The sequence below is a fragment of the Cuculus canorus genome, chromosome 9 (genome assembly GCF_017976375.1).
Source record: "Cuculus canorus isolate bCucCan1 chromosome 9, bCucCan1.pri, whole genome shotgun sequence".
NCBI classification, from domain to species: Eukaryota; Metazoa; Chordata; class Aves; order Cuculiformes; family Cuculidae; genus Cuculus; species Cuculus canorus.
This window is the reverse complement of record NC_071409.1, coordinates 24,341,784-24,618,864: the sequence shown is the minus strand read 5'-3', so window position 1 is coordinate 24,618,864 and position 277,081 is coordinate 24,341,784. Positions and strand designations below refer to the sequence as shown.

Below are 277,081 nucleotides of genomic sequence, written 5' to 3'. Positions count from 1 at the left end.
GGCTTTGTCAGTCTGTCAGGAAAGAGTGCTGGCAGCACCCTGCCCACTGCCCTTGAGTGGGCTCCCGGGAAGGATGGTTGTGTTTATCCCAACCATTTGCCTGACATACCATATTGGCAATAAAAAGCTTGTGCAATGCTGAAGGCATTTTACTTAGTGGGCCATTTGGAGGCTTCTCCTTTCACTCCTGATGATCTCTTTAAGATATTGTATTTCACAGAGCATATTCAGAATTTGCAGGGGCAAAGGTGCAAGAGCTAAACAGTTTAATTCTTGTCCTATTCCTCATCACACAAGAACAGCACCCTCTACTTGGAAATACTATGACATGTGTTGCTGCTGTAGCTATAGGAATGGGATGGCGCTCCTCCAAGGCAGCGTGGGCTGGTTTTATACAATGGAGAAGAGTGCTGCTTCTCCCCCCGCCTCCCCATCCATTCTTTACCTCAGTTCTGCAGAACTATTTGTTTCTGCTCCTGTCACTGCGTTTTCAACAGACGGGCCTCCCATGGAGAGAAGACCTGCAACCTCTCAAGCCTCACACAGATGGAAAGCACAGCTTTGAACTGAGTTGTGCATTTTTTGAGGGAAAGGGGGGGGTTTGTTTTTCTTGTTTAAAGAGATAAGCCCTGGATGATAAGGAAAGCATCATTAACAATTACAAGAGTTGACTCTCCTGAAGTCATTTGTCACTCTAATCCCAAATCCCGCTCTGCTGGGTTACTCTCTGTGAAAGAAGCAATGTCCGTTACAGCACTGACCCTGTACAAGAAGCTGCTTCCCTGGGTCTGTATTCCAACCAAGAAATGTACTAAGAGCGCATCACCGAAACTAATTGTCTTGTGCAACTAACAGGAAAAGAGGTCAGAGGCTTGAATTCAATGATTTGGATATCCCTTTCCGTAGTTCTTTCTGAAATCATAGAATCATGGGAAAAGACCATTGAGATCATGAAGTCCAGCCATACCTGTCCATTACTAAATCATATCCCTAAGCACTTCATCCACCTGTCTTTTAAACATCTCCAGGGATGGGAACTCAACCACCTCCCTGGGCAGCCTTTTCCAGTGAAAATCGATTTCTGCCAGACTGCCTTGCTGCCATCAATACAGGGTAGCAAAAGTCAGAAGTTCATTTCAGACCAAGAGGAGGCTTCTGTGACAGAAGCAAAAAGCAGCTGTATTGCCACGTTTAAAAATCCTTCACGAGCCACAACCTCATGGAAAGGATACAGCAATTTGCTATAATTTAGAAAAATCTCTAGGGCTTCTCTGAACTTTATCAAGGATAAAAAGAGCTAAGAGGCAGGACTAGGGGAACAAACTCAGCTCACGTTTACCCACACCTCACCTCTGTTTACTAGAAATGCAGCGTGCGGTTTCCCAAGGTTTTTCTTTCAGCTTTGCAGTGGATTTTTGTGATAAGCCCTCCTATAACTCTTACAATGCAGAAGTGCAAAGTCCAGGTAGAATTATATTTAGTTATTACAGAAAGAAAACCATCGTAACTGTGCAATCACGCCCAGTTTGGAAAAGCTCTTTCTACTTTAACCAGATATAGGAACAGGAACACCTATAATTGCCCATGAGAAATGGATGGTGGCTGAGACTGAATCTGTGGTTTGGGCTCAAAAGTCAACTTTGAGTTTTGCTTTGGAGGATGCAACAGCAACCCCAACTCCCTGACCATCTGTAGGACTTTCACATGCAAGTACCACAGCAGTGCCTAGCCCAGTCCATTGCTGTATAATGCATAAAACTGATGCCTCACTTTTTGAGCAGGCAGAGATACCTGGTTTCCAGCTCCCATCAAGATCTGCTTCTGCCCCCAGAGCTGCTTCTCCTCTCCCCTACACTGGTTCCCAACACAGAGAGAGTTCATGGCTCTCGCTGCTCCCTGTGCTTTGCAAAAAAACAGCCTCATCCCAGAAAGGACCCAAGAAAAAAAAGTAATAAAGCAGCACTGACATCTATTCTTACCCAAGGAAAAGCTGCTTTTTTTTTAGAAATCTTGGGATTCACAATTTTGCCCTGAAGTCAGCAGAGAAAGTGATGACACTACAACTAATTGTCAGGCAAGCAGTGCTCAGCTATTAAGACTTATTTGTACCACGCTCTTCCCCCGGCATTTGATTGTCAAGGAAATACACAGAAAGAAAGAAAATCTGTAAAACACTTCACTTTAAATAAACATTGTGACTGTGGGAGTTAAACAGAGGTCAAGTGCTTGGTACATAAAACATGTAACAACATAAGAAACTCAACCTTTATTCTGAGAATAGCTACAAAATAAATAATACACTCTGATATACTTAACACTTCTTTAAAAAAATAAATGAGAATTCAAGTTCTCAGCACTGTATGGTTCGCCTTGTCAAATTTCATGTTAAAGTTTTATTTTCATCTAATTTTAGGTATTTATAGAACTATCAGAAAAAAAACAGTGTTTTTCCTCTTCAGTTGAATGTTGTCTTCTAAAAATTTCAATCACTGACATTTTAATTTATATTCTTTGCTATACCAAGCGATTTCTTTCTTTCCAAGAAACTGCAGTTGTTATGATCTTACCAGCTTTGAAAGGTCAGTCACAACAAATTACCTTTTTTATTGGCAACAATGCAACCCATTATTAAGATAAAAGGCCTTTAAAACAAAAATTACACATAGAAGTAGTATAAGGATAGAATTCAAACAAAATGCTTGTGTGTAAACACATACCACAAGCTTTGTAAAGGACTGCAATTGAGTTTCCTAACCAGCGTGGGCTATGCAGTAATGGCACATAACAGAGCAGCATTTTGGTCTGTGCGCTGCGAACCAACACTCTGCACCCTCTTCAAAACCAGAGGGCGACAGCTTTCACTAGACAGTTACCCAAGCTGTGTGGGTATTTTGCAGGTGGAAAACTAAACAACTAATTTAAAACATTATTGTGGAAAAGTTCAGCTTCAGAACTGTAATTCATGGCTTGCATACTCGTACTGAAGTTCAATCCCACATGGATTATAATACAACATTAAGAAACTTCAGGGGGTTTCTGATCAACACAACCCCTCAAAATTATGGCACTACTTTTTATTATAAACTCTACTTTACATAAAGCACATTACAGTGGTAACTGGCATTCCTCCAAGCAAGTCTCCCTTTTTACCTTGAAAGGGAGCTTCTTAACCAGCTCGCAAATTGTTTCAAGGTCTGTACAAATTTATTATCACTTATACGGTCTCTAATCCTTTCAGAGTAGCTTTCTTCTTTCCATATTCCTTTACTTTTCTTCAAGGCCTTTAACTCTGCCTGAAGCAGTCTTTTGTGAAGTTTCCAGTACAGGCGGGAATGATGATGCAGCCCTTCAATACGCGCTGTTCTGCCAAGCCCTTGTCTCAAGATCTCTTCATTTAGGCACACGCTGAGAAATCGACCCTATAAAAAGGCACAAGAAATAGGACATTGACTTCACCTTTAAAACTGGTTGCAGAAACAACCTTTACTTCTAGCTAAGTCTACTCTCTTACAGAAAGAGTTAGGAGGAATCCAGCTGGCTGTTAAAACATAGTACTAAAGCAAGAAGTTTGTGAGAGAACATGCGATGGACTAAACATCAGGGTAATCAGAACGATGTGATATAGCCTCACAGAGAAAAATACTCATGTCATGAAATCAGTCTCTAAAACAGTGGTCTTGAAATCGGATATACAAATACACCATTTAAAGTTCCTATTATTATAAATAATAACATTCCTTATCTGTACTGCGATAACTGAACTGTGTGACTACAGGCAAACTCAAAGCCACAGGCAAAAGTCAATTCTTGCCCCTGTATTTACCTTATTTACTAAAACAAGGCACTCAAGCACCAAGCCCTCCCTTCCGAGAAGCTGGAACCACATCATTTGCTTGGGTTTCAACTCTTGCTTTAGCCAGGCCACGCCAGTCGGAGCCAGCTCCACTCCAGCAAGTCTCACCAGCAGAAGACCTTCTGATTGCCCTGATTACAGAGACAGAACTTTGTTACTGAATGCAGCAGTGAAAGGAAATATCATGCTTTCCACAGACCCTCAGCTGTTGTTAATGAGTTTATTCCCATAGACTTAGTTAAAAAAAACATTTTAGTTCCCTAAAGCGGGCAAATAAGACTCTGGGCTCATCTCTTCTTCAGTAAAAACATTAATTAAAGATTGCATAAGTGGCTTAAGCTAGTTTGTTTTATTTTGCATAGAAACAGAAAACACTGCTTTCCTTATCAGACACTATTGTTTTATCTGAAGGGGCGGAAACAACAGGCAAGCAGCATTAGCGCCTCTGCAGGTATTTGCAAACCAAGGGTGTGACTCAGACTTGACGGACACCATCTGTGAAGTCACAGGAAAACTGTCCTCCAGAATGGGTTTGTAAAGAGCTACATAAGCAAATGAACTCCCTGTGTGCTAGCTTCTGGTGCCAGAAAAGTGTAACTGTAATGATGCTAATTAATGCAAACGCTGTACTGGCAGGCTCTTTTTACAGGTCACCTCGCAGTCTTTTATTCCCCCCGCTTCCCACCTGTAAAGTATGGAAAGATCAAAAGACAGAGCCAAATTCATACCTCAACCCATGCTCTCAAGCTTGCTCGCTGCGCAGCCAGATTAAGAACAAAGGACATTGCATTCCTACCCTTGTTCTTCACACTCCTTTACTTACATCTTCTCAGAATCGACGTAATGAAAGGAACGCTAATGGGAATGTGTTCAACTTCCAGGCCCTTCTCAGTTACACGATGTAATTTTCCACGCAATTTCACATTCTTTTCTACAAAGTTCACAGGTATATCCACAGCACTCGTAAACTTTGTTGTCTTTTGATAGAGAAAAGAGCAAGACAAAGTTTAAAAAGCCAATGTAGAACAGTTACAATCACATTAAATCTAACTTTTTCTGAAAATACCTGGGCAAATTACAGTTTATAAGACAGCATGGGCAAATATATATACACATACATATATATTTAATAGCAACCAGCTGCACAAGTAATTATGTGCCAGCCATTCAAGACACTTAGGGATGTTCGTGTCTTACAGGACTTGCGATATAGTGAAGGAAGGAGAGATGTTTGAAGATGCTCATGGAGAACAAGCACACCGCAGACATTACAGCAGAGAGGACAGACACCACACAGACTTTGGTTTGGGAGTGAAAGAGGAGAAGGACAAAGGCAGGTGTACACCTTTGCAAAGGTCACAAGATTAAATGTCATACCATGGCCATCAGTCAGTGGGAGGATCCAAAGGGACAGGGATGGTTACAGGATCACACAGAACAAAGCCTAGCAGCCGCAAAGACTTGGCCAGCACCACCAGCGCCAGAATGAATGATGCAGCCACTGGTTCAGGGGGTTGAGAGGAAAGGACTGGCACCAGGGGTGGACTAACACCCCAAATTTCAGACACAGGCACCTGAAGGTCACAAGGTAAGAAGCCTTTTATGGAGCACTGCCCTACTCGTCATCACTTGTGAAAGTATCCATCTGCTTATGCACAACTGCTGCGACACCCCAGGGAAATAAACCACCAAAACACCCCGACCAAACTCGCACATCTTTCTACTATGTGTTACTCATTCAGTGAACCTCCCCCTTTGTGGTCCCTTGGGTCTCCCACCAGGAATAGAGCAATTCAGGACCTTGTGGGCAGAAAGCCTGAAGGTTTTTGCAAAGAAAATTTGTTCAACAACACAGGACAACCCCAACATTCACACCGTGTGTCCGAGTGTGTTGTCTAAACGCTTCTCAGATGTTGTCAGGCCTGGTGCTGTGCCTGTGTCCCTGTTCCAGAACAGGGAACTGCTGTGTCCCAGCAGGAAAACCAGACAGGGAGCCCCACAGAGCCCCTGTCTCAGGACAGAGCCCATCCCTGCCATCTATGGTCCCAGGACAGAGCCCAGCCTTGCCAGACTTTGTGCCGGGACAGAATCACCAGGTTGGAAAAGACCTCTTGGATCACTGAGTCCAACCATTCCTATCTGCCACTAAACCATGTCCCTGAGCACCTCCTCTACCCGTCTTTTAAACCCCTCCAGGGATGGGGACTCCACCCCCTCCCTGGGCAGCCTCTGCCACTGCCCGATCACCCTTTTTGTGATAATTTTTTTCCTGATATCCATTCTGACCCTCCCGTGGCGCAGCTTGAGGCCATTCCCCCTTGTCCTGTCCCCTGTCCCTGGGGAGCAGAGCCCAGCTCCCTCCTCTCCACACCCTCCTTCCAGGCAGTTGCAGAGAGCAGTGAGGTCTCCCCTCAGCCTCCTCTTCTCGAGGCTGAACACCCGCGGGGCCCTCAGCCGCTCCTCGTTACACTCCTTCTCCAGCCCCTCACCAGCTTTGGGGCTCTTCTCCGGACTCGCTCCAGAGCCTCCACATCCTTCTTGCAGTGCGGGGCCAGAACCGAACTCAGGATCGGAGGTTTGGCCTCCCCAGTGCCGAGTCCCGGGGCAGAACCCCCTCCCCGGACCCGCTGCCCACGCCGGTTCTGATCCGAGCCGGGATGCCATCGGCCTTCTTGGCCCCCTGGGCCGCTGCTGCTCACGTTCAGCCGCTGTCAATCCCCACCCGCAGGTCCTTCTCCTCCGGGCAGCTTTCCGGCCGCCCTTCTCCTGCTCTGGAGCCGCACGGGGCGGTTGTGCCCCGAGGCAGCACCCGGCACTGACCCCGCTGAGCCCCCGCCCTGCCTGGCCCCGTCCCCGCCCCCGCTCACCATGCGGATGCTCCTCGCCAGCAGCAGCGCCGCAGCCACCGCCACCCCCGTGCTGAGGCTCTGCGGGCAGAGGAAAGCGGGGCTCAGGCTCTGCGGGCAGAGGAGCCCCCGCCGCGCCCGCCCCGCAGCGCCCCGTTACCCGCACGAGGCTCAGGTGCGCGTCTGCCCACTCGGAGAAGCGGCTCAGGGCCTCGCCTGCCCCGCTCCGCCGCTCGGCCATGGCCGGAGAGCCGTCCGGAGAGCCCGCAGCTCCGCCCGTAGCTCCTCCTCCAGCGCCCGCAGCTCCGCCCGGAGATCCCGCAGCTTCTCCTGCAGCTCCTCCCGCAGCTCCCGTAGCTCCTCCCGCAGCTCCTCCTGCAGCTCCCCCTACAGTTCCCGCAGCTCCTCCCGCAGCTCCTCCTGCAGCTCCCGCAGTTCTCCCTACAGCTCCCCCAGCTCCGCCCGCAGCTTCTCCTGCAGCTCCCCCACTTCCTTCCGCAGCTCCTCCCGCAGCTCTTCCAGCAGCTCCCGCAGTTCCCCCTACAGCTCCCCCAGCTCCTCCCGCAGTTCTCCCTACAGCTCCCCCAGCTCCTCCCGCAGTTCTCCCTGCAGCTCCCCCAGCTCCTCCCGCAGCTCCGCCCGCAGCTTCTCCTGCAGCTCCCGCAGCTCCCCCTACAGCTCCCCCAGCTCCTCCCGCAGTTCTCCCTGCAGCTCCCCCAGCTCCTCCCGCAGCTCCTCCCGCAGTTCCCCCTACAGCTCCCCCAGCTCCTCCCGCAGCTCCTCCCGCAGTTCCCCCTACAGCTCCCCCAGCTCCTCCTGCTGCTCCCGCAGCTCCTCCCGCAGGCTGATCTGCACCCGAGCGGCTGTGTTGGAGAGCCGGGCCGAGAGAAGCTCGGGCAGTGCGGGTTTCTTACAGCATTTTTATAACAGAGTATCTTTTATTGCATTTTTATAGCGTGTTTTTTTTTCAGACAGTGTTTTTCCAGACACTGCTACACCTTGTGTTGAGTGGGATATGGATATAACATGCAGTCACCATCACAAAAAGCAGAATAGTTCTTATTTAACCTAAAGCAGAGTCAAGTTTCCTCCAAGTGACTGTATTTTTTGAAAGACTATCCTTCCAACGCGGCGGGTTTCTTACACAAGTTTTTAATAGCATTTTTTAAAGCATGTTTTTTGAAATACTGCTTTTCCAGACTGCTCAGGAATTTAAACCAAGACAAAGGCTTGACCTACAAAGATCCAATTTCTGCCCTTTCCCTTTCGCTGGAGCTAACGCGCACCCAACCCCAGGGCCTGCTCAGGATCACGAACCCCCTGCGGTACCCGAGGGATCTTCAGCAGCACCTAATGCCATGCACCTTCGCCCATTTAGCAACAGGGAGAGGTTGGGTTGCTTCTTTCCTCTTGCTTTAAAAAGGGTTGAGTTTTGGGGTTTTTTTGTTAAAGACATTTAAGCCTACAATAATTCTAATCATTAAAAAAAAATTTTTTTTTTCACTTTAAATAGAGTTGGAACCAAAAAAAAGTAGCAAAACCAAAAGGCTCCTTGTTCATTTTAGCTGGTGGAGCAGAAATACTTCCAACTTGTTATAAAATAGCAACACAGATTAAAAAAATAAATGCATCCAGTTTGAAAGAGGAAACAGTTATTTAATTTAGGTCACATTTCATATATATTACTACTGATCTGGAGATCATCTTTAATTTTGATGTTGCCAAGTTCATGTAATAAGCAATCCTCAACCAGTCTTTATTAATAACAAGTTACACCAGCACCTTCAGAAACAGTGAAACAAGACTGCAAAGCAAGAGCATGGATGAATTGAACTTTCCTTGCTCTGCAGCCAAGTTCTTCCTTAAAGTCAGAAAAAAAAGAAAATAAAGCTCTAGGGATGGACAAGATGCAATTAACGTAAGCGGCGTTTTGTTCCGGTAAAGACAGGGAACTGCAGTGCCTCATACAGTTAAGCCAGCAGAGATGATCTGGCTAGGGCAGAAAGATGCATCCACCTCCAGCTCCCAATTCCCATATGTTCTCACACCCTTTTTGTGCTTATACCGAGGAGAAAGCGGAAGACATTTAGTTTGGGGAGGAAGAGCACTTAATGTGGTTTTTAATCAGCTTGCCTGACTTCGTTGTCTTGAAACAGAAAGAAAGTGCCGTTGCTGGCATGCAGGTGACAGCAAGGCAGAGCAACAGCCCGGGGTTTGGCTTTGCAGCCATCGAGGGTGCCACGGGGAGGGGAGAGAAGAGACAGAAGTAAGCACCAGTGCCCAGGGAAGCCCTGGGTGCCACTGTCCTCTTCCAGACACCGTCTCACTCCTCATGTCAGGCAGACACCTTCTACACACCCATGTCCCCTCCTCCGGGCAGTCAGAAGCTGGCACCGAGTTAGTTTTTTCCTGAAACACAGAGTAGGAAGGAGATCCAGCCTCTCTGAAGCGTGGGGCAGTAGGCTTGGGATGCAAGACCTCGAATATCAACAAGGCAAGAAATACAATGTGGAAAAGAAAACCAGGTACCTTCCGGAGGTATTTTTAATAGTTCTCTTTTATAACAATGATGTACCATTTACATCCAACTGTGCCCAAGTGCCCTCTCTCGCAGCGCACAGAACGCTTGCTGTACATCACTAAGGCACTCAGGAGGGAAGTCATCCGATACATCCGATAAACGCAACGGGAACGTTTCACCACGTGGCATCAACAATAAGGCTCTGTAGCAGCTCTATCACAGGACTTCACTTGTTTGGTGCTAAGTGACAGCCAGTCACACACCAGCTCATCAGGAGTTCGCTAAGTTTGTCACCACCAGATCAATTTTGAAGGCACTGATCATCTTTCCTTACCCCTAGTTGGGAGCGGTCACATTTTATTTCCACTGATTTTGAATGTGAATGTTTGAATTTTAGTGACAACCAACACTATCAATTCATTCACGCAGAGTAACAACTGCCTTCTGAAGGCCCTTTTGAAGCCGGTCTGTGTGCGCTAGCTGCTACACTGCCCAGTTTACATCTTCAAGACTCAAGGCTTAGAGTATTGTGCGTTACTCAAGTCCTACCTGACAGCAATTTTTTTGTCAAGAAAGTATCTTGAATGTAAATCAAAATGCTTTGCAATAGCGGAAATAAATTAAACAAATGTAATTTGTTTACAAAAATATTTTCTTATAAATCTTTAAAGCTTATAAAAGCCAGAAAATACATTTAAAAGAATCTCTGAAACGTTTCATCCTTTGAGGTGTGGTTACAGTTCAGAAAGTGAGAAGAATGAAAGCGCACAGACACTTCACATTTGTCTTCCCACAATGAATTCCATAGTACAACACACTTAACCTACAAGTCAAACGTCCTTGATATCCTTGCCCGGGGCAACTCCCCGTGTCAGATCAATTCCGTCTGAAACAGAGAGTTGGAACTTAGCTGACAATGCTGCTGTTTAGACAGACATGGCACGATTCGCTTTTCCGTACTGAGTGTATGGAAACAGGGGCATCGGTTGTACTGGCAGCCACGGCTCCAAAGCTGGAGCTCGAGCAGATGTAGTGTAGGGGTGCTGTTTTCTAACAATTACTTTCTGAACTTACATTTTCATCTTGGGAGGGCAAGTGGTACCACATATGAACATACCACCATGTCAGCCTCCCATTCCTTCAGTGACGTGGCATTTAAAAATACCTGTATTCCTGTTTATTGATTATGGAGATGTCTTTGTAAGAAAACTAAAATGACCTTGTTAGTCCATCCAATATTGAAGCTACATCAATTGGTCCTCTTGCACTTCCAGGAAGACTGTCCTTCATCCTGCAGCTTTTTAAATTTGGGCCCAAGTAAAAACCACCAGCCAAATCCCAGAATGACACAGATGATCGATTCCACGTAGTAACCATCCAAGGTAATAACACAGGAACCACCAGCTTTTGTGCAGAGCTGAAATGCAGAAACAGCAGTTGATGCATTAAATATCCTCCGGGAGATACAGAAACACAAAATACCTACTGTTTTTTCACTTGTTCTTGGTTGTGACTAAATATATTTGTTTAATCCTCCTTGTTTCTTACAGGGTCACTAAGAGAGGCTTTCAAGCGTACCATTTGTGTGAAAAGCAACAAAACCGTTATAAAAACATTTGGTACACGGAGCACGCAGGCCCAAGGGACTAACTACGGCAAACAGAAGCTGCCCAGCTGTCGTATGCTGGCCTGGAGGTGCAAGCAGCAGTCTTATTCCCATGATGATTCCCCGCCCCAGTCATCCAAATGGCTTCTTTTGAAATTTTACCCTCACTTCTCACTGAACTGGATCTGTAAATGGACAGTACAAAATGTTGCGTATTTGTGGGAAAGATATGCCCAGGATGTTTTCCGACTGCAGAAGTGGAAGATAAGAACTCCAGCATTTAAAGGGTAGGTGTACAGCACATGATCTTTTCTGCTATTGTTTGGGTCTCAACACTGCTATAATCCCAAGATAAATCAGGTTCTGCCAGCGTTTGCCTCAGAAACGTCAGGATCAGATTTGGAATAAGAAGGGAGTGGTGGTGGAATGTTACCAACTGGGAGAATGCGAAAAAAGATCAGAGAAGTGAGGCGAAGGAGGAAAGGCTGAAGTTCAACCGAGGCCAGACACAGGGAACTGAATTAGCACCAAGCCAGTGACGGACAGGCAGAAAAAGCATACATTAGGGAGAAACAGCTTCCCCTCTGCAGCCAGTAGAAACTGCAAGGCCAGTTCAAACAAGCCACGTTTGACTCCCGGAACACTGTCTGTTCAGAGAACCTCCACATCCCAAAGATCCCTGGCATTCATTGAAATAAACCACAGTTATGTCTGTAGGCACCCCTTCCCCCACATTTCCACCCTTCCAAAGAGCACATTAAAATTTCCCATTTGCGCTTGAGAAGGTGAATTTGAAACCTTGCTTTCCAGGTAGTTTCACGTCCTGTTGTTTGATCTGCGAGCAGCAGCACAGCATGCTCTTTGTTCTCTTCCACAGGCTTCCCAGAACTGGGAAGGCAGCCAGTCGCACCGCTTAATTTCACATGGAAAGTGAAGATCAAAGACAGAGCAAAGTAACATCACGGGAGAAGGTATCGAGGTATCCAGATAGGAAGCCTCCAGAAAGAAAGAGGGAACAAAAATCTACCACAAGGCTTAAGGGACTTGGGGAACAGACAGCCTGTCAAGAACAGAGAGCCTAATTACACAACTCTGAACTCAGCAAGATTTACCCTCAAAAATGTAATGACAGCTTCCTCACACCACAGAGAACAGGGCACCAATCTAGTGCTTCTCCCACCAGCTTTTCATCCCAGCCCAGAAAGAAACATACAACTACCCTGCAACTTCAGAACTTTGGTAAAGATGTTCCTTATTAAGAGTGTGCAGATAAAACCAGCCCTACCGGACAGGAAAACTAGCTCTATTGCCATGGAATTTTAAGCATGAACTACGCACTGTGAAGATTTTCAAAGGTGAAAAATAGTAAGAGAAGCCATTTTATCAAGAAATAACTGAAAAGAGGCCTTCACAGCCTCCAAAACTTACTTCTGCAGCAACTGCAGTCCCACAGGTCTGTTCCTGGGCTCCTGCACACTCCTTCACTGTGAGTGGGTCCACGAGCCAGAGCGCCACGGTGGAAGGCCAGTTCCCTCCCAGGTTGGACACAGTATTGAGGAGCGTCATGTAGGTCCCTCCAATCAGCGGATCGCTGACTTTGGCGTTGAAAGCCATTATTGCAACATACATGCTATACAGCGTGATCTGCACAAGAGGTGAGAAAACCCACAGGACTGTAAGGTCTCCCCAGTTACAGACAATGACAACTAAAAATCCTACCATAAAAAAACGTTCTATGAGATTACTTGAAGTTCACAACATTGAGTGAAAAATAATCCCAACATCTTAAAATTGCACAGGAGAAATTACTTGTGCAGTCTGTCTCTCCACTAATGCCAAGCAGTAGCCTGGCCGCTTGCCTCAGGTCACACTGAAATAGGCCCAGCCTCACACATACTGGAATGACTTGGGGTATCAAACTGAAGTATGATGAGGCCAGCTAAAAAAAATATATAAAAAGTAACACTTTCGCATTTAAAATCAGCTCTTGCTGTACTGCATACACGTTAGTTCTGGCGCAAAGCCCAGTTTGTGTCAGACATTTGTTTTCCAGGCCTTTAATTGGATCCAGTACGATGTTCCTCCAAATTCAATCAAGTGTTTTTTCTAGGACCAGGATCACATAACTTTATGCACAACCATCATCATGCCTATGAAACTTAGAATGCTGGGATTTCCCCAATTTCCATGCTTTAGAGCTTCTGGTTTGAGGGGAAACGAAGAAAATCTACGAAATAAACAGCAGATCTGGTCAACTATAATTAACTTCATAGATGTCCAACGGAGCACAGGGAAGAGGGAGAAATAGCATTGGTAAGAGTATTAAAGCTAACTACAGCACAGCAGGTCAGGCTTAAAGGAATTGAAGTGTAGCTAAGGACAAAAGCAGATAACAGCACTTACAGTCGTCTAGCTGACTAACATGAAATACCCTCCTGTCCCCTCCCCTTCTCACACACAACACACGTTACCTGATGTAAAGCATAACTCAACAATACTACAGCGTAGTAGTAGACAGGAAATCCTCCTTCGTGTTTCACTTTAGGAGTCCACCATACCAGAAAAGCAAATTGCAGCCCAAGCAGTAATCTGAGGAATTAAAAAGATAATTTGAAACCCAAGGAATTCTCCCCATGTGTTTCCTTGATACAAAGCAACTATCAAACATTTATACATATAGAATACATTAAAATAGTTTATATTTAAATAGTGATAAGTATTTCTACCTTACATAGAATCAGATAATAAATATTTGACAAGCACTGATATTGCAGATGTTTTATACCTAGACAATTCTGTCTTCCACATCAACATAGCTCACTAACAGATCTCCTGTACAGCCTTCAGGGGGGAAGGAAGCCTTTCCAAACAGGAATTTATTTCTGCAGGAAGCAATGCACAAGGTATCCCGCCTAATCTAGCTGGAGCAAAACCTACTCTTTTTTGTTTTAACACATACATAGTTGGATAACAACTCCTTAAAGTAACAGTTAACGTGATTCACAAAGGGCATTGGGTAATCTGCCGAATTCACTGGCTATAGAATTCCATAAGCAAACTCCAATATGAAACAACACAGAAATTAAACGATCCCTTGTTTGTATGAAGCTGCTTCTTCTCTCAGTTACCTCAGCAAAGCATGCACCCAGGGGATGCACCAAACGACTCGGCAATGCACCCTGTGACTCCACTGTTGGGAAGCAAACATGAATTTACAGATACAATCCCAGATCTAGGGAGAACAATTCATGAACAGGAACTACCAACACTAGAACAGGACAGTACTGCTCTAACACTGTTAGATACGTATCATAAAAACACCTCATGTTCTGCTAACTTACGTGTGTTACTACACAAATTGTCTTCAAAGCATGAGACAGAGAGAGTTTGATTTACGGTGAGAATCCTGACGCACTTTCTTGTATCTGGAAGTTGAAAGAGTCACACAAGAAATCCTATACTTGATCTGAATACATAAATTACTACATTTCTATGAAATGAAAGTTGTTCGTTTTTACCTAAAAGGCATAGCTTTGTAAAACGTGTTCAGTGGCTGGGGGCCTGCCGTGTATTTGCTGATAATCAGAGGCAGTATTATCTGTAAAGGAACCATTGGAACTGCTAACAGAGCTAAGTGCTCTTTTGGGACTCCCTCTTCCACCAATTTGAGTCCTGTTACAGCATCTGCTGCTGAAAATCCAACCTGCAACATAAGACAGACAAATATTGAGGAAAGCAGCAATACTTCAGATAGAAATTCAATTTACTCAGTATTAAGTAAATTGAGAAGTGTGACTGACTGTAAGTCACTTCTGTCTCTCATTTGATTTCCAAGTAGGTTCTGAGACACATTCTGTACTTGCACACTCTACTTGTCATCAGTGCCAAAAGCAGACCAAGAGCATCAAAGAGAAAAATGATACTCATGTCTGTGCCCTAATCGCTGTTAGTATACACAAGAGCCAACAAGAACCAACAGAAACCTGTTTTGCACAGAGTTGCAGATTCTGGGAATAAGTAGTATTTAGGTTAAAAGAAACATTTTCTGTCCTTCTAACTGCAGATGACACAAACAGGCTGTTTAAAAAATGTTGAAAAACCAAATTACTTTCACACTAAATTGCAATCAAACTTCTCTTTAATGCTTGTGTAAACACTTAGAGAAGCTTAACTAAATGTTTCCTGCTGTACAACCTTATTGGAACAATGATGCAAGCAATTTTGTTTCAAGTTTCATGTGAAAATTTGGAACTCTGAGGACAACCACTAGCAAAACTAACAAGTTACACCACAGGGACTCAGCAACCTTTCAGGCTTTGGTATCATCAGCACCTCATAATTCACGTCTGCATTTACTTACTTTTGCTGTGAGAATCAAGAGACAGAAAGTGAGAACTGCCGGCATCTTGATTATTGAGAATAGTAGCTTGTATGTATCTGTGATGCCTTTTGTTTCTTCTTTTGTTGGTGTTAGCTCCTTGTTCTCCTTTTTCAAAAGGGCAACCAGTGTAGTGGTAACTAGAAAGACAGCTCCCCAGAAAAACAGGAAATCTGCAGGAATAAAAAATATAAATAAAAGCTTTCTAGCAGCCAAAGTCATTAACAATTCACTGCGTATCCAAATGAGCAACTCCAGAAGCCTCACGGTGACATGAAAGTAAGCTGCGAGAGCTCGTGAAAGGGCAAACACAGTGCAAAGGTTTCAGCAATAATTAGCTGTTTCCTACACACAGGAAGAGAATGAGCACAACAAACATGGAGGACAAACGGGAAAGACTGCTTTAGCTGTATCCTAACATTCTAGCATAAAAGGAAAAAGGCAATTAAAACAGTTTTCTGCTGCTTCCACATCAGTTACTTTTCCCTTTTCTAAAATAAAGATCTCAGCACAAATGCTGTCACATTGCTCTTTCCTCTGTTAAAAAAAAAAATCATGTTCAGGGTACCTTTTAAGTAAAAGATGACTTTTCAGAGTCATGCTATGCTAATCACAGCTACTGTCTACAAAATACACAGAGGAGTGGTGGGCTAATAATAGCACCACGCATTCTCACTGCAGCAAGACCTGCAGTGTGAGGATGGGAACAGAAATAGCTTTGAGCATCACTGCATGAATACTCCGGATCAGGTCAATCCCATCAGCTGCAATACAGCAACGGCTGCATTAGTGAAAAAAGGGCCATCTACAATACTCCAGATAAAAGCCTTAGGTTTTCATAGTTGTGGGCAGTTTACACAAAAATATTGTACACCTCCTTTCAAATACAGTCAAGTCCACTAACAGGCTACAAGCAAAGAACTTTAAAATCACAACCTACAGAAGGAATTTTTAGCAGAAGCTTCCTGGTGCCACCACTGCCTGCCCCCATCAGTGTTTCGTCTCTGCCTCTACACAATCACCAGCAAAATAAACCCTTGCGCTGGGGTAAATTAAACTTTTCCACTACATTGGCGACAGACGAGGCTGGACAACAACCCCACTGCACAGTGGTACAAGTGTTTCATCACAGCAGCTGTAATGAGTTGTACAGCTAGACATCTCCTGAGATAACAGGCACTTCACCATCAGTGTCCCAGACAAGCCTGGGCTGCCCTGAAAGGGCACCTTCTTCCTGCCCTCGCGCTTTACCTCATGCTGGAATGGGCACTCCCACGACTGCACCGCAAACACCTAATGCTGTTGTATTCTCCACAACCTGAGGCTGACTTAGGATCGTGAAGTGTTGCCTTGTTCTTTCACTCAGCCTACAAGAAGAGCACTCAAGACAGCTGAACAAGCAGAAAACCGTTCACCCTTGCGAACTGTGAAGGTTGCTGCTGCTTTAACTGCCCAAACCAGTGGTAGGAGCTGCTGCTCTCCTCGTTTCAGTGAGCTGGTACACAGTCCAGCTCTACGGCTGCTTCAGGAGAAATGCAGACACAGCAAGTTGCAGCCCACTGTCACATGAACAAGGAAACAGAAATTTCTTGCAGGCAGTTATGTCGCTCAAAAAAACATATCCCGCAACTACAGTGTCAGAGTTATTTGCTTTCCTTACTCCACCCAGGTTAGTACTCCAGGACAAGTTAAACAGGTTACGTTGGTAGTTTTCAGTGCTGGGATTATGTTTTCTTTTTAAGAACAGCACACTTGTAATAATAACAAATCCATTTATACAAACAGGACTGAGAAAAAGAAACCTATAACAACAATAAACCTGGCCGGCAAAGGTAAGCATAGACAAACCAGGCTCTCTTAACTACACTGGTGATTCCCAAGTTGCATCAGCAGTAAAGACGTCAGCCTGCTGCTGGAGCAAGAGGGAAGAGACACGCCAGCACTGATGAGCCACACAGCAAGGGAAAACACAGAAAGCAGTAAACCAGCAGGGTTACCGTGAGGACTACTCTACACTTGTTCACATATAGACCAGGAATATGGTTATCCACAGGAGCAAACGAGGAAGACCAATTAGCAATGGTGATTGCTGCATAGACAAAACAGGTACAGCAGTCCTGGAAACCTATATCCTGATTTATCAATAAGATAGGTAGAGGACAAAGGGAAAGGGAAATTAGCCCTTAACAACTCAGCTCAGTTTTGGCATACCTCTTCTCTTACTTGATACAGGCAGAGCAATCAATGTAAGAGAGAGAGAAAAGAAACTAAATCCATGAGAGTTTCCTCTTCATTGCTAGCCATGGTCACCTTGAAAGTGCAACCAGAGACGGTGGCAGTTTTTCATGTCCTCCCATAAGATGATCTAGCTAGACTCAGCCCAGCAACCAACACCTGCATTTTAAGCATCTTCTAGGTAGACCGCCTAACATCAACCACCCCTGAAACCCTTCTGAATGGAAAAAAACTCCAAACAATTCCAAAACCCCCACATGAACAGGCAGTTACAGATTACCAGACTCCATTGAATTAAGTAAAAAGACAGCAAAATCTCCCTTAGCTTACTAAAACAAGGCCTGCCTTCAGAAACTGGCTATATGGTCAACCTTGAACTCTTGTCACTGCTATTTCTGTGAACAAAATCATCTTGGAAGACTTTCTCTTTTCAAATTTTCTCTTTCCTTCCTCCCAGGAGATGTTCCTAAAAGGCCTCCTTAAAAAGAGGCAATACCTTTGGTTTGTTTGGGGTTTTTTTTAAACAATCTATTCCACGATCATTAAACTAGAAGAAAAATGAAGACTCTCCAAAGTGCTCAGGTCAGCCATCATAATGACAAAGCAGATCCCCCTCACACTTAAACCCACAGGAACGTGGAAGTTCAGCCCATACAGCAGTGGACTCTGCCAGCCTCTCAGCAGGCTGTTCTTTCTCACAGGCAGGGGACAACCAAAAATGCTTGGTTCACAGCGCCAAATGACCAGTCCCTCTGAACAGAGCTTTGGTCCAGGCTCGGGGAAGAAGGATCCCCATCCCAGCATGGGCACGCCCAGGCCGGGAGTACCCAGACAGTACCTGAGAGGGTAACAATCCCTTGGGGCTGAGGCTGGAACCGCAGGTACTTGTTGCAGAAGGAGGCCGATTCCAAGGCCAGAAAAAGGACGTTGCCCAGGAAGTAGCCGGCAGTCTGGCCCACGGAGTTGCAGGTGGAGGCGTAGCCCACGTTCTCCCTGGATAACATGGTCAGGGCCCAGCCGTCCACCGCAATGTCCTGTGTCGCCGCCAAGAACTCGAAGAGGAAGAAAGTCACAGTGAGGGCCACCACGTCGGGGCTGCGACCCTTCCCGTCGCCCAGGAGTGCATCCACCTGGGTGGACATGTAGATCATGAAGAACCCCAGGATGTATTGCGTGGGCACCAGCCAGGACTTACGGCGGCCGAAGCCCCGCAGGTAGACGGCGTCCACCAAGGGGGCCCAGAGCAGCTTGAGGCTGAAGGGCCAGAACACGAAGCTGAAGAAGGCCTGCTCGGTGTAGCTCGCGTTCTTGCTCTGCAGGATGAGGGGGACGCTGCCCGCCAGCCCCAGCGGGATACCCTGCAGTACGTACAGCACCAGCAGCAGCAGGATGCTGCCCAACTCCGCGCGGCACCCCCTCGAGCTCGGCTCCGACGCCGGTACCAGCAGCAGCGGCTCGGCCTCGCCGCCCGGCAGCCCGGCCCCGCACAGCGCCTCGCTCCTCACGTCCAGGCAGTGCTGGTGGCTCCCGGCCCGGCGCTGCCGGCCGCCCTCCTTGGCCGCGATGGCGGGCGACATCCCTGCGGCGGCAGTGGGGGGCGGCAGTGGTGGGGGGGGCAGGCCGTGTGGCGGCCCCGCGGACGCGGCGGCGGCGGCGCAGGAAGCGGCGGCACCGCCGGCCCGGCCGCCAACGGCCGCCGCCCCGCCCCTTCCGGCCACGCGCCCTCGCCGCAGGCGTGGCCGCGCCCCATTGGAGCGCCGAGCTCTGACACCACGATATCTCGCCCGCCCCTGTGTCGGACCACGCCTTGCTGTCAGGCCACGCCCACATTTACCTGACTGACAGGCCCCGCCCACTGCCGATTGAGTGGGAGTCCGCCCACCGCGGACTGACAGGTCACGCCCATTCCTTGTTGAATGACAGCCCCAGACCACCCTTGCCTGATTGGCAGGCCCCGCCCACCCCGGGCTGACAGACCCCGCCCACTCCCGATTGATAAATAAGCCCCACCCACCTATCTCTGATTGACAGCCCCCCCACCCCTGACTAAGCTCTACTCTCAACTCCCATTTCTTCTGGTTTTAACTCTTCAAGGCCCATCACAGCCACAAGCAATTAAAACCTCAGCACATCAATCGCACACTGATGTTAGGTCAAACCCTCTCCGGATCTGAGAGCAGAAGCACGCGCAGGGCTGCAATTCCCTGCGTAATGTCAATTCCCACACATGCACCCTTTCCTCTTTCCTTAAATGGGAACACTGAGGATTTTCAAAGCTCAGAGAAGGGGCTCTAAAATGTTTTGGGAATGTTACCAGGAGCAGCCCACTGGTGGAGTTACTAAGGTCCCACCACGCTGGCACACAGACATGCTGGCACAGGGCTGATACTGGAAATGCCAGCAAATAAACTCTCTAAGACTCGTTTTGGAGTTTTAAAAAGCAAACACCCTTTATCAGACCTGGGCAACACAAGGGAGTTGTGTTGTATGCACAACTGCATCAGTCGTGTGCAGCCGAACAAAAGTTGGGACAGGATGTATTTCCCACTTACAAACATACGTATAAATTTTCCCAGACACCTTATGCATGTCCTATTACTTTCCAAGGACTCATTTTAACATTATTATGAACTTCACAGCAGTTAGATCTCTTGCTAGTTTGGAGCTGGCTCCAGCTCTATCTGACCCGGCATTTGAGACAGGGAAAGCCTGCAAAGAGAGGCGATTCCAGAGGAAGATACATCTGTTCAGCACAGATCACACTCAACACAAGACATTATCATCGCCAAAGACTGAACAGTGCCTGGATAAAACAGAGAACATGCTATCAGAAGGATATTCTGTCTAACTTTCAGGAAATACAATTACCTACATGGAACGTAATTCTACTTTAGCTTAAATAAAAAATACTCCAGTCTGTGTAATACTAACCACTTCTTGTATCAATATCATACAGAATCACAGAATCACCAGGTTGGAAAGGACCCACTGGATCATGGAGTCCAACCATTCCTAACACTCCCTTAAACCATGTCCCTCAGCACTTCATCCACCCATTCCTTAAACACCTCCAGGGAAAGCGACTCGACCCCCTCCCTGGGCAGCTGTTCCAGTGCCCAATGACTCTGTGAAGAATATTTTTCTGATATCCAACCTGAACTTCCCCTGGCGGAGCTTCAGGCCATTCCCCCTTGTCCTGTCCTCAGTCACTTGGGAGAAGAGCCCAACTCCCTCCTCTCCACAACCTCCTTTCAGGCAGTTGTAGAGAGTTATAAAGTCTCCCCTCAGCCTCCTCTTAACACAAGATGTAATGGTGTCTGGAAAAACACTATTGAAAAATCACGCTATAAACCACATGCTTGCAGAGGGATGTTCTCTCTAACTTTTCAAAAAATACAGTTACTTAGATTAAACTTAACTCTACTTTAGCTTAAAACAAAACCGAACTCAGGATCGGAGGTTTGGCCTCCCCAGTGCCGAGTCCCGGGGCAGAATCCCCTCCCCGGACCCGCTGCCCACGCCGGTTCTGATCCGAGCCAGGATGCCATCGGCCTTCTTGGCCCCCTGGGCCGCTGCTGCTCACGTTCAGCCGCTGTCAATCCCCACCCGCAGGTCCTTCTCCTCCGGGCAGCTTTCCGGCCGCTCTTCCCCCGCTCTGGAGCCGCACGGGGCGGTTGTGCCCCGAGGCAGCACCCGGCACTGACCCTGTTACACCTCACCCCTCCGGCCTCAGCCCAGCGGAGCAGCCTGTTCGGATCCCTTTGCAGAGCCCCTCTACCCTCCAGCAGATCGAAACTTCCTCCCAGTTTAGTGTCGTCTGCAAACTCGCTGAGGGGCGCTCAATGCCTTCACTCGGGTCACCGATAAAGCCACTGACCAGGACTGGACCCAGCGCTGAGCCCCGGGGGCACCGCTTGGGACGGGCCTCCAGCTGGAGAGAACTCGCTGTGCGGCCTCACCAGTACCGAGCAGAGGGTCAGAGCCCACTCCGTGTCCCGGTGCCCCCTTATCGCATCGCCCCCCCCGCCCCGGTCCCCTCGGCGCCCCCCGCGCAGGCGCCGCCGCGCTCCGCCCTTTCCGCCGGAGCGGGGCCGGGCGGCTCCTCCTCCCCGCGCCCGGCGGCCTTGGCTGGGCTCGGCGCGGCGGCTGCCGGCTCTTGCGCGGCCCTTTCTTCGTTCCGTGCCGCTGCCGCCCTCCCGCCCCCATGGCCCTGTGCAACGGGGACGCCAAGGTCAGTGCTTTGTGCCGCCGCGACGGGCGATTTGTGCCGCCACACCGGGCACGGCCCGGGTCGGATGCAGCCCTGGGCACGTGGCGGGGCTGCGGTGCCCTCCCGCATCCCCGGTGTCTCACATACCCGCATCCCCCGCCGGTGCCCCGTGTCCCGCATCCCCCGCGGTGTCCCGCATCTCCCGCGGTGCCCCGTGTCCCGCATCCCCCGCCGGTGCCCCGCATCGCCGCCGGTGCCCCGTGCCCCGCATCCCTGCCGTGTCCCATGCCTTCCTGCATCCCCCGTGATGTCCGGTGCCCTTCCGCATCCCCCGCCGGTGTCCGGTGTCCCGGTGCCCCGCGAGTCTAGTGCCCCGAATCCCCTCCTCTCTGGTGCGTTCCTGCGTTCTCAGCGTCCGGTTCCCCGCATTCCCGTATCCCCATTGCGTTTCCGTGGGTCCGGTGTGTGCCCTCATCCCCGCTGTCCGTTCGCGCATCTCTGGTGTCCGGTGCATTCACGTATCCCTGATGTGTTTCTGGGGGTCCGGTATCCGCATCCCAGCTGTGTTCCTGCATCCCAGGTGCCCCCATTGGGTCTGGTGCCTTCCCGCATCCCAGGTGCCCGCTCCGTGCATCCTCAGCCCGTTACCGGTGGGTCCCAGTGTATTCCTGTTGCTTGGAGTGGGTCTCGGTGCATTCCCGAGGCTCCGGTGGATTTGCCTGCCCTGGTGACTGCCCATGAGCCGGTACCCGGTATGTTCCCACATCCCCGAGGCTGCCTGGGGTGGGTCTCGGTGCTCGCCCACGTCCCCGAGCATTCCCGAGTCCCAGTGCATTCCCCGTGGCGTCCCAGTGCTCGCCCTGGGGGTCCAGTGCCCACGCAGAGGTCCTGGTGCATTCCCGGGGGTCTGGTGCCTGCCCGCGTCCCGCGCCTCGCTCCCCTGCAGACCGGCTGTGCTGAGAACATTAACTAACTCCACCATCCTGGTTTTGATAGGATTCTGACAACATTGGCTTGTGGTGTGGCCAGATCTGTTCAGTGCAGGGCGAGGTGGATTCCTCTACTCTGGATACTTTTAAGGCTCAGCTTGACAGGGTTCTGGGCCGTCTCGTTTAAACTATACATCACCTAAAAGGTCAGGCCAGGTGGTTCCTGAGGTCCCTTCCAACCTGGCATTCTGTGATTCAGCGGAACCAAAAGGGAGGTTATGGAAACCAACTATGGCCAAAGCTTTCCTAGCAGAGCTTTCCTTTAACTACCTGAAAGGAGGTTGTGGAGAGGAGGGAGCTGGGCTCTTCTCCCAAGTGACAGGGGACAGGACAAGGGGGAATGGCCTGAAGCTCCGCCAGGGGAGGGTCAGGCTGGATATCAGAAAAAAATTCTTCACAGTAAGAGTCATTGGGCACTGGAACAGCTGCCCAGGGAGGGGGTCGAGTCACCTTCCCTGGAGGTGTTTAAGGAACGGGTGGATGAAGTGCTTAGGGACATGGTTTTAGGGAGTGTTAGGAATGGTTGGACTCGATGATCCAGTGGGTCCTTTCCAACCTGGTGATTCTATGATTCTACTATAAGCAGGGAGACACGCATTGCATCCCTATAGGAATGGTAACTCGTTCAGCCGACTGGAGAGGAAGGTCAGTGCTCCTCGTTGCCGCAGAAGCAGGCAGGTGTGCGCAGGGCCAGTGACCCCTGCAGTCACCCTGCTCCCGGGTGCAATCAGCATCGCCCTGGGTCTGCTTTGCAGTGACAGTGCCAAAAAAGATGTGGGTTGGCATAGCTCTTGCGTGCCTGGGTGACAAAATGACCTGTGGGCTTTTATGGAGGAGAAGTTTTTTCTTGATAGTGCAGCTTCTGAACCAAAACCCTGCATGTTGTGTCAAGCCCTTCTGTAGTAGGGTAAAAGCCTTGTTCTGGACTTTCAATCCAGGTTGAAAGAAAACGTGACTCTGACAGGGTTTTTTTAAGCGCTCGGTTGGTCCTTACTGAAGTTTTCTGGCATGCTTATCCCTGACCATTGACACAATCCCTGTTCCTGTCCAGAGCTGCTCTTGAGGGCTCCTCTCCCAGGGGAGGTTGCACCCAGAGCTAGCTGTGCGATGTTGAGCTTTGTCTTCCTTGAGCCATCCTCTTGCAGGAAGCGGTAAGGAGAGCTAGCGAGAGCGGTTTCCGCAGGGGCCGGATCCCAGCAGGCATTGGAAATCTGCATGCGACTTGGGCAAATTGAAGTTTGTCTGAGATAACGGCTGGGAGCTCTTGTGTGGGCACTGGAGGTTGTTTGAAGGAGTTACTTTGCTGGTATACTCTTGGGAAAAAAAAAAAAAAGAGTATGTGTTCTTATACCTGCTTAGTTTTAATACCACAAGGAAACAATTAAACTCTTGTAAACCTGTACTGGCTTGAAAGTGCCAGATCAAGGTTCCTGGTTTCGGCTTGTCCTAAGTTATTAGTGTGGGTGAAAGCTCAGGCTGAGGGCTGTGGTGGAGGGGCCGCTGCTGCAGACCAGGTGCTTCTCCATGCTCAAGAATACGACTGTTCTGTATGGTAATGTTTATAAATTGAATTATTGCAAATTCTGTGAGCGTGCAGGTGCGTGAAATGCTGAAAAATACCCTGATCTGCAGACGTGGGCTGTTAGGAACCTGCAAACTTTGTTAAAAACTCTAAATAGGTACGCTGAGGAATAAGATACGCGGTGTCCTTAGCTGGTAATGCAAGGCAGGTCTCCAACCACTGCTCATTATAGAACTCATAATTATTTTTTGACACAAAAAGCCCCAGCAGCGATGGAAGCTTTTTCCTTACAGCATTACTACGAGGTCGAGCTGAAATGGTGGATTGAGGCTGAACTTTGTTGTGTGGTTGGAGGTGATGGTATGGTTTATGTGACAGTTGGGACCTGAGTTTGAGGTCTGGGGTCTGTGAAACAGGGAAACGGCAGTCTAGAGGTACAACGTCTGAGTCTGTACCTCAGTCTGGAGGTACAACGTTTTTATGGTCTAATTGGTTTACTTGGCTCAGCAGTTGCAGAGGAGAGCAGGAATCTTTCACATACAATGTCATTTTCAGGGTGATTTATGATTTAAATTAGCTGGATATAGACTTTTCCCCCCCCCATTCTTCTCTTGGCGTACACAAGGTCCGTTCTGACATTAGTCCCATCTTGGAACAGCGGAACGGAGCCTCTGTTCTGCCCCAGCACCTGTACTGCCTTGGGCAGCTGTCAAACCAGCTTTGACAGAAGTTCTTGAAAACAGCAAGTTCTCCAGATTGTTGTGAAAATAGACCAGGAGAAGACAAGAAACTCTAGTTGTACCCCTACTGAGGAGAAAACCAGCTTTTATTAGAAACCAGGGAATCCCCACTAGGAAGAGTTGCTCGCTCCATAACCTCTGTGCTCTGCTATCCTCTCTACCTTTCTCCTAACAATTGTGCAGTATACAGACACGTGAGCTCGATTGGCTGCAAGTTAACAGCATCTATTCTTTTTTTTTATTATTATTTATTTTATTAAATGAAGTTTCCCCTATTAAATTTAAATTCAAAGTCTCTAGTCTTGGAACTGTGCCTTGAAATAAATAAAGCCAGATCCTGTACTAACTTACTGCCTTTCTTCTTCCTCTTTTTTCCATGTGATTTATGGTACTGTTTCTATTGGGCTCTCTTTAGAGCTGAACCTCCTGCAGCTTTACTTTCACTCCAAAGTGAAATACTAAAGCTCCTCTGACGCAGTCCATGTGGTGATGGTGTTGCCTGTGGTCATTCCCGCGATGGACATACTCTGGAGTGTGCTGCAGGGTTGCTACAGGAGGAAAGCACAGTTGGCAGTGTCCTGCTGTGCCAGGAGAAAATAATTTCAGCCCCTAGTTAACTCTGAGCCCACATCTAAGGGAGCAGTGAGTTATTAGGCCACGGATTGAATGATTTGGGTTTTGTTTTCTTCTCTTTTTCCCTCTGGTGACTTGCATGTTGCCTTGCTCTTTGTACATCTTCTCCGTAAGGCGATCTGTGCTGCTTAGTGGATGCAGTGCTTTTACTGGATTTTAGCCCAAATGGCGTAAGCATCATCTGAGGAAAAACCTTGTGAGCTATGATTAGGTGCTGGCTTTTGAGATTTTGGGAGGGTATTAATGGTCTCCCAGCAAAACCCAGGCAATGCGCCATTACTTGGAGCCTTAAGCAGACGTGTTTCAGGGCTGCAGAAATGATTAAGAAGCGATCCCGGTGTTGCAGCAATTATTTGTGGAAGCATTGCTCCGATCGTTGTGCAGAATAGTGCTATAGTTCCCAAGAGTGAAGAAGCCAGGATGGCTCAGTGACGGGGAAGGGGTTTGCCGAGTGGGAGCACACAGCCGGCTCAGTGGTGGCACTGGGTGTGGGGGTGACAGCCGTTCAGAGGGTGGTCCTGTTCGGGGCTCGTATCACTGTCCTGCTTTTCCTGAGGAGAACGAAGGAAGGCACGGGTTCATTTGAGACACAGACCTACTTACACTCCCTTATGCAACGTTTCTCACACTACTGCCAAGGTAACTGTGAGCTCATTTTGTTTTCACACACGTCTGCCCCTCAGCTGTAGCTTGAGCCCAGCTGACTACACCTGACTGCTCCGAGCAGCTCGCTGCCTTCGGGGCAGGGCGCTGGAAATGAGCTTTATTTACAGATATAAATGCTTGGCCGTGGGTCCATCTGAGCTGATGCCAACAATGACTTGGGTTTAGTATTTTTTAATGTAAAAACAAATTGTCATTTTTGTATTTTGTAAAATGTAAAAGCTACGGAACTGCACTACTTTCTTCTTGCTCCTTCTGCAAAGGCTGACTTTGTCCCCGTGGCATGCCTTGTGCTCCAGAGGGGGCCGCTTACATCCCACCTTCATCTCTTGCAGGTGGAAGTGGACAACCTCAGACAGTACGCTGAGAGGGCTGTGGAGCTCTGCCCCTTCGTGGTACGAGCTACAGCACGCTCTGGAACAATTTAAGGCTCTTAATAAAAAAAGCAGCACTGGAAGGAATAGTGTTTGCCACAAGATGGGATCAGGAAAGAACAAGGACGTTGGTCTTTCTTGCAAGAACTGCTATTTTAGAAATTGCTAGCTGAAAATGCCCAGAATTATTTTAAAAGTGATTCCCTCCAGGAATCCAGGGTTCTGGTGAGCTCTCTCTGTTTGACTGCAGGGTTAGAAAGGGATGTTTGATGCTAAGGTTTGCTCTCCCCCAACACGTGCCCTTTTAGTTCTGTAAATCAATGCTAAAAGTCATTAAGAGTTCCCCATCACGCACAATCAGCTATGGGCTGAAGGAAAGAACTTAAGTAACTGACTCTAACCTGGATTTAGGCTTTTCTAGGATTTAGTACTATTTTTTCTACTTATGTCCTTTAATTTAAATAAAACCTTTTCCAGCTAGTCTAAACTTTGGAGGTTTCCAGCGTGCTTGCTGTCCTTGGCAAATCTGAAGATGGTTATCCGAGATGTCTCTTGGTAGCTGAGGAGGAAGGTTCAAAGGCAGCCTTTGCCATGTATTTATTGGGGAGAATCTCTCCCGGCAGGATGATGCTGTCCTCCAGAATGACCTGTGATTGATGTGGAATGGTTTTCTGATCCACATGGAAATACCTTGATGTGCTGCAGGCTGCCCCAGCTGCCTTTGGAGCGTGGGCAGCAGCAGTGGGAACTGCCTGTAAGCCCTGGGTTGAAGGCCATGTTGCCTTGTACAACACACGGAACAACTCTAGTGTGTCAGAATTAAAACTTGAAATGGTCATAAGCTTCAAGAGATGTTTCGAGGCAAGGATTGCCAAAGTAAAACCCTTCCTGGTTTTTCCTTCATCAGTTGGCAAGGAAACAGCGTAAGCCTTAAGTTAAGGGAAAAACACCCTCAAAGTAATTATTTTCTTTAAGGAGGAGAATTATTTTCTGCATTAGTTTCTTGGTATTTTTTTTTTTTTTTTACAGTGCAGTTGAGTTCACATTCTTCTTTTGAGACCGATAAGGACACTTTGATAGAATAGCTGCCTCTTCACAGTCTCTTTTAAAAACAGGAGAAATTTGTCCTTGCCTTTTCTAGGACTTTTTCAGATTTCGCTGAAGTTGGCCAACAGATTCAAATGTGATGGGTCAAAGAGAACCGTTGCTTTGTTTCTGTGTGTGACCTGCTTGAGTGCTGCATTCAGAAGTTGTTTCTTTAAAAATCATTTTAGCAAAGACATTTGTTCTCAATTTCCCTTTTCTATTCTCTCTGTCGAGTGAAAGTTCAGTGTATGAGGCAATGTGATGGGGAAAAACATTTTTCTTCTGACTGTGTGCTGTCCTGTTTTGCTTGAGAAAGAGGCACATGCTCTTAATTATCATAGGATGTACTGGGTTTTATATGGAACAGCAAAATGGAAAAAGCTGGAGTTACTGTAGTGGTGAACAGGGCATATGACTTCTTATTTATAGAAAGCTCTGCCTTCGTTAGCTTATTAGCACTTTTTCCCTCTAATTTATATCATGTTAGGTTTTGGGGATGGGGGCGGCATGTTTGTGTAGCTGCTTGGGAGGGATGTGCTGTTAATGTGTAGCTCCTTTATCTTGCTGATGCATCTACTGGTCATCTTAAACTTGAGGATTTTTCAGTTTAGAAGGTTCTCTGCTTGTCTGTGATTTTAATCAATAATTAACATATAGGCAACTTTGGCAAGCTTTGCAGATATTAAGAGACCTGCCTTAAAGCCTGCAGTCTGCAGTGTGTCGCCATAAAACACTGACGTGATTGCTCTTCGTAGCCGGAGAACACCGGAGGAGACCTCAAGGATGGGCAGCACCACTACGAGGGAGCCGTCGTCATACTCGATGCTGGAGCGCAATACGGAAAAGTCATAGATCGTCGGGTGCGGGAGCTGTTTGTCCAGTCTGAGATCTTCCCTTTGGAAACACCAGCCTTTGCAATCAGAGAACAAGGCTTTCGGTAGGTTGTTCCTGCGGTGCCTCTGCCTGTGTGTTCTGCTTGTTCTTTCCTTCTTAACAGTATTGAGGGATGTCAGAACCGGTAGTAATTGCCTGGGGGTTTATGTGCAATCGTTTTCATTGTAATGATGTTAACAATTGCATCTTTAGCCAATCCACAGAAGCACTTGAGTTTTGCTGGTGAAACTTGTGTACCAATACAAATTTTGTCCATTTGCTTCTTTGTGCCTTGATGTCATTTTAATCATTTCCATTTGGAAGTATAATTTAAGAGGCTGCATTTTAAGTATGTATCTGCAAAAATTTAGACAATCTTGTTGTTTTACCTGTTAAACTAGGGTAGCTATTAATCAAGAAAACAAGTTTTGTGAGTTTCTAAAAATTACTTTCTTAGTTTAATTAGAAAAAAAAAGCCAACCCAAACCCCCTAGCTTGGATGCTGAAGATATTGTAGTAAATCACAACAAACTCTTTCTGGGAAGTAACTAAAAAACTAAAGCTAGCACTCATTGTCTGCAGTAAGAAAATGTCTCACAGTTTAGTGCTTTGTACATTTATTTTCTTTGTTTCATTCGGCCTACCAGGGTGTGCCTCTAATGTGTGGGGAAAGCAAATACCCTGAAGCCCACAAATCATCAAAGCCGTTGTCAGTTTGGTACAAATCCAGGAATATGGGGCATGTCTGCTTCTCAGTTGTGCCCAATAACAGATGAAACAGTGCTTTGCTGCAGAATTGCACTTTTCTGATCAGTGTTAATTGATGAACCAGTAAAGAGTGTATTTTAGTAAGTCACAGAGGAATTTATTATCTCCTCTAAAAACACAGAGAACAGAAAACCCAGGGACTGCTGGGTCTGTCAGGTAGCTGTGTGTGAAGAGTTTCTCTTTCAGAAATCTTCTGAAAAATACCTTCTCTTGTGGATCACAGAATCCCAGAATGGTGGGGTTGGAATGGTGGTCACTGTGAGCAGTTGCACAGGAGTGTGTCCAGATAGGTTTGAGTATCTCCAGAGAAGGAGACTGCACACCCTCCCTGGGCAGCTGTTCCAGTGCTCCCTCATCCTCACAGGAAAGTACTTTTTCCTCATGATCGGGTGGAACTTCTTGTGCTCCAGTTTGTGCCCGGTGTCCCTTGTCTTGTCACTGGGCACCACCGAAGAGAGTCTGGCCGCGTCCTCCTGGCACCTGCCATAAACCAGAAAAAGGAATACTCATAGCAATGCAAGAAGATATGTAAGAAATAACAAGGTGTTGCAGTAAAACTTTCAAAATCTATACCAGAAGCTAGTTTTAATTTGAGAAAATGCAGGTTCTTCTCTCACCTTCAATTAATAATTTTTTTTCTTTAATACTTGGGCAGATTTGATATATTTTCTGTGTTCTGTGGGATTTTAATTGGTGTGGAAAAAAACAGATTTGAAGGTTCTACTGTTTGAATCGGGCAGCGTAGAACTATTTTGATTTCTCAGAAGTGTTCAGTTTGTGGGTGTAGCTATATTTCCTTTAATTAGTATTAGTGCTCTGTACACATGGCACTTAAGCAAGTGCTTCCGTTTGTGGAGTTTTTAGAAGCAGTAATACCACCAGGCATTAAGGGTGTTCAGGCTCTTTGTAGCAGTGTCTGAGCTTAGGAAATGCATCGTGTCTCTGACTTGAACAGAAGTGCCTGTACTTGTACAGCAGGCACTAGTTGTCAGGATTGTTCAGTGTAAAACTGCATCTAGGAAAGAGCCGTGTGCTTATTCTAAAGCTCACTTGGAGATCTGACATACAAAGAAATAAAAGCTGCCCCTTCCAGCTCTCAAGCTGCTGTGCTCAGGCTCTGAGGGGTGCCTTTATCCAGCCCTCTACCTTGTCCCCGAGGAGCCCGGGCTCGGTGAGGTGGGGTGGGCTGCAGGGGAGACCTGGCCGTGTGTCGGTGGGAAGAGGTGCCCTGCCTGGCTGCAGCTGAGAGGTGATGTTTGGTACGTGGGCTTGTTACTACATGATTATTTCTGCCGGTGGTACAGATGTTGTAAGCACATTGCCCATTTCTGCTGCTTAAAAATAGCAAAATTCTATTTTGTTAGTACTCGCCTGACAAACACACTAAATAATGCTAGAAGAAAGCCTTATTAGATGCATTTAATCCTGAGAATGCACCTTCTCTCTTGCCCTCTTTTGCATTTCTCACTCTGAATAACAAATTTGATGTTCTCTCTGAAATAAACAGTACGTGAGTCCAAGGTCTGGTACACCCGGGTTCAATCCTGGGCCCAGGCCAAAAAACATTGCCCAACTGGCTGGTGCTTCTGCCGTTCACAATCTTGCAAATCATCATGATGTGCAAAAGCTCTCTCTTCCCCTTGGAAGAGGTTTAACTTTCTGTTATAGTGTGAAATATTAACTTCAAACCCCACATGCTTGCATGTTTTGAACTTTTAATTCACAACCTGTGCCAATGCCATCTCATTTTGTCATCAGGGTGGATTAAGGGACATTTTCTCTAGAAAGTTTGGAGTCTCTTGAATGCAGTGCTCCTCCAGATGGCACAAACACCATGGAATGTATAGGTCTTGATGCTAATATTCCACATTTGATCCTAGCCGTTGTGCTCTCATAGTTGAAGCTTGGCTATGAGGAATTTAAAATCCAGTCACTTTTTAAGATGGTTTATATTTGACTTTGTTTAAACTGATGAAATACCTCTCTGTTAAAGCTGCTGGTTTTGACAGCTGTAGCATAGCAAAGTTAAGCTGTATGTTAGGATGTCTGTCTTAAATTTTATGTCGGAATCTATAGCTGTATGAGTGTTGTGCGACAGTGTCAGTGCTTAAAGTAAACATGGTTTACTTTAAAATCTCTTTATTTGAGTTAATATTTTCTTTTTTTTGTCTGCAGAGCTATCATTATATCCGGAGGACCAAACTCTGTGTATGCAGAAGATGCACCATGGTTCGACCCTGCAATATTTACAATAGGAAAACCAGTTCTTGGAATCTGCTATGGCATGCAGGTGCTGTTGAGAGACATGTTTGTCTACAGCTGTCTTCTCGGCCTCATTTCTGATATTAACTGAAGATGAACTGCTGTTATATTTTCAAATATAAGCATTATGCCATGTGCAAAAAGTACTTTTGAAGTCCTAATTGATAAACTGAGAATACTGCATATTCTTCTCCTGCCACACCAATAGCATAAATGGCTTTTTGTTGCTTAAACTCTGTGAATTGAGTTCCACACTGCCTTTTTTTTGTCGCAACAAATATAACCTGGTGGTCACTGACTAATTCTGTCTAGTACATATTGCAGAATGTGCCCCTTATGTAAACAAATTAAATAGTTTTTCCCTTTGGTTTTCAAGTGTGGAATGTTTCTAGCATAGCTCTTAAGAGTGTTTAAACACTCCCTCCCTAAACATTTCCCTTAGGATGGACTAGTGATCCCGCAGTGATCTAGTATATCCAAACTGTGTAAAGAAACAAACTTCCAAGGAGATGAGGGATGGATTAGATGCGTGACTTCTACTTGTGCATCTTTGTTTTTTCCAGGATTAAGGATTTACTAGACCTTCAGAGGTGCTGAATAATGGCTGGAAAAACACCTTTAGAAAGGCTGTTAATTACGGAAACAATGTTGGCACTCCCTGTTCTAAAGGGAAATGTGCATTGTATTAAAATTTGCATTAAAATGCCAGGCAAGTTGAAAACCACGTTAGCTAGGCTCAAGGAGGGGAGTTCTTTAAGGCTGATTTTACAAAAATGAATCAAGTATGTGTATTAATGCACTGCTGCTTCATTATAGAAGATAGAAGTCGGACAAACGCAGTAAGTATTGTATCAAACTAGGTCAAAAATGAAGTCTTAAATCTCTGAAAATTAAAGTAGTTGGAAGGGGAAACTGCAAATATTTTAAAGTTACTAGTTACATTTGCAAGGAAAAAAAAAAATCTGTATTTTTAAACTTCTGAAATCTCAGATGCAGATAACTCCAAATGACAAGGTGAGTTTTAGAAAGGAAAAAACTGGTTGGAAATACCACTCTTGATATAGCAAGGATTGTTAAGGGTCACATCAATAACAGTAAGGGAGTAGACTCAAGTTTTTGATTGGCTCTCCAGAGCCAAGAGGAGAGTTTGAGAGGTTTAAGCCGGTTTGAGGGCCCTTAACTAAGGGATAGAGAAATCAGACTTTTGTTCAGCACGTTAATTGTTTTGATGATAACTGGCCTTAGATGCTCAGCTGATTTGTAGAGCAGCCATTTATAAGTGCAAATGGATGTACACTATTGAATATGTTTTATTTTGCAAATCTCTACCTGTAGTCCACTGTTGTGGATTCTTGTTGCTCATTGTGTGCAACAGCAGGCCCCAGTGATGCTGGCAGAAGGGAACGAGCTCAATACAGAACAGTGATTGATTTTGAAGATAATAAAACAATATATCAAATGACTATAAGTATGAAAAACTATGTTGGTATATATTGGAGGGCTCAAGCTTTTGTCAGTCATAGACAGACTGAGGTATAACGGGGTACTGGATTGTGTGGTGCTTCATATAGTATTTTTTATTTGACAGATGATGAATAAGGTATTTGGAGGTACGGTTCACAAGAAGAGTGTTAGAGAAGACGGAGTGTTCAGCATCACCCTGGATAACACGTGTTCACTGTTCAGGTACATAGACATTTTAGGTTATCAAAACAATATTGGAAATACCAGTCTGGAAATGGGTGGTTAGATGAGGTAAAGCTTCTCTTAAAGAAAATAGCAAAATTGTGCCCATGCTTATCTGATAATTTCTAATAAAACTTTTATGGGTGTGTTCATGAGTAAGCAAGTTACTCATTTGAACAAATACTTAGGCATAGCTTCTCAATTGACTCTAGAAATGCAGATATATTTACTTGGAATGCTGTGTAAACCCCTTATTTCAAAGTAGAACGCCTTCCTTGAGACACCGTAAAATGTACTACACCATGAGAATCTGTGTGTTATGCTCTTAAATCCTTCTGCTGTCCAGTGCGTTACTCTTGTATTGGTTGGCACCCACCCAGTTTTTGAAAGGTAGTAGAAAACATGAAACCATTTTCTGCCTTCGTTTAAAACTGTGTTCTGATGTTTTATAAAACCAGAATTAGATTTCTTGGTAGTTCGTCAATGCCTCTCAAGTTCCTTGTAAGAATTCTGACAGTTTGCTCATATCTGATGTTCCAGTTATATTAACTTTCCCCAGGGGGGCACTGCATAACGTTATACCCTGCCTGAAGTCTGGAGTGCTCGAATTGTCCTGAAAATACTTAGTTTTGAGCAAGAAGACTTCATTTCATTGAAATAAGAATCAAGTCTCCTGATTGGCTCTAGCTGGCTCTACATGTCAAAAAGAGGATACTTTGATATTGACAAGTTTATAAAACGTACAAACCCTTCTGAATTAACAGATACCGTCTCTTGCATGAAGAATGTGTTGTACAAGAACTTATACAGCTTCCAATGGAGGCATCTTGAAGTTGGAGATGACTGTTTCTGGGAAGGAAATCCTGTGTATATTTCAAATGAGCCTGATCAATCAAGAATTCTTTTATGGAGATCCTAAGGGCTTCTCTTGAAAACAGAAGTAGTTGGATCTTTTCTTTTTTGTAATTGATTCTACTTTTTAATCTTTATTTAGGGGGCTTCAGAAGGAAGAACTTGTTCTTCTCACTCATGGAGATAGCGTGGATAAAGTGGCTGATGGATTCAAAGTGGTTGCACAGTCTGGCAACATTATAGCAGGTATTTATTCTATCCTGAAATTGTCTTTTGCTAATGTCTGTTAAAGGGAAGAATTTCACATTTGGTTTTCGGAAGTCGGCTTTTGCAGGGCAGTGGAATTGGACGGTTTCCCTACTGTTTGTTTAATCCCGGTCTGACCAACGTGTAACTTGGTGCAAGGTACAGAATTGCAATCTACTCAAAGTAACCCTCCAGAGACTCTTCAAAAACAGAGTGGTGGTGCTCACAAACATAACCCCTGCACGGCTCGGCCATCAGAGCCCTTTTAGTGTTGATGCAGCTGTGTCGGTGTGGCTTGGTTGCAGGGTTGTCTGAGGTACTATGTGGTGAGGTAGATTAATGTAGTTGATTTCCTATTTTCACTAAGATGCCTGAGTATTCCCCTTGGTTTCTGAGGGATTGTGTGTTCTAGCTACGTTAACAGTACGCTTGTTCCTAATCTTAACCAGAATCTTTAGTTTTGTTTGGTGATTCATGCCAAAATGTGGCAGAAGAAATCATTCAAAAAGTGTATGCTTGACTCTCTTGGCTATGCATTTCGCTTCTGATTTTTTGTCATGCTCATTTCTTTGCACTAACGAAGGCATAGCAAATGAGTCTAAAAAACTGTATGGAGCACAGTTCCACCCTGAAGTTAGCCTCACAGTGAATGGAAAAATGATCCTGAAGAATTTCCTTTATGACATTGCGGGATGCAGTGGTACCTTTACAGTGGAAAACAGAGAACTTCAGTGCATTCAAGATATCAAAGAGAAAGTGGGTTCCTCAAAAGTCCTGGTAAGTAGATTGAATTGAAGCTGAAACGTAATTTGCAAAAGCCTGACGGAAACAGCAGCACTTACAGTTACTCAGGTTCATTTGAAAAATGCAATATTGTCTCGATTAGGGTAATACATTAAACAGTTTTTAGAAAGTTTGCACAACTGGGTCGATAGGTTGTTTGACTTCTTTTCTTCCGAATCATTGACTTCTCCTCACTCATGGAGAAGTCAATAGTAGTCTGTTCTGATCCTCATAGTTATATCTGGATTATTTGTTAACACTTTCTCTGTCTACAGCTGATCAATTTTTGGTTTTTTCCCCTTTCTTCCTCATCCTTAGGTTTTACTCAGTGGTGGGGTGGACTCAACAGTGTGTACTGCTCTCCTGAACCGAGCTTTAAACCGAGATCAGGTCATAGCTGTACACATAGATAATGGATTTATGCGTAAAAGAGAGAGCCAGTCTGTGGAGGAGGCACTTAAAAAACTTGGCATTCAAGTTAAAGGTACCATAATTTTGTTAAATATGCCTAATACCACTAATGATGTGGCCAGTCTCTTAAAATGTATGTTTAGTGTTTTCTTTCATTGATCTGAATTGATCTTCACACTCCTCTGACTTTACATACCAAAGCACGGTTGCTGATGTGGAACAACCTGGGCTTATTCACAAAATTTCTAACCTACAATAAGTCTTACTTATTTGATAGGTGCTTACAATGCACTGACCCATCTCTTCAGTTGTTGAGATCTGATATCTGCTGTAGAGGCACAGCGAAGCAGCAGATATGTCTCAGTCAATTATGCTCATTCATGTTTCTGCTGATGGATAAATAATCCTTTACAGCTGCTGCAAAACTCATTTGATTCCAGTTTTCTTCAGTAGCTTAGTTACCTGTCCTCTGCTGGGGCTTTGTTTCTTGTCCTTGTTCTCCTTGTTTTTAAACTGATATCATTTGGGTGATTGAATGCTATTATAGCTGTAATTACTTTTTCAAGGCAAGTTTTTTTGCTTTCCTGGCTTCTAAATAGGTGCATTTTAGATGATTTTGCGGTAGCTCATTGAGAAGAAATACATTATGAGAGAGCAGAAGGTACCTTGCCATGGCTGATGAGAAGGTTTAGATTTCTTTGGCTCCTGAAGTACAAGGAGGTCTGAGAAGACAACTTATGTACTTTTGAGTTGTGCAAACAACAAGAGCTGCTTTATATTGCCCAGCTGATTTATTTCACAAGTAATAGCTGCCTCTTCCTGGGGCTGTGCGTAAGTGCTGCTGTCAGGTGATTCTCTTGTGTTTTGGCCGCGAAGCGTGGCACAAGATGAGCAATGCTTTCCTCTAGCCTGATGGTGTGAAACAGTGCAGGGAGCTTGCACATTAGCATTTTGCAGATTGGGCTGCATTATCCTGATGCAGCAAAGTCTGAGCTTTGTTCTACACGTGTCTTTTTAAAAGAAATTATTTTTACTTTTTTTTTTTTTGAAGTGGAAAAATCTACATGTTATTCTTGCACTCTGCAGACCAATAAACCTTGGCTCTGGCAGGCTGCCAGAGTAACAAATTGTGGGAATCCCTTTGCTGCAAATGCTCCTTCTGTAGATCGTGGAGTTCAGTGCTGGTAAAGATGCCAAAGAGCCTCCTAGCTGATCTCTGTATTGAGAGCCTCTCTAAATTAAGAGGCATAATGTACCATGAGTAAGTAGTATGTCGTTTAATTTTGGTTGCAGAAAGGCCTTGGGGAAATACCATTCGGTAAACTATTCAAATAAAGCAAGTAAATGATAATCTAAGAGGGAAAACAAGAACTGAACTTACACGTGGTTGCCTAGCCCCATAATATGAAAAAAATTGCCCTCCAGTGTAGGTTGATAAGAGAAATAAAATACTTGTTACAATTAATTCTTGAGGTATTGAACAGCCCTATTTAACGCAGTTAATAGTTAAAGGACTGGAATGATTTTTATTTTCATTTTTAAAGCAGAGTGAAACTCTTTTTTTCTTTTTTTTGCAACCTTGCATAAAATCTTTACTTCCTTGGCCAAAAAAATCTCTGTCATTTCATGCAGTGGTGAATGCAGCTCATTCATTCTATAATGGTACAACAACTCTGCCCATCTCGGATGAGGACAGAACTCCACGGAAAAGAATTAGCAAGACCTTAAATATGACTACAAGTCCCGAAGAAAAAAGAAAAATTATTGGTGACACTTTTGTTAAGGTAATATTTATAATTATTTGTTGGTTGTTTTTGTTTTAATGATGTGATTTATAGATATATCATTTGCGTCAGACTGTTCCATTCTACTGCGCTTTCAGTGGTATCAGTGGTCTAAAGTTGTGGTTGACCTGAGAAGCCATTGGTACGTTGGCCCAAGCCTAAAACTTTTGACAGTCAATCAGTGGTCACAGCACGGACCATAAGCATTGTAGTTCCACTCTCGTGTTTGGGTACAGTGTGTTGGTTGGTTGCTCATTTCTGTTGCATGAACTTCCATGTGATGTTGTTTCACCAGATTGATGGGTGATGTGAATTGGGGGATGCTCCTGTCACTTTGCTGTCACCCTTTTCCATCTGTCAGTGATCAGTGTTGTTGATGCAGAGAGAATGATATTCCTGTAGGCTGAAGATACTTTTTTGCATTTTCTGGTCGACAAAATATGGGGTTATAGGACTATTTCAGCAGTGGGCTGATGTCACTATTTGTTTTCCTGGGTTTTTTTTGTGCTTTTGTAGCTCAGTAGCATATCTTGGGCAATCCATCATCTTTCTTTAGGCTTTTGACAACCAAAAAGTGAATCGGGACACTATTTTTCTTTTTTCTCTCCACCTTATAGATTGCCAATGAAGTTATTGGAGAGATGAATCTGAAACCTGAAGAGGTTTTTCTTGCTCAGGGAACCCTCAGACCTGATCTCATTGAAAGTGCTTCCCTCGTTGCAAGTGGAAAAGCTGAAGTCATCAAAACTCATCATAATGACACAGAGCTGATTCGAAAGTTAAGAGAAGAGGTAAATGGAAATGAGGATACTGGTGTATCCTTCTGGTTCTCCCAGATGTAAAGCTGAGTATCAAAACCAAACAAGTTCTGTGTTTCGCTGGTATAACTGTCCCATGTTGATGGCACCCTATTCCAATGAGGCCCTTTAGGTTCTGTTGTAATTTGGTGCAATTTATTATACTTCTTTCTAGTTTCTAGATTCATGAAGTAGTCAAAATTGAGTGTTGTCCAGCATTGGATACTGAGGAAGATGTCAACAGGTTGTAGTTCCTGGATTCATTCAGTGTGAGCAATGGTGTTCTCAACTGCAAGCTGAAATCCGTTTCCTCACTCTATTACTTTTTAACCTTTAAAACAAACCTGTATCCTAGTAAGGAAGCAAAACAATACCAAATGTCTCTAGCAGGAGAGTAGTTTAAGACTTCTCAGACGACTTTGTTCTTGCTCAGTTGCAATTTGTGGTGTAATGGGTCACTTATTCCTTCTGTTGTATCTTGTTCTGAACACTAGGCAGTGTCAGTAACCTTTAGGTACTGAAAGTCCAGATCTGGCACGTTATTGATTCAGGCAAGATCAGTGACAGTGCTTTTGGGAAAAGATAATCAACTCTTGTTGAGACACAGGGCCAAAATTCTCCTTTTGTCGAACCTCTAGCAACATTCAGCACTGCAAATATTCTTGTCTGTCTTAAAGAGAATGAAAATAATAAACTTCAATGAGTTGAAGTCTAGGATAGTCCTTTCAGGTTGCCCCAGGGATGAGTTCTTTCTGTTCTTATGCAGCTTCTGCATCACATTACTAGTAACCTGATCGGCTGTCTGCCAGCAGTACGCTGGTGGCACACAGTCTGTTTGCCAGTTCTCAATTTAAGAACCCACAAATCTTTCCAAGATGGCCCTGGACATCCATGAGTGACGGCCGGGAGGCTGAAAGATGGTATGAACACAGGAGGTTGAGCTGTCTGAAGATAAGCAGCCCAAGTCCAGTCCCTTTGATTGCTTTCTCATTTGGTCCTGCTTAGTCCAAAATGCAGGAAAGCTTTTTCAATACCTTTTTATTAATTACTAGCATATGAAGCAAATGTAGGAGACTGCTCTGTTTTGCCTTTGCTGACATTAGAATGGTAAATTCTCCAACTTTATTATAAAATAAGAAAGAATCAACACGTGAGGCATCAAATAATAATCCTTTGGGAAGTTGCATAGTTATTAGTAAGTGCCCAACTTTAGGAGAGAAAGTAGCTTACTGACCCACGCTTCTCATACTGTATGAAGTATTTGCAAGGCTTTTAGATTGGTTTGAACATATGAGGAAGAGAAGAAAGGTCTGAATGACTGAAGACAGTGCAGGCTTGACCTAAAGCTGTGTCTGCACTGTGAGCCATTGATACATATGGCACAAACTTAAAACTTCCTTCTCTTAGCCTCTGTCCTGCAACTGTTTTTACAAAGGCCACATTCGCATACACGTTTCTTTCCAGTGTTTATGGAAGTTTAGGCAGCCTGTGCGGTGAAAAGCAGGCCAACTTGACTGCCATAACCCAAACATTTGAGGCTTTTTGGTTGAAATATGTGACTGGCATGTAAATGGCCCTTTTTTTTTTTTAAGGGGAAAGTAATAGAACCACTGAAAGACTTTCACAAAGATGAAGTGCGAGTGCTAGGAAGAGAACTTGGTCTTCCTGAAGAGCTGGTTTCGAGGCATCCCTTCCCAGGTATGAAAGTTGGTGTCTGCTACTTAATGAAGGGCTGTGGATCACGTCAGTATTGTTGAGAATATACTTCATTTGTAGAATAAATTTATGTTGTAGCCTAAAACTTGCTTCTAAACAGGAAAAAACAGGTGAATTTATTAGCTTTTACTTAAGCAGGACTTTTTTTAAGGAAAAGAACATTTGAGAGGAGCTTTATTATGTATAGTGATTAAGGTATAGTTCTATAATTGAGATTACTTTCGGCTGTATTTGTTTCTTTACTTGTATAAGCCAAAGCAAGAATTATAAGTGAAGTGCAGCTGAATCCTGCCTAAGCTGTCAAACATATCTTACTCGAAATAGTAGCCTATATCTGCCTGCCTTTCTAGAGGATGTTTGCTATTTTGGAAATGATTGCATGGAAAATAACAACAGTTCTCCACCAGAAAACACTGAAACATATAATATAGGAAAGCCCACATCTGTATCAGGGGGTTCTCTTTATGGCCATGTGTTTTAAAGCTGTCCTGCAGGGTGTGCAGTAGGCACTGGTAGAGCTCGAAGGCTGTTGTGCTGATGCACCAGCATCACCTGAAATGCAGGAAGGTGTCTTCAGACACTTGCAGGTGCTTTTGTGTTAAGTATCTGAATGGTCCAGTAGCTGTCAGAGGTCTTTAAAAACAATGGAGATTCAACTGGGTGTTATCAGCTGCCTAGCAAAGCAAAGAAGGAGGTTTCTGATAGGTTAGGCTTGCCATCTACCACGCTTTATCACCACTAACTGCTGCCTTAAACAACTATTCTATTTAAGGTGTAGGTGAAGGGTGGTCTCTTCTTTCTGGTAACTTAAGGATTGGATGTGGGGAAATGGCCTCAAAATTATAGGGGAGATTTAGGTTGAATACTAGGAGGAATTTCTTTAGTGAAAGGCTCTGAAAGCACTGGCAGAGGCTGCCCAGGGAGGTGGTTGAATCACCATCCCTGGAGGTATTTAAAAGACGAGTAGACGAGGTGCTCAGGTTTGGTGGCAGACAGGTATGGTTGGACCCGATGATCCAAGAGGTCTTTTCCAACCTGGTGATTCTGTGTAGTACTTGGGAACATGGTCTGGTGGCAGACTTAGCAGGGCTGGATCAGTGGTTTGACTCGCTCTTGAAGGTCTTTTCCAGCCCAAACCATTCTGTGATTCTGTAAACAGTGCTTAAATATACAGAACAAAGATCCTGTTCTGGAATAAATCGCTGATGTTCTTGTGTACATTTTGTCTAACAGGGCGTTAAGACAATTGGAGTACGATGGCAAGCCATCCTGTACCCAGTGATGGGTCTGCTGTTCCAGATGCTGCCCAGATCAGATGAAAGTCACCTCTCCTGATATTTAGTGTTAATGCTTTCTCAACTTTGCATTGCAGGTCCTGGCCTGGCAATCAGAGTGATATGTGCTGAAGAGCCTTATGTGTGCAAAGACTTTCCTGAAACAAACAACATTTTGAAGATAGTTGCGGATTTTTCTGCAAGTGTTAAGAAGGTGACAAAGTTGCTAAATTCTAATATGTGCAAAAGTCGTATGATCGTTCAGTAGAGGCCTGTGCTGAGATTTAAGCTGCTAAAAGTTTCAAACTATTTATTTGTTCCCTTTAAGGAGCAGTGTATTCCAGTACAACTCTCTTGAAACTACTCAGTATAATAGAGCATAAATTTTTGCACTGTGCAAGTGTTAAGCAATTTCTGGAAAAGGGAAGTTTATGTACCTTTTGTACAGTAAATAAATTTTGTTTTAGTTAAACTTTGTGCAGATGAGGATTTCTGGGTATTTTCCCCTCCCTGAAATAATTGTAACTTTCTAGATTTGTGTGCCCTAACAATCGCTGAATGTCTAAATGAAATGGGGGAGTGAGGAACTAGTGCTTGCCGGATGTCCTGAACAGAATCCTGAAGTTTTTAATTGATAATGTTTAAATTTTCAATATTTTAATTGTTATGACCTTCATGATTACTGTAAGCTTACTTGAACTAAACTGCTGGGGGCTGGAAAGTCATTAGCAGACGCCTGCTCTTAGTGTAAGTCCAAAGTTCAAAATCACTTCCAAAACTCTGAAGGGAGCATTTCCTTGAGAATTTGTTGAATTGTAGTGTAGCGTAATGGGGTATTGGTTTGTTCTGTATCTGAAATCATCAACAAAAATGAAAAGTATAACTTTGTGAAGGAGAGACTGAGTATAGGAAAAGAGCTTCACCTGTGGCCTTGGAGAGCATCATCTTAAACTACATGCAGTCCAATCAAATCAAATTCCTTTTGCTGATACTTAGTTCTTGAATGAGAGGTATTTTTTAAATGGTTCCAACAGGTAAATATGGACTAAATTTAAGCAAACAGCTACTTATACAATGCAAATAAAATTATTATTGAAGTTCTGTTTGAATGTTTAAGGGCTTTGTTTAATCAAAATATGTGTTTCTGCGTCATTGCACAGCCACATACGTTGCTGCAAAGGGTGAAAGCATGTACAACTGAAGAAGACCAGGAGAAGCTGATGCAGATCACAAGCCTACATTCACTGAATGCCTTCTTGCTACCAATCAAAACTGTGGGCGTACAGGTAAGATTCATTCCAGGGGTGTTCTGAAGGCCGCTTCCTAGTAGTGTGGCAGGCTGCAGCGAAGCATAATAATCGCTGCTTTAAGATTGAAAATAAAGGGCTTGACTCAAGCACATAAACTTGAAGTGACTGTGATACCTATGTTATTATTGTCATTTGTCAGTGCTGGTGTAGCGCACAGGTGTCAAGATATCTGAGTAGACACTTGAGTAAATGCCAGGTATTGTGTTTAGGGTATCATTACAGCTGAATAATGCCGGTCACTTACAAGCAGTTTTGTCGTGGTGTTCATAATCTTGTAGACCTCTGCTGTAATCCTCTTGCCCTTTTAAGGCTTGGGAGTCCCAGCCTAAGTTGACCAAAACACCCTTGCTTTCCTACATTTGAACATGCTCGCTGCCCTTTCTTGTACTTTTTGGAATGGTATTATATCCTTATCTGTGAGAGGAAAGGAACCAGAGCGGTGCAGGCTGTTCAGAGTCAGGGAAAACTTGAATCTATGCAGCAGCATAGTGTTCTCTTTCCTTTCCCTCCTTGCTAATGCCATGTGCATTTTGTGGGCTGTCCTGTGGGCAGAAATACAAGTAAATACAGATGCTGAGCTGGCACGCTCATGGAATAGTGTAGTAACTTGGAAGATTTCTTTACTTGGGTGATCGTAGGTGTAAAGTACCTTTCTTTGCACTATCAGTGTGGAATTACATCTCTTATCAGCCGCTTTAATCTTGCGTGCTGCTTCCGTAACTCTTTGCAGTCGGCTTTTGTTACTGCTTTAAATAGTAGTGTCATCAGCAGAATTCTGTACTTTATCACAGGCCTTTCTTCCTCAGATGGTGTCATGAGAATACCAATAAGCAAGCAATCCCCACGCTGTGGTCACATTCTGCGAATCTTTCATTTTATACACCCTTGTTAGCTTGTGAAAGGTCTATTGTCGTTCTCTGTGTTTTCTCGTTCACTCGGTATCTCTCAACATACCGATTTTACCAGCTTAGTGTCTGCTAAATGTTGGCACAAAACATGCTCCTGTAAGTGCAGCGTGAACGGAAAGGATTGTGAGCTATTTTGGCAGCAACGTTAATGTTCTGTTATTGTTTGTCTTTTAATTTCCAGGGTGACTGTCGCTCATATAGCTACGTTTGTGGCATCTCTAGTAAAGATGCTCCACACTGGGAGTCTCTCATGTTTCTTGCCAGGCTCATACCACGCATGTGTCACAACATAAACAGGTAACTATTTTGAATTATCTTTATTTCTAGTGATCTTCTTAATGTATGGAAGTTCGGCATGCTCAAGCATTCTCTTCAATCTGTGATAGAATTTTTTTACATGTTGGACAGGTATATTGTACAGAGGTTACAAATACACAATAAATCAAATAATCAGTTTATTTCTGGAATTACTGGCTTGGAAAAGAAATAGATAGCCTATCTCCTCATTTCTTTTAAAGCATTTGATTAGACGGCATCCAATGTCGCTTATGCAATATCTTATTTAAAAGATTCCAAGCCTACTTACGAGTTGTGGTGTTACGCAGTATATATTTTTTTTTTCCAAAGGATTATTCTTCTGAATTAGTACTATTTGGGCTATTGCTAGTCTTTAGCAAACCAAATTAAATGAGTACGTTTGACTTCCAAAGCTAGTACGCATGTCATGTTTATAGAGTGTATGCATGAAGTTGCATCAAGCTCTGGTTAGTAGCTAGAGAGCAAAATCAATTATTACAACCTTTTCCTAGTTTTATTTTCTCACTGCAATAATGATGCAGTCTTTAGGCAATCTGTTTTATTCCATGTATGCAAAACGTGTCTTTCTACCATCCTGTTTACTTTCCAGAGTTGTGTACGTGTTCGGTCCACCAGTCAAAGAACCTCCTACGGATGTTACCCCCACTTTCCTGACAACAGGAGTCCTCAGCACTTTACGTCAAGCTGATTTTGAGGCTCATAATATTCTCAGGGAGTCTGGTAGGTACTTTGCCTTATCCTGTGAATTAGACTCTTCAAGACCCCTGCAAGCCTAACTGGGTGTAGTTATTATAGTGGTGCTGTCAAACTCTACAAGCTTCTTTAACATCTCAAAAAAAAAAAAGGGAAACTAATGGATTGAGGGCAAGAGCTTATTGAAGGCTGTAGAAGCTGATTGCTAAGGGACAGGAATTGCTAGTCTTCCCGCTAGCAGAATTAATTGTAGGGGATCTGGGGGCATTGAGGCTTGCCTCTGACATGCCACAAAGCTCTGAGGTGTGCTTCGCTGCAGTGCAAACTTCTACAAAAAGTACCGTTAGCCAGCTGGAAGTCAACTAAATTACTTCTCTTTGCTGATGATCTTCGTCATCAGCGTTTACCTGAAGTAAATAAACTGTATAAAGAAGCTTGACAGTTTTGAAATCATGGTGGGCTTTTTGTGGAAAGTGAGCCCAAGTTCGAGCTTTCTAATGGTGGTGATGCTCACTACCTGCCGTGGTTTCATATTTCTTAATTGAATGCTGTATTTGTAGAAGAAACCGCTTAAGGCTGGCAGACAGCAGTACTTCAAACCTTTAACATCCAAGGAGTTTGCAGTCCCCTGTGATACGGTCCACAGACTCTGTGAATACAATAGCTCTAAGGTTCAGTTTACTTTTTCACTTCGTTACATTTGAAGATGCAATATGCGTGGGAAGCAGCTCATCAGACTTGCCTATATTTTGTATAGATCAAGTTGAAAAGGGTAGCTCTTTTAGAAAATACATATTCTGTTTGCAAGGATGTCTTAACAGCATTTGTACAAAATTAGCCTCGAAATGGTGAGGATAACACTGTCATTTGTGTTTGTAAAGCTGTGGACGTGTCACACTAACTTTTGGCGACGCTTGCCTTAGTGTGAATGAATTGTTCCCAAAAATAAGATCCGAGTTTTTTAGTGAAAAAGACTCCCTGTACCAAGAGCTGAAGCTGGTGCAAGCAGAGGGGCGAGATCCTGCCTCAGTGTTAACCTGGCTCTGCAGGCTGCCACACACTCTCAAATATCAAACTTTTAAATCATTTCAACAGTGAAATCGGGCGCTTTGTGTATCGGCTTTTGGAAGGACACATTTAGAAAGGAAAAATAGTGAGAGGCGATTGTCCGGAGTTAACGATCAACCACCGGCTCCGTAAGAGCTTTCTTTAAATATGTCAAAGACTTGGAGATACTTTTGAATGGCTCTTTACTGGGCTTGATATGGGAATAGATAAAATTCCAAGGATATGTTATGTGGAAAGGAAAGTAGATCTTAAATTGCATTCACAGCGAATTACAGGGATAACGGAGATTATCTGGTTTTGTTCTGCATGCCTGCTAATGCCGAAGATTATTTCAAGTGGCAATTTCAGTGGGTTTAGTGTATGCATTACTAATTGCATAATTGTATGATGAGCGTGATCTTTTGAGGTGTGGTAGCAGTAGCGAGAAGATCCCAGAAGATGTAAACATAGCTCCTAGTATATCGTTTAAAGTACACGTGGGAAAGTCTGTTAAACTTCTATCATATTTGTGTCTTTCAAACAAATTAAAGCATTTTGTACTACAATTTTCCAAAGGTTATGCTGGAAAAATTAGCCAGATGCCAATAATACTGACACCGTTGCATTTTGACCGGGACCCCCTACAGAAACAACCTTCCTGTCAAAGATCTGTGGTTATTCGAACTTTTATTACGAGTGATTTTATGACTGGCATTGCAGCAACTCCTGGTAATGAGGTTCCAGAAGAGGTAATATGGGTTTTCAAGTTTCTTCTCAATGTGAACTAGTATTGTCAAATGACTAGTTTGGATTTTCTTCTCTCTCTCTTGATTTTATAGCAGTTCTTTTTTATAGCAGTTATCTCTTTCATGGTATTTGTTAGGGAGAATATGATGGTGTTTGGGGGAAAAAAATGAGAATCTGGCAGATGGATGGGGCAAACTTAAAGTCTTTCCATCAGAATTGAGCCAAATTACCATCAAATAAAAAAGAAAAGAATATTCCGACTATTCCTGGGATGTTGAAATTAAATATTTTTCATCAGTAATTGGAGATGTCCTGGGCTACTGAATTGCCTTTGATTCCCCATTTCTGATTTTACTGGAAGCTGCTGTTTAACGTCTCCAAGTGTGCTGTTTCCTATTTTGGTTGCTAAGAGGGTTGAAGAGGGTCAAGTTCAGGCATATTTTTCCATGAAACTTTATCCGTGTCCAGTTCCAAGTACTTTGATCTCAGGGGATGCAGTGTAAATGAAGGACAGAATTGACCTTTTTTTAAGCCATACTTTAAAAGCATACAGACATTGTTTAGTACTTGTACGTTACTGAAGTCTTCTGCTTTAACACAGCCGATCCATTTAAAAAGAAATGATTCAAGGTTAAGTTGCCATGTCAACTACTCCATTATATAAAATGAGGATTCATTTGGCCTTGAAGTTTGGTTTAAAAAAAAAAAAAAAAAAGAACAACCAGACCTCACAAAAGCCACAATCAAACAAAACCCCCCACATTCTTCAATGTAAAGTGGTCATTTTAAGGCTGGGTGATAACGTGGTAACAAAATAGCAGAGGTTGTGGAAGATATCTGTATTTATAAGGAAAGTAATCACGTTTGATTAAAAGTTTTCTGTGTTTTTGCATGGAGAGCAATGCATTGTGTAGTTTATACTTGCACTATCAAACAGCACGTCATGTAAGCGGGGTTGTCCTGAACTGGGGTTTTTAAGGAAGCAGAACTTAGATCAGCAAATTCTCATCTAGAATAGTTTTTGCCTAACATGAATTGACTTTGAGCTCGATAGAAGAACTCTCAATGGAAACTGGTCCCTTTGGATGCCTCTTTGTTTGTTTTTTTTACCTTTCGAGCTCCCTTTTTTGTTTTGAAAGGGATTTTGCTCATGCTGTTGCTTTGTGTTTGGTGGTGGTTCAGCTGGAGGCGATGGTCTGAGAAAAGTCTGAAAACCATTGATACTAACATAACAGCTATGTTCCTGCTGAACTTCCAAGATATATTTTTGAAGCCAAAGAGCTGCTGCCCTGAGGGTCGTTTATTGTGATCAACACCTCGGTTTATTATCAGTGCCAAAAATCGGCAAGTTCCAAGTGTTACTGCAGATACCGTGGAGCTAGAGGCTTTCTAAAAGTTGATTTTATTTTGTAATTGGTGGTAATGTGCTAATAGCTTTCTCTTGGGTGTAACAGAACTAGCGTGAACAAAGTTTTCCTTTCTAAAGCTTTTCTCGAGCAGTTTTCGTCAGGTCTGTTCTACATGCTTTCTTCTGAGGTTTTTTTTTTTGTTATTCTCTGCAATAGGTTGTGTTAAAAATGGTGGCAGAGATTAAGAAGATTCCTGGCATTTCTCGAGTGATGTATGACTTGACATCAAAGCCACCAGGAACAACGGAGTGGGAGTAATTAACTTTTTTTCTATTAAAGTACTGTGTGCAGTCTAATTCATATCAAAAACCATTCCCAGTGTTGACATGCAGTACTGTGAAAGAGTGACTGGAGCTGCTACATCACATCAGATTCCTCTCCTGGAGCATAAACCTGCAGTTAAGAGCTGTGCTGGGGATGATGACTAAGTGGGGCTGAGGATTTGTACGGGTAAATAATCAAGGCAGCATTGCCGGTGCGCAGACAGTTTCCTATTGCTTTTGCCTTTGTCTTACAGATTTTTCCTGTTTTCATGTGGTTTATTGTTAACTGTCATTTCAATGTCTCTTTAGTTTTGTACACTGTGTAAAAAGAGACAGTTTATTTACTTCTACCAAAAGCATTGTTACAGCCTAAAACTGTAAAATGTATTCTTTGTGACCAACTGCTTTCGAACGGATTTATTATAAATAAATATTTTGCCAAATGGAGTAGTGGGTACTGTTGAGTTGTGGAATTACTGTGTATCTGTCGTATCCTGTTAAGCTTGTTCTATATTGTTTGACGTATTAGCCCATGGCAATAACGTTGAGCTCCAAAAGAGCAATCCTAAAATATTATGAGCTGACCTCTGTCTGTGTTCCTGTCCTCGCTCCCTCTTGCATCGCTCGGTAGGTGTGCGTGTTGGTAAGACGTGGATACACCGGCTGAGCTTTAGTATACACTGACTGCATGTAAGCATATGTCAAATGCCAGAGAGTGAAGGATCTTTGTGTGCTTCTGGGGACTCTGGAAGCGTAAAAATGGGAGTGCAGTTTGGAAAGCTGTTGTGCCAGAGCTACTGGATCTGCGCATCTTGTTTTCTGTCCTCTGACACTTGCGCAACGGCCCCTTTGCGGCCTGCTGCTGCCGTGCTTTCCTTACAGTTGATGACAGTTTATTTTCTACGCATTTGCTTTTACAGGAATTTTTTTTTGGTATGTATTGTACTTAGCTTGATCTTTAAGATCGTTGTAGTCGTTAGTGTGGAATCATGGTAAAGGTGACTTACCCAATCCGTATAGATTCCTTATGTCATTTGTATTCTGCTGTTTATGTAGTTAAGTAAGCAATAATTTGAGAGATGGTTACTTTGGACATCTGTGCTGTTCTGATGTATTGAGGCAAAGCCATTTCCATCCACCTGAGAGTTTTGAGCATGTCCTGCGATTGCTGTTTGTGGAAGTAACAGTTAAATTCTGACCTGAGCAGCTTGCTGGGTGCCTGCCGGGTACCTCCACCCACGGAAGCGGAGCCGTGTATCCAGGCTGATCCCTCTTATCCTTTTTTTTGAATTTAATTTAAGCAGTTGCATTTCATTCAGCTGCAAAATTACCATAGTATTATGGGAGCGAAACACTTGTTTTAAACTGTTGAATAACATTGAGTATTTTGTGGCTGTAGCTGCTTATATTTCCATTTATACAGATTTGTGAAATGGAATAATGGTTGGAAGTTGTTCTGTGTTTTGATCACACACATTTTCCTGTTGTTCTTACATTTACTGCCTACGCATTATGGAAATTTGCTTTAAGTTCTACGTATAGGAAATGGCTAATTTGTGTAAACTTATTCTATTTGCCTGTGTCATTGAGTGGTGGTTTTTCAGTTGGGGAAGGTGGTGGCGTGTTACTGCCTTCTGCTCTTTGAAACCCTTTGGGGACACAGGTGTGCAGAGGGGAGCAGCAAACCAGGGGCTGGAAAACTGTCTCCTGTTCTCTGTCCTGCTCCTGGCAGGTTTTGTAGCCTGGGCAAATTGATCCCAATTGATATCTCGGTTGTCACCTTTATAAAATAAGGGGAATAGTTCTCACCCACATCCATCACGACCTCTTTGAGCCCTTTGGATGAGCTTTTTGTGATGTAAGTGAAGCGTTACCAATATAAATGTTCTTTTATTACTGGACTGTGATCTGTAAGAGCTGTCGATCAACGGCACCATAAATCGGCGTTTGCTGTGGCAGAATCTGTGTGGGTTCTGTTGGAAACAAATTTCTTTTGTAGCTTATCTCAAAAGAAATCTTGTTGAAAATAGGGCCTTTGAGTACGTTTTAACTATTTGTCAGAAAAAGCTGAGGGTGGTTGTTTTCATTTTTGTGTTGGTATCTGGTGTGAAGGGTGCATTGTTGAGAAGTGGATCTTTTTGGTGTGATGCAGACCTCCAGCCTTTTCATGCTATAGCAGTTGTGCTTCTTGTCCGTAGGCTTGTTCTTGCTGCTGCCTCCAGTTTGTTACCTTGACAGCAAATAGGCAAACCAGAAGGAATTATTCGAAAATAATTCAAGGAATATAGAGCACCTCTTAACCCCAAACCTTTCTCAGTTTTGACAGAGACACTCGGTCTCTGTGTAAATAAATCTGCAGTATATAAACCCATAGCTATGATGTGACTCGCAAGAGAACTCGCGTGGTGATGGGGATGCCTTTGGGTTGGGGGTGACAGGAACTGTTGTACCTCTGGACCGCAAACCTGCACCACACTTGGACTGAAATCCTGCATTCACTGCACGTTGCACACTTCGAAGTCCTTCCTGGAGTTACATCTTACCTATCGGCACGTGGCGTACCTGTGTTCTGTGTGTATGCTGAAGTCTGACACTCTTACCATCTTTTAATCACCCAGGTTGCTTTCATGTCTCTTAATGAATGCAGCTTGACAGTAATTCCTGTGCTTTTTAGGAACGTACTTCAGATTTGTTTTGTTGGTTTTTTTTAAGCCAGGAAGTTGAATAATGAAAAGTTTAGGTGTAAACTATTGCACTATAATCAAAATGTCTTACTGAAATGGAGTTTTTCTTTAGCTCTCTTCCCCCTGTTTGACACCTGTGCCATGCATTGTAGACATGGTGGGTTGCTCTTGGGAAGGTTGGTGTTATCCCAGCAGTTCTTGAGTGGTTTTTATGGATTCCATGTGGAGGGAAACATGATACTCTGTTCACATTTCTTAAGAAAAAAAAAAAAGTATGTATTTAGCACCTAGTTTACAGACTAATAACCGTAGCTGCCCTGTACAATTGTTCACCTCGAGTCTTCAGTAAAACATGTCAGCAGTTAGAGGAATTTGTATTGGGGGCATTCCCCATCATTCTCAATTTTTAACATTTTTCTGCTTGTGAAATGATAAAGTACTGTGAGCCTTAATTTTTATCCACAAATAAAAATATTATGTTTGAACGTCGGTGTGACTTATTTGTTAGGGCTTACATGTAGAATACTACATTGCAAAGGGTTGAAAAAGCTGGTTTGTGGCAGTTGGTTTCTGGCCGCGGGCCACGCTGCGGCAGGGAGATGTCCCTGCTGGGGCACGGCTGTCCCTCGCTGTGTCACCACAGAGGACAACCTGCTGCGGAGTAATGGGGTGCTCTGTGGTCCTTGCCTTGCATGTGCTTTACTTCTGTGATATGCTATGGCATTTTCTTCCTAAAGATGTGTACGGAGCCTTTTCTAGGGCCCTTGCAGCAGCCCTCTAATTAAATGTGCTGTGGTGATGCCTGCACAGACCAGGACAGGTTGTCCTATCCTGCAGGGTGCCGGCAGCATCCCGGTGGGAAACTACCCCAGCACCTCCACACTGTGGCTTTGGCCGGTTTGGTGGCTCCCCTGCCACTGGTGCTTAACTGGTTTTAGCGGTAGGTCACGATTTGAAGGCTGCATGCGAATTTCCCCTCTATGGAGAAAAAGGCAGCTGACATAGTTATGAAGAAAAACTTCACATGTGGTTTTAAGGAGCTGCCGTTGTCTGCTGAGAGAGCGCGAGTGGGCACTGCACATTTATCTTGCATAAAGATCCCTTCTTGCAGAGCCGAAGCTGCGCTCTGCAGTCCGAGTAAGCAAAGCCGACAGCCTGGAGTTGGGTATGAATGACTTGGCCTCGAGCGCGGCTCCGTGGGCAGACCTGGGGGCACGGAGAGCAGGGCTCAGCTGAGCTGCTGCTTATCATCTGCTCGCTGATCTGTGGTGTCCATAAACCTTTATCCCCCAAAGAGCACAGCGGTGAGTTCTTTTAGGCCTGATCCTCCAGCAGTCCTTTGGAGCGCCCGCGGCGCTGCCGGCAGCCCTCTGGTCTGTCTCCTGTCATGCCTCTGCAGCTGAACCTGCAGCAGGCACCCTGCCCTTCGCAACCACGTACCTCACAGAGGCTGCAGGGCTTTGGTTGGGGAGGAGTTGCCCTCCTGAAGGGAATCTTCAAAGCAAATATCTCATTTTGCGTGTCTTTCTCCCATAGCTCAGTAAGGATGGAGACTCGGGCACATCCCTCTGTGCAGTTCCCAGCCTTTCAGGACAGCGTTAAGGGCGTTCAGAGAGAAGCGGCGGGAAGGATCCAAGGTAAGGAAGGCATGCCAACCTTGGCTGAGCATCACCCCAAAGCGCTTTAGGAGCTGGAGGTGCAGCAGAGGTGTTTTGGAGCAAGGCAGGGCTGGTTGGGCAGCCGGGAGCCAGATCTGGGTGGCAGGGAGCACGGATGGTCCTCTGGTTGCTTCTCCCGGTTCTTGGCATCCCGGCCCCTGGTGTCACCAGCACATCTTGCTGGCTCCGAGTGCAGGACCCAGGGTGGGCAAAGGTGCTTGAGGTCCGTGTTGGAGGAACAAACGAGTTGTTTACAGCAACCCCTCGCAGCGTGAAAGCAGTCAGAGAAAGAAAGAAAGAACGGTGGCAGAAATGAAGCCAGAATGTTTTTCATAAAACTGTAGTTTTCCCCAGAAGCTTTTCCAGAAACTTCATAAAATGAAAAGGAGTTTGGATTACTGTGGGGTTTTTGTTGTAGATTTAGAAGAGGTTTATTCACCTTTTCAGCACAGAGTGTTCCTGCGATCTGCACGCTGCAGCATGGCACCCCCTGTGTCACACTGGAGTTTCCCCTGGTTTTATTTCCTCAGTTAAAAATACTTAAATCAGTTTTCCAGTGACGTTCTGTCAATTCAGTTACCTTTAATAGCAGGGCACCTATTTCTGGGGCTGCTGTTCTTGCCCTGTGCTGGCTTGATTTAAAGGAATCCTTGTTCTCCCTCTTGCTTCGCTTTAATCCAGTCATGGACTTTTTAATAGAACAAAAAAATTCTATTTTAAATGCTTCTACTGCATTTTACAGTGAACACAGCTCCAAAGCATGGTTTGTAACTTGGAATTTGAGGCTGGCCTGGTGGCTGCATGGTGCGAGCTGCAGCTTGGCTGCTGGGCATCGCCCAGGTCGGGGGCAGCTTCCCCCCTACTTGCCTTGATTTATGGCTTATTTCCTTGCTGAATTAGAAGCAGATTGCGAAGAGACTATTGTGCAATGATGTAATGGCTATTTGCAACTGATTTGAACAAGATTCCGGCTACTAACCCACCTGGCTAACATGGGAATGTGAAGAACTTAAAGGAGTGAAGCGGGATCACGAAGTGCAGCGTCACAGCCAGTTGGCATGTCTACTTAAAGATGTGATCAGGAGTCCCTTGTGACTCTTCCTTCTAAGATTTAATTTCCCAATGAATTTCATGCATCTCATCAGAGGACACCCACTTTTGAGGGAGTGCAGTGCTGGGAGCTCAACTGCCTCTCGTCAAGGGCAGCGGATTATTTCTGTTTCTTTAATTGCCTGAACATGAACTGCAGAAAACCGAACCGGTGCTGTAACTTAATTAGCTCGTTATAAAATTGAGTGGTTTTAACACTGGGATGAGTTGGCTGGCTTTTGCGCTGCTGATTCCTTTCTGGTTTTGCTCACGCTGGGTTTGAAGATAGCGAAGGCAATCCCTGAAGACGACATCCTGAACTCGCAGGGGTCAGGGAGATGATAAACACCCCAGACAAACCGTCCCCAAGGCGGGGGGCGTAATTGCATACAGAAACATTGATTTCGTTCCCATCAGCATCATTGAGAAACCAGGCGTCCAGTGGGAATTCTGCTAGGAAATCTGTCCAGGCCCATTCAATGCTTTCATTTTCTGAAGAAGTGAGTTCTCTTACCCCACTCCTGTCTCTAGAGAAGCCAATCTCAGGGGTGGTGTGTGCTGGGGGGCAGGAACAGGGATGTCCTTACCAGGGCTGCGTTTCCTGCGTCTGCAGCCTCACCGCCAGCTGGCTCAGAAGAAAGGTTGTAGGTTTTCAGCATGAGGGAGTGGGAACGATGCAGAAAATTCCCTTTCCAGCAGTTCCTTTAGCTGTGGGGAGGCAGGACACACTCTGATTGCTTCCACATCACCATCACAAGCCGTGACGACGTGGGGCTCTGCAAGCACCCTCGCTTCGGGCTTGTCAGCTCTGCCTTGTGCCCTGTTAACTCCCACGGGTTCCTTTTTTTATGGATGTAATTGATTTAAACGTGTGTTCAAGAGAGCGTGCAGAGCTGGGATATTTTTCTTGTCGATCATTCCCCAGAGTGGTTTGGGATACAAAGGCCAAGATGAAGCCACTTGCAAATTTTCTTCTTTTTTTTTTAATGTTTTTAGGGTGAAAAAACATGGAAAAAATATTCTGGAGTGAGCATAAGCTTCATGGACTGCCCGAGTTTAAATCGTGTGCTAACTAAGAGAAGTGTTAATTAAAGAGAAACAGTTTCTGCTCCTCCCAGGGTCTGGTAGTGGCTGACAAAGTGGGGTTGGAGGCTGTTCCTCATGTGCGTGTCCTCCTGGGGGTCCCTGCCGAGCCCCCGACCCCCTGTTCCCCTCTCTGCAGAAAAGAGTGTCTGCCAACAGATTTGTGTGCACACTTTACTTAATGAAGAAGAAATAATTAAAAGCTGCCATGCATAATTTAGAGTACTCTGATGCGGGCTGCCATCCGACCGTGGGCTTGTGGGGACGGTGACCTGGCCACCGGCGTCCCCGTGCTGCTATTTCCCCGGCAGAAACCTGCAAATCCATGGGTGAAAGCGAAGCTCAGGTTGTTTCTGCGCTGTGACCTCCTGGTCCTGCGGCTCTGCTCAAGGTTGTGCGCAGCTCTTGTTTGTGCAGCACTCTCACACCAGGTTTTATGCCCAGGACTTACGTTCTCGCGCAACTTTTATCCTTTGGGTCCACTTTAAGGTGTGCCCTCGTGAGTCAGTGTTGCCAGCGCAGTTTGTTCCATGGTTTTTTTTGTTGTTGCTATTATTGGGCAAGGGGACACGCGACAAAGAAGTGCCCAGCTTATCTTTTTAATGTCTGATCTGCCTCGGGCTTGCCCAGCTATCCAGGTTTCTTGGAGTGGAGGTGGGATGCTGATCATGACAACACAGTGGGAATCAGTGAGTTTTTAGGGTTTTTAGAAGAAAAAACCCAATGTTTCCTTGCTGACCACAGCCCCGTGAAGGGTCTGGAAAGATGCCCACCTGCTCCTGTGGATCTTCAGATGGTCTCAGTGGCAGAGCTCAGGGGAGGACCACGACTGTGAAATGAGGAGCTGCTCTGAGATGTATTTTCCAGGGGAACAGGTGGGAATGTCCCTGCTGCGCAAAAGGGAGCAGCTACCGCGCACCTGCGATTGAAGGTGGCTGAGTCAGGGTTTGGATTCAGGACGATCTTTTGTGTTTTGTGTAGACGGCATTTATTTTTAGTTGCTCCTGTGGTGCTGATTGCTATGGTAATGCAACGGCGTTGTGCAGGTTCTCTGATGGATGTGCTGGTTGTGCTGCTCGGCGGCGTAGGGACAGAGCTCCTGGTCGTGGTTTTGGGGTGGAGGTGACAGCTCCGTGTCTTCTGTCTGGTCCATCCCATGGATCTGGCTGACAGTCAGAGCTGAGGCTTGCTGCCACCTCCAACTGGGAATCTCCACCTTTGGTCACAAAATACAACCTCCAAGCACTCAAACCTGTCCAGGAAGAAATTTAAGTGTATCCTTGGAGCATTTAAAGCTTCTCAGCAGGGAATGAATCACTCAAAACCTTGTCAACAAAAGCAGATCAACCTTTCTGTCTGAAATCTATGCAGAAAAGTGAAGAACATCGTGGGTGGTTCTGCACCTTTTTGTACTGTTCGAAAGCAGATGCTGAGCGATGGGGGGATTGTCAGGCTTCAATGGCTGGTGCACGTGTCCAGGAGCAGAGCCAGGCACCACGTCCCTTGCCTGCCTGCCCCAAGCAGCCGCTCGCCTCCAGAGAGGTCCGAACATCTGAATTCCCATTGACCTTGGAAAATCTTCCCTTTTCTAATTACGGATTTCTTGATTGCTAGTTGCTCTCGGTTGCAATCCAGAGCAAACTAGAAAAGCCGCTCAGCAGTGATCTCGCTAAAGAATCAGCAAGGAGGAAAAATATGTTAATTACCACATCCTAGAATTTTTCTTTTTTTTTGCTTGGGTGTGATAGCGCTGGTATCTGGCTTCAAGATTATAGCTAAAAATTATTTGAGAAGATAAAAGGGAGCCTACTTCCACTTCAGTGTTTTAATTTCAGCAGATTGACTTACTGTAAGCTGAACGTTTTCAGCGCTCTTTGAGCTGCCCAGCTCGCTTACGCCCTTCAAGGGGGCAGCTGGGAGCTTTCCAAAGGGCTGCCTTTGGGATTTATGGAGTACGCTTCCCCAGGCAAGTGCTCCACCTCTGTTTCAGGAAGAAATACAGCGCTTTTTACAGCCTGTCACTTTTAATTGCGGCGGGGTTTCAATCAGATGTAACAAATCTGGACGGAACAGGAACATAGCGATGCAGCAGCAAAGTGCAAGTGGCTGTAACTGCCCACAGGCTGAGCATCGACCCCCGGCGAGAGCTGGCGCGGTGTAGGACAGCCGGAGTAGGGAGTCCTGCTGTCCCTCCTATGCTGGTCAGCAAATGGATCAGAAATAGGAACGCGGCCTGTTTGGGGTGTGATGGCAGATCTGAGAGCTGCTTGTCTGCAGGGGCTGGAGCTGCTGGCGCTCGTCGCAGGAGCCGGACGTGCTCCGACCACACAGGATTGCCCATCCCCGGCTGTGCTAGTGGCTCTGGGTTTCTAACCTGGTGATAAATCCAAAGGGATGTAGTTCGCTTCCAGCTCCCCTGGGTGCTGGGGGAGATCTGCCATTAGGTCTAAGAAACGCGGAGCAACCAGATGCTCATTGCCCAGGAGATACCTCTGCAGTGGTCTGTCCCACGCTCTTGGGATGGGAGCAGGGTGTGAAAGCTCTGGGCTCTCCCACGAGCCAGGAGGCGGAATGCTTTTGTACTCCCTGCCAGAAGAGAGGGCTGGATGTGTGGGAATACACTAACACCAGGTTCTGCTCTATTGGACACTGAAATTTCTCTTTTAAACCCAAAGTATATGGATACAGCCAACTCTTGGTTACCCATTAATGCCTGAAATGCAGCTGTTTTCACCGCTTTCCCCCAAAAAAGCTGTTCCTACCACCATGCCGGGGCTCCTCACCTCTCAGGGCTGTGTTGGGGCAGCACGGTGCCCGTTCCATGTTCCTCCCGGGCAAACAGCTGCAGGGAGAGAGTGTGCTGTGAGGGGAGCAATGCTGCTGCCTTACAAATGTATTTCACAGCACTGTTTGGTTCTGCTCCGCAGCAGCCAGGAGGGTCTTGGCCCCCCTGTGCTGCTTATCCAGGGGTTTTTTGGGGAGGGTTGACCTGTGGAGGAGGATGACCTGCCGAGCTGGCACGGCCGGGGAACCAGAGCGCCAAGAGGGGAGCTAAGGAATAGTTTTAAAACCTAAATGAAACCTGATGCAGATACATAGTGGGTTTTAAACATCATTTTGAACCTGTTCTTTGTTTCTCAGGTCGTGCCTGCTTGCTGTGAACAGAGGGACGAACAGAGGGAGGGCTGCTCGTGCATCCCGTGAGGGCTGGTGGGATGCCACATCCCTTTCCAGTTTATTGCAAGGAAATGAAAACAGCAGGGAATGGCCAACCTGCCACACTGAATTTTTCAGAGAATTTGGCTTTATTTGGAAGCACAGTGAAATGGCTGATTTGGGATCCTTTCTGTCATGTTGAGGGATGCGAGTGTTGACCACGGCACGGGGCTCACTCCAGTTGCTCGTCCAGAAGTTAAGAAATGTGGGTCAGGAGAAGAACTCCGAGGCGTCCCTTGGGCTTTCATTGCAGGTGCTGTGAGGAGCCCATTTGCTGTGGATGCCCATCCACCTCCTGCCCCGCTCTGCCTGGAGCAGGGTGGAAAGAAAAGATGCCGGGTGGGAAGCTGTTTGCTGCTGGCCGAGAAGCACAGGAAAGAAGAGAGAGGAGAGTCTCCCTGGATGGGCTGTTCATAAGTCACTACATTTAAATGCTGTCAGATCAGGGTGAGCCACTTAAAACCAATTAAGTACCTTAATGAATCTTTCCCTGATGGGGTTTCAATTACCTTAAGTAGAAGACAGTATGGAGCAGGAGTGCGTTAGCCTAAAGGCTATCATTTAGACTCTTGCTAATTGGATCATGCATTTGAAAATTACTGTGCTCCTATGGGACGAAATATATATGTTTACTTAGATATCACTCACAAATACTTTCCAACTCAATCTGTACTTGCATTTTGCTGCTTAAAAACCTCTAAATAGGACTTTCCAGGTTGTTGCCAGCACTGTTCTCCTCTCTTATCCCAAAGGAAATGGCTATAAACCAGAAAAGGGCAGATTTAGACTGGACATAAGGAGGAATTTCTTCACCATGAGGGTGGTGAGGCCCTGGCCCAGGTTGCCCAGGGAAGCTGTGGCTGCCCCATCCCTGGAGGGATTCAAGGCCAGGTTGGATGGGCCTTGGGCAGCCTGAGCCAGTGGGATGTCCCTGCCCAAGGCAGGGGGTGGAACTGGATGGGCTGTAAGGTCCCTTCCAACCCAAACTATTCTATGATTCTATCATTAATTGCTGCTAATTTGTCCTGCTTGAGATGAGCAATGTAAATAGATTTTAGGTGAATATATACAGAGCTGAGAAATGTGGGGAAATAATTTTTAAGAGGCCAATGTGGAAGCTGAAAAGCCAGGGTGGATTTTAAGATAATTTTGGGAGAGGATTAATTTTAATAGAATTGCTGGAGAGTTACTGGGTTGCGATTTGTGTCCTTTGTGCTCCTTTGGTTTGGAATAAGGCAAAATAAACGCGTTGTGAAGAAGATCTGGACAGCTTGGCTTGCTTAGTGTCGTAAGGTACTTGTTGACCAGCGCGCAGGTTCAATTGAAACACAAATCCGGAGAGAAAACTGCTTCAGAAAATGTCAAAAAGCCTTTCAGAATGTGAACTCTGAAGTGCATCGTGTGGACTTAATGCTTTTCAAACAGAAAATGTCTACTTGGAGGGCTTTGGAAGTGCTTCTCTTATTTAAATCTGGAAGATAGGATGTTTAACTAAAACGGTGTCTGAGACTGAGGAAAATGTGTTAAACCCGTGTGCTGATCCTGAGGTGGCGAGGTGAGCGTTACGGGAACGTTCCGCTTTAAAACTGGCAACGTGGACAATATTGGTTATTTTTTTTAATGGCTGTTCTGTACCTCTGCAGTGCCTGTTGTTGCAGTAACCTCCCTTCATTCCAGACAGCTCAGGATTGTGCGTTTAATACAGATAAGTGCAGGGCATTACGCTCAGCGGCGGAGAGATTAACGCTCCTGCGTGGGCTGAGCGGCTGCAGGGGCAAAGAGGGACTCAGAGTATTAGTAATAAATTATAACTTGTGATAAGTTGCGAGTACAGAGATTCGAAACATGGTTTTATACGTTTAATGTATAAATAAATTAGATATAGTGGGATGTCCCTGCTCATGGCAGGGGGGTTGGAACTGGAAGATCTTTAAGGTCCCTTCCAACCCAAACTATTCTATGATTCTATGATTACTTTAACCAATGATTGTCTAGAAAAAGCAATCGTTATCATAGCAGATCAATCATATTATATCATCAAGAGTGTCCCCAGCCCTAAGCAGGGATCAGTTTGAAGCTTTGCCCTCTGCAGCCCTGCACCCTGGTAGCTGCGGGAGGAGGCATCCCCAGGTGCTGCCTTCTCCCCTCTTTCCTCACGGGAGGGGAGCTCATGGAAAACTGATTAGCGATCAATCACCAGCCCTCACCTAGGAAATCACGTAGGGGCTGGTTAGTCTCGGTCGAGCAACATTCACAAGTGGGCTGTTAGTGCTGAAGTGGGAGAGGATTTGAGGGGCTGCAGAGGGCTGGGTGAGATGCTCATGGGGCAGAGGGCTTGTCCCCTCTGGGAGATGCTCCTGGGCTCCCTGGAGCTCCCTGGAGAGCCAGGCTGGCTGCCCACGCTGTCCCGGCGTGGCGTGCTCACCCTCGTTCACCAAGCTGCTGAGGAAGCCGAGTATTTCGATACAGCCGCAGAAATGCGGTATCAATATTTAAAGCCCACAGGTGAGCTTTGCTTTCAGGAAAACAATCTTTCTGCATTTTTGATGAGGCAAGCCAGGGTCTCCTTACCTGCCAGAATATATAATTAACCAAGAGACAATATCCGATAGCGTTACCTGCCTAAATGGGACATCACAAGAACATCTCCCCTCACAATAGCCTGCTGTACGCCCAACAATGCTCCATTTAGAGAGCAACAAATTGTCAGCATCTGCTTTTAATTTAGTTTACTTTTAAGGTGACTGATACCTTCTAAAGTCTTGGGGAACAACAGGGTGTTTCTGTGGTTGAGGAAATGATAATCATGGAAGGCTGAGTAAGCACAATGCACCTTTTATACAAGTGTTTAAGAACTGTGTTTTGTGTTTTCAGCCAACTTCCAAGTGGAAGAACTTGAAGAACCTCATAAGCCTTGAGTCTTATGTACCTGTAAAGTAAGTGTGCATTACTTCAGCTGCTCAGGGTTGATTTAAAGGCTTCTGGAGTTGCTGGAAACTTTTTCCATTTTGGGAGGTGCTAGAAGGCTTAATGACAAAACGAAGTAACATTTTAGGACAAGTACAGAACTGCAATTTGTTAACAGCTCCTACTTTGAGCCATTCTTCTAGAGTTTTGCAAAATTTCCAGAGGACATTTTTGTGCCATCTCTGGTAAATAGATCCAATAACAACAGTTTCTGTGGAAGGTAAATTTTATAGGACTTCCTCCAAAAGGAAACAGAACTGCCTTCTTTAAAAACACCTAAAAAGTGCTTTCCCTGTTGTGGACGCATCCTGAAACACGGTGAGCCGGCAGAGTGCTGTTGCTGCGAGCAGGATGACCCACGCGCTGGGCTCCTCAGGGTGACAGCGGCCAGCAGACCTCACCCAGAACCGTGTCTGACTCCGTAAGTCCCCGGCTCCCAAAGAATGGGTGTACCCCCGCAGAGGCTGCCTGGCTGGCGGGAGGCACCCAGGTCCGGCAGGGGCAGCACGAGCTGGGCTGGTCCCAGCTGGTCGAGAGGGAACGCGGTGCCTGAAGGGGAGAGAGGAAGGTGGTGGATCCAAACTCTCCTGGGCAGTGGCAGGTGGTAAGGCAGGTGGACACCGGCCTCAGCTTTGGAGCCTGAGAGCTTCAGGATGGATGTTGGGAAGAGCTTTTTCAGCCGAGGGTGGTAGAGTGTAGGCAGAAGTTGTCCAGAGGGTTGGGGGAATCTCCAGCCTTGGGAGCTTGCAAGACTGGTGGGAAAACTCATCCAGAGCTGGCAGCAGACTTGCTGTGGGTGGGAGACTGGGCCAGAGACCTCCAGAGGTCCCTTTTCCCTGATTTCGTGGAGCTATTCGTCCTGCCTGCTGATCCCTCTGCAACTGCTTGCAAGTTGCCTTTCGCAGTCAGTCAAGCACATCTTCCACACAGGGCACGGTGGGTGATTACTCTTCTTTTCAATGCAACGGCTTTAAAATCCTGCTTGTTTTAGAGGGTTTTTTTTCCTTTCTGCCTGCTTTTCTCTCCAAACAAGGATATGTTTGTGCTTCTAAAGTGGCTGCTGTGATTAGTGCTGTAATCTCTGTATCAGCTTTTACCTTTCCAACCAGAGAGGGAAATTAATTCAATTCCAGTATCCGCTCCTTTCATACATTTTCCGAAACACCATTTGCTCAGCACATAAATGAATGGGGAAAAGTTATAACTTTATTCTGATTTTAAGGGTGATCAAGTCCCTGAATCCCTCCTAAATCCCTTGGAGAATGGTGCATGGGAGGAGGAGGAGGAGAGATGGAAGGGCTGGCGCAGCTCTAACACAGCCGGCTCGATGAAGAGACTGATGCTCCGAGGCCGTATCCATCAGGAACCAAGCTACAATTTGCCTGGGTGAGCCCACGTGGCTGCGGGTTTGCCATCGAGGGGAGCACACGTGTGACTTCGCCTACGCTGGCTGGAACCTTCCGATATTTACAGCTTTAGCGAGCCGGACTTTATTTTTTTCTGCTACTATCCATCTAAATACCTTCTTTTGTGCAAATCCACTTTAGGTGTGCTTCTTTGCACGTGGTTGTACGTTGTGTTTTAAGAACTGTCCTCCTTATTCGTCGCAAAACGAAGCCTGCTGGCAAGCGGAAGGCTGCTACAGATGTTTCCATGAGAGAGTTGCAGCTCTTCTTTCTGGTTAAGCTCCGCACACACATATCTAATTACAGCTTTGTGGCTGGCATAAGGTTATAGAGGGAGGAAAGCGCGTGCTGAAAATCAGTTTAAATGATTTGAAGGCAGTGACTTAGTGCTGAGGGTGCTGCCTTTGCACCGAGACAGGAGGCAAAATGCTGGCGGCACGCACGGGGACCATGGGGAATAAAAATGCCGAGGAAACCCTGAAGCTGAGGAAGCAATCAGTGCTTTCTGTGGGGAGCAGGGACAGAACCCTGAAGAGCTCCTCGGAAAGTGGGAAGGAGGGCCGAGCCCGGTCCGGGCAACCCCAGCAGCGTGCCCAGCGGCTGGCTCTGCTGCGGGAGCTGGAGATGAACTGGTACCTGCGGATCTGCGAGCTCTCACGCGAGTACACCATCGCCTACACCACTGGGATGCCCCACAGGTGCGTACCCCGCTTTGCTGTTCGGACAGCGGCAACTTGCATTCCACTAATAATAGTAAGGATTATGATTATGATTATGATTATGATGACAATAATAGACATATTTTGGCTTTACGAGTCTGACTTTTCTTATCATTTGTTTTTTGTTGTTTGTTTTTTTTTTCTCCTGCACGTGCATTACAGAGCTGAAAATTCTGCAAACTTGTTTCTTAGTTTCAGTAACTTCTTTGGCACAAGGTACTTGTGTTTTTTTTCAGCCTTACGATTCCCACGAGCTCTTTTGTCCAAGTGGCTGTAGTTTCATTTGAGTTCTGTTGAAAAGTTGCCGCTGTTGTGCAGGGACCGTGCTGGTGACAGGAGAAAACGGCAGGAAAGCCTTTGCTGGGAACTGGTGGCCCCGTGTCCCCCATCCCTCTCTGGAGCCGGCAGCAGCGCAGAAGCCACTTGAGAGGGGAAATGTGCGGCTGCTGCCTTCTAATCCATAGATCTTAAACGGTACAGCCTTCACAATCTGATCTTACTCCTTTTGAAAACAATTTAAAGGGATCTTGGTATCAGTGGAAATCAGACGTGCGAGGCTCTAATCTCCTGTGCTGAAAATAAGACCCTTAATGAAATAGAAACCTAAATACAAATTGCCCGGCGCTGGTGCCTCAGCTTTGTTATCCCTGAACAGCAGCAGCGTGGGGACGGGCGGCTGTGCTCGCTCAGGGCGATTTGGGGACTGGCAGAGGTTGGATGTGGGTTTCCTTCTCCATAAGGGACAGGGCTGCTACCAAAGGGGGGTTCTGTGTTTTGCCCAGCAATGCACAACTGCATCCCTGGCAGCAGGGATTTCAGCTGAGATGTCGGTGAGATCTTTGCTAATCCAGGACAGAAGGGGGATGCCTGAATAGCCTGGCACAAATTGAGATCTTGCAGACACACTGGGATTAGAAACTAATAAAAATGTCATTAGAATAAAAATTAGAAACAGGATAACTGAAAAGGAAAACAAGATATAACTATGAGAGATGGAGCCAGTAGTTAAACTCAAAAATGTCTAACAAGCACAATGAATGGATATGAGTGAGTGAGTCTGTAGATTAAGACTGAGAAATTTCTCGGGTACAAAGCTCGTTGACTAGACCAGCCCATGGTCAGATCCCTGTGGTGTTATGCTATAAAAGCAAAGCACTGGGGAATAACTTTTGGGAGAATGAAGTTTTTAATGATGCTGATCAATACAAGCCTCTAAAACTCCAAACCGGTGGAACTTTTACATCTAAATAAAATCAGACACCTTGTGGAAATGTTTCTTTGCCATTAGTTTACCTTGCATTATAGATGAGGAGAGAGCTGGACCTTACAGAGGTAAAATAAAAGGCAGACCTATTTTAGGAGCTGGAGATCAGAGGGAATAAGGAGAGAAGTTGGGAATCCCAGCTGGACAAACGGCGCTTAAATAAAGTGTGTTGTTGCAGACCCGTCCACGCCTGCTGCAAAGCAGCTGCAGCAGAGATCGCAGCTACAGCCTTCAGTCTTATACTGCTTTGGGGGGAAATGCATTTTCTATGCCTCAGGCATGGCTGCAATCAAACAACGTGTTTTCTGCCGTTGAGTGTACTTGGGCTGCAAAGAGTAGAGATTGAAAGCACCGCCTGCACCCCAGCACTGATGGTTCAGATCAGCACCATGAGAACAGGATCCCCTTCTCTGGGCAGGAACATAGAGGGAACCACAGGGCTGGGGGCTCCGGGGATGCTGGGGATCCCCAGGGCTGGACCCCTCTCACCACACCATCCCAGGACATCAAGGTCCATTAGTGCCCTCAGGGTCCTGACACAACAGTTGCAGAGAAAGAATAACTGGGTGATCCAAATGTCCATGTCAACCTCCCCTCCGCGACATTGAATCATAATCTTTTAAAATATGTTCTGGGTTTGGGATCAGTCTTCGTTTATCTGCTTTGAAAGATTTAAGGATTAGTTGATTTCATGATACATCCATCACTTGATTATTTAACTTAATTTTCCAATGTATTTGGGACTGAAATGACAGTCAGAAAATTGAATGAGTTTTTAAAATAGAAAAGCCTCAGAAATCTGTCTCCGTGGTGTGTAGCATCCATTGTCATTGTTTGCTCCCTCTGGGCTGTTGTTGGCCAGGAGAGGTTACTGTGGTCCTCCTCGAAGTCCACCTTGACTGCAGAGCACTGAATGCACTTGTGCACTGGCTTTGGTAATGCAGCAAAGCCCACGTTGTTTCTCCCATCAGCCCTCAGGGATGAAGACCCTGAAGCTTTGTGTTTGCTCTTTAGCTCTGGTGAAATAAGTGTTGGTTTGTAAACTTATTTTTAGGCAAAGACCTCAGATGTGTATCTCTGTCTTCACCTGCTGCCCTGTGCTGAGAGGCACACGTGTCTGTGAAGCAGGGGTTTGTAGTGCTGGTGGCATCTCAGGGGCTTTACCAGCTCCCCTCCTACAGCACCTCTCCGTCCACAAATGGGTTTCTGTGGGGGCACGCAGCCTCCTGAAAGCTGATGCTCGTTCCCTGCCCCAGCTCTGATGCCCAGAGCTCATTCCTTTCTCAAGTATTTCCCTTTTCTGTCTGTTTTTAGATTATTTTTCTCTTCTTGGTGTTTGACTTCTCCATAGCCTTTGGTTTTTTTTGTTAATTGTCAAAGCTCCAGGAGGCTGCAGATACTCGGGAGGTTTACAGGCCAGTTAACCTGAGCTTTGAGATCTTACAATGGGCTATGAGCAAACAAAATGTTTCAGTGACTTGCATAAGAGATGCTTGCAGTGTTCATCTGTCCAGCCCAAGGCTTGAAATAAACCCTGTGAGAATACTTGTTTTATATTTATTAGACTTGGATTGAATCCCAAACAAATATTTCTCATTATCTAAATATAAGACCTGGGAAACAAGGTCGGTGCTCTGTTCCCACTGGCAGTCCTTATCCCTTGGAGGACTTGACCATTATAGGTTTCGGCAGATGAATAAGATTGCTGATCTTGGCCGGTATCCATCCTGGGCATCAATTAAAATGAGCCAATTGCAATAATATAAAGAATGTCTGGGACAAACACATTGCTCCATAGTCCTGTGATCTTCTTGGGCAACACAACCCAGCTCACACCGTCCCGTACTGGTGGGATTATGATGGCACTGGGCTCTTCTCTCAGCAGACTGTAGGGTGGAAGCTCCTGAGGACGCAACGCTCCAGCACCTGCTGGGCATTGAGGGTCTCTGCAACTTTGTGTGTGGACCATGCATCTGTACAAGCCCGCCTGTGCGGATATCCCACCCCACAAACCAAGCCTGCAGAAGCCAAGCGAAGCGCTCCTGAAAGGTAAAAAACAAAGTGCCGTCCCCAGAGCCTGCCCTCCCACCGCAAGCTGGCCAGGGAAGCTGAGCCAAGCCACCGAGCTGAAGCAGCTGGAGAAGTTCCTGCACGTGCATGGGCTGTGCCTGCAAGAGACTGTCCGAGCTGAGACAGGAATGAAGTACAGGTACTTCTGCACGTGCCAGGGTGCTTGGAGGCAAACAGCTAAAGCTATGGGAATCTTGACCAAACAACCCGTGCACACCTTCAGGCAGGCTTATAAAATCTGAAGACATTGTCTGCTTTAGTAGCTTTTCTTCTCTAAGTCTTTTTTGAGCGCTGGAAGAATTGGCGTGACTTTGGGCAATGGTAAATGCATGTGACCTAGGCTCTGAAAACTTTGAATTTGATTTTTCTCTCCTAATATTAGTTGGTTGTGTCCATCTTCCGAACTTCTTCTTTCAGATTTGGGTGGAAGTATTTACTCTTTCTGATGTTTTAATGAAAACTCATTTATTTATATGCTTTAGAAAAATAACAGCTAAAGAGTGAAACGAAAGGTGGAGAACAGACACTTTTTGACTGTGGCTGGTGTTGGGTGCAATGTCACTCCTCAGTCTCCCATAAAGCTGGAGCAAAGGGATTAAAAGCCTGAGAATTGGACTCTGGAGGGGTTCAGGCTGTGAAATATATAGCTTGTATCTTAGAAGGCACATGCAAAGGACAGGGCCTCATCCATGCAGGGAGCTGGGAGAGCCTGGGGAAAGAGGGTGTAGGCTGGGGGACAATGACTGAAGAAGACATAAGTGGCCTTGGCCTGGTTATCATTTTGTTTTGTTTCAAAAGAGATTCATTTTAAAAGGATGACATCCCATATGGAAAGTAGAAACACTCTCCGTGCTTCTAATAAAAGAAAATTGCGGTTTTTTTTCCCGAAAGATTGACTTTTGCCCATGTCCAGTCAGGGCTTAACACTGAAATAAAACAACCTGTTTACTATTTTTATGGAAACAGCACAGTTGTGTCACAACTTTAGCTGCAGGATGGGGAAATTTGTTGTTTGGAGGCATTGTCTCGGGAGGACTGCATGCGTAAAATAAATGCTTCAGAGCCAGCACCAGAAGACACAGCAAAGGGCTTCGTACCTCTGCTCTGCCTGTGCGGGTTGGGATCCTTGGAGCAACTTGGGGTTGCAGAACCTTAAAAGCTGATGTAAATAAGTAGAGAACTGAGCCCACAGTGTTCGAGTGATGAAAAGAGAGAATGTCCAAAGGCAATGGAATGGCATCCCAGGGATGCCACACTCGGAGCAGAGCTATGATAGATGTAATCCCTGGCATCACTCTGGGTTAGCAGGAGCGATGCTGTCCCTGAGCGAGATACTCTGATTAACTGTTTTTTTTGGATCTGGAAGCTTGCTTCTTTTCTAATGAGAAATACTTTTGCTCCTCTTCTGATGATCCTAATCCCGTGTGGCAGTTGTGTTTGAAACGGTTGGTGTTAGCGCACACATGAAAATTCCCATGTATCTTATTTCTCTGCTAATTCTACACTTTCTATGGTGTTGGCCCACTCCAAACATTATTTAACACTTACTGTGCCCTTGCTGAGAAGCACAAGTAATGTCGTAGCCACACAGTGCTCCCAAAAACCAGTACGGTCTGGTATCCAAAGTTTCCTTCACAGGAGATTACCCTGATGTGCAGACACCTCCCTCCTGGTCCTGAACCTGACTGCTCCCAAGTCAAAAACCCATTGATCCAAACTCAACAGCGATATTCATCTCTCCTTGCTGCTGCATGGACAGCCTGGAGGAGAAAACTTCTGTAGGGATGGATACCCAGTTCTTGGATGCGCTGGAGACTGAGTTTTTAAGAAAAATGTAATCAATGAGATATTCTGGGACTGTTTTTTTGCCCCTCAGTAGTGGGTGTGGTTGAGTGCTCGGGTCCAGCGCAGACTCCGTGCAAATAACTTCCTACACCTCTGTTTCTCAGTTTATAATCTGAAGTGTTCTTCATTTGTCAGAGCCTTAAGTCACGGTAAAATAAAGCGTACGCTTAATTTCTATTGAAGCTGATGGATTCGAGCATACGCTTGATTTTAAGTACGCGTATTTTTCATAGTTAACAGAAATAGCGATGAAATACTGTGTTTCACGTCTATTGTACCCAGGAGAAGGGGGCTGTGCAGAGGGCTCTGCTGCGGGGCAGGAGGGATTTTCCAGCCATTGCTTGCTGCTTTCTGTACATCTTTGCTTTCCTAGCTTTAGAAGTACAGAGACTCTTGGAGTTTTATTGTGATCTTCAGTGTTTTCTTTTCCAACACAGCTTGTTTTGCATTCCAGACACTTCTTCAGACATCCGTAGGTTTAGTCTAAAGACAGCCCAATCAAAATAGCTCTTAATAAAAAAAGGGGTTTTAATTATGTGTGGAACGTAATGCATTATTAACATGAAGCACTTACTAAATGCACATAAGCTGGTTTATTTATAGGATGATTAGTTCTTTTTCCTTTCATTGCTTTAGCAAATACAGCTTAGTTCAGCCTATTACTGAATAACCGGGAGTGCAGCAATGCATGAGCTTAGTTTGTTTCTGACAACAATAATATTTCTCTCAGTTGAAACACCATTTGTCAAAGCCAATTTTGTGTCTTATTATCCAACGGGGTGTTTGTCGCATGGCTTTCTTCCATATAGGCTTTGCTGGAGTTTAATCTCTTACAGGCTGGACTATGTGGGCTGGATCTCTTCTCATGGCTGGGACTGGGAAACTTCTGAATATTCTGCTCGTGCATGGCTAAAATAGCATCTCTGCACTCGGGCAGCTGCAGTTTGGGAGCCTGGAGGTGAAATGTTATACGTATACATCTGCAAAAGCACCCAGGCAACTTTTGCAAAACACGCTGTTGGCAAACGTTATAAGTGGAAAGTATTTATGGAGGTCATAGTCTCCTGAGGCACTGCTGGATTAACCCACACAGCAGACTTTGGAGCTGGGGATGTAGTTTTCTATTCATATTTTGTCTATTCTATATTTAGTTGAGGTTTTGTTCAGGGAGAATGAGTTCGAGCCTCCGGCAAACTCACTTCGTTTGGAGCCAGAGCCCCTTCTGGGCTGGGCTGTTTTGCCCAGTTTATGTTGCTCTTCTGGGTTAAGCTAAATAAAAACTTGGAATTTAGGATTGTCATGCTGAAGCTCTTGTTTGAAGACTGGCCAGCAGGTAGCAATTTGCAGGATGGGCTGCTTTTTCTTTTCTGATTGCAATGGGAAATGTCACCATCACAGAGTGAATGCTCAGCCAGGGCAGCAAGGTGTCGGGCACAGTCGGCGCAGGGAGAAGAGGGTGCCTGCCAATCACCAGAGATAATCGGATGGTAAAACCCACCCTCACTCGGTTGTTTCTTTTTCCCCAAATCACTTGCAGCCTCTTTTGATGCTGAGGAGGAGGAGGAGGCTTGTGCTGGCGCATGGAACGCAGAGGTGCTGGAAATAAAAGTATTGTCCTGACCATATAGTTGATATCTCTTAATTCTAAAAAATGAAAATACTTACCATGGCTAAATACAGCAAAAAGAAATACCAGTCAGCTCTAGGGACAAAAGGGATGCGATTTGAGTGCCTGTTTTGGTGTGTCTTCTGGTGATACAATTCTGTGTCAAGAAAAGCAATAAGTGAGTGAAATACTCAGTCTGCAGCTCCAGAATGAAAGTGGTTGTTCAGCTACTTTGCTGTTTACCTCTAGGTATTACTAGGGATCACACATGCTAAACTTAGTAGAAAGGCTGTACAGTTTGGGAACCTCATGAGGCAATTATGGCACTTGGGTGACAGATTCAAAGCCTGAAATAGCAAAAGGTTTTCGATGAGTACCTGGGTTTTGCGGTGACTAAACGTACTGACCAGCGTGGGCAAAAAGAGGAGATACTCCTGCAGAAGAACCGTTGCTGAAGCCATCCCCAGCCCTGAGTTATGTCAACTCATGGTAGACACAAGGGCCAACACCATGTTAGTAAATGCAACACGCTTAAAGGTAAAATACTAGGGGTTTATATCATTTTCTGGGAGCTGACATTTCAAATTCTGCTGTCGGTGCTGACCATCCCGTTTCAAAGGGATACAGTAAGCTGGGCTACAGGAAGCAGAGGGCTCTGAGTGGTGGGATTGTCCCTGCACTGGGTGATTAAACAGGTTTTTAGCTTAGGAAAAGGATGACTGACAGGGATTACAACAGATGTGTTTAAAATCGGGAACAGCCTGTAGCAAGTCGCTCACTGACTCCTGTAGTGCAGGAACCAGGGCGGAGTGCAAATGCAATTTCTGGACAACAGGTTTAAAACACAGTAAAAGCTTTCCTTGCATCTTGTAATGAAATTGGGGAGCTCGCTGGGGTGGGATGTTTTGGATGCAGAAAGTATAACCATGCTCAGAACGTTATTAGGTATCTGGCAAGGCCATCAAAGGCTGTTAAATACAAAGGGGTGGATTTAGCCTCTAGCGCAGCAAATTTTTAAATGGCAGATGGCAGAAAGCCAAGATGTGATAACAGGAATGGCATTACTGGGTTATTGTTCCGTTCTTTATAATCTTTTCTTAGGACCTGCTCCTGGGCATTGTCTGGACTGCGTTGCTGATCCACAGGGATGCTTTGCTCCTCACCAGTCTTGCTGTTGTTACACTATGCAATACAAGATGGATCGATGGGCAGGGGGTGAACAGGCAGATGGCACTCTCCAGCCCTAATCCCTTCTTCTGGGTTGATGTTTGTACCCCTATAGGGCTACCAAAGCCGAGGGGAATTTGTGAATGATCGCTTTGCCATAGCTGCTTTTCAAGGCTCCCTTGGCCGGGCTCGTTTCATGCATCGAAGCTTTAAAATATCTAATCTTTAGATGGCAAAATATAGGAGAGCATTTGATGTAGTCCTATAATCCTGCACTATAATCCCATCCTAATCTGCTCAATTCAAAGCACGGTTGCATTATATTTATTGGAATATAGTTTACAGCACTCACGTTTTCCCTGTTCCCTGTGCAGATTGATTTATGGAGCCACATCCAGCTATTTTTTTTTTGATAGCCAGGGTAATTTTTATAAGTGTGGTGTTTTTTTCAGTCTGTTCAAACTATAGGTCTTGTTGTCTGGGGCAGCGGTGCTGACATATTTCCATGTCTATCCTTTTTCCGAATGATTTCAGTTTGCACTTAATCCTTGGATTTTTGTGGGTTTCTGTAGGGTTTTTGCCCATCTTGTGCACTAATGGGGTAGGATGGGATGAAAACAGGTGTCATGCGTGTGTTAGGATGTGACCAGGGTATCTGCAGGTGCATATGGCATTTGGAGCATGATATTTCCTCCTTGAAACAAGAAATCCCATATTCCTCCTTCAGAATCATGGTACACGCAGCCTGTGTGCAGTGTGAGCCCCATCTCCCCGGCTGGGTTTCGGCAGGAGGAGCTCTTTAGCTGCTCATACAATGCTGGTTCCTAATCCTGCTGCTTTCTGCCTTGCTGCCAAGCGATAACATGTGTGCGTGCCTGCACACACGTGTAGGTACACATGTGCGTGCACACACGCTTCCTTTTGCAGCATAAAGCCCTCAACAGCAGTGACAAACCCATGTAAAAGCTCCGATCCATCACTTTGGCACTTTCAGAGCTATTCACATCTTTCTGTAGGAAGCTCCTCGTGCTGTAGGTGGAAGACAAAGCAAATTTTATCCTCGCCTTTTCCCACCGCAGCAATAAATCCCAGCTACTCCTCGGCTGCGTGCAGAGCAGCAGCTTCTGCAAGTGCTGAGCAGGAATTTGCATGCTTGCTACTGCTTTTCACACACCTTCTGCTCCTGTCAAACTCCAGCTTGAAAGCCCGCACTGCCAGATGCTGAATAAATCACCAGCTCTGTGGGCAGGATGCTGCCTGCTGAGCTTGCTCCGCACTCCCTGCAGCGGCGGTGGAGGTGCAGAGCATATCCAGCATCTCTCCGGGGGGCTGACTTGAAAGTCTGGAATATTTATAGGAATATTTATACAAAGGTTTGAAGTCTGAAGTCTCCCTGTGTGCCCTGAAATCAGACTCAGTCCACACGTTCTTGGCTAAACAGGTTTTATCTGAGAGTCTTTGAGCTGACGTTTGGGTCTGCTGAGACTTGGACCTTACTGCGTGTCACGCTGACACAAACTGCTGAATGGTGGATTGAGTTAAGGAAAATCCCAACTAAGGCTCCTCTAGCAGCTGTCAGGTCACTGGTTTGTTTCAAAGCTCCATCCTTTAGGAAACGATCATAAAACCAGCCTCTGGCAAGACCTTGAAGAGTTTGGCTTCAATGCCAGGCCAAGGGCAAGTCTCCGTGTCACCAGCCATGGTGCGTGCTCCAGGAACGCTGACTCCACACTTGGCATAGCAGATGGCCACACTTCAGGTGGAATAAAAATGGATTTTGGTCTTCAATACAAAGCCAATGCTGATTTAGTAACAATTCTTTTGCTTTGCTTAATGAAAGTAAGTAACCAAATGCAGTGGCAGCAGCTCCTCCAACATCTTTCTCCCTCCCTGCAGTTACTCCTCCTGCCCCATTCCCATCCTTCCCACTACCGGTCTCTCAATATGAACAGAAAGTGCCGCTTTCCACCCCCAGAGCGGGTCCACAGCCCAGTCAGAGAATTCTCTTGATTTTTCTCTTTGTTATTAATCCTAGGTTGTATGCTAATGGTTGTCATCAGTGATTTTTCACTGCACTCAGGATTTGTGGGGTATGCAAGCCTGGGGGGATGTAAAGAGGAAACTTTTTCTGGAAATGTGATGCTTTGTCCAGTCCAGCAGGTCTCAAAGGCAAAAGATTTAGGATAAAAAGTGCCTTTCTGAGATCTGGGGATATTGGGAAAAATTTAGCAGAATCAAAGGTTAAATGTCTGAGAGGAGGTGACGATGTAATTCCAATCAAGTTTAATTTTAACACAGAGCTGTCGGGTGCGGGGACCCCACATCATCAGGCTCCTGTTTTCTCCCCTTCCTCAGAATTACTCCAGCATCAGGAAATAGTTGCTTCCCAGGATGGACTGTGGGAAATAACATGGGAATAACAAACCCAACACAGGGCAGAGGTGGAGGGTGTGCCCTGCAGCGGTGCTGGGATGGGGATCTCCTGGGGATTCTGCTCTCGGTACTTCTAGATGTATTGCCTGGTGCTGTCTGCAGTGAAATACTAGGTATGACTACAGTATTTCGGGATGCTGCTTCAGCCAGTGACTCCTCATCCTCTGGGCAGTCTGTCATGCTGGTGCAAGTATGAGTTAGGGATGCTGTGGGAGCGCCAGCATCATCCCTGCACGCTCAGCAAGCGATGGAGCTCACCAGGGCGCTACTTTGTACCAGTCTTGGAATCAGAAGTGGGTTTTTTTTACAGTGCAAGCAAGCCGAAATTATCAGCAGAAATGTATTCTTGTTATTCTGTCTTTTTCCCTATACAGAGGTGACCACCTTTCTGTTTCCGCTTTTCCCTGTCAGGCCGAGGCCCCTCGGGTACGCCGGCAGCCGGGCTCCCCTCTGCCTCGGCTTTGCCTGCTGCTGCCTGGGGACCTTGACTTGAAAGGCAGCATTTTCCATGGCTAAACTGCCTGCTGCAGACCTGCTACTGCCTGATAAGCTATTTTTTGTGTTGTTTTCAGTGTGTATTTTCAAAGTTGCTTGGCTTCCTCCCTGTGCCAGAAAGACTCCAGAAGGCGATGCAGTGTTTCCATAATTCCCCTAGCATGGTTGCTATTTTTTCCTGCGGCGTTTGTGAAATCCGTGAGGGTCCTTGCTGTGTCCAAAGAAGCACGGTGAGGCTGTTGGGGTTGAGCATCGGTTGCCCATCCCAGCCGGGTTGATGAAATGCACATTTTTCATTGCAGAATAAGACACTCCGTAGACTGCAGGAGTAATTATTCTTTTCCTCTGAGGACCTAATGAGTGGTTATACATTTGGCAATAAGTAACAATCCTTCTGCTAATTAAATGGGCACCATTCCAGTATGAAAGTGGTGGTTCAATACCATTTGGGATGTGTGCGGAGACCGGGGCCTGCTTGCCTCGCCAGTGCTGGCCTGGAGAAGTACAATGGACCCTTGGCTTGAAAGTGCTTGGCGGTGCTTGGAGATCACCTGAAAACTTGAGAGTGCCTCGCATTTCATTTACTAAAACGACATTTCACCGCTCTGAGGCACAACATGTTCCTGCCTCGGGTGAAAAAATAAAAGTTAAGAAGTCTTTGCAGCGTGCTCTGGAAGGGAAAAGAGCAGTATTTTTCTCCTTGGTCCAAAGGAAGTGGAGGGAAAACGAGGGAGCTAAAGAGTTCCTGCAATCCCTGGCTTTTTCCTGGCAGCAGAGCTCTCTGCTTTCACCCCTGGGCAGGCACAAAATGGTCTTAAAGCTGACTCTGGTGAGACCTTATGGTGGGAGAAGTCACCCTGCTCAGGTAAAATCAGATTCCTGAAGTCCTGAAGTGATGATTTTTTAACTAGTGATGAAGACTAGGAACTAAGTCCTGGAGGAAGTGCTGACGCAATGGTTTTTGCTGTATCGCCTTCCCCAAAGGGGAGCCTGGCAGTGTGAAAAGGCAATGATAAAATTAATTGCGCTGAAGATCATTTCTTAGTAATCTGCTGCATTTCAGCAAATGACATTGTTCTGGGGGATGCGATAATTCTCCTTAATGACTAATTCCAGCAGATGCCTCTCGTTATTCTGGGAGCGCTGGTCAATGTGAAGAGTTTTCTCTCCGATGCAGGGAGTGAGGTCCTGTGCCAATTTTACTGGATGGAGCTGATGGGATTCTTACCCCGTGCCACTCTCTTCAATAATTAGAGATATTGTAGCAGCTGAAAGACAGAATCTCAGGAGAAGGATTAAAATCCCTTTTTAAAAAATCCCTATTTAGGAAGGTGATATTTTAGTAGCACTTATTATTCAGTATTGGTTTATGTAAGGTGATCACGGGTGGAGACACTCAGCGTTCATTCGGATTGCTCACAGACCAGTGCAGGTTTCCATGCGGGCCGGAGAACGATGCACCTCAAGTGAAAGCTGAGAGTTCCTGGGTGAGTGGGACATTTCCTGAAAGGGTATCCATTGGAAGAAAGTTTTGCAAACAATGCGGTCTGCCGTATCTGTTCTTTAGTCTCACCCTCTGCCTGCTCATCTCAAAGAATCCTAAGTTATTGCACGATAATTAGTCATCCATCTGCTACAGCACATCCCAGAAAAGGGCAGGATGGCGTTGTGTATTATTCAGCATCCAAGACCGAGACCATAGCAACATATTTCTTCATATAAGTTAATTTAGAGTTTTAAGCTGTTACAAGTAATGCTTGGGTGATATTTGACGTGTATGGATAACAGAATGATATACGTAATTGCCTAAAATCTACTATTCAATACGCACAGACAAGTTGGAAGAAAACAGCTTGAGATGAGTTTTATTTGGAATAAATTTATCGGTCAGGTTAACCTGGGAAAAGATTTGCATTTTTCTATATCTGTCTTGGATATGAGTATAGCAAAATGCAAAAACACGTGTTTGCCTCCGTGCTTTTTCCTAACTCACCCTCTTCCTTCAACACTTTTATATCTTTAGGGCAGAAAAGCTGCGTGCAGTTGCAGAAGTTTGGTGGTTGTTGAACACCTCCTGCCGGTTTGTGGGCTCAGGGCGGGCGTTGGGGCTGACGTTGTGTCCCTCAGTGCCTCTGGACCAGACTCTGCATCGCAACACTGTGCAGGGCCTGATGCTCCTTCCCTAAAAACCCTGAGGTACAGCAGAAGTGAGGTGAGTGTTGAGCAACCTGTGACCATTTGCTGCGTGGTGTCATTGGTAAGAGTCATTGGGCACTGGAACAGCTGCCCAGGGAGGGGGTCGAGTCGCCTTCCCTGGAGGTGTTTAAGGAACGGACGGATGAAGTGCTGAGGGTCATGGTTTAGGGAGTGTTAGGAATGGTTGGACTCGATGATCCAATGGGTCCTTTCCAACCTTGTGATTCTGTGATTCTGTGATTCAGCCTGGCACAACAGCCCTGGATGCCCCAGGATATTGCTGGGATGGCACTGCTGCTGCTGGGGATGCTTCTCCCCCCTGTGACAAAGAGGGACTGTTCAGTTACCCGAGTCGAGGGCTCCAGCCTTCCTGGAAGAGGAGAAAACCCAATAAAACCTCTTTTTCTGTGCAATGGAGCTTCATGCAGCTCTAAGTGTTTTAATCATGTTTAATCATGCTGAATGTACTACAATACGTTAATATAATAGTCAATTCCGGAGCCCTTCTTGTAAGCCACTGGCTTTCAGTCATCTGAGAAATGAAATGGATAACAGGGAAAAATTAAATTACCTGGTTTGGAGTGAGGAGTAGTGCAGCTTAATAGGGCGACAGGCAATATGCTGGTGGATGTTTTCCATCTGCAGGGATAAGTGACTGATTAATGGAATTGGGCACCCAGTAGGTTACATCCTCTTTATAAAACACAGCAAGCCCTGGGTCTCTGTTTCAGTACTGATTCTTTCACATTATATTAAGGAGCAATTTATTTAATATTACGTGGAGCTAAACTATTGCAAAGCTCTTTGGTAGCAGGCGGCTCCCTGGGTGTCCTGGGGTTGTACCAGGGGTGCTGTCAGCTCTCAGTGGGTGCTCCTGGTACAGGTGGTGAGCATCCACAGGGCTGGCAAGTGGGTGCTTTGGACACCCTGGAGAGCCTGAAAATGAGGTAGGATCTTGTTCATTAATTCCTCATGAGCAGACCTCTATATGATGTATGAATTGCTTATGTTATATAGGAGCGCGTGCAAAAAAAACCCAAATGAGGGCTCTGAAACCAGGTGGGTGTAGGAAGTTGGAACAGGTGAATTTTCTCCTGCTGGTTTTTAACCCCCTATTTCTGCAGACAACCTGGCACAGCTGTGGCGAGGCTGTAGCCGTGGGTCTCTGCTCTGGGAGCTCAGCTCCCGCTCTGGCAGAGCAGAAACCTACAGCAGTGCTGCCCGTAGGGAAGCAGTCTCACCTATTTACTACCCTGCTGGCATCTGGCTCAATTCTAATTAGAATTAAACAAAGCTAGTGTATTTTTCACGCCAGTTTTGATTCGTTTATCGTTTCATCACATCCTGAAGAGTCTGTAACATGAGCGTGGGGACTGTCCCTGTACAAGAGCAGGGTCGCATTTACAGTTTTGCATATCATGGCTTCCCCAGGGCTGGGATGATGCTGCTTCGTTTATACCATATTACATTAACACATTGTGTGGTTAGCAGGGCCAGCAGCCCGGCTCTGTTTGCCCCTGCTGCTCTGTGCTCTTACACTCCCCGTTTCTGTCCCTTCTGGAAGGATGGAGCCCTCGGAGTCTGGTTGGCGAGTGTGGGGTGGGAGCTGATAACAGATCTGGAGTGCAATCAGAGGCAGCTGGGCTGGGCACTGCAGCCAGCTTGGCTGAAAACCTGCCAGAAAGACATGTTTTTAACTAAAAAAACATTTAATGGGAATTTTGATCAGTCTTCCTCAAGTGCAATTATAAATGCAAATTAAATTTTTCATGCGAAACCAGTGAAAATATGATGGCTGTTTGCTAGATAAGCGCAGTGCTTCTGTTCCGCAGCTCATTTCCTTGCCAAGCTTCCAGGGTCGTTATCAAAAAGAAAAGTTCCCAGGGGGTTTAGACACACCCTGAAAGGGCTACGAATCGCTGTGGGGTTTGTCACTGCTGCTTCGGATGGGACCACTCCTCAGCCGCGCGTCCCACTGTACCAGGGCCTCGGCTGGTAATTAAAATTAATGCCATGAAAGCCCTTTTGGGAGATGCATCCTCATGCCGGCTCTCTCCTGGGAAATTCTCCCCCCTCTCCTGGGTGGCAGCGCTCGTTATCTCGCCAGTGTCCATATCAGCCCAATTTACGGAGATGTAACGGAACTGCTGCAATGATAAGTAATTAGCCCAGCAGGAAACTTGTTTTCAAACAGCTATTGAGATGGAGTGAAATGGCTGAGAGACGTGCACAGGCTGTATTTATAATCAGAGCTTTTATGGCCCAATGAAACTTTTATTGGGACGTAACACAGAATTTTCCTGAGTGCCTCCTGCTGTGCTGCAGAAGAATTATGGTGTGGAAGCCTGAAACCCAAGGATTTGTGGCAGTATATTAAGATAATTCTCATGAAGGCCAGTCTTGGACACTACTGCCTGGAACATTTGCTCTTGATTTTAGAAACGCAGCTGTTGACAGACTCTGGTTGCGTTAGACAAACCAAGTAAAGAAGAGCATTTTTCAGGTGGCAAATCTCCATGGGCAGAGCTCCAGGTTCCTCAGGCTCCACTTCTGGAGCAGGATCTGCCATCACGGCGCTGCTAGACAAATACTCGGTGCTTCCGTGCAGCTTTCTGAAGTTTGGCCGATTCAATTACATTACTTGATAAATACCACCGAGCACTTGTCAGAATGCCCAGTGTGATCAAAACTCTATATGAATGCTGAAATCACATTTTTAATGAGCCTCTAGCCTGCAAGAGGTGACTTTTTGTGTCCTCCTGCATCCCACCCGTCCCTTATGGCTATGGGTGCAGAGGGCAGGTCCCTTCCCTGTAGGGAGCAGAGGGAACGCCGCCAGCGTAAAGGCAGCTACGGGGCTATATTGCAGCTGGTACTGCATTTCACGCCCAAGAGCCAGTGCAGGTGCTGGTTTTGCTGCTGGGCAGAGTACTGGTGAGGTCCCTAAGGCAGCGCAGATTGCTGCTGTCAGCCTGGCCCGGGTGATGCCAGTGGGCAGAGGCTGCTTCTGCAGCAGTGGGAGCATGGTTCGGACTTTGCATTTAATATTGCGTGTAATTACGTGGCGGTGATGCGACACTGATCATTCGCACTGCTCTGGTGAGCAACGATAACCGTAAACTTCTGCTTATGCGTAATGTTGAGGTGGTATCAGGAGTAAAAGCAGTTTGAGCCATGCCCCTCTCTGAGAGCTCTGCGTGCCTGTCTGCGGTGTCTCAGGGATCATCCACGGGGCTGGTGGGGATGTCAAAATGCTCCTGGAAGAGATGGGGCTCAGACAACCAGAAACCCCCAGTGGGAAGAGCACATGGCTGCTTTGTGCTGTGGGGTAAATGCCATTTACCTGCCAGGAGCCTATGAGTGCTGCATTCGCTGCTGTATTAAGTTGCTGTCTTCTATCAGCGTTGAAGAATTTCAATTAAAGAGCTTAAACCGGCTGAGATAGCACCATTGTTGGTGACCTGGATTGCTGGGTAGCATGCAGGGAAGTGGGTTTATGTAACTGGTTGCATGTGGTCGGTGTCCAGCTCTCCTCCGTATTTCAATCTGCAGCTGAATATCGCGGTGTGTCTTCCACAGCGCGGAAACCTTCAGCTGAAATAAGATGAAAACACAGCCAGATGATGTTGTGATTCACTGAGAACATCCCAGGTACACTGGCTGGTTCCTGGCCCCTGCGTGTCCTTGCGGATGTGCCGATCCTGCCTCCTTTACAAAGCAAAAAATGGTTTATGTGGACCATTTTAATAGGAGTGAGGTAGCTGCCAAGGGCCCTGCAGCGGTGAGAGGTGGTGCAGGGACGCGTATGTGGGGTGGCAGTCCTGGGCACCCACCCGCTCGGCCATGGAGCAGCAGAGCTGTGCCCCAGGGAGACGACTGGGATGGATTGGTTTTATCAGCAATCAAAATTTAGAAGAGAATTTTGTAGGAAATTAAGGTTAAGATTGAGAAATACTCAGAATATTTGTGTAAATGGTGAGATTTTATATAGATCAATGAAAATTTCTAGCTTACCTTCTTAAGTAGAAACAAACTTTGCCGCTGATGATGAAAAAAACCCCCATTTTCTTTAATAAAAAGCACTGAATGGTTTTACTTGGTAAAGCATGAATGGCACAGGGATGGGGGCAGAGGCGATCTGCTCTACCTTCTACCCCTTGCTCACCAGCTGGTTTGGCCTCGTTGCCCATGCAGTGCACATTGTTTAATTAACATATGTGGCTACCGCAAGTACAGCGTGCTGCTGAGGTCTGAGCACAAGAAAGGCGTAAATTAAGACCTGCCATCTTAAAAGACTGACGGAGCCTGCCAGAATTTATATGCAGCATATTGTTATTACCAAAAATACAGGTTTAGCTGGCAAAGAGCTTAAATTTAATGACATTAATAGGATGTTAATTGATATTTGTCCAATGAAATGCTTTGCTTTGGTCGAATGGCACAGTAATTAGTGTAAATAGCCTATGACTTCAGCCATCAAAGAGCAAAGTCTCAAGCCAGACTTGGCTTAAAATTTCAAAGTTTCCTCCCCAGAAGGTGAGATCTTACAAAAAGTAAGGAAGAAAGAAGCAAGCTGCGCGTTCATCTTGAGCTGTGCCGGAGGGCCGGGTCTGCATCAACTTGAAATGTTGCATCTGCACCAGGCTGCACATTGGCTTATTTTTATGTTTGAGCTGCACAAGCATCATTTTCCCCGTTCATTACAGCAGGAGCTGTGCAGCCCCTGGGAGCAGACGGCCCCTGCGCCCCCAGCTCGGCTGGCGCTGCCAACCTCGCCTGCACGGACTACTGCGAAGGGGTTTTCCATCAGCCCTCTGTGCCTCTGCGGTGACCAAACTGGCTCTGAGGAATGTATTTTTTTCCTTTTTGGAGGTTTCCATCCTGCTTGCCCCAGCGGTGCTCATCGTCCCTCCCCTGTAAAATCTTGGGCAAGGAAATGGACTGTTCAGGGTATCAAAATGTGTCTTTGCATGGAAGCCACTGGCTTCTGTGCTTGCCTAGAGCATCCTGCTTGCCGCAGGTCTGTGTTTGGCTCTTGTCTTTCTTTTGAAGCCCAGGATGGATGCAGCAGCTCCTGAGGCAAGGCCTGACAGGGATCACAGCAAAGGCAAAGCCAGCGTGGTTGTGAGCATCTGCGTTAAAACAGATTTGTTTGATGAAGCATTTCAAGCAACTTGTTTAATGAGCGATTGTCATCTTCCTCAGGGGGGGAATGCGTATGTATGTCTTGGCAAATAGCTGCGTCTGTAGTGGTTTGGTGGCGGTGAAGCGGCACAGAGAGCCTGGCCGGAGGCTCGTGGCTGAGCCCGAGCTGCCACAGCACCCCAGCACCGTCCTTCACCGGGGCTGTCACGTACCTCTTGTTTTATAAGCTCAGCATTTTCATGATACAAAATTAGTTATTCTAACATTTTAGTCTAGAAGTAATTATCTTGTTCGGGGAAATGAAATAAATCTCGTATTTAAATACATATCTCTTTAGCAGAGACGTAACTCCTCCGAAGCTAAGCGGCTTGAGTTAATATGCTCTGCTGGATGTGCCAGTGCGGAACGTGACTGTCCCTTTCTGTCCCCTCACTGACCCTCTCCTGGCACCGGAGGGCATGGGCAGCCGTGACTGCAGGCACAGCAACCAGGAGCTGGATGACAGTGACTTGGCCACGTCCTTAGGACTAAGTCACGCCATTCAGCTGCTGGCTGTGACGGGAACGCTCCAAATATGTAGAGAACAAGGTGTAAAGATACATCTTCTGGAAATATTTGTGCCCAGTGAGAGGATGCTGTATGTCCATCAGAGAGAGAAATAATCCTGGTTTTGTCAGTCTTGCTTTGGGCTCTGAAATATGAAGCTGGGCTCCAAAAACTGAGTGGGTGCTTAGTCTGCATCGGGTGGGCTGCACCGTCAAGGCAGAGCCCTGTGTGTGCCCCCTCAAATGCTCGAGCAGCATCCCCCAGCCTCAGGGAGACGTGGAGGGTGTCCTAGGTGAGGCACCTTGGAGTCATGCCTTGTGCCCCCAGGTGATACACTCCCTTTAACAGCGTTTATTTGTGATCTGTGATCAGATCTAACTCATTAATTAGATGTCTGGAAACTGTCTCAAAGCTAGATTTTGTGTCTGAGATAAAGCCTTGCAGAGGTTACTTAGAACCTGTGCCTGAAGGTCAGCCCAAGCGAGCTGGGCGTTGTGGGTCTGCGGTGTGATTAACTGCAATAATCTTTTGAAAAATATCATAAAGTAGCTTCCTTTACTCTGATACAGTGCTTTCCATCCTCAAAGAAATGTGCTGTATGAGTGTTAATGGGTTTGTTAGATGAGCAAACTGCAAAGAGAAGCTATTCACCTTGTCGCCCAGGGTGGTGAGTGGACTTGACTGGCTGCTGGCCGCCCACCCAGCCGCCCTCCTCCTCCTCAGCAGGATGGGGGAGAGAGAGAAAACCGTGGTGTGTCCCCACTGCAGAGGAGGAAATCAGAGGTTTGTCATCCTGAGTTCAAAACCGGTCATCATCAGCACACCAACACCTGCAGCTTCTCTCTTCTTGCCACTTCTCCTGCTCCACCTTCCCGTGCCTTGAGCAGGAGGAGGTTCTCCAGCCTTGGAGCTACTCACACCCCAACGGGACCGAGTCCTGGGAGTTCTGCCCTCTGGGCAATGAGGAGGGATGGGCAAAAGGATCCCCAGAGGTGTCCTCACCCTCCTGTGACTCTGAGGGCAGATTTAGGGGTGGGAGGTGGAGAACCCGTGTGGAGTCTGTCCCGCTGACCCCTGCAGTGTGGGGGAAGGGTCAGTGGGTCCCCCACCCTCTCTGCGCTGCCACCCATGTGCACTCCGTGGGCACCTTCTGCTGAGGCTCTGCGCTCAGGGCACGGCCGAACCGCTGCTCGCACACCCACCCCTCCACCTGTGCTCGCCCAGGGCTGCTCTGCTGGGTGGCAGTGATGGGTGGGGGTTCTGGGGGTCACTCCAAACCTCCCCCATCGCTGCCTTGCCTTCCCACGGCTCTGATGAGCAGCTCCCCACCACTGGGGTCCCCAAGCCAGCACCCTGGGAGAGGCGGCATGCGGCGGCGAGCGTTGGGGAGCTGCTGGCTCGGAGCTGGGCTCCCCGCTTTGACTGCAGCCCTGACTGCAGCAAGGGACGGGGATGGTTTGCTTCAAAGACTTTGCGCTGCAGCTTGTTCAGCTGGTGATGCTGGGGAGAAGGGATTAACCCTGACACTGCTGCGAGCGTGTGGCTGCAGACGGCGGCTTCGGGTGCCAGAAACACAGAATTAACGTGTTAACTCGCTGGTACGCTCTAGCAGAGCAAATTTTCTCCCTCTCCCCTTCTTTCCCCCCTCCCATAATTAGCCCATTTTAACATGGATTTTTTCCCCTCTATAAGGGATCGCTTATTTGCTTAGCGATGCTGGCAGCTATTTTTACGGGCAGCATCTGCCTGAAGCGCCTGCCTCCCCTCTGAGCACAAAGGAGGCCCGCAGGCTCCTGACAGGGGGATCCCAGGAGCTGCTGCAGAGCTGGGACTGCGCCGCCCCCCAAACCCGCCGCCAGCCCCAGCGCTCGGCACACTGCGATGGGTGGGATGTAGGAAACCGCTGCACCTGGGCAAAGGAGAACTGATGGATATTGCTGGTCCTTAGAGACTCGCTGGCGAGTCCATGGTTCTTCAGCCGGCACGGTTGCCTGTTCAGCAGTTCGTGGTCCAGCGGGTGTCGGAGCCAGCGCTTGCAGCATGCCTGCGTTGATTTAAAACCGGCAACCAGAAGCAAGCTCGCATCAAGGCGGAGCGGCGGCTGCTGCTGACGGTTCATCATGAAGGAACAGCTTTATGTTTCTGAAAGCACCTGACTGGATGGATGCTTTTGTCTAAGCAGCAGCAAATATTGCAAGGGGAGATCCGAGAGTGAGCTGAAATCTGCTCTTGCGATTGCGTTGGCAACTTCGGGGCTTCTTTCCTCCTGGCATCACAGGGACACAGTCCAGCTCTCCCGGAGACCTCCGCTGCCTCGGCTCCTTCTGTGAGTTCAGGGCTGGCAGGTTTCCTGGGCAGCGTTAGGGACCGAGCCCTGTGCTGCTGGGCAGCCTGCAGCCCTCGTCAGGGCTCTGGCTGCGACCTGGACGGTGACTAAAGGCGTATTGAGGGCACGATGCAAGTGTCCATCGCCTGCACAGAGCACAACTTGAAGAGTCGAAATGGTGAAGACAGACTCATCAGCAAGCAGAACACCACTACCCCGAACGTAGTGAATGCAGCCCGGGCAAAATTCCGGACAGTGGCTATTATTGCTCGCAGTTTGGGGACATTTACCCCGCAGCACCACATTTCATTAAAAGAATCCACCGCAAAGCAAACGGGCATGAAATATAGGTATGGTCATGGTATTGCTCTTTGTTACATTGCAGTGTAATATCTCTTTACCTTGCCTCTAAAGAATTGCCTGCCTGGATGCTTCTGATTTTGCAGAGGAACTCTCTACTAAGGTTATTAATAGATCTTTAAACTTGTGCATAGCTGAATAGCGTTTGAGATGTAATGTTTTTGCAGGCATATCTATTTGTGATACTATACAAAACCCACTTGCCGGGGTGCATTATATACACCATTGTGAATTTATGGCAGTGGTATTAAGATGGTTTCTCTTAAGGGCTCAATATAATTTATATTGGTAGCAAAGAGCAGAAAAATCAATTAGAAAAGCATGCTTGAGACTGGACAGGAAAAGTTCATTTGCATTACGTTGTACAGAACAAAAGGAAGCTTCTGCTTTGGGTACCATTTCGTCATGGTGATCGCCTACTGACTTTTCACCTGATTCACTTAGTGAAGATGAGATCAAAGCCAGTTTTAGGTGAAATGCAGAAAAAAACCTCGTGGGTATTCTTATAAAATTCCACATGCGTCTTACAGATTTTCATTCCTCCTAACCTAGGCAGGAAGAATAATGAACGGCTGTGACTTCAGTCAGAAGTGCTCAGTGTGGGCAGCTGATAAGCTTCTCTGTCACGCCTTCAGCTGAAAATGAGAAGGATTTATATGACTTTGGTGGTTGGGTTTTGCCTGTTCAGGATATCCCTTTCAGCAGCTAGCGGGTGACGTTATTGGGACCGGGAGAAGGACCAGCCCGGGGATGCTGTGCCCGAGACACAGCCCCTGTGCAGAGCAGCCAGCACTGGTGCGAGGGGCTCTCCACGGGCAGCGAGTGGGGAGGGTGACCTCCAGGAAACTTTGTCTGTGCTGGTCCCCAACCCATTGAAGGATGGCCGATAATCCTGCGCAGCCAGCTGTACCCGCTCTAGGGAGCGGCACGGGGTGAGGATGTGGTTGTGCAGTTAAGGTTATGGTTGTGGGGACTGAGGCAAAGCCAAGCTGGCTTTAGCAGCATTACACGAAATTCAAGCATGCATGCAACTCAGCACAGGGCTTGGTTTAGGCAGCCCTGTAGCTCTGAAAATTTCAGCATTAACTGTCCGGGAACCGCATAGACGGGGTGTATGGAAGCAGAGGGGATGGCATGCTCGGATGTAATTCGCTATGAGTTGCTTCAGTGGTTAATAAGTAACACAGAGGCTTTGCCTGAGTGGAAGCCTGGCCTTTCCAACCGCTTGTTCCTGTTGTTCAGCCATGACCAACTTTTAGCAGCAGCTGTAGGCACCAGTCCTGCCGCTTGCTTGTTGGCAAGGGGTCAGCAGCAGGAGTGGCCCAGGCAGTGCTACTGTAGGGAGCCTGTGGCTAGAGCAGAAAGGCTGGTTGATGTCTCCAGAGCCAGCTCCTACCCAGGCAGGTGCTGGGATGGGGTGCTGGGGCAGGATTAGTGCTCCAGAGGGGCTCCCGGGAGGTGGCAGCCCTGGCTGCAGGGAGGGCAGCGTCTGGGGGATGGCAGCGAGTCCTGTCCAAAGAGAGGCAACTCTGCAAATCAGTATAACTTGTCCTTTTATCAGATGCTCACAGCCTCTTGATGGAGCAGTGGCAGCTCTCTGTGACCTTTCTTCCCTCCTGCAGCCTGGTTCAAGCCATTGCAACTCTCTGCCTCAGTTTCCCCTGCAAGCACATTTGTGGGAGACGCGTCTTTGAACATGTCATTCAGAGACATGATCTCTTACCAAGTCATGTCTTCTGCTCGTTAGGCTTATGGACACTATGTACTAATTGTCAGCAGTTATCTCTGCTCATTTCCCATGGGCTTCCAGCGCTATCAGTGTACCGACGCGTCAGATAATTGCAATTCTTTGCTGCCCACATGACAGACAGGCTCCTGCAGCCTCCGATGTTGGGCCTTTGTAAATCCTTCCTGGCTTATTTCTAGATAAGGTTTTAATACCGAGGGCTGAATTCTCCTGTGGTGCTCAGCACAGCCCTGAGCCTTTGCCGGCTTTGGCTGCCCGAGACCTGGGGAATTGCATCAGGAATAGCATCTCATTTGTGACAAGGCTGATGTTTTATCTTTATGACTAATCCCTGTTTCTGCTCCCAAATCTCTTAATATCTAAAGCTGATTTCTCCCCCAAGAGAAGAAGTGAAGGGGAATTTGGAGGAAGAGCTGAGTAAACCTCCAGGCTGAGCTGTGATGCTGCTGTATTGAGATAACCTTTAGTTAGGGAAGATGCCTTCCAACTGTGATGGAGCTGATATTTCATATTCATCTCTGGGCCTGGTTTCTCAGTCTGAGAGAAATCCATTGCCTGGAGAAACTAAAGGTTTTTCCCAGTGTAATAATAATCCTGTAAAGTCTTCATCTCCTTTACCTTTGAAGATGAAGTCCTTCCCAATTAATTTTCTGCTTGAATTACGTCTCTGACTGCTAAACTATACACCGTGTGCTGCTTAAAATTATGTGCTAGCTAAGCTGCCCCTTGTTTTATACTAAAAATAGCAATTGCCACCCCCCTTGGGCCCTGGGCGATGCTGCCGCCCCCCTGGCAGGGCAGCTCCCGCGCTGCTCCCGGGATGCTTCCCAGCCCTGCTGCCTCCCCCGGCTGCCAGGCGCTCCCGATGCCAGTGGGATTACGTAAAAGAGAGAGACAGCGACTTCGCCTGTGACAAGGATGGGGGCGGGAGAGGAGCCAGCTTGGGGGCTTTTTGTCAAACAACGTGTTTCTGGACCTGTTCCAGCTCAGAGACCAAATTGGAATATAGAAGACAAAGTTTACAGGAATAAATATGTTCATCTGGGAACATCTGCAAATATTAGGACTCAGGTGCGTTCCTGCAGCGTTTGTGTGAGCAAACCTCTGCTTTGCATTCGCTAAATCTCATCTCGCTGCCTGCCTGTCGGGTTGTGGCATCAGCCCGACGGGACCTTCCCAGACATCACCTCTGCTGTCACCGTGAGGGACAGCCTCAGCTGCCTCCTGCGTGGGGAAGGTGAAGGGGGAGAGGGGCTCTTTCCTCTTATCCTTTTAAATGTGCTAGATCCGTTCCACTGGCGAGCTCATCCAGATTCTCAAGGAGAATATTTGGGATCACTTCAAGTCTTTTCTTGAAAATTATGTAGTTGCAGTGCTTGGCTTGGAAAATTGCAGTCTGCCGCACCACTGCTGAAAACAAAGGATGTATTTTTACATCCCTCTGATGCACGGCGTGGGAGGAGGGCTGGCAGGCTGGGTCTTCACCTTCTTGGACCATCAGAAGATAACAGCCTGCATTCTTCTCCCTCCCAATTTGCCATATCTTTTCTCTAGTTTATTGTCAGCCCAATTCAAGCTGTCAGCAAGCGGATCCAGCCCTGATCCCGGGGTGTGGGGCTATCTGGATGTGCCATGACTACCACAGGGAACAACTTCTCAAATTGAAACTTGTACCAGCTTTCCTGTGCTCATCCTGGCAGCCTTGTCATCACGCATGCAGTGGGGCGAAGCCTCTGCCCAGAGCATCCCGGCTCCCCACCAGCCTGGTCCACGCTCAGGACATGGCAGGGAGCTCAGCCGCACAGTGCCTGGCGCTCAGCTCCAGCTCCAGCCACTGCGTAGCAGATTTGGGGCTGTCAGCAGTTCAAAAATAGCCCTTTATGAGAGCTCTGCCCGCACACAGGCATGAGGAACCCAATTTACAAAGCTCAACTATCTATTTGTGTTCATAAATAATTGATGGTGGCAGCTTTGACCGTTAACTCTGGTGCGAGACTAAACAAAAAAATTCTAACTGCAAAGGCAAGCTGGTGGAGTTAATAGTCCACACTCACCCTGCGGCCAGCGCAGAGCCTGCAGTGAGGTGCAGAGAGGCTGGGCACCTTTCCCTGGAGCAATTAATTAAACCCATCCCCTCTGCCCGATGCGGGATGCCCAGTCCCATCTCATGAGCTACTCATGGCCAACATGCTTGTGCCACCGCAATACTGGGGCTCCTGCCTGTGCCACGGAGGTCTCCAAGGATGGGGTTTGTCATGGCAGAGCTGTAAGGAGGCAGAGGTTATTAAAGCTTGTGCAGGAAAGCCAGGCTGAGAACCTCACCCCTGCACAGTCAGGTCTGCAAAAGGATGGGGTCTTCTGCTGCAAATGCTGTGGGGGAACTGGTGTTTGTTGCTGTTGCTGAGTACTGGACATGTAAAGATTGCGTGTCGCATCATGCGAGGTCTGGAGCAGCTTTAGCAGCCAAAGATCTCTCTCAGCCACCCAGGAGAAGCAAAGCTCTCCCCAGTATTGGTGCCGCAGTGCTCAGTCACCCGCTCAGCACCGGCCACTGCTCTGGAGGGCAAAGCACTGCCGTGAACGTGGATGCGCACAAAGGGTCTGGAGAAGAACAAGCTGGCAGGACCCGCGGTGCTGCTGCCTGTCCACTCCTTCTCCCAGAGCAATGCGTACACCTAGAAACCAGGGGCACCTGTGCTCACAGCAAGCTGGATGCAGGGCGGCTTGGTCAATCCTTTGATTACATGGGATTATTTCTGGCTTGCTGCCTGGATGCTGCTGCTGGGCAGGCTGCGGGCCGTAGGACCTTCCAACGTCCCCGGTGGCACCGAGGCTGATGCCCTGACCACATTCTGCCATCACATCCTGCTGGCTAAATATTCATCAGCAGTTCGAAGGCACTTTTCTTCACTGTGTGCCTTAAATTTCAGGTTATTGTTGAAGCACATTAATAAAGAGCTGCTAATGCATTGCATTGCAGTGGTGGGTGTGTTCCTCCAGTGGGACGTCTCTCTTCCCTCTCCGGGAAAGCTGGCCATGGGCTCGACTCAACCAGGGTCAGAGCAGAGCGCCATTGGCTCTTTTCTAGCTAAATAAGTATCCACTGGCAAACATCATTAAGGTATGTGACAAGTATAAAACTCTCAATCCTGTGGTTAACTCAAACCTTTCCAGTACTGTTGGCTCATAAGTCCCAGCCCAGAGAAGAGCACTGCCCTGGAGCACCTTCCCTCTCAGGGTCATCCAAGAAGGCAGAAATGCAAACCTACTCCTGGGAAACATCTTGCAGCCATTCCCTTTCCCTTGTAGAGGAGGAGAAACCACTGCCTGGAAGGGATGAAGCCCTGCAAAGCCCCAGAGCCGTGTCTGAGCTGTGTGATTACCATCAAGAAAATGACTTTCGCCTCCGTGATCACCAGCAGTTTCTTCCACTCCTCTGAACATACCCCAGGTGGCCTAGGGATAGAAGCAAAAATTGCAATGCTTTTATTAAAGTGCAAATTTCTGATGTAGAAGCGTGAGATTATTAATGCTGGAATTGCATTGTAAAGCACGCTTTGTATGCAGATGCCGTGCTACATGCCTGGCTGTACAGCCCGGGTGAGTGGGGGCTTAGAGGAGTCAAAAGCAAACTTCCAGCCTGCCAGGTTTGGAAAAACAGATGGGCTGCACGATTAGTTTGGAAACAGAAGATATTTCTTTGCAGTATTGCAGGACTAGCATCTTCTTTTTCCTTGCTTGATGCGCCAGAGAATAACCATAATAACTACCTCATATATTTAGGAATCGATGGTTTAAGTCTAGTTGCAATTATGAGTAGGTTTAAGCACTCAGATGTAAATGGCACAATTATTTTGATATAAAATTACATATTATTTCAGTAGCTCTCCACATCAGGTTGATTTTTATGGTTCATCTTCTGATCTTCATTTTATTGCTGCAAATTAAGACCAATCCAGTGAACAGAATGGATTTGCACTGAATTCACAATGCGTTTTCCCCCAGGACTGTAGCTTATAACAGCTACAAAGAAGGCAGGAATAACTCAAAGAAGGATAAAAAAGGAACCAGATAAGTAAACAAAATCCGTGCTGATTTGTGCTGCTCTCAAATTCCTAATGGCTCTTCAGGAGTTTGTAGCTCCTAAGTAAGGCTGTGGGTTCAGTGCGACCTGGGTTTTTCTCATCTCATTACAGTGATGTAAAAGCCGTGTTTAACATCGCAATGTCAAAACCAGCGTAGGCAAAGTGAACTTCAGATGTGAATACACATTTTCTGCTTTCCAGGCTAAACTCTGAAGCTATGGTAGTGCATGGAGTGGGTCAAAGGAGTACTCACTCCCTGGCTTTCATGTCTTCAGTAAACAAAGACTTTGCAGATGTCTTGCTGAGTGTAAGCACTGAAAATGTGCGTCCTCTTCAAGGTTTCAGATAGAGCAAAGTCATCTTTCTTTTTAAAGTCGACTGTGAGGGTGGTGCCTGTCCAGCAGAGCAGAGGGCAGCGAGGCTGTTCCTAGCTCTCCGCAAGCGGCTGTGCTGCTGGAGAGGCCATGCCCAGCGCTGCGGTGCCTGCAGGCTCTGCCTGCTTCCTGCTCCCCCAGATGCAGCAAAGCAATTTTTTCTGCTCAGAGTTTCTCTTTCTCTTTCTCTTCTTTATCCCCTGGTGATCCAGAGGGCCAAGAACCTCCTACATTATCTTGAGTTAACTGAAAAATAGGTGTTTAAGTCATTTCAAAATGCTGTAATGTTCTTCATCAAACGTTTCTAACTTCTTAGGCACTTTGGAATCATCTGTCCACCAGCTCAATGATGTGTCCTCCAGAGATATTTGGCTTGGGGAGGAATATGGAACCAGTGGGAGCTGCGCTGGCTTGTGTGTTAGTGCAGAGTGGGAAGAGTTCTGCAAAGGATGGGTGTCACCAACTGACATCATCCCTGCCCAGCTAGGCTGTGATGGTCCCCACTTCCCTGGTGAGTGTGGTGTGCAGGTGGTTCCTCACCCCCAGGGCAGTGTGCTCCACTCCCCATGGAGCAAAGTCTGGGGACACCACATGGTCTGTCCTGGTGCCTGTGCTGAGGAGAACAAGATTGAATTCAAGGACAAACGGTGCTTCTAAGAGCATGTTTTTCATCTCGGGTTTTGTTAAGCAGACACAAAATGATAATGTTTTAAGGAAGCTTTTAAAGATGCCGTTGTATTGTGGCGATGAGCCATGCAGCCTCTCAAACTCACCAGCAGCCATGGGACGATGCTGGGCACCAGGCAGCGGTACAAGGACACGGGAGCAGCCTGGACAGCTGTCCCTGTCACCAGTGGGTGGCTGTCACTGCGATGCTGCTCCTTGCTCTGCCCGTCACTGGGGTCCAGGCAGCTGGTGGCTGTCCTCTGCGGTGTGAGGCAGCCTGCGGCAGCTCCCTGGCTCACACCAGGGGCTGAAGTGTGTTCCTGATGGACCTACTCTGCTCTGCTCATCCTGAATTGTTCCCTGCAGCGTGATATTTTTTTTTCATTTAAAATCTGCATGACAACATTAATCTAATGCTTAAATGGATGGAAGAAAAGCTGTAATGCAGAAACATCGCTAATTTAATTACTTGTGAAGTGCACAGTTTAAGATATTTAAAATGTATTTTTTTAGCATGGATGCTTTGGCAAAATCCAATTTGAATTTTGAGCATGCTTATTTTTATTTTGCTGCTTTCTGCGGAGCATGTTTGTTCAGAAATTAATTCTCAGTAGGGAAAAGAAAATGCTCTGCATGAGACTCAGTGTGAGCCCAGATGTTGACTCTGGGGTGGCATATTCCCTGCTACAAGTCCGTGGGCATTGGCCCTTTGCCTGGGCTGCAGCGTGTGTGAGCATTTTGGCAGGAGAGGGACTGCTCCATGGAGTTGTTCCTACATCTCCTGCTCCAGCAAAACTTCCATGCATCTCAGTATATAGAAATCAGACACAAAACCGAGATCTGGTGGCATATGGTGGGTAGATACGTGGTGTAAAGTCAGTGGATGGATCTTGCTAACGCATGGAGGGACTGGCGACTCCCTCATTCCTCTGCTGTTCTGAGGGATGATCCGGGTGATGCTTCCCATCGTTCCAAGGTGTTTCCTCCTGAACAAGTTCATTTTAGAAGTTGAGAAGAAGCTGCTCTCTATCCGTGCCCTCCGCTGTTGTGCTTCTGCCTCTGGTAGAAACAGAAATGGTGGGACACGCAGCACCACTGTCCTGTAGCGATGACCTCCCTCTGCTCCCCAGCGAGCCACTGGCACAGCAGCATCGCTGCTGGAGATGCGGCATTGTGCCTTCAGCAAATCGAGACTTGATCTTAGTGGTATTGAAATGTATTATAAATATTTCTTAAACTATTTTTGTAGCACTATAAAGCCTCCTGGCAGGAGTGAGGGGCTGTGCCTGGTGTCCGAGATGCCTTGCACGTCGTGGCAGGGGACTGTGTCAGGGCTGTGCAAGCACCACGCTGGAGTTTTGGGAGCTGTTTTCTGGCTAAGCTCTGCTCAGAGAACAAACAAAAATAATCGCGGGGACATGGGGGTTGAGAAACACAAGCAGTATATTGAAAAGTAAGGTCCTGGGGTCTCTTTGTAGGTGGCAACCCAATAAAGTCCTAAAGTAGGTGGCCTCTAGCAGCAACCAAAGAGGGAAGCTCGTGTGTGTTTGATGTCTAGCTTTTGCTTTGAGCGTGCAACAGCAATGTGAAAGTCTATCACAGAGTCTGCCAGCAGCTTAAATTCAGCTGGATGCAACACATCACGAACCTCAGCTTCAATAAATGAGATGGCCTCCTTGCACAGAAAGAGCGAGAGAGAGGTGAAAGCCGGGCTGAGGCTGTTAGGGTTGCCTGTACTTACACCCAGCTTGCAGACATTGCAAAGGGTTTGTGTAAGTCATCATTTAAAAAGTGCCCTGTATGTAAACAAGCTGCTTTGGAAATATTTTGAGTAGGAAGTCATAAAACTTTGATGGCATACCTATTCCTGTTGACATTGCATTTGCCGGACAAACAGGCGCTGCCTAGTCACAGCTTCAGCCACGTCGGCTACGAAACTGCTGCAACCAATTTCAGAAGTACTTAAAATCCATCAAAGATTTCCTTTCTCTCTGAAAAAGTCCCACACAGTAATTAAAGCAAAAATCCCATTATTTTTCGCAGTGGTCTCCCTCCTCAGCTTGATTATTTTTAGAATAATCCATGCAAATAACTGTTACCTAAATACTTATGCAAGAATAAATTACCCCTTCGAAGCGAAAGGTTCCCCTTCTTGGGCTGACCCTGCCACGGATGCTCCTGGCTGCAGACCTGCTCACAGCTGCTCTGAGCAGTGTTTGTCCAGGGCTGTTCAGAGTCCTTCCTGTTCATCAGTCCTGTGATTTTGTCAGAATTAGCCTCTCCTACCAGCAGAGAAAAGACGTGCTTTCCAGTTCCAGCTTATTCAATCTCTTCAGTTTATGGACTGAAACTTCCCAAGGTGGGGCAAAGGGTGGCAAAGGGAAAAAAAAACAGTGATGGGGTTTTAAATCTTTTATTTTGCTTCTTACAGTCTGAAGTAGCACCAAAATGAGAGAAAATGGCATCTATTATTTACAATGCAATGGGATGCATTGACTAGTGACAGTGTAGTCAGCACCCTACGCATAGCTATGATTTGCTTACTGATTTCCTACAGGAATACAGTGGAATCGACCTGGGCATTGTCATGGGGTTAGGCACACATCCCAGGTATTTTGGATCCTTGCTGGATCTGAGATCCACAGCACCACAGGGTCAGGTACCACCGAAGGGTGATGGGGAAGCTGTGGATTAACCCAAGCGCACATCTGATGGAGAGCTCCCGGCCCTTTCTTATTCGGGGAAATAACTTGATTCTTTCACATCTATTAGGAACTGCAAGGTTATTTTTCTAACAAGAATAACATAGTTCCCTCAGACATCTGAAATTCTGCACTTTGGAAGCATCACCACAGAATGACAAATAGTTTTTCTCTCCTTCGTCCTTGGGTCCCACAGCTGATGAAATGTGGGGGCAGGAGAGCTGTGGGATGTGCATCGATCTGAGATGCAGTTGCTGAAGATGGAGCCTCCCAGCAGAGTTATTCCTCTGGGAACAGTAGTGCCAGTGCTGACCCCACTCCGGCATTCCCACCCTGCACTGCTCGCTGGGGCAGCTTTGGGATCAAAGACACACAGCTGCTGTCATTGCTGCAAACTCAGCCCAGGGTGGCAAGCAGCTCTGCGCCGGTGCTGGCCCCCAGCTACCTGGCAGATGGTCTCTCTGCTGGACCGATCAGGTCCTTGGTGGCAGGGAAGGAGTGGGCAGGGGCATCACGTGCAAGAGCCTCATTCATGGCACGCATCACGCGTGGGGAGACTGAGCGCGCTGGCACGTCTGCCAGAGCCACGCGCGGCAGCCCCTGCGCTTGGCTGCAGCCCATCTATTTTGCCTTATCTACATTTTAATGCGTCATCTGCAACTTTTCTGAGGATGCAGCCAAAAAAATTCTGGGGAATTTCAGCTGTAGCAACCACCTACACACCCGGTGGCCTTACAAGTGCAGGAGATGAGTTGGAAAGTGTGAAGAGAGCCAAGAAATGGGGGCCAGATACCATTTAGGCACCTGCTTGTCCCCTCGCACCATCCACGCCTGGGCTGGCTGCCCCTCCTGCCACTGAGCTGGGGTTTTCATTGCCCAGAATCTACCTCCTGGCTTTGCTGCTCTTGTTTTTCAGCTGATCAATATGGTCCTGTTTTGTTTCTGTGGCTATTCCACTGGTAGCATTCCTATTTTGTATCATTGACCTAATACTTAACATCACTGCTGCAGTGGTGGGGACAGTCAGAGCTCCCTCTAACCCTATTGTACTGCAACAGGCACCACAGTGCAGCCACTGCCTGGCTCTTGCTGCAGAAAGCAGGACAGGAAAGAAGGTGCTCAGAGGAGCACTTGAGGTGATGTCCTCCATCCATTTCCACTCTGAAATAGCTTAGAATAGCAGCGCTGCTCCGGGTGCACCTTCACGGTGCTACTGCAGACGTGTCTGGTGCAAATGAAGCTCTATGTCATTTCTATAACATCATAGGGAGAAGGAGACTACAAAGCAGCAAACATCAGCACTGCAAGTGTAAGATTGAATGTCAAAGCAAATTTAAGAATGCACGTGCTCGACCAATTAAATAAATCTGTGTTTTCAGCTTGCTCAATTATCTGTTGTGCCATCTGCACTGGTCTATATTCTCCTACAGCTTTGCATATTCATCTATGATTTCCGTCATTTCAAAATAGACTTTAAAATTTCTTGAGGTTAGATGCTTTGCATAAATGTCAGTACTTCACCAGAGCCAGGAGTATCTCTGTCTTCACTCTAAATTTATGGCTTGAAGATGTCCTTGACTCCTGCCCATGCACAGAGCCTTAGATCAATTGTGGTGCCTTGGTCTGAGCATCCAAAGGTCTCACGGCACATGCACTGAGCATCCCAGAGGAAACCCCAAAGCCACGGAGTCCCCCTTCACTGCCACAAGGCTGCACAAGTGCCGCAGGGAGCCTCTGTTCTGTTCCAACATGCCTGCATGGGATGGTCTTTCAACTCATATTAGGGTGAAACAACAGCCATTTAGAAAAGGGGAATATTTCTGCAGGGCAAACTGGAAGGTAGCTTGTATTTGAGCGTGGAAAGATACTCGGGAGGAGTTTGGTTAAAAATTACCTTTCTTGTTTTCCAAGGACAAGGGTTTTAAGTCCCACCCTGTAATAAACCATTTTCTAGGTAGAATGTGCTGCCAGCATGACAGAAGGTTGAAAGCATCAACAGAAAGCAGGGAATGTGGCAGGTGAGCCATTGTGCTGCTTCTTATAACATTACCCCCAATGAAGAGGGGTAGAGTGATTTGCACCTGCCCATGACCAAAGCTTCTTGAGGATGTGCAGGTGTCCCACCGGCACGCAGACCTTCTGCTCTTCATTGTCTCTGCACAAGTAAATGGGTTTAAAATACATAAAACAGTGGAAAGCTGTGATTCTGCATCACTGCAATTACTGCTAATACAGGTGGTGATTTAGTGGAAACTGCTGTGCGTGTTGTGAAGTGTTTTGTGCGCAAAATGGGAGAGAGAAACCATTATTTTTCTCTCTTCCCACCCACAGCACTTAGAGACAACCTCCTGCCATCGCAGCTTGCTAGAGGGGCAGCTACCAATTGTCCAAAATCTGCAGGTCTTTTTGAGCTGATGAAGCAAAATGAAATCCTGCCTTAAAAGCAGGAAACCACCCAAGTTAATAAAAGAAAAGAATTAACATCTCCATGTTACCCCACCTTGGTTCACAACAAGACTAAACCACACCGGGGGCTGTTGCAGCCCTCTGGATGGTGACAAATAGCGTTAACGTGGCTCTGAGATGTTAGGAGGAACTGAGCATCTTCCCCTGGGGGGGACCAGGGAGCTGGAGAGGCTGAGCAAATGCTGACAGGTCACCTTCAAGACTTGTGAGGAGATGTGGAGATGGAGTGCTTTCCCAGAGCTCTCAGAAATACGAAGTGTCTTTGCTAAGCCCGAGTTGTGACATATCTGTGCCGCGCTCCGCTTTGGCTAAGCCGCACTGCCAGGCTAAGGACACGTCTGCCTGCGTGTCTTGGGAGAAGTTCAGAGGAGCAAAAGCCCTGCAGATGTAGTTGGGGCTGGAGGCGTAAGTCTCTTTCCAAAAGTTTTACGCCAGGCTTGAGAAAGACTCAGCAAGGGTGGAGAGGAGAGCTCGCCCAGGGGCAGAGCCATGGTTGCTCTCCCTCCCTGCCACGCCACGCTGGTTTGCACAGCGCACCTCACGTCCTGGGCACCCCATGGGTTTTCCCTCCTGTTGTGAGGAACAACCCCTTCCCCATGGGCAGGATTGGGTGCCACCTCGCCTTGCTGGGTACCAGCAGGGAAATTTGGGGGGCCACAACCACCCCTCGCTGCCCATTTTAATGCAGGGGTCTGCACTCACCCTCGGCTCCCTGTGCTCGGTGACAGTGCCTGAGTGTTTGAAGGAGAAGAGAGGCGTGATAAGGAGGGTTCATTAACACGGGAAGCAGCTGAACTGGTGAGCGTTTCATACGGTACAAAGCAAGCAGAAAGGCTAAAGCCAAGCACAGCTCCAAAGCCCGGGATTACACGTTGTTGTTCCCCACTCTGCAGGTCAATGGCGAAGGACGTCGGATGTGCTGCAGCAGGAGAGGGCAACTGGAAAGGGTCACTAATTTTGTCAGGTTTTTGTTGCTACTTGAAAGAGTCTCTTTTTTTCAGGGAACAAATTACGTATTTTATTCAGTTTCTGTGCAGAAAGGAACAGTTCTGGAGCACTAATGGGGATGTTTCTAAGCAACGTTGTTTTCCCACCATCAGCCTTGGGAACAGTGACTTTTTTTTCACATTTTTGTAGCAATAAGCCAAACTGTACGCAGTTTATGTGAAGGAAAACCTTCTCATAGTTTCCTCAGGTTTGCTTAATCGGATGGAGGGGGCTGTATCACCACCTTGGGGCTCACCTCACTCCCATGAGGGTGTGTGCTGCACGCGAGGAGGGCTGTGCTGGGCTCGGGGTGCCTCAACTCCTCCTTTTGGTAGCAGAGGTGGAGGACATCCATGAAGACATCCTTGTGCAAGTCTCTGCGCCTGAAGATGTCAATGCCTGTCCCGGGGGCTGGCTCTGTGCCCTTCCCAATCCCCCCTGCTCTATTCAAAGTTCAAAGTCCCTCTCTCCACTCCCACCTCCTTCCCCCCATCTATTGCTCTCCGGATGTTTTTTTTTCATGCTGGAATACTTGAAAATGCCTGGGGAGTGCTGGGGTTTGCCTCCTCTGTGCGCCTCCCTCGCACTGAGGCCGTCGGTGTGGCCGTGAGTAGCGTGGCGTGGGCACCAAGAGTTGGTGGTGCCCCACATGGGGAGCAAGCAACGGCCCCATCAACCCATGATCTCCACCCACTGGCACCCCCCTCCCTGGCAGCCCTGGGGGCTTGACAAAAACAGACCTGAGGGTCACCTGCCGCTCAGGCTGCTTTGGTAGGACCAAGCCGCATCAGACTGCAAATCCCCTCGGTTTTGCATTTGTGGTAGACATTGGCTTCTGTGGGCAAAACCACCAACACAGGGCAATTAAACTGGAGTTGGAACAAGCGAAAAACAGCATTATCTGGTTTCTGTAGAGCTCTTCTAAGCCTGATGATTCTGCTGCGGGTGTGGAGATGAAAAAAAAAAAGATGTTTTAGTCATTGTATGTGTTATTGCAGAGATTTTATTTAAAACATATTTATCCTTAGAAAAACCTCTCACTTTCTCATTCTTGATATACATATATAGAGAGAGAGAGAGAAAGAGAGAGATATAGGTAGGTAGATAGATAGATAGATAGATAGATAGATAGATAGATAGATAGATATACAGACAGGGAGGCAGGGAGGCAGATAGGATGCTTATCCTGATCCCATTGTACAGATGGGAATATTGGAAGCAGACAGGCTTGAAGCAGGGTTTACTTCACACACCTCAGATTGAAGCAAAGCTGCTCAGAAGCTTCTTCTTCCAAGAAGCCAAATCATCACTTACTGCTTTAAAATCTTAAAGTCTTTGTTCTCACCAAACACAAGGTGAGATATTTCCAGGCTGGCTGGATGCAGGGCTTCGGGACTGGCAGCAGCCAGAGCTGGTCCAGGCTGGAATCCTGGTTAGGATCACCTTCAGCTTTGGTAAAGCACAGTGTAACTCAGCCTGGTGTTGGACACGGGGAGAAGTTTACCCCGTACGTGGGTTTGGATTGAAGAGCAGCCACGTCCCTTCTGCAAACCAGCAGGGATCCAGTGGGATTATAGAAGTAGAGGCCAGTGGGGGTTCAAACACCTGATGGGGTGGCAGCCCTGCCTGGCACCGGGAAAAGGAAGATTTGGGCTGGTTTGGGTGTGTGTTAATAGAATCGAGCAGAGTCTCCACATGCTGAACAATGAAGGCCAAATCTCCCACCTGGATAACGAGGATCTCTTTTCTTATAATTGCTTGTCCCTTAATGATAGGAGGAACTGCTTGTAGGTTAATGAGTTCGTTAAGCAACACAGGTGGCTCAGAGCATAAATCCCTGGTGAGAGGATAGCAGGAGCTGGCTTGGCTGACTCTGCCCTAGGCTGGGGGCTTGCAATGAGCCTCAAGCTGCTGCTCTGCTGGCTGTGTGTGACGGGAAGCATCTGATACTCGGGTGACGCTGTGTGTGGCACACTGCGGTAAGACTGGAAGATTAATGGTTAAGGTTTCCTTAAAGAAGGGAATTACTCTTCCCCACTGCTTGTGGATGTACAAAGGGGAAGGGGCCAGGTGCTGGGGTCAGAGCTCTCCTGTTGAGGTACCTTGGGAGATGGATCTATGTGTTTTTGGAGCCCTCTTCTTGCTGAAGGGATGAGGAAAGCACCTGCCAGTGGTGACTGAGGAGTGCTCAGTGCTGCCTGGGCATGGGGGCTGAGCTCAGTGGCCACTTGTGGTTTCCTGCAGCCTGAGTTACTGCTGCCTCCAGCGCTGCAGCATTTGCTGCCATTGATGGGCTCTCTTACAGATTCCCCTACAATGGAATTAATTAAAAGTGAACAATTACAATCACATTCTGCCCTGTGCCACAGGAGACAAATACTATTCCTGCCATATGGCATGGGCTGCTTTGTAGACACATTTTCTCCCCCTGCCTTCTCCCCCTTTTCTTTTAATTAAAGAGACTGTCAGTTCTGAGATTCTCCCAGACCTGACTGGGTGCTGGTGTGCCACACCACCACCTGCACGGTGCTGGCAGCAGACCCGGCTGTGGCCCCTCATGATGTTTTGATGCAGGGAATGGGAGCCATAACAGGGGTGCGGGAGGTTGTGGGTGTCTCTGTGTTTGGTTTGGGGGGGGGGCTTTACTCCAGTGCTTGTGGAAGGCACCCAGTACCATGTGCACCATGCAAATGTGAGCTTTAAATGTGGGTGCTGAGTTAGGTACTTAATTAAAGCCCCATCGTGCAGCTGCCTGGATGCACAGAGCCTGGCTCGGGCTGGGTTTGGCTGCTGCCCATCCCAAAGGACACCGAGGTGCTCGGCCATAAACTGGGGACCTTCCCTGCTAAGCAGCCTAAGTGCCTCACTTGAAGGGGTCTGAGGTCTGGGGCTGTCACGAGGGGTGCAGGGCTGTGCTGTTACGTATTGCTTCAGCAGTGGTTGGCCATAAAAACATCACTGTAGTGGTTTCGTTACGAAATCTTCTCTTTGGATACCTTCTGCCAGAGCTAAGCCTCATCCTGCCAGACTCCTCACGGCCCTGGTGTTTGTTGGCTCTCCTCTCATTGATCCCAATGCCTGCTCCTCCTGGGAGCTCTCTGCACCAGACTCAGCCCACCCTCTGTTCATGTCCCTCCTAAACCTCCCCTCTTCCCCAGGCCAGACAGAGAGATTTTGCCGTGAGGGTGGCCAGTTCAGCTTTGCGATGCTGCTCATAACCCAACTCAGAAAAGCAGGCAGGAGAGCACAGGGCAGGGCTGCACAGCTGTGCCACCTTGCTCAGGTCCTGCTGCTTGTAAGATATATGTACTAAAATGATATATTCCTTTTGGTCTTGTTCAGCCCTGACTGCGCTGTCAGCACTTGCCTTTCTGAGGAAATAATGAGACTAAAAGTTACCGTAAAAGACATTAAGGAGGCATTGGGTGAGCGCGAGGGGCAAAATGAGGACCAGGGAATTTTTCCAGTCTTTCGGTGTCCTCGCTGCTGTTAAATGAGGTTCATGTGGGGGCTAGGCTGAGCACTGCTGGCTTAAGGCAAGGGCTCTGTGTTTTTCACATAGGAAGAATTTCACTTGAAAAGGTTTTTCTTGGTGCGGTCAGCCCTTAAGGACCATGGAATTATAACTGGCCACCCCCTACGTGCCCTGTGAGTTAATTGGGACAGCGGCATCACGGGGGAAGATGGGCTCTTTTCAGCAAGAAGTGGTTTAGTGTTACCTAAAAAGCTGGCTTAAGCAGAGGACATCTGGGAGAGGTTCGCAGATAGCTATTCCAGTGAGAAAGCTTTCCCAATGACATAATGGAGTGGAATTGAGAAAACGAGAAGCTTTGGTGTTAAATACTGCAGAAAATTCCTAATAGGAAGATACAGTGGAGCGTTTCTGAAAGGAAGAGCTGGTGGCTGTGGTGAGCGGGGTGCTCACTGCAAATGCTACAAACAGCCAGAAAGGACTTTTCCTGTGGCAGAGGAATGGCATGGCACGCTCCAGGCTGCACCTCAACCTCTGCTGGGTTAATACTGGGCAGATTGTTGCCTGTGCTGCGAGGGTGGCTCTCACCTTGGGAGCTGGCGAGGGTCTTGTCCCCCAGACCCCACAAGCCTTGCTAAGATCTCTGCTGGTGTCACGTCTTAGTGGGGATGTGGGTGCTGGAGTGCAGGAGTGGAGCTGGCTGGGTGAGACAGGAGCCGAATATATTCTCCCTTAGCAAGATGAGCCTAAATGTCATGTGTCAGAAATAGGGGAGAAAAATCCTTTAGGCTGTTGGGGCTTTGACCTTTGTGCCTCAATTCACACTCAGCCCATGTCACCATGTTCCCATCTCCGCAAGCTCAGGGAGAGCCTGTGAAGCCCTGGTCTGCAACAGGTCCTGAGTTTATTTTTATAGATTACCTCTTTACTTGTATTATGCTGTTCTATGCAGATTTATGTTGATGAAGTGGTGCCCAGGCATGCCCTGGGGCACTGCTGCAGCGTGGGGCGAGGAGGTTGGAAGATTGCAGCTTGAGCAAAGCTTTTAAAAGCAAAAGCTGCAACAAGGGGAAAAACCTTCCAGCTGACTTGCAAGTCTTTTCTTCATCATTACAGGAATGACTTCAGACTTGCAGGTAACTAGCAATGCTCTGGGATGTTATTCCCATCAAATACCCTTCCTGGGAAGGAGTTAAGTGATTTTTGGGATTGCTGCACAATTTATTCTCAATTTTTCATTGCAAATATTCATCTCAATTTTAAACTAAAATCGACATTTCAGATGGAAGCTAATTTTCCCGCATGGCCACATTACAAGGAAAAATCTCCTCGGAATGGATTTCACCTTCCTTTGCTCCTGAGACTCTTGAAAAGTTATTTTTTTCTTCCCCTTTTCCCATCAGGCTTTATCCCAGTTGCCTCTCGTTTCTCTCATCACCTCTCTGTATTTCTGCAGAATGTGTTATTCCCTTCTTTTCCCTTTGTGTTGCTTTTTAACTTCCTCATGCTGAGCCAAAGAGCTCTTGAAGTCCCAAGTTGCCGCCTTGGCCTTTCTCATGCATGTCAAACCTTGGCTCTTCAGACAAGTAGCAAGCTCTTCTTACCCATTGTTCAGATCCGATGCACCTCTCATCTACTATTTTCCATGTGTCCACAGGGCAGGATCCAGACTGTGCTCACGGCAGCTGCTTTCTGTATCCCTGTACAGATTGGAGTCAGCCCATAAGCACTCACCTCATCAAACCACTTGTTTCTGGCAAAATGATTACCTTGAGGTTATTCAGTATCACAGTCAGGTCTAGAACCAAAGAATCTTTTCTGAGTATAATTTTTTCTATGTTTAAGAAATAACCTGTGCGGTGGGGTTTGGTTTTGGTTTTTCTCTCCGTTTATAAATGAGCAGCCGTGGTGGGACACGGGGAGCTGTGCTTGATCCCCAGCCTCCAGCTGGGCTGGTGCTGCTGATAAGGAGCAGTGTGTCTGCTGGAAACAAGAGATGGGAATGAGAATTAGTCACAGAAGCAAACTCAAGAGCACTTTGTGCCCTCAAGTCATGGGACTAGGCAGAGGCTCTGCTGTTTGCTGCAGGGTAGGAAAAGGCACTGCAGTCAAGCAAGGACTTTCCAGGTCTCTGTGCAGCTGAAATAAGCCCTTCACCTGCAGACCTGATGCCTGCTCAGCTGGGGCTCTATCTGTTGGGCCACCAGGAAAAAGTCCAAGCTTATTGTGGGCAAAATACCTACAGCAGTGGGGACTGTGGCTGTGAGATGGAAGATGATGAAGGACAATGGAAGAGGATGATGAAGGAGCAGATACGGTGTATGTGCAACTCTCTCCACTAGCAAAAGAAAACGAGAACTTGATTTTCTTGGCGAAGAGCTGCCATATGGCAGAGGTGCTGGTGACCAGCCCTGTGGCTGTGCTGCCTTTTTGGAGCCCCAGTGCTCCGGTTGCTCCTTACGGGCAGGAAGATGCCATTCTCTGCTGGCCATGGGCACCCAGCCCCAGGGAGTGCTGGGCTTGTGCTTCCTTCCCAGCCCTTTCCCCACTGGAGCCACCCAAATGTGCTGCTCGGTTGTTTGTGTGGTGCTGGCTGGCGTTTGACAGCAGCTGCTTCTGGAGGTTGGGCTGCGGATGCTGCCACGGGTGCCACTTCCAGCATCTTGGAGCAGCACTCCCCATGTTGCTGCCGATTAAACACTGCCAAGAACCCGCGCTTCCTTGGGGAATGGATGTGCCCTCTGCTTGGAAAAGCCTAGTCAAGGGAAATATCTTCCCTCTCCACATGCTGTTTTGATACCTTGGTGTATTTTTAACAACATCCCCGAGTTGCAAGCTCTGTTTTGAATGAATCAGGCATTCATCTCCCGCGCCTGTTAACCCAGTGCAATCTGGCAAAGCTGCCGGTGCTGTGGGGATGGTTGTGTTAGCTCAAACTCCTGGCTGCGCAGGCAGGGAAAATGTCACTTTTGGTTTGTGCCAGGAAAGAAGAGCTATGTTAAGCCAGCATGCAAGGCTGGGCTTCCAGGCTCTTTGTGTCCCTGTGCCTTTCCGTGTCCCCTGCCCTGCTCAGTGTGCTTAGTCCCTGGGACAAGGACAGGGCAACACTGCTGTGATTTGGTTGCTGGCTCCAATCCTGCTCCCTGGAGAAGGAAACTGGAAAGATTTAAATGTAAATTTAAAATACAATGCTCTAAGGTCTACAAAGAGCAGAAACAGCATGGTATGTCCCTTTCCTTCATGAAGTTAGTGCCCTGTGGTCTTCAATGTGTTGATTATGGCTATAAATGTCTTTTATTAAAGGTTTTGGTGGCTTAAGTTCTTTCAGTGAGTTTTGCATGGCCCCTGCCTTGGGCACTGAGTGGGGCTGCCTGTAAAATCCCACATCCTTTGTGCAGCGGGGGCTGTCCCTGCTCCCATGAACCTTTCCCCATCCCATTCCCTTGAGGTTTCTCCAGCAGCCAGGCTTGTCTGCCTTTGGCTCTGCTCTTCCATAGCCTGGTTTGGGCAGAATGGTGGCATGAATGTTTGGATTCGGGCTTCGGTTTTGGAAGAATTCAAGGGTGAGGTGTTGAACACGTTCAGGTCTTGCTCACAGTGCAAGTTTGGGATAAAGAAAATGAAGCTGGCTTCAGCATGGCAACTAGAAGCAGTTTGGAAGGGGCTGCTGGAGGAACGGGATTCTGGATCAGGCTGTTCCAAGCTGTACAGCTGCAAGTCACCCAGGCAGCCAGGTACGGCAGCAGATAAACCGCCTGGTGTCCCTCTGTGCACGTCAGGGTTGGGCAGTGATTTGCGAGTGCAGTGCAATTGCTTTAGCTCTTCAGATTGCAAGGGAAGGTGAATATTAGTGAGAGGAGAAGCAAGATAGCTGTGCTAATGAAAAAAAGGTTAAAAAAAGCGCATATATAAGGGCTGATTTTTAATTGGCTGCTTCTAGCTTGAGCAAAGTGATCCTGGGGGACTTGAGGTTCCTGCAATGTCTTCTTTAATGGCTACTTTGTTCCTCAGCGGTGCTGGCTTCCAGTTTGAAAAGAGTTTTATTTTCCTCCTGAAAGAGAGATTAAACAGTGTCAGCATAAAACCTCATGAGCAGTGGTGGTGTTGGGTATCTGGAAGGTGGGCTGGGCTCCCTGCTCCAGGCAGGCAAGGTTGGGGCACAGAGGTGGAATGACACACTCCGGACTTTAACATCAGCTGCTGGTGCTGGCTGCTGCACAAAGAGGGTGGTGAGTACCACACTTGTGGGTGCTCGTGGATGTTCATGGGGGAACCCCATCACCCCTGCAGCTGGCATTAGCAGGTACTGAATAAAGAGGGATGACCAGGACAACAACACTAATGCGCTGCCCAATAATTAATCACAAAAAGATACACAAAAGCACTATTTTCCCTTTCCTCCAGGGAGCCAAGCGCTATGGCACGATGTGGCTTTGCCCAGCCATCGTGTCCCACGCAGGGAGCCTTGCTGGGTCTGTGCAGTAATGCCCACGGGTGTGTGCTGAGAGCCTTGCTGGGTCCATCCTGACTGGAGTGATGGGTGTGGGGCTGCAGGGCAGTGGCCTCCGTACAGCACTTGCCAGGTGCTTCAGCATCCTCCGGGGAAAGCATGAGAGTGCTGTCTCAGCAATGCCAACTCGTACAACTATTTTGTGTAAAAAGATCACTTCTGGTTCGAAAATATTGCTGAGAGATTCTGCCACTGGCCCAGAAAGCCCCAAGCTGTCCCCAACCACTCAGGAGGCAATGGTAGACACCCTGCCCACTTTTTTAGCTCATTCCCCCCCTCCTATCCCATCACCCCCACACATGTTGGGGTTTTCCCTGTGGAAGGAAACTGCAGCTGCTCTGTGGTGCTCTGTCCTGGTCCCCATGACACAAGTACTCCCGCAGCTTTGCCGAGGGAAGATGTTCATTCTGGGCATGGCCTGAGCAGCTGATGCTGACTGCGCACCTTGGGCTTCATCGGAGTATGGGTTTGCTTGTCTTGTCGTCCTGGTTGCTACTCCAGCCATCCTCAGCACTTTGCATGGGCTGCTGCTGGTTCAGCTCCTGGGGACCAAACTGGTGAATTGTCTCAGGCTTGGAAACCGGAGCAATGGAAGCACAAAGGGCTTTTACTGTCTGGTTACTTAGAAACCAACCATTGATCTGACTTGGCAATTTTGCACCTTCCAGGCATGCTTGTCTGTGCGTATGTTTGTGTGTTTGTACTTTATGGATTGAATATACACACACCTGGAGGCTGCAAAAGAGATGGAAATGTATACTTTATTTTTTTGCTTGGTGTTCTTTGGTGTAGTCAGATTTTCATTTTTTTTTGGAGAGGGAAGGGGAAAGAGGAGAACCAGGTCACAGGAACTGTTGCTCTTTCAGACAAGTTACTGCTCTGCCACGGGACCAGTAATCAAATCGGTGGCTGTGTGTTTCTTAACAGCGTGAGATAAGTCATCCTGAGCAGGCTGAGTTCTTGCTGGTGTGGTGGCTCTGTGTTTTGACGTGGCCACTTTTGAGCTGCCCACCCGTCAATTAGAGCATGCAATTGAGGGAAGAGTTTGCAGGCAAAGGAGGCTGAAAATGATGGGAGCAGCTGGGCGCTGCGACCTGGCACTGCTCCCCAGGCTGGAGCATGGGCTCAGACAACCTCCTCGAGTTGCCGAGCAGCATCTGAGCTCATTTTGCAAGAGAAATCCTGCACTGCAAAGTCTTGGCATTTTCGGTGTTGGCTTATAACTATAGATGTACAATTTTCCAAGTACCCAGGTCACATGTGTGCTGAGTAAATGACAAAGACATCTTTGGAAATCCAAACACAATATTTCTGTCCTGAATTGTTGGAGGACCAGAGTCAGGAAGGAGGTGGATATTCTGGATCAAAAATAAGTTCCCCTGTGTATGTGCTTTACCCTCCAAACTGCTGATCTGTGGGGGATGAGCCCTGATGTGGCTTTGGAGCACAGGTGACCTGTGCAGAGGAAGGATGGGACAGCCAGCTGCTACCTGGGCTGCGACCCTGAGGCAGACCCTGCTGCTGGAGGAGCAGTGTACCCTCTAAAGGTGTGCCAGCACCAGAGGGTTTCATTCATGCTCTGTGTATATATATATATATATATATATATATCCTACGCATATGTATACACATATAAATGCATATATATATATATATATATAAAGAGTATATGTATGTGTGTGTCTACATTTATATATCTAGGATCTTAGAATTGTTTAGGTTGAAAAAGGCCTTTAAGATCACAGAGTCCAGCCTTCATCCTAACACTGCCAAGCCCACCACTGAACCGTGTCCTTAAGCTCTACATCTACATATCTTTTAAATACCTCCAGGAATGATGACTCTACCACTTCCCTATTCCAATGTTTGACAACCCGTTAAGTGAAGAAATTTTCCTGAATATCCAGTTTAAACTCCACCTGGTATAACTCCAGGCCACTTCCTCCTGTCCTATCACTTGGAAGAAGAGACCCACATCCACCTCACTACAACCTCCTTTCAGGTAGCTGTAAAGAGCGATGAGGTCTCCCCTCAGCCATCTCTTCTCCAGACTAAAGAGGCCCAGGGCCCTCAGCTTCTCTCATAGCTCCTGTGTTCCATAACCCCTTCCTCACCTTTGTTGCCCTTCTTTGCACACGCTATTGATATAGAGAGAGGAGAGTGTTGATTGTATAGTGTAGCTCCATGGTCAAGCTGTAATAGCATCATAGAATAGTTTGGGTTGGAAGGGACCTCAAAGCCCATCCAGTCCCACCCCCTGCCATGGGCGGGGACACCTCCCACCGGCTCAGGCTGCCCAAGGCCCATCCAACCTGGCCTGGAACACCTCCAGGGATGGGGCAGCCACAGCTTCCCTGGGCAGCCTGGGCCAGGGCCTCACCACCCTCATGGTGAAGAAATTCCTCCTTATGTCCAGTTTGGATCTGCCCCTCTCCAGTTTATCCCCATTGCCCCTCATCCTATCCCCACACGCATTTGTGCACAGCCCCTCCTCAGCTTTCCTGTAGCCCCTTCAGGTACTGGAAGGTCACTGTAAGATCTCCTCAGAGCCTTCTCTTCTCCAGGCTGAAGGAGTCTTAAGGACTTAATCTCTCGGACAAAGTAAGCATAAACTGTTTGGAAATGCAGACTAGCATTTGACTTTTCTGAAGAGCATTATGCAGCGGGTGGGCTGTCTCCAGGAGGAATGTGGATTTCCCAGCCCTGCAAGCGCAGGCTGCTCTTTCCCGCCAGCAGCGTGGCGGCTCTGGCTGGAGCAGGCGGGCTGCTGCCGGGCATTTGCCTTTGAACTCGCCGAGGGTTGCGCTTTTTGCTGGTGAGAAAGGGAGGATTGGCATCATTTGTGCTATTCCGTGCGTGGATGGGCTTTGTTACGCAGGCTCCAGCTGTGCTTTCACTCAGAAAGATAGTAGAAAAGGAGGAAAAAAAAAATAGAAAAGGGGGGGAAAAAAAATGAGGTCAGTGCCTGCCCCAACTGTGCTGTGAGCCCAGGGAGCTGTGGTGCTGGAAAAGCAGCTGCAGCGTTTGAAAGAGCTACTTGAGGATAAATTCCTCTCTTAAAATGTCAAATTCCTGTCAGCAGCAGTAGGTTTTCGGGTACAGCGGTGGTGTTTGGGGCTCTGGGGAGGGATGGGAAGGGCTGCCTGCTACCATCAGGTGGCATCTCCTCCCCAGGATGCCTTTGGTTGCTCTCCCACATGGGAAATTGTGCAAAATGAACAAATGCCTGAATGACCCCAAAATCAAGCGCGTAAAAAAAAAAGGAGCTGAAAGAGCAGGGCATGACCCATGTTGAGGTCTGGTGTTTTGTCAGACCCCTTTCACCACAGATAAGCAGGGCTTTTAATTTATTTTTATTTGGTTTTAACTAATTCATTAGGAACGACAAAACCAGCAGTGATTGTTCTCAGCACTCTGCCGTGGAAGGTAGATAGATGGTCCCCAAATTATACCTTGATCTGGCAAAAGAATCGCACAGATGCAGTTGTCACGTAAAGGTTAAAGCAGGAGGGTATAATTAAAAGGGCATTTTTGTACTACAGTGATAGGTTTAAGTTAGGGTTTAAAGTGTGGCATGTTTCATGGCCTCAGGGCTAATTATCTTGTCTCCAGCCCAGCTCTGGGAGCGGGGGAGAAGGGTTATAACTTCAGCTTGTGGGTGCTGAAAAGCAACCGGTGTGAAGAATCAAGCTGCTGCCAGGAGTAAGTGCCTGGAGCTTATTAAGGGAAATGAGAAAATATGATAAATATATCCATACAGGACTTAGATATTATTGATAAGTGATTGTGAAATGGAGTATTGTATTAAGAAAATAATAAGATCAGGTGTCGGAAATTAATCTTTATGACAACTACCAGAATACTGTTCAGTAGTGACATGTACAGCCCCAGTTGAGCTGAATCATAGAGTAGTTTGGGTTGGAAGGGACATTAAAACCCATCCAGTTCCACCCCCTGTCATGGGCAGGGACACGTCCCAGTGGCTCAGGCTGCCCAAGGGCCATCCAACCTGGCCTAGAACCCCTCCAGGGATGGGGCAGCCACAGCTTCCCTGGGCAACCTGGGCCAGGGCCTCACCACCCTCATGGTGAAGAATTTCCTCCTTATGTCCAGTTTGGATCTGCCCCTCTCCAGTTTATACCCACTGCCCCTTGTCCTGTCAGTCCAAGGCTTTCTAAACAGTCACGCTCCAGCTTTCATGTAGGTCCCCTTCAGGTATTGGAAGGTCACTAATCAACAGATTGTGTAAGGTATGTCAGACAGAACGTAGCTGTTAGATTTTTAGGACTGGAGGAGGAACGCGACCTGTTGAAGCATCACTTCTGAGGGAGAACCGAAATGAGAGAGTGGAGATGAATTATCAAGGTGGACTTCTGAGCTAATGAAGGATAAAGAACTAGGAGCACATGGAAAAGCACCAAGAACGTTTCAAAGAAAATACCTATTGTATGATGCTATATAAATATCTGATGATTTGGTGTGGAGCTTTGCCACTCACTGAGGTGGTGGCCCAACTCTGAGTTGTAAATAAAACAAGCCTAGAGTTACCACTGTCTGGTGAAAATCCTTTAACAGTTGAGAAGTCACAGGGTGTTTTGTGCTGGGGAAAATCCACAAGCTTGGGAGCCTCAGCAGTAACAGGCCCAGGGCTTTGCCGTGATGGATGTGAGTGTTTTGACAAGTGTGAGGATGAATAAAAAACATACTGAAGCTGAATGAGGTGAGTACTTTAATCAATGAATAGTAACTGATGGTGAAAGTGAAGGAACTGCAGGTGTGTTATTCATGGGACAGCAAATGACATGAGGTAGGAGTTACATCTAAATGTATTTGGGTTTATTAGCACCACCGCAGTGCATCCATCCTCTTCCAAAATGGGCAGCTGGCATCCCAGCTGAGGGAACGTCTGCACCTTCTGCAGCAAGAGAGGCAATTTGGACAAAAACAGAGACTCATCTCCCCTGGCTGCTGGTTTCCCGTGGACTTATTCAAGTTGTGTGTCCCTTGAGGGCTTAAAAATACTTTAATTCTTTTCTTTCTAGAAACCTTGGAAAATCTGGACTGAGAGTCTCGTGCCTCGGACTGGGTGAGTAACCTCCACGGCTGCCCCTGGTGGGGTGTCTGCCCTGTTGGATGCAGCTCAGGATAGTGATGGGTGATGGGGCTGCTTTTGTAGCGCGATGCAGAGATGTGCTCTCAGAGCCCCAGCCTGCACTTGGTGTTGAAGGTGGCCCACAGCAGAAGCCCTTCTGTGTGTTAATAACAGCTTTGTGCATCAGCTGAAGCGCTTCCCATGGTGTGAGGTGGTGCTTTCCACCCGTGATTCTCAAGCGGAACCATACAAGCAGTTAGGGCATAAAATCCTTCTAATACACCTGATCCCCACGAGGGACAGCCTGCAGAGACCACATCTGAGACGTCTGTGAAGGTCTCCAAGAGCTTTAAGTGTCAGAACTCCGGTCTCGGGGGATGGCAGCCTGCCTGGGCTGCAGACAGATTCTTATTTGATTTTTATCCAGTGTGTATACCATGTTATTTCTATTCCATCGTGTTTCGAAACCCAAAGAATAGTTTATCAATATTTTATCAAAAAGAGCATCTATAAGCACCACAGCCCGTATGTGCTGGCCCTGCAGGTCCTGTAGCGATGCAGGCATCAATAAGCTGCTGGCCGTCAGCTCCCAGGCAAGAGCGTGTGTGATGGGCTGAGTGCTCCTGATGGCTCTACTCATGCGAGTAATGTCTTTGATGGCAGTTGAACCGCTCACGTGAATAATGCTTAAAAGAACATGTATTTAAGAAAAAACCTGAGCGCTGTGGAAAGGAGCTGCTGTTTTTCTTGCAGTGAGCACTTTTCTGTGATGCGAGGCTGGCGCATGGTGAGCCTGGAGGTGCTGGTGATGCACAGAGACCCCCAGGGATGGATGCTCCATTCTGTCAGGGCACCTCCAGCAACACATTAAAGGGGGTCTTTGTTCCCTCAGGCATTGGAGATGCCAGCACAGAGAGGTGGAAGCGCCAACGCATCTTTAGGAAAGCAGCTGGGTGCACTGGGCTCCTGCACTCTTGCCTTGGGGCAAATGGGTGAAGGCAGGAGCAGGCAATGACCTGGACTCTGCCTGAACTGGGTGCTTGCTGTAGCTATGGGTTCCCGTTCCAGCTCACTGCTCCATCCCTAATTGTGTTCACAGGGCAGGAGCTCGAGGGGTTAGCTAATTTTTTTCCAACATGCTTTGAGATTTGAATTTAAAATAGAGTGAATTGTGAAAGTCACCCTGTATCACAAGTCATATAAATAAGGACTATTCCATTAAGAGCAGCTCTTCTGGTTAAAATAGATCCAGGCTTTGAAAAGAGTTGCCTAATCTGGTGCAGAGATCTTATTTTTTATCTTTCCAGTTCACCGAGAGCTAATGTTGTTGTGGTGGAGAAAATCTATGGGAAGGAAGTAACAGCAGGAAAAAAAAAACCACCACAAACCATTTTGCAGAGCTTTTCTTCAGTTTCAAGCATGTGGAACTGCAGCAACATCTAAATATATTGAGTCTTTGTGAGTGCAGCTGCACGGGATAAATTGAGGCGGAGGAGGGAGCAAGGGCAGGGTTTGGGAGAGCTGGCGGGCATCAATTCAGAGCCAAGCATCGCAGCCTGATCCAGAAGCTGTGGGCCCTACAGCTCAGCTAGGGAGAGGAGGGCTGGAAAGCCTGTATTTCAATTGCCATCTTCTCTTGGATGCACAGGTATTTCTGCTGCAGCACAGCTCGTCCTCCCCTCCCACCGCAGATCCATCAGGTGTCTGCTGTGAGTGGTGGCCCGTAGGACTTCTCTAAATAGCTTCTTTTTTTGCAGTTCAGTAAAAGATAGATGTATTTCCCTAAACTCTCTGCAGCATGAAAATCTAATTTAAGGTTTACCAAAGTTTCTGAAGACTCAGCAATCTTCCCTAAAAGCCTTTCAAAATCGCAGCAAGGTGAGAGTGCGCTTCGTCTTGTAGTAAGAGAGAAAAATGTGAAGCAGGACAGAAATCAAAGGTAGGCAGCGCTAAGGCAATGCTTACCCTTTAATTATGTTCTGCTTCTCCCAGCTCATGCTCCAATTAATTCTTTCGCTGGGTGCTGCTTGCAGTGTGAGCAGTGTTGAGCGAGCGCGAGGTCAGATGTGTTAGCAGCGCGTTTCACGAGCAAAGATATTTAGGAAGGTTTGTTGAGGCAGTGGCTGAGAATCGCTCCTGGGCTGCTGAACCTCCCTCCTCTCCTGCTGGAGCCGGGACTGAGCCCGAGAGGGCTCAGCTCCTACATTATCCCAGTGCTGAGCTCTGCTCGTGGCTGGGCTCAGCTTTCATTTCTTTCCTTGGGTGAGCAAACACCAGGCAAGGCTTTAATTGAGGAATCTGAACAGTCAAACCCTGGGTGGACATGTGGGGCTGCTGCAAGGTGCTCTCTGTGATGTTGGCTCTGAAATGCGGCTGCGAATGCAGGGGGAAAAACAAGATCACTATTAAAAAAACCCCAAGATCAATTAACTATTTTTCTCATAGTTAATTCAGAGGAAATCCTGCCTGTAGAGGCTGCCTGTTGATTTTTAGACAAACTTGAGACAGCCTCCAACAAGGTGATTAGCCCTGACTCCAAGGAAACAAGCAGCAGGGTGAAACCAGCTATCCCAAATCCAATTCCATGTACAAAAGTACAGAAGAAACCTTCCAAAATGAGTGGTTCCTGCAGCCACTGGTGGGATACCCTATGCTCAAAATTGAGTACAAAACCAGACATTTTCTGCCATTGCTTCTTGGTTGCTTCGCTCTGGGGAAAAGCTTTATTTTTGCGAACCTGACATGTGAGAGAGTCCCAAAGATCCACCGGCCCGAGATGGAGGCAATGGGCACGCAGCACGTGGTACTTGCAGCATGCAGGGCTGAGCATTTGCTGGTCGTTAGAGCACCAGACCAGACCCACGTGCCAGATCTCCATGTGGCAGCGTCCTCGCCAGGAGCAAGCCAGGGATAAAATTGTACTGGCAGGAGGCGAAGCTTTGACTTTCATCCAGGAGCTCCTTTTTTTTTCCCTGCTGAGGTGACACATCTGCTGGCAAAGACATTGAGTGGTAAATTTTGTATCAGCAAATAGCCCAGCAATAACCACAACTTGCTAGGCTCTGGGCTGGGGTGGAAATGGAGACAAATCTAGTTTTAATACGGAAAATCCTCTGTAGAAGGTGAGGATATCCAGCTGGGAAACCACTTTCCAGTGCAAGGGAGCACTGTGATGGGCAAAGGGCAGGAGTAGGAAGTCTATTTGCCAGTGGCACGCTGAGTTGTGGTGGGGATGTCTTTATGGACAGCTGATTGGGATAGAAAAGGGAAAGACAGTGACTCGGTACGGGGAAAAGTAATGATTAAAAATATATCTTTCTCTAGTACATTTTTCTTCCCAAATACTCCCCTTGGCTGAGGTTGTGAATCATCTTCAGTCGCTGTTTGAAATGCCAAGCGTGCCTTGTGCTTTCTGGAGTGGTTTAGTGATTTTTTTTTTACTCGGTGCTGAGCAGTGGGTGCTGTGCTGCAGCCCCAGCAGCCACCCCAGCTGCTCTGCCTGTGGGTGCCCGGCTCTCCCCACACGGACTGGTGTGGGGTGTCACAGGACGGGGAATCGTGTGCTGCCTCCCTGGCTCTGGCTGAGACCCTGACAGCGCATCTCACTTTCCCGATGGCATCGTGTGCTTTGGAGATCACTCTGCCACCAAAAACTCATTTCCCTGTTTTTTTTTTTTTTTTCCTGTTTTCAATTATCAAGGAAAAATAATACCCCAGGGATTCACCACCTGTGTGATCCCAATGATGCTCACTGTTCAGGGCCCCTCGGATCTCCCTTAGCCAGAGCCTGGGAGCATTGTAGGGAGAGAGGCAGGTATACTCAATGTTGTGTTTATGACTTGTGTTTAAAGAGATAAAGTGCTCCTCCCTCTTTCCTGAGCCATTGCCACCTCTCGGGCTGCTCTGCCCATGCCCAGGCACTTGAGCATTTTGCCTCTGTGCCGCGCTTCGCTGCTTGGTGGGGCATGAGTTAGGTCATAAGGTCGTAGGCAGCCACTCTCGAGAGAGGATGTGCAATCCACAAGGTGTATAAATAATTCCTTCTTTTCTCACCTGCGCAAGGGACCTGTCTACATACTTAAGCACAAAAATCACGTTGGGATAAACAGTCTCAACACATTTTTCAGTAGAACTGCATTTTAATGTATTCTTATAAAAGTAACACTTCTGAAGCCTTAGCATGGAAATCAGGCTTCAGTTGGAGGTTTTTCATCTGCTTAAAGAAGCTTAATGATAAACTGAAACCTATTTTTATCTCTATTTTCCTCCAGTGACAGGAGAAAGTACCTTCCTGAGGTCCATAACCAGCGAGGCACAGCAGGGGCAGGTGGGGGGGCTGCAGCCACAGGGGCTTTGGCTTTGATGGGTGCTGCTGTCACCCCAGTATTTCCTTTATCAAGGGCAAAAGTAAAAGCAAAATTAGTTAGAACTATGTGTGCCCTTTTCTTATTTTTTTTATTTCAGTAGCGTTACTTTGTGTTATGCATTTCTGGCCTGTGAAAGTTGTTTTTTTCCAGAGCTTGGACTGTTCAGCAGGAAATAAGAGTTTCCGTTTAAACGCACAGCAAGCACACATCTTTATATTAACTTTATTTTTACACAGAGAAACCTGTGGTATAAAAGAATTCAGATTGACTTTTTTTTTTATTTTTTTTGAGGGATAGAGAGCAAGATTCTCCTAGCGGAGGTGACTCTCCTTGTTTTGTTTCTAACCAGGGACTGATCAAAGCAGCTCCAGCATTAGCAGCAGGCATGCACTTTGCTTTCCGACTCCTGCTCAAGGTTCATCTTCTGCTTTCACTGTGAGGAGTGAGCTAACCAATACATTTTTAATGAAGATGTGGGAGCATTTATGTATCTATTGCACCAGGCCCTTTGCAAGTGCAAACAGGCAGGCAGGGACCATTTAATTTCCACCCTCTTGACCTTAGCAGCATCAGAGCCCAAACCCTCCCCAGCACCGTGGGCTCTCTGTCTTGCACAAATCTTCCAGCTTGGAGCAGGAACGCCTCTGTCCTCTTTACGGAGGGATGTTATAAGACAGAGTTTTAAATTCTGGAGGGTTTTGAATGAGCCACGTGAGCTTTGGCCCAGCCATTAAATGAATAACACGTAATTTTACACGCAGCTCCATGTAGGTCTCAGAAAGCCCAGGGGGAAAATTGTGCTGGTGATCAAAGATTGTGACAAGTCAGTAAAAGACAAAGGTAATGTCACAGCCTTCTCTTTTGTGTCTGGGCATCGCTTTTCATGGGGTGTTCTATAGGGTCAGATAAATAGGGCAGGAGCGGTGCCTGGCAGGGTCAGGACGTGCTGGCTGAGCAGTGTCCCATATGGGACCTGGCGCTTTCCCAGCTTAGTGCTGGCTCTTCCTTCCAGTAGCTTAGGAATGTGTCTTCCTGATATGTATACACACGTAATAGATATTGGAAATATTATTCCTGCAGTTTAGGAATATCCGGTTAAATCTACACACTACAGGGGTCACCGTGAAATAACACCCCAAGGTTTTTCCTAATAATAGACTGCAGTCTAAACTGCAGCTACTCCCTGAGCTAACTAACGAAAGCACTGTTCCTTGGCTGCGCTTGTGCCAGACACCGGCTTTATGGAAAAGTTCTGGGGAAAAGTCACTTGAATAGGTTTTAAATACTTCATGTTGATAAAAAATATTTCTCATTTTTTTTTCCTACTTCCAACTCGTACAATGCTAAATGCTGAAGCATAAATTTAGGAAGAGTTTAATTCCCCAAATGATATGTTTCAGCAGCATGGTATAGGGTTTTTTTTTTCCAATTTGTCAAATGGAAGCTTTGGAAAACAAACACAGTTTTACAAAGAGCTTCAGATTTCTATTAAAAAATACGTATTTTGGCAGCACAGCATCCCACCAGCGCATCCCTGAGCGGGTTCATGTGCCAGTGTCGGCTCCGCATGCCCGGCCCTGCAGTCTCCTCCCAGGAGTGAGGACTCCAGTGCCTGTTCGCCTCCTGCTCTCAGGGGACGCAACAGCCTCTCAGCCTGTTAATCCCATTTTAAACCCATTTAATCCCAAGGAGCCTGAATTTTGATAGAGCAAATTTTTGTTGGCAAAACCCTCTTGTAGTAACCGATTATTTTGTTCTTTCTAGGGACATGGGTCACTTTTGGAGGTCAAATCTCAGACGAGGTAAGTGATGCTTTTTGGCAGTATAATGCACGAAGGAAAAACCATTATGAGATATTTTAAAATGAAACCATGGCTACCGAAATCAGAGGAGCCTGTTTCTGCATGAGGAAACGGTAGAAAGTTACTATGGAAAGCAACACAAAGCTTGCGCTTCTGCTACAAAAAAACCTTAATGAATTTGACATTTCCAGCGATCAACTTTAATAAACAACTCATCGATCCCTTAAAGCGATCTTCTTTTCCATGCTGTTTGGAGTTCTATTTCCTCCTTACCATTGGCAGTGCTACTGTTCCTGGAGCAGAAACTGGAAACTATTTTTGCACCATGTAGGTAATGAGCAACAGTCATAAATACAGGCAGGGGCTCTGCTCACAAGGAGCTGCCTGATGAGTTATATTTTACATAATAAGATGAAACAAAGCTTGGGTTTCCTAGGTGTTCTTGCCCATACCAGATGGATCTTAATCTCGGTTAATAATCCTCCCAAGCACTGGGCGGCACGTGGGTTCCCCTCTGTCTCAGGTACGTTGCAGGTGCTACTCATCACAAGGAGGGCAACCTCCCCGTTGCCTTCCCTCTGGTAAATGGCAGAAACTCCAAAATGCCTTTGGCAGAAGGAAAATAGCCCAGGAGTCTGAATTCAAAGGGTTATTTTGATTTATAATTCACTTAGTCTTTGGTGGTATTTCTTCTGCTGATCCCTGAGTTCGTGCCTGTTTCTTGGCACTGCAGGCTGGAGCGAGATGACTTCTTTCAATCATAAATCTGCTCCTTGGCTGTCTTGCTTAGAACAAGTCAATGTAAAGTGTTCATGCATGCAAAAACAGGACTGAAAGGCAGCCCCGTCCTGGCAGGATGCCCGCCCTAAAGCCATTGGTGTCGTGTGGGTACCCTGGCTGGGTGCAGAATTCCCCAGGGGACAGTGGGAATCGCATGAAATGACCTTCAGGCATTTCTGTACCCTGTGGCATCTGCTGTGGAGTTGTGAGACAGTCTGCCAGGTGGCCAAAAAAAAATTAAGCTTTTGCCATGGAACTACCCATTCTGTACTAAACTCCACAGATTTGCGATGTATCTTCTATAACCCTGTTGAATTCTTGGCTGCTTTCCTATAAGAAACCCTAGGATATTCCTATGAGAAGAGGTTAATTCCTCTCAGGATGAGTCAAAGAGAAGTTGATGTAAATCTGGCCACTCCTTGGAATCCTTGGAATGTGGTCTGCCACCCCTCACCTCCCTGTCTCTGCTTCTCCGAGGTGGCAGAGCAGCTGATGACCATCGCCTACGAGAGTGGAGTCAACCTGTTCGACACGGCCGAGGTGTATGCAGCCGGCAAGTGAGTGCCCAGTGCCACAGGATGAATTGTGGAATGGTTTGGGTTGGAAGGGACCTTAAAGATCATCAATTTCCAACTCCCTTGACATGGGCAAAGTAGTGTCCCACTCCACTTTCCTGAGACCCCTTCTCTTGGCTCTGCTCCTCCTTGTATCACAATGACTCATGATGAATAGGGCTCTGGTGGTGCTCGGGAATTCCCCCTTCTCTCTAAGGAGTCACAGAAAAGCCTTTATTTTTGGAGCACTCTTTAAAAAAAAAAAAAATAAAATAAAATAAAAATCAAACCCAAACTCATTTATACCCAGATGAAGCCTGAAATGTGTCATTTGTGCCACTTGCCATTGGCACAAGGAGAAAAATGTCCCAAACAAACGAAAAGTCAGTGTACGTCTTAATGGTGATGAATGGCCTGTGCCAGTGATGGCTCCTGGGCACAGATCCCGGCATGGAGAGCTGCTCCGGCTGCAGCAGAGCTGATGCTCTTAGTGTTGCTGTGCAATTGAGAGAAAAATATATCCATCCATAATATATTCGACTTTGGGTGATTTGCATTGCTTTGTATTTAGTGTAAGAGGTGGACTGGGACATCGCAACCCTGGTGTGGGGACAAAGTGGCTCTGTGTTCCTAGAGCAGGTTCAAGCTGCGTAGGCACAGGGATGCAGGTCTGTCCCTACAGGAGCGGGTGGACCAGGCGCTTGGTACGGATGGAGGGGACCCATCCCAGCTGGTGCTGGGTCACTGTCACCCGTGGAAGGGAAGGGGGAGCTGCACAGCCGAGAGCTGTGCCGCCGGCTGGTGGATGGGTGCTGGTGTCCTGGGAATTTGGGGTAGATGGCAGTTGTAATGGGGTACCTGGTGCTGAGCATCCTCCTGCCTCCCCTCATGCAGAGTTCTTTCTCTTGTGCAGGGCTGAGGTCATCCTGGGGAACATACTGAAGAAGAAAGGCTGGAGGTAGTGTATCGCTGGGCGACATTTCTGGCTATTTGCAAATGAGTGGGACCCCTCAGGGCAAGAAAATCCTTCTGTTTTTTAAAACTGGTGCCTGTTAGGTGATGCTGGACCAGGAGTGAGCACTGCTGCTTCCAGGCAGTGCCAGGAGCCTGTGTGTGCGATGAGCGTACGCAGAGAACCAGCCAGAGACCATCGTCTCTGTGCATGGCACAGCGAACAGAGCTTCCAAGCATATCCATCATCATTACCACGCACGGTGCAGCAAGACAGATGATTTGTGTATCGGCGCATCCTTATCTGTGTACATAAGACTGTGTATTACGAATGCAAAGCTGTGATGGGCCTTCGTCTTGAGTAGCCTGGTATGAGACGATACCTAATTTAAATGATGCATATTAGCATATGTTAGGTGGTTTTAAGACCATTTACATAATCTTTAAAGACCTCCCATGTGTGTCATGTTCAGCCTTGAAGTGAAGAATGGCTTCTAGCGGTGCTCTCTCTAAAGCCAGTATCCCTGTGCTAGGGGAATGATTATTCAGTAAGAAATATTCTGGGTACCGTGGAAGAAAAAAGTTAAGTCTAGCAAAAGCTGAAGAAATTGTGTTGTACGCGTACAGTTATGCAGCAAACTAGTTTGCAAATGATAATTTCTTTATTTAATATCACGTGGGAATTCATAGATTAATTCAGTGAATGTATCGCTCTTGGAGTTTTAGTAGCTTTAATAGTGATAATGAGAAGCACCGGACTGGGATACAGGGAGGGAAATAGCATTGTAACCCTTAGTTTAGGGCTCTAGAGATTCCTTACTCCGTAGTTGTGCATGAATCTCTTTTTTTTTGGTCACTTCACTTGAATTGGCTTTAGTTTCTGGATGACAGCCTGGGGTCACTCCCTGCCTGCAGCGGACCTGAGCAGGAGAGGAGAAATGGCCTGTTGCAAAAAAGGTTATAGTGATGTGTGAACACCTGCTCTGAGCTCAGGGCTGTGACAGCAGGCACGTCTGCCGCTGCGGGAAGCCACGGTACCACCATCGCCAGATGGGCAACGTCCTGCTTGGGTACTTCTATTGCATCTTTCTTTTTTAACAATAGTAATTCTTGTGTTCTGTTTGCAGGAGGTCCAGTCTGGTCATAACAACAAAACTGTACTGGGGTGGAAAGTAAGTCTCACGGTTACTCGTAATGGTGTTTGCTGCTGTGTGCTTTCCCTTTTCACAGTCGTAGAACCAAGTGGAAATTAATGGCTCCTTGGAGGGATCGTTTGTTGCAGTCATTTTCTTTTTCCTCATTTTGCCAAGTTTTTTAAGGAGTCAGAAAGTGGGAGAGGCGGCAGCTCCCAGCAGAGGCTGGGGTGCTGTGCCGGGTGGACTCCCACCCTGAACATCCCTGAGGCTCCAGGAGGTGTAACTGGCAGGGTGACGGCTGCCTTCCTCTGAAACACATCGATGAAGCCTCAGTGCTGAGTGGGTGTCACCATATTCAATTAGCAGTGGTATTTCTCATTCCAAATGCTATTGTTTTTGAGACTGGGAACCCAAATGAGGTCTAGCCTCTCTCTGTTTTGTAAGTTTTAACTTCATTTTTGCTATCTTTAAACCAGAACACAAAGCTAGTGCTCCCCGATTGTTAGCACCTCAGATCTCATAAAAGCCTTGTACCTGTTTTTCCTATGCAGAGCTGAGACGGAAAGAGGGCTTTCAAGGAAACACATCATTGAAGGTATGTGTTGCACAGGGCAGTGTTCTGGCTGTGCCTAAGTGCCACCCGTGGCACAGGCATGCTGGGATGTAGCAGATGGACGCCTGGGCAAATGCTCTCCCCTGAGCTGGGTCTGCTTGAACTGGCACTCAGTGCTCCTCCACCCCAGCTCAGTGAGGGGTGATTCCCCGGTGTGGCTGTTTGGGGCCCAAAATGCACCAAAGGATTCTTCTGGCTTTCCTCAAAAAGTTTGAGCTTATGCATCGCACATAGAAAACCTTTTCTACCACACCTCTACACAGCAATAACCTTTGGGGTTTTGCTATAACAAGTGAACGTGTTGTCCTTGGTCAGCTGCGTGTGCGGCGCTTGCAGATTTATCACTTATCTGTGGCAATCAAGGTTTGCCACGCTGTGGTTTCATCGCTCACTGCCTCACGCAGGTTCCCAGTAGCTTTGCACTGTTGTTCTCAAGAATGACCTTGTATGCCCAGTGCCGTGGTGGGACTGGCTGTGGTTGCTGTGGCAGGAGGGCTTGGTTGGTCTGGAGCTGCTCTGCTGGTACGTATGGGGGTACATAAGCACCCCTGGCCTCTTCCCTGGGGGCTGCGTTGGTCAGCAGAAGTGGCTGTGGCTCAGTAGGTTCCTTGGTGATGCAGGGAGCGATGAGGACGCAGGGAGTGATGTCAGCTGGCTGAAATAGCCCCTGGAGGGGTGCCAGGTCCCATCTGCTGAGCAGCCAGCTGGTTTGCTCTCAGTGCCGCTGCTTCTCAGGTGCTCAATTTTTGTGTGTATTCCCTCACCCATCTCCTTTCATCCGGTTCTGCTGAGTGATGCTGTGCACAACCTTCCTCATCCATCGGGGTTTATTCATCCAGGGCTTTGCTGCATCTAATGCATTCTCATCTTCTTTCTAGTTGCTTTTTTTGTTCTCTTGTATACATTATTGTTGGAGAGGCAGTGAGAGAATGTATACTTTTTTATACGGTAAAGTGTGTTTCACCCGGTCTGGCTCTGTCCGGAGAGCTGCCGGGCTTCAGATCAGACACCCAGGCATGGTGACTATGGGCATGATTGTAACTTACACAGGATTTTACATGCGGGACACAGAGCAGTGCCCAGAAAATGACACGTTTCTGTCATATTAAGGATGACTGCTGTCAGCTGTGACTTTGTCCCAGCGAGAGGTCCTCAGGAGGACCCTGAGGCTGACAGCTCCCCCGTGCAGATTGCGTGGCCGGTCTTAGACCCAGAAAAGCAGCCGACACCGCAGGGGCCTGGGTCCATCTTCTACAGAAATCCTGAGTAAAAATAGCACGGGTTTGGAGAAAAGCTACTTAAAGCCGTGGAATGGAGTTATTGGGGATGTCTGGCTCCTCGGGGGCTGGGAAGCCTTTGGGACAGAAGGGGAGCATCAGGCTTGGTACCTGTGCTTCAAATCTCTGCAGAGAGATTTGCACCACCTGCCTCTTGTTGCTGTTTGACCCACTTCTGTCTGCTGCCACTGAGGGATGTGCAAAATGTGTTCTTCGGGTTACTGGGAAATGATACGCTCCGTGCCGAGGTCCCTGGGGAGCTCAGGGCTGTGCGGCTCAGCTGCGGCCACAGAGCTCCCTGGGGAGTGACTGCTCTTTGCTGAGCGATGCCAATGCCAGCCTGGGAAACCCAGGGCTGAAACCCCAGGGAACAGCACCCTTTGTAACCCAGTGCACCGAAACGGCTGTGGGCAATGAAAAGTGTTTCTCTTTATTGCACTTTGCATGCTCAGGTAATTAGCCTTCGCTTTGATTTATGAGACAAACCCTAATTATTTACAGTGGTGGTTGGTTAAGCTAATGTTTGCTGCCAAGACTAATTGGAATAGAGAAATTCAGGCTTATCTATATTACTAGAGTGCCATGGTGTCGGTGGTGAGAGGGCAGCGGGGAGAGCCAGCCTGTTCACGGTTCATACTGCAGGGCAGGCAGGAGGTATGCTTTGATCTTTGTTTAGCAGAAGGTAGCATCCATCTGCAAAAAAATCAAGTTTGCCTGCCACAAACAGCAGCTTTAACTTGCTTTTGGCACCAGAATCTGCACTGTCCCATTTGTCACACCTTCCAACAACCAGGACTAGTTCTGTATACATTATAAGAAAGATTATATGAAAAATATTATTCCTATATATACATTATTCACCCCTCGCCTGGGATGTCACTGCCACCCACATTGCACTCTGGCTAACGCTGTCCTGTGTGGGTGAGGTGGGAAGGAGTGTGGTCATCAGCAAACTGGATGAGGAGAGCAGCCTCCTCCCTGGGGTGCAGAATTTTGGTCATCTTCCATCTTAAAGGAGCTATTTTGCAGAGATAAGGAGCATCACTGGAGCACAGGAGGTTTTGCCTTATAGTAATCAGCTTGAATGTTTGGGATTGTCCTGGAAATTTTTCGTTGTTTAATATTTGCAGAATTCAGTTAGGTTAGGATATGACTTTCAGAATAAGGTAATGCTGGACAAAGTCTTTTAGCAACGTTTTATTGACCTTTCCTCTGAATAACCCACACCGTGATGTAGTGTCCTGGCCGCTGGCGGCACCAGACCCAGAGGTGCTTCGGGAAGTTTCAACCATGCCACAGGTGATCCAAACATCTTCATTTACCATTTCATGTGAAGCTACTTCATGAAATGATAGAAAAATACTGTCAGCAGTTGAAACAACTTCATAGAGCATATAGCAAATAAGTTTAAGGTCAGTGTTAGCTATTTTCTATAAATACATTTAGCAAAAATGGCCATTTTTTTCCATCTCAAAATTTAGTGAATGTTTTCGGGCTGCTCTATTTTGGCTCATTTTTCATGAACATTTATAAAAACATTTTGTTCCTGGGAAAATTCATAGAAAATAAGCATTAGAAATCCTCTTCTCTCTCACGAGCACACGCACACACACATATATATAGATATATATATCTGTCTGTAGGCTTTTAGTGCCATCTCCCATCAGATCCTCATAGAGAAGCTGTTGAAGCCTGGGCAGTCCTGGAGCTGCAAAACAGTGCCTTTTCTTGCTCTGCAGAACTGTTTCTGCCCTCTGCAATGTGTTGGTGAGCACAGTTTGCTTGCCCTGCAGCAAGCGTAAAGCCCTCTGGTGCTTTAGATGCTCATCATAAGGTGTCCAACCAAGTGCCACCACCCACCCATCCAGGCTTGCGTTTCTGGAAGGTGCCCCGGGACGGGGCTTCTTTGGGGGACCAGGACCAATGTGACATGCCCTGGGCTTGCGTGCAAAGGCTCTGAGGTGTGATTTGGATTAGATTAACTCTGAGCAGAAGCAGAACGCTGAGGTCAGTCCCCGGCAGCCGCCTCCTGACGGGCTGGCCATGGACATGCAGTGCCTGCTCCAATCCAAACCTCAGCCTAATTAAAACCCAAACCAAATCCTCGTGCAAGGAGAGCAACTCTGTGTGAGGTGAAACTGGTGCTTTCTTAATAGGGCTGCGTAGATGTGGGACAACATTATCCAGTATCCTTCTCTTGTCCTATACGGTTGTGCGTATGGATGCAAACAGAAAAACCTTTGCTTTCCCTCGTGCGGTGTGGTACCTGTCAGCTCTGTGCCTCCGCACCCCCTCTTCTCTCTGACCATGCCGGTTCTTGTTTCTGCTTTGCCTTTCCAGGGCTGAAGGCTTCTCTGCAGAGGCTGCAGCTGGAGTACGTGGATGTTGTCTTCGCCAATCGGCCAGACAATAATACCCCCATGGAAGGTTAGTGGAAGCTTGAATTAAAGGTTTTAACGTGACTCATCCTGGCTTATAGGCTTAGACCTATGATGGTAGGAAATGAAAAACAAATTTTTATGAAGTATTCAATTGGGGCAGGTTAAACATGAAATACCTCATTCGTGATATCCTGGAGCCCAATATAGTTACACTTCAATGAAATGAGTTTGTGTCTCTTGAAAGGAAATTGAAGTTTCTATTACGTCCCAGTGGTGGTTTTAATGTTGTTTGCTTTTTTTTTTCTTCCTTTTCCTGATTCCTTCAGATGAAATGAATTTGTGCTTGCGTTTAGGGCAGGTCTCTGTGTCAAAGGAAATCTGTACATCCCTTTGGTGCTGGCAGCTCTAGAGAGGGGACCGTGCCAGCGCTGCCGTCCCCTTCCTTGTCCCTGTCCCGGGGGCTGCACGCGCTTCTCCCAGTGCTGAAACCAGGGGTGTGCTCCAATGCATGATTAGAAACAAGAAACAACCGGCAAGTGTTGGGGTTCTCTGCCCCAAGTTCATGAGCAGCACCAGCCAAGTCTCAGTGCTGGTGGGACTCGCTGGGGAGTGGGCATTGCTAAATTCAAACTGTTACGTTCAGGGAATGAATTTAGGAACTCGCACGATCTGTGAGTGTCTGCACTGTAGTTATGTTTTGTAATTGCTGATAACCACAGACGTGCATTTGGCACGTGGTAGCGTAGCCCAGTTACCCAGGAACCTGCATCAACATGTTTTGGGGTCAGTGCCCTATTTATAATGGGCAACAGTTCCCGTTCCTTCTCTCTTCCCATCAGTGTTAACACAACCATTCACACTGTAGCAGAAGATTAGCTTCACAGCTAAATAAAAAATAGCAAGAAGGCTTGCAGGCTGCAGAAGCTGTCATGGGTGAGTACATGTAAATCAAACAAACCTGGAGCCTGACAGGTCCCTCTGAAGCTCACGGCTTGACTTTCAGTGGTCACGACACCTATTTTCCTAATGAACTTGGGGCTGCATGACCCGGCATGAGCCGTGGGCGGATAGCAATACCGCTGCCCTGGCCAACCAGCGCCAGCGGCTACGGGTTCAGGGAACTGGCCTGGGATTTTATGACCAGTGCAGATTTTGTAGCAGCTGATGAGGTCAAGGAACATGACATGTTGTATCTTGGAGGGAGAAATGACCTCTCTGCTCAGTCAGTTGTCATCTAATGAGGCAGAATATATTTCCCATCTCGCACAGAACAGCTGATCTCGGGTGTCTGCAGCTTTTAAGATGCTACAGATACCGCTAGCAGTGCTGGAGCTTGGCAATAAGGGATAAACTGTGGTGCTCGGTAAGATTTTGAGCAGGGTGAAAAAAGGGACATTTTTATTATGAATGGTGTGGTGTTGGTTCTTTCTATGTACTTCATGCTTTCTTTATGGTTCACCTACTAAGCCACTTCTATCCCAGAGCATCTGCTGAGCCATCTGTCGGTTCTGCACTATCTGGCATGCACAGTAAGTGCTGAGCTACCTTCACAAGACACGCAATCCCCATTTCATCTCCTTACGTGCCTATGCTTTTCCCATGAGCAAATAGCTGTTTCTGATGGAGAGTAGTTTGTGGGTAACCTTAACATTCCCTGCTTGTGCTACTCGTGACCATGTGTGAGGGTCCTATTTGAGCAAACCGCGCTCATACGCGGCAAGGTACAGTCAAATAAAGTGAAGGATGAACTTGGAATGTTCATTTTATTTTATTTGCTTGCAGGCAGGTGAGGCTTCTCTGCTAGCACTTGATCCTCTGTCTGCTGTGAGTGTATTTGTCTGTGGGCATCAGCAGGCAATAGATCGGCAATGTAGAAATAGTCATCTGACCCACCCCAGTCCGAGCAGAACCGCTTCCCGCTCTCCCAGGCTGGCCACATCCCAGCCCAGTCTGCCTCAGGAGGAGCCGATAAGAGAAAATGAGCATTTAGTACTGGTTTCTTTATTGTAGGTGACTCTGGTCCCCAAGGCAGCAGACAAAACTTGCTTAATCTAAAAATCAGAACTGTATTCACCTTTATTAAAAGTCTCAGAGGAAATTAAAAAAGCTTTTCCTTGTAAAAGCAATGTAATATTGGCTCCAAGGAACATCTAGAGATGAGTACCCTGCACAAAGCTCTTTGTCATAATCCTCCAGTGAGGTCTGGCAGGTCCCTGGCCAGGACAGCCGTGTCCTTCCTCACCCCTGATCCGGTCTTGGCTCCATCAGGACAGGCACGATGAGGAGCTATTTCAGTGGGGTCAGCCACCCATCCTGGCTGGGATCAGCCACCTGCCGCGAGTGCTCGAATGGCTCTGCCATCCTCCCTAACAGGGACCTCGGGAGATGGGTGACGGGAAAGATCTGTGCTTCTCTCCTGAATTTCTGAGAGTTTCATGCCTCATTAGGAAGGCTGGAGATCTGATTCCCCCAACTGTGCTAGCAGATGCTGCTTTTTTTTTCACCCCAAGCGCCTTTTCCAGCAGACGAGCCGGGCTCGGGGAAGGATTGTCCCCAGGTGACACCCTCTCTTGTCACAGTGCTGGAGGACCAGGTGCCCGCTGTGCAGCCTGCCCCAACCCACAGCCCCAGTGAGCAGGTGGGGAAGCTGACACGGTTCCTATCAGGGAAATTAAGCTCCTTCAAAGTTATTATTATGTTGCTGGAGGCTGTTTTCCGGGTTTTAAAACATTCATTTCTATTTAAAAATAATCTCCTCTTCTTAAGTGATGTCATTTGTGCCATCCAGCTGGCGGACTGAGCAGTCCAGACACGTGCTCTTCACAAGCCACCCCATCACCATGCCCGTGGGAACAGTCACTGGTAAACAAGTAGATACATATATGTATTTTTCTGAGTTGACTTCAGTTTTTCTTGAAAGGAGTAGAGGTAGGAGAAATGAAAACGACCATGGACTAAAATGTGTAAGAGCTGAAATGCTCATCAAAATTCCTGAACTGTAGCACAGCGAAAATAGAAAACTAAACCCAGGGAGAAGAAGCTAGCACTGCTGAGGAGGGAGGGAAGGATTGCCATAGAGCTGACGGTGCACACAGCACGCCTGCGGGTAGCAGGGTAGCTGCTTGATGGTGGGGCATGTCGTTGGGCTAGTGCATGGCTGAGAATAAAATGCTCAGAAATGGAGAAAAGTAGGGTGTTTTGGCCAAAATGAAGAAATAAGAAATAAAAGAAAACAATATCTGGCATTTGAACTCTTCATTGAGGAAGAAACCTCTCAAGCCAACGTCTCCCTTGAGGAAATCTCCCTTTTTGAGTGGGAAGGCAGAAGCCCCACGCAGGAGGCACGGTGTCTCTTGTACAGCCCTCTGAGGTTATAAATGGAGACTTCATCATCTTCAGCTGCTCGTCGCTGCCTGCAGAAGCAATCTCACAACAACGTCAAGATTGGCAGTGTAATCTCCCCTCTGCCAAGCTCCTGCTTTTTATTTTTTTTTTCTTCCATAAATAGGATGCGAATCCTCATGATATAAAATGCAGCTCATCTTGATCTTGAGACAGCGATGCCTGGAGTCATTGTCCAAGCAACAGCAGATGTGCCAAGGGGTGTAATAAACACACAGGGCTTCTCTATGCAGTCCTGCCTCTAACCAGAGCCCTTTCACCGTAGTTTGACGGGTCAGAATTTTGTGCTGTAGGTGCACAGTACCAGTTCCTCGTGCTTTCCCAAGGGAAGAGCACATTGAGATGTGGCAGCATCTGCTGACTGCGAGGTGCCTTATGCGGCACGAGGAGTGGTGACTATTTTCTTTTGCCTCTCAGAGCGAGTTTAGCCCATTTTTGTCTGTTTAAATTAGGTGAGGTTAGTGGCCAGTGTAGTGCCAGTGCCCTGGCAGCCACTGCTCAGCTCCAAATAGCAGAGAGTGCCGAGGCTCAGTGAGAAATATGAATTTAATACCACAGCTGGGGTGTGCTTCCATGTGCTGATGAGGACCACGTCCCCAGGTCTGCCCCACCAGTCCCCAGACCCTTCAAGCCCTGAGGATCCTCAGTCCTGGAGACCTCGCACACTCCTGAGCTCCTGTGCAGCAGCGATGCTGTGGGCACTACATGGGCTACCAGTTTACCCAGGGAGAAATTGGGCTTAAAATTGAGTTACAAACAGCAAACAGGACTATTTTCTTTCTAGCATTAGTGAAGCATCACACCTGACTCTGTAACCCTCTGGGCAACCATGAGAGATAGATGATTTTTTTCTCCTTTTCTTGCAAACTAAAGTTTATGTTGAGTCCCTCCACTCCATCCCAAAGGCAGGGCTGCTCAGCAGAGGTCTGGTGCATGGAAATTTAAGATCCTGTCCTGGCACATGCAGCCTTGTAAGCTTCCCAAAGCTAAAATAGGACTGTGGGGCTGCTGTGCTGAGGAGCTGCATGGCTTCTCCTCCTCCCACGAGTGGTGGGGCCCTCAGCAGAGCAGGGCTCAGTCATCCAGTTTTGTCACTTTATCACTAGCATCCTAATATTCCTATTAAAAAGCAGTAGGACCAAATACATGCTTTTAGTAAATAAATTAAAAAATATATTTATCTGTTTATTTTTCGACTGTGCTGCCCTCTTGCGTTTAATTTTTAGAAGAAATATTATTGCAAGGCGGTGGTGAGCAAGAGCCAGTCAGTAAAAGTTGTTTGTAAACAACTGCAGGTTAGAAGTCTTTACATCTGCACTGTCAACGCTTTTTCATCCACGCTTGAGCAAGAGAACACAGCAGAAGTAGTGTTTAATGCAAAGCCGCTCAGGCTTGTCGGTGTACTTGACATTTATAAGTGTCTTTGGGAAGATTTGGTGCTGAAAAATTTGTCTCCGTGCAGTTCTCATATGTTTTTTTTCCTCCCTCTTCTTTAGAAATTGTCCGAGCGATGACACATGTAATAAATCAAGGCATGGCGATGTACTGGGGAACGTCTCGCTGGAGTGCTATGGAGATCATGGTAGGGAAGTGTTGATACTTGGCAATTCTGCTTCCAGGCTGCAGGGTCTGCTGCAAGCCCCGCTGGGAGCTGAACCACAGCTTGGGGCTGGGCTGGGGATGTTTGCATCTTTTCACCTAAAATAATTCTAAAACCTATTGCAGAACAAACCCACTGTTAAGTTGGAGAAGAGGGCTGATCTTGTGGATTTGGGTATCCTGTTGAATTGGGAGTTGATTCATTTTCGTTTTATTTGGCTGACTTCAAGATGTTTGTTAAAGTGTCTGGTTGATGGCTGTGGCCGCTGATTCCCTGTTTAACCTGTGGCTCCTGGCAGTAGGTCCATGCCCCACAGGACCATTGGAGCTGCTGCTGAGGTGGGAATGGTCCCACACAGGGGAGAAGCCTCTGCAGGTGACACTGCTCTCCACCTCTTATGTCCAGAGGTGCATATGGGAAAAATCCCTGCCTGGCCTTAGGGACCTCCTAATTTTCTTTACCTGGAAGACGCTAGAACCAAGGGAACCAGTGTCCTGACAGCTCATCCTTAATGCTCTGTGGTTGCCTAGAGAGGAGGTAGATGCTCCATTACTGAAAACGCTCAAAGTCAGGTCACTAAGCAATCTGACTGAGTTGAAGATGTCCCTGCTCATGGTAGGGATGCGGGACAGGATGGGCTCTAAATGTCTTTCCAACTCAAACATCCTATGATTCTAAAGATACCAGGAACACAAAATGCTTTTACCTAACGAAGTATTCTATCTACTGATTTCTTTTCTCCAGGAAGCCTACTCTGTAGCCAGGCAGTTCAACATGATACCACCCGTGTGTGAACAAGCTGAATACCACCTTTTCCAAAGAGAGAAAGTTGAAGTTCAGCTGCCGGAATTATATCATAAAATAGGTAAGACTGGGACTGCTGTGCCTTTGGGCTATTTCATTTGCAGAATGAAACACAGAGGCGGCTGACCTGGGGCTCTCAACGAGAATAGAGCTCTCCTCCCCTGAATCTGAAGGGGACAGAAAAGAATTGATCTAATAACCAAAAAGAAAAACTGGCTTACAATGCCTCTGATGGAAATTGCTGTGTTTGCTTCTTAGACTTAGAGACTCAGGGCAGCACACGCGTAGGAGATGCCTGAGCTGAGAAGCAGCATTCCAAGTACTTCGCTGCAGCAGGAGCCAGTACAGGGCTGCAAGCTCTCGCAATAAAGTTTTGGATGAATAATCTAGTCTGTGCCTTCCTTAAGAGTATTGGCAACATCTTCCCATAAGACACCAATGAACATTGCTGACGCTGGTCATGGAAACAACCAGAAACTTCTTGGCCTTTTGTTTTTTCTAACTGAAAACCTTGTTTTTTGATACTACTCAGATTTCTCACAGTCCCCTAAAATCTCTTTCTCTGCTTTCTCTGCAGGGGTTGGAGCCATGACGTGGTCTCCCCTAGCCTGTGGGATCATCTCAGGGAAATACGGCAACGGGGTCCCTGAAAGCTCAAGGGCTGCTCTAAAGGTATTTTTTTGTCGTTGTGTGTTCGAGAAAAGTGGATGTGCTGTCTTTGTGAGAGCAGGAAAATAACAAAGGGAAAACAGATCCCTCGTGAGAAGGCTGGCCTGTGCGCTGCTGTATTGACAGATCAGCTTGGTTTCTCCGGCAACCACACTCCAAAGTGTGGGAGAATCTGGATTATAAGGATGCTTCAGGTTCCCCACTGCTTCGAGCTCATGCTGTGAGCTGGTTGTGGGGCAGCGCACGACTGGAGCCAGGCTCTGCAGGAGGATGCTGCCGCCTCCCTTACATTGCCTGGACATTATCCACAAGAAGGGACCAGCCCAGGGTTTCTGTTGTGTTTGATGCTCCCAGCTGATGGTAATCAATGCAGCTGCTGTGACTACAAAGCCTCTCAACCATGCACAGTGGCTAAACCAGACTTGGATGTTATTTTTCTGCCCACCATTCCCTGGGCACCAGCCCACCAGGCAGCAAGTGCTCGGCTGGGGAGCTCAGCTCCACAGCATCCCTCCAGGGAGAGCACACGTCCAGGGGACTCCCAGGTTCCCAAGAAACCTGTGGGTCCTCAGTGGTCTTTCCCTTTGCCAGGGCAACTCTAACAGATTTTAGAGTTGTAATGTCACCGCAGCACACGGTTTCTCCCGCAGGTATCCTGATTTTATTCTTATTGAAGGTTATGGGGTTTTCTCTCGTATTGTGGCAGGCACAATTAATGGTTTTCATTTTATTTAACGGTTTGAAAATAGGCAGAGCATTAAAATGCCCTGGATTTGGGAAAAAAGACTCAACCAAAAGGGAATTTGAGTTACTGTATCAGCCGATGGGCAAAAGCCAACACTGCCTGACAAGTGCTAGCAGTGTGACGTACATCCTGGCGCTGCTTGTTGCTCAGCTTGGTGCTTTTTAAAGGAAAGATGCAGGCTGCGCTGACTTGCTTACAAAGAATAGCATTTCCAAATGTGGTATTTAATCGCATTTGGGATTTTTTTTTCCCCAAAATAAAATATGTTATTAGTGTTCAGAAAAGGCTAGCATTGCAGAGAGGGATCCGAATTAAATTGACGAGAGTGAAGCAGAATCAAGTTTTGAGTCTGGAGCTGGGAGAATGGAAATCTCAGCTTTGTTTCATTTATTTTCTAATCTGGAACAGCAACAGTAAAGCTTGAACGAGATCAGATGTTCTTAATTTTTTTGGGGGGAGGTGAGGTGTCAAAATCTCCAGCTGACTAATACTTCACTTTTTTCCGCTCTAATGGGATTTAGTGGCCCAAAAGTAAAACTGAGGAGGGTTCAGCTGCATAAAGTCAGAGAGATACAGACGTAAGCTCTCACAGGAGACATCCTAGTCCTGTCATAGTTGCTTCAAGTAGCAAAGCCTTGTCTTATTCAGCCTCAATTACCCCCTGGGCTGAATGTAGCTTTTTAAGAGCTGTTTATTATTTTCATAAATTTTCCATTTTGGAAGATTAAAGCTAATAGTTGATTGCAACGTAATTTACTTCCAGTGCTACCAGTGGCTGAAAGAGAAAATCATCAGTGAGGAAGGCAGAAAGCAGCAAGGGAAGCTGAAAGACCTGTCGCCCATTGCTGAACGCCTCGGGTGCACACTGCCTCAGCTGGCTGTCGGTAGGTGATGGGACGGGGGACGACTGCCCCTGCGCCTTCAGCCTTTGTTGTTGTCGCAAACACAGCGCCTGGCTCGCGTCCTCGTAGTAAGGGCAACAGTCTGTAACGCAGACAGAAGGTTTGTGCCCTATGGGATGTCAAAAGACAAGCGTGAGCGAAACCCTGTACAAACGAGTAAAGCTCCAGGTGCGCTAGCAATACTCCCATCGATTGTTGAAGTATTGGTGATGGTTGGGGAAATGCACAAAAAAAAGTGTCATCTTTCAAATAGGCCAAATCAGGGCTTTGTCCTTGTGAGTATCTATAGATCTATTTTTTTTTATTTAAAACATTTACATGATTATTTACTATCAGGAATTATGGAATAAGATGCCAGAGATACAGGAAGAATCCTTAAAATGAGGCCAAACTGACTTGTGGGTCTGGAGTATGTGCACAAACACAAGAGAACAGGACTTCTTAAAAAGAGAAGGGTTTTGTTTCTAAATAAACATCTCCCTGCGCTGCTGAGAGACAATGCTGAAAAATACCCCATGCATCTGTTAGAAAAAAAGAATCCTTTGTGCAAACATTCAAGAGGTGAATCCTTGTGCTTCACAATAAGTTAAAAACAAACGCTGCAGTTAAGGCAACTGCTGGACCAGGGACCGAGGTTGGGTGGGATGCTGGAACGTTAGGCTCTGGAGCAAAGCTGTGTCGTGAAGCCCATGTTCCTGACCATCTTGTGACTTTATTCCCAGCCTGGTGCCTGAGAAACGAGGGGGTGAGCTCCGTCCTTTTAGGATCCTCCAACCCAGAGCAGCTGATAGAAAACCTTGGAGCCATACAGGCAAGTGCAGGTGGTGGGGGCACCTCAACAGAGGTAAGGGGTTGGACTCCATGATCTTTTCCAAGCTAGTGATACTATGATTCTATCCCACCCAGCTCCCACTGCAGGTGACACCAGCATACTCTGAGTCTAGCCCACTCCTCTTAATATAGTTTTAATACTTTGTATTTTGCTTCCGACATCTTCCAGTTCCAGTTACATTCATTAATTAGGCAAACCTATGGTGCCTCATCATGACTTAAACACTATTTGTGATTCTTATAGTCCTATCAGCAACAAAAGGGTGGCATCAGCAGGTTTAACGTATTGGAAAAAGCACACGATCTGCTTCCAGGATGCGTTGTGATATATTCAGTGCCACATCTCCCATGGGGCACGTGTCCCTTGCACCCACCTTAATTATTCTCTGTTGCTTTTTCACAAACAAGAGCTTCCTTTGACGTTCTTGCCGGCAGCTCGGATTCCACTGCAGCCAAGTAATATTGTGCATATAATGTTTAGGAGCACTTCTATGATTCTCTCGTACAGTAAAGGTAATACAGTAGTTGTTACTTCGAGGGAGAAAGTTATTAGGTGAATGTTTAAGTATCTGTCATTAAAAAACCTCCAGAGGAAACACTAAATGACAAAATCTACATTTAAATTGGAAAAAACTTTAATGGAACTTTGATTAAACATCTGTTTTCTTCTGCCCCTAGGTCCTTCCAAAGATGACATCCCATATTGTAAACGAAATAGATAATATTCTGGGAAATAAGCCCTACAGCAAGAAGGACTACAGATCATAATGCAATGCATGAATTACCTGGACTGCATGGTTTAAATCGTGCTCTGTACAGAAGTACAGCCCCGAGTTAATATCCGGTCATGAGAATCATTCAGCAGCTTGCTGCTCGGTGTCTACTGTCACTGGGTCCTTCAAGATGTGTGCTGTTGCTACTAATCTGCAGTGAAATTTAAAAGCACAGTTGATCTCTCTTTTAAACAAGAATAATCTTGTATTTTCTTACCTTCAACTGAATTCATTAATTTTTACTTTACTCTTAGCACCTCATGCTTGTGCTGTGAAAAACACATGTAAAGCAAAAAATAATTTCTAACCTTCAGGTACTTGGTAACTAAAGAAGGATGTACAGATCTATTTTTTCAATGAAGAAAAGCCAGATACAACTTAAGGTTTTAATAAAACCCCATTTGGGAAATCTCAACTATAGCGTTTCTTCAGGTTAACAGAAAGAAGGGGCAAGCTCAATTTTCCTTTTTTATGCTGAATATATGCTTCAGATTTTGTTTGCAGTTGAATAAGAGGCTTAGTTAGAAATCAGATAGCTCAGCTCTTAACTATACAATTATTTCAGCTGCAGTGTGCTCCTGGGAAGTATTTCTGAGTACAAGCCAGAAGAGCACAGTTGGAAAACCCAAATACGCATGTCAGGGTAATAAAAACCAATGGCTGTTTACAAAAATTCTAATTCTACATAAACCAGGAAAGCCATGAATAAAACATTGGGGTTTCCATCTATAGAAATCTGCCTCTACTGCTGCCTGCTCATAGACAGAGCTATTGCAAATCTCAGTATTCCTGAGCTGCTAAGGATGTAGATACTTATATATAATATTTAGCTGCTGAAAAATACCAGAAAATAATCAGGTACGTATTTTGGTGGAAGGTCACATTTGCTTTAACTTGTTCTGGATTTGGACATAAGTAAATGCTCAGTATTTTTAAAACACATTTTAAGCAGGTAGGGTTTTTTTTGTGAGCACTTCATCCCTTTACAGCAGTTGATAGAAAGCACATCTATGTGTTAATTTGCCCATCTCAAGAACCGTGTCATGTTTTTGCTTTGTAAAACGCACCTATGATTTTAGTAAACATTTCTTACTGGTACTGAACGTATACTTGGGCCTGTGCTTCCCAGGAGCACAGCTCTGCGCTGTATTTATAGGATTCTTGTATCCAGTCCTCTCAACTCCAGAACATCTGCAGAGCGTTCAGTGGGCCACATTAAGAGATACCAACACTTGAGTTGTCTTCTCCTGTATTTAATCCAACGACCTATGGTATGTGTAAATGAACTTAGCTGCTGTATATTCAGAACTGCAGTCTGACTTTGACTTCTGCTTGGAGACAATAAAAGCATTTCGTGCATCTGATTTTATACTTACAGACCTGTTACTAACAGTGAGACTGATTTTGAAACAGCAAAGGTTTACGTTGAAGATGGGTGAGTATTGTTCCACGAGAGAACACTGATCTTCAGCTGTACCCATGTCGGTAAGGACCAGCGGAGTGGGTACAGCTGAGGAGCGAAGGGTGGGCTGGGCTGGCTGCGTATCTCGGAGCAGGTACCTTCAGAAATGAGCATCCTAAGGCAGACAATAGTCGTATACAACATTTCAGCTCAAAATAAACCACCCTCCTGCAGCCCAGCTGCTGGTGGAGCTCAGCTAGCCAAGGGCAGCCTGTCGCTGCAGCACTGCTCACCCGGCATCGCCTCCACAGGCCTGCACAGCTTTGCAGTGTAAGTGGTGCAAATTAAATATTTAAGTACTTAATCTGCCTCACGAGCAGCACAAAGGCTTTTTGATCATTACACAGTTAACAGCTTTATTATTTTAATAGCATTTTTTTTTTGCAGTAGCAGACTAGTTCCTTTTCTTACCTCTGGAGGTACAATTTAAGGTTCTCACTTCCCCATCTCTGATACGTGGGAATCCAACAATGTATTACAAAATACATTAATTGCCAACCTTTTTTTTTTTTCTTTTAATTGAAAATCAGACGGCATTATTTAGAGCAAAAGCTTAAACATTAGTTTGCCTAACGCCCTGAGGGCAATCAGATGCCAAGCAGCAGCTTAGCTTTAAGCTAAGCTTTAAGAAACTGGGTCCAGCTTCCAGCAGGGAGAGCAAGGGGTAAAAATGAACAGCAAACCAACCTCAAAAGCAAGCAAAAATCAAAAGCCAATTCCAAGCACTTTTCTGTGAAGAAGTCCACAGAAAAGATTAGGCTTGCTGTAGAAAACCAACCAACCAACCAACCTACTTGCTTTTGTTTCTGGCTGTCAGTGCTGCAAAGCTCTCTCTGCAGAAAAATTCTGACACGCGCTATGCTGCAGGCCTTGGCAGCTGTCAATATCAAAACCTAAGGTACGATGAAAAGCTGTTAATAAAAGACTCAACGAACTGAGAGTAATAGCAGAACAAAGTGCTGCTTCACATTGCTTTTCTCCAGACAGCAGATTTCCTGAAAAAATATGTCTGCTGCCTCCTAAAACACCCGGTAGGGCTGTCTTATGCCTGCCAGCACTGACAACTAAAATCAGTATATTATTAGAGCTGTCTGTTCATGTGCCCGAATTTAAGTACTGTGCACTTCTGCTACACAGTTTGATCACTTTTGAATCACGCTTGATTCTGACCATTTGTAGAAGTTAGAAGTTCTACATGTGGTAAATACTTAGACAGAAACACCTACTGCTTATTTCCTTTATAATAAATGATGGGCCAAGGAAAGCAAAATGATGCAAGGCAGGCACCGACAATATGCAAAGTCTCCTTTCAGCAGCAAATAAGCAGGCAGAAGCAATAAAGAAAAAATCATAAATTTTGAGGGAAACAAGCTCATTGGAAGAGTGTTAAATGACTGACTAGGGAGTTAATTTCTAAAGTGCACCAAACCCACTGGAATTTTCCCAATGTTAGCACATAAATTGCGTTACCTTGACTGGGAAGCAAACTAAAAGTCAATTATGCAGTGGAGAGCCGAGACTGAAGCTGAGATCGAATGCTGAAGAGAGAAGTATTACAACAGTCAGCAGGCACTGGGTAATCTGGGAATAGTTTTGTGAGACTGTCTTGCTTTTACACTTGTCAGAAAGAGAAATCACAAACTCGGCATACTAAGGCAAGCCAACACACGGCTTCCCGCACTTAGAACCCTCATTTTGCTATATATTACATAAATATGAATCTTACTGAAGGAAAGATCAGCAAAGTAATTGTGACATGAAATCCGATTATAAGCTTCCTCTGTCTTCCCAGTTCAGGATTTTAAGTCTGTAATGGCTATATCTGTAACTTCTACAATAGAATTCCATTAATAGTAGAGGAGTTTAGCATTTAACAGAACAGCTGCTTTACTGATAGCATGTAAAAAAGGCAAAGGATTGCCTGATAAACCCATTATAAAGAGCCAGCTAAACCATTTTTGTTAAGCTATGCTAAGAAAACTGGCTGGGTTTTTTTCTATTTATGACTTTAGAGATGAAAAAAAAATTACATTCAAATCCCTTCAAAAGCATTTTTCTAGCAGATTTAGGCTTTGTTCTGACTCCAAGTTACTTAAAAATGAGGAATATTTCCAATTAAAACAGTACATATGCTAACTTGTAGAAGACTTCTCTCTCCTGGAAGCAAGAATTGTTGACAAACCAGTACTCACTGCTGGCCCATGAAAATACCTATTTTAAGAAAGGCACTACAAGGAACTAAATGACAAAAAACCCCTCGCTTTTATTAAAACTTCTCAAGTTACAATGATAAATGGTGGATTGTCACTTTTTATGACCAACAAGTTTGGCTCAGTCACTGAATTTACCCAGGAATGCTGTTAGAGGTTTTAAGCGCAGCTGTTTGTGCGGCTGTGTAGCAGTTCCTCGCTGTGCACTTGTCTAACAGCACATAGTACCGTCACACCTGTGAAAAGCTTCTGCAAGATTATGTCTGGTAACTGCTCACACACCACTGCCTTCCACTGCCAAGTAAAAAAATCAATTAATTCACGTAAAGATACCAAAAGTAAATATAATTCACTCATTTTGGATGCACACCCTCCCCCCTATACCCTCAAGCAGTCATGCCATAAAAGAACATATTCCTATTCCATCCTTAAACTTCTGTACGGCAGTTGAACCCTCTCACAGCAATAAATGGGTGTAGGATTTTTTTTTGTCTACTTGGATCCTGTAGATAGCAGAGCAATCAGTCCAGAGGAGGCACTGATAGACAGAATATAGTTTCTGTAGTGAAAAGGTTAAGGATATTTACTTGTAAAGATACCACTTCTTCAGTACAAGACATGTAGGAGAAGTTTTATGAAAATGAAGGAATTTAAATAGTCTCTCTTTGTAGGAGTTCTAAAAGTGCAATATAACCTGAAATAACAGCTTCCAATCAAGGCCGTTAGCAGGACACCTAAAGGTACTTAACTTCAAAATTAAGACACCCTTAGTGTTTAGCCTGTCCTCTTAAAAGTAGTTATACTACTAACTAGCCTTAGTAGTTAAGAACTGCAGATCTTTATCCCACGTATGCAGCCCCAATTGGCAATACTTATTTACTTAAGTAACAAACAATTTTCCTCCTGGATTTACTGAAACCGAACAACCCTGAAGGTAACAGAACCTGGTGATCAACACTGACAGCATTTCTGCAAGAACATGAGCTGCTTCCTCATTCCACAACTGCAAATGAAATGACAAAGCTGTACGGATTTCTCTGTACTGTCCAAGTGATGTCCTTAAAACACCTCCTGTCAGATGTTAAACTTACACATGGCTGGAAGATTTTTTTGGTATTCTCTATTTTTATGTTAAAGTGCTTCTAAACTGTGGTACTACGATGAACTGCACACACCAACAAGCTCACAACCACATGACAAATACAGCTATTAGTGACAAGTAGAAATTGGACTGTGGTTGCTTCATATGGCAATAAAGGATACACAGTGGGGTTGAAGTTCTTCAGCACAAAAAACGAAGCAATGATGACCAAGACCAGAAAGAGAGTATTGTTGTAGAAGATGGAAAAAGTTGTTGCTTCATAGTCTGCCACTTCATTCTTCTTCCACAGAATTCTAGGGACAAATAAAGACACTGTTTCAAATATACTTAATCAATGCAAATCCTAGCACACCCATCATTACAAAGTGACCGGCACCCAGAGCTGTACTAAGCCACACAGGGCTGCTCTCATCGTAGCCAGCTTCTAAGGGACAGACCACAACAAGAACTACCTGTTAACTGATTCAGTTAAAGACAAAACCCTGCAGGAACTATACACTTGTACACTGAAGTGACTTACACTTGTTTTTTCACCAGGTGCATCAAACCTATACCAGGCTTTTTATAAACCAGATTTTTTTGTATCTATTCAGTGCTACCACTGTGCCTGGCAATTAGAAGGGAAGAAAGGGCTTATTGCTCCAAAGAGCTGACAGTTCACATCCTTGCATCTTCTACATAATGGGTGTCTACTCTAATACCAAGTACTGCCTGATGCACTCACCAGGCACGGCCTGGATATCAGTGTGAGCTATTCCTTTGGGAATCTGCACACCAGGACGAGCCACTGCAAACTGTGAGGGGCAGCAAGTACAACCAGCGATGGCAGTGCAGTCCAGCAGCATATGGAAACACTACCCTGAAGGAACTTACCTGTCACTTTGCAAAATACACTGCACGTCCGTCCTTAAGAAAAGGAGCTTTCCTCATTTCCACAGACAGCTGCTATGCTTACTCTTTAGAGTTATTAGAATGCCTGTACAATAAGTGGTTTTGCTTTGCAGCTCAAGGACTGAGAGGCTGCCTCATACAACCTTATTGATAAAGACCTGATCACTAACTTCAAAAAAGCTTTATAGGTGAACAAAGCCCTGACAATACAGCTTATGCTTACCAGAATACTGAAACAATGGCCAAGCAAGGGTTGCCAGTATCCTACCCAAAGCCTTAAAGATAGCATGTGGCATTACAACAATGAAGAGAATGAAGAGAACAGAGAGGATTACCGTTCGTCCTTCTCCTTACGAGACATTTTCCTATTGTCTGCCTCAGAGAGCTTGCGAGTAACTTCTTTGGAAACAGCATCTTCTCTTTTCTGTGCTACCCTGTAAAAAACACCACTGAAGTTGGCAAATGAGAACTAAAAAAACCCTGAGGTTACACGAAGTTTTATTTACAATGAAGAATAATAGTTCACAGAACCACAATTGTTTAGGTTGGAAAAGACCTTAAAGATTAAGTCTAGCCATAAACCTCACACTGCCAAGAAGGCAAGACGGGAAACAGTTCTGCCATGTTGAAGGAACGAGTAATAATCAAATTACTAAAAGTATTTGTCAAATGTAGTTTGCACCAGCACACCCGAGAACAAAGTAGTTTTGCTGTTCGTTGTACACTTCACTGACAAGTCTTGTCTATTTCAATAAATAGAAGAGAGATGACAGAAACCAATTAAGAGACACTTCTGCGGGAAAAAGTTTTTGGACTAACATTTCAGACACACTTATTCATAAAAAAAAGTGATAAATGCTGGTTTTGTTAAAGTTTTTAATAATAAACTCTACTTCAAACAGCCACCAAACTTACTTGTGTTTGAGAACAAACTTGACGTTCTTGTATGCAAAAGCGACTAGGTAGGTACTGATGAGGGTCATTACACTGTACAAGACTGCAGACTGAACGAGATCCATGTGCCATATTCTCCAATAAAGCCCTTAAAAGGAAAAAAAAGGACATTTTCAGCATTTATTTTCTCCAAGTAAAACACTCTCACTGGAGTCTTATGCAGCTTACTAGCGCTGTAATTCAGTACTTGCTCTGCCAGCACCTGCAAAATCACTTGTAGGAGCTTCAAACTACCGAACTACATTAAAAGGTATTTCTAAACAGAGAAATCCACTTTGCTTTAGGCTGAAAGGGGCCTTAGGAGACCACGTCAAGCTCAGGTGCGCAGCAGCCCCAGCTTCAGGCAGCGATGAAAATGACACGTCAGACTTTCAGCAGCCGCCCGACCATCTTCACATACCACATAAGCACCTCCCCGCCCGCTGATCCAAGCGGGACCGGCTCCCTCGGCGGCTCTAACACAGCCCAGGGTCAGCCGAGATGATGCCGCCTGCGGTGGGCTCAGCGCCCGCGGGGCCCAGGGCGAGGGAGCGCCGGCGGGGCCCAGGGCGAGGGAGCGCCGGCGGGGCCCAGGGCGAGGGAGCGCCGGCGGGGCCCAGGGCGAGGGAGCGCCGGCGGGGCCCAGGAGCCGTGCCCGGCAGGGGGCGAGGAGCCCGAGACGGGCTGAGGGAGCCCCGTTCCCTCTGCCGGAGCCTGCACCCCCCGGGGCCTGCGCCCCCCACCCCCGCCAGGCCCCCCCCCAGCCCTCCCCCTGCTCACAGATGGGGATGGCGGAGACGATGAAGGCGTTGCCAAAGAAGAGGGCGGAGGACTTGGCGGAGAGGTTGCGGCTGAAGTCCTGCAGGAGCAGATCCTCCTCCGACTGCTGCCGCCCGCCGGGGCCGCCCTTGGGAGCCATGGCAGGACGCGGCTGCCCACAACTTTCCCCGCCGCGGCTGCTTCCGGCGGCGGCACGCGGCACTTCCGGGAGGGCGGGAGCGGCACGCGGCACTTCCGGAAGGGGCAGGACCGGCATGAGGAACTTCCGGGGCGGTGCGCGGCCAAGGGTCCTTCCGGCTGTGGCGGACGCTGGCACTGTTGTGGCTCCATCTCCATCCCTTGCTCCTGCCCCTGATTCCCATTCCCCCCTCCCCATTCCGCCATCTCCCTCCTCATTCCCCCCTCCTCATTCCGCCATCTCCTTCCCCATTCCCCCTCCTCATTCCTCCCTCCCCATTAGCCCCCCTTTCTCCCCTCCCCCTTTCCCCCCCCATACCTCCTCCCCATTTCCCTCCCCATTCCCCTAGCCCCATTCCCCCAGCCTCATTCCCCCGTTCTCCCACCCCCATTCCTCCCTGCCCCATCCCCGTTCCCAGCCTTTGTCCCGGTCCCATCACCAGTCCCATTCCCTGTCTTTCCCCAGTCCCATTCCCAGCCCCTGCCTCATCCTCAGCCCCCTCCCCAGGCTTTGCCCCCTCCCCAGCCCCGTGCCTAGCCGCAGGTGCCAGTGGCCGCACGGAATGAGCCGTCCCCGGGGCTGCCAAGGCTGTGGGGGTTCAGCTTGGGGGAAGGACTGAGGCACTGCAGCGAATCAGCGTGTTTACCCTCCTGTTTTTTTCATCTGGACAAACCCAAATGCCAGCTTCCATTGAACCAGTACAAAAGCTGGCACGGTGTTCTTTTAATGCATTCGGCTAGAAGCCCCTCTGAAATGTTGGGGGGTTTAACAGTCACGACTTGCTTGAAAGTGTGGAGGGCTTGCCGATGATGGGGTACAGCTTTTACAGCCTCGGGAATGATAACCCGGTGGCCTGGGGCCACTAGCACTGCTTGTGTCTTGGGAATTCCTTAAGGGTGTTTTACAGTTCTCAGGAAACTTTATTTAACAAAGTGTGTAGCTCTTTAAAATTTAATCCACGCCATTCTTACTACTTATTTCCTCCTGCCATTTCCTAATATTCTTTGCTTGCAAGGAAAGATATTAGATGTACACAATGAGGAAATGCAAGCTGAAAATAAGGTTATCTGACCAAAAATCATAATTCATTATGATGGTGATTTATAAAGCACTTCAGGGTAGTAGGGCTCTGCTGTTTGTCAGTGGAATAAATTTCCAAGATTAAATTGGGAGTGGACTTCTGTAATTCAAAGTGTGTTGGACAAAGGACGTTAGCAGAATGGTATGGCTGATGTCATATCATCTACAGGTTGCTATGGGAGTTATGCTTCTGCTAATGGATGTCCCTTCCTGGCTTGGAAGTACCTCTACACTAGGGATTCCCAAGCCAGGTGAGCTGATCCATCAGATGGTGTGCAGGAGCTCAGCGTACCAGCAGGAACACCCATGAGTACTGGTCGTGGTGGTGGCACAGAAGGCAGGCTGGTGGCTCCCTGCTTGCTGTAGTCGGACACCCAGCTTTTCCCCCTCATCCACCCGCTGCTCCTTGTCGCATGGGCAGGGGAACCTGCCTGTGGTCGGGAGAAATGCCACAGGTCACGTACTCGCGATAGGAAACGTGTGCTCCGTGCCATAGTCAGCAGGTGGTGTGTGTCTCCTGTAAATGAAGTTATCTGCCCCGTTTGGCTCTTCTCTGCCCAGATCCTGATGTTAGCATGGGTCTTCATAGGTGCTTCTAATGCTGTTGAGCAGTTGGTGATGGGTGGGGTTAAAGTAGAACATATTCTCTGGCTTTTCAGCTAATCCTTTTTCAAAACTTCAGCTTGTGAATCATAGAATTATAGGATCATAGAATCATTAAGGTTGGAAAAGACCTTTAAGATCATCCAGTCCAACTGTCAGCCCAACACCACCGTGTTTGCTAAACCAATTCCCATATTTTCTAACACCTCCAGGGATGGTGACTCCACCGCTGCCCTGGGCAGCCGGTTCCAATGCTTCACCACTCTTCCAGTAAAGAAATTTCCTAATATCCAATCTAAACCTCCCCAAACACAACTCGAAGCCATTTCCTCTTGCCTGGAGCTCCTCTGCACGGTGCTCAGCCAGCGATAAGCCCGGTAGTTCTCACCAAGGCAATGGGCCATCAGCAGGAGATGCTGCTGCTCACACCTATTCCTATGGAAATCGGAGCTTAGTGGGAAGGGGTCCCACCCGCAGGGTGACCCAGCCTGGCCAACATACACGTCAGATTCAGTATAAAACCTTAGGGATGGTGAGGAGTGGTCTTCTCTCCCATGGCCGAGGGTGTCTGTCTGTCTGTCTGTCTGTCCCTGAACCCATCCTCGTGTTCCCGAGTCCATCTCTCCCTCCTGCCACTTGTCCAGTGCAGGACCTTCCCTGCTCCTGCCCCACAGTGACGTGTGGGCACTGAGGAGTTTGAGCTGGTTCTGTATACCCATATGTATTCCAATTTTCTTTTATAATTATTACCTTCCTTTTCTTATCATTGTTGTATTAAAGTCGTTTCAGCGTTTCCAACCTGCAAGTCTCTCTCCCAGTCCTGAGAAAGGTCCCAGTTTAGCCACTGACCTGGCCGAGGGGGCTAAACTGGGACATGTTCCCACACCTAATTGGATTATAATATTGTTTGAGCTGTATCTTCTTAATTTCCAAATATTTCTGGGCTGTCTTTAAAATGGAAAAAAAACCCCAAAAAAAAACAAAAACAAAAAAAAACCCCAAAGCAAACCAAAGTTTGTTTTAAAATAATAAGAAATTTGACTTTTTAAATGAAATAATTTTCTCTTGTGGATCTTGTGTGATCTTGAGATCATCAGAGATGTTTTAGTGGATTGTTATTTCAAGATCTTTAAGCACCTAAAGATGCATGCCTGCATTTCACTGGACTTGCAAAACTGCACGACTTTCACTGGTTCGTTTCTTTTTCATGAGTATCTGCCACTTAAAACACATGGATCTCTCTTCCTTCTAAGGCCTCTTTTCCATATGCCCTGCCTTTATGGCTTATAGTAACCTGTTCTGAAGTGGCTTTAGCAGTTTCTGGCTGCCACTGGTGGGGAATGCTGTTCGCCTGCCAGATGGCATCCTGAAACTTGTCCTGAGGATGGTGTTCCAACAGGAGTGCAGAGCAGCTGTGGTGTCTTTGTATAACACGGTAACACTGAGTGGGTAGTAGGTAACATCATAGTTTGATCAATGCTACCACTCATGAGAACTTTCCTATTGAAGAATGCCGTTGGAGTTGTATAAAGTAGTTGAAAATCATGGGCAAAATTAAGTCTAAGGTTGTTTTAGGATTCAGATGTGATCATTGACTCTGTTCTTGCATAGATTTCTTTTCATCTGGATAAAATTTGTTTTGTGTTGTGGTGGAAAATGATTAAGCCTAACGTTTTGTTCGTGGTTTGGGTTTACATGGGCAGGTTGCTGTTCCTTTTGGAATAAAATCTGCCTGGTGACCATCTGTCTCTAGGAAAGATTAAGTATAACATTGTTTTAGGCAGTGAAATGATACAAGATTTTCCTGAAAAAACAAATGAGCGCTATTGCTTTTTTAAAAATCCTGGCACCATCAAACTGTAGCTTTAAGCAGAACATTGCATGCAGGAACTGTCAGCTAAGCTTCACGTTCACTTTAAATATGTCATAGTTGCTTTCCCAAAAGTAAATAGGGCCACCACTTTCTGTCAAAACAATTCAAGTTTTTGTTTAAGGGCCTAAATCTGCATTGTGCTGACTGCGTCTTGTCTGAATCCTCATTCAGAAACCGTGGGAACAGAAGGCATAAAAATCAGAGTAACAATGGCTCTGTGACCCAAAAGCGAAGGTTTTCCTGGTAATAGAAATATTAATGCTGTTATCTTTGTAACTCACAAAGCATGTTCCTTAACAAATTTATTTATAAAACACAAAAGCAGTGATAAATATTTTGAAAATACAGGGATTATCATCACTGCTCTCACTTTTGCTCTAAATCTAAGATGAACCAAGCTTAAAATTTTAGACAGGGGCAGTGGCATTTCCCAGCAGGATTTGTTTGGTCGATTTTGTTGTTGCCATGTATCTGTGTGAAGTATAGGCTCCAGAACACACTTGGGTTGGATTGGAAGGTTGAATCTTCAAGACTGGTGATTAACAGTAAATAAGTCTGCTCTTTAGCAAAGCTTTGTCATCTTTTGTGCTAATATGAGTCTTAATGTCCCAACATGTAAGAATGGTTTTCATTAATATGACTATCTTACAGCTCCCCCAAAAAAATGAGTACAAATGAGTCCATAACTTATTACTAGGGGTTTTTTTCAGTTGGTTAATTTGTGTCATCTCTTCCGTTAGCCCTTGAAATCCTAAAAAAATCCCTAATTTGCAGAAAGGGGTGTTCCTGCAAGACAGCACAGACTGGGAGCAACCTCAGGTGTGTCAAGAACAGAACCAAAAAGCTGTCGTTCTTGACAAGAATGGCTCTTCCCATCACCGTAACAGCGCCAAGAATAGATGCCCTAGGTCTGGAGGGCTGTGAGTCTTGGTAGCTCCCATAGTAAACAGCACTAGACTGACACGGAGTTGTTCTGACCAGGTAATGGTTCCTTTCCTCCTGCGTATCTCTAGGTCAGTGGTGGAACACCTAGAATGTAATTGATGTCTGGACTGTATGGGAGATGGGAGGAGTTGAGCCTTGGTAGGATGGATGCCAGTGATTATTTATGTGGCTGTACTTACGCAGGGAACAATCTTGGACATCATGATTATTATTTGTTAGTAACTTTCTGAACATCTGTTTATTTCTCGCTCTCTTTTTATTTATGCATTCCATTGAATTAATGTATTAGAAAATCTTGTGTAACAGTTCTTTCAAACTATATTTGCCGTGTTTCATGTTGGCCCTTCTGTCAGATTCTGATTACGCTTGCCCAGCTATGCCTACACGCTTGGGAACACACACAGATTGTTTCTGCAAGTGAGGCTTCTCAACAGCATTGAAAATTCTGTATTGCTTTGAGCTACGGTTCTTTCTTGCAATAGCTCTGCTGAGAAGATTACAAGCTCTTACAGCTTGATGGTTTGTACAGTCCTTCTAATAGAATTCATAGGCTCTTGATGACTGGTTTTCAGCTTGCAAAACCTGTGGAAAAAAAACTCCCTTGAGATTAATGTATTGTGTGTAATTAGACCAAATAGGACCGGTTTTGGTTTTTTTTGCTGTCATCTAGTGTTAATATTAGGACATTCCAGTATTTCTTATAGGTAAATGAATTGCTCTGTCATTTGTTACCGTGGTAGCTGACATCTTGTTTAACAGAAGAATTTTTAAAAGCCTTCAGATAGAAATGTGCCTTTTTCAGCTTAGTGATCACTATCACGTTCCAGCAGTAACAGTTGTATTGAAGAGAAATACTGACTGGCAAGAGTCCTCTCCGAGTCCCACGGAAAATAATATTTGTGATTAAAATACATGTCACCCCAGTGGTGATTACAGCTGATCTCTGTGTTGTTATACAATTCATGTTCATAAAAGTCGCATAGAACATTGTGTGCTGTGTAGAATTACAGTGCACGCCCTTCACATCTCTATAACAAAACAAATGTTCCCCACATGGACTTTGAAACACCCTCTCTGTTCTTTGCTTTTATAACATTAGTTGGTCAGAGTAAATCTTCAGAGATGCATTTAAGAGATACCTGATATTTTAAAATTGTTTGTTTCAGCTGGTTATAGAAAGTAAGACAGCAATGACTTGAGCTGTCTTGCAGAAAAGGAGAGCCTCATTTCTTTGATGTTGTCTCCAGATGCTCGCACATGTTTTTTCAATAGTACTAGTGCTGTATCTTCTGTTGTACTTGGGGGTGTGTGTATATTTTCTTCTTTTTAAGTTTATTCTTTGGCCCTGTGTCAGTGTTTACCATGGATTTGATGATTTATCGTGGAGTTGAAGCATCTGTGCACTCCCTTGCATCGTTTTCAGTTCATTATCTACATGCTCCTACTATATACAGCCAGAGGAATGATCCCTTTAAAATGAAAATACCCTTTTATATTCCATATTCACTATCTTGTGAACCTAAATCCAAAGCTAAAGCACAAACTTGGCTGACCTTGCAACTACTAATTTTGCTGTCTACTTACCAGCCATTTGGGGTTTTTTTGCTTCCTTAGAAGGGGACTAATACTTTTTGGCTGGGAAATAAATTCCATATTTTGGAAAATGGCTAGGTTTTTACACTGACACACATCTAGCGGGAGGTGTCCCTGCCCATGGCAGAGAGGTTGGAACTAGATAATCTTTGAGGTCACTTCCAACCCGAACTATTCTATGATTCTAGGATTGACATCTAAATCTAAATTCAAATTAACTTTCTCAATGGCATTTATTCCAGAGTCAGGGGACTACACTATGTCCAAGAATTAGAGCAGAGCACAAGCTTCACTTTAGTTAAGATTGAAAACCCCCTCTTTGTTCAAAATAGAACTCTTCCAGTATTCTGAAATCCCCAGGTTTACTTGGCTGTGTTAAAATTTATCACGCAGTAAGGGATTAATGTTCTGAGTTTTGGATCAGCTGATTTGGGATTGCTGAAATACAAAAGAGAAGCCTTCTTTGAATAAACATGTGTGATGCTCATAAACTGAGCAGCTTCTGCTGTCTTCCTGTGAACTAGGTGGATGAGAAGCTTTCCAATTCTCTGTGCTGCGCTTTTTTTGAAGCATTCTGCGGTGTCTGAGGTTTAAAATTGGAGGCATAATCTGGCTGTGTTGTTTTTCAGCCAAATCAGTTCCTCAGTGTGGTTCAGAATGCAGCCCCTAAAAGAGCACAGCTATCACAGCTGGAGGGGCAGTCTTGGGGCTGGTGAGGACTGGCACCATCTGTCTTGAACCGGTGTTGTTTCCAGACACAGTTTTGAGAAGACAGCTTTCCTATCTGGGTGTGAATTCAGGAAGAATCTGTGACTCCATCGGGGGGATGGGGGGAGAATGTCAGAGTTATCTTCCCTTTTCCTAACACAGAGAAGGAGAGCTGAAATAATCATCAAGGTAAAGAAAGTAGAGTACGTTATCCAGTGCTGTTGCTTCACGAGCTGTTCTCTTTTGTAGAACACTGCATTGAAGTAATGGATTGCTATGCTCACCTTTAATTTCTAAAAGCTGGATTTCTGTGACACTCACTATACCTGAAGAGAGCTCAGTGTAGCATATGTGACCCATTTTTTGGTGTCTTGAAATGGTGTCATCTGCTCCAGTTTCCTCCTTTAGGATTTTTGAACTTTTCCTTGATAGGTTCTTCTGCATGTAAACCGAATGAATGAAATAATGTCTATTAATAGATTCTCACGGGGCAGACTTGCTCAGCATTTATCCCAGATACAGCATGGAACTGACTGCACTTTTCAAAAGCAATATCAGATGCAATGTTTGGAAAGTAATTAAATTCTACAGGTAAGAGCAAACCTCTTGATTGGATGGGGCCGTGGGCAGCCTGATCTAGTGGGAGGTGTCCCTGCCCATGGCAGGGGGGTTGGAACTAGATGATCTTTAAGGTCCCTTCTAACCCAAACTATTCTACGGAGTTAAATGACTGAGCTTTTAGCATAAGCGGACCTACCACATTGTGTTTTGTGTGTGTGAAAGACAATCAGTAGGCAGCAGGATGACAAAATGAGTTAAGACTGTGACTTGAGGTGGTGAAGCACTGGTATAGAGCCCAGGTTTGTTGCTGGCTACATAGCTAAGCCTGGAACCATCCATTTAGTCATTATATATTTAGGCATAAAGGCTGCCAGACAATCAGAAAAAAATGTTTAAATATGGAATGGTCAGCTTGTGTCTCTTTGAGAGCACGCAGATTAGAAGCAGTTCAGATGTAGTCCCCACGCTAGGGATATATCAGGTGATCTGCAGTGGATTTATGCCGGTCCATTTCAGCAGTCTGAATCCCTGTTAGTGGGAGCAAGTCCGCCAGGTGGGATTTCTGAGTGTGAAATGTGTGTCATCCTGGCACCCACCCACCTGCTACTGCTCCATCCTTCAGCAGTGTAGGAGGATCTCTGGGTGGTTGGTGCCACTTTCTTTGGGGTTCCCATTCCTGCAGCTGGAAAACCTGTTCTGGATCTTAGCAACAGGAAAATTTTAGCCTATAATGTGTAGTCAGAAGAGTTGGCTGTCTGTGTACTGACGGTTCCTAAAATGCTAATATCTAAAGTAAGAAGGATGAAGTAGAAAGTGAAGTATCATGTGAAGAATGAGCGAATAAAAGAGGATATTTGTGACTGCTTCCTCTTTGGAATGGCTGGTTGTAATCGTACGTAGCACAGACTAGCCTTGCACATTGCAAACATTGGAACTTATCATGGTAATACCCACTGCACTATAATGGTCCGTACAGGATGAAGTACATAGGATTCACATCCAGCCAGCTTTAGAACTTCAGGTAATGGTTCAGCTCAGTTATAGTTCACAAAAAGTCTGGAAATAAGAAGAAATCAAATTAAAACTGATACTGAAGTTTCTGTAGGAGTCAGGCTGGCTGTAGCATTGCTAGCACGGAGAAGGACCCTACTTCCTAGCTGGGACAGAAAGCTCTCACAGGATATCTGTGACAAGGAAGCAAGGTCCAGGGATGTGCAGGTGTGCTTTGCAGCAGCAGCACTAGGTCCCGGGAATGTGGTGTGGAGCTAGACCTTACGCGTAGGACAGGAGCCAGGCTAACCACGGGCAGCCACCCTGGTGTCTGCAGTCGTCTGGTTCTTCTCCAGGCTGGATCTGCTGAGTTTAACGTAAAGCCCGCATTATGGGAAAGCGGTCCAAAACTTCTGTGGCACAGCTGTACAGAAATGTTCTTGGCAGCAGTATAGCTGCATGCCTGTAATGATCTCAAGCATGGTGCAGATTGGAGCTAGTGCTGGATAGAACTCGTTCAGGTTCCTGTCATTTGCTGTTGGTATAGATTGGAGATGTATCCATTCACAGAAAACAGAATTAGCTTGGTGTTTTCTAGTGGGCCGGTCATGCCTAGACTCAACGTGGACCTATATGTTAGAGGAAATTCTTCCAGGGTAAGTTTTTTTCCTATTTAAAAAGCTTAAAAAAACTTAGGAAATGTAAAAGAAAAAGAATCTTCGCGAGTAGAATTAACACAGCAAGGCAGTATGTCCTATACCCTTCTGGAATGCTGAATTCAGCAACACACAGATTGCTGAATTCTAGAAATAAAGCATTTAATAGTGTACTCCCACACAATTATTCTTCCGTAAAGAAATTATCTTCCAAATGCATATTCACATTCTAAAATGTAGAGTGGAGCATCTCTCCTACTCATAGTTACCTAAGGCTATTTCAGACAAAGAACATCTGCTGAATATAGCAATCTTTTTGCCGTTTTCTGCATGATATTATCTAACGCTGTGGTTTATTTATGAGTTCTGCAGACTGCATCCATCCAGCTGCTCCCAATATCCACAGCAGGGAGGCTTTGGGAATCAACACCGACACAAACTGTATGCCATGCAGTACTGAAGGAAGACATGCAGGATTTCTAAAGCAATGTGTGCATCTCTTTTAGTTGGTTCCTTACATAGGTATTAGGCAAAACGAAGGACTCGTTGCATTTTCTTCCACATGGTTTTGTGCCATTAATCGGGGTTAGAGCTTCACTGCGTTGCTTCAGCTGATCTGGAATTGTTCCTAGCCCACTGGATACATGCAATATATTTGTGAATCGTTTCCATTATTATTGCCCTTTTCAGAAGGCACAATTAAGTTTGAAGATTTAAATGCTAACAATATTTCCCAAGTGTCAGACTTTTGTTCTTCATCTCCTGCACCTTAGAAGAAAAATGTTTTGTTGAATTTAATGTTAACTTCTTCTGTTTGTCTATTTTATTTCTAATTTAAGATGTGAACGGTGCTGTTTTCCTCCTTGCTGTTCAACTTCTACAGAGCTTAGGAGAAAAAGCAGTCAAATTTCTAATAGCACTCTCTTTTGTATTGTAAGGATTGACCTTATCAAGAGATATCTACAGAGATCTTCATTCACACCTTCAGCTGTTCAAGAGTGTTGCAGGTCTTTTAGAATCATTGTTTTACAGGGTAGCAAAAGCTCTAATGAAGATTTGCTATAGAGAGAAGCTCTTAGCTGGCTTTTCAGATGTAAAATACTGTGGGACTGTTCCCTTCCAGGTCTCCCTTTATAATTCATGGGAATTTTTCGTTCAAGAATGGGCGTTATTTGCATGTAGATAGTAAACTACCTGTGTGTTTGTTAGCTAGAACTAGCTGTTAATTTTAGAACTGTTTAAATTTTAGTTGGCCAACGCTGCCATTCTAAAGGAACATTCTAGTTCTCTTTAGTTTAAATAGGAGTCAGCCTCTAGGAGAAGGATCAAAGCATTGCCATCCATCCACACCTTAGGGCTTACCTTGAGGCAGGATCCACGTATTCCAGAATCATCAGCAGTTTAGAATTAACCTTAAAAAACCTCAAGAGTTACATGGTGTTACTTAGTAAAGGATGGCAAAGCATTGCCTTGGCCTTCACTATGTCTACATGGCTGTTAATGATCTAAGAGACTTCCACAAGAGGGTGCACCACTTCAACAAAATCCCGTATAAACCAAAGGCGCGTTCCCCATCATGGGCATATTGTCTATCATTTTATGTATTCACTCATGTTATCTAAATCGACTTCTAAACTGGATGAATGCTATCATGTCCCAGAGAGTCTCTCTGGTCTGTAACAGATACACAAATGGATACACGATACTTTGTGGTTGAGCAAGTTTGGATGCTTAATTTTGAACAAGAGACACTTGTTTCCAGGAGTAGTGCTGACACGGATGAAAAGCTGTCTTCACAGTCCAGTCACAAACTACTATTTAGACTTTTGGGGGTTTTTTTAGTGTACTGACACTTGTTGCCTGTTCCTAATTTATGCCCGATGCCCTGCAAATGCCCACTCGATGTATTGAAATACCAAAGTTTAGAGAGTTTATTTATTTATTTATTTTCATTTTGAAGCATCATTAGTTTTCCCCTCTGACCAATACAACACTGGATAGTACAGCTGCAGAAGAAACGCCCATCTAGCAAGGTGACTTCTTGAGAGACTGCTGACTTGAGTTATATTTTTCTGTTTCTATTTTGTGGTAGAATTATCAACAGGCTGAGAGACTTGGGATTGTTCAGCTTGGAGAAGAGAAAGCTCCAAAATCTTGTAGTGACCTTCCAGTACCTGAAGGAGCTACAAGAAAGCTGGGGAGGGACTGATCACAAAGGTGTGTGGGGATAGGACGAGGGGCAATGGGTGTAAACTGGAGAGGGGCAGATTTAGACTGGACATAAGGAGGAACTTCTTCACCATAAGAGTGGTGAGGCTCTGGCCCAGGTTGCCCAGGGAAGCTGTGGCTGCCCCATCCCTGGAGGGGTTCAAGGCCAGGTTGGATGTCCCTTGGGCAGCCTGAGCCACTGGGAGGTGTCCCTGCCCATGGCAGGGGTTGGAATGTAATGATCTTTAAGGTCTCTTCCAACCCAAACCAGTCTATGATTCTATTTCTTGTTTCATAAGATAGACAGGAACTCTTAGTAACACTTCTGCTAAAGTTATATAATGTTACTGTACTGGTATGCACTTTAATGCTAGAAATATTAAAGTGCTTCGCCACATGTGTGGGACAAAGTTCTAGGTCTGTTCCTCTAAAGCCACACTCCTAGGACAGTAAGATAATTGTGCAGAAATGATTAACTGATTTCCCAGGAAAAGGGCCTCCTTTCGAATCATGCATTGAATCATAAATCACTTACAGAGATAAGATTATCTGATAGTCAGCACAAACTGCATGTGGTGATATTTATATGGATAACATAAGATTTTTTTTTTTCTGAGAAATGCTGTTTTCGCCAAATTTTCTGGTTTTATTAAATAAGAAATAGAGTGGTGTGCTTCTAAAACTTCTAATTCCTAGTGCAAGATATTAAAAGAAGGTTAATTTGAGACCAAGGCAATTACTATTTTTTGTTACTGCGAGCTGCAAATATAAAAGTTGAGTCTGGATTCAAAAGGTTTAATTTACTAATATTGATGAATTGGAACTATTCTAGTTTCGATGTTTTTCTTTTAAGCAGCGTAAAGCAGAAGAAAATGAAGTTTCACTAAAAAAATCACGCCCATACAGTCACTGTCATTTAACTAGCAAGAAGATTTTTATTTTGAAGACTGTAAACTAGCTACCTTCTTCCATTTACACCAGTTCTAGATTACTGTGCAAGCTTGTAATAGGAGGGCTTGGGGTTTTTTTACTTGCTTGTGGATAGTAACAGTAGAATAATCCATGTGTTTATTTTTCTTAAAACCATTGTGGTTTTAGGTCATTGCTGTCTTCCAAAAAGCCAAATGCATCACATCTGCGATACTGCTCAGTATTGCAAATTCCTGGCTCTACCCAGTAGCAGTAGGGCACAAGGAGGAGTAGTTACTATTGTTATTTACCGATTGATCATCTTGCTCTGAGTATAATGGCATTTTCAGAAGCAATTCTGCATTCTGACCATGTGTGGAAGTCAGCCTTTTTCAAAAACACAGCTATACAACACCGATGCCCACAGCAAAGTGGGGTCCCTTTCTTTCCTAGGCAGTGGCATGAAGCATTTGCTCTCCCTGGAGGTCCTTCTGACCTGATATTACATGTATCAGCCTGGCCAAATTTGGTCAATGTTGATTGTTTCCAGTGAAAGCAGACTTTAATTATCCAAAATTTCATCTTGGCATGTTTGGACCTTGAAATTGCAGCCCTCCTAATCTTCAGGAGGGACTGAAGCAAGATGCAGCCCACTAGGTGTCCCTCCAGCAAAGGCTACCACAATCCAAGGTGGTAATAAACCTTTGCTGCCCTCCTTTCCTTTTCATTAGTGAAAACCGACTTCCATTATTTCACCTACACATAAAACACTTCCCTTTTCACTTCTAAAAAAAAAACCCAATTAAAATTACCAGTCTTAGTATTAAGAAGGAGGATAAAAATATGCACAGAAAAAAATGAACATTTTATTTATGCAGCTTGGAGGAAAAAAGCAATCTGTATATAATAGGTTGAGTCTGTTAAGATATCATGTGATGAAAAATGGACTATTGCAAAAGTCTTAATAGGTATGGAAGAGTTAGCATATCCTGATAACAGAGTGAAATGATGGGAGATTCTCTTTTCCCATCTGTTAACTTAAAAACTGTCTGCATCATTGATATTTCTTTTCCCTTAGTACTTACCTAACCTGACTTGCTGGCACATGTCCACGTCAGAACAAGGGTGGGGCTTGAAAGTTTATTTGAAGGTGATCAGCACTTTTCATCAAGTATTGGTATGGAAAAGAACCATCTACTTGGTTAATTTTAAAGCATTACAGTAAAAATTAGCTACACAGATGAATTCCTGAGTTTCATATTGATTTCCATAATAAATGCACAACCCGTGTTCAGTACTGTGAAACATTAATAGATTGATTGCTATTCCACTGCTAAATAAGTCAGAAATCAGTATTTTTACTAAAATAAAAGTATGATTTTGTAGTCTGTTTTCTACTGCAAATAACGATAATGATTTAGTAGCTTAAGAATAACAACTTTCATTCCTTTTCTTATTTTGAGCATTAATATCTGCTGCTACAGAGCAAGTAAGGAGGCATATACATTGATGTGGTCTTTTTCCCTCGGATTTGATGGCAGAAGATCCCTTAGCACAGCTCAGTGTTACCTTTGTGTGATGAGAACCGTAGGTATTTTTCCCCATGTATTACTGCAAGTGTGGGCATCTGGCATCGCTGTGGCCCTCTGTTTTCACTCTCCTTCTGGAACCTTTACTTTCCCTTGAAAAGTACCTTGACATCAGTTTCTGATTCTTTCTTCCACAGTGTGTACACGAAGAGTTAGTTTGCAAGGTAAAGGCATCCTGAGAACATGCGAAATACAAAAGGTTAGACTTCGATTTCTGGGTCTCTTTATTAATTGGGTTATATTGGTCCCTTCTTACCAGTGCCTGATTTCCAAATCGTGGTATGTTCCACTCTTAAATTTGTTGGGAGGGGAGAACTTGCTCAAGATAGAGAACGTGGAGTCTTAACAGCTTTCTTTTCTGCTGGATTATTTAGCAGAAATACATCAAGCTAAAATAAGAGCTTGTGGCAGTGACTGTTCCTCTCCTCCTTGCTGAAAACACAGAGACCAAGAGTCTGTGCAAAACAGTCTTGAGCTGTAATGGCTTAAGAGGAACCGAGACATTGTAGTGCACCTTTTGTGTGCCGCCTTGTTCCCCAGCATCCCTCCAGTTCCCACAACATGTGCTGACTTCACTTCATCTAAAACAGCAGAAAAGGACATTTAACCTTCCTAGAATTGGATGCGTTTTAAGTAGTTAAGAATTTTCATCATGCAAATACTGAGGTAGAGAAGGAGGTCATGTTTCTGTCACTGGAAAAACTGTGTTGGAGCCTGAGAACTTCTTTTTTAGCGTGGACATCTAAGTCAAAGACATTTTCCTTCTTTCATCAGGGAACAAGTGAAGTGTGCATACTGACTACTTCATTATTTGGAAGTCAGATTTGTAAATTGCTGCTTTCACTCTGATGCAGTTTACCATCTGAAAGAAATAATTAGAGCTTTCTTTTTCTTGCTTAAGATTTAAACGTGTATTTAAAAATGAGGTCATGCTTTCATGGTGGTCACAGTTTCTTTATATACTTGTGTGGGGTAACCTCAGAAGTGGGTGTATGATCTGATGGTGTACTGTGATGTATTTCCTTTAATTATACATTTGTTTTGAGAAAGATGGTTATTTCAGGCCTCCTCCTTTCCTCAGTTACGTCCTACACTCCCAGTGCAGTGGGAGCTGTGTGTACCTTAGTGTGTGGTTCAACCATATGTGCTTCTTATTTATATCTCATGCATGAAATAAGCTATTGCAAACAGATGATTTCTGCTCTGGTAATAGAAGATAAATGCAAGTGTGTGTATAGTTCTTGCTCACTAAATGAGGATATGACACATTGCCAGTCACCGTGCTTGGTAAAGCTCTTGTTTTGTTGAGCCCAGACAGTGCAAGGCTGTGCCTGTCTGATGTTTCAGACTCTCAGGAGTTCCATTAATTTACAGATGATAATTTGTTTTCAACTCCGGCAGATATGGATGCCTTCTTTACTCAGCCTCTATTGTGTCATTCTATAAGAAGTTGGCTCCGATTGCATGAACCTCAATTTGTATAATTTGTTCTTGAAATGGCATATTCTCCCTGCATTGTGAATGCAGCTGTGCAGCATTTTCAACACGCACTGTAAAGCTTATGCTGTCTGAGAACGAGTTTCTTTCCAGATGCCTGTGTTTTCTGTATATGTAATTTCATGAAATCACTCAGCATAAGGAATGAAAGACTGGCTTTATATAAAAAGAAAACAATAACACATCTAATAGTTATTCCAGCAACATAAATTTTAGATTCTGAAGTTTATATACCTCTTCAGAAGTTATTTCATCCGGTCAAGTTAGTGATGCAGATGCACTTAATTCTGGTGGTGTCAGGTCTGTGTGAATTGATGGGCATGTCCTATGAAAATTTCCTATGGAGACACAAGCATGTGATTCACCAGGAAAGCATCCCAGGCCACCACACCAGCAGCTGAGCTGACCCGCCGTGCACTCACACACGCTCAGCGTGCAGCCAAGAGATGACAGCACGCAAATGGCTTTTGGGCAGCAGAAAGTGAACTGGGCTCTTTGTGAATTCCACCTACAAAACATGCCACGTAAATAAATAGTAAGTGACTGTAATTCGTTATATTTGCTCTACTTCATGCTTTCTTTCCCAGAGCGTGTGGCAGGCAGTACCAAGTGCAGGCTCGAATCCAAGCAGCCCTGTGTGAGCTCACACCGGGTAGGTACGGAGAGTGAGTCACGGTCACTTTGCTCCAGGATGGGCTTCTGGTTTGCTCCTTAGTCATTAATTAGTGCTCTTTGAGTAGCTCACACTGTGAAATTCAGTAACATTTGGAAGTTGAGAGTGCTATCTTTGTTCTGGACTGTTTATTCCAACGTGCTGCGTGACTTCTAAGCTGACCAGCTTGCATGTCCTGGGAAGCGGCTCCCTCCTGGCGTGCCAGCACACACGCACGCCTGTCCCTGCGCTGTCAGAGGCGGTTTGTCGCCTGAGGAAATCCTGCTTGGTGAGACGCTAGGGCTCGCAAGCGTTGGTGAATGAAATGCAAAGGCATTTCTCATCCCTTTGCCGTTGGGAACGATCTAGCCGGCACGCTGTCAGTTTTGCCTGGTGTCACTTGTTAGATGGGGGTTCAGTACGGGGACTCGTCAAAAGAAGCGTGGGCAGCAGGGTGAGGGAGGGGATTGTCCCCCTCTACTCTGCTCTTGTGAGACCCCACCTGAAGTCCTGTGTCCAGTTCTGGAATCCCCAACATAAGTAGGATATGGAACCTTTGGAACGGGTCCAGAGAAGGCCATGATCAGTGGACTGGAGCACCTCTGCTATGAGGACAGACTGAGAGAGTTGGGGTTGTTCAGCCTGGAGAAGAGAAGGCTCTGCGGAGACCTTATAGCGACCTTCCAGTAGCTGAAAGGGCTGCAGGAAAGCTGGAGAGGGACTTTTTACAAGGGCCTGAAGTGATAGGATGAGGAGAAATGGCTTGAAATTGGAAGGGGGAAGATTTAGATTAGACATTAGGAAGAAATTCATCATAATGAGGGTGGTGAAGCCCTGGCCTAGGTTGCCCAGGAAAGTTGTGGATGCCCTCTCCCTGGAGGTGTTCAAGGTCAGGTTGGATGTGGCCTTGGGCAGCCTGGTCCAGTGGGACGTGTCCCTGCCCATGGCACGGCCATGTGTGTGTGTGTGTGGAACTCGACGGGCTTTAAGGTTCCTTTCAAACCAATGATTCTAATGAGGAAAGGGCATCCCAGGCACATCCAACTCTGGCTGCTTGAGGTGAACAACTATAAAGCATCAAGGTTGACCTTGCTGGGATGTAAGCTGTGTCACTTTCCATGTCAATAAAATTTCATAATGCTAGCCAGCTTTTGGAGCAACCTGATCCAGTGGGAGGTGTTGGAACTGGATGGGGTTTAAGGTCCCTTCCAGCCCAAACTATTCTGTGATTCGATGATTGTGTGATTCTAAGATTCCATGATTCTGTAATTTCCATGATTCTAGTATTCCATGGTTCCCACGATTCTATTATACTAGGATTCTATGTTTCTAGGATTCTATGCTTTCCACAGTTCTATGTTTCTAGGGTTCTATGATTGTGATTTGCATAATTCTAGGATTCCAGTACTCCAGGATTATATGATTCTGTGATTTCCAAGATTCTAGGATTCCACAAGTTTATGATTTCCGTGACTATAGGATTACATGATTCTAGCATTCTCTGTTTTCCATGATTCTAGGATTATATAACTCCTTGATTTCCAAGATTCTAGGATTCAGTTATTCTAGGATTATAGGATTCCTTGATTTCCAAGATTCTAAGATTCCATGATTCTAGGATTCCATTATTCCAGGATTATATGATTCTATGATTTCCAAGACTCTAGGATTCCACAAGTTTATGATTTCCATGACTATAGGATTACATTATTCTAGCACTCTCTGTTTTCCATGATTCTAGGATTTGGGGATTCTAGGATTATATGATTCCTTGATTTCCAAGATTCTAGGATTCGGTTATTCTAGGATTATATGATTCCTTGATTTCCAAGATTCTAGGATTCAGTTATTCTAGGATTATAGGATTCTTTGATTTCCAAGATTCTAGGATTCAATTATTCTAGGATTCTAGGATTCCTTGATTTCCAAGATTCTAAGATTCAATTTTTCTAGGATTCCTTGATTTCTAAGATTCTAGGATTCAATTATTCTAGGATTCCTTGATTTCCAAGATTCTAAGATTCAATTTTTCTAGGATTCCTTGATTTCCAAGATTCTAGGATTCAATTATTCTAGGATTCCTTGATTTCCAAGATTCTAGGATTCAATTATTCTAGGATTCTAGGATTCCTTGATTTCCAAGATTCTAGGATTCAATTATTCTAGGATTATAGGATTCCTTGATTTCCAAGATTCTAAGATTCCATGATTCTAGGATTATGTTATACCATGATTTCCAAGATTCTAGGATTGTATGATTCCAAAGATTCCAGGATTCAATGATTCCACAAGTCTCTGCTTTCCACGTGCATAGGATTCCACGACTCTACAATCCCGTGATTTCCTCCCTCCCAGCACCCCGCACCCCCCTCCCTCCCCGGCTCTCCCAGCGGCTCTCCGGGGCCTCTCCCGGTCCCGGGGCGGGGAGGCGGCTGCGCAGCCGCCCCTCAGCTCCTCCCCGCTGCGCAGCCGCCTGGAGGGCTCTTCGGGGAAGCGATATTTAAAACAGCGAGGGGATGTGAGGAGCAGAGGGAGCTGTGGGGCGGTCGGGGCAACGACTGTGGCGTGGGCAGGGCTGCAGCATTCCTCCTTCCCTGCCTCCTTCCTCCCCTCCTTGCCTCCTTCCCTGCCTCTTTCCCTCCTTCCTTCCCTCTTTTCCTGCCTCCTTCCCTCTTTCCCTCCTTCCCTGCCCCTCCACCATCCCCCGGTAGCCCCACAGACGAGTTGCGGAGCCGCCCGGCCCGTGTGGCGGCAGGGGTGTGTGTGTGTGTGTGTGTGCAGGTGTCCCCGCGTTTCTAAGGTGGCGATACAGCCCTACGAGCGACCCGGCTGCAAATCGCTCGTGTGGGGTTTTTTTTCCCCCTTCACACCACCACCAGAAGAGCCGATCTCGCTCTGGAGGTATCCTTAAACCGGGAGAGATCGCAGGGATCCTGCTGGAGGGAAGCACAACGGGTAGGTCGCAGCGGGAAGAACCTGCGGGGGAAGTCTGTCCGTAGGGAATGCGCTCCTTTTGAGTTGGTGGGTTTGGTTTTTTTTTTTGGCTTTGCGTTTGGGCTGCTGCTTTTGTCTGGGTTTAATTATTTATTTTAGGACCACCAGACTCGCTTCCTTCAGCAAAGGCAAAGGAGGTGTGGTTGGTGTGAGGCGGCCAGCGCTTAGGGCTGAGATCTCCCACCGAGACACCTTCCCCGTTGTGCAGATGTAGCATCGCTCTTTGTGTTTGTTTACGTTGTTTCTAAAGAACAGTAATTTATCTGGGGGGGGTGGGTGTGAAAATGCTGAAATACAAGTTTTGACACAAAAACCCCGAGACTGACCCTACAGCTCGGGAACCGAGAGTGGGAGGGGAGAGACAAAGACACGGGTGCGGAGCGTGTCCTGACCTGTCACAGCGAGGCAAGACTCGACTCGATCGTTTCACTCGGTGCGAGTGGACATATCTTCCAATAGGGATATTTTCTTACCCTCGGTTGGAAAAAAAAAATGTTGCCGTGCAAGTGAGCGAACGTCAAGTTTCCTGTGAAACTGAAGGACAATCTGCGATGAAAACTTTTCAACTATTGTCTGAGGCTGACGGTGAAGAGATCCCGAAGATCCAGCCGGTGCTCAAAGGAACCCGGTTTTGGTTCGTAGGTGATGTGAAAGCAAAACCGAGGGAGGTCCTCACCAGCCTTTGAGAAAGCGCTCTGTGGAATTGCTTTGAACATGGGCAGCATCGCGTGTCAGCTCAGAAGGGACCTGGTGGTGTGAAGGCGATCGGATCTGATCTTCTTAATTTGTTAAATTAAGAGTTACAGGCACAGTCTCGGGGAGGGGGGGTTGTGTCAGACTTTGTAGAAATGCCAACAAATTCTGGTATTCTTCATTCCCACTGCTTTCTATATTTAGAGTACATGGGGGATTCAACTCCATACAGTACGGCAGTTCTTCAAAAATAGCAGCAAAACTTAAATGACAATCAAGTGAGCAGTAACAGGATTGAAATAGCATTAAAGATATGGCTGAAAACGGCCAGAAGACGCTTATTTAGCAACTTGGCACAGCAGGACCTCTTGAACCCTGGCAGACCCTCTTGCATATCACAGGGACTGTTAAATCCGGGCACGGTGTGGGGAAGCATCTGATTCCTGATGGAGTTGAGAGGTCTCAGACCTCTGAAGTCACTTTGAAGAGCTAAAGTAGCCTTGATGATTTAGAAAGAGGATTGCCTGGTGTATCTGTGGAGGAATAACAGAGGTACCAGTAATTTTGGAGTTTAACTGGCAAACAAATACATCGGTTGCTTTTAAATTTTATCTAAAAATGGGAAACTGGAGAGGTGCAACTTTTTATGCTGGTGGTTTTTTTTCCCAGGGTGATAGAAAAGCCTTATAAATGAATGTTGCAAAATAAGGAAGGCTCGGTGGTGAGTAATTTTCTAGAGCAAATTGTGAGTTGTAAGAAATTATTGGCAAATTTTATCTGTTTTCTGAGATTTTTTGGGGTCATGAGAAGTTAACTTTGCCTGGAATGCATTTATCTAGGAAGCAATCCTTGATGTGCTTCTGAACTGAAGCACATCAAGAAGGAAACTGAAGGAAACTGAGGAGGATTTAATTAAACGTAATCAAATATTATAGGATTCCTGATTAAAAGGTATAGAGCTTGCTTTCGGGTGACGTACGAGACGTATTATTTCTTTGTACTTCAGAGAAAAATTATTTTTTCATCTTGCAATTGATTGGTGTTTTTTTTCCCCCTGTTCCTGAGTAACTACTGCCTTGTTTTCTTCCCTGCCCGGTTTTAATTCGTGTTGACGAGCCCAGTAAGAGGCAAACGAGCTTGGCGTGTCACAGCAGGGTGACGAGTGCATCTGAGTCAGTGCGAGAGCGTGTGGGCATGTGAGCGGGGCTGTGTGCGAAGGGGGAGTGTCTGGGCATGTAGGAGACTGTCGGCATCAGATGCGTAGCAGGAGGAACAGGGTGTAAGCACTCGAATTCCTGTGCCTAAAACCTCAGTGATTAAATCCTCACCCCTGTTGAAGTCGGTATGGAGTTGGCTGTTCGTTTTAAGTGAAGCCCACAGCCTGCTGCTGCTGGTGGATGGATGTGCGAGATGTGATAAATGTGGGAGGTATGAGGGGAGATGGATGTGAATAGAATGGGAATGTGTATGTCTGCCTGTTTGTCTGGTGGAAAAAGAAATGGGGCATAAAAGCGTGTTGGGAATGTTCAGGGCTGTATGTCTGCTAATGATTCTGTTCTCGGGATTGTGTGTGAGGGAGGCATAAAAATGAGCAATGCAATGTTCACTTTTGTGGAATATAATGAATGAAAGTACTGCTTATTATTAAATATCATCGCAAGGAGGAAGGCATCAGACCGTCCCCCTTTCCTGCCCCCTCCTCTGGGGACTGTGTGTGCGTGCCTGAGCGTCTCTGCGATTTCATTGCGAGAGGACGATGAGTGTGTGTTTGGGATTAATTAGCCTGAGTTTAGCTGGTTTCATGCTTTACGTGCCTAGGGGCTACCCACAGTCGCAGGGTGGGGAGGAGTTTGCTGTTGCTGGCTCGAAATCCTCTCCAGGGGTGATCTTGTTCGTGTCAACCATGAGCAATTAGAGAGATTAACTGTCTTGTTTTCCTTTCTGCCCTAGATTGATTCTTGGGAGGCTCTGGGACATTTGAAAGTGATTTGGAGAGAGCAAAGTCCGTGTCTGATGGATACCGAACTCAAGACAGCGTGTGTTGTGCAGCAGGCTCCCTCCCCGGGAATGAAGTGCCCTCCTTCAGAGGAGTTGCCTCCTCAGATAAGACAATCTGAAAAGATACCACCAGTGAAGCCTTGCTTCAAGAAGAAGCAGCAAGTGCAGAAGAGACTGGACACAGAAACTCTCAGGGCTTTGCGGCCGATTTTTACCAGTTTGCTGGGAGCTGGGACTTTGGATAGGGTCTTTGTACCCCGAGGCCAAAGCGGTGGTCATAGTGACTTATGTGAACCTGCTGTGAAAAAGAATCTGGACCTTGGCACTTCTTGTCCCCAACCAAAAATCGTGTCACAAAATAATGTGACTGTGCTGATGCCAACAGCTCCAGAAGTGCAGAGTCAATTGCCAGTAGCTTGTCCTTCTTCTGGACATCCAGAGCAGAATGTCCAGTCAGGAGAGCAAGGTTTCTCACAAGAAACTACTCCTCGAACTGCTGCTGATAACAGTAATGAATCATTCCAGGATCATCCTTTGCACCCAACTGCTAGTGATGGCACCACTTGTCCTTTGTTCCCAGACAAGATTCTGGAAAGGTACACATTTGACAAGGTTCTGGAAAGGTACACATTTGAGAAGGTTCTGGAAAGCTACACAACTGGCTTATTCCGAGAGGATACCCGTCCAGTGCATTACAATTTGAACCCAAGCAATAAATTCAATGCTGGGATATTCCAGGATAAAAGTGAAGAAGCTTCTCTTGATCTGGTATTTGAGCTCTTGAACCAGCTGCAATATCACACCCATCAGGAAGACGGAATAGAAATATGTGTGGATTTTCTCCAGGGCACTTGTGTTTATGGCAATGATTGTCCCAAACATCACACAGTCTTGCCTTATCACTGGCAAGTGAGAAGCACAGCAACCCAGAGTTGGCAAAGTGTGACCAATGATTCCCAGGAGCATCTGGAAAGACTCTACTGCAACCCTGACAACGATAGGATCAAAGTGAAATATCGGTAGGTAAATGAGTTTACTCCTTTACTAGCAAAGCCAAAGGTCCTTAACTGAGCAGCAGTGCAGAAACATAACACAATGTGTGTTCTTTTTTCCTTGATGTTTTGTATACAAGTGTTTTGTAAACCCTGTGATGATGTTACCTGAGTAACAAGCTTGCTGCAACAGAAAATTCTTACACACCTATTAAAGCTGCTGTTTATCATCTGGAAAGTATTCTTTGAAGCTGAAGGACTTGAAGTATTTGAAATAAGATGATGCTTCTGCTAATTCACTATGAGCAACCAGAGCAATATGTTTAGAAATGCTGATCATCTGTTTAAGTTGTCACCTAAAAATGTTAAATCACTAATTAAAGTTATTGTTTCCTCTATACACGGTAGTGTCTATCTACTCGTTTTCTGAAATTAGAAACAGCTTTTAACTTTCCCTGGTTATGTTATCAAATCAGGCTTGATCTTGCACCCTGAGATCCAACCCAGAACTTCTTCAACTTTTGTAACACAGGGTCCATTTCGAGTAGTAGTGGGGAGTGCTAATGTTGACAAGTTCATTGGATTGATGTAGTCCATGTTTGTTTGAGCACAGGGTGTAGACTCCTGGTTTTGGTGGGTTTTTTTTGAAGGAAACATACAATGCAGATTTCTCTTATCTTATCAGCCCTGCCATAATCTGTAAGCCGGGTGCAACTCATTCCAGTCACAGTCTGTTCAAAGCAACACTTTTGTAGTCGCATAGTAAAAACTTCAAATTGCCTTTGCCATCTGGTTTGTTGTGGGTTTGATCTCACTGCCTTTTCTTCCTTCCACTTCCTGAAAAGTATATCCCTTCTTCCTTATCGTTGTAGTTTTCATTTACTATGCTGAGATTTCACACTAGGTACCAGGCACCCAATCTAATGCCTAAAGTTAGTGTGAGTCTTTCACCTAACTGAATTGTTGGATTCAGCACTAAAACTCAGGCTACATCAGCCTACAGATTCATCCTTTCTACTGAAGACAATACCAGAATATGGATACCCCACGCTGAGAATCAAAATGAAGTAGGAAATCAGAATTATATGTAATAGGCAATAATAATATTTTACAGAATTGTCTTGAAAAAAGTATGCCACAGTCTGCTTAAAGAAAAAGAGTGAAATCACTTAAAAAAAAAAAAAACCCCAACAACTCAGATTATAACTGCATGGTAGATAAAATCTGGTGTATTTTACATCAGAAAAACTTGCACTTTTTTCCAGGTATTTTAAATGATTCCTGAAAACAGAACAGCAAATGCAGAAATCAGAGAAGCCCATGCAAGTAATTTAAATTTGAGCTCTGTGCAAATGAGCGAGAAGTGTTGTTTTTGAAGCCCATATTGCAGAATCTATCGCTACACATGTGAGCTACGTGTTCTATACGATGGAGTTAAGAACGATAATTTTAAATGAAACAATGCTTCATCATTGCTTAGTCATCTCCAGCCTGTAAAATTGGCTGAGCGGCATTGCCTGCCTTTACACTTAGTTTGCAGGTTTCCAGTCTGGTGGGTGTTTTGGTCTCTGGGTACACAGAGTTCCTGTCTGCCTGAACCACTTGAGAAGAAACTTAGCAGGTGTGCTGTGAGGCACGTGATGTTCTGTTAACCGTGAATGAAGGCAGCGAAATGGTGTGGTCTCAGGAGACCCAGGTGTTCTGGGCTAGGGCTCTGCTGGTTCTGCAGTCAGCACGGAACTCCTTCGAAGTGAAGGCAGATTCTTTGAATACAAACTAGACTTCATCCTCTTGGGTTCAGCTGGCGACCCAGTGAGTGGCTGCCAAACTGTTTTCTTCAGGTCAAAGTAGACTGCCGAGACTGAAATAATTTTAAAGAGCAGTGTTTTCTAACCAAATTCTGTTTGGAGCTACTATTTCTATAGCCTGTGTGCTGCTCCCTTCTCTTAAAAGGTGCTGTGAAGGTCTTTGCTTACGTGGCCCAGTGCAAGTTTGCATGACTGTTATAAATTTATAATATGCACTTACTGTGGAATGACGTATTGGCAGGTTTTGTGGCTCTTGTGTGTGTTTCAGCCCTGGGAAGTGCTTCAAGTTTGTAGATAAGTATCGGTGAGAACTTAGGAGCGTGTCCAGAGAAGGGTGATGGAGCTGATGCAGGGTCTGGAGCACAAGTGTTACAAGGAGCAGCTGAGAGAACTGAGTTTAGCCTAGAGAAGAAAGAGGAGGCCAAAGGGAGACCTTATTACTCTCTACAACTGCCTGAAAGGAAGTTGTAGTGAGCTGGACGTTGGTCTGTTTTTCCACGTAACAAGCGATAGGATGAGAGGAAATGGCCTCAAGTGCTCCAGAGGAGGTTTAGACTTGGTATTAGTGAAAACTTTACTGAAAGAAAGGTGAAGCATTGGAACCGTCTGCCCAGGGAAGTGATGGAGTCATCATCCCTGCAGGTATTGAAAAAGCATGTAGAAGTGGCACTTTGAGACATGGTTTAGTAGGCATGGTGGTGTTGGGCTGATGGTTGCACTTGATGATCTTGGAGGACTTATCCAACCTTAATGATTCTATGATTTCAAACGTTGAATCTGATATGGTCTAGAACTTAGACTTAGCATGGTTTTAAGTAAATGTTTTACTGTGCAATATTGCCAGTTTCTTTTTACACGACATCATCTTATATCAGAAGAACCTGCTAAATCTTTGGGTATGGGTTGCTTGGACTCCCGACTCTTCGTGGAGTTCACTGGTGGTCAGTGCAACCAGGCTTCCCTTATGTTCCTGGGCGATGTTGTGTCTCCTGGCAACAAGATGCAGATAGCAGTGTGTTGAACCTTGCAGAGAGGCTTGCAAACATGCTAGAACAGCTCATCGTTCACATGGTTACCGCATTATTTGGCTAAAGCTATTAATCTCTTGTGGTCAGACTAGCTTTACAGGCCTATCTATACAGATTGCATACAACAAGGAAATGTCTGTTCAGCAGTTTGCATGTCCAAGAAAGGCCCTTCAGAAGCCAGCCTGACAACCGATGGGTGGTAGTTGTTTATTTTCCTTTGTTTTAAACACAGTTTCTGTGGCATAGTAAGTAATCTGCATGCGTGCTGTTGCTGTTGTGTCCTGCTCCAAGAAACCTGGACCATTCAAGAAAGTGGCTCAATTAAAGAATGAGCTCCAAGTTCAACTATGTGTCTCTTCAAGTAGTTATTTTGCAGAAATCTTTCTTCAGCTTAATGTTAATGAGTAATGTGAAATATAAATTAAGTTGTTGCCTTGCGCCTAAGGGATCAAGATCTTAGAGCAGAAGTGGTACACCTTATTTTGTGACTACTTTGTAGTACGACTGCCTCAGACAGTTATGGCAGTTTGATCTCAAACTGAATATAAAACCTGTTTATATTTTTGCTTTCTTAAGTCTGTCAAGTATTTAGAACCAAATACCGAGCTATCTAAACAACTGGGGGGCATATGTACTTAAGCAGGTTGAAATACTTAGAAACACTCAGTTTTCCTCATGTATGTGAGGAGAGGCCCTAGAGGAGTTCCAGCTTGCAGCTAAGTAGAGAGGAGAGGATAATGCCAAGTGCTGCTTTCCAACACGAGAGTACCCAAGCTGGGATATCTTAAGTTGTTCTTTAGTGAGAGGAAATACTTGGCTGTAGACCTGAGTGGGTTTTCCCCACCCCTCGCTGTCCAGCCATGCGGTTGTTGCTTTTCAAAATAAGCAACATCATTACTGATCACAGGAGGATTTGTTTGAAATGAGTCCACAGTTCCTGACCCATCAATTCCCCCCCCCAACAAAATTCCACCCCTTTTCTTGGCAAAGAGACATCCCTGTGTGCCATGGGAACAGCAGTGTCTGTTCAACTACGTGTACCCCAGCATATCCCAGTTCCTGTGAAACAACAGCTTCTCATGGTTGCTTTGATTTCTTCTTTTTTTTCTCTCAGTAATTTCTGTAAGTTTTAGGAAATGGCTCCTTCTAGGTGGAAGAGAAAGGCCAAAATGAAGTGTCTCCAGTTAGGGAGAAGCAGGTAGACCTCTAGCAGCACATATTCTGCCTGCGAGCAGTTTAATTACTTGTATACATGCCTGGTTGTCAATGGGCACATGGAGGCACCTGGAAAGGAAAGGTAAGGACAAAAAGAAATGTAAAGGAAACTAGTTCTCCTTCATTCTTTTCTTCATGAGATAACTTGCTTCTTTGCTGTTAGAATATGCTTATATACTTTTGTCTAGAGCAGAGTGGAAGCCTTTCAGTTGTTAAGAGACTTCTGCATGTTGTCTGACCAATTGAATAGTTAAACTTGGAGTTCTCTTTCTGCTCTGCACAGCTGCCACAGTGCATGAGATAAATCATGTGTTATTGATAACACTGGAGATGGAAGAAAAGCTGAAATTCACTGTGCTTGGTGATTTTGTGTGTGGTGTTTCTTGAATATACACAGCTGAGTGGTTTTGAACTTCTTTAATTCCTTGCTAGAAGGAATGCAAGACAGGGAGTCTAAATAAAAAGCATGTGGAGTGATTTTGGAAGTGTTTGCCTTGTGCTTTATAATAGTACCCTTCAATGAATTCCTGTTTGCTCCACTTTATAGTATCATTTACATATGAAATAAAACTAATTGGCCTCTAGCTGTATAAATCTAGGGAAGTTAGAAGTGCTATGTTGAGCTGCCGTAAGCATCGGCAGTCACTTTTGTATCTCTCTTTTCTTGTTTCATGTCAGTAAACAGATTACAGTTTTGGAAACAGCTGTCACCTGGCTTCAGGTTGAGGTCAGTCTGTTCCCTGTGTACTTACAGTAATAAAACAGTCCTTTCGGAAACAAAGATTCGTAATTGGTGAAACTCTTCAGAGTTGCTTGCAGGTAATCCAGCACGTGCAGTGGTGCAGCGTTGTCTGGGTGTAAGGGTGAAGAACAGAGTCTGTTAGAATTATTCACTTGGCAAGAGCAGGGATTGTGATGTTCCTTCATTTTTGGTGCATGTATGTGTTGAAATCAGTAGGGATTTGATCTGAGTAATAATTGCAGAATTATTGTAGTCAGATGTGTAAAGGAGTCTTTTCTTATTTTTGGGGAAGCTGCATGTGGAAGGTGTGACATGAAACATTCAGAAACTGGAACACCCACAACTGGTGGTCAGTAGTGACTGTTACACTTGTATACAACCATCTCACATCAAGCTATGGTGGAATTGATGTAGTTTCATGATTTAACATAAGTTTCAGAGGTATTTTAAGTCCTGAGATTGGATAGAATTGTCAAAGCCAGAAGCAGGCCTGTCTGTGCGGAACACTTCAAAAAATGGAGCTTTGGAGATGGGAGTCCATCCAAGCGCTTTAGAAAGTGTTCATATTGTAGCTCAAATGCCTCATCGTTTGAAAACCCATTCCTATATCAGTGCTGTTGCCGCTCTGAGCTGTGTCTGTAAAACATCAACTGATACAAAAAGCTAACAGACAAAACTCTGCAAAACAGATCCTCATCTGATATAGGTATGACTGAAACTAGCCATCTACCTCAGACAGGGACACCCCTGCCTGTCTTCTACTGCAAATAGAAGCTGGCACTTACATTTGGATTATGAATTATGGTGGGTGCTGTATTTCGAAGACTTGAATGTTTGACATGCTCATTACTACAGATTTTTAGTCCTAAACAGGAGTTCATACCACAGGGACCATTCTAACCTCATGTCCAAAGGTGGCCAGCAGTGGGTTTCTTGGGAAGACTAGAACAGAACAAACCTTCTCAGTGCGGTCTCTTATCTTCTAGCAGTTGTGCCTCAATGACTTCCTGGTCCAGAGATGATATCTGGGTGTGTGAGAGAGCTGGGTGGATTTCTATGTTTTTTCCTGCCACTAAAGATCTGGGGCCAGGGTCCATCTGAGCTGTATGTGTATCTGGACCTGTATCCCAGCAGCAGTTTTGGATGTACAAACATGCAAGTCAAGCTAGACCCTCTCACTGGGAGAATCGGAGAAGATTGCTTCTCAAGCACCCCTAGTCACCAATTGGAAAGGCAGGAAAAGCTGCCTTTCCAGCTTCTAAAATGTACATATAGGAAAAAGCAGTAAAGCTACTGCTATATTGAGCAGTTATATTTTTTTCTGTGACAGTGGTGCCTTTTAAGCATAGACATAAAGCTTTCTGTAGCGCCTTTCTCTTTTCTGAGCCTCTCACTGTACACCTTCTGCAAGGCTTACAGTCACGGCACAGAGAAGCAGCGTGACACGATGAGAGAACAAGTGAAGCAAAATATGAAGCTTAATTTCCTGCCCTGTCACCTGGTGCTCCTCTTTTCAGTTATAGAATGATGAGCTACTGATAAGATCAGGGCTGCGGGATCATGTTTACCAGCTTGTTTTTGTTCTTGCCCTGCTGCACAGTATTGCTGCTCTGAGAGAAGGTTCCTGTTCTTTCACACTCCTTACTGCAATGACTAGGGTTTGGCTGCATGTTTATTGCTGTATTGTGAAGAACTCTGTGAAGAGCGTCCCTTCCTAAGCGTCACCTGGGCGCTTGCTTACTGTTGCTTCCTATGGAGTCAGTACTGGTTTTGCTGGGAGCAAGTTTTGGCTCCTGTTGTCCAAGATCTGATGTTCCAATTTCAGACTGCCAGTACCTCTGCTTATAAAGAAAGGTCTTATTAAGGGGATGTACTTCAAGCGAAGCTTAGTTTCATGCAGCGGAGTTTAAATGATTGGTCCCACACCCAAAGCTGGACTGCATCCTGCAACTGCAACCAACCGTTTGCTACAAATAAGATGTAATATTGCTGATATTTGTACAAATAAGATGAAATATTGCCCATTTTGGGTGACTGAAAGCGTGAATGCCTGGCTTCCGTCCCCTACAACAGCTGAGTTTGGTTTGACTCATCTCTCAAGTACAAAAGGTTTCCATACCTGTTTGGGTATTTTAAGCTCATTTGTTGCCCTCAGTGGCTTTCAGGTTGTTGCTATTGCAGAGAGGAACTGGTTTAGTCAGAAAATCAGCAGTTTCATCATCGAAGTGGTGCTTTGCGCTCAGTCTGGCTTCGTATCACAGCTGTTCTGATGGGAACAGGGTTTCATTTCCTGTACAGACCTTTGCTGATTGCTAGGTTTCTTTTTTTTTTCGCTTGAGCCCTGTTTGTGGTAAGACTCATGACATGTAACTGAACTCGGGAGGGGTTCGAAACCACACGCAATTTCACAGTGCTTACAGAAAAGATTGCTCCTGATTGTACGTAACTTCTAGCGACGTTTGTGTTGCTGTGTGGAAACATTAGGCTGAAGTTCTCCAGAAGGATGCAAGGAATAGTGAGCCCAAATAGGCTTATTTTAGCAGGCTGCATTCACCTGAAAAAAGATCCCCAGGTTGTAACTTGCTAGTCAAGGTACCTGCTGGCTTCAGTGTCCTGAAGAGATCATGATTTTGTGCTATTTCTTATAGTTAGGGGACAGAGAAAATGTCAGTTATTTGAGGGACCAGGTTCTGCTATTGAGAGCACTTGTGGAATTTCATTTTGAATTGTAGTACAGCACCAAATTTGGGGCTATGGGCTGTATTCTTAAAGAGTTCAACGTGCTTATTCTTTCAGTGCAAATAATTCCATCAAAGTGCTTTGTTTATAAATAGAGGCCTTTATTTGGTTAGTTGGTGAGAAGAAGTTATCAAGAAATCTCTGTTCCCACCTCCGCTGCAGATTCTCTGTGGGACTTGGGGCTTTGTTTTAGTCTCTCTCTGCCTCTGTATTTCTGAGGGGAAGATGGGGGTAGTACTTTTCTACCTCAGAAGCCAGATGAGGCTGAGTTTTGTGGTGTTTGCAGAGAGGTTTAATCTTTCTGTAGAAAAACACACCGCTGCTTTATTACTGGTTTCAGGCTGTACTGAAGGCTTTTCCTGGTACGTGATGCAAAGAGGCAATGGGCAATGGGAGTGACACTTTGCCCCACCAAGGTATTTGAATACATTTCCTGCTTCCCCAAACATCTGAGAAGCTGTAGCCTTCATCACCACCTTCCCACTCTTCTCCAGACTGGTGTGTCCAGATCGATGCTTGAAAGCCCATGATGGAGAGAGGCTCTATATTGGGGAGTGCAGGGATAGGACAAAGGGGAACAGTTTTGAGCAGAAAGAGGGGAGATGGACATGAGATCTTAGGAAGAAATGTTTTCCTTTGAGGGTGGGGAGTCCCTGGCCCAGGTTGCCCGGAGAAGTGGTGGCTGCCCCATTCCTGGAGGTGTCCAAGGCCAGGCTGGATGAGGTTTTGAGCACTCTGATCCAGTGGAAGGAGTCCCTGCCCGTGGCAAAGGGTTGGAACTGAATGAGGTTTAAGGTCCCTTCCAACCCAAACCATTTTATGAGTAACAACACTAGACGCTTTTTTTTTTTCCATACCAACTCTCCTTTTCCTTGACACAAACTGCCCAAGAAAAGTATAAAGAGCAAGAGACCTTGTTCATGGAGCTTGTCTTCTGGAGCTGGTGCAGAGGAGGTGTTGGGATGGATGTTTTGCCCTGGCACATGAGAAAGGATTTTAATTGCTGGGTTTGCGTGTATTTGTTCTGCCTCTGTTGTCATCACAGGACCAAGTGTTTCCTTGCCATTGTACGTGGGCATCTCCTGGAGGTGCAGGTAGCCATACAGTCATATTCCCGTGATGTGTTCCATGTTCTCTTGGACTCCCTTCAGGGCACAAAACAAGGCTATGTGTGCCTTGCTGGTTCCTTGTTGTTCTTCCCTCTCCCAACCCATGTTATCCATTATCTATACCTTATGGAGGACACTCGTTAGTCTACTCTACCCCAGAAGCAGTGAATCATAGTGTACTGAAGATAGTGATGTTCTGCTAAAGAACGTATCAGGCGTAACCTTGAGCTTCTTGCATTCTTACTGTTCTTGAACACTAAATTTGGGGGCTTTAACCTATGTTTAGGCCTCAGACAGCTGAGAATCACAGTTTTCACATTTGCTTTCATTGCTGGTGTCTTAAAGCTGAAGGCAGGAGTGTAATCGTGCAATCACTGGCTGTAATCACAATTCATTTTTTTCCCTGGCATTGCATTATGTAAGCTGGTAATAGGCTTTTTAATATACAGAGGAAGTGCTTTAACTGAAGAGCTATTATTAAACAACATTGCTAAATATATTTTAGGATTTTGGAGCTTAAAAGACAGTAAATGTAATTTGAGAAAGTTATTACTTCTTAACAGAGAAATGCACTGTAAAGAATGTAAATTAGCATTGGACTAATATATTTAAGTGGATGAAGGCTTTTTGTGAGAGTATCTTCATTCCCAATGTTATAATTAGGAAAAAAAACAGGTAGGCATTTGGGCACATAGTTCATTTTTCAGATGCAGTCACTTAAGTACATGCATTTGTCTAAAATTTTCAGCTGTATACAATAATGAAGTGTTCTTCTGAATAAATTATTTTTAGGTAGGAAACGTGTGGAGTTCAAAAGATTTTAGTTAAAGTATTCAGGGAAAAACCCCCACTGTTTTGTGTATTTCAAGCTGTTTTCAAGGTGATATAGTTTAATCACTTCATCTTCCATTACAGTTAGTGGGAAGTAGAATTCTAAACGCATCACCAACTTGAAAAATAAAAATACCATTTTTAGAGCATCCTTAACTTAACAGAAGTTTGAGTTTCGTGAAGATTCTGCGATCCTGAAACAGTTGAACCTTTCCCTGTTCACAGCTAAAGGAAGTGGAGGGAGGTTACCAAACCAAGAACTATCTTGATTATGGCTTTTGTTTTGGTTTGGTTTTTTATAATTAGAGAGAGTTTTCAGCTCTGAGAGTTCTGCTGCTCTCTGTGTCACCTCCCCACACCAAAAAGTCCAGAAACACTGTGCCCCTTCCAGTTGGACAGGCTGAGTGATTGTAGTTAGGAATAGGAAAACAGGAACACTTGTGTTGTACTGTACATAGGCTTCCAAGGAGAATGTCTGAAGGAGATGGTTATCAGCTGTGTCAGTACTTGGGTTCTCATTAGAGTGAATTGTCTGTGTAAGTCAATTAGTGATGACCATCCTATCCTTCTCAGTTTGCTTACAGGGAAGGGGAATTGGATAAAGAAAAGGCAGAAGCAGTGGGCTACAAAAATGCAAAAAATTCCAAACAGCAGACAATCATTACATTTTTCAGTACTGAGAAATAATTTGGCACGTTCTGTACAGGTTTCGCAGAAGAATGTTTAGCTTTCAGAGAAGTTCTTTTCACTGTGAGTTGTCATTAGCTATCAGCCTCAAATCTTAAACAGTCTTGGGAGGTGCATCCTTAGCACTGCACAGGTTTTGTTTGCTGTAGGAAAAAAGTTATGCCGTTTGTTTTACTGGAGTTGTGTGTGAAGTTTTGATGTTGTTATAGCACTACTAGGAGAAAGCCGTGTAAAAACCGTACATTTCTCCCTCTGGTTTGGAGTTGGAACCACGTGTGCATACAAATACCCTTCTTGGCACACGCACTGTCAATCCAAAGTGCTGGGAGTTCATCCTGAAGGTCTGCTGGCTTTGCAATGAAAGCATGAAGCAAAGCAGTCTCGTGCTGTGTTCATCTCAAAGTGTTTCTCCTTCCACGGGGTCCCTCCCATTGCACGACTTCAGTTCTTCTTGCTTTGCCACAGAGCAATCCAAGCTTGTTGGAGGCTGTACTTGAACACTGTTCACTGCATTTCAAAACAGTCAAGTCGTGTAGCAGAAGCCAACTGTGTTTCAAGTGCCTGTGGCATTTGTTTTCCAGTCTTCAAAATCTTAGACATTTAAGGTTTTAGGATATTAACCATATATGATTGCTTTTAAGAGTTCAGCATGCTAGTGAATAGTCTTTATTGGGTTTAGAATGTTCAACATTCAGATTCTCTTTACTTTGCCCTGCATTAGCACAGAACTACTGCAAGCCATTTCTCATTATCAAGTTTGCAATATAACAAATATGACATACACCATTATAATAAAATTAAATCATTCTTTGGGGTTTAGCACCTTTAAAAGAAAACTATTTACTTGTAAGGAGGAGGTTTTCCATTTCTTTGCAGCTTCTTGGAGGTCATGAATCTTTGGAGTAGAGAGAACTGTGTTATGGTATTTGACCTGAAAAGGTATCAAAGTGCGAATGAATGCTCAAGTTGTGAGGGTTTTGTCTTGAGGAATGCCTTCCTCTGTTTTTGTTTCATACAACGTGCAGCACAGTATCTGAGTGGTCTTGATTCAAGACTTGGATTTGTAGATGCAACATAACCCCAGAAGAGCAAGTCGACCTCCTTACTCCAAAAGGATGAGATAAACAGTATCAGTCACTGACTCGCTTTTCTCAAAGGACAGCTTTATTAGGCACTGAAATCCTGAATGGTAAGACTACATGTTGATAAGAAAAAGCAAATGTCCCTAAAGCAACATAAAAATATATTCATGAAGAAATCCACTCAAAAAATCATGCTCATGGTGCTGCCTGCAAATACTATGAATAGTGACACAGCTTGATGTTTCAGAGAGATGATTTCCTCATGATTTCACACATTGTTTTCAAATAAAGTAGATTGTAGCTTGTTGTTATGGAACAAAATGACTACATACCAGGAAGGTGGGGTGATCTGTTATTAGATTTTTTCACTCCAGAAAGCATGTGTATTTTTTTAAGACCTTCATTTAATTTCAGTGCTTTCATACTGGTCACTTATTTTGCTCAGGGGGTGTTTTCCTCCTGACTAGATCTGTCTCATATCACTTGTAACTGCCGTTTGTCTTGTCATGCTGCTGTTACTCAATACGCTGCCTGTAGCAATTAAATCCAGGGGGCTGCGGTGATGGCTTTCAGGAGTGACGTGGGTGCCTGTGCGCTGGCCACTAGAGTGGAGGGTGGGGGAATGCTGGTTTTAGTGAATATATCTGACTTCTCGCCCTGGGATGTGGCGTGGGTGGGAAGACATGGGTTATTGGAATGCGCCTCCTACGCAGAGTAGCTGGTTTCCTCCTGTTCTCGTGTTCTAACTGAAATGGTGCTGTACGCTGCACGTAGGGAACACGCTGTTAAACCTTCTACAGATTTGGTGTGAGTGTTGTCTTGACAGAGTTTTTGTCTTAATTCCTTGTGTTCTGTGATGGTTTGTAGAGAAGCACGTGCAGAGAACTGCAAGATGTTCCTTTCAAGTAGTACGTTCTGGATGTCAAGGGGAAGAGAGCTGATTGGTATTGGTGGCAGAGACAGCCACCACTGGGGATTGTCCCCAAAATGGTCAGGCAGAGCTCCTGTGGGTTGGGTGGCACTAGGAATGAGTTTCATGTCCAAAGAACTTTAAAAATAGTTAATAGAGTTGCATTTTTAAGACATTGGATCTGACTTCTGGGACTCTTCTTTAAGTCTATGTAAAAGTTTATTGAAAACAAACAAAAGCAGTCTAAATTTACCCAAGCAGCAGTGGATCAGAGCCCCTGACTGTGAGCCCATAGGAACAGACACGTTGTCCTTTTGCCTATGTCGGGAAAGCGCTGAATGCTGCAGACTTGCTTTGCACTTCACAGACCCAAATGCAACTAATTGATGATGATAAACACTGCGAATGGCTGTGCACCTGTCCCTCCTGTTGAGAAATGAAGGATCATTCCAGCTGATCATCATTTTTTCAAGTGGAACTCTTCAGTAGTTTTCTCTGAAAGTAGTATAATAAAACTCTTCAGCAACTGTACCAGGAAGGGAGTAAAATCGCTAAATTGCAGCCATTCTGAAGCAAATCTGTAGTCGTGAAATCATGTGGATGTTTAGAAGAGCCGCCACTTGATGTGGCAAATTCCATACGCGGTACTTTGTTTATGGTACTAATGAGCCAAAGTTTTAAAAATAAGCTGCAGATGTCAAGTATCAGCTTGATTTATGTTTACTGTTCAGAATTCAAAGAAAATATTTTATGTAGTCTCAAAAACTGCATTTCCAGTTGCCAAAGATTAGTAACCGTTAATAAATAGCGCTAAGCCGACATCTTCTAAAGAGATTATAGAAGTAGAAAACTAATTATGTAAACAGCATTATTTTGGAAATATCTTAATCCGAGTTCTGAAAAAATGACTTTTGTAGGGAGTGAATATTACTGTCATTTCTTTCAGTTTAGATGGATTTTTTTTTTATTTAGTTCTTGATTGCTGACGATCCAGCAATTGTCTGATGATCAGCAGAGCTGTAGAACTCCATGCTTTACTTGAGAATGTTCTTTAATTTATTAACACTGACTAATGAAACAGCGTTAGAAACTGTTTGCTGAGCGATTCCGCCACCACTGTTAAACATGGCTTTGTAAAGTGTATAGAGGGAATGTGCTACTGTTTTCTCCTTTTCATAAAGGGTATACTTTGGTTCTTGACTTGTAACATCCTGTTGTTGGGTCCTTTGGAAAGCGCCAGTCATTTTATGTGAGTTTGCATCCGGGCACTGATTTTTGTAGCAGCAATATAGTAACTCAAAAAAAGCAACACAGTATTCCTCAGAGTAGGCTTCATAATTGTGAAATTGTGTTTCTTTTTCATATTATGCTATTCTCTTCTGCTGCATGTCATGAAAGGTACTCGCACTCCCCGGTGGATTGGCAGCAGATGCTCCTCATCTGGAGCCATTTACATTTTCTTTTCTTCCCTGAAGCACTAACGAACTTTCACAGGAATAACCTTTTGAATAGTATGTGGCTGCTTCATCAAATATGGTGTGTGATATATTTACTTAGTATGCTCAAAATGTCAAGGATACGGATATTGATTTTTGTACCATTCATGCATGCTGAATAAATACCACTGGAGCACGAAGACTGACGGGTTTGGCGTTTTGTCCTTCTGTGCTGAAGACTGTGTTTTTTCCACCATTGTCCCCAGAGACTTTTGAAAAGTTACTTTGCCCTCACAGCTCTTGTGTCCTGCTCCACACACTTGTCTCTGGGTTGTGCCCACTTCAAGCTCATGCGACATCCACTTCTTCATGGGGGTCATGTGATATAAGCACAGCCAAGGGTATCACTGGAGAGGACTGCACCAACGATAGCTCTGTCTGTTATCTTGAGTGATGTCTTGAATGGGTTACAAAAGATGAGAATTCTTTTTCTTGTTCTTTCCAGGGGACATGAGTTTTGGGTGGATTTGAATCTTATGAAATTATATGAAACTGTTGAGTTTGACCAAATGCGACGACTGTCCACACCTTCCTGCCCCAGCTCCAGCTCCAACTACTACACGGTCTGGAAATACTTCTGCAGGGACCACTTTGGCTGGAGAGAATACTCCGAGGTATTTAACACGTTTCAGGATCCTACTTTGGAGTTGTTGCCCAAAACTCTATGTACAATATATGCTATAAGCTATGTATACATTTTCAGTATGTTTCCTCTTTGGACATTTGGGAATGTTACTTAAAGTTATTGTGGAGGGAGATAATCAAGAAGGAAGGTCGGTGCTGAACTGAAAAAGCAATAAAAGGATAACTCTGCTCTGCTGGACTGCACCTTGAATTATCCCTGAAAAACTGGAGACATGGAGGCAGACCAGATTGTCAAATCTGAGAGCTAACTGGCCTGTGTCAGTACCCAGAAAGTCCTTTCTAATACCTAGAAATCTGGTTTTAAGACAAGAGGGACAGCTTTTAACACCACTACCATTTAGCTTTGCAGTTTTTTACTTACTTACCTGTCCCCAAAGTTACCGCAGTGCAGGATGTGTCGTGTCACTGGATGGTCCCTCATCTGCCAGCCCGTACGGCATGGGGACCATTCTCTGAAGTTCTAGTTCAAATCTGTCCAGCAGTGGTTTATGCACACTTGTTCCAGTGTCACCATTGCTCTTTGGTCTTCAACAACTGGTTTTCCCTTTCAGGTTTTGAATAGGCCTTCTTTCTTTCAGGTCTTTAACACCAGTTAAAGAGTTATGGACACAGAAGCCATATCTGTTGTCAGATGGTATTGTGCTAGACAAAACCAAACCAAAGCCCAGAATACTTCTGTTCACTTCATTCAAATAAGCTCCCCAGTAAGCCTTTTACTAACGTGTGGTAGTTAGAAGCTCCTCTTCGGTTGGCCAGAGTTGTATATAGTATTCTGAATAAAACCTCATCAGTGTCTTACAGTTTTAGCGTCATTGTGAACTAGATTGCACGCATCTTTTCCATGCATCATGCTGACTTTATCAGGGCTTTGCAAATGAAAAAAACGCCAAAACTGGAGAGAATCTGGAAGAAAGCACCACAAATAATAAAAAGTTTAGGCTATTTGATTGGAGAGGTTAAAAGAACTGGGTTTCTCTAGCATAGAAAAGAAAATCTGAGACTATATTAACAAATAAAAGATTGTTCTACAGTAGAATTCTGCTTTTCACGTTCAGTGGGCAAAGACAAAAAGTAGTTTGTGGCAAGGGAGTTTTAGGTTAGGTATTGGGAATAACATTTGACACTTGTAAATATGTTTGCACCAGTCCTGTAGGGAAGCTGTGAAACCCACTGTGATGGCAGATCTTGCAAACGGGTAATGGAATGTTTTTCAAAGCGATTTAAGTGTCTTTGTGCCTCAGAGCAGGGGAAGAGAGGAGAGGGGGATTCTTTGAGGTCCATGGCAAAAATATTAGTTTTCGTACGTGTAATTAATCATGTATGTGTTTTTCTTTTGATTCTTTTGAAACAGCCTGTTGTAAGATTGATAGAAGAAGCCACCTGCCGGGGTCTGAAAGAGGTTCGTTTTTTTACCTGGCATAATCAGTATATCTTAAACATCAAAGACGGATTCCAGCAAAACGCGAGTTTCAGAAGAGAGATCAAGAGGAGACCCCTTCTTCGGTCATGCGTTGTGCTGATGCCATTCTTACAGTACGTATCCCAGCAAAATGGAAACTTGGCATTTCTTCTCCACCTTGGTCTGTCTGTGCGAATTGTATTCTTGTGACAAGGAAATAGGTATCATTGGGGAGAAAAATCAGAAGCAATAATAAAAGTCTCTGTCACGTTGATAGCTCTCGCTTGCTGCTTTTCAAGATAAATATTATCTGAGATGCTCCTTACTGCTAGGCTCTGTTTGTTCTTTAAAGGTTATAATGTACCTTGTGGATCTTGGAACATAAGAAGCACAGATGTACTTCAAGTTTGCCGGAGTATTGTCCACCATCTCGCTGGGTACAGCGATTGTTGGGCTGTCAGCTCCAGGGCCCATAACAATGAGCATTCAAAACCATTTTATAACTTTCAAGCACAATTAAAGCCTACCTGGTTTTTATTGTCTCAGCTGGGAGCAAACACGCTCACCCATCAAAGGCAAAGTGAGGAAGGTGTTGCATTGTAGTAATTTCTGATTACAACCCATAAAAATGCCATTTTTGTGATCTCACCAGCACAGCTGGAAATGTTATTGTCGGAGTTTAGTAGTTAGTAACATATTGTGCTGTTAGCAAAGGGGTGGCGGTCATTAGTCGGGCAGCTTGGCATGCTGGGCCAACCCAAGGAGCTCTGGCTGCGGCAGCAGGGCTAGAATTCTAGCTCATTAGCTCGCAGAGTTGTTACCACATCTAGTCATGAGGTGAACACAAACTTGAGCCTCAAAACACGTCGTTAAGAGCATTTTTAGATGGGGTTTTACAGGAAGGAAACTCAAAATTATTGGAACGGTACTGGGAGGATGCAGGTAAGAAGACCAAACGTGGACCGTCTGGTTGCAGCAATTCTGATTATCATCTCAGTGAAAATAAGGATTTGGGGTAGTCTCCTGATGATTTTTTGAAATGAATATTTAACTACAGTGTGAGTTTAATTTTGAGATTATTAAAATCACGCAATTCCCACTAATTTTAGTGGACCCTTGAGGGTTCTGACCATAATTATTCATGCCAGCTACCAGAGCAATAAGCTCTGATATTTCTGTTGTTCTGCGGTAAACCTCATTCTTTTATTTCTTTATCTAAAGACCTTACCTAAAAATCCACCAATTTTGAGCAGAGAACAAGATATTTAGAATATTTATGGGAGCTATCCTTAAAGTTAGTGTTTGCCTCTGCTCATCACACAATGCTACCTGCTTGAATCAGTTGTCAAATTGGGAAAGAATACTTGAATGGAAACTGGGAAGTGGGTGATAGTTGTTGACAGTTGTTGGCTTTTTAATGGCTTCCCTTATATTATAAATACAAATAATTTACACCAATCAGAAGAAACAAACAAAGTACACCAGAAGATTGTGGTATTTTTATCGTGTTTGATGTCTTACTCATTAATCTATAACTTGTTTGAGCCTGTGCTTAGTCTTCCAGTCCAAGTGTGAATGAGTGAGGTTATACAGTAATAGTTTTTTTTACCTGTTGGCTTTAGAAGGAATAAAAATGAAATGCACCCTATAATATTGCAGGCTGCTATTTTAATAATTGTCCTTAGGAAAAAAACCACATCTGGGTTTCTGTTAAGCTATTGATAAACAGTGAGAAGAACTTGGAGTTGAGTCAAATCCATGCAAATAAAGTGAGGTCTCTTTGGTTTTGAACAGCAAGTGAAAGCCACGTGAACGCTTTTTTAAAAGAGCTCTGAACAGTGTGAATGGTGCGACGGTTTACTGTCTCTGATCCAAATCAAATGCATCAATTTCAAAATAGATTTCTTTCCCTCAACTTTTTTTCTAAACCTGAAAAGCTTGACCTACAATCAGAAGATCACGGTAAATTATTTCTGGGTCACACAAAAAAGTCACGCATGGTTCCTTCAGGCTCGTATTATATCACTGGCATTAAATATTCCAAAAGGCAACCTTAATAGACATTTCTTTAGGTAAGATGTGAATAGCAGTGGAATTCTTATTCATGTAGAAAATTATGTAGCTTCTGCAGAGAAGAGCAAGCCAATGAGCAAGGAGAATCAGAAGCTGCTCTGTGATGGTGCTTTGGTGTACCTTGGGACAGATCCGTAGGGGCAGAAGTCCCTGTTACATGGCTTTCTGGGCAGCAGCACGCCTGACCAGAAGTAGATGGATTCCTCACAAGTCCCTCTGGAGAAAATGGCTTTGCCTTTAGCGAAGCTTTAAGAGTCTGTTCTCCAGTAAGCTTCCTGTATACAAAAGCAGAGTAGGGAATTGAGTTTGCCTGTCGCTCCTGTGTGCGAAATCCCCTTGTGCATAGGTAGGGAGGCAGAATTTGGCCTTGGATGTTGTCAGACCGCAGTTTACCCAGGATAAATACATAAAAGGTTCCTTTTGCCTGTTTTCTCCTAGTCAGAATAGGTTTTCTCCTTATTCTTTGGTAGTGATACACTATCAGGATACAACTGACTTAGAAATTTATGAACTTTAATGTTCATTAAACGTTATTTTAATGAAATTAAATTTAAGGTAATCTGTGGGATTCGTAGAATCACTAGGTTGGAAGGGACCTACTGAGTCATCGAGGTCAACCATTCCTAACACTCCCTAAACTATGCCCCTCAGCACCTCATCCACCCGTCCCTTAAACACCTCCAGGGAAGGTGACTCAACCTTCTCCCTGGGCAGCTTCTGCCAGTGCCCCTAAGACAAGATCCACCTTCAGTCTTTACTCAGTGGGTACCTCTGACTTTGTAATCTTCCCTAACAAGAGCTGCCAACTTCTGAACACACCTTACCCATTTGCCTTCTTTGTGGTTTGGTCCTGGAGTCAACTGCAGCTTTTCCTATAAAAATACTGTGCTAAGATACTCCTGGTGACTTTTTGTGATAGTTCCATATATTCTTGCTACTGAAAGGGCACCGCACCAGCTTGTAGGAGCTGAAGAGCTATGTGCTCCCAGTGTGAAAACCAAAGCCTGAACCTGCAAGCTTTACATGTTCCAAGTATTTTCATTGACGTAAGAGGGAGAACTCCAATAAGTAAGGATTATTCGGTTGAGTAGGGCTTGCTTGTACAGATTACAATCAGGTGAACATAAGCCACAAATGCCACAGTATCTAAATTTAGCAGCTTCAAGAGTGAAAAATTCCACAGAGGTGCAGGTATTGATTAAGAATGAAGTCTTGTCGTACCACAGTTGGTGTCCCTAACTGGATTTTACTGGGTGTCTGGTTTTGCCCTGCCACGGCCGTTACAAGCAGCAGCTCCCCCCTTCACCCCTTCCTGGCTTCTTACCGGGCAGCGTTCCCAAGAGGAGGGGCTGGTCTGTCACATGAAAATAAGCAACTGCAAATGCAAATCTACATCTGGCCTGTGCAAATGAAAATAAGAAAGCCTTCCTCAGCACGATACTGGGTAGTACTGGAAACGTGGCATAGCCTCTTCTGCAAAGTGCAGTGAAATATCTGTGAGTTTTGCCTAGAAGATGTTGGTAGTTGGGGCTATTTGTTATTCATACTATACCAGAAAGTATATGTTTCTTCTTGTATCCTAAAGCAGCTAGGTCAAATGTTGCCACATTATTCATCTTTTCTTATCCTGTGTGTTAAAATTGCTAATAGTTTATAGCTAATATACCAAATAATTTAATTTGGTGGCGTTCCGCCTGCCTGTAGTTTATAATTCCGCCCCAGAACGTGAATAACGATGATAGTAGGCTTTTAAACACCACCAAGCAGTAAGATTTCCTTACATGGAACAGCGTCCCGGAAAGTCAAGATTTTGTTATTAGTTTGTGGGGCTGGAGGAGTTATAGAAATAGCAGGAATAGCTGGCATGTTTGTGTTTTAAACAAGCATTAAAGATATGTGAATTGTTACAGAATTGAAGAGCAGCAACTGCTTAGGATCCGTTGGTGATGAAATGAATGTGATTTGAAGCTCTTCTGTTTGTGGATGTTTAAGCCCAACCTTTCTCTTCTCTTTCTTCCCAACTAGGACCTTAAGTGGAAATTCTCCAGTCCCCTCTCCATCTGCTGAACCAGCTTCCTCGCAGGTCTTATCTCCAACTGCTGTTACCTCTCCAAACTTCTACCCTGAAACCTGGGTTAGTATGGATCCATCTCAGGACTTCATCCAAGTGCCTGTTCTGAAGGAGGATAAAAGCTATAGAACCATTTATAACCTGTTTCACAAGACCGTGCCAGAGACCAAATATAGAATTTTGAAAATTCTGAGAGTGCAGAATCAGTTTCTTTGGGAGAAATATAAAAGGTAAGATACTGCAAATATCATTTTTTCACAATAGTGGGAAAAACACCTTAAGACATGTAATTTGGGCTGCAAAATGTAAATCGATCATTAAGTAGAATGTGTAAATTCCAGATTTTCTGCAGAAAAAGAGCATCTTCAGTTGAACAACTCTATCTGAAAAATATCTTGTCCTGAAATTTGCTATGTAAGAGGTTTGATGCACTCTTTACTGATGACTTTGTAAAATACATCTTCACAGAAACTTCAAAATAAGTCTCGGAAATCTTACTGAAAAATCTTCCAGTTCATATTCAAGCCGAATTGTGAGGCACTGTTTCCATCAAATAATCTCTCTGTTGAAGGTGGCCGTTAGTGCCCAGGCTCTTCCAAGAGCCTCACAACGTCGAACTCCTGGCAGTCAGTTCCATGCAAACCAGCTGAAAGTTGGCCTGAAACTTGTCTGAAAGTTGCCATCCATTTACCTCTTCGTAGCTGACATGGAATTAGATTTGTGGATTCTCTTTCCCTTCTCAAGAAATACAGAATCTTTGGAGAAGTCGAGGGATGGGTTGTGTGTGCAGGGACTGATTTTCTTAACAGTATTGATTCTGGTCCAGAGCATCTTTACACACCTCATCTCTCAGTAGTTCCTCTTTGTGGTCTCCTGAAGCTGTAAAGGGATTTAATTTTTGTTTTCACTTAGAAGATTTCTTTCTGTATCCAACGTGAAGCATAGGCAAAGATAAGCAGGCGCCTTTCCAGCTGCTTTGCCTGTGCTGCTGTGCAGGTGAGAGAACTGCCTCCAGCAGCAGCACCTCCAATCCTTTCAAAAATTATTATTTCGCACAAAAGTGTAATCTGAAAATGAAAGGCCCACTCTGCTCTCCACACAGAAATGTTTTCACGTCCTCTTTTATGCATAGAATCATAGAGTAGTTTGGGCTGGAAGGGACCTTAAAGCCCATCCAGTTCCACCCCCTGCCATGGGCAGGGACACCTCCCACTGGCTCAGGCTGCCCAAGGCCCATCCAACCTGGCCTGGAACACCTCCAGGGATGGGGCAGCCACAGCTTCCCTCTTCCAGTGCCTCACCACTCTCACCATAAAGAAATTCCTCCTTATGTCTAGTCTAACACATCTGCTATTCCAGATGATAACGCTGATATTTAGGGGCTGTAGTGAAAACTGCTTTTCCACTGCAGATCTGCGGTGAATGCTCATCTTCACTTTCCGTTTTCTGTTCCAGGAAAAAGGAATATATGTCCAAGAAAATGACTGGGCTCGACAGGATAATGAACGAAAGGCATTTGTTCCATGGCACCTCCCAGGATGTGGTGGATGGTATCTGCAAGCACAACTTCGACCCGCGTGTCTGTGGGAAGCATGCCACCATGTTTGGACAGGGCAGTTATTTTGCCAGAAAGGCAAGCTATTCCCATAACTTTTCCAAAAGGTCACCCAAAGGAGTTCATTACATGTTCCTGGCAAAAGTACTGACGGGAAGGTACACGGTGGGTAACCACACCATGAGGAGACCTCCGCCGGTGAACCCTGGCAGCATTACCAGTGACCTCTACGACTCCTGTGTGGACAATTACTTTGAGCCACAGATTTTTGTTATTTTCAATGATGATCAGAGCTACCCATATTTTATTATCCAATATGAAGAAGTTAGCAACACTGTCTCCATTTGAAAACTTGTGCTGCTAAATTATTATTCATTTTAATAAACTCCCTTATCTGACATTGGTAGCAGTTTATGTGGAATAAAATTTGGACATTATGGAACTGGTTAAATTACTTGTTTGGAAGGAACTAAATCTCAAAATATAGAAAAGATCTGAAGTGACCAATTGTGCACTTGCTGTTTGATTATGTATGTGCAAATTGTAAATATTTTTCCATTGTTTATAGTTGAAAATCTGTGCCTTTTGTTATAAAACACTGTTTATTTATGTTAGTAAATATTCATGTTTAAAAACGTGGGGGTGTGTATCATTTCCGTTGCGTTCTCTGTGTACCAGGGTGGCTAGAAAATTGCTTAAGCCCTGATCTTGAAATCTTAAGGATGGCTATTTCTAGATAATCGGAACCAGGTAATTTGCATCCTAAATCGAATAAATAAGAGATTATCCTATTTTTTTATTACTATATTTCAGAAGGGTTGGGAGAGATTACAAAAACTAACATCCTGCCCATACTTTGGATTAAGTAGGTCAACACAAATAAACGTGTCATTTTAGGAAGAGGTTAGTGTGGTTATTGCAGTCCATCAGGGTTAGAGCAGAGTGGCTTCCCAACAGCTTATGGGACACGTAGTTTATCACTATTTTGTGGCTGTGGTGCGGTTGAGAAAGGGCACCTGAGCAGCACCCAGCTGGCAAGGGCCAGGTCTGCTGTGGAACCTCTGCCCCACGGAGCACGTGCCACCGGTCCCTGTTACTGTCACACAACCCCAGGCAAAGGTGGGGAGCGGGTTTATTGGAAAAGAAGCCTCAGACAAAGCCTCTTTTTCAATGAGGTTTTAGATTTGATTAAGGATGAAAATTTGTGTTAATGAAGCTGTTATTAAATTTGGTGATTGATACAATAATAGTCAACACAATCTTCATTTAATCAGAGTATTTTTTTTGTGTGTGTTTTCCAAGCAGATATGTTTGGCTCGGTGACCTTCCTCACCTCCAGGAGTGGGATAGAAAAAGGAGTAGAAAGTAATGATCAGTGTTAGCAGCTGGCCCAAACCAGCCCAGGATTGATGGTGGAACAGGCGGCTCAGTCATTCCCAGCTCCTGCCTCGCTCGGGAAGATGAGCCCTTCCAGACAGTGTGCTGCGGTGCACTCTGGGGCCATGGAACGTGTTGTGAGAGGGAAGGAGGAGAGGGAAGCGCGTGGGACAGAGTCACAGAGCAGAGAGGGGTTCCGGGGTGATGCTGCACGGGAAGCCCGGGCAGTCGAACAGAACAGAACAACCCCAGCCTAGGATAAGGTCTTTCTGGGCTGCAAACACGCATTGCTGGGTCATGTTGAGCTTCTCATCCACCAACACACCCAAGTCCTTCTCTTCAGAGCTGCTCTCAATCTATTCTCTGCCAGCCTCTAATTGTGCTTGGGATTGCCCTGACCCAGGTGCAGGACCTTGCTCTTGGCCTCGTTGAGTTTCACAAGGCTTACACAGCCTCACCTCTCAAGCTTGTCCAGGTCTTTCTGGATGTCATCCCTTCCCACCACTTTGTCAACCACACCAGACAACTTTACAAAGTACTATGTACCTCATAAAAGCTACACCTGCTTTACTAGCGCAGGTGTTGCCTAGGAGTGCTTGCTTGATGTTCAGGAAGCTCCCATCGCCCCCATTCCTCTGCCAGTCCAAGGAGTAGGTCTGCTGGGTCTCTGGGGTGGGAAGCGAGCTTCAGACTGGGTGCTCTGCGTCTGCAGCCCGCAGCAAACCTTCAGCAGAGCCTGTTTGCTAACCACTTTCTGGGGCCTAATGAAAACGTATTTTGCCGTGGGAGAGAATTATTTACTCCCCCCAGCACTCCTGCTTGTTTCTGTCCCACTCCTCATTACCTGTAGTCAATTAAACAAACTGGCAGGTGAAAAGAGAGAGGAAATCTGAGCAGCTGGTTCCACTTAACACTCTGTTCTTCTGAGGGTCTTGGCAGTGCAAGGGAGAGCTCAAATTTGAGGAGAAGGAGGAGGAGATAGTGGCATGGTCGGATGGGAGCTACCAGCTGGGATGGGCAACGCAGAGGAGCTGGTCCTGGATGTAGCCTACCTCCCCGTGACATGAAAGGTAAGGTGGTTTGTGGAGGAATGGGTTGTGTCTGGTGGTGAAGTAAAGCTGAGGTGGTCTCCTTTCAAAAGCTGCAAAGTCTATCCATCTGTCCAAGACCGTTTGGTTACGCACAGAGCTGTACCTATGTGTGCATGTCTTACAAGTGTCTTCGTGTTGGAATCTGAAGCTACTTCAGAACTGAGATTTAACTTTACTTACGAGAAATGGTTTTGAATAACCGTTGATGTTCTTGTGGCTTTCGTGTTCGGTAGCTCCCTTGTTAAAGGCTTCTGGCCAGTTTGAGACTCGGATAAGCAGGATCCATGTGGGATGTGAGACTGCTCCTCAAAGTGGGGAAGCGCATCCATCGGGGAGGGGGCATTGGGGGGCTACAAAGCCTCAGGCTGGGGATCAGAGGCTTCCCTCTGTTCTCAGGCCATCTTTGGGGAAAACAGCTGTATATTTTCCTTGGATGCCAACATGGGGTTTTGGTCTTCTGAGACCTTCTCCACGCTGCTGGTTTGCTTCCAGCTTTACTTCACCTGGTGGGATGCCCATGCAGCACTGTGCTTGGTGCCTACTGATGCTCCCGGGATGGTTTATCTGAACATTCACCCTTTTAGACTGTCCTCATGAGCACATGGAGATGACTTTTTTGGTGATAACCAGCTCTGGTGACAAGCTGCTGACAATGTATTGAAAATATTTATGTTGTTTCCATGCCAACTTGTTCCAAGTGTCCAAACCATCCTCAGCACATGGTGCATAGAGATGTGGTCCCGTGCTGAGGACACAGGACCTGATTTCCCTTTTTCTGCTCGTGTAAGTCTGGCCCTGTAGCATGCGTTGCTGCCACCATAGGAGCCCAGCTGGTCATGGGGATTTGCTGGCCAAAATTTGGTATGGATGGTCCTCATCATCAGAGGACAGGCAGAGGCGTGCCGTGTCGCTGCACGCTGCTGATGCACGTCATGGTGAACATCGATAACCCTCTAGTGCCCACTCATAGTTCTCCTGAGGCTGCTGGAGGATCGCTCTTAGCTTTCAGCCTTCCCGTGGGATGGGATCTGGGCAGGAACAACGGAGCTGCGTAGGCAGAGCGCAGCAGGAACAGAGAGCATGGCCCTAATTGCCAAGCTGGCTGTTAATTGCCTCCTACGTGCATCATCGCAGCTCTTTCTGTAGCACCAGTTTCTCAAGCGGTGCCTCAGAAGAGTACTCTGAGATACAGGTTATTGCTAAACTCTGCTCCGGAGCTGCCCCTGAGAGGAACAGGAGGAGAGAACAGACCTGATCGCAGCCTCGCTAGTGGCAGCGTTCCCCCTCGCGTAGGGCGGCTGCTGCAATTCTCCTTCTGCGTCTGTTTATGTATATTAAAACTACACATAAATATAAGTGAAGTGAAACCCTCGCAGCTGCTTGGTTGGAATGCTGCCACCAGGTTTCCCACCCCTCCCACTTCCCCTTGGCTGTTTGTTATCGAGCTCTGCTTTTGCCCGTATCCGCGCACGAGGGTAGTGGAGCAGGATCTGTCCCGGGATGCACAGCATCCTGCTGCCCACCAGGGCTTGGGGCTTTACCGGACTATGGATAAATGGTAGCCTTTAGCCCTGGTTTTAGTGCTGTCACCAATCAAGAATTTGACGATGAAACCAGGCGAAAATGAGTATTTGTGATAAAGATCTCGCTGTGTCACTCTTGATGACACCTGCTTCAGGCAATGCCACATCAATAGGAAAAGCTGGTTGGCGTAACTCGTGGTGGGCACCGTGGTGGCAGGGACAATCGCCTGTGCTGAGAGGGACCTTCTGGGCTGGCTCGGCTGTGTTTCCAGACCTGTGGGAAACCAGCGTGGTCCGTAAGATATGGCGTGTAAGCTGGGCACTCCGTGGGGCTCCACGAACTCATGTGTGTGCACGGTGACCCTGCCAGGGTCACTGTCCCGGCTTCCAGAGGCAGCAGCACTCGGAAAACAGGGAAAGATGGGTTTACATCTGCTTCAGGCACTGGTGGTGTCTGGGGATGGTAAGCGATGGTGGAGGGCTTTGTCATGAAACAAACTGTTCTGGACAGCAGGGAAAAGGCGTCTGGGTGGCCAGGAGGAAAGAACAGCTCAGGCGTGTGCTGACTTGGAAGCTGGGCAGAAGTTCAGGAGACTGCTCCTCAAGGAGACGTTGAAGTGCCAGCTGCCCAAGAGCAGCTGTGAGAACAGCCAGGCTGTTGTCATCCCACCCGCTTTTCCTACCCATGCTGGTCACTGAGAGCAGTTGCTGTCCTAGCAGAGCCTTGAGCTTGATCGGGCTGTCAAACGCCCTGGCAGGGACCCAGCTGTGTGTCTGCTTCAGCGTCTGTATCATGTACAAGTGGTGGTTGGGGCTGTCAAGGTTCTAGATTTCTTCACAGAATAATAGTCTTGGAAAGGGAACCGTAGAGTCACAGAATCATTAAGGTTGGAAAAGACCTCTAAGATCATCCAGTCCAACCATCAGCCCAACACCACCATACCTACTAAACCATGTCTCAAAGTGCCACATCAAGGTGTTTTTTGAACACCTCCATGGGCGGTGACTCCACCACTTCCCTGGGCAGCCTGTTCCAGTGTTTCACCTCTCTTTCAGTAAAAAAATATTTCCTAATATCCTATCTAAATCTCCCATGATGCAACTTGAGGTGTCCCCCATCCTCCTCCTTACTGATACTTGAGGACTTCTGTGCAGAACTCGCACCTCTGGGAAGAGCAGCTGCTGGGACAGGAGCTGTTTGGGGAAGTGGTTTGAAGAAATGTGGTAGCAGTGGGTGACCATAGTGGGAAGGTTCCACAGGAGATGTCCTCCAAGTGGGAGGGAACCTCAGGAGGTGTCTAGACCAAGCTCCTGCTCAAAGCAGGGTCAGCTACGAGGTCAGACCAGGTAGTTCAGGGCTTCATCAAGCCTGCCCTTGAAAACCTGCAAGGGTGGAGGCTGCACAGCTTCCTGGGCAACCTGCTCCACTACACACAACATCCTCCTTGTGGGGTAAAGAAGTCTTGTGTCTCAGATTGCACTGCCCCATGATTATGTGTCTCGGCTGCTGGTGTCCATGTGTCACAACCATATTATAACATCCAAACTTGTTGCAAGGAAGTCTAGAAGTGGTGCTATGGAAGAGTATGTGGTGCACTCCTCCAGGACTGTGTTCTCGGTCATATGCAGCATTCTGTTCATTATCTTCCCAGAGAAGGAGGGGGCGAGGCATATGAGAAAAATATTCATTAACCAAAGGCATATTGGAGCTCAACCCATCTCAGGGTGGTGGGAACCCAACAGGTTATGGCACAGAGCTGCTCTCTGGTCCCTTGCTAAAGGCTTTCCCAGCCCTGGCAAAAGAATCTTTCAGATTGCCAGGAAAGGCAGAACAGTGCAAGGCCAGGAGGATACTTCGCTGTTGGTGTCACGGCAGGGTGGTCACAGCCTGGCTGAGGGTTTCCTTCTGCTGGAGGAGAAGTCAAAACCACTGACTCTGAGGGCTGACACCTCACGCGATGGGCTCCTGAAAGCCAGGCTTTGAGTCATGAGGCTTCAACAAAGCACAATGTGATGAGTCTTTCTGCTTCCTGGTATCGACCTCCCCAACAGGGCACTGAACTTGGGGTTTGAGATTTGGGGTTTTTCCATATGGTAATGTGAGGTTCTCACACAGCAGCGAGAATTGGGAACCAGGTTACAGAAGTAGGGAGCATCTCTGGCTGAACTGGGGTTTCTCCATTGCTGGCAGTCCATGATGTCATCACCACACTAACATCGTGGCAACCAAAAACATCCTCTCCATTAATTTTTTTTCTTTGCTTATGACTACAAAGTCTGTTTTTTATGAGAATATTTTCCCACAGACTGGACAACAAATGTCAGGTTGACCTAAGGGTTGTTCTTTCCTCAATTTCCTTCGGGCTCCCTTTTCTCCAGCTAGCTGGGTACAAGTTGTCTCAAGCATAATCAGACTATTACAAATCGTCTCCAGCTTTCTTTTTTCCCCTTCCACGAGGAGCACATTCTCATGCATTGATACACAGTCGGGTTTGTTTTGTCTGTCAGACTTTGCGCAATCCTCATACCTCTGCAGCTGACCATCACAAAAGTGTTTACCAAACCTCACCAAGAATGAATGTGCAGTCTCTCTCCCAGCAGTATTTTGAAGAGGAATCCATTATACAAAAAATATCAGGGGTGCCTGGACCTGCAGTGCTCTGTGATAAGCTCATAGTAGGACACACGTTCAGGCTGGTGGAGATGACCTATTGCTGTCCATGCTGACACAGGATGGACCTGTTGACTTGCTCTGGTCCCACATCATGGATCAGCTCTGAGAGTTAACTTCTCTTTTTGTCCATCCCAGTCGATGGTGGGCAAGTTTCTAACCATTTTCACTTCTGTTATCCGTGGCACAGCATCCCAAGGCCGTGCCTGTCTCTATCTCTGTGCCGCGGTTGCTTGTGTAGGGATGCTGCGCTGGGTTCCTCCTCTGATGCCCAGGCACATGGGTGGGAAAGCAATTTTCCTCTACCCAAACAGACATGGGTAAGCAAAGCCGGCTCAGGGGGTGAGGACCTGCCCTTCAGGCTCCTGCTGGCACCATGTTCAACACGGGGCCCCTTCTGTAACCCCATCATGATTCTAGAGGAGAGGAATGAGTTACAAGACAGAGAGGATAGATCTGAACTGAAAACATGCCCAGGACCTTCTGGGTACTGAAGGGTAGGGTGCTGTCTCTGATTCCCTGCACATTGACACCCTCTTGGCGTTGCCCACCTAAATGACTCCCAGTGGGTGAGAGACAGAGCTCAGCAGAGCCGGTGCTAGTGGGGAGCCAAGCGGAGGAGGAGACAAATGAGTGAGAAGAAAAGGAAGAAGTGATTAAAGAAAGGTGAGGACAAGCATCATCCAAGCATTTTGGTTTATTATCTTTATTTATTTTTCATTGCTAGTTGATCCTAGCACAGAAGTATAAAAAAACCCTAAGGCTATGACTTTTCCAACAGCGGACACTAATTTCTTCTGCGCATCTTTTGTTGCCTTTATAACACCCACTTGGTGCAAAACATCGACCCTCGTCCCATGTTGAATGGGATGTGTCGAGATGTGTCTAAAACCACATGAAAAGACACAGTAGGTTTGCAGAAAGAGTGGAATGAAGGAGTTGCTCAATTCTCTGGTTCCCACCAAGGGCTGCAGCGGGAACGTGGCCCTGGGTGACCCTGGGAGCAGCGGAGGACACGGTTCGGGAAGGAGCTCTTCTGTTGGGCTCACGCTGGTTCCACTGGGGATCTGAGCTCCGTCTCGGTCCTTTGGCAAGGTAGCTGGGCCAGAGAACCACAACCCAGCTAGTGGCAAATCTGTCCATGGGATGTGCAGATCTCTTTGTTCCTGCTTTTTGGTTTGGAAGGTCAGGCCTCCTGCAAGAGGAAATGGAAATCGTGAAGCCACTGCCTGGAGTGGTTCCTGCCAATGTTTTTCCATAGAGTGAAATTGGAAATGACTTTTAGAAAAATATGGGGCAACTTGTCAAGAGTTTATTTTGTTCTGCAGAAATACCTCGTTGTAACCAACAGCATCCTTGCTAGGGAACAAGAGTAAGCACGTTGCTAAGGATGAGCTGAAGTTTATTCCTCTTTGTGTAGCCAACGAGGTTCCAATTACCGACAATGCACAAACCCAGACAGTTTTGTTGGTGTTATGAGAGTTATCTTTTGCTTAGCAGAACACCACTGGTAAAATGAGGGAAGGAAAGGGATGCGTTGGGCATTGTTTAATCGTGAACCTGTACAGGAGCAGTCGCTCGTGGTAGCGCTGTCCCGGTTGTGATGCTGATTTAACAGCTGGGGAGCTCTGCTCAGCTGATACCCAGAACCTGTTGAGTGCAGCCTTGTGCAGTCTCATTACATTATGGTTATTGTTTCTCCTTCCTTACCTGAAAGATGGTTTCAGGCTCGTACTAAGCCTCCATCGAGTTCACTTGTCAGGAGGCTGTCTGGGTTGAAACTGCCCTGCTCAGGAGCTTCACATATCGTAACACCACAGCTGGGAAAAGACCCCTGTGCCTGTCCTGAGGCAGGATCCGCTTCAGAATTCGCCCTGATTAAAGTCAGTTAAGCAGATTTCTGAAATGCTGAAGAGCTGGAAGATCCAGGAGCCTCCTGAATGGCCAGGGCACTCAATGAGCCTAACTTTGCTTTCCTGAAAAGCAACCTGTTATTACACATCCTTCCCACAACCGTCCCAGGCAGTTTGTACCCTCCCTTTGGCAGCAGCTTCTCACAGACTTGGAGATTGCTGTCGTGTGGTGCCTCTGGCTTATCTACAGCACCCTAAACGGAGCGGGTGCTCTGGGGCTGCCCCCGGGCGGTGCTCCCCAACCTCCCATCCCTCCTCCTGTTTTTCCCTGGGTTGTGCCTTTGGTCACAGCCAGTGCCCTGGAGCAGGGTCCTGCAGGGCTGAGAGCGGCGCAGGGTTGTTGCACACATCCTTCAGCAATGCTTATACAAAACCAAGTTGCTGTTTCCTATTTTATTTTACTTTTTCAAGAGCTCCCATCATGGACTTGCTTGCACAGGGTCTGCTTTGGTGGCGCTTGGAGATGAGGTGGGCTCGGGTTTGTGGGCCATCGCCTTCAGGAGGGCGTGTGCTCAAATGCATAATGAACTTAAATCTAATAAGTGTCCTTATTCATTAAACATCAAAAAGATGATTAGAAACATCTTCACAGGAGATCAGCAGCTGAGAAGGAGTGACATCACTGTTTAAAATACTGGGGTTGCTTGATTTGTGGTGGATTTTTGTTTTTTTTCCAAGCTTGGAGAGCATGTGAAAACCACTCGTTTGGCCCATGTGGGCTCTGCTAAAGATGAATAAGCTCTGCCTTTTTGTTGCTTACCCCTGGCCAGAGCGCAGCAGCGAAGGACAGAGTGTCTCCTCCAGACCCATAATCCTTCATGCACGTTTTCCTGAGTACTGGGCAGCCTTTGCTTTCATTCTATCGCTCTCCAGTTAATTCGAACATCCAGGAAAGGGCTGGAGACAATGCGCTGAGGGTGCTGCCAAGCCATGCACGTGCCCTGCACCTTCCATCCATCCTGATCTCAGGAGGGAGGGAGCCCATGCCTTTCTCCTGGGACACAAACACCTGGCAGCAGCAATGGGGCAGCCCTTTCCCTCTACCAGCAATCCAGCTCTGCATCCAAACCCCATCTGCAAACTGACTTTGTGATAGACCAGCACCGATTTAACCAACTGCAGCGGGTGGAGAGCCTCAGCCAGCCCTGAGGATGCGCTGTGCCGGAATCTTCCTCCTGTACCCAGTGCCCTGTTTACTCCTTTATTAACATCTTCTGTTTGAATGCTGCTCACAGAGCAAAACCCAGACAGGGTATTACCAAAGAGCTGTCAAAACAGCTCTCAAACTGTGAGAAATATGCGTATGAAGTAATTCTGCTGCCAGTCCCCTTAAATTACAGCTTCCACACCTGCAATTTTTGGTAGCTACTCTAATGCACTTCTTCATGCCCGGGTGTTAGAACAGCAAAACCTGCCTTAGCCCTGTGTACAGACGTCTTGTTCTCGTCTCGGTTCGCACATCCAAAGTACTCCGTGAAAGCAATTCTTGGCCCCAACTCCCGGTGCCTCCTATGAAGGGCTATACTGCGTCACAGCAGGGGCCTGGCTGTTTTCTGCCCCCATCAGAGGTTCAGAGAGGGGTACAAGGACACAGAAGAGTATAAAACCTTCTTGAGACACACATCATGTCCAGTGAGGGATTTCTGTGATCTTTTGTGTCTTTATTTCCCATGGCCTAAATGGCAATCACGAAGCCCGCGTGCCTTTGCTGTCAGACAAAGCAGGGCAGGGCGTCACCAGCCTTTGAGCATCCTCTGTGTAGGCAGCGGGACTACAGCAGGCAGTTTTTTCCTGAGTTTCCTCAGCAGCATGTTAGCATGTAGGCTCTATCGATTTCCTGCAGAATCTTGTGAAATCCTCTCTGCAGGGATTTTCCCCCTTCTGCTCTGTGTCAGATATGCTGGGACGTGGGATGCTCTGAATGTTTCTACCTCCTCTGTCCTCACAGTTTCCCACTGCAGGATCATCTCAGCTATGGGAAATAAGACTGCTTTCTTTGATAGAAAAAAAATCATTCTGGATTTTCAGATGGCTGAATATCCAGAACCTGTGGCAGTGCCTTCCCCTCTTATCAGCCGCCAATTCAGCCATGCACAGACTGTACAGTAACTTGCCTGTGGATCAGCTTAATCAAAGGAGTTGGAGCAAGGAGTGCCCTCCAAAGAACAACTCTCCTTGTCTGCAGGAACATTGCAGGAGAAAAAGGGGATATTTTGAATTAGGAGGGTCACAATGGCAGGGCTGGGTTTTGCTTGTGAGCTCATGTGAGTACCTCATGTGATGAAAACGGAGTGTGGTGACACGTGTGATCGAGACATGATTTTAGATGAGTTGGGAGGGAGGTTGGTTTGCAGTATTTAAAGCTAAAAGGGCCTAAACTGGCTTTGATAAAAACATCAGAGTCCAGCAACACTGGGTTGACTGCTCCAAAGCTACTCTGTGTTTTGAGGCTGGGCTGGGAAAGGGGTGAGTTTAGAGCCTCCCAAACACTGCAGCTGAGCAGCCACACAAAATCTTGACAAACATGCTGGTAGGTTTGCCGGATCCCTCGAGGCAACCCCCGAATCGTTCACAGGGCTGTGATTAGGCTTGGCAGCCACTCCAAAGTGCAGAAACAATTTAAAGCACCAATTCTCATGGCTGGAGAAGTAAGAAACGTGAACTGGGGCCAAAGAGCCGGGAGCTTGTCTCCCAGTGCCGTGCTCTGCCCTTTGCTGGAAAGAGGCAGAGCTGGGGTACAAGAGTGTGGAGAACACGAGCGATGGCATTGTCTCCAGGAAAGAACAGCCGTTCACTTGCCATCTGAGCAAAGGGTCTGGTGCTTCAGCAGCATCTGAGCACTCCGAAATATCCGTGCAGAAGCTGGGCTGGGAGCTTTTATCTGACAAGTGTTGTTGTGAGGGTGCTGGCTGTTCCCTCCGTGCCGGGTGTGTTGCTGCCGATGGGTGGGTTTTCTCCTCTGATGTCCAGAGAAGCCCGCGTTCCCAGGACCACTGTGCTGCTTCGGCTGCGCTGCCTGGTACAAGAGGCTCTTCTGGGTGAGGTTTTGCTGGTCTTCCTTGTTCCAGCCACAGAAACGGCTGGAGAGAAGGAAGAGACGGAGCTGGAAAACTACCAGAGAGCAAAGCTGCCTCGGCACAAGCTCAGCACCCAGGGTAGGCAGGACACGGGCTTCCCAGGCCTGTCCTGGGCGGCCAGGATGTGCTCTGCAGATGTCTTTATCATTAGCTCTCCTCGTTTTGCTCCAAAGATCATTCCTCATGTTGAAAAGCCTTTCCTCGTGCCCAGCTTTTGCAAAGACACCTCATCCTTCTCAGTGCCCGGTGTAGCTTTGCAGAGGAGGGGACGTCTCGCGGTTACATTTGCTCCAGCTCTGACAGGATGGGGCAGATCCACCTGCGACTCAGCTTACAGCTCCCTGTGGCTCTTTTCATTTAATGCAGCCCTGTTAATGCCACTAACCTTTCACAGCAAATCCTCTTAATGGTCCTCCCAGTGGGCAGAGCACAAGATGGCATAGCTGCACTCTCATTTGCTTGATTACTCTTACCAGAGCTACTGGCTGATGGAGGGTGAATCCACAGAGATGTTTCCAGCCCCTGGGCTCTTCTGGCCTTCCTTCTGCCCATCGTGCACTTACTTTATATATCATATTTTCATTTTGTACATCCTCTAAGGTATTTCTGTCTGTGGTAAACACAACACATCTCCAACCAACAGACTGTTACAAACTCCTCAGACCTTTCTGAGGTGCGTGCAGAAAAAGCTTCACAAAGCTGAAGTCACTGTAAAATTAGCATGAATATTTGTATACCTTTGCAGACCTCGGGCTCATCCATGGTGCAGAGCAGGCCCTTGGCAACAAAGCTTTGTAATAAATGCAGTGGAAGAGCTCTTGGCCAGACTGTTGCACAATATCTGCGGCGCTCGTTACCTGCAGCCACAGCCTTACCTGCAGCTTCACTTCCGACAGATCCTACTCCAGCCATAAAGAAGCAGTAGCAGCAGTTTTATCTCCACCAAGAAAGGGTTATCTCTTGGGGAGCACAGAGAACAGACATTAAGCTCTATAAATCCAGACCTAGCATTCACCAAACATGGGATCTTCAGTTCTAGAGTAACGTTGCATTGGGGTAGGCTGGACTACCTTCTGTCATCTTAATTTGGTGTAGTAGGGTAATTCTTACCCTGGGGTGCAGAGTAAGAATTTAAACTACTGTGACAATGTTGTGGATCAGGCCTTGGTAAGACACATTATATTCTTTCTTTCATGGAAAAAGGAAAGCCTGATATTTAAATGTGATGATATTTTAATACTATAGAGTCAGAGAATTTCTTTTTGCCAAGACAAACCACGTACAGATGTGTAAGAAGCAGGGAAAATGCTGAGCAAAGAAGTTTGGTGCAAGAGTTCGTGCTGTTGCCCACCAGGAGAGGTTTTTATTGCAAATACCATCACAGAACACCTGTTGTGCCAGGTTGCACCAAGGACGGGGTAAGGAAATTTCGCAGTAAATACCATGATGGAATCAAATTCCTGTTTAGTTCCCATGAACTCAATATTTGCATCGTCAGACCAAATGGCTTTAATTTTCACTTGGATGTAACAATGAGGCTGGCACACCAACTGGTGCCTTTTGCAGATAATCTCTAGCTGTCATCTGCTGAAGTCGGAAGACTCCTGCTGACAGAGACATTTCAGGTGCTTTCTCTCTTATTCCTGTACGTTTTCCATACCCAGAGCATTAAGCACGCGAAGCAGACTTTAGAAATGTTCTGTAAAACTGCAGAAGTGCTTACAGCAGTCTACATTTTTACCGCATTCTGGAGACCATTAGAATACACAAACCCAAATAATTATTGCAAGCAGCATACCAGCTAAATGATTAATGGTTTTTTGCATGAAAAGCACAGCATGTGTCTTAGCCCAGCTTGCTGGCTGGTTCCTACCATCGGTTGGCCATGATAAGGCATGCAACGCTCACAACAGTCAGAAGAGCAGTACTGCTAGCAGTGTGCCTCCATGATGGTGACCAGCTGTACCTACCAAACATTGCTGCTCAGTTCTCATCACCTCAGATCTTCAGCGTGACTCCTAAAATGCCAAGACAGCCAAATAAGCAGCAAGCCATGGAGTGAACTCCACTTAGCCGTTCTTGGTCACTCACTGCCACATCCAGCCTCTGCACTGGAGGTGTTCCAGAGGGAGAAAGCAAATTCTTATCACCCTACGCTTGTACAGGATTCCCTGCGCAGGGAAGCTGTGGCTGCCCCATCCCTGGAGGTGTTCCAGGCCAGGTTGGATGGGGTTTAGAGCTGCCTGAGCCAGTGGGAGGTGTCCCTGCCCGTGGGAGGTGTCCCTGCCCATGGCAGGGGTTGGAACTGGATGGGCTTTAAGGTCTCTTCCAACCCAAACCATTCTATGATTCCTGTGATCAAGCTGCTGGGGGGCAGGTTTAATTTTACTGCTTGAGCTGTGAAATCTTAAGAAGTGTTGGAGATTTCTGCTTCTGTCACAAGTGATAGTTTTGCAGCTTGATAAAATTTCTGGAGGGTGTGGGAGGTACACGCTGGGACACAGCGATGCACGGGGCTGCTGTTAATTAGCGCTGTCAGGTCCTCCATCAGCACCCAAATAGCTGATTGAAAGGAAAAGACGTTCGAAGACAGGCAGCTGATATCGCTCTTTCATAAGCCATGGGTTGTACTGCTGGGAACCAGTTGTTCTCCCGTTATCTCCTGCCTGGGCACTGCACAGGGAGGCAGGGGCTGGTGACAGTTTCTCCTTGGGGGACCTTGATGCTAACCTCCTCTCTGGCTCAGCACAGGGGTTCAGAAGCGCTGCCAACCTGCCAGCACTCGACTGGGGCTGCGGGGGGCTGTGAAATGGGGCTCACCAGTGATTTGCCTGTCTTTTGTGTTGAAAACGGGATGAATCTAGGCCTGAAACACAAGTGGTGGAAGGTCTTCTCAGTCATCACAAGAGCTGTATGTAAATAAAAGCCATACCAGCTTAGTGCTGCTGTGTTCCCGCTGCTGGGGCTGTGTTAGGTGAGGCATGAGCACCTCAACATGTGTGTAAAGGAGAGGATCACCTGCTTTTTCCCTTGCATACACAGCTTCCCAAATTTCTCACTGCTCTCACTGCTCTTCTTTGAGCATCCTGTGGTTCTGCTTGCCCTCAGGGAAGAGGCTGAGTCCACCTGTACACCCCTCTAGGCAGGCGTGTGGTCCAGTGCCCCTCTGCCCAGGTGACAATGTGTGGGATACAGGCGGTGGTGGCTGCCCCAGCCCTGGGTCTTGGGGCAGCTGCATATCTTGCGGGGAGCTGCTGCTGCTGAGAGCAGCCACGGGGAGACACTTCTGTTTGGGCAGATACTCATGTCAACGGAGAATGAAGAACTAGCAACAGTTTTAGCCCAAACCAAAAGCACCAAAAAGACTCCTTAATGCTCTTGTCTTCCTGTTTGCTTCCCCTGGTTGTAAGGAATAGATGCTTAAACTTTTCTTTTGAGCTGGTGCTAAAAATCAATCTTGAAGGAAGACTAAAACTATTGCTGTCTGTATCCAGGCAAGGGGTTGCTGTAATTCCTGTGCTATTACGGACCTACTGCTAATTCTGCTTTAATATCCAGTGGGTCCAGCTTGTGTGTGCGTTGAAAGGAGCTGTCTTGAGGACGAGCATGTCTCCAAGTCTCCTTGCTATTGGGGACAGAATGCAAATAAATTTAATTGTTGGCAGTGGCGAGGGGCTGCAAGAGCCAAAGCCACGGCTCTCGCTTGAAGCTCGCTCGCACGGAGTTCATCTGCCCTCCCCAGATGTCTCTGTTTCTACTCGTGGAGGCTGTTACAACACGAGAACTCAGCGTGTGAGTTGTTCAGATCGTTCCTCCTGATATGCTGGCTCTTGCCTGTGTTGTCCCTGCACTTGTTGTGCTGGTCTATTGCTCAATGCACTGCTCTGCTACAGCCCCGCTGAGCTCTTGCTGAATTCCTTGCAGCACAGGCAGAATTTGCTGCCTTGCTTTTTATTTCATCTCCTAGGTTGAGCCCTAACAGAAGTGCGAGAAAGCACCATCCTCAGGCTGGCTGCTCTTTCAGGGTTGTATCTGACTCTTCCTCTTTTTCTTTCCCTTTCTCACGCAGACAGCATTTATTTGGCAGCCAGGCTTTACCTCTCCCCTACAGCCTGCGTGCTTTGCTAAGAGCTTCTCATGGGAGGCTGGAGCAAAAGCTGCAAGAGCTCTCAACAAATGATTTTTCACTGATAACATTTCAGAGGTGCGGGAACAGCTGAAGCAAGCACGACTAAATGTACAAGTGTCGCATTAGGTTGTCCTTACCCTCCAGTGCCTCCTCACAGGGAACGTTGCCTGCTGGCCAGAGCATGAGCTGGGTGACAGACTCGGGGAGGATTACAACTGATGCTGAACGCAGACCCTGGGGAGAACAGCAATAGGGTACATGCAAAGGCCAGCAGAGCTGAGCTTCCCTGCGGAGCCAGTCAATCCCACAGCCCAGGAGTGCAAAGCTCAGCGTGAGCTTGCTCTGGCATCTCAGCCAAGGGGCAGCGAGCAGGCAGCCCAGCGAGGCGCAGAGGAGCGCGGCTGCATCTCCAAGACACCTCGATGCCTCTGCCAACTCTCATCAACTCCAACCTCTCCTGCAACGGGCAAGTACACGATACAAATAGCGAAAACGTAGTGCATCTACCTGACTTTAAGGGATACAGCATCAAAATACCGCGCTCCTGCTTCAGCTTCGAGCTTGGTGGCTTCTCCAGCCTGGCTTGGAAGTGCAATAGGAGCATCAGCTTCTCCTGGGAGCTCTGTGTTCCTTAGGTTTGTGTTGCAAATGTCTGGCAAGCTTTTCTTTGTTTATTTTCCACACTTAAAAGCATTTTAGTCATTTCTGCCGTGTTCTGAACGTGCTGTATGGACAATGCTGGGGAAGGATTGATGTTCTGCAGGAAGCAAGTCTAGCCAGTGCAAATCTGTACTTGCTTAGGGAGGGATGAATGTTTGCCCTGTGGCATCAATTTCCTGTCTAGAATTCTCCAAAACGCAGCTGGAAAATGCCCAGGACACAGACGTTTATATGTGGACCTGGCACCTTCCTGCCAGAGGTGAGGAGGAAAGCCTTTGGTCTTCACCTCTGCTTGTCATAGACCTTCCTCCCTAGCCCCAGCCGCTGTCCCTCTCCGAAATTCCCAGAATCATCACTTTGCTGGAGAGCTCCTCTCTTCCAGAAAATACAAATTCATTATTCAGTTTAATGTACCATATGGGCCCATGTAGAAAAATGCAGATTCTGCCTCAGGAGACCAAGTGATGCAATTGACTGGGTCAGCGAGATGTGTGCGAGGGAGGCTGGCGGCACGACAGCTCCCGGCCCAGCCGCGCACCCAGCAGCTCCTCTACAGCACGTAAAAAGCCTCACTCTGCTTGTCAGGACACCTCCAAACTACTTGACCTTTTTAACGATAGTGAATTTTAACGATTTCCTTTACGAGTCTGACGCATGGTAATTCAGTGCCACGTCCGCCGCTGACATCCTTCAGTAGGAGCTGCTGGGATTAGAGGACAGAGGAATGTAATTCATTAGCTCTCGGGAATTGCCTCTCTCTGCTGTGTAGATTCAAAAATTGCCCCCAAACTGATGGATTTTAAATGTGCCTTACCTAAAAATGAAATTTGGCTGTGGGTTTCATGTAAATGGCTTTAAACGGCTTAAGTTTTGCGTTTGTCAGGAGCATGGGTTTGCTTGAGCACCAACTGCTCCAGCATCGGGGGCCCTGCTGGGCAGCAAGCAGAGACCTGCTGCCTCCTGCACGGCTTGAGAAGACCCGTCTGGGTGCTCTGCTAACCAGGGAACCCACAGCACGTGCTGAGTCCACCTTCAGGACAGGGTGCTGGATTGTAGCTGTTCCACTTACTGCTTCAGTACGCAGCATCTGAATCCTATTTTATTAAATGATGCTGTTTGCACACAAGGTTTCTAATGAAATGCTGTGTTGTCTTGGAACCACACAGATCAAAGAATTGATCCTTTGGTCCCTTCCCAGGCATTTCTTGTGCCCCTCTGATGGCACAGAGCAGGCACTTTGCCTCTCCCAAGTCTTTCCCAGGGAGGCAAACATCAGCAAATGAAAGCTGGCTTCTTCATATTATGCCAAACAATACTTCTCAGGCTATGTTTTCACTTTCCTTCTCATGAAACTTATTCAAGAAAGATTTTCTTTGTCACTTCACAAACTGTTTGGGGTTATTGGTTCTGGTTCTGGAAGTAATTTATTTGAATATTTTGGGAACAAATTTCAACCAATGGCTTGCTTCATCTCAGGCCACCTCCCCGCAGCACTGAAGCTGCTCTGCCTGGGTCTGGAGGCACTGGTTAGATCTCCTCCGGTACTGAAGTAAGAGGTGAAAATCAATAACTTCCTGGGATCTGGCCCTTGGAGAAAGGGAAAGGGAGGCTGCAATGTCCTGTGAAGGTTCCACGTTCACCCTGCAGTCAGGTCTCAGTTGCTCTGTCCTACAACTACAGACACAAAGTCATTGCTGCCGTGTTTGTGGTGAAGAAACTATAATGACACCGCATGGCAGCGATTCTTCCTTTCTTCATGAGGAGGAAGGCAGGAAAGGCTACAAAGATTTTCTTGGGAAGGAATAACAACTGAAAAAAAAAGAGTTGTATTATGGCATAATAACAGCCAGAGGACAGCGAGCCCGCAGCGAAAGGCAGCGTGCAAACCAGCAAGGTGATCTTTGCCCTAAGAGGCTCAGAGTCCAGCTGAGGGCAGCCAGTGCAGAGGGACAAGCACTCGATGGACGTGTGAGCACGGGGGGAGGATTAGCTGGGTAACAGCAACAGATTGTACAGATTAGCTACGCTGGCGGCACAAGGCTATGGGGGCAGAAGAGGGGAGGGCCACATCCTCCGTGAGCCTTTCTGATAGCTCTTGACATCGCCCTCTCTCCTCCCGTGCCCTGGAGCAGCCTGACTGTTGTTGGCCATCGCTGCCTGCACGCAAAGCAATGGGTACAAGGAGTGCAAGGCTCCCAGCACCCTCAAGCATCTTGCATCATTAGCTAAGAGTTTCTGCTGATTTCACTGTAGCTCCAAATCTGAAATGTAGTTTAATCTCATTTACAGTTCAAATATTCGCTGAAAGTTAAGCAGACACTAAGCACTCCCCTGATATGGGATGACAGTAGCGAGTTCAGGGTTTATTTCTCTTTTTATACTAAATATTGCTCTGGTATAGCATAAATAATGTGACTGAATTTATTTGGCATCATTTTTGCCTGCCACGTATCTTGTGGCTTTTGAGGGGAGCTAAAACAAAAATAGCTACAGCTATTGTACTAAATAAGGCTCTCGCCAACCCTAACTGTGGAATCAGGGATCATTATAGTTCTGGAGATTTTTCTCTCTTCTAGGGTGTGTTTCCTTTTGCTGTGCCTATCGAAGGCCAGCTGACATTGCCGTGAGTTGTCTATACCTACCCAGTGGGGAGCAGACCCTTACAGGAGGGCCATGTTAGCTCTTAGTGTGGCTTTCATTCCGAGTTGCTAAATTTTATGGATTAGCAAGAATGCTAAAAAATATGGAAAAGTAATCCTGGATATTGCTGTACCAAAGTCCTTGCTTAATGAATTTTAATGAGTCAGGGTTGAGAATGAATTGGTAGGTCTATGCATAACCAGACTTCTGGAAAAACTATACAAAGGCAATCTGATCAGCCAGCTGTATAAATATCCCACTGCATGGTCCTGACCTCTTCCACTCAAACAGTATAATTCCCTGAGAAATTCTGTTTCCAAGGAAAACCACTAGAAATTCTCATAAACTTTGCTATCCCAACCTGCCAAAAAGGCAGCGTTTGCAAAGGGAGTCGTGCATAGGAGAATGCCCAAAAAACTTCCCTGGAACAACAATGCTATAAGGATCACTCATCTCTTGGGACAATGCTCTGTCCCAACCATTCTCAAGCAAACTGAGCTGGTATTTTAAAGATACTGTGTTTTTAAGACAACTATGAGAAACCTGCAGCTCCTGACATCATTTCCCTGGCCTACGGATGCTTAATTTTTCCCACGTTATGGTGGGATAACATTAGATGTGTTTTTGTGTGTGGTTTCCCAATGGTATTTGAAGGGCCCCCAGCAAGGAAAGAGTCTTCCCTGTTTCTTCTTCTCCCTGTGGGTTTAAGGGAATGTAACTGCAAGAGGAAGAGAGGTTCAGCAGTGACGCTGTTTCTCATTCCTGTCTAACCATATGCACCCTGGGTTGTATTGGAAAAACCACTATGGATTTGCAGGTCAAGCAGTGAAGTGTCTGAATTCAATGTGTATCGATGCGGATTAATTATCAGGATCATGGGAAAAATGAACAGAGTTGAAAAGGATTGACAAAACCAGGATAAAACACATGGAGGGTGGGAAATCACTTTCCTTTATAAAGAAGCAAGTTTTGAAAATCTTAAAGAAATTAAATATTTAAATAGAAAAATACCGTCGTGTGGTAGCAACCGCTTCATCCAACTGAAATCCCACCACAAACTCCACTTGCTGTTGCTGCTTACCAGCACGCAACGTGTTGTCTTCTGCTGTGTGGTGCCTTCCTGCCGTCCCCTCGCAGAACACCCATTCACAGAGGTGGCACATGAGGCAGTGCACAACCTTACTAAATTCACTCATTATTTTTTTAAAACGAAGGACAGCTGCATTTGTGGGGAATTCTTGAAGGCCTGGAAAGTCTCCGGCCTATCTGGATACTCTCTTTCCTTCTCTGCATTCATCTTCAGAAGTATTTCTGTTCTTTTCTCCTCCTCCACGGAATATTTTTTCATTCTTAAATTGCTGATTTGTCCCTTGTGATGTTTCTGTGTGAGGATTTATATGTCCTCCAATGAGATGCATCAAATAAAAACCTGAATTCTAAAAGCCATGAAGCCTAGATTACGCATCTCCAAATTGCCATGATTTTCTCCGGTCTGCTCATCCAGAACATCCTCTTATCTCCACCTGCAACTCTGCTCTGCACCAGACAGGTCCTGCTGAACTAGGCTCCGCACAGGACAGGACCGAACTCAGTGTGCTTCCTCCAAACGGTGCACGGACTGAACATCGGCTCTGGGGGAACTGCACTGATTTTATTAATTTGCTTTTGAAGCCCAGTTACTTTAAATTGCGCTGTGCCACGGTTGGGGCTTACTCGCATTTGCATCGGTGGTACGCTGATTTAGCCCTGTGAAAGCTCTCGTTAGCGTGGCCACTGGTGCAGGCAAAGCGTGAGGACTGAGTGCAAGGATGCCTCAACCAGTGGGAGATAGTGAAGCCTCCAAAGACGTTTGGGTATAAAGGAAGGGGAGACTTAGACCTCTGGGAGAAACTCCCCAACAGGGAAATCCATGAGAAAAAAACAGTGAAGAAGAGACCAAGGTTGTCTTTTTTACCTTCAGGCTGTCCATGGCCCTTCAGTCCTCTCCCTGTCTGTCCTCACTTCCCAAGTCAGTGGAGAGTGGGAAAGGACTGGACAGCAGAAACCACACCAAGCAGGGAGAAGAAGCTCCCACAGCCATCCCACACAAGCCAGCTGGATATTTTGATACTCTCATCTCGCCTTTCAGGCCCTATCATTTTGAAATTAGCTCCTGGGGTTGAATTTAGCATTCTGGCTTTCAAAAAAGCAACTAAACAAAAATACAAGGTTTTCTTTTTGGTTTTTATTGTTTCCAGTCCAGCTCTTTAATGCTATTTTTACAATCCTGTGTTTTAATGCTGTGGAGTGAATTGCTGGGATTTCCCTTTGCTAACATAAAATAGATGATCTGCACTTTGGTATTAGCAGTCAGCCAGGAAATTCTTTCCTGGTGCCAAAAATGGGCCTTCTTTCATAAATCTGTATTTGGTTTAATTTCCTTCTGCAGCAATGACACGCCAGATCAGCCACATTGGTTCCTGGACATGCTATCTAGTGCCTTATATCATGACAGGCTTAACTGGAAATGAGAGACCAGGTTTATTTCGATTTGATTCACCGATGATACACACAGCTGGGAAATGCCAGTGTGCAAGAAAGCAGAGAAAAGACTATTTTGTCATCTCTACAAAGAACTGGCAGAATGCAGTCACTCTGCAGTTAGCTGTAATCGAGTAGGTTGAAATCAACTGGAGGATATGGATCCTCTTCCAGCTCTGTTGCTGTCTGAGCAACCCACCTCTGCTTTGCTGTAAAATGGGAATCATTCCATTGATCCACTTTTTGTGCAGTCTTCGAAGGAAAGAGGCTCTGTATAAATAACAAGTAATTATGCTTCTCTCCGGATCACAGTTAATTTCCAAAACACTCATGTCCTGTTGCTACTGTGGCTGGTCTCTTCCTCCCAGCCAGGAAGGTATTACGTGGTAAGGATTATGTGAAGTGATTTTTTAACTTCTATTTTTAAGAGTTCTGAAAGGCGATACTTAAATGTTAGTCATTGCCATCCTTAAAATAAACAAAACAGCAGCTCCAGGCACTTTGACATTCATGGTTAGCAGGGAGCACATACAGTGCGGGGACTGCAGAGCTGCAGCGTGCACGGCATCGCTTTGTACAGCTCGCTTTCAGCTGAGGAAAGGTCCTCGGTGCCTCGTACCAACTCTCGGGCACAGTTCCCTCAAACTGCCTCATAAAAACACAACTCGTTCAAACTTGGTCCAGCAAGGACTGTGACAGCCAGTGCCTGGAACAGGGGTCACAAGGGCTGCAGTTTATCTCAGTCGGATGAACTGCCTTCTCAGGGAACAAAGTTCGGCGGCTCTGCTCTACGCTCGGGGCGAAAAGCTCCCGAGCAAATGCTCTTCTGGGGGAGCCGGGATCTCTGGGATAACTTGCTAAAACATGCTGGCTAATCAGGCCAGGCGATTTCTGTACCACTGGCAATGCACGCAGAATGTGAGGCAGCAGCCTACGAACAGATTATTAGAGACCTACATTCATCTCACAAGCAGATCCCTGGAGGCTAATGCAGTCCTAGCGAATGAATATGCTGGCACAAATGCCGAGCGCTCCTTGCTGCACTGTGCTGCAGCACGATAACGTACAGGAACGTGCACGTGAATAAGCAGGTGATGGGAAGCAGCAAGGCACAAACGGAGCAGTAGCAGCAGTTTGGTCCGCAGCGCTGCACTGCATCGGGCGCTGTACCTCTGAGCCATGCCCAGCGCCTCACATGAGGGTCTTCCCTTGGCGTACTATGAGCCACAAGTCACGCTGGGGGTAAAGGTGAACTCTGCCTCACTTGCTTCGTTGCAATATAGTTGAACACTTCAGACACAGCAGGCGTCGTGGGGAGCGAGTGCTAGAGGAGGATGTTCAATAATGTTCCCGGTGTGGATAAAGATGATATATACATGTTACTCACATGCTTGGATTGTTGAGTACTAGACCTTATTTACTCGTAAGGCTGCGTTTCCACAGACAGGAGACAAGCCCTGTTGATGCCACCGCTGTCCCAGCTGGCGAGAGGTCCAAATCCCACCCCTGCATTTCCCTTCAAGGTCGGTCACCTGCTTCCAGGATTTCCTCTGCAGGCAATGTCAGGCTGCCCTGACCAGAAACTACTCCTCTCACCTGATCCCAACTCCTGGGCTTAGTCACTTCCAGACACTGGTTCTGCTTCCTGCCTCGCTACTGCGGAGGCCTCTTCCAATTGTGAAACCAGCGGCTAACACCATGCCTAGCAGTGAGCAGGCAGGTCCATCCCACCTGCCTGAGGCAGTCTTGCCTCCTTGACTGTATTCACACCTACAACAGGCCTGGGCGAAGCAGCAATGCGTGAGAGATAAGGCATTGCACAAGAAAGAAGCAGAGTCCCTTGCTCAGGATGTTTGAGGAACAGGAATTGAATGCGGACCTCCCACAGTCAAGGACTGTGCTCCTACCAACCAGAAACCCTCCTCTTGTAATGGGGAAAAGGTTACATGAGAAAAGCTAATGCTCAGTGCAGAAAACATCCCCTGTGCTGGGTGGTTTAGTTTGTTCCCAGCTCCCATCCTGCCCACTTCAGGAACGGTGCATCTTATAGAAGATGGGCATTGTTAGTGGAGGGTCATTGTAAGACAAACAGGAGCCAGAAACACGGCATTAAAACAAAACCTTCACCCCTCAGTACCACTGATAACTCAAGTGCTCTTTCCGCACGCAGAAGGTTTATGAAATAGGCATAGCAGAGCAGCTCAGCTGAACAACCACCCCAGAGCAGTCGGTGAGCCTGAGCTGGGACTGCATTCTTCTGGGGCAGGGACTGGCTCTTATCGTAAGTTTTGAGAGCACCAAGTACCGTGGACCTTAATCCTGCCAAGGCCTCTCGGCATGACAGCTATATAAATATTTAATGTGCCTTTAAACTTAGGGTGGAGAATGGGACTTGTATCCCTAGTAGGAAGTGCTGATCCTCCATTTGTGTGGCTGTGCCATTGTCGGTCTTGAAGAATCTACCTAAGTACAGTATCTACCAAGATACTGTCAAGAGTACCCAAAGGGAAATTGCGCAAAAAGCAAACAGCAGCATGGGAATGCTTTTATTCTGCACGCACTAATCCCAGCTCAGCAAGCAAAGCACTGCAGAACTCCCCAAATCTTGGAGTCTTATCTGATTTGGATCCGAGAAAGGGGGGAGGGTTCTGCCGTTTAGCGTGGTGCCCTGCTGCAGAGGAATGGTAAGCAGGAAGATGGCAAGGACGGTGGGACACCTTCTGTCCCAGTGCGCTGACCCCAGCCAGAGCTGCCAGACACCTCAACCCCTGCTGAGGGAAGTGGCCTTCACCCATCTGCTGACAGCTGGACGGGGCTGGCTAGAGAAGGCTTTCTGCACACCTTGCAGAACAAACCCACAGGCTTTTCTCTCACATTTGGAAAGAAAGGCCATGGGGTGAAGGTCAGGAAGCTTACCTTTTTGTGTAATTTTGTAATCTGTAGGGAAGACAAACATTGACTGTGAAAGGAGCCCATAAACCGTAGGATGCAAGATCTGTTCTTCTCCGCGGCTTTCCTGTGGCTAAGGACGTGACTAATCCCCTGTGACAGCCCCATGCTTGGAGCCTGCTGCTCTTACTGGTGCAGCTGGGGACTCTGCCGCTCCTCACCATCACAACGTGAAATGGAAACTCTTTGGCAATGTAATTGTTTCTGCAGTGAAATGGAGGAACACTAAAGCGCTTGCCACAACTGCTAGGAATAAATTAACTTTTATTTTATTCACAGTATTTTGAACAAATTGTGAATTATGCATTGTGTGGTACGATGTAGGTGTATTTAGGCCTGAATGAGGTGTGAATACCTTTGGTTTTAAGGCATGAGCTACTGTACCTTAAGAGGGGCTCAGAAAATGTGGCAGCACCCTTAGCCACTCCAGTGGAACCCCATTTTGAGCCTCACTTCCCAGCGAGGTTCACCCTCCCACATGCACCGATGAAACATAGGTTGTACCTTGCTGTTCCAGATTCCCTGGGGAGCAATTGATATGCCCGTGACATATCTGGGCAACCTTCCAATCTGCCCAAACACGTACCACAGTGGCTGCAGGCTCAGTGGGCTTCCAGCAAAGAGCAGGCCATGGCTACATCTCCTCTCAGCCCACCACGATGCAGCCTCCTGCCCCACAGCACGGCCAACCCCATTCCTGCCCAGGACACTCTTTATCTCAGGCCATAAAAAAGCTCTGGCAAGTTTTATAGCCACGGCGTGTCAATGTGGCTTGAAAATTGTGACTGCAGTTCACTCAGAGATAGGTGCAAAGTTAATGGTGAAATGTTATGTCAACAGGAAGAAAATATGCCTGTTCCCTTAGTGACTCCATAGTGACAGAGAAATGCCGCCCAATTTCACAATCACATCTTTCCTCTCGCAGGTCAAGTTCACCGCTCTCCTGAGGAGGCCCGTTGCTGTCAGGTGAGTCAGACAAGCTGGATTCAGCCCTCAGCAGCACTTTGCTCTGCACATCATGACATGTCTCTGTGTCTGGACTGCCGACCTCCAGCTTCTCCCTAGAGACAAGCTGTTAGGCAGCCAGAACTTACACCATCGGCACCAAGCTCCGGTAAGCAGCTGAACGTTAACCTGTCATGAACCTTTCCCAGCGGTGAAGTGGAGTAGAGAAAAGACTGCAGAATGAAGGTCACGCCAGGTGCTGAACATCTTGGAGCCCAGCAAAGGTCACGCTGCTGATGAAAGGCTGCAGCCCAAGCGCCTCACACTAGCAAGAATGATGGACACCTCTTTGTGCACACCTCTGATTGCATACTGCAGTCTCCACTCCTGCTCCCAAACGCTTCAACAGTTCTGGGTCTTCTGCTGACAACTGTGCCCACTCCTCAACAGCTTTTTTTTTCAGGCCAAATGGCAAAGAAATCTACAGCTTTTAAAGCAAACATTTTATCTAAAATTTCCTTTCTTTAACCAAACAGGATAATTACAACTAGCAAACCGATTACGTAAATCGTGATTTGCTGACACATAATTTGCAGGAATGAGAGCAATGAATTGTGTGCTGAGTAGGTCATCACGCTCTTCTGATGTGCTACAGGAGACCTGAAGCAACTACCTTGGAATGTCTGCCCAGTTTCTATTCCAGGTCTCTCATAAACGGGCTTGCACGATGATGGTGATGCCTGCCATGATTCATTTAACTACTCGAGCTCTCCGGGGCTGCTTAGCTGGCAGCAGAGCAGCAATGCGATGCCAGTTACCTTTGGTGGCCACAGGCCATGGCCGCTGAGCCCTCTGTTGCTTCATGCGCTTGCTGATGGCAGCGCACAGGGGCAAGGGAGCAGAATCAAGTCAACCTCACTTGCCCATCACCTACCCTAGTATCTATCTTTAGATTTGAGAAACAACATTTTTGTACGTACCTATATTTTAGGTAACAAAAACACAGGCCCCCATTTGGATGACCTCACCCCATTTGCAGTCAATGGGCTTAACTGATGGGCGGAAAAGGAAACAGGTTTCAAAGCAGAGCAAGAGAAATCTTATTTATTTTCACCTGAGTTCCACACACGAAGGTATAAGGATATGGCTGTATTTTAACAAGGTTGTAGCAATAGCATGCAATCAATATACACACGGTGTTCTCTCTTTGTGGGAGATAAATTTAAATTGTCAGGCAATGCCATGGAAATGCAACATTTGCATTTTCCTATCAGGATGTGCCAAGACATTGCACCGCAATCGCAAATCATGAGGTAATAACGTGAAGTGGAGGAAGGAGTAGCCTCATCTACTGCAAAGTACTATATGCTGCTATTTAGCATTTTAAAAGGGTGCCCATAGCATCAGGAGATGGAGTGGAGCCCCAGAAAATATTCCAGAACTGTTTCAGCAGTAGCTACCGCAATACAATTTCAGGGCTTGCAAACCTCAATATTCCTTATTCATACACATAATCCCATTCTCTTCATTGCAGCCTGGGAGACCGACACATCAGTTTTGCAAGCTGGATCTCAGAATGAAGTACACGTACTGATCTTGCCTCCTAGACTCAAGTCAGCCTCACCATCCTTCTTAGTACACTCCGTCCTCTGAACGTCCAGGCTTCCTTTTTTTTTCCTCTTTATCTTTTCCTGTTTCACAATGATTCCAAGTTCCTTCATCATTGCCTGATAGTTCTTCCAGTAGCTCACTAAGTAACATCTGTCTTGTTTCGTCCATCCCCTCTCTCTTTCAACGGGGAGAGCTTTGTGTGCAGTTTCTATTTTGGCAGGATTTTCAGGATTGTGTGTGGTGTTTTTTTGTTTTTTGTTTTTTTTTTTTTTTCTTTAAAGCCAACAGTATAAACGTTTTCCTCCTTATAGATTGTGTGTTTAAATTAGGAAAAAGCAGACCACTCTGTTTGTGGATGGGGGGAAGGGAAAAGATTTATGGGGTTTCTGAGTTCCCGTGGGAGTTTCCCAGCAGGCGCCTGGGAAACTGCTGAGCCCTGCACAGATGAACCTCACCCTGAGGGTAAAAGTTCTGTTTTGCCCGAGGAGCCATCAGAAATGCCACCGTGTCTTTGTCCCAGAGCACGAGGTGATCTTTTAGATATGCTAAGCCCAGACTCTTGAATGCCTTAAAGATAAAGAACAAAGCCTTGAAGCCTTCTGCACTGCTCTCCCAGGGGTTTGGGCTTTACTTGGTCATTTCCTCCCCAAATCCCGTTCCTGCCAGCTGGCTGTCCATGCCCTCATGCCCTTTGTGCCCATTCCTAACTGCTTCACCGCTGAAGCTGCCTCTGCGCTCCTACTCCCTTCTCACTTCACCTCCTATCTGTGACGCTTTTCCTGGCGCCCTTCCCAAGCTCTCTTGCTGCCAACTCAGACTCAGTATGAGCTTCTTGTATTCCCTTTCAAATCCTTTTCTATCATGGCAAATAAATCCACTGTCCTCTACACATAAACTCTCGGCATTATCCTTGACAGCTCTTCACTTCTGGCACTCAGCTGCTGCTTTATCATACAGATTCCTTCTCTGATTCACCTCGTGTGCTCTAGCGGCCAAAAGCCTGACTTTTATTTGGCAATGTCACAGCAGGAGTACTGGGATCTCCTCCCTCATGATCCGATTCCTGCCTCGCATGCCCCCCTGTCATTAGCACGCTCCTGTTTCATGCTATTAGGGCTGGCATCACACTGCCTTCAGTGTCCGGTACCATCACTTGACCTCTGCTCTTCTGCACATAATGCCACTACCGTGCTCCTTTACATTTTTACTTATTTTATGGTTTTCTTTTCCTGATTTTTCCTTTATTACAATTTTCACACTGCTTTGGAGTCTCTATAGTACTGCTGTCTCTTTGCACAGAACGACCTGCCTGACCTTGACTGCCAGGTAGCCCTCACATTATTCAGATCTCTCCTTCAAACATCCTTCCACCAGGACCGCTCTCCCACCACGGTCTTGTCCTTGTGACATTTGCAAACGGGGTGGGTGCAGGGGGGGGATGGAGCAGAGCAAACCAAACAAATCTAGCAAACAGTATAGCTTGAAAACAGGAACTAACATGATGTGCACGCAGCACCAGAAATAACCTTGCTGCCATACGCCGTGCAAGCCCTGCCCTTCCCTTCACCCTTCCCTCTGCACGTCTCCTGCTATCGCTCCTCCTCACGTCAACCTCTGCCACGGGGCCCAGCTCTGGGACCCCTTCTGCTCCTCCGCAAAGCCCCCACGGACCCACGGCACCGCGGGTCTGAGCGATAAGCATTTCAGCTCTACTCCTCCCTAGCAAAACAACTGGAACTGCCAGCAGCTTCCCAGAGGAGTTATTTTCAGACAACGCTGCAAAAAATGCTTCCTTGCGCTGATCTTTGTATTGAACAACTAAAAAGAACAGCCTAAAACAAAAGAGTTGGTATAAAAGTATGGCTTTTCTTCCACACGGGAAATGCTGCAGGTGCAGGCACACCTATTGCCCCTCACACACACACACCCCTTCGCCCATCCTGGTTTGTGTGGTGAGGGTGTTCGTGTTTATCAGCCTTTTTTTCCCCTAGGTGCCCACTGGCACAGACTTTGCTCCTCTGGGTTGGGATGTCTAAGCAGCGGGAGGCTTTCCACATGTGTTTGAGAAGGTACAAAGCCTGCCGGAAAACAATGGAAATAGCTGGCTTATGACTGCTGCATGTCACGCACTCATTTCTTGCCTGTTCGTTTGTCCTTGGAGCTGCTCGTACCGCCTGGAACCTGATCTCCAGCGGTCCCGCTCATTGGGGCTGGCACGCACAGCGCCCTGCTGCCACGCCATGCGGGCGAGACGCATCCGGACTCCTGAGCCACCCCGGATGCATGGACCGGGGTGCAAGGACCATGACAGAGTGGGGATTTTGTGTGGGGTTCCTGTAGGGGGGAAACAGCTGCTTCCGAGCAGTGTGGCAGGAGCAGCCTCTCCTCTGCTATGGTTCCCCTCAGGGCCTGCCATGAGCACCCAGTGGGCAGCAGCTTCTCTGCACCTCCAGGACAGGGTCTCATCAGTTACAGAATCATAGAATGGTCTGAGCTGGAAGGGACCTTAAAGATCATCTACTTCCAAACCTCATGTTTTTTACAAGTTTGCACATAAGCAAAAATAACTGCCCTCAGGACGCAGCCCCTCAGGACTGGATCCCCTCACCCTCTCCATCCCAGGCTCCTCTGAGGCCCCCAGGACTGGATCCCCTTGGTCCCCCAAAACTGTTCCCTCAGCACCCCTCTCCCTCCCCAGGACTGGATCCCCTCCGCCCCCCAAGACTGGACCCCCTCACCCCCTCCAGCCCAGCCCTCCCCTGGCCCACCAGGACTGAATCCCCTCAGCCCTCAGGACTGGACCCCGTCAGCCCCCCAACACTGGATCTCTTCAGCCTTCAGGACTGGATCTTCTCACCCTCTCCAGTGCAGGCTCCCCACAATCCCCCAAGACTGAATTCCTTTTGCCCCCCAGGACTCAATCCACTCAGCCTCCCCCCGCCTTCCCCCCACAGACTGCATCCTCTCTGCCCCCCAAGAATGGACACTCTCAGCTGTCCAGGACTAGATTCCTACTGCCCCACTCTCTTCCCCCCAGCACTGGATCCCCTCTGTCCCCCTCACTGGATGCCCACAACCCCCCAGCACTGGATTCCTCCTGTCCCCCTCACTGGATGCCCACAGCCCCCCCAGCACTGGATCCCCCCTGCCCCCTCCCCCCCAGCACTGGATCCCCTCTGTTCCCCCATTTCTGCTCCAGCACTGGATCCCCTCTGCCCCCTGTTTCCCCTCCAGCACTGGATTCTCTCTGTTCCCCCATTTCCCCCCTCCAGCACTGGATCTCCCCTGCCCTCCCGTCTGCCCCCCAGCCCTGGATCCCCCCTGCCCCCTCGTCTCCCCCCTCCAGCCCTGGATCCCCTCTGTTCCCCCATTTCCACCCCCCCCAGCACTGGATTCTCTCTGCCCCCCCAGCCCTGGATCCCCCCTGCCCCCTCGTCTCCCCTCCCCAGCACTGGATCCCCCCTCCGCCCGCAGCCGCCCCTCCCCGTGGCGCTGGGCGCCCATCGCGTGCGAGCCGGGCTGTGTCCCCCCCCCCCTCCCCGCCACCATCACGCAGGGGAACATATGCCGGCAAGGCGCGGCCGGGCCCCCCCGCGCCCATCAAAGGCGCTGCCTCTCCCGGCTCGTTAATGCCGCTCCTAATTAAACGCCTCCGCGGGGGGCGAGCCGCCCTTCACACGCAACAACCCCCGCGGCAGCGCGACGGGAACTCCTCTCTTTTATGTGTCATTTATCTTTAACCTCCCCCGACCTCCTTATTTTCACTCTGAGCTCTGAGCTCATGCGATGGGCGAGCGCACGGGGGGCGATGGGCGAGCGCACGGGGGGCCATGGGCGAGCGCACGGGGGAGATGGGCGAGCGCACGGGGGGAGATGGGCGAGCGCACGTTTGCAATGGGCAAGCGAATGGTTGCCATGGGCGAGTGCACGTTTGGAATGGGCAAGCGAATTGTTGCCATGGGCGAGTGCACGTTTGCAATTGGCAAGCGCACGGGTGCCATGGGCGAGCGCACATTTGCAATGGGCGAGCGCTCGGTTGCGATGGGCGGCATAACCACGACCCCCTTCCCAGGCGAGACACCCCATCTGCACCCCGTTCTCTTTCTCCTAGAGCACGAAGAGGTTAAAGGAGGTGGCGTGGAGGAGGAGGAGGAGGAGGAAGCCGGGCCATGCGGCTCCGGTTGCTGCCAGCGCGGGGATTAAGGCTGCAGCGCAGCGCCGAGCTCGGCACGCAACGCGGAGCGGGTCACGGCGGTGACACACGCGAGGGCTGGGGGCGAGGAGGATAGCGGGCACCCCCGCCTCGGCTCCCCCCATCCGTGCAGCAGCTCCTACTCATGCAATTTGCCTTTTTGTGCGAGACAATCCAATCTCTTTTTCAACAGCAAGGTCTCCCCCTTCCCCAACATCCCAACCCCTGCCTGCTTCTTCCACCAAAAAATCTATTCCACCAAAAAAGTCTATTCCACCAAAAAAACTATTCCGTAGTGGCTGATGTGGGGGTGTCCCTGCCAATGGCAAGGAGCGTGGGTGGAACTGGATGATCTTTTAAGTTCCTTCCAACCCAAGCCATTCTATGATCAATTCTATGAATGTTGGACTCGATGATCTAAGAGGTCTTTTCCAACCTAGTGATTCTATGATTCTGATTCCGTATTCAGCTGCTCAGTGCTGCACTGGAAAACGTTTGCCCGGCACCGAGTTGCCCCAGAGACCAAACCTTTGCAGCTAAGAGTGAGTCATGCATAAATTAAATCAGGTCAACACCACCAGTGGAAGGTCACCTTGTTTTCTACCATGGCCCCTCTACAGTTTTTAGTGGCTGTTCCTAAATTCTTTCTTTTTGGGGAGGTGTATCATTTTGTATGAGGTTTGTAGGGAATATTTGGGCATGTAGGAATTGCTTTGAGCATAGAGAAAATGCTTTGGGCATGTAGGAGTTGCTTTGGGCAGGCTGGAAATGTACTTTGGGAGGTGCTCAGTGCTGCTGTGCTTGCTCGTGGTGCCTCATCCGAAGGGTCCCATGTCTGTGGGAGGTTGAGGTGGAAAAGCCCAGGCTGCACCGGCACCTGGGGACCATGGGGACGAAGCAGATGGCTGTTGTGGCACAGCTGATAGGATGCAATAAAAACAGGTCTCATAGCAACTCAGTTTTCCGGTCTGCACATAAAATAACCAGCAGTGAAAGGGAGAAATTAATTCATCTGTATGGGGCTGTGCTGAAAACTCCTGATTCTCACATCTTTTCCTGATTTATTTTGTTTTTATTACTTCACTGTGAAGCCAAGTGGTTTTCATCAGGCGCCATCAGCACACAGCCGGTTCGTGCGGAGGCTGAGAGCTTGCCTAGGTTTTGGGGTGTATCTGACCTTGGCGTGATGGGGGACACTGGGGTGACCACTCAAAGGAAACAAACGCCTTTGCAGCCCCACCCCGGGCATTTAGAATCATAGACTGTTTTGAGCTGGAAGAGACTTTAAAGATCATCCAGTTCCAACCCCCCTCCCACAGGCAGGGACACCTCCCACTGGATCAGGCTGCTACGAGCCCCATCCAACCTGGCCTGGAACCCCTCCAGGGATGGGGCAGCCACAGCTTCTCTGGGCAACCTGGGCCAGGGCCTCACCACTCTCATTGTGGAGAATTTCCTCCTAATGTCTAATCTAAGTCTTCCCTCTTCCAATTTAGAGCCACTCCCCATCATCCTATCACTCCAGGCCCTTATAAAAAGCCCCTCCCCAGCTTTCCTGGAGCCCTTTCAGGTGCTGGAAGCTCTCCACGGAGCCCTCCCTTCTCAAGGCTGAACCACCTCTCAGCCTCATAGTAGAGGTGCTCCAACCCTCTGATCATCTTCGTGGCCTTCCAACAGTTCCATATCCTTGTGTTGGGGATTCCCGAACTGGACACAGTACTCCCAGGTGGGGTCCCACAAGAGCAGAGGGGCAGAAGCAGAATGCCCTCCCTCCCTGCTGCCCACGCTGCTTTGGATGCAGCACACCTTGCCATTTACGCCTTTTCCTCCCCTTGCACAGCCGTCTCCAGCCGTGGCACTGCGCCTGTGCCATTCCCAGTCCCTCAGTTTAGCTCAGGCTGGTGGGTGAGGCCGGGATGCGGGGCGAGGACTCTGTGTGTGTGCGTGCGTTTGCCACAGCACAGCCCCTAAGCCCCCACCGCCATTGTCCGGACCACGTGGTGCGCCCGGTCCACGTGACACGCCCCACCACGTGACACGTCCCGACAACGAGGCGCGCCCGGGCCACGTGACACGACTTCGAACACGTGATGCACCGTTGCCGTGGTGACGGAGGACGCCGCGGTAAGAAAATGGCCGCCCCCAGTGCTTTCCCTCAACACGCGTCGCTCCGGGTGCCCCGAGTCCGGCGGCTCCGCGCCCCGTTCCGCCCCGTTTCCCTTCCCTCGCCCCGTTCCCCTGGCCTGTCCTGTTTCCCGAGCAGGCGGTGCGGGCGCGGGGAAGCTCCTCGGCACCGGCCTGTGCCACCCGTGCCCTCCCGTCTGGGCCTGTCCCGGTTGCTGACGGCGGGTTCTGTCCCTGCTTGTGATCCCCGGCAGCGCCCCTGACCCCGCCGCAGAGTTTTCGGAAGCCATGGAGCGGCACAGCTCCATTCATCCGTTGCCCGAGGAGATTCGGAAGGTATGAAACAGTGGAAATGCAAAAACCTGCAACATTTGCAGACCAGATCCTACAGAAACTTAGGAATATTTCATACAATTGTAGAACGGTTTGAGTTGGAAGGGACCTTTAAGACCATCCAGTTCCACCCCCTCACACCACGGGCAGGGACACCTCCCTCTGGATCAGGTTGCTCAAAGCCCGATCCAACCTGGCCTTGAACATCTCCAGGGAGGGGCCAGCTAGGACTTATCTGGACAACCTTTCTCTGTCCTTTAAACCTTTCTCTGGCCTTTGAACACTGGTAGGTTATCTGTCATGTGTTGGTCTTGTTTCTAGATTGGGTACGGTCAAGGTTTTGTCATTATATATGAAATGTAATTATACACTAGTGATATAGGAACACTGCAAAAGAACATACTCATTCTGTAATGGTGTTGTCACTCCTACGTGAGCTTGAAATTTTACCCTGTACAGTGTGTTTTGTTGCTGTAAGTTTGAAATGACCACCGAGCCTAATGTAATTGTTCAAAGGGAGTGACAGGAACGGAACATTCCCCTTCATGTCTTCTGTTTGTGTGTGAGGCTGTTCTTTTGTTTGGGAGACAGATAATTAATAATGTATCAATGCTGGTGTTTATATGGGTTAATTTACCAGAATGCCTTTTATGTATGGTGCTGCACACAAGTGGAAGGTGATTTGCTTTTTGTAACACTATGAAGTTTTTACTTTGGGAATAAAAGGACAGTGCCTGTCTCAAGAGAGAGGATGTAGGCTGGAGCTCTCTTTGTGCCTCTCCTTCATGCTGCTAAAGTAAAGGATGGAGCTTCATGGTGCTTATCAGTGCTTGGAACAGGGACATAATTTTATTCCCTAATTTTTTTTTAGTATGCATCTAATAACAAGTAATGTAGAAGTCTTATGTACTCAGGCTAGCACAGCCTGGAGAAATTCTACTGGGAAAGGTCCAGTTGAGACAATTTCTGAGTCATCAGTGATGATTTCTGAGAATACAAGGATAGGCAAGATAGCCAAAGGAAATGAGAAGAAATATTTGCCCTTCCAAAAGGAAAGGGGAAGACCCTGGGAAATTTACAGACTCATTAGCAGCAGTTTTGGTAGCAGGAGAGATACCAGATATGTTTGTTTATTTAGAAACTAGTTTGCAAGCATTAACAGGATAAGTTGCTTCACAAAAAACAGTTGTACCAGTTCTTGGATGAAGTAGAGCAGGGAATTGTTCTGGATCTAGTATTGCTGAGTATTTCAATTAATGGCTTAACAGCTGTGGTTTGGTGGTACTTCAGGTGCCTGTCTTTCATCTGGGTCAGTTCCTGATCTGTGTGCTACACAAATTCTAGCACAAGGAGGATGCAGGTGTGAGTGCAGGCACAGACGGGGAACAGAAACGAGGTGGCATTATTACATTCAGTAGAAATGTCAGTGTCTGCTGTTTTTCATTGACCAAGGATCTTGGATTCCAGTAAGGAACACACGAATGCCAGTCTGGGAGGGGTTGTGAGCACTCTGGGAACAGCACTAAACTTAAATTCTTAGTAAGAATAAGGCTTATTTAAGGAGTCAGTGCAATGCATCAATACAAAATATGTAACAACTGATTAAGCTTCCTTGTTGCTTGCCAGACCTAACATTGCAGTTTCTATCAGATCGTGGGCAGGATAATATTAACAAGGTGGTGTTACAAAGCAAGCAAGTATTAAATGCAATGGTATAGGAATAGCATGTGAAACTTTGGATTCTATTGTTCCTTGGCTCAGGGTTGTTGAGGTATCAGTTCTGAGCTGTGGGCTTTAAGAGAAATAATGGGACTGATGGAAATGTAGAAAAATGCAAAAATAGTAAAGAGCTTAAATATCCTATTGTTCTGGGAAAAGGTGATTGAACGTGATTGAACTGTAGGTGTAGCAGTAGCTGAGCATGGGAGCAGCTCACCCAGGGGAGCTGTGGAATTCCTCCAGTGGTTCTGTGAGGGACACTTAAGGTGAGCTTTTGCTTTGGAGTGGAGCTCTGTGCAGGCAATCTCTTCAGATCTCTTTCAGTTCTGCAGCAGCCCTTTAACAAAACGATCTCTTTGCAGGAAACGCCTCGGTAGTTCTGGACCCATAAGTGAAGAGGCTTATGTTCCTGTCCTATCCTACCCTGTCACCTCAAAGTGAGATATGTGAGCTCTAAGGCAATGACAGCCCAAGATTTTGGGATCAGTTAAGTGTTGGGGTTTTACATATCCTTTGCGGCCGCTTGTCTCTCTACACAGCTGACTTGCGTTGTAGTTGTAGTACAGTTACAAGATACAGAGCTTGATTAAGAGACATTCTCACAATTTCCTGTCCTTGTATTTTCTACCTTTCATGTACACATGTCCTTATTCCCTTCACGTTCCCTGCTTCTTGGATTATATAGCATCTCTTTTGGAATCTTTATTTGAGATTGCTCTTCACATACGCAGAACTCGTGCCAGCTGTAGATTGCTCTGCCAAACTCAACACATGCTCCCAATGTGCAGCCTGCAGGGCCAAAGGAAGATGTGTGTCTGGAGAGGGTATGTTAAGGATTGTGACTTCAGCTGCGGAATGAAGAATGTTCCCTTGCTAAGTGCTGTTTGGGGTTGGCTCGCTGGAGGCTGGGTGGTAGTGCTGAGAGCACATCGAGTGCCTGTCTCAAGAGAGAGGATGCAGGCTGGAGCTCTCTTTGTGCCTCTCCTTTATGCTGCTAAAGGATGGAGTTTCACGGTGCTTATCAGTGCTTGGAAAAGGGACATTGCTGCCTCCAATATTGCGATGTTCTAGAGGATAGTACAGAGAGGGAAAGGAGGAGGGAGCGTCTGATGCTATCCTGGAATGGACTGTTCTGCAGACTGCTCTGCTGCCAGAGAGGAAGACCTGTTAGAGTAAAGCCATGCTGGAAGTCACGGCAGAAGCAAATATCAATAGACCATTTGCAAACTGGGTTGCCCTCTATGCTTATTAAATTTATTAAATTTTAAAGGAAGTCTTAATCTACAGGAGAAGATATTTCTTGGTATTTTGTTAATGAAATGATAGATGTGAAGGGACTTGCGTTCTTCAGGTTCTGATCAATTTTGCCCTAGAGAATCATGTAAGAATTTTATATGACCTTGCTTCTCTTTGTCTCTCCCTCAGTCCTTCTGCTGCTGTCATACCTCTTGCACACAATAAGCCTTGCAACATGGGTGCTAAATGAAAAAAAAAAAAGAAATCAACCAATAAATGAACATCCACATGTCAGTTGTTAAAGCTTATAGTATTTTTTGGTATTTACAGTTGAATGCTGCTTTGGACTTAATTATTAGTAAAGATCTAAATCATGCTTTGTTTCTAAAAAATTTTAGAAAAGGAATTTAGTTATGACTTTGCCTGTTAGTAGTTTGGTTATCTCGCTGAGCTGCATTTGTCAGTGTTAGAAGTCACTGGAGTCAGTTTTCTCTGCAAGGTTAGGAAGCTGTGCCGCGTGAAGTGGTGGTGATGGCAGATGTGGAGAAGAACTGCTGCTGTTTTGGCAGCAGACACAGGCGAATTGGTAACTTCCCAGGAGGGAAATAACCACATCAGTCAATGGCAAAGTCCAAGCCATCTATGACAGTTCCGGGGCAGGTTCTCTGATTCTTAGCCTTGTTTTAGGGATGCTTGTATGTTCTCGGAGGTGCTGTTTGCAGCTTTGGTGTGCCAGGTAGCAGGTGCTCTACCTAAATGTGTAAGTTGGTTGCTCTGCCCCAGCAGAACCCTACATTTTCTCATAAGTGTACTGTCATAGGACTGTAAAAGGAACTTTGCAGACATCACTGGCTTGTAATGCCTACTTTTTCATGTGTTTACATTTCTTAAGGCTTATGCCATCAAACTCAGTCTGAGAGGCATCGTAGGCCACCACACTGTAAAAAAAGAAGTTAGTGTTTCCTTTATCCCAATGTTATGGATGTGAATTTTGGAGGAGTTCTCTTTGTTGTTTGGGGTTGGTTGGTTTTGTTGTTTTGGGTTTTTTTTCCCCCCTCAAGAAAAGAAAATTATCATATTGCAGCTTGTTAGTTGTCTGTTGCTAGTGGTAGACAAATCTTTTATATGCTTGTGAACTTTAAGTTCTGTTGCATTTCAGCGTTGTTGTCCATTTCATGTAAGTAGATGGCAAAATGCTGTTTTGCACTGAAGACCTTGCTGAATTTGGAAACAAAACAGCAGCCACCTACCTAAGATGGTAAACTGACACCCTGACTCCTCAAAATACCAAACAAAGTTATATTTCATTTCATATTTTATTTGGCAGACAAATAACCTTTGCTTAACATAAATCGTAAAGTTAATTGAGCTACAGATTAGTAGTTCTCTCGCCCTAGAAGCTTAAGAAAGCAAGCAAGAGCCGGAACTTTGAAGCTGTGTGATACATCAGTACAGAACATTCCATGGTATCCAACTGTCCGCAAAATATCATGTGCATTACTAGTAGCAAGTGGTTACTCATTAGATTTGCCACGTGTACTATAGACTGAGCACATTATGGTGTCTTTATGAGCACAATGTGTTATTGTCAGTTTTTCTTGCTGTCTTTGAACCTGGGGTTATTTTTTATAATAGGTTGTTGTATAGTTCCAGTTGTGTTAATTAGCTAAGGAATCTGTCCTGTCCACTGAGAGTAGCTTCATGAAAGTGAACAACATAGCTATGTATTTAGTACTTGAGATATCAATAGGGATTTAGAAGCAGCATCGTTTCCATTTGTGCCTTCCAGATGAGCATGGTAGTATCAACATGCAGAATGGCAGGAGGTCTTATTAGAGTCCTCATGAATACTTCTTAGGATGATGTTTGTGAGTTGCCCCTGTGCCCACTGAGATGTTCAGTCTTTGGTTACAGAATTAACTCTTTGATTTCGTTGGGATGACAGGCTCCAGCTGTGTGAATGTTCTGAGTGACTGTTATATGCTTTGGAAACGTTAGAAAAGATCTGCTATGTTTGGTGTAAGCCCACATGTTAGAGCCGAAAGAGATGAAAAGCTTTCAACAGTCAACTGGTTAGCCGTGGGCCAATGGTTAATGTGGGAAACCCAGTTCCTAGATAGTAACGGCAAACTGCTTTGTTGGTGCTGTGTAGTGTGGTATCAGAGGATTTGTGAAAGCAGATCTGCTGAACTTGGATGATGATCTTCTGTTCCTAAGGTGAGGATCCTGGAGTCACTGGTTGACACCTGGAGCAGCAAAGGAGTTTGATCTCTTGCTCTACTTAGAAGGCTAGGGCTGTATTCACTGTATTCAAGCTTTTCTCATAAGATTAGGGCGGTATTCACTATATTCAGGCTTTTCTGTACCCTTACTGCAGCTGGCATCCAAGAATGCTGCTAGGAATTGGAGGGACTGCGGTATCTCTTGGCTTCCAAGCAGCTGGGTTGCAGCTAGGCTGGGCTTCCTAACCGTTACGACTACAGATGCAAGTCAGTATCATCAGGCACAGATATACTTAACAATGTGCTAAATTATCCTTTGTCTGTGCAGGCATCGTTTTGTTGCGATGCGTTGCGGTTCAGTTTATGAGACCTCTCTGCTCTGTATTGTTCTGGAGAGCTGAAGTCTGCTGTAACGCATCCCGAAAGAGCTTTTGAGTACCAGTAAGGTCTGTACGGCCTGACGGACATGTGTTGGGTATTTGCAGGGCTTGTGGCGGTGTGCGTAGTTACTAGCGGTGCAGCACAGCCTTTTATGATTCATTAGGCTGCTTTACTCACAGGCAGGAAAAAATTAAAGCTACCTGAAATCCGAGCATTGTTTCCTGTCGTGACAAACTAATTATTTCAGGGCATGTTTTGAATGAAACTTTTGAGAGCAGGATGTTCTGTTTTTACTCCAAGCCTATTTCTACAATATTCACATGTAGTCAAAGGAAGTACTATGATGTTTATTTTGCAACTGCTGTTTTATGGAAGTTGAGTAAATAATTATGTATGCAGCGTGGCTTAACATTGCAATCTGTGTTACTTTCTGACCAGATGCTGATTGAAAACTTGACTCACAATGAACTTGGTTTGGTTTTTTTTTTTAAAGAAGTGGAGTTTCTACTGAGACTCCTAAAAATTATTCTTTGAGTAATAGAAAAAAAGATAAATTTCAATCAAATAACTCTTCAGTTTTGCATATACAGCAGAAGACTTCACTCTCTTCCTAGAATATCAACTGTGTGGTTGGGTAATAATTTCTTTTTGTGTGATAGAGATGAGTTAGTTTATCAGGAGAGGGACAAAAACAAAAGTAGTGTGGCAGAGGAAGAGGAAACCAGAAAGAAAGTAGGTAAGGTAGAAAAAAGTAGAGGTAGAATAAAACAATCAATATCTAGAGATAAATAATTTCAGAGCACGTAAACAAATATATTTATATTTCAGAGCACAATAATTTCTAGCTGCAGCATCATTATTTAAAAAAAAATTAGTTTCTTGAGTATTATGTATTGTTCTGCTACAAGTGTAATTTGGACAAAGACTTCTTCTGTTGTGTTATTTGGCCAGCCCTTGCTACCGCAGTTTCAGTCCTGACAGAAAACTGGGGAGGGAGCAGGAACTGTTACTACTGCGCTGTGTGCCTGAGGAGCACTGGGTGAGGCAAGGAGGACGGTGCGTGCTGCAGTTCCCGTAGGCTTTCCCTCCCCTGGACTGTAAAATTAATGTGCAAGGAGTACATCTGTGCTCATGGCTCTGTGTTTTTATTTTGGCAAAGCACAGAAACGTATTCAATGCTTTTTAAAAGCATCTCATTAGCCGAGGACTTAAGTTCTGGCATTGAAGAGTCGTGGCTATTTATTAGCTGCTTGTAACAGACTGTTTGTAGCATAAGTGATCCATATGCTGGATGTTGTAATACCAGCGCACTGCTAAGTGAGAAAGTAGACTATTTTTCTTTTAACAAGAATTTAGATCTTCGTCGTGGTAATTTTTGCTGATGGAATTTGAAGTATCGGAGAAGAATAGCAGCGCACAAGCTGACATTCCCTGTAGTTATTTGGTCAACTTGAAATGATATAAATACTTGTCATTCAAAAGGCTAAAAATGGTCCAAGCCACTGAAGTAATTTTTTTTCTTCTTCTTTTTATTTTTTTCTGATAACTTATGCTTTACAGATGCTTATGGTACTGAGTCAGACAGATGTAATTTGAGTGACTATCTGTCTTGGCTCAGTTCTTTACCTTGGTAGCTAAAGAAATCTATGTAACCATGGAATAATATTAGTTCTTCCAAAACCAAACTCATCTCAGAGCTGAAACTACTCCCACAGATGCTGTAGTGGAACAGCTGCTGGAATATCACAGCTAGAAATGCTGCCTGGTGATACAGTTTGTTCTGGACATAGCTCTTTTCCTTTCTTTATAGCATCTGCTGTAATGTCTATTGGAACATTAGCTCAAAATACCTTCCTAGTTCAAGCACTTTGTCCTTGGTGAGCTTGGTGATTGTGCACACAGTACTGCCGTGCTAACTTAAATAGCAGGTTTTTTTTAGTATCCCTCTGTCACTTCATCGAGTCCTGTTTGCCCTGAGTTTTCCTGTCCAGGCTGACCAAAGCCACAATACTAACAGTACCTTCTGTTTGGTTTGCGTTTTATTCCTCATTCGATTTTTCTGTTCACTACTGAAGATATACACCGTTCCTTTGAAGGTAGAGCTCTGATAGTTTCCTTTTCTGTTCTTTTCAAACCCTGCTTTTTCCCTGCTTTGCATTTGAGAAGATGAAAATAGCTTTTTGATCAATGGGATCTGATTATTGTGTTTGTAGTACACATTCTTAGTGACTGCTCAGCGATTATATTATTCCAGAAAAGGTAGCTTTGTAAGCGTGACAACTGATGAAAACTTGTTTCCTGCAGACTTTTGTATAATGGTTCATCAACTTTGGTGTCTAAGATACAAGATCTAATAGAATCCTTTTTCCTCGACAGACCGTTTCTAAGGTGTTCTCCTGTATGGCTTATCTGATATTTGGTAAGGACTGCTCTCGCGCTCCAGTTTTCTTCAGCAGGGAATTTGTGAAGTCTTTATTGCCTGCCTGGTTGTCTAAAACTTTTGGACGCTTCAATATTTCTGCCCTCAGTGTCAGATTTGGTTGTAAATGACCAAACATTCTAGTTCACAAATATTGAAGGGTGTCAACAGAGTAATGCACACGTAGATGAAGTAATGTTATTTCTCTTGGAAACCGTGCAAAACCCTAAAACATTTTGTTTGTAAGTAGTCTTCAAAGCTATAAATACCTTTCTGGCTCTGACCTTTAAATTGGCGTGGCCTAAGGATAGCTTTCTCATTATTTTGGCTGAATGAAATCGGCGTCTGTAGCTTGACGGTGTTTCTCTGTGTGAAGCTTCAGTAGCTTCTGAGAAATGTTCAACCAGCTCAGGAATTTCAGGACATATATTAAGTCCCAATGAGGAGGACTCGGGTTGTGATGTTGGAAAAGTAAAGGAGGGTGGATTAGGGGGAGAGAACATCCTCCCTGTGATTTGACCACTGTGGAATCTTGGATTTAGGATGAGAATTGGGATTAGTATACCCCTTGCTCTGCCCAGTTCAGGTCTTGCTCTTTGGAGCTATTTGCTTTCAAGTGGATCCTATTAATTTTTTAGGTGTATTGAGTGTACGTTTGCTGGATTTAATTAGTTTGCCTGCTTATTGGTGTTAATCTGCCGCAGCATGGAATTAGTTTGGGGCTAGCATGACTGTTCAGTATCACTCAACCCATGCCAAAGTCATTACTGGTATTAAGAAGCTGCTACTTATACTGCAGATAGACATTTTAGAACTAGTTTGTGTTGATATACACTATATTGCAGTGATTACAGGATAATTGCGCGTACACAGGAGCAAGGTTCTGATTAAAAGACAGAACTAACTTTCCTTATTGCTGTAATATAAAGCCATTGGGCTTTCTTGTGATTTTTGACTATTTAGCAAATACTTTAAAAATCCAACCTAATCTTAAGTCCTTTCAAGTTTTTCCATCACTTGAGGGATGAATGTGAAGAAGAACGGGTCCAATTTCCCGCTAAGTCCGGATGGATAATATTTATTGTTCTATGACTGTATTTATTTTTAAGTGTATAAACAAAATTGGCTTTGACAACCAGAAAATTTTGGTACTTACATAAAACACTTTCAGTTCAGGACCCCAATTGTTTTGTTTTGTTTTTAATCCTAGCACCCAGTGAAATTTCTGTGACTGTTTACTTGAAAGGCAGTGCTGCAAGAGAGCACAATGTTCTTTTGGGGATAAGATCCCCCCCTCCTGTGCTCCTTACAACAGCTCGTTTTGTCCTTTGTCAATATAGTAATTTTAGTGCTTTGGAACTTTATAGTACGTTATCATGAATAACAGTTTCATATTTCCAAGCACAGTTTGCATTTGCCAGGAAAAATAAACTTAAATTTTCAGCGTATTTGGAGCAGCTCTAGCTAGGGGTATTTTAAACTAGGGGAAAATTAAGAAATTGGAAAATAAAAATAAAGCTTGGCCTGGTAATTCCAGGGCACTCCGAAATAGCATTTTTATCAAACTGTATTTAAAGTGCTAAAGATTATTGAATCATGGGATAACAAGTCTAGTTTCCTTTTTTTGACAGCTGTTTTCTTTCATCTAAATATGATTACTTTCAGTTTATCCCATTGTCTCAAAATGTCTTTTTCTTTTTTCTTTTCCTGTAACACAAGGGATTCTTACATTCTTTGATTGACATTGTTTGCAGCTTTGCAGCTTTCTGATTTGCACGAGTCTTTGTAAAGTTTGCTAATTGCAAGAAAGGTTAAAGAGTATTTTAAGCTTTCAATACACAAACACACAGCAGCTCTCCCAGCTGCCGCCCATGTTCCATCTTTCATGTCTCCAATGCCTTTTTGGGTTGGTTTGGCTGATTTATTTACTTGATATCCATTTCTTGTGCAGGTTCAGTTCTGCATCGCTTGTAAACTGAGCAGTCTTTTTCTGGACATGAAAATGATTAAAATACACAGGAATAACTGATGTACTGAGTAGTAAGTACAGATCAAAGTCAGACCGCATTTCCTTGCTTACTGCAAAGCTTAATAATTTGATCACTTAGCAAAGTATGTTTCTCAATTTAAGAAATGGTCTTTCAATTAGATGTGCATTACGTACTCTGTATTTTTTGATCAGTGATGAATACTTCATGCCTATGGGTTACATTTTCCACACTGCTCAAGTGCCACGGACGCTACATCATTATAATTAGTCCCTTACTCATTTGAATTATTTTTTGCTGGATTACATCACTTTTTTCACTCTCCACTTTTCATCTTGCCTGCTTTATTGGATATGAGCTGTCAAAAAACCCACGGTAAATAACATTTTTCTAGCTCAGGCAATCACAAGTTCATTAAGAAGATAACTTTGTAAACCACAGCATTTTATTTTAAATTAATAGATCAAACATAATTCAGAGGTACTCCAGTTTACAGTTCCAGTGGGAGTTCCCACATAATGGTTGATGTATCTGGTGAAGTTTCCAGTAAGCAAAAGTACTGCTATAACTTGATTTAATTTTATGTAGAATTTTGTCTTTATTATTTGTTAAAGAAATAACATCATCTGATCATAAATGCTCTGGAGCAATAAATGTTTAAAAAAATGATTTATTATTTAGTGTCATTCAGTTTTTTTGTTCAACTTGTTTCTTGCCAACAATCTTAAAATTTTATCTTTTTTTTTTTTCTAGATGTCCCGGGATGAGACAGTGTGTAAATACTGTGGAGTCAGCTATTTGATACTACATGAGTTTAAGATGATGGAAGACAAAGTAAAAGCAATGGAAAGGGAGTTTAAGTTTTATGAAGGAAGTCTAGAACGAGAAAAAGGACTTCAAGCAGAGTTGCAGTCTCTTTGCCAAGACCTTGAACACTATCGAGCCGACAGTGAATCAAAAACAGAAAGGTCAGAGCATATTACCTAATCTGATGTTATTCTCGTGTGTGTGTGTATTAGGTAATTTCATTCCAGAGAAGTTTAAAATACAAACAAGATTTGGCTTTCTTTTATCAGATGTAACATATCTGCTATAATACTTAAAATAAATCATATTTCATAGCGTTGTTTGGAAGCAAGTTTTGAATTCCTTAATAGTTTAGAAACAGTCAATATATTTAAAATGAAGGCCTGAAGGCATTTCTCCCGCGCATACTCCCAAAGGGAAATAACCAAATATCTCATCTTATCGTTTTGTAATAACAATATTTGTAGTATTTTAAATGAAATTTCACAGTATGGGGAGTTTCACAGTTCTGATATTTTTACTTATTGTGTCATAGTAACATGGTAAAAAAATTATCCGCGTTCTTACCCTGAGGAGCTTACAGTTCACTCTCTGAAAGAATGATACAGGATACTAAAGCAATTACAAAAATCTCGGGTACTGCTCGTGATGCTGTTCCTCAGAAACGGGAGTTTGCAAATGCTTACTGGAAGGTATGTGAAGGTCCCAATTAAAGGGGGAGTTTTCTACTCCCTCAAACTCCAGTATTGAAATACATGTATGGCTCTGAGGGCACAATTATTGAAACCTCTTAAGTGTGTTCCCTTTCAGTTAATACTTCAAAGCTTTTGGTGTGGTGTTCTTCTTTATCACATTGTCATAACTTTAAACTTGGAACAGGAAATCTTACTTACAAAATATTTGTCCTTTTGGTTAGCAGACAGCACATCTTTGGTTCCTAAAGCTTCAGGTTGGTACACCAGGTATAAAAGTTATTTTAGGGGTAAACATGAGAAAACAAAGCATAAAAGGAGAGTTTCAAATACTTTTTTTTCTCCGTCCCCCTCTGTCCTTCCTTCATTCATAATTTCTAGTATTTTTCCTATTCTTTGGGTTTGCAGTAAAGGTTGCAAAGGCATTTGTATTCAAACTGGCTTTAAGATACACGGTGGTTTTGTGTGCTGTGTGTGGCATTACTAAGGCAGGGCAGGCAGCAGCGGTGGCTCCGGAACCGGGAGTCTACCGCTGTTAGATATTGTGCCGCCACAATTAGACTACCATCAGGTTCTCAGCCGTGTTAGCTTTGATTTGTCCAGGTTATTTATAATGTATAAAGATCTTCGACCGAGAAGGAAATTGTTGCAGTCAATGTGAGCATTTTAGGACCTAGTTAGCGTTATGGGTGTGTTTTTCAGTTTTATTGATTGCCGTGGGATTTCGGGACTGATAATTCTGTTTCCTAATTAACCTTCTGTTGCTTTTATGCTGTTTTATAGCACAAATTTTATAACAAATTGTATCTTTTCTACATCGTTCTGTGAAAAAACATACAAGTTTTCTTTCAGTTGTCTTCTAGACCTGACGCTCTGAACAACTGCCCTTCCTTTGTTTTACTCTTGTCTTCTATGGATTTAACGTGGGGACTCTGTGATGGTTTTGTGTATCCTAGTTTTCCGTCTTCGTAATTTGGGATGTATTGTTACATTCCACTGATTGTTTTACAGTAGGACTATAAATATTAATACTTATAGTTGGCTAATAAAAGTTACTTTATAAAAATGCAGTTGCTAAAGTTGACTGCTGATGGAATAATGTGGTATCAACAAGGGCATCAGAAACCATGGTAATTTCTTGCTCACCTCTACCAAACTGTTTGTCAGCAGCTTTTTGCAAGAATGAGATTATAAATTTAATTATCAGTTCAGTCATTTTGAGTGTAAAGATCCCTAATAGGGGTATTTCTTGCATGACCAGCTCATATCTAGTAGCAAGTGATCTACAACTGATAACTTGGGACATTCTGAGTATTAAGGTGCTCTCGAGAGATTGAACTGCAGTGCTTTGGAAACACTACGGAAGAAACAACTACGGCTTTGTCTGCAGGTGAAGCACTCAAATCCATTTCCTTTTTTTTTTTTTTTTTTATCCCCCACAAATCACTCAAATACCATTAAGAATTTAATGTTACTGTTAAAGGATTTAGCTGGGCTTGTGTGTGGTAATATTACTAATAAAAGATTCATTTTAAAACACGAGGTCACACAAAGTTGAACCAAATGCATCTCTCTTATAGACCACTCTACTTGTTGTTTCTTGCCATGTTTTTTCATTTGACCTGAACACCCCCACCCACCAATATGCAATGCTTTCTTTGACTTAACATCATATTTTTGGAGACTGCATTTGCTCCCTTTTCCTTTAACAGCTCTGGGTGACACTTATGATGATAGTATTCAGTGCATTAGTAGATGCATTGACAGCACATTCTTCTTGTTGAGGATCATTTGCCAGAGGTAAACTTGAAATTTTCATTTAGCTGACTTTTTGTAGCAGAGTTGGAACAGTTAATAAAAATTTTATCTTTGCATTTTTTTCCCCTATGGCTCAACTTGATTTAAAACCTGCTGAAATCAAATGGAATACTTGCAGTAGGCTTTCTTTCAGGCCGTAAATCAGTGACTGTGCCTTGTTAAGTAACCTGTCTAAATATTCCTTATCTCCTCTTTACTATCCTGGGTCTCTTGTTACCTTGTGTTGCTGGCATAAACAATAATAACTATTCAACATACTATCTTCTCATTCTTGCAAGGTTGACAAATCATTCCTCCCAAACTGAAATTTTTTATCAGAAGCCAAACACATTTGTGTGTTTTGCCCATCTCCGGTAAGCCAAGAGATTTAATCTTCTTTTGATGCTTTCACACTGTTTTTGGTTTTATATGCCTTTTAGGTTAAACTATTGCTGTTGTTTGTACCTGTGGTTAACCCCGAAAGCTGCCTGGGAACCTGAGCTTTTGTGGAAATTAGTAACCTACCCTTTGGCATTTTGTCATACGAAGGGGAAGTGACCATCGTGCAGTTAACTGTGTTGATTGGATTTAGCTGTTCAAGCCTCATCCTTACTCCGTGTTAGAATTGCTTTAATTCCAGAATACTTGCACGAGAGGTGCTCCTCAAGGGCTGTGGCTGGCTTGAAATAGCAACGGCAGTCGGTTTGTGCACCGGCAGAGATAAGCCGTGCAGATGGTACTGCGCTGGGCTCTGTGCTGCTGCCTCTCCTACAGGATACTGGCTACAAGAGCAATGATTCATGCTTAATTATGCTGAAACACCGGTGTGTCATTTGAATCGCCACTTTTGCTCTGGAACATATTTAAACACATTAGTAATAGGCATTTCGTTGAGGACTTCTCTGATTCGTTGGAGATCCGAGCGTGATTGGATTTAGTCGTGTCTCTGTAGGACCCTCACAAATTCCTGCTGTTCCTACAGCTGAGTTTATTAAGATGTTTTCTCTGGCAGTGTCTTTTGACATTTGTGACACTGCGTGATGGGTATTTGTAATGTGAGTTTTGATAATTCTCACAATATACAATACAAGGAATGTAAGACATTAAAATACTAAAGATGCTTTTTAAAGTTACGGTAGTGCTGGATATCATGAGTGTGACAAAGAGCAAAATACTTGTATTATGTTTAGACTTGTGAAGAGATGTATAGATATCACTTAACGAGTCCTATGTTAAAGATCTCTTGCAGAATAGATTCCTGAAAACTGTTTTACAAATCTAGCAGGAGGAGTTACTTGTTGGTTACTACCATAAGACTTTGCTCCTGAGTCAGGCATGAAGGTGCTGGAAACTTTATCCATAACTAGTAAAATCTTACAGGTAATGCACTGTTTCCGCAAGTTAAAATATTAGGTTTATTTTTCCACATTTGTGCTTTGTTTTGTGTGTTTTCTTCAGATTGTTCCTACCACAATGGCAAAACTTAATACTATGGAAAATGCTTTGTTGTTGGATTTGCCTAAAAAAATTCTTCCTTTTTGCAACATGGTTGTGTAGGAGGGCAACAGCAACTGCCTGGCTTGGTGAAGTCTAAACTTGCAGTAAACACTGAAGTGACTGGGCAGTGATCACAGCCCCCTGCTCTGCCCTTAGCTACCAGCCTACGCAGCAGCTTGGTAGAAACGATTTGTGGTTTCTTGTCCTAGGAGACTGAAAATAGTGGAAATGGGGAGTGCTACGTGCTGTAAGAACTATGTCACCACTTAAAAAAAAAAAAGTGACCTTTTGCCTTGTGTTCTTTCCCTTCAAAACCTATTTTTAATGTGTCTGTTAAATATTCGGGTATAAAGTGGAGTTGAGTTGATATAAAACAATTACTGAGAGCTAAAGCTGGATGAGATAAACAGAGGTAAAGAATTAACTTGGCCTTTTTCTGCATGTGGTTTAGGGCATACAGCCGGTTTTTCTTATTCTATACCATCAGATGTAGGTAACCTGGGATATTTTGACTGTTTTGGAAAGCATGACTAATGAACAAAGCTTTTATAACAACTGCAGAAGTATAGTGTATTTTCAGAATGTTTATCATCTAACGGATAAGAAGAAATCAGTTGATAAAGTAGGAAACGAAGGTTCTTCACCTCACTGCAGATGTTCTTTGTGAATCTCAGGTGTGTACTCCTTCAACACCTGCTTGGAAGGGACAAATAAATATAACAAGCTGTGAAGAGGTATCAGCTGTGCATGAGATTCAATGAGTCCCTGGGTTTTGCACTCGTCATTTCCTAGCAAAAGGAAATAATGCAGTGGGTTTTCACTGTAGGAAGAATATAGAGCATATAATAAACACTGGGGCTTCTCTGTCTCTTTATGCATTTAATTCTACTTTTAGGTTGCTCAGGTTGCAGTGTTTAGAAGTGCACAAGAGCTGTTTTTTACTTCGAAGTCCCATGCGTGAGAGGATATGAAGTTCACTAAGAAATAGTGCCTTCAACTTTTTTATTGACCTTGATTTGTAAATAACTTAACAGCATGTACTTCTCTAATGAGCTACATGATAATTTTAGGCTGTGCTTTTTAACTAGGAAAAAGCAGAATTTTGTGTAACGCCCAAGTGTTTTAATATGTTCTTTTTACTAGTTGCAAACTGATCTGTACATTTTGCCCTGATGGTGTCGTCATGATGACTTGGGTACGGCTCAGGCTTGTGCAGAGAGCCAACAAAAGGCCCAACAAGCTTTGGAGGATCCAGGTCCTGTGTTCACAGCACTGAACTTCACTTTTATCCCTAAAAAAACCCCACGGAGAAATCTTCTGGTCTTGGGAAACCATGCAGTGCTTTGGGGAAATAATCTCTTGCTGTTAGATTCATACATAAAGCACGTTGAAGCCAGTGCCTTCCCAACAGGGTACATGCTTTTTGTTACTGATGGATGTTGCCTCAATTCCACTCTTATGTCGAAATTGTGATTGTTCTAATTTTGACACGTTTTTTTTTCAATTAAAATGATTAAGTGCCAAGATTGATCATTAATAAGCAAGACAAATTTGTTCACTGAGATAGTTCAGAACAGTGATTCATGATGTGCAAAACTGCAGTAATCTTCAGCCTTGTCCCAAGTTCCTGATAAAATGAACTTTCTTCTGGCGAAACAAAATTCATTATCTGGCAGAAACTGAAGCAGCAGTTAGTGGAAAATGCAAAAGGCAATATGAAATTTGCATTTTTCCTTCTAGGCACACTTTTTGTGTATTTTTCATTAAAATATGTTCATACGTAATAGGGAAAATCAAAATTTAAAGTTACATTTTTAAAATTATCACATTTTTCAGCGTCTGAGAAAGGTGCCACATAATTAAAAACATGTCCTTGAGAGGTGTTCACTGACAAGAAGGTTCCAGCAAAGGTTCTGCATAAGTCTGTGCAACTCTATGAATGGCGAACTTCTCTCAAGAAAGCAAACATAGCTCTTCTCCCTCAGGTTTTTGCGTTAGGTGTGTATTTTCAATTTTTTTCTGTGTTTGTACACCGCAGTTCTTGAGGTTTTCCAATTTCAGTGCTCCCAACCATCTGCAAGTGCAGGGAAAGGTTCCTCTGTTACGGTTCCTCTGTTACACCCCCGTGTGCTTCCAACACCAAGTTGTGTGTTTATTTGTTCACACTATAAGCTCACTTAGAACTTTTACTTGGGTGTAGTGACTTGCTGTCCATTTCATTACTCCTGGTTAAGAACAAGAAAGCAAGAATGACCCATCAAGAAGTTTTTAAAATAATTTTTTGTTTCTCTTTGCCTCCAATTTATAATTTCATGTAAGATTTGTAAGCTGGATCAGTAGCTGTAAAATGATTCTGGGTGTAACTGCAAAAGCTTTACAGAGTTTCTTTCAGTGCATTCTCCGACGTAGTGTCTTGCTGAAATCCAAAGGGGTTCTGCTTTATTATCTGTTGATGTGAAATCTGAAAGCTTTGTGGTTGTTTACTGAAGAGGGCGAATATATTGTGCGCGTGTGCATATGCGTAGAGGTCGAGATGTTGTGTTCTCTATAGCAGTGAAACTTGGACGGGACCAGAGGGTGGACTCGGACTAATCCTCGAATACTGAGGCACCTGTTTTCTCTTCTGTAAACTGTAATTACTCTCCATGAACTTGGTAGCTGGATTGGTAGCTCTGGGAAATTTAGTCTTGGGTTTCTTCAAAGGTAAATTTTGAATTGCTTGTGTTAAGGCAGTCGTCTTTCTTGTCATTATTTTTTCACACCCGTTTCAGAGGTTTGTTCTTACTGGAGCAAAACTCATCCGGGCTGTCTTCATAATACTTCTTACTTCTGCTGAGATAATAAAGATAGGTAACAATTAATGCAAGATTTCAAATGACTGTCAGCTTACATGAGGCTTGATAAAGACTTGCACAAAGAGCCTCATGGCTGCTTGTCAGAGATAATTTTTGTTTGCTGTCAAATGGAGCTGTATGCTAACTTGCAAACAAGAGGAGAATGAGTCTGTAGTGGCACATGAAAACTGTTAAATAGTCGTGTCTTAACTTGAATAGTCTATGCTGAGCAGAATATAAAAAGGGCAATTATGAAGAAGTTTGTGGATAATATTATGTGCATATTTCAAGCTGCACTTTTTATATATATATATTCCAAGCCAGATTTATGAATGAATACTCAGTTTCTTCAGAGATGCACACTGACTTGTCTGTTGGAAGGAAAGCAGCATGCTGAAATGACAATAAGTAACTCTTAGCTCTGAGCAGGTCCTAGAGTTTCTTGGAGCTGAAAATACTGTAGTGAAACTTTTTCATTGACGGTACGTTCCTGCCTCCTCTGTGCATACTGTCCCTGCTGACTCCAGGCAACTAGGGATGCAATTGCTCATTCAGCCTTGAATGGGTCCCACCAGGACTCGTAAAGGGGCTGTGCACCACGTAGGCTGCAAAGGTTGTTTATTCTGATCTCAACTTCCGTGAAAGGCAGCGTCTTAAATTCGAGCAACCATGGTAATTGCTCTTGTCATTACTTTTAGGACAATGAGTTTATTTGTTTGCTGGCAAGAATCCCTTGCAACTGCTGCTTTATTTTCTCATGCTATTCTTCTCGTTGTCAGCACTAGTAGTTAACATGTTATAATTCAACTCCCACTTTGGGCAGGCTTCCTCCTGTGTTCACTAAGAAAGTATGCTGGCTGCGAAGATAAGATGTTAGTTTTCACAGTTCATGTGAACTATAGGACAGGACGAGATCGGTATGTTCTCACGATTCTCTCCTAGTGCCAGCATTTAATGATCCACTGAACTTTGTGCTAAATATCACCAAAATAACATTTGTTTTTCTTCCTTCTTACGATGATGATAGTAGAGAGAGTGCAACTGCCTTTGCCTTCTTCCCCTATTCTTTTGTGTGTGAATGATCAGAACATATTGATAGTGTCTGTTTGCATTCTGAGGCATAACATCGTTATATCAGATCTCTGGAAAGGAAAGAGAGAGAAAATGTATCTGTACTTATTTGCAAGTTTCTTCTTTAAACTGAAAGGTCTTCAAATACTGCCCATTTTCGACTGAGTAGGAATAGAAAATGAGTATCCAGTTCTCCATGGGTCCTGAAGTTTCGATTTCCTATTTGATTTGTTTAATTGTTAATCACTGCCTTTCTTTGCTCAAGGTGTAGTTATAGTTAGCAGAATATATCATCTGCAAAAGCGGATTTGAATTTATGTGAGTGTTGAGTGGATGGCCATTTCCTCATTAGTCAGTGACACCCATCTGATTCCACTCCCAAATGCAATCAAATGGATTTCATTCTCTGCCCTCCACCCTCAAGAAATTTAGAGGTAGTCATGGGTATAATGTCAGAATTATTTTCTTTTTTTTTTTTTTTGTAATTTCATTTTCTTTTTCTCCCCAGTGATCATAGTTGAGCCCAAACAACTTGCTTTTCAACTACTGGATGTTCAGGTTTGATTTTGGCAGAGCTCTACAGATCCAAGTTTCTTTATCAGGACTAATATTTTTTTAAGTTTGCATTTTGGTTCAGATGTATTATAGATGTCTATCAGATAATAGTAAATAATACACATTATGACTTGTTTTTTATATAATTTTTTTACTGAAAATAATTATCCTTTTTTTTTTAAGTTGAAGCAAAGGCTGATGTAATGCCTCTTTTGATTCTGCAAAATAATTGTCAATTCAAATATTATTTATTTACCCGCGACAGCAAGTCAGGAGTAGACAAATAGATCATTTACTCTGCTTGCAGTAGGTTAACAGTAAGTGTTGAAAGCTTAGAAAGGGATCACTTTTTAGCAGTTGCGTATCATTGCAGTTGTACTTTCAGTAATAGAAGAATGTATTGGAATGGTGACCCAGAGCCAGCAGAAAAGTGCTGTAAGCTGGTAGTGGTGTGGTATTCCTTCTGCAGAAGCAACACAGGAAGGGAATGTGTTTCAACTGTCTGTTATTCCCCATAAGGTTCCATTCATTTCATTACAGTTGTGGGAATAAGTCCTGAGTTATTGAAAAAGCAGCGTTTGGTACGTCTTTAGTTACACTATGGTCGCTGTGCTTGAAAAATAAACAGGCCAGAACAGCTGCTATAATGAAAAAAGTTCAAAAGGTAAATTTTAGAGGCAAAGGAAGACTTGCAGGTGAGCGGTCTGCAATTTCAGTGTTTGCTTTGAGGCCAGCCCAGAGGTGGGTCGTACCCAAAGCAGTCAGGAGAACCATACGTGCAACTGGGCACGGCTGGGCACCAACTTTTTTCCCCACTTTATACTTACTGCATACCTTGAGTTGAATATTCTCATACATAACCATGAACACGTATCATCTGATAGTGATCACTCTTCCCTAACACAGATATTCTACTTTTGCAATGTCATAATCTCATTTAAATAAGCGTAACTAAAGCACAGATGCGACAAATGTTAATTTGTGTTTTTAATAGGAAGGAGGGTACTCAATGTTTTTACAAGTCCTGATAACAGTAAGCTTTTCTTTCCCAATCCCCTATTTGGGATCTCTTTTGGTGTCAGATTTGAAGTAAAATGCTGAAAGTTGTCACCTGCACTGTGATTTAAAAATCCATTACATGCGGTAGTGAAGAAACACCCTGGAAGCCAAGGAGGAGGAAGCATAAAAACACTTTTCAATCTGTTCAAAGCAAATATTTCAAGAGGGTGTTGTGACAATTCCTTCTTCCATTCTCTGCTGCAAGATGACTACTTGCAGGTGGTCCTGAGGGGTGTTAGGAGAAGGAGAAGAACCTGAGGAGAGCTGAGGCTGTCATGCCTGACACATGGCCAGGATCTGTCAAGTACAGCCACCAAATCACATCCTTCCCACCCTGTCTTGTGGTCAACAGCTTTCTGGACCCAGAAGTCTTTTGGGTGGATTTTTTTTTTTTTCCTGAAAGGAAAGGGGGAAGTACAGAAAATAAATGCATGTTTTCTCTGGCATCTTGTGAGTCAAGGTGCAAACGTGGACACCGTGATCTCCTCCAGAAATTCTTGCACTGTCCTTAAATCTTCCTTAAGATAAATGTAGGAAAATAATCTTACTAACTTGACATTTTTCATCATTTTGATGCTAATGTCACTGCCTGAGTACATAGAAGTAACATCTGGTGGAAACATTTTTTGTGCAGAAGGTTCCCTTTAGCTCTTTAAAATGCCATTTTCAAGCAACAGAGACCTAAATTCCAGTTGGTGTAAAAATAATGGACAAGAATATATTTTACATGGGTTTGTTTTTTTTTTTTATTTGCTAAGCATCATTAATTCAGCAGTGCAGAAGTACAATTCCCTGAATGTGAGCGTGAAACTCGGGGCAAAGGGAAACAGGAGTGATAATTGGGATTCATCTTCTGCAAATGTCTGAAATTGGGAAATAATTAAATAGTCTGAATGGGAAAAAATATGGTAACAGTAATCAAATATTTAGTATTTGATGTTGATTGACTTTAGAGAATTTCCCCTTCAGAGCAGATGAGCTCTCTGTTACCCATCCCAGCACGTCCTTGCGATTGTGTGTAGAACCTCTGCAGCTCATCATGGTACCTTGCATCGCTCTGCTGGGACAGGATTGCCTTCTAGGTATTGTAGCCTCTTAGCTGGGTACCTAAGTTGAACTTTAAACTGAGATTTTCATTATGTAATATGCTATTTGGAGGGTGAATGAGTTCTGTGTTGCATCTGTGAAGGAACACTGGATTCTAAAGGTATTTATATAGTGTTGCATAAGAGCTGATGTTGGACGTATACATTTCCACATTAGTTTGCAAATGCATTATTATATTGAAAGAGTGGCACAAACGGCTTGTAAAAGTGGCCAGAAGATTAAATTCTCTCTGTCTGAAATTTGAAAAGAATTCCAGCATGTTTTTAATTTAAAGCTGAAACAAAAGTTAGAGGTTGATTGGTAGTGCAATTAATGCTTTCTGAATGTTTTATTTACATCTATAGAATAAAAAACCTAACAATGGAACTTAAAACCAAACAAGATGAATTAAAAAACATGAAAGAAGATTTGCGGTATTTCCAAGAAGAAAAGGAAGCTGCCTATAAGCAATCACAAGTGCTCAGGTAAGAACCTGTAAAGAAATGCTATGTTGTGCCTCCTGTGAACGTGTCCAGTCAATGGAGAAGGTTCAGTGGAGATGTAGGTGCAGGCAGGGAGAATATTGTGAGTGAGAAGAGTGTGTATAGTCACCCTAGTGTTTCTTGCTTTTCCAAAATTATAGCAAGATGCTGTCATGTTAGCAAATGTAACCAGAAAAGGATAAGTTCTTCACAAATTTAAAAGCATTAATTAACACTTAAGGCAAGTATGTACTGCTTGCTCATAATGTATTGGAAATACAGGATTTCTTACATATATTTTTAATAAAGAGTCAGTATAAGGTTGGACATATAGTCATTTAAACATTATTATTCTGATATATCAATAAAAAATGATTGTACAGTTTTCTTCGTTTATACACGTAAGTCCTAAATCAACATTTGTAAAGGGGAAACATTATAAATATGTAGCATATCTCATACACTAAGCTATTGTAACCCAGTATAGTATAAATTACCATATAACAGAAAATTAGTTGCCAAATTTACTTTAGTTCCCAAGGTTACTAATAATATTTTGTCATTTTACAAATGTAAGTCTGCTGTTATTTTTCTGTCTTGCAGAAATACATTGGAACACCATTGCTCAACTCTGAACAAGGCTGTCTCACTGTTTCCTTTTATCAGAAGTGAACTAGACAGTGTTAAAGAAGTCATCTCCAGTAACCTGGAGAACTGGGCTGCTATGAAAGAAGAAATTTTTCGACAAATAAAAACCGTTAGCAAAGAAGCTTTGACGGGTAAACCATCTGACGCTAATTTTGGGCAAGGTGAAATTTTCGTGGGGGGAGTTGAGTGTAATGCAGTAAATTGGAAGGTAAAATTAATTAGGTAATTTCTAATTCTGCCATAAACTTGACCAGATCCAAGGTATTAGAAGACCCTATTTACTGGTGTGGCACCCCGCAGCCTGAGCTGAACCCAGTCCAGTTCCTGTCAGATTAGTGCATTGGACCAATTGTTTGGTTAGCCAAGTCAGACTGAAATAGAAGTAATATCAATACTTCCGTGATTTGAAACATAAATAATAGACTTACTATGAGTATATGGGTAGGATTGCAACACAAAGACTTGGAGATATTTCAACTTGCCTTGTGTCTGTTATTACCAATTTTTTGCAGATGCTTTCACAGATGATACTATATGGTAAAGGTAAAATATCCTTTTGAGGAGCTGTTTGAGGGTCCTGCAGTGCTGCCTCCCCATCCCGTGGGCAGGTTACACCTCTTACATCAGCAGCCCACTGGTGTAGGTACACGGTTGCCTTGCACGCTTGAGCCACTGTGTACGAGGAAACCTGCACCCGACGTGTAGCAACTATTCCCTCCTTCCGGTTCTGAATAAGAACAAGTAATACCCAGATACAGCTGTCTTTATCTGAGGGGTCTTTGGGATTGAAAGGGGCACGGAGCAGCCCATGGGCTGAGAATAATTCTCTTGGCTCACAGCCTGCTTCCTGCTCAAACAAGGGCAGCCTTCAGGAAGGGAGAAGCTTGGGAGCAAGTCACAACTGATGGCTTGTTCGTGAAGGTCGTGCCCAGCCCTCAGGCTGGTGGTTGGCCTTGAAAACTCAGATTTGTCCTTGAATACCATTTTTGCTCTGCCTCAGTTAAGAGATTGGTTTTGCTGAAAGAAGTGTGCGGTAGTGTAATTACAGACTGTAACATCAGAGCATCTGCACGGGCCCTGTGCTGCCTTTTGCAACTTCAGTGGCCTTTGGACATAATTGTCGTATAAGTATTCCTTTCCATATAGTTTTTTCAGTGTGTATGAGTTGGTGAGCTGCTATTTGCTCTGGAGGTGACTTTTATCGGGGCTATAAGATAGCAAAGAAGTTGGAGAGCTGATGTGATGCTTTCTGTCCTTGTGAGAAGAAATAGAAGGACATGATGGGCAATGCGCATCTCCCGAGTAATTCTGCTAGTGAAACCATGTGAATTCCAGTGCTTAATTCACAGCTTAAGTGAAACCTCTGTGTGTGGAGTATCTCAGAAAACATGTAGGTTCATTTTAAATAATAGCTCCCCAGTAGCCCATTCTTTCTGTAAAATTAGAAGTAATTTTTAATGTTTTCAATGATTGCTTTGTTCAAACTGGGAAGAAATAAGTGGGGCAGCTGTGCAGTAGGAGTGAGTAGGCACGCATCCCACTGAGACAGCGCCTGGGTCCAAGCAGAGAGTTCAGGTTGTCCTGAGCCCAGACAGCAGAGAGTCCAGAAGAGAGGAGGGCTCAGATGAATGTGGCCAGAAAAATCACTTTTTAGTGTTCAGGTTTTTGTAAGAACAATTACTTTAAATGTCAGTGTCAATATCATGCATTTTAATTCATTACTTCATCTCCTAATTAGACTGAGCACACAAAGTATTGGATGTCTCTAAGGATTCCTCTCTTCCTGTGCTCATTGTCTGCCTTCTGATTAATAAAGGGAATATGAACATGCATTTCTGCAGACATCTTCAGGTTCAGAAAGACTCATAGCATTTTAAGGCTTCTGTTCTGGAGTATTTCTTGTTTTATTTGTTGTAATACTGCAAATATATAGAATATCTCTAAGGAAGCAGAAGTTCAGCCTTTTAGATTCTTTTAAGAATTATACATACTGTTATACACAGTATGTAACCCCAGCTGCATTCAACACAATCTCATTGAAAACAGTGCCACACTGTGAGTGTTATATGCATCCTTAAATCTAGCTTTCCAAATCAAAACAATTTAGTCACATATCTGTTTTTCGTTGAATGCCATTTAAAGGCATTTATGTTCATTATTTATTATGTTCACTATTTATTGTTAAATATTAACATGCAACATATTAACATATAGTAATATTTTTGTTTATTTTACCTTACTGTTTTTGCAACGGGCTTTTCAGAACTTGTTTTCCGTTCAGATTTTGGTAATGCTGAAGTTCTGAGGTCTTAAAGCAGGTGTTATACTTTTTAGTGAAGAAGGTAAATTTGACAGCAGTCTGTATTTTTTTTCATCCTCAGAAATACCCAAATTGAATCAAAGATTAGCAAAATCCCAGAAAGAGAATGAATGCCTCCAGGAAAAGGTGAAACATCTCATGTTGGTGGCCGATACAGTTGAGCTGAAAACTGAACAGCTTCAAACTTCGCTTCAGCAAGGGAATGAGCTACAAAGTAGATGTCGTGAACTACAAAAGGAAACCTTAGGTAAGAGAACTTTGACATTGCAAGCAAACTTCCAAATAAAATGAAATGCAAACAAAAGTTTTTAAATGCACAAAAGCTGTGGCTGTTGCTGTGAAAGCGCTCAACAGGCCAGCTGACATGAAATGAGGGTGTCGTGCAGTCGGAAAGACAGGATGTCGTTCTGAGGAGTCAGTTACGCGAGTCAGCTGTGGGGGTGGTAAATGAAGGAAGGGAGGAAAACCATGAAAATGGTGGCAAATACAATTCTGCTGTTGCTTGTCAATGTTATGTAAAACATCAGGAGAAAGCACTGAGATCAAAATTCAAAGAAATGTTGTCATTTTGAGTGGAAGGCCAAGAAGGATTTTGGCTATTGGCAACAGAGCCGGAAAAGTAGGTCAGGCTAAGCCAGTCTCTTTTCTCATAGATTCATTAAACTTGAGACTGTCTGATGGTTTACCCTTGATAGTGTGTCTCAACAACCTAGAGAGTCCTCTTGAAAGTCATAAGAGCAGTGATAGCACTTGAAATTATATCTTGGGAGCTCTGTTGAGACAATAACTCATTTTAAAAAGATTCTTTATATTAGTATCTTTTAAATCTTTTTTTCTCTTTAAAGCACTATTGCGTTCTTAGTGCTGGCTCAGGGACATTCGAAGACCTTGAAAACGTATAGAGGTTGTGCTGTTCCAGGCACAGTTTTGAGTCATCAAATTGGCACAGCAATTACCGTGCTGCCTTATGCACAGTATTAGTGTCAAATTTAAAGGTCTCAGTGCTAGTCATGGTGAAGGAATTTCACTGATCCTTCAATACCAGTGATAATGTCAAATGTAAGACTGCAAGAGAAGACTTCAGATACTACCTGATAAGCTATCAACCTGTGTTGCTGAGAACAGTCTTTATTTTTGTCACCGTATAGCAATACTGTTATGAATGCTCCAGCAGTGATGTGTTTGAGTGGTAGAAACAAGCAGATAACTACATCATTTTCCAAATGATGTCCAGATAAGAAATAGACTTAATCTGTCTTCCTCTCTGTGGTAGTTATTCGAAAAACTAACTAAATGAATGTGAAATCAGTTAGATTTCGCTCTGACTCACTGTGGACTATTCACAGCATCCACTTTTGTCCTTTTTTTTTTTCTCGGGGAGCTACTGACTCTTCCAGTGTCTCAAAGACTTGCCTGTGACGTTTTTCAGCTGGCTCATTGTGTGATTGTAGCTACATCGTGTTATTTGGTCCTCTGTAAAGAGGAAACTCTGACAGGCATGGTTTGAGGAGAACGTTGTCTTAGAAGTGTGTAGCTGTCCGTTGTTAACCACAGTATCTCATTCTTTAAGACCTGAGTAAATGGAAAGAAATGCGCCAATTCTATTTAAATTTCCTTTTTCAAGATAATCTTGAGCACACTGAGCAGTGTGAAAATTTGTACCTTTTTGTTTGGCTTGTATGTAAAATCACTAGGAGATATTTCCTAAGAGATGTGAAATAAAATGCTGCTACTACATAAATGGTATCTGCTGCATTGATTTTTTATTTTTGCAAGAAAAGTTAAAAATCTCAATATTATATGTACTTTACAAATCTATAGTATGCATCATATGTCTGAGATAAGTGCCTGGGTAAAAAAATAATAATAAAAAAGCCAAAATCCCAGTGAAGCTTGAATCAAGAGATTCAGGTTTTATCCCATGTATAACTCCCAGGATTGACTGTTACAATGCCACAGTCCAAAATTTGGCCATTATATACTTTAGAATATTGTGTGTGTTATGTTTCTTAACGTTCACATTCTGTCTTTACTTAAGCTGAAATAACCCTAGAGATTAAGCTGAGAGGTTCTTACTGTACTAGAAAATCACTTGAGCAAGTAGTATCACTCAAAAGAAGATAGCCAAGGTAATAGGCTCAAAACCAGCATGAGCGTCGCAGATCCAGCAATAAAAATTACAGCAACAATTTATTGCTGTTGATTAAGCTTTCCTTTCCCTGCTAGTAGAGTAGCACTTGGGGAAATAAAGTTTGTTTGGTCTTTAGTGTGGTCTGTGCCATGCAAAGAAGCCGTCTGACAGTTCATTCGTACGACGATTGCGGTGCTCTGCCACAAGTGCCGATAACTGCAGTGGTTTATATGTCACTTTGAGGGTGATTGTCACAGATACTCTGTTCAGAATCCATGCACCATATTTTTTGGCACGTGCTTGTTAAGTTCTTTTGTAGTGTCATGTTTTGGTCACACTTGCATTCTTTAAGAAGCAAAGGACATCAAATGCTCATTTTGCCCTAATACTATCTCTCTTCTCTGTTCAATATAACTGAAAAACTTATTTCCACTTTCTTTCCTAGGAATACTTTATGCTCTTTGTATAAATCGACACAAGTAGTGATGAATTATCTAACTGCTTATGACTTAGATTTCTAGAGAAAGGTAAATAATGAATTTCTGCAGTATTCAGAATAGGTCTCCCACCTGCCTGCCATGAGGACCATATAATTAAATTTGATGTGCATTTTTTTAGGTGGAAAAATTAGTCAAAAATAAAATAATCTCAGTGCAAAAATACCTCCTTCTTAAGTATACTTCAACATTTCGTTTCTGTTGAAAATGGTTTTCATTTTTTTATTGTATGAAATAAAAAACCCTCTTGGGTGACACGATTGATGTTGTCAGTGCCGGTTTGCAGCCTGTTGTAGTTCCTTAGGAACGGTCCTTTGTACAATTTCTAGAACTGTAGGTTTTACTTCTTATAAGGTGCCACGTTCGATCTCACTCAGATAATTTTGCACATTACTGAGTTACATTTTTCTGGTGAAGTGGCAGTATGTGGGCATGTGAAACCGTCTGTGAATTCAGCGGTAGTTCACAGGCGTTCTTGGGAGCTGGAATGTTGGCACTCACTGCTGTTGTAGAAAGGCTAAAGTCCGTTTAATTCGGTATCCTGTCCTCACCACTGAAAAGCACGGCGTGGTTCAAAGGAAAGAGCAGGAACTCTAGAGCAGCAATTATGGGATAATCTGTCTTCCTTACATGCCTCGTCTTGATCTAAGAAGTCCTTGAGCCTAATAAGACAATCTTTAAGCTTTGAAAGACGGAGTTTAATGTTGTCACGTAAGGTATTTGTATCGTTATGTTTATGCTGATATGAAAACTACCCTTAGTTAGAGTTCTCCTTCCAGTCAGAGGCTCATGTAAACACTGAGTTCATAGCATGTTCACATGCATGGTTAAAATACACTTTCTTTTTCAGTTTTCCCCATCTTTAACTCCATGGAGAATTGCTTTGTTATGTTGGAAGAGCAAAGAAAGATACTTGCAGTCTGTAATTTTATTTTTTTTTTTTAAAGCTTGTTTGTGTGTTATATATTTTTGCAATGCCTGCATGGCTCTGCGGCCCATCTTGTCAAATTCTGAGTTTGCTTCCCTGAGTTCACGTGTTGTATCAGACCATCGCTTCAAGCAGGTAGTTATATTTGGAGCCTGTGCAAAGAAGGGCAACAATGCTGGGGAAGGGTCTGGAACACAAGGGTTTTGGGGAGTAGCTGTTTAAACCGGGACTGTTTAATCTGGAGAAGAGGAGGCTGAGGAGAGACCTTATTGCTCTCTACAGCTCCCTGAGAGGAGGTTGTAGTGAGGTGGGTATTGGTCTCTTCTCCCAAGTGACAAGTTGACAGGACAAGAAGAAATGGCCTCAAGTTACACCAGGGGACATTTAGACTAGATAGTAGGGAAAATTTCTTCATGGAAAACAGGCTGCCCAGGAAAGTGGTGGAGTCGCCGTCACTGGAGGTATCTGAGAGACATGGTCATCTGGCCCTTTTTCTTTAAATTATTGCTGTATAAGAAAACTAAGATTGCTCAGCACTTCCTATAAGACGGTCACTGTTTTCAGTGGCTTAGAACATTTGGCTCATAATGTTTCTACCAATCTTAAATGATCAACGTTTTTTTTTGTATATTGATTCCCGCAAAAATGTTCATGGGTTCCACAAGGGTGGGATGGGTGGAAAAGTCATTGAATGTTATGTTTAAATCTTACTTGGCACAAGTGTTATTGAAAACCCCGTGAACCTCCTGTTCTCTGAAAAAGGACTTGGAGAAGGGAGATTTGACAGCGTTCTTGACACAGAGAACCAAGTTAGACTGACTTCTCAATGTTTGAAAGCTGAGTAGATATTTGTTGGCGCGGTGGCTGAACTCGCTGTGGTTTTGGTTTACTAGTTTCCAGAATACAAGGGCTGGGCAGCACTTTCCCAAGCCATGTTTGTTCTGTGGTGCTGGGCAGCAGGAGAGAAAGCAAGGAGGCTTCGTGCTGTGCCTGCCGAGAGCCCTGACAGGGGCAGAGACCAGCATCTGATTTCGTAGGCTGGGATGTTGTGACAGTTGGCTCGCTGGCTGCCCTGTAAATGAGCTGCGGAGCACACACCGAGAGCTGAAGTGCTGGTCCTGAATAGCTGGAGTTCTTTCTTCCCATGTGACGACGGACACAGGAATCCTGTAGGGGAAAAACCAGTAGACCGTCATATCCTGAACAAACATTTTGTAATGCATAGCTAATAAAGCATGAAGAAGCAGCTGATCTTTTTATACGTTTAACTGCAGCACTTGCACAATCACCAGGGCGGTTTTTGAGTGTTGCGCTGTCTGTATCTTACTCTGCCTCATAGCCTGTCATCATTCAGTGAGAAGCATGATTAGAGCCACTTCCTTTTGGTTTGAGACCCAAATTCTACTGTTCCATTGTTGGTTTGAGTCATTCCCAAAATCCATAGTCATTGCAGCGTGTTCTGGTATAGCGTTCACGGAAGGGAACTGGAGCAATTTCCTAAGAGAAATAACTTGATTTGGGTAAGAAGCTGTGCTGTGTGGTGGCTGGGAAGAAGGTGCTCTCAGCAGCGGAGGTTGAGAGAGAGCTAACCAGTACATGACTGGAGTCAGTGTCCTTCATCTTTCCTGCAGCCAGGAAAGTGTGGCTTTCTCCTGACTTCATGCTGTGCAAGGAGAAGATGCCTACAAAATGCTGTGTGGTTAAACACAGCAGGTTCAGAAGGGAAAATGAAAGAGCTTTTTCCCCTCTGGCCTGGTTCCAGATGACTCTTAAGATGAACGGTGGGTTGTTGCGTTGGGTGTCCTTGGCTGAGCAACAGCTCCCGTGTCCTTCTCGGGTGCTTCAGTTCTAGTTTCTATTCATCTGTTGCTGTGAATTGAGGGAGGGGAGCACACACAGTGTGCTTTCGACGGTGTCTGGTGTTTCACTGGAGCAGATGAAAGATGTTAGTAGCTATGGGACTGCAAAGTGTCCTCTCCTCTTGCTGCTCTGGCATCTTGGTCTCATGCGCACCACAGCTCCCTTTCACCTCTGTGCCGTCACCAGGAGCTCATAATGTTATTACCAAAAGAAAAATTGATGAGAAGTCCTCGCTTTACCTCCTTCTGATGAAAATTTTACTCTGTCCTCATAAATTCTGTGGATTTATATCTGTGTCAGCACTGCTGATGAATTTTGTTTCTATATTTTTGTTTTCTCTATTTCATATTTATAGTTTAAGAAGCTGGATGCTGTAGTTTCTGTAATGATGGGATTGAATTCCCCTCTGACAGGGGGGGCGTTTGAGAGTGTAACAAGTACCATATCCTGAAGTTGGTGGGTGTTCCTCCTTTTGCTTTCATTTCATCCACTCTGGGCACCTCCAGGAGTGAAGAGCATTCACTGAGTTTCAGTCCAGACAGTATTAACGAGGCTGGGTCCAAAACTCAGGGAGTTTACATCTAGTAAGCTTGTTAGCCTCTATAGGAGGTTGCAAAGTTAAGATATATTAGTCAGCAACCAAGGTGGTGAGGATCACATCTCATGGGTGGAATGTAAACTTAATGTTAACTTTCCAAAATTACTCCCCTTTTCATCCAGACTTCTTCGAGTTAATTTGGGAAGGATATTTCTGATTCAGCTCTCAGCAGTTATGCTGCCCTTGGAATTCAGCCTTAATATGAGCAACTGTAGAGTTCTGGTTTTGATGAGAGGAAAAAATTTGACTTATTGAACCATATCATCATTTTCCGCTTTGATATAACATAGGTGAAAGCGAAGGAGTGACTCTTGAAAGGAGCCTAAAACGTTAAAATATTTTAAAGAATTTTTTTATCCATGCTGACATCTTTATTTATTCTTTTCCCCTGCTAGCATTGATAGGAGACCCAACCAAGAGCTACCATCTATGGTTTTGTCTTTCCCACCCCCCCACTTGAAAGGAATATTTTGGAGCCTGCTTATTTATAAAGAGATTTGAAACTTTACAGTGCTCTACAGAGATAATCCTTCCCTCAAGAAGTCTGTGAAGTGCACTGCCACATTATCTCTCCTGCTCGCTTGCCCTTTTAAAATATATTTTCAGAGAAGAGGGATTAAAAAAAAAAAAAGGCGTATGTAATGGGTTCGCTGAAAGTTATCTCGGTGGTTAGTGTGACTGTGTGGATTCTCAGACATCTCGGCGGTGTAATGCTCAAGCAGAAGGGTCACTGTGACCGCCGCTCATCCTGCTGGGTTGTTTGACTCACTATTTACTTATTTTGCACGTCAGGTTTCGGTTTTAAACTGCATCTACTAAAAACTTGAAATAGCAGGCGTTTTGTGAGGAAAATGTAAAAAAAAATATTGCATATGGAATTCATGCTGAATATTAGGACACTGCGAATTCTTAATGAACAGCTAAAATTTAGGCTAAGCAGGTCAATGTTTTATGTGAAGCATTTAAAAGTTTATATTTATTAATAAAAAAGCAGCAGTTACTTCATAGTAAATCAGTTAAGAAGCAATAAAATGTTTGATGTGGATATCCAGAAGGAGATTTCAAGGCAATAAGACTGCTAGCTGAGGTATTTTTATTCTACCTTTCTTCAATAGATCAGTAAAACACAAATCCATTCGCCGATGAAGAGCTCTGTCTATATGGAACTCACTGCTGTGTTGGGGTAATAAAGTTGGGTAATGCACTGATGATAAAAATGTTCTCTTTGAAATACAAACCATGATTTTCTTCATGAAACAAGCCTCAAATATCGTATGAGTTTGCCATCGTATTAAAATAAATTAGTGAGAACAAACAGCACCATTTTTTTTATCGCTTTACTTGATCTAATGAAAGTCAATTCCAGTTAGTGGATTCAAAACATATCAAGTCACTGTGTGGGGAATCAGCCAGATCGAGAATGTCTGTGGTTTGGGGAGGGTTGGGTTTTTTTAATTTAATTTGGGGTGGGTTTTTTTCCCTACAGATTACTTTGATGCTAATATCCCACTTTAATACCGAAATAGTTCAATGCTCCACGAAAAAGAAGTGAGTTGATGTTTTGCCCAAGAGGTGAGTTTGATTCCTGGTTTCCTACCACTTTTCAGATGCCCCATGCATCATCCGGTTAGCTAGAGGTGGCAGGTCTTGGAGAATGCTCAGCGCTCGGGAATAACTGTCTAATCAAATAGAATCACCAAACAAAATCAATAATGCCTTGTGATAGCATCTTTGTCTGTGGTTTTTGAGTCGTGAGTGGCAGAAGAACTGCAATAGCACATACTTCTATAAGAAAAGAGCTGATATCTCTGCTTTCAGTTTTTGACCAAATCCTTTCCTCTGCTTAATAGAATAGAAAATAGAATATAGAATAATATATAGATAGAAATATATATAGAAATATATAGAATATTATTATTATTTCTATATAAAATATATAGAAATAATATATAGATAGAAATATATATAGAAATAATATATAGAAAATAGAATAATTTTTCTTCACAAAGCCATTGCAGTTTTTCCTTGGCCCATTTCTTGTTACGCTTTTGCCTCTGTATGGGTTTAATTGCTGGCTATGTACGTGAAATCTGTCTTTTAAATCTTTTGATGCTACTGCTTCATAGGCTACTTAAGTTACTAAATATAAACTTTGCAGTGATCTGCTGACACAGTAAGACTAATGAGAGATGATTGAAAAATGCAGGCAGCTGTAGGAGTAGCTGGGTAGTTGGAGTGGGGAATGTTAGCGCTCTTCATGGAAAGAAGGAGCAGTATTTTCATGTACATGAAGTGTCTTTAATGATACTTTAAAGAACGCTTTGAAGAGCTTTGAAAATCCGGAGAGAGCGTAGTTTCCTGTAGGTTTAGGTAGGCTGCAGTTCAAATATCCCTTATTCAGACTTACAAGTACTATTGAAATATTTTTTTTTTTCATTAATTCCCACTACGGTACTAAGAATTTGAAGGGTGAGAGCTGGGGAATGCGGTGTTGGTCTTTGAATGGAATGTGATAAATGGGTTAGACGAAGCAATGGCTCATTAACGCTTTTCAGCAGTCTCTTACAGTGGGAGAGGAAACAGATGAATACGATGGAAAAAACAGCGTCCTAGTTCTCTTCAGCTAGGTGTTGGGATAATGCTGTGTTTGAGATTGAGTTGCAGAAGGGCCTCACTTTACATCTTAAGGAAAAGCAGGAATCTGTGTTAAAGGAAGTGTATTTATGAGGTTGTGTTTCATCTGCTTGGCCCTCATCACTGAGGGAGGGGGGGAAAAGAAAATCAGTCTCCAAGGGAAGTTAAGGTCCAAAAGCTCCATTTTTCACGTTCAGTTTTCCCAGCCAACGGGTAAGTGGTGGTATTTCAAATCGATTTTAATACATAGGAGAAGCAGGCTCCTAGGAACAATTCTGACACATCTCGGCTTGGATTCACCAAGGCAGGAGCGTATGCAGAAAATTCATGCTTAAAGGCCAAATCCTTTGAGGCCGAAGCGTGGAGCCTGGCCGTGGCTGAGCAGTTGCTCTGACTGCAGAAGGGCTTGTGATGTCTCACTTGTGCAATAGGGGAGAGGGAGGGGATCAGGAATTGTTGAGATAGTGTTGTTTCTCTAATTGAGCACTTCATAAGGTCTTGGAAAAGATCACAGTCATGGTTGTATGGTGTATGCAGTGGCTGCTTTATTCTTTTGAGGGCACTGAGGGCGTTCTGGATTTGTACCACCCAAAAAATGTAAAAATCTGGTCCCTTCTCTTGCTTTTTCTCTGCTTTTTTTTTTTTATTTTAATACAGATACGAAAGAGCTAACATAATAATTTAGACCTGAGGTCCAGAGACCTCAGTGCTGGCAGTGGTCAGCAACATATGCTGGGGGAGATAAGAAACAGGCACTCCTTTTTCTGGCACATCCTCCCAGTTCCTGGCAGCTTTTAGTAATTTAGACGCTTCCTGGTGGCACTGGTCGGGTCTCCAGAAAGGATGTAAATCTATACAGCTGGAGTCTGTCCCTGGGCTCTTTCCAGACAGGCTTGTGCTTGCGAGTCACAAATAAAAAGAGGTAATTTATTGTGTATACAAAAAATAATTTATCTTAAAAAACATAGTACAGGAAATAATGTAAATAAAAATAAATAGTTCTCTTCTGTGCGTGCAAGGACTTTGAGTATTTAGCTCACTGCTTTGGTCTCCTTAGAAACGTACAGTGAGTCAAATTGTTCCTAGTGTGACAGAGTAATTTTTCATGTACGTATTTTGTATTTCTCTCAGTTTCTCTATCATGTTTTTAAAGTAAATATATTTTAAAGAATCTATGTTAATTGTACATCCTACTTTAGTCTTGCATTAATGTTCTGAGAAAGTATTTTCGCCCCTTTCAGCGCAGCTCATCAAGCAGTATTCAGGGCCCCGTAGGATGCTCTCTACAGGGAGCAGTTCTTTAACAAGTTTTCAAGAATACCTCCAATCTCCTGTTTTCCAGAATACTGGAGAAATCAAGCAATAGGAGCTGGGTTCTAGTCTGCCTCTGCTGGGGATCTGTGCAGCTCTCTCCATTTCTATCTCCTGACTGTCTTCCAGGTTCAAGCTACTAGTGTTTTCCAGCAATGTGTGCTCACAGCCCAGAAAGCCAACCGCATTCCGGCTGCATCAAAAGCAGTGTGGCCAGCAGGTCCAGGGAGGTGGCTCTGTCCTGCTCTGCTCTGGTGAGACCCCACCTGGAGTCCCGTATTCAGCTCTGTGCCCCCCAACACAAGAGGGACAGGGACCTGTTGGAATGGGTCTAGAGGAGGCCATGAAGATCATCTGAGGGCTGGAGAACCTCCTATACGAGGTCAGACTGAGAGAGTTGGGCTTGTTTAGCCCAGAGAAGAGAAGGTTCTGGGGAGACCTTAGAGCAGCTTTCCAGTACCTGAAGGAGACCTATTGGAAAGCTAGGAGTGGCTCTTTATCAAGGAGTACAGTGATAGGACAAGGGGTAATTTTAAGAGAACATTTTAATTTAAGGTGAAAGAAGAGAAATTCAGATTAGATATTTTCCTGCAAGGGTGGTGAGGCACTGGCACAGGTTGTCCAGGGAAGCTGCCGTCCCTGGAGGTGTTCAAGGCCAGGCTGGATGAGGCTTTGAGCAACCTGATCTAGTGGGGAAGTGTCCCTGCCCATGGGAGGAGGGTGGAAGTGGATGGGCTTGGATAGAATCCTCTTGGATTCTCTGTTCCTTTTTTGCCTGTGATGTTGCTGGGCTGTGCTTGCCCTGTTCCCCTTCTGCTTCAGTTACCTTGTGGCAGTTCTGTGGCTCCTGCATTTGAGTTTCAGTTCAGCCAGTCCCTTCCACGCTTGGAAGAGCTTAACTGCTGTTCACGGTTTCCTGATTGAAGGACATTTCTCACACCCACCAGCCTCGAGGAGGTTTTGTTCAGTCCACTGGCATGACAAAAGATTATCTTGATCTGAGGTGCTATAGGGAGTGTCTCACAGAGTGTTTGTGTTCACCTATATATGAACTAAATCTCTGTAAAAGATTGATCCTAAAATGAAATTAATTGGACAAAGGAAACTGTATCATGGTAAGAACCAGGTTGGTCCTGGCTGGCTCAGAGAGGACCCAACAGTGTTCTGGAAGTGCCTGGAGGGGAAGTAGGAAGGTGGTGGATCCAAACTCTTCTGAAGAGTGACAGGTGGTAAGGCAGGGAACACGAGCCACAGCTTTGGAGACTGGGAGCTTGGAACAGGATGAATGCTTGGAAGAGCTTTTTCAGCAGAGGGTGGTGGATGCAGCACCCACAGAGGCTGCCTGGAGGGCTGGGGGAGTCTTGAGCCTTGGGAGCCTGCCAGACTCAGCTGAATGAAAACAAAGACAACCTGGTCTGGTTTTGTCAGCAGCACTGGTCTGGGTGGAAGGGTGAGCTGTGCAATCCCCAGAGGTACCTTCCAGCCATCCTCTCTGTGAATCTGTACCCAGCCAAATCATAATGAGAATTTCATAAAGCTTGATAAAATAAAAAATTGTTTTAATCTATGATTCTTCTGCAAATAATTCTGCTGGCATGTGTGGCTGGGTATTTCTAGTCAGCTCAACTGAAAGGCAGCACGTGCAGCCTACACAGCCTTTCTGCTTCTCGGAGGGCGCGTGAACGGGACTGCCCCAGCTGCTCATTCTCATCAGTGACCGGGATGGTGAGTCAGAACTTGTCTTGTTTAAACCAAACGATCTGCCAGTTGTTACACAAATCATGCTTAGATGAAGGGAAAATGAAACTACTCTCTCCCTGTGCTGTTTTCTGTGTGCTGTAGTGATGTGGTTAGAAGTAGGAAATCCACTTGTTTCCAGTCCCCCGGCAGGTAGTAAGAAATGGACTGTATTTCTGAAATTGGAAGCAGATAAACTTTACAAGACGTGCATTTATTCTTACGTAGCACAGTCATTTTAGACCAGAGACTTAGTATTACAGAACAGATTCATACTGTGACTGGCATTGACCTAAACAGAGCAGTGTTGTTGAGTTTCTGTCTGCCAGCAGCTGAGCTGGTGCTGCTGAGGCAAAAGGGTGTCGAGGACCAATGTGTCTTCAGTGGCAATAGCTATTCAAGCTGTGCATTATTAACCTCTCTAGAAAGTCTTAACTACTACCAAATAGCCTTCCTTTCCTTACATGGGTATAAAATACTGAGCTTCTATTTAGATGAGACCAGCATTTTCAGAAAGTATTACAGATTTTTGGCAGGCTTTGCAGAAAAAGTAAAAAATGACAGAGTTCTATCACGCGTGCTTCTGAACTGATGTCACTGTGAATCTGTTATGAATTAGCTGCGGGACTGGTGGCTTTCAGAGTGGCTGCTTACCCAACGTGACTATACTTCACAGTGCTTTTCTCTCACTGAAAGCTTTACCAGTTGTTGCTGTTTCCAAAGGAGGAGCTGGAACGTTCACTCTGCACCGTGCAGTTGGCCAAGCAGCTGGAAAGGATGCAATCTGGGTGGTTAAATTCCTGAAAGCCATTTCTGGGCGGACTGCTCAGAGTTTTGCAGATGCTATGGGCTGCATCTGTAGGAGTTTGCCTGAATAAGAGGAAACAGTCACCAACTTTGGTTCTTTTTCATTTGGTTCCTCACGTCTTTTCCTTCTGCATGTTCTGTACTATGCCCCCCAACTCCCCCCACCTTTCCCTCAGTGTCTGCTCTTACCACAACAGAATGTCACTTTACGGAAGAACATGATGCTGCTTGGACACCAAGGTGTAGGGGTGGCAGCCTCTACCTTATCCACCTTTTGTCCCTATCTGAATGCAGAGCTAGTTTATGACTGTGGTAAGATAGATTGTGAATCATAAAGATAAGTAAAATTAAACATGACTGATATTGAGATGGATTTGGACTGAAGATTCTTTATGATGTGGTACTTCTTTAAAGCATCAGTATTGCCAAATGTGAGTGCTTTTTATTGGGTTTGCATATTTTGCAATAAGCTTTGTTTTCATTACCGGATAGTGCTTTTACACAAGCGTTTGAATATGTTTTTCTTTATTTAGCAAGTTTTCAGTGTAAGTTTCCAGTTGTATTACCATTCCCTTTATTAGCTTCTACATTTTTACTGTATTTTTCAAACTTGATTGAAATCTATATTATTTAGTCTCTGCGGGTGTTGGTCTGATCCCTCAGACTTTCTGCTAACCAAGTCCCGTTGACTTTGGTGGGAATTCTTGCTAGAGAAGACTTGCAGAAACCAGTCATATAATTGAATCCATCTATTCCCTCATCAAAACCTCCTGTCCGATGCTCAGTCAGTATGAAAACTTCTCAAAGCAAAGTGAATAAAAGAAGAAACAGAGCTGAAAAAGACCACACAAAGTACTAGAACCAAACTAAGCATGTTCCCTCTCCTTTTTCCTTACTCCAGAATTTGTGTCCATATTCCCACATCTAAGAAGAGGGAAAAAGACTGCAGTTATTAATAATTGCCAGAGATCTTCTGTAATAACAATTTCTAAAAAGTTGTCAAAAAGGGAAAAAACTTTGGGAAAAGCTGCTCTGTTGCAGCTGTCCTCATGAGAAGAAAGGCAAAGGGCTCTCCTTTTTGCTTTGTTGATCTACAGCAATTTGGTCTTAATCTGTTTTAACAAAGCAGTCACATTGCAGTAGAACTTGCTGTTGTCAATTGGAGATTGTTCCCACATGTTCAGTCTAACATCTGCTTGGTGTGTGAAGCCAAAGTGTCTCCTTTTTCTGTAGGCATTCAGAGCCGTTTACTTCGTGAGGCGATGTCAGGATGAATGACAGGAAATTAAACTTGAATTATTTAGCTTTGGAAAAGAGTACAGAACAATACCTTACTGAAGAATGCCCAGTCGAAGAAACTAAAGTAAGTGAAAGCAGCTGCAGGTGGTCTAATCTGTCCTCTGTGTACTTGGCCACGGCTTCCCGTTCGTAGAGAAGGTGCAGATGCCAGTTCTGAGCAGCTTGGCCTGGCGCCTGTTGTGCATTTTTTTGACGCAGATAACAGGACAAAGATAACAGTGACTGCATGGCTTTGATTACAATGGGAGTTTGTCAGAGAAGGCTTGAAAACAGCTGAGAGGAAGGCTTGGCAAGAACACTGTCACATGGGTTTTAAATAGTTGTAAGTTCTCGGTGATTTATCTCTATGGGTTCTGTTCAACAGCAAGCCTGGATGCTTAGTGGCTCTTTCCCAGGGAACTCGGGGGAAAACGTGGTTAGCTTTCCAGGCACAAAACTGAAACAGTGAGAGGGTACTGAAAGGTTATAAACTACTGGTTCGCAGTGGGTTTGAAGAGCGGTTAAACTGCCCTCACAATTTATTGTGATATGTGCTACCAGCAAACTTTGGGCACCGTTCACTGTAGCCCTGTGGAACAGCATCGGAATGCCTTCCGTCAGTGTGAGGAGCACAAAACCAAAGCACCTCAGGAACTGGTATCGCAGGGAAAACAGCAGAGCGATAGGGGAAATGTAGGCTACCCTTTATTTAGTAAAAGTTATTATTAAAAGTTGTTATAAAAGAGAGCATTAAGGCTTTTTCTTTGTTAAAATAGTAGTTTCAGCATTAAAAATGCTCTCCAGTTTGGCTGTGAGTGACTGAAACCAAACCAAAGCAGTTCTTCAGGGACTGCATCTTCTTCACTTATGGTTTGCTGCAGGGAGAAGGGAAACAGTCTGGGGAAACCCCTCAGCTGCAAGTAAGAAAAAATAATTCATCTGGGAAAGTTGAAGAACTTATTCCCGCAGCTGACAGTGAAATGTTCCCCACGTAGTCAGCGTGTGGTGCATTAGAACAGAGGTGCAGCCATGGAGAGTTGGGAATGTCCCCTAATCTTAGTAGGAAAAGAGAAGGTACCTGTCTCCATCTCCTTTTTTTCCCCTCTAGCAGTTGAGGTCAGCAATCTTCAGTCCTTTCTGGTCCTTGGTCATATCCAGCTTAGAAGTGGCGCTATGAGGAATACTGAATAACTGTAGAATCTGAAACGATATGATTTATTCAGGTAAATTCCTTTCTAATGCCTTCAAAGCTGCTAATTGCTTAACTCGCCGCGCAGGAAAGCTGGCAGTCATTGAGAGTAAGGAGCAACGGGGAGAGCAGATGAAAAAATGTTTAACTCAAGAGTTTGCAGTGAAATTGTGCTATCAAATAGGGTTACTGCTGCCAAGCACAGTCGGGGAGGTGATGTTTGGAGGAGTGCCTCTGCAGAAGTGGCTGTTTCTTCTTCCCCTCAAGCCTCTCCTGCCTCGGCTGTTGCTGCACTGCACTGTGGTTCGTGGTGGGAGCGTAGCCTGTGGCTGTTGCTGCTAAGACCAGTGTTTGTGATAGCATCGGTACATGCTTCCTGAGAGGTCTTGGCTCTCCCTCCACCGACTACATGCCCACACGAGTGGCACAGCACGGATCCTTGCTGTTCTCTCAAGCGTCTCTGTGCAGAACCTACCCTTTGCCTCTGGGAAACAGGGCAGGGACTGGTCTGCTAGGGAATGAACATCACTTGGAACGGAGTGCGAAGGAAGTGTAACTTAACTTTTGCCAGACTGTAGCTTGATTTATGTACGAGGCTTAATTTAACTGTTGCCAAACCTTTTCACTTTCCATTTCTTTTCGATATTGTCATGGGAAAACAACCCTTACCGCAAAGTCGGAAGTATCTTCTTCCTATGTGATGTAGAGGATCAGTCTCTATGGGTTCCTGAGACTTCTTTTGTCTAAATTCCAGTGTCTGGCATCGAATTTGTCCTTTTGCTTTAAAAAAAGTTTCTGAGAAACTTTCTTTAGTAGCATCGGTGAGGATGGTTTTGGGGGTTGTGCTCTGTTGCTTTTTATCGCAGATGTGCTGGTGCATCCATAAAATAAGCAAAAATTAAGGTATGCTCATGGATTTGTCTGGCCAGTGATTAAGGACGTATTTTTATTTAAATAGTGTACTTTTCTGATTCTGATTTTTTATTTATATTTTTTTTTAGGACAATCAGTCATGCTATGATAGGCAAAATTCTTAAACAGGGACTAAAAGTCCTGTACTCCATTGGAGTAAAGCAATGGGAGCAAATTTACATTACATTTTCAAAATTAAGTGAATTTTCGCATACGTTTGGCTGCTCCATTCACTGCTGTGTTCCTTCACCACAGTGGTGACTTATTTATAAGCCATCACCTGCTCTATTTTGGTGTAAAAGAAACGTGTAATTTGGTGGATGGAAAGTCGATACTGTTGAAGACCTGGAAAGCGACAGAAGAAAATAGACTACTTCTGATATAATAGTCCCTGAAATAATAGATTCGCTTGGTTGGAAAAGACCTTTGAGATCGAATCCAACCATCCCTGTCCACTACTAAACCGTCCCTGAGCACTTCATCCACCCGTCTTTTATACACCTCCAGGGATGGGGACTCAACCGCCTCCCTGGACAGCATCTACCAGGGCCTGAGAACCCTTTCAGTGGAGAAATTTTTCCTTATGTGTAAGCTAAATCTTCCCTGGTGTAAGTTGAGGTGACTCCCTCTCATCCTGTCACTTGGGAGAAGAGACCAACAGCCACCTCGCTACAACGTCCTGTCAGGTAGCTGTGGACAGGGCTAAGTGGCTAAGAGAATACCCAATGCAAATGGTGAAGCAGAGCCTTTGAGGGGACAAAAGGACAAATCTGCTCTCCAGGCTGGAGAGGGGTTGCTGTGCTTCTTGCCAGGCTCTGGCTGTGCTGAAAGGGGCTGTTTTCCCATTGGAATATATTTCAGTCTGAGTTTTTCTCAGAGTGCTTTCACCCATGTTTCTAGATGAGATTAATTACTTGCATAATTGTATCATTATGGACTCTGATTTCCAAATCTGGGACATGAAAAATTCCATGAGAATTGCCATTTTAGCAATTTTCAATATAATTTGGCAAAGTTAATGTTTTATGAGTTAATGCAGAAGCATTGGATAAAATAAGACTGGAAGTAAGTAATTTTAGACCTTCCTTCTAATTGCTGATTCTCCTGGAACGCTTGATTTCTTACTCTATGTATTATTTTATATATGTTTTTCCAGCAATACTGATGGGTTTTTTTCAACCTCTTCAAAAAGATTGCATTTTCTGTGATGTTTCATATTCCGTGGTGTAGGGTTGAACTGTTTCAAGGATACAAAAATATAAGCTTGGGTGACATCAGTCTGAGGCAGCGCATTGTGCACAGCAAAGAGTGCTGTCGGCATCCCCTGCCTGCTAAACAAATGAAGGATCTACTATAGAATGTCCAGGTCTGTTCACTTCTGTCAGTCAGGGCTCATAGTGAACAGCACATTCTCATTTATTGAAAAGCATTTTTTCCTTGAATAACTACTTATACTCTTCTATTTGCTCATTTAGGCACGTGGACTGTTGTGAATCAGAGCAGAAGCTGTTTCAGTTTAAAAGATGAGTGACTTGGAAATGGCTGCTAAAAATTGCAGACACAAATGCAGGACGGCATTGGTATTTTTGTGTCTGCACTGTATAAATGCAATGACAATGGTATAATATACAAAAATAGATTTTATTTGTTTTGTCTTCGGTGGCAAGGAGTGTAGAAAGTGCTTCTATAATGAACCTCCACTGTTCATTATAGAAGCACTAAGAACTTTTGACTAAGCCCTAAGAAATTTTAATTTTCTCTTTAAAAAGCTCTTTATAAATGCTGATAGTTTGGCGATTTGTCTGCCAAGTAGGGTGTACTGTACCCTATATAATTCTCTCCCTGAAATAAGGTGCAGCTTTCCTTCTCCCTTTATTGAAAATATAGGAATCTTGCAGGTAGGATTAGCAAGATAACAACATGACATGGGGGATTATTGGCAGGAAATCCCACTCTGGGATTATCCATCATCATGACAGTTGGTGGAAGTGACTGAAATAGGCACATAGGAAAAGTTACAAAACCACAGTGAATTCTGATGTCAGAAATGATAAATTTAAGAACAGGAATTGCAGTTAAATTTGGCTTTTTGGAGGATATGTCAGAGAGCTTTGAAGATGGAGAAGTTAACTCTGTAGCTGCTCACCTTCAGAGAGGAAGTCAGCTCCTCTTGTTGAGGGAAGACCTTGGAGTTTCTCCTACTTCTGGATTTGTTGCAATGTTCTACCGTACATTTTTTTCCCATATGGTTTGTGATGTTGCCTTTTCTGTAGAGGCAACTTTGATTTGAACTCATTCTTATGTTTTCTTGAAAGCTGGCTCTCCTTGTGCCTGCTGCATAGCTAAATATGTTCACTCAGATAAGAATCACATTAAGACACGTGCCATTACATCAGTTTATAGGACTTCAAATCTTGACGTTATGACTATGGGTGGTTGTTTTAATAAAATGGGTCATGTTAATGTCACGCACAAATCTCTAGATGAGATTTCTTGTAGTGATAGGACTGTGGGCAGTGGCTATAAACTGGCAGATTTAGACTGGATATAAGGAGGAATTTCTTCACCATGAGGGTGGTGAGGCCCTGGCCCAGGTTGCCCAGGGAAGCTGTGGCTGCCCCATCCCTGGAGGGGTTCCAGGCCAGGTTGGATGGGCCTTGGGCAGCCTGAGCCACTGGGAGGTGTCCCTGCCCATGGCAGGGGCGTTGGAACTGGATGGGCTTTAAGGCCTCTTCCAACCCAAACTATTCTATGATTAGTTCATAGTTCAATTTAGTTGATTGTTTCCTGGTTGGATAAAAGAAACCAAGAAAACCAACAAAGTAAGAGCTTCTTGCTCTGAAACCGGTCTCTAGGGTATGGACAGAGACCGCAGGGCTGTTCTGAACTGAAGTGTACAGCGGTGCAACAACATTCCAACGTTTTCAAGGAAAGTAATTTGTTATTCTTAAGAAAATACAAGCAGCTGCCTTCCATGCTTTGTAAGCAGTGAGAAATCAATTCAAATATTACAAATCGTAAAACTGCTTTTCCCAGATGCCCTCTTTGTGTTTCTCAGCGGCAGTGCTGCGGTGCACTGCTCTGCCTCTTTGAGGTGGGAGTGAGGAGCTACGTGTCTGAGATGCAAATAGAACACAGCGTGTATAAAAGTTAATTATTTTAGTGTAAACGCAGACATTAAACTCCTATTTTTGTTTTACAGATTTAACAAATCAAGTAGAGACAATTGGACTGAAGCTGCAGAAAGTAACAGCTGAAATGGACTACTACAAAAAGCTGTCAATGTAAGGTTTCTGTTTGCCTGATTGTTTTGCCATGCGCGTAGAGCTGTAACAGAATACTTCCTTTTCAGAGAGGGCTGCTTGTCAGGGTGGTTTGAGAAGGTTATGACCAAAAGAGAAGATATTTTACCTTCATATTAAACAGTCTGTATTTCCACCTGACAGTGTCTGTCTGTGGAAGCAGGGCTTCCTTCCTCCAGCTGTGTTCCATGGTTCTGCAAAGAGGAGGGCTAAGTCAGCTCACTCTGACACTTCATTTAACACACGGGCGTACACTAAATTTTGTGAAATCCACATCCCTTCTGGACTAAAAAGGTGTGTGGAAAGTAGTATTTTACCTCGTAGTTTTGGGATGGAAGGAAAGGTGTCATAAAACTAGTCAGAAACTTTAGTATTTAATCAGTGACTATGATTTCTCGTTTTATTTTATTTATGTAAATTTGCTGTGACTTTCCCCCACGCACTAATGTGTTGTTGTGGGTTGTAATTTTACTGTGCCTATGGTTTCAACTAAGAGTATATAGAAAACCTAAATTAATAGAGGAAAATAAAGAATGTCATCAAATACTTGTTTGAACTAACTGAAGTCCTTACTGACTAACACAGAGCGAATGTCTCCTCACTCCATGTCTACCTCCCCTGAAAGAAGTGGTGAACGCAGCAATGCCTGGTCCCGCTTTCCAGTGTCCCTGCTGCTGCAGCCTGTGGATAAAGCCGGGGGCAGAAATGAGTCCTCTGTCCAAATCTGAGGAAATAAGAAGATGCACCTTTTCTTCTCTTTTGTTGTGCTATTGCACACTTGTTCTCTTGGGTTCATGTTTCAATGACCAAGCAAGGGCCGTGCAGCAGTCCCCACATTCCCTATGCCCTGCCTGTCTTCCGTTACCTTTTGTGGGGGCTGTGTTGGGCACCCAAAATTGGGCCAGGCGACCTCCTGGGTGGTCCCGTTCAGATGCAGTGGTGCTTAGTGGGACCTGTGTTGTCACCTCTAAGAGCTGTGCAATCCAGGATCTGAATGCTTTCCTAGATTTTAAAGCCTCGTTGCTTGCGTATAGCCTAGACAATCATTCGGAAACGGCAGTACGTTATATTGCTTTATAGTTTGCTGTAGTGAGAGGTGTCCCTGCCCATGGCAGGGGGGTTGGAATTAGGTGATCCTTAAGGTCCCTTCCGACCCAAACTATTCTATGATTCTATAATTCACTGCTGAAAACAAAAATTACTTTTCAAATATCAAGCGTAACGAACTAGTACTGCCAATCTTGAGACCAGCTATCATCCATCTTTTTGTGTGTTTTGCTGAAATTTAAACAAGAATTCATTGTTTTATCACAGAATTCCAGAGTGGTTGGGTTTGGAGGGGCCCTCTGGGCCTCATCCAGTCCAACCTTTCTGCTAAAGCAGGGTCACCTCGAGCAGCTGCACAGGAGCGTGTTCAGGCAAGGTTTGGATCTCTCTGGAGAAGGAGACTCCGCACTCTCCCTGGGCAGTTGGTTCCACTTCATGATCTGTACTTTCTGGTTTCGGTTCCTGTATTCAGAGGGTGTATATTCATAATGAAGTTGCAAATATTTGGAATGCTTAGCAACTAAGTATTTTAATGATAATACAAGTATTGAGCGTGAAAAAAAGCTTTCATGAACACAGTTAAATAAACACTAAAGTGTTTCCAAATGTAATATGAAAATTTGATGAAATATAGATACAATTTAATAAAATAACATATTCTATATCTGTTTAAATGTAAATATGAAGGTTAACCATGGATATTAATTGGTGAAATGATGACATAATGACAAGAAACCTGTGAAGTTTCCATCCCTCTTACCTACTAAATTGTTATTTGTTGATTTTTATTCGTATCTTACTTCAAACTTTCATCAGTGTTGCAATATCTCACTTTCTTTTTACCGCCTTAAACTGGGTTGGGCTGAGAAGTGTAACTTGCAATTAGTTAGAAATATGAGCCAGAATTGAAAGAACTTTTTGTTGTCTGCCTTTTCAGTGAAACAAAAAATGCAAGTTAGATAATACATCAATAGATGATGTTCAGGTTACTGCATGAGTGAAGGCTATCGGTTCTTTGGACAATATACTTCTTTTTGATCTTTTCCTAGGGTGAAATCAGCGGAACTTGAAGTCTGTCAAAATGAACTGAAAAAGATGCAATACGAAAATGGAATTACTGAGTCAAGGTGAATGCTGAAATTATATTTCATAACATAGCATTTACATTTCTGAGCAGCAAGAGCAAAAATTTTACCACTTAATGTGGGTTTTGTACAAGAATTTTTCTATTTTTGTGTCCAAGTCACTTAATTTAACTTCTTAAAGAATACATAGGTTTTTGTCTGCTATTTTGTCTGTTTAGTTCCTGGATGTAAGTAACAACATAGTTACTATGACGCTGATACTTTTTTCTTTCTTTTGTAGACTCACAAAAGAGCTCAAGGAAAAGGAGGAATCTCTTCAAATTTGCCAACAAGTATGCAAACACTTACAGGAAGAAGTGGCTGAGAAAGAAAGGAAAGAAGACAACCTAAAACGAAGAACTGGTCGATCAGAAAGCGAGCTGGAAGCGCTTAAAGCTCTCCTTAGACAAACAGAGGAAGAGGTGGTGATGTTGAAACAAGAGAGGTAATGGAAGCTGAGTCACCACGGGTAATCTCCTGTGACCATATGTTTGACCTAGATTGTCTTTTTGGACATCTATTCAAAATAAAACATTCCTCCTCTGCCAGATCCTCAGCCTCTCTCCCTGTTACCAAAAGGGCAGATAGATGCAGTGAAGCACCAGAGGTGCACTTGCGTTGATTAGGATGTGGGAGGAGAGATGGAATGTGGCTGAGGCACTGGGCAGACTGGGAGAGACCAGCTGGTCCCAGCTTTGTGCTCTGAAGTCACTGCCTTTTCTGTGTGCTCAGCACAGTCCTGCCCTACTGCTGCCCTCTCTCCTCTCCTGCTTTTAGGGCAGCGCTCTAAAAGCCTTCAGCCCTGAGCTCAGATCCTGAAACTTTGGAATGAATTGGATGGATTTTTAAAATTATTTCAGGATAGAGAAAACTGGAATGAAAAAGAAAAAAACTATTAAAAAAAAATAAAAGAGAAAAAATATCCTTGCTTTGCGGTCCAGGGCTTCAGATCAAGCTTAATCAAAACACCCATTTATTGCAGTTGTTAGAGCTGCTATATTTTATGTGAGCCTTGTAGAGCAGGAGCCCTGGAGGGTTTAAATTCTTGTAACTTATGTTATTAGCAAATTGCAAACCATAACAATGCTATAAATATTGCAATATGCCAGGTTATTGGATATAATCTAGTATTTGGTGAAGGAGTCGGTCAAGTGTATGGACGGCTTCCCGCCAGTAATTTTTCAGTTACTGATAAATGAGCTTGTCTTTTATTGGCAAAATAGAAAGTGCTGTCCCCTGCTTAAGACATGGCAGTACATCATTGCTTTGATTTGTGTGCGATGGAAAATGTGTTCAGAGAAGTGGCTTTGGGACAAGATAAGCATTTTTTGAGAGTGGTGTACACCGAGAGGCATTAAGCTATTCTCATATTTAAAGGGTTTGAATATTCCCTGCACTTTAGTACTTGCATGAAAAGGTGTTACGTGTTAATTTAAGAATATTTTCTTCTACTTAAACCCCAAATACATGAATTGTTGCAGCTGGTACATTGCTAATAATCTAAGTTACAAGAATTTAAACTCTCCAGGGCTTTACTCTACAAGCCTCGTGTAACAAACAGTATCTCTGACAATAGAAAGCATTCGGTGATTTTAATTCAAAACCTATAACAATTTTTTAATTAGAAATGGTAATATTCTGCGTTCATTAAATACAACACTTTCTGGTTTGAATATTATAATGCTTTTTCACTGCTCTTCAAAATTTAAGCTGAGAAATATTAAAAATATTTGAAGTTTAAAGATCTGTGTGTGGAAGAAAGACCAACTGGAGTGTTTTCTTCAAAACATAAAATTCATAAAGCACGTCACGATGGCATTATGCAAATGCTATGTAGTGATTACTGCTGTGCCTCCGGGCTCCAGGCAGGATTGCTGGGCTTATTGCACAAAATACTAAACAAAGAGGAAAAGACAAGCCTTTGCCACAAAGGGCTTAATTGCAAGAAAATGGCATAGCAGCAGTCTGGGCAGAGCACGTATTTACATACGAGTTTTTGTGGTTTCTAGGGAGTTAATGCTGATTTCTCATCAGAACAGAACAGAGCAGCTGCAGGAAACACTAAGACAGAAGATGCGGAATGAAGATAACTGGAGGGAGAAGGTAATACTGGATGTGCAATTGGCATCCTTTTAATTTCATCTCTGTTTCTCTTTTTTGTTGTAGTCAGCTGTCAGGACTGAGTACAGTAAGCCCGACGCCTGTCTCCTCCAGTGCAAACATGTCAGTAGTATTCTTTGAATGAGAGGTTTTAATGGATGATCTCTCTGCACAGGCTGGAACTGAATGCAGAAGGTATTTAGTATGAGCGTTTACAGACTTTGGCAGGTGTTCGTGTTTGATCCGTTCTTCCAGGTTTTAGGTTATTTGGAAAGAGCTTGTGATAGGAGTGCAGTCCCCTGAAAGCCTGAGTGTGAGAAGCAGGATTGCGCCAACCGAACCTCTGATCTTGTGTGCTCTGTGGTTTGCCTGTGTGCTCTGCCGGAGGTGGGGCAGCAGGAGAAGGCCGTTCTCACAGGCTATTGTCCTGCACCAGCTTCAAGGAGGTGAACATACAGCACCCAACCTGTCCTCTGTGCAAAGGTTATAAACCCCAACCCACAGTTCTGCGTGGAGGAGTGCAGCAGTGCCTGGATTTGTTTCCCGACACATCTGGTAGATAAGCGGAGGAAAGCATGTATTTAATGCGCTTTCCGTACACACGTGCTCTGTTATACGTACCTGTTTTTCCTTTATATAATGGCATGAAGGAAAAAAAAGAGAATGGTTAAGTTACAGCAGGGAGGACACCCCGAATTCAGGGGGTAATGGCTTGATTGGGGGAAAGAGGTTAGGTCTGTTCCTAGTGTGGGATGCAACATGATAAAACCAGCTCAGAGGCAGGGCAGCTGCACCCCTGCTGCCGAAGAGCCGGTGCTGCACGCGCTGCGAGAATCTGTTCCACAGACATAAACTCCTTTTAACCTGCGTGTTCTTGTTAGAAGGGTTTCCCACAGCTTCCTGCGTCTTTAATGGAGATTTATTACATTCTATGAAGTTAGGTTGTAATTTGTTAATCATCTTTTAGTGTTTACTTGCATTTGGGGTCTTCTGTGGAAACATATTTTTGGCCGATTTAAAAAATAACAGTGTTTGCCCACTGGATGTGCGAACTGGATAGGTTTCTTGACTAATTGCACAGCTGCTTGGGATGTGCTGGTGCTGAGCTCCTCGTTTGTACTGGGCTTTGAGCAGCCTCACTGCGTAACGGTGATCTTGGGAATCAGGACCTTTGGCTCTGCTCTACAGGACAGGCTGCTTTTTCATGTGGTTTTGGGTAATGCTGTGAAGTTTCGAGATGAACACTCTTAACTGGGTTTGGAGAATCCACCTGCCAGGCTCTTCCAGTGGGATTGGAAAAGCTGTTTGCCATAAAGAACTGTGAGCATGTAAACTGTTTTAATCTGCAACTTTTTCACATCTGTGAAAGAAAAATGGCAAACGGTGTTGAACAATAACTGGCTTTTCTGATTTTAGACTTACATAATTGCTGACTAAAATTACTGTCATCTTCTTTTTTGTTTCCGTACTTGATAAGTGTCTGAAAGCTTTATTTAGTCTCAGGGAAAAATTTGGACTCCTAGCAATTAAGATCAATTGCATTTCTTTTAAAACTTCTTAACCTCTCTGCCGTAGGATGTAATTTTAGAATGAGGTCACACTGTCTGCATAATCACAGTCTGTTGTTCAACCTGACATTAAAACAAGATAAAGACTCCTACCAGTAAGAGAGAGCAATTACCACTTTGGTATCACAGCCATTAAAATGCAGTGAATGTCAAGTGCTCTAAAATTGTTCTCATCAGACAAAAGAATCAGAAATGTGACCAAGCGACAAAGTTATCTTTTTTCTTGGGTCACTGTACTATTGCATCAGTGGCAAGTGTTGCGGTTTTCTATTTAAAATACAGATAAACTTCAAGTTGTTCTACTGCAACAACAGAAATCTTTCTTTATGCAAAATTTTAAGATCTATGTAAACATTTGTTTTGTGGATTTTTTTAATATTAATTAATGAGGGGCATGTAAGTGGTTTTAAAGCTTTTAGTAGCCATTATCCTTAGATCCACTGCCATTTTATGTCCTGTTCTGGTTATCAGTCAAGTGTATCATGTGAAAAATGCTTGCATAATCTCCAAGATGAGCTCATTTTTTTTCTATCGCTTTTGGTTTTTTAGTTTTTGTAATCAAGTGGCCTCTGGTATATGATCTGCTTCTATAATATAAAGAGTTAATAGATTTATTTGTCTATGATCAGAATCCTAACTCCTGCATAACAATGTAGAAGATACATCTGTAATAATAATAATGGTAATAGTAGTCTGCTTTGGGGGTCTTACAAATACACCAGTTTTGAGCTAAAGAATTTGGTATATTTTGATTTTAAAAAACATTGAAAATACTTCCAGTTTATCTTTTCCCCAAAAAGTGTTAGGGGGATTTGTTGTATTTTTGCTTATAATTAGTGTATGAAATTAGATAATTGTAATTAAGCTCATCCTGGGCTTTTCTGCTTTTAATAATTTGAAGTAATTAGGCTAGCGTTGTGCATGTTTAATGTGCCTTTCCTATTCGTTCAGTGTGTTACAATTAGGTCCATTAGAATTCAGCCCGCAGAAGCGTAATATTGGCATACTGGTTGAGGAAAGATATTATTTGAAATACAGCCTTCAGCATTTCCTCCAGAATCCAGGCTTTTATTTTCAGGAAATTATGGCTGAATTTTGCTGCATTTGAAAATAATAACAAGCCAAGTTTTACCTCCAGAGCAAATGCATCCAGCAAAGTGATAACCTGTTTTAAGAACCAGCTAATTATTTTGGGCTGCATCGAAGCAGTGTGGCCAGCAGGTCAAGGGAAGTGATTCTGCCCCTCTGTTCCTCTCTTGTGAGACCTCATCTGGAGTATTGTGTCCAGTTCTAGAATCCTCAACATAAGAAGGAGATGGAACTGTTGGAATGGGTCCAGAGGAAGCTACAACGATGATCCGAGGGCTGGAGCACCTCCCATACGCAGACAGGCTGAGAGAGTTGGGCTTGTTCATCCTGGGCTCGTTATAGGAGGAGATCCTATAACGACCTTCCAGAACCTGAAGAGGGCCTACAGGAATGCTGGAGAGGGGCTATTCATAGAGGCTCGTAGTGATAGGATGAGGGGGAACGGGTACAAACTGGAGAGGGACAGATTTAGACTGGACATTAGGAAGAATTTCTTCACCATGAGGGTGGTGAGGCCCTGGCCCAGGTTGCCCAGGGAGGCTGTGGCTGCCCCATCCCTGGAGGTGTTCCAGGCCAGCTTGGATGGGCCTTGGGCAGCCTGAGCCAGTGGGAGGTGTCCCTGCCCATGGCAGGGGGTGGAACTGGATGGGCTTTAAGGTGCTTACCAACCCAAACTATTCTATGATTCTATGATTTTGTAATTTAGTGGGTTTGTAGTGATCTAATGCAAAGTTCAGCTACCTGAATTTAGACATCTGAGGACCCTTGAGACACCATGGGGCTTGTGAGATGTCTTCTAGGGACTGCTGCTGTGACACGGCACTGGTGCTCTGCAGAGCGGGAGCCATCCATGCCACTATCAGCCAATAGGAAATGGGAGCTTTGCCTCGCCAGGCTCCAGCTGTTGCAATTGTTCTGTGTTTGTTCAGTGCTCTGAATCTCAGTCTGCTAAATTTCACATCACTTATTGTTCAAACCCACTTGTTTCCTAGATGGAAATTGGTCTGGCTAAAGGTGAAGCACGACACAAAGAAGCAATTCTTAAAGTCAAGGAAGAAGCAAGGGTGGAGCTGGACATTGAAAGACAAAAACAGCAAGAACTAATCACAAAATACCAGAGAGATCATGAAGAGCTCCAAAAGAAGGTGTGTAACATGCAGGAGAAAAGCTTTGTGGCAGTAAATGTTGTAAACCTCTCAGAAACAGTGTCAGAAGGAGTAAAAATCTTATTTATGTATGTAGTCCTGTATCTAGTGGGAGATGTCCCTACCCATGGCAGGTGGGTTGGGACTAGATGATCTTTAAGATCCCTTCCAACCCAAAATATTCTATGGTTCTATCTAGAGAATACAAATATTTTTTTCCAGTCTTAGTAGAAGCTTCAGAGTTTGTTATTTTTAATGGAACAGGCTAATAAGTAATTATTCCATTTAGTTAAATGGTGGAGCAGTTCTTAATTTGTCACATTTTCTCACCCCAGAGTTCATCTATGTCCATAGGCTGTAGTTACTAATTATTTTTAAACTGACAACATTGTTTTTTAAAGGCTTTGGGGCTGTTCTGGCCTATAACAGGTTGTCACAAAAGCAGCTGCACAGTTTCTTCCGTTCACAAATGAATTCAGCACAACGGGGTAAGGCCCGGTGGCCAGTTAACTGCATTTTTGTCTGTGTTGATTTGTGGTTGAATCACACACAGTTGTATATATAGCCTTAGTTTTCAAAAGATTTGAAACACTTATTGGGAATTCTGGAAAAATCAAAGAAATTTGATGAAATTATGTTGTTATTTAAAATTTGTGATGTTACACAGTGTTTGAAAGAGATGAAAATAATAGTTTGTCTTAGTTCACTTTACAAATATTTGACTACGATTTTGAAACCCTGAAGAAATACTGGCTTGCTTTGAGGAAGTTAAGTTTTCCCGTTTTTATCTCTGTTTCTCTGTTTGATCTTGGATATGCTAATTAATCTCTTCCGAGTGAGTTTTGGTTAATTTACAGCTCTCTGATATCGTTTTGAGGGTATTTTGTAGATTCAAAGTGGGGGTTTTTTTGGTCTCTCAGGACATGTATGTTTGCAATTGTGTTTCTTTTTCCCCTACCGTCAACATTTGTCTGACACAATTCTACATGTCTAAAGGCATCCACTGAATGTAGACTAATGCAATTTTTGTCTGATCACATGCAGATACCAGGATTAATATCCAGTGCCACCAGCAGCTTAAGAATGGAGACCGAAATTCTTGAAAAGAAGCTACAAGATGCCCAGATCAAACTTGCAGAGAAAGATGAAGATAAGGAAAAAGAAATTCAGAGCCTTAAAAGACTAATTACTGAACTTGAATTTCAGCTGACGATGGAAAAGAACAATAATGAATCATTTCTGGATAATATGAGGAAAGAAATTAAACACAAGTCAGATGAACTGGAAAAATTAACCCAGGAGAGGACACAGCTGATTCACAATTTGAGTCGAGTTCAGGAGGAGGTAGGAACATGACTGAGGAAATGCCTTACTATTTTCACTTAGAGACATGTGATTTCTGAAAACACTCAAAGCTTCTATATTTCAGACCCTATTATGTACTGCTTTAAAAACCACTGACGTGAAACCATACTGTAAAATAAGTCCACCGTAATTTCATAAATACAGTGTATCAAAAATATGTGAAATTTTAATTCAGCAAGCACTTAAAGTATTATTTTATTTTAAAAATATAATTGTTTCTCAGGTCCTGAAAGGCATATATTTCTTAGTCTCCAGCCTCACATAATACTATATAAACATGAGTAAACAATAAAGCGTTCTTCATGTTTTTTAAGTAGAAGACGTGGATGTTTCTCATTCTTTGAACAGGACAGCAGCAATCCTCCCATTAATCTTACTTATTTTGGAAATAATTTGTAACAAAAAGCTTTATACCCTCAGTAGGAACTAAAATGTTCACAGTCCTGCTCTGAATGGCTTCTGGGGCAGAGATTGCATCTTGTAGTGTGGGAGTATGTGTGTGCGTCCTGCCGTGCTAAAGGGGATGCCTCCCACCTCCCACCAGTAAAGCCATTTTCTGGAACATAGGAATGCTTAAGAATTAATCAGATGTGAAGAGAAATTTGACTGATAGATATCCTTACCACAAGCATTTGCTGAATGTTTGGAATATAATGGGAAGGGAGGAGAGAGACTGCTCTATGAGAAATGTAGAAACAGTGAAGTCAGGGACTGTAGATAAGATTAGACTGGAATGTCCAAAGTAATGAAGTGGCAGAAAAAAAAAACTGGTAAACAGTGAAAACAAAACTCTTCAAAATGAATTAGGGCTTGGGTTGATATTTATTTCTTCCTTGAAAAAGATTCAGAAACACTATGTTCCTGAAATTAGAATGATGTTGGCACTTGTTCTGTCCTGTACCTGTGAAAAAGGCTCTTGGAAAGAGACGCGGTCTTCAAGCATTCGTCAGAAACTTTAGAATTGTAGGGAACACATTGTTATCCTCAGTCGTCAGATTCCACCAGCTCTGCTTATGTTCTGCTTTCCCCACTCTCAAGCAGAGTTCCTTCTCTACTAGATTTACATTAGGAAATGGGGAGGAAAGAGTGGTTGGAAGTTAAAATTGGATTTAGGATAAACTTTGCACCAGAATACTTTCTCAGATTTGAGGGTAACACTTCCCAAATAATTTCATGGACTATCAGTGACCATCTGATGGCAGGGAATGTAGCGTTTAACTTCCTTTCATTAAGTTGTCTGCAGGATTAGGTATTTGGAGAATAAGTTGTTTTGGATATTTACGTGTCTCCCACTTCCACCTCTGCATATAGTTAGGTTCCTTCTCCAATAGCTCCTTTGCTTGCAGTCAGCACAGAGGTTAGACAGCCTGAGCAGAACTTCTGTGTCTCCACTCTACATCCCCTGCAGATGCTTTGACCAAAGTAAAATTTTAAAATCTAAAAAAAAATGATCAAAAAAGCACTTTTCATTTCTCCATTTTTGAAGTTTTGTTGGGGAAACACATGCAAAAATGTATAGAAGGTTTACTAGCCTCTTCTTGTCTAAACAGAGCTTACCTGGCAACTCTGACTTCACCAACACCAGTATCCACTCTTCAAAACATCAAAAAGTGCCATTGAGATTATCTTTCATACACACTTTTTCCCTGTGTACGCCCACTGCCATAATCACACAGAGAATTTCAAATGAAAATGTTTGTCTTCACCTCAGGGTTGACCTGATCTGGCATATGGCTCATACTTTTAGCCCTAAAGAGCCTTACATGGAAAGGTTTATGTCCAGACAATGAGCTTGTGCATGACTGAGGGTGTTCTCTGTTTGGCTTGATCACTGCGCTCGGTGTTGGAGACTTCCTTGGTGGTTGCTTCCTTTCCATTCTCATGGACCTCCTGCTATTAGCAACAATTGCCTGCTTAGACAATTGGGTGTTTCTGCTTGTATGAGTGCTTTCAGGAGTTCTGACTCTTATGAATCAATTTAGTGATTTTGTCCCTTGAGTTTTACTTACTTTTTGTTTCAGATGAAAATCGGGAAGATGAGCATCACAAATAAGTTCTGCATAATATACTGACATGAGAACTTCTGTAACAGGGAAACTCAGTGGTCTACTCAAGGCCCAGTACCGCTCCCTTACTGCTTAGGTATCAGGCACCACACTGCGAAGTTTGTGAAAACCACCAGACCGAAAATCATTTATCCCAATTATTTGGGAAATAATAATCAGTAAAGAATGCCGTCACAAGAAATCAGTGCCCAATTATTGAAACTACAGAGAAGGATAATTTCTTGAGCATCTTATCATAACAAAGCAGCGCAATAATACTCAGTCTCTGTAGGTTGCTTTTTCCTTTCCAAGAGCAGCATTCCCAGGTTTCCCCCTACTTGAAGGAAGGGCAGGAGATCAGAAGTAGCTTCTGATAACTAACCTTATATTTTCCACTGTCTCCTGAGGGAACGAAGGGTGTGTAAATACTGATGTATGTCCTCTGAGCGACTTTCAGAGAACCAAAATACAAGGAAGTATTGAAGGGTTTGTTTGCATCAGTACCCTTTAGCCGGAGTTTAAGAGGCGTGCTTTTTGACTAATGGCATTTTGTAAAGCCAGTGTTTGTTTCTGTTTGCAGAACACTCTTCTCCAGGAGACGGTGCGCAGAGAGTGTGAGGAACGCTATGAGCTGACTGCAGCTTTGACTCAAGCCAGGGAACAAGTACTGGAACTAAAAAAACTCAGTGGAAACTTCCCTTTATCGCCGTGTTCCCTGACTCAGGGCAGCCTAACCTCCTCTGCTGCCCTGCTCACTGATTACGGACAGAAAAGCCGCACAAGCCCCGGTGCTGGGAAGGAAATCAATCTCTCCAGGCAGTTTGGTATTTCACGAGCTGCTAAGGCAGCTACGTCCGGTAAGCGTAACAGCAGCGGCAGCGTGGGCTTGCCAGCTCTGACCCCACCACATCCTCCAAGGGGAAGGGCAGCTTCACTGAATGAGCCCAGGAGCAGAATTGCTGCAGCCATAAGACGACGACTGAGTCAGCTCTGACAGCTACACACACATACATAGCATGTGGGAAACCTTTTCAGTCCATCAAATGATCGTTTACTGGTGGACCCCTGAGGCCAAATCTTAGCTGATGCAATTCATGCATTTATATTTAACTTGCACGTATTTTTGATGCAATAATGTTTCTTTGTCCGTTGCATAGCAATGTAATGAAATGCTATCTACATTTCAAGACAAGAAAAGTAAAAAAAGAAACAATACTATCTTTCCAAGAGGAGCACATCTTCGATACATGTAATTAAAATAACTGCCAATTTCAAATACTGTTTTCCCTAACCACTATTTTCCTATTTTATGTGTTCTCCCATGTAACTTAATTGCTTGTTTCTCGTGTAAAAATGTGATTTGTTCGGTTAGAATCAGACTTTTTGCAATTATTCAGTTGAGTAGTGGTATAAATGCAAATAATTATGTATAGGTCAGTAAGACTCGGTAGTTGTCGCGTGCATATCACTCAGCATGAAAATGTGGCAAATCTGTGCACTCGGTAGATTGGCCGTTGGCAGGGACGCAGCTTCCTCTGTGTGCAGGTCTTCAAGCTGTGCTAATTAGCAAGGAGTTGAAGAATTAATACATCTTGTCCAAAAGATGGTTGTCTCTTGAATTTCATCACAAAAGTGTCTTTATTGAGTGGGATTTTTAGCTTCAAGTAGACATACTGGAATTCTCTATGAAATTGTTACAGAGGAAAATCAATGATTTAATTTTACTGCTTAATACATGGAACTATGGTTTGTTTTGGAGCATGAAAAGCCCAGAGAAGGCTCGATTGTCTTTTTGCGCATGCAGACACTGCTCTTCGAATCAGGCAGGTCTGTTCTTGGGGTGGTTTGTCAATGCAGAGCTCTGAGTGGGTGGGGTGAAACAGTGATGGGCTGCACAGACCCAGTCTGAGATTTTGCTTACTGTGCCACCAGATACTCCATTATTTTTTTTGTCAGATAAGCCACTCGGGTGATAGTGGCAGCTTCTGGGGACAACCCAGCAGCTGTCAGACAAGGAGAGGTGATGAAGCAGGTGCAGGTCAGCCTGGCCAAGTCCATTGAGCAGAGGTGGAGCTACCACAGAGACCCAGCTTGGGCAAGGGCTGCGGGCAGGGCAGGAGGTGGGGCTGAGCTCCCAGGCTGGTGGTGGCAGGGCAGGGGTGAGAACTCCAGGCACAGGACCTTTCAGACCTACTTGTGCCCCCAGAATCGCCCTCTTGAAAGACTCCATCTCCTGAGGCTGTCAGCTCTGACTTGGACAGAAACCTCATGGGAGGTAAGTTAGAGGGGAGCATTTTGGAGACCCTCAGAACGTGCTCCTGTTTTGGGACTGGGCTTGCTCTTCACTCAGTCATGGAGCTGCTTCTTCACGGGATGCTTTACTTGTAAACCCAAATAGATTTATAATTGCATCATGAACAACAAAGGCACCAGTGAGTCAGACACCACCAGAGTACCAGTGGGACCTGTCCGTGGGACCTGCTGACTCTGCTCAGGTACTCCTATTTTTGTTAAAGATGTTGAAAATTGGAAGTGTCGGAGGTTGTGAAAGCAATTCTGCTGAAACACAAACCTTGGGAAATTTGTTTTTCAG

General features: G+C 45.1%; 7 protein-coding genes across 14 annotated transcripts; 4 read left to right on the top strand and 3 right to left on the bottom strand.

The window, feature by feature from the left end:
- Positions 1-2,097: 2,097 nt before the first annotated feature.
- On the bottom strand, positions 2,098-7,025 carry C9H3orf33 (chromosome 9 C3orf33 homolog). The gene is made up of 5 exons (XM_054074947.1): positions 6,860-7,025; positions 6,721-6,780; positions 4,677-4,830; positions 3,824-3,984; positions 2,098-3,419 (listed from the first exon to the last, which is right to left on the bottom strand). Exons 1-5 carry the CDS (start codon positions 6,938-6,940, stop codon positions 3,147-3,149), a joined length of 729 nt encoding a protein of 242 aa, XP_053930922.1. The 5' UTR covers positions 6,941-7,025; the 3' UTR covers positions 2,098-3,146.
- Positions 7,026-9,374: 2,349 nt separating this feature from the next.
- Positions 9,375-19,141, bottom strand: SLC33A1 (solute carrier family 33 member 1). Its single transcript, XM_009559739.2, has 6 exons — positions 18,278-19,141; positions 15,187-15,377; positions 14,345-14,529; positions 13,298-13,415; positions 12,255-12,470; positions 9,375-10,637 (listed from the first exon to the last, which is right to left on the bottom strand). The coding sequence occupies exons 1-6, from the start codon at positions 19,014-19,016 to the stop codon at positions 10,470-10,472; spliced, it is 1,617 nt and encodes a 538-aa protein (XP_009558034.2). The 5' UTR covers positions 19,017-19,141; the 3' UTR covers positions 9,375-10,469.
- A 2,370-nt stretch (positions 19,142-21,511) lies between these two features.
- On the top strand, positions 21,512-50,961 carry GMPS (guanine monophosphate synthase). The gene is made up of 16 exons (XM_054074493.1): positions 21,512-21,670; positions 28,412-28,593; positions 31,473-31,587; positions 33,148-33,245; positions 34,240-34,343; positions 34,927-35,120; positions 35,445-35,610; positions 37,170-37,321; positions 37,939-38,112; positions 39,711-39,816; positions 41,207-41,322; positions 42,269-42,394; positions 43,508-43,623; positions 44,234-44,364; positions 45,961-46,133; positions 47,697-50,961. The coding sequence occupies exons 1-16, from the start codon at positions 21,644-21,646 to the stop codon at positions 47,796-47,798; spliced, it is 2,082 nt and encodes a 693-aa protein (XP_053930468.1). The 5' UTR covers positions 21,512-21,643; the 3' UTR covers positions 47,799-50,961.
- A 10,545-nt stretch (positions 50,962-61,506) lies between these two features.
- On the top strand, positions 61,507-137,989 carry KCNAB1 (potassium voltage-gated channel subfamily A regulatory beta subunit 1). 3 transcript variants are annotated; one of them, XM_009559733.2, is made up of 14 exons: positions 61,507-62,604; positions 110,130-110,173; positions 116,311-116,348; positions 117,606-117,685; positions 118,596-118,640; positions 119,761-119,805; positions 120,321-120,364; positions 124,000-124,086; positions 128,939-129,024; positions 129,787-129,907; positions 130,424-130,518; positions 132,024-132,144; positions 132,885-132,973; positions 133,672-137,989. In XM_009559733.2, the coding sequence occupies exons 1-14, from the start codon at positions 62,333-62,335 to the stop codon at positions 133,759-133,761; spliced, it is 1,257 nt and encodes a 418-aa protein (XP_009558028.1). In that variant the 5' UTR covers positions 61,507-62,332; the 3' UTR covers positions 133,762-137,989. The 3 variants fall into 3 exon arrangements, with proteins under 3 accessions (XP_009558028.1, XP_009558029.2, XP_009558030.1); XM_009559734.2 differs by lacking the exon at positions 61,507-62,604 and adding an exon at positions 65,725-66,098; XM_009559735.2 differs by lacking the exon at positions 61,507-62,604 and adding an exon at positions 82,775-84,068.
- SSR3 (signal sequence receptor subunit 3) lies at positions 137,856-141,348 on the bottom strand. The gene is made up of 5 exons (XM_054074379.1): positions 141,145-141,348; positions 140,347-140,473; positions 139,767-139,865; positions 138,702-138,833; positions 137,856-137,997 (listed from the first exon to the last, which is right to left on the bottom strand). Exons 1-5 carry the CDS (start codon positions 141,281-141,283, stop codon positions 137,931-137,933), a joined length of 564 nt encoding a protein of 187 aa, XP_053930354.1. The 5' UTR covers positions 141,284-141,348; the 3' UTR covers positions 137,856-137,930.
- Positions 141,349-159,688: 18,340 nt separating this feature from the next.
- TIPARP (TCDD inducible poly(ADP-ribose) polymerase) lies at positions 159,689-185,886 on the top strand. 3 transcript variants are annotated; one of them, XM_054074629.1, is made up of 6 exons: positions 159,689-160,141; positions 162,824-163,890; positions 177,956-178,124; positions 179,507-179,688; positions 183,653-183,928; positions 185,154-185,885. In XM_054074629.1, exons 2-6 carry the CDS (start codon positions 162,887-162,889, stop codon positions 185,599-185,601), a joined length of 2,079 nt encoding a protein of 692 aa, XP_053930604.1. In that variant the 5' UTR covers positions 159,689-160,141; positions 162,824-162,886; the 3' UTR covers positions 185,602-185,885. The 3 variants fall into 3 exon arrangements, with proteins under 3 accessions (XP_053930604.1, XP_053930605.1, XP_053930603.1); XM_054074630.1 differs by lacking the exon at positions 159,689-160,141 and adding an exon at positions 160,273-161,425; XM_054074628.1 differs by lacking the exon at positions 159,689-160,141 and adding an exon at positions 162,278-162,301 and having other exon boundaries at positions 185,154-185,886.
- Positions 185,887-218,871: 32,985 nt separating this feature from the next.
- Positions 218,872-276,333, top strand: LEKR1 (leucine, glutamate and lysine rich 1). Of its 4 annotated transcripts, none has more exons than XM_054074974.1 (12): positions 218,872-219,011; positions 229,727-229,941; positions 240,737-240,856; positions 241,457-241,632; positions 243,883-244,068; positions 262,906-262,987; positions 265,102-265,179; positions 265,418-265,621; positions 267,216-267,279; positions 270,926-271,078; positions 272,123-272,422; positions 275,069-276,333. In XM_054074974.1, the coding sequence occupies exons 1-12, from the start codon at positions 218,964-218,966 to the stop codon at positions 275,480-275,482; spliced, it is 2,040 nt and encodes a 679-aa protein (XP_053930949.1). In that variant the 5' UTR covers positions 218,872-218,963; the 3' UTR covers positions 275,483-276,333. The 4 variants fall into 4 exon arrangements, with proteins under 4 accessions (XP_053930949.1, XP_009558031.2, XP_053930950.1 ...); XM_009559736.2 differs by having other exon boundaries at positions 267,186-267,279; XM_054074975.1 differs by lacking the exon at positions 218,872-219,011 and adding an exon at positions 228,936-229,025 and having other exon boundaries at positions 267,186-267,279.
- The last annotated feature ends 748 nt before the right edge of the window (positions 276,334-277,081 follow it).

Excerpts from the sequence above, each read along its gene's own strand:
- C9H3orf33 (XM_054074947.1), bottom strand. The coding sequence starts at position 6,940 with ATGGCCGAGCGGCGGAGCGGGGCAGGCGAGGCCCTGAGCCGCTTCTCC. Across the intron at positions 6,781-6,859 it reads CGCACCTGAGCCTCGTGCGG|AGCCTCAGCACGGGGGTGGC; the intron begins GTAACGGGGCGC and ends CTCTGCCCGCAG. Across the intron at positions 3,420-3,823 it reads GCCTTGTTTTAGTAAATAAG|GGTCGATTTCTCAGCGTGTG; the intron begins GTAAATACAGGG and ends GCCTTTTTATAG.
- SLC33A1 (XM_009559739.2), bottom strand. The coding sequence starts at position 19,016 with ATGTCGCCCGCCATCGCGGCCAAGGAGGGCGGCCGGCAGCGCCGGGCC. Across the intron at positions 15,378-18,277 it reads AGGGATTGTTACCCTCTCAG|ATTTCCTGTTTTTCTGGGGA; the intron begins GTACTGTCTGGG and ends TTATTCCTGCAG. Across the intron at positions 12,471-13,297 it reads TGAGTTATGCTTTACATCAG|ATCACGCTGTATAGCATGTA; the intron begins GTAACGTGTGTT and ends CCTCTTGTGCAG.
- GMPS (XM_054074493.1), top strand. The coding sequence starts at position 21,644 with ATGGCCCTGTGCAACGGGGACGCCAAG. Across the intron at positions 37,322-37,938 it reads TTGGTGACACTTTTGTTAAG|ATTGCCAATGAAGTTATTGG; the intron begins GTAATATTTATA and ends TCCACCTTATAG. Across the intron at positions 39,817-41,206 it reads TTCGAGGCATCCCTTCCCAG|GTCCTGGCCTGGCAATCAGA; the intron begins GTATGAAAGTTG and ends TTTGCATTGCAG.
- KCNAB1 (XM_009559733.2), top strand. The coding sequence starts at position 62,333 with ATGCTGGCGGCACGCACGGGGACCATGGGGAATAAAAATGCCGAGGAA. Across the intron at positions 119,806-120,320 it reads AAACTGTACTGGGGTGGAAA|AGCTGAGACGGAAAGAGGGC; the intron begins GTAAGTCTCACG and ends TTTCCTATGCAG. Across the intron at positions 132,145-132,884 it reads ACTGCCTCAGCTGGCTGTCG|CCTGGTGCCTGAGAAACGAG; the intron begins GTAGGTGATGGG and ends CTTTATTCCCAG.
- SSR3 (XM_054074379.1), bottom strand. The coding sequence starts at position 141,283 with ATGGCTCCCAAGGGCGGCCCCGGCGGGCGGCAGCAGTCGGAGGAGGAT. Across the intron at positions 139,866-140,346 it reads AAGTTTGTTCTCAAACACAA|GGTAGCACAGAAAAGAGAAG; the intron begins GTAAGTTTGGTG and ends TGTTTTTTACAG. Across the intron at positions 138,834-139,766 it reads CGTAAGGAGAAGGACGAACG|AATTCTGTGGAAGAAGAATG; the intron begins GTAATCCTCTCT and ends ATTTGTCCCTAG.
- TIPARP (XM_054074628.1), top strand. Across the intron at positions 179,689-183,652 it reads GTGCTGATGCCATTCTTACA|GACCTTAAGTGGAAATTCTC; the intron begins GTACGTATCCCA and ends CTTCCCAACTAG. Across the intron at positions 183,929-185,153 it reads CTTTGGGAGAAATATAAAAG|GAAAAAGGAATATATGTCCA; the intron begins GTAAGATACTGC and ends TTTCTGTTCCAG.
- LEKR1 (XM_009559736.2), top strand. The coding sequence starts at position 218,964 with ATGGAGCGGCACAGCTCCATTCATCCGTTGCCCGAGGAGATTCGGAAG. Across the intron at positions 240,857-241,456 it reads AAGCAATCACAAGTGCTCAG|AAATACATTGGAACACCATT; the intron begins GTAAGAACCTGT and ends TCTGTCTTGCAG. Across the intron at positions 271,079-272,122 it reads ATGAAGAGCTCCAAAAGAAG|ATACCAGGATTAATATCCAG; the intron begins GTGTGTAACATG and ends GATCACATGCAG.